The 248,911-nt window shown below is 34.1% G+C and overlaps 14 protein-coding genes and 2 long non-coding RNA genes across 51 annotated transcripts; 7 read left to right on the forward strand and 9 right to left on the reverse strand.

Annotated features, from left to right (window-relative positions):
• Positions 1 to 11,784: 11,784 nt before the first annotated feature.
• On the reverse strand, positions 11,785 to 23,581 carry LOC106052144 (serine-rich adhesin for platelets-like). Of its 5 annotated transcripts, none has more exons than XM_013207437.2 (4): positions 23,249 to 23,581; positions 17,251 to 17,452; positions 15,796 to 16,866; positions 11,785 to 15,259 (listed from the first exon to the last, which is right to left on the reverse strand). In XM_013207437.2, exons 1-4 carry the CDS (start codon positions 23,249 to 23,251, stop codon positions 14,967 to 14,969), a joined length of 1,569 nt encoding a protein of 522 aa, XP_013062891.2. In that variant the 5' UTR covers positions 23,252 to 23,581; the 3' UTR covers positions 11,785 to 14,966. The 5 variants fall into 5 exon arrangements, with proteins under 5 accessions (XP_013062891.2, XP_055888539.1, XP_013062894.2 ...); XM_056032564.1 differs by having other exon boundaries at positions 17,247 to 17,452; positions 23,249 to 23,571; XM_013207440.2 differs by lacking the exon at positions 23,249 to 23,581 and adding an exon at positions 21,226 to 21,329.
• A 774-nt stretch (positions 23,582 to 24,355) lies between these two features.
• On the forward strand, positions 24,356 to 41,561 carry LOC106052138 (uncharacterized). Its single transcript, XM_056032562.1, has 6 exons — positions 24,356 to 24,388; positions 26,999 to 27,170; positions 29,268 to 29,322; positions 30,665 to 30,713; positions 32,209 to 32,236; positions 33,306 to 41,561. The coding sequence occupies exons 1-6, from the start codon at positions 24,370 to 24,372 to the stop codon at positions 41,266 to 41,268; spliced, it is 8,286 nt and encodes a 2,761-aa protein (XP_055888537.1). The 5' UTR covers positions 24,356 to 24,369; the 3' UTR covers positions 41,269 to 41,561.
• Positions 41,562 to 42,143: 582 nt separating this feature from the next.
• Positions 42,144 to 49,576, reverse strand: LOC106052147 (transmembrane protein 216-like). 2 transcript variants are annotated; one of them, XM_013207445.2, is made up of 7 exons: positions 49,400 to 49,576; positions 49,028 to 49,108; positions 47,468 to 47,484; positions 45,991 to 46,084; positions 45,457 to 45,549; positions 44,792 to 44,993; positions 42,144 to 42,353 (listed from the first exon to the last, which is right to left on the reverse strand). In XM_013207445.2, exons 2-7 carry the CDS (start codon positions 49,074 to 49,076, stop codon positions 42,341 to 42,343), a joined length of 468 nt encoding a protein of 155 aa, XP_013062899.1. In that variant the 5' UTR covers positions 49,077 to 49,108; positions 49,400 to 49,576; the 3' UTR covers positions 42,144 to 42,340. The 2 variants fall into 2 exon arrangements, with proteins under 2 accessions (XP_013062899.1, XP_055888051.1); XM_056032076.1 differs by having other exon boundaries at positions 49,232 to 49,576.
• Positions 49,577 to 50,316: 740 nt separating this feature from the next.
• On the forward strand, positions 50,317 to 66,922 carry LOC106052136 (uracil phosphoribosyltransferase homolog). Of its 3 annotated transcripts, none has more exons than XM_056032075.1 (8): positions 50,317 to 50,654; positions 52,511 to 52,553; positions 53,553 to 53,622; positions 53,905 to 53,967; positions 54,146 to 54,307; positions 54,649 to 54,747; positions 60,103 to 60,247; positions 66,052 to 66,922. In XM_056032075.1, exons 1-7 carry the CDS (start codon positions 50,440 to 50,442, stop codon positions 60,207 to 60,209), a joined length of 759 nt encoding a protein of 252 aa, XP_055888050.1. In that variant the 5' UTR covers positions 50,317 to 50,439; the 3' UTR covers positions 60,210 to 60,247; positions 66,052 to 66,922. The 3 variants fall into 3 exon arrangements, with proteins under 3 accessions (XP_055888050.1, XP_013062864.1, XP_013062862.1); XM_013207410.2 differs by lacking the exon at positions 66,052 to 66,922 and adding an exon at positions 60,702 to 61,161; XM_013207408.2 differs by lacking the exon at positions 66,052 to 66,922 and having other exon boundaries at positions 50,318 to 50,654; positions 60,103 to 61,161.
• LOC129926655 (uncharacterized) lies at positions 55,684 to 56,709 on the reverse strand. Its single transcript, XM_056032077.1, has 3 exons — positions 56,352 to 56,709; positions 56,170 to 56,234; positions 55,684 to 56,012 (listed from the first exon to the last, which is right to left on the reverse strand). Exons 1-3 carry the CDS (start codon positions 56,593 to 56,595, stop codon positions 55,857 to 55,859), a joined length of 465 nt encoding a protein of 154 aa, XP_055888052.1. The 5' UTR covers positions 56,596 to 56,709; the 3' UTR covers positions 55,684 to 55,856.
• Positions 66,923 to 69,034: 2,112 nt separating the features above from the next.
• On the reverse strand, positions 69,035 to 83,158 carry LOC106052135 (trichohyalin-like). Of its 3 annotated transcripts, XR_008778716.1 has the most exons (8): positions 82,921 to 83,158; positions 80,648 to 80,833; positions 79,450 to 79,554; positions 79,050 to 79,082; positions 75,839 to 77,844; positions 74,819 to 74,861; positions 70,532 to 70,579; positions 69,035 to 70,408 (listed from the first exon to the last, which is right to left on the reverse strand). XR_008778716.1 is itself a non-coding variant. In XM_056034131.1 (6 exons), the coding sequence occupies exons 1-5, from the start codon at positions 82,963 to 82,965 to the stop codon at positions 75,850 to 75,852; spliced, it is 2,364 nt and encodes a 787-aa protein (XP_055890106.1). In that variant the 5' UTR covers positions 82,966 to 83,158; the 3' UTR covers positions 70,532 to 70,579; positions 75,839 to 75,849. The 3 variants fall into 3 exon arrangements, 1 of the variants encoding a protein (XP_055890106.1); XR_008778717.1 differs by lacking the exon at positions 79,050 to 79,082; XM_056034131.1 differs by lacking the exons at positions 69,035 to 70,408; positions 74,819 to 74,861.
• On the forward strand, positions 83,146 to 103,465 carry LOC106052121 (lebercilin-like). 5 transcript variants are annotated; one of them, XM_056034135.1, is made up of 9 exons: positions 83,146 to 83,242; positions 86,234 to 86,467; positions 95,617 to 95,789; positions 96,461 to 96,612; positions 97,250 to 97,463; positions 98,086 to 98,223; positions 98,776 to 98,964; positions 100,168 to 100,386; positions 100,663 to 103,465. In XM_056034135.1, the coding sequence occupies exons 2-9, from the start codon at positions 86,314 to 86,316 to the stop codon at positions 101,773 to 101,775; spliced, it is 2,352 nt and encodes a 783-aa protein (XP_055890110.1). In that variant the 5' UTR covers positions 83,146 to 83,242; positions 86,234 to 86,313; the 3' UTR covers positions 101,776 to 103,465. The 5 variants fall into 5 exon arrangements, with proteins under 5 accessions (XP_055890110.1, XP_055890107.1, XP_055890108.1 ...); XM_056034132.1 differs by lacking the exon at positions 83,146 to 83,242 and adding an exon at positions 83,259 to 83,429; XM_056034133.1 differs by lacking the exon at positions 83,146 to 83,242 and adding an exon at positions 83,260 to 83,434.
• Positions 103,466 to 106,341: 2,876 nt separating this feature from the next.
• LOC106052122 (guided entry of tail-anchored proteins factor 1-like) lies at positions 106,342 to 113,237 on the reverse strand. The gene is made up of 5 exons (XM_056034160.1): positions 113,074 to 113,237; positions 112,135 to 112,300; positions 111,400 to 111,467; positions 109,715 to 109,829; positions 106,342 to 108,722 (listed from the first exon to the last, which is right to left on the reverse strand). Exons 1-5 carry the CDS (start codon positions 113,152 to 113,154, stop codon positions 108,640 to 108,642), a joined length of 513 nt encoding a protein of 170 aa, XP_055890135.1. The 5' UTR covers positions 113,155 to 113,237; the 3' UTR covers positions 106,342 to 108,639.
• Positions 113,238 to 113,590: 353 nt separating this feature from the next.
• LOC106052141 (putative tyrosine carboxypeptidase MATCAP2) lies at positions 113,591 to 122,747 on the forward strand. Of its 3 annotated transcripts, none has more exons than XM_056034139.1 (8): positions 113,593 to 113,742; positions 115,470 to 115,682; positions 115,858 to 116,093; positions 116,388 to 116,538; positions 116,708 to 116,876; positions 117,066 to 117,233; positions 117,677 to 117,957; positions 119,019 to 122,747. In XM_056034139.1, exons 2-8 carry the CDS (start codon positions 115,485 to 115,487, stop codon positions 119,034 to 119,036), a joined length of 1,221 nt encoding a protein of 406 aa, XP_055890114.1. In that variant the 5' UTR covers positions 113,593 to 113,742; positions 115,470 to 115,484; the 3' UTR covers positions 119,037 to 122,747. The 3 variants fall into 3 exon arrangements, with proteins under 3 accessions (XP_055890112.1, XP_055890114.1, XP_055890113.1); XM_056034138.1 differs by having other exon boundaries at positions 120,021 to 122,747; XM_056034137.1 differs by having other exon boundaries at positions 113,591 to 113,742; positions 117,677 to 122,747.
• A 523-nt stretch (positions 122,748 to 123,270) lies between these two features.
• LOC106052132 (ubiquinone biosynthesis O-methyltransferase, mitochondrial-like) lies at positions 123,271 to 127,388 on the reverse strand. Its single transcript, XM_013207403.2, has 5 exons — positions 127,093 to 127,388; positions 126,040 to 126,304; positions 124,970 to 125,212; positions 124,015 to 124,174; positions 123,271 to 123,543 (listed from the first exon to the last, which is right to left on the reverse strand). Exons 1-5 carry the CDS (start codon positions 127,386 to 127,388, stop codon positions 123,380 to 123,382), a joined length of 1,128 nt encoding a protein of 375 aa, XP_013062857.1. The 3' UTR covers positions 123,271 to 123,379.
• Positions 127,389 to 127,471: 83 nt separating this feature from the next.
• On the forward strand, positions 127,472 to 137,976 carry LOC106052133 (arginine/serine-rich protein PNISR-like). 6 transcript variants are annotated; one of them, XM_013207405.2, is made up of 13 exons: positions 127,472 to 127,590; positions 129,554 to 129,646; positions 129,777 to 130,037; positions 130,173 to 130,318; positions 130,439 to 130,549; positions 130,705 to 130,927; positions 131,028 to 131,218; positions 131,357 to 131,566; positions 132,204 to 132,315; positions 132,847 to 132,900; positions 133,097 to 133,255; positions 135,739 to 137,362; positions 137,812 to 137,976. In XM_013207405.2, exons 2-13 carry the CDS (start codon positions 129,574 to 129,576, stop codon positions 137,816 to 137,818), a joined length of 3,171 nt encoding a protein of 1,056 aa, XP_013062859.2. In that variant the 5' UTR covers positions 127,472 to 127,590; positions 129,554 to 129,573; the 3' UTR covers positions 137,819 to 137,976. The 6 variants fall into 6 exon arrangements, with proteins under 6 accessions (XP_013062859.2, XP_013062858.2, XP_013062860.2 ...); XM_013207404.2 differs by having other exon boundaries at positions 135,739 to 137,976; XM_013207406.2 differs by having other exon boundaries at positions 130,439 to 130,498; positions 135,739 to 137,976.
• A 4,996-nt stretch (positions 137,977 to 142,972) lies between these two features.
• LOC106052140 (centrosomal protein 43-like) lies at positions 142,973 to 167,475 on the reverse strand. Of its 14 annotated transcripts, none has more exons than XM_056034151.1 (17): positions 167,404 to 167,475; positions 166,315 to 166,475; positions 164,560 to 164,613; positions 159,615 to 159,669; positions 159,378 to 159,466; positions 159,113 to 159,268; positions 153,893 to 153,949; positions 153,573 to 153,705; positions 153,305 to 153,328; positions 152,986 to 153,101; positions 152,596 to 152,819; positions 150,597 to 150,680; positions 149,284 to 149,444; positions 148,508 to 148,585; positions 148,312 to 148,354; positions 147,366 to 147,501; positions 142,973 to 145,412 (listed from the first exon to the last, which is right to left on the reverse strand). In XM_056034151.1, the coding sequence occupies exons 2-17, from the start codon at positions 166,393 to 166,395 to the stop codon at positions 145,332 to 145,334; spliced, it is 1,572 nt and encodes a 523-aa protein (XP_055890126.1). In that variant the 5' UTR covers positions 166,396 to 166,475; positions 167,404 to 167,475; the 3' UTR covers positions 142,973 to 145,331. The 14 variants fall into 14 exon arrangements, with proteins under 14 accessions (XP_055890126.1, XP_055890119.1, XP_055890127.1 ...); XM_056034144.1 differs by having other exon boundaries at positions 166,315 to 166,505; positions 167,404 to 167,468; XM_056034152.1 differs by having other exon boundaries at positions 152,596 to 152,816; positions 166,315 to 166,505; positions 167,346 to 167,468.
• Positions 167,476 to 173,877: 6,402 nt separating this feature from the next.
• On the forward strand, positions 173,878 to 183,914 carry LOC106052124 (importin subunit alpha-1-like). Of its 2 annotated transcripts, none has more exons than XM_056034157.1 (12): positions 173,878 to 174,028; positions 176,536 to 176,622; positions 176,733 to 176,864; positions 176,974 to 177,155; positions 177,332 to 177,504; positions 177,686 to 177,768; positions 178,574 to 178,787; positions 179,120 to 179,229; positions 181,630 to 181,806; positions 182,332 to 182,514; positions 182,648 to 182,797; positions 183,239 to 183,914. In XM_056034157.1, exons 2-12 carry the CDS (start codon positions 176,560 to 176,562, stop codon positions 183,338 to 183,340), a joined length of 1,569 nt encoding a protein of 522 aa, XP_055890132.1. In that variant the 5' UTR covers positions 173,878 to 174,028; positions 176,536 to 176,559; the 3' UTR covers positions 183,341 to 183,914. The 2 variants fall into 2 exon arrangements, with proteins under 2 accessions (XP_055890132.1, XP_055890133.1); XM_056034158.1 differs by having other exon boundaries at positions 173,928 to 173,946.
• Positions 183,915 to 186,458: 2,544 nt separating this feature from the next.
• On the reverse strand, positions 186,459 to 194,829 carry LOC106063950 (EEF1A lysine methyltransferase 1-like). The gene is made up of 5 exons (XM_056034159.1): positions 194,736 to 194,829; positions 188,686 to 188,890; positions 187,592 to 187,674; positions 186,856 to 187,133; positions 186,459 to 186,601 (listed from the first exon to the last, which is right to left on the reverse strand). The coding sequence occupies exons 2-5, from the start codon at positions 188,830 to 188,832 to the stop codon at positions 186,468 to 186,470; spliced, it is 642 nt and encodes a 213-aa protein (XP_055890134.1). The 5' UTR covers positions 188,833 to 188,890; positions 194,736 to 194,829; the 3' UTR covers positions 186,459 to 186,467.
• A 5,405-nt stretch (positions 194,830 to 200,234) lies between these two features.
• LOC129927009 (uncharacterized) lies at positions 200,235 to 203,699 on the forward strand. 2 transcript variants are annotated; one of them, XR_008778719.1, is made up of 5 exons: positions 200,235 to 200,249; positions 201,682 to 201,824; positions 202,237 to 202,336; positions 202,753 to 202,866; positions 203,532 to 203,699. It is a non-coding gene; the product is annotated as an uncharacterized LOC129927009 (long non-coding RNA). The 2 variants fall into 2 exon arrangements; XR_008778718.1 differs by lacking the exon at positions 200,235 to 200,249 and adding an exon at positions 200,256 to 200,500.
• Positions 203,700 to 208,826: 5,127 nt separating this feature from the next.
• On the reverse strand, positions 208,827 to 210,927 carry LOC106051940 (uncharacterized). Its single transcript, XR_008778720.1, has 3 exons — positions 210,683 to 210,927; positions 209,796 to 209,886; positions 208,827 to 209,300 (listed from the first exon to the last, which is right to left on the reverse strand). It is a non-coding gene; the product is annotated as an uncharacterized LOC106051940 (long non-coding RNA).
• Between the last annotated feature and the right edge of the window lie 37,984 nt (positions 210,928 to 248,911).

The raw sequence follows: 248,911 nt of genomic DNA on the forward strand, positions 1-248,911 counted from the left end.
TATCAATGGATCGTCTTCTGTACCTACTATCTATATCCTATATCAATGGATCGTCTTCTGTACCTACTATCTATATCCTATATCAATGGATCGTCTTCTGTACCTACTATATATATCCTATATCAATGGATCGTCTTCTGTACCTACTATCTATATACTATATCAATGGATCGTCTTCTGTACTTACTATCTATATACTATATCAATGGATCGTCTTCTGTACCTACTATCTATATACTATATCAATGGATCGTCTTCTGTACCTACTATCTATATCCTATATCATTGGATCGTCTTCTGTACCTACTATCTATATCCTATATCAATGGATCGTCTTCTGTACCTACTATCTATATACTATATCAATGGATCGTCTTCTGTACCTACTATCTATATACTATATCAATGGATCGTCTTCTGTACCTACTATCTATATACTATATCAATGGATCGTCTTCTGTACTTACTATCTATATACTATATCAATGGATCGTCTTCTGTACTTACTATCTATATACTATATCAATGGATCGTCTTCTGTACTTAGTATCTATATCCTATATCAATGGATCGTCTTCTGTACCTACTATATATATCCTATATCAATGGATCGTCTTCTGTACCTACTATCTATATACTATATCAATGGATCGTCTTCTGTACCTACTATCTATATACTATATCAATGGATCGTCTTCTGTACCTACTATCTATATACTATATCAATGGATCGTCTTCTGTACCTACTATCTATATCCTATATCAATGGATCGTCTTCTGTACCTACTATCTATATACTATATCAATGGATCGTCTTCTGTACCTACTATCTATATCCTATATCAATGGATCGTCTTCTGTACCTACTATCTATATACTATATCAATGGATCGTCTTCTGTACCTACTATCTATATCCTATATCAATGGATCGTCTTCTGTACCTACTATCTATATCCTATATCAATGGATCGTCTTCTGTACCTACTATATATATCCTATATCAATGGATCGTCTTCTGTACCTACTATCTATATACTATATCAATGGATCGTCTTCTGTACTTACTATCTATATACTATATCAATGGATCGTCTTCTGTACCTACTATCTATATACTATATCAATGGATCGTCTTCTGTACCTACTATCTATATCCTATATCATTGGATCGTCTTCTGTACCTACTATCTATATCCTATATCAATGGATCGTCTTCTGTACCTACTATCTATATACTATATCAATGGATCGTCTTCTGTACCTACTATCTATATACTATATCAATGGATCGTCTTCTGTACCTACTATCTATATACTATATCAATGGATCGTCTTCTGTACTTACTATCTATATACTATATCAATGGATCGTCTTCTGTACTTACTATCTATATACTATATCAATGGATCGTCTTCTGTACTTAGTATCTATATCCTATATCAATGGATCGTCTTCTGTACCTACTATATATATCCTATATCAATGGATCGTCTTCTGTACCTACTATCTATATACTATATCAATGGATCGTCTTCTGTACCTACTATCTATATACTATATCAATGGATCGTCTTCTGTACCTACTATCTATATACTATATCAATGGATCGTCTTCTGTACTTACTATCTATATCCTATATCAATGGATCGTCTTCTGTACCTACTATCTATATCCTATATTAATGGATCGTCTTCTGTACCTACTATCTATATCCTATATCAATGGATCGTCTTCTGTACCTACTATCTAATCTATATCCTATCTATCTTATCCGATTAGCACGCAAAAACAGTTTTTTTCCTTAGCTCTATATCTATAGATGATACATTTTTATATTTTTATTATGACATTAAATTATAGTTTTAATTAATGTGTTACATTTTTGTCATGAAAATAAAAATAAATCTATGAAATATTTTTTTATTTCATACTTTTTAAAATTATCATTTGTTGGATAAGAGGTTGAAATGACCAGGGGATGAAATGACCTGGGATGAAATGACCAAAGATGAAATGACCAGGGGATGAAATGACCAGGAGAAGAAATGAACAGGGGATAAAATGACCGGGAATGGAGTGACCGTGGATGAAATGACCAAAGATGAAATAACCAGGGGATGAAATGACCAAAGATGAAATGACCAGGGGATGAAATGACCAAAGATGAAATGACCAGGGGATGAAATTGTTCATGACCAGGTGATGAAATTGTTCATGACTAGGGGATGAAATGACCGGGGTTGGAGTGACCGGGGATGGAGTGACCGGGGATGAAATGACAGGGGATGGAGTGACCGGGGATGAAATGACCGGGGATGAAATGACCGGGGATGGAGTGACCGGGGATGAAATGACCGGGGATGAAATGACCGGGGATGAAATGACCAAAGATGAAATGACCAGGGGATGAAATTACCAGGGAATGAAATGACCGGGGATGGAGTGACCGGGGGATGAAATGACCAAAGATGAAATGACCGGAGGATGAAATGACAGGGAACCGCTGAGACACACATACAAACATAAAACGTATACACATTATGATGAAACACATACACACATTGTTCTGAAACGCTTACACATATTGTCCTAAAATCTCACCCAGAGTTCGTCTGCTGGCCAGAACATTGTTAATCTAAATCTGCGCGGTGAGTGTGTCTCGCGACAGACTTTGAAAAGTATCCACGTGATTATCCAAGTTGTAGACTTAATGCACCTCAAACCATGGGGGGGGGGCATTAACGCCAGAATTAGTTTTGTCTGCGTCAAGGATTGAGAGGAGACTTGATTACGTTCCCTGGATGTCATAAAACGTGGTAATGACATCTGACATGTGACAATGTCAGCCCACGAAACCATCAAACTGGGGAGGAGGTTGTAAACCGTTATCTTGTTTGCCTTGTTTTACTTCGCATTCTTCTTTTTTTTTTTTGTAATCGCCTTCTTGAAATTCTTATTGGACAGAATAACAAGATTAGAGACTTCGTGTGGATTTGCACGTTTTCGAGACGCTTCTACGTCCGCGGCTTGGGCAGCACATTGTCCAGATTTAAGTGGACATGATTTCTCTGGCCGAGAGTGTGAGAAACAAGAGTCACGTGTCTGCCAGGCTTACTGGACATTGCGGCAGATGTTACGGGGGGGCCATTACTTTGAAAGCACAACAATAAATAGATAGTGGTAGTGGGAAGGTGTTTTACTGAAGTTTAGCCAGCTAAATGATTTAGGGTTATAGAAAAAATAAGAAACACGAGATGTGAGTTCGATTGTCCTTGAAATTCTTTTAACTCTTTCTTTCCGTAATTATTTACCACATTCAGGTGGAATCAACGCTGGTATCGTCAGTTAGAAAGAGTTAATATAAAAATAATTTAGGTAGAGTTACGAATCTAAGGGAGGCCACTCAACGAGGGATCAAGATGAAGATGAACAAGATGTGAGACGATCGCCAATAAAACATACACTGCAGTCTTGGTTATCAGTTCTTTTAACTCTGACGTGCGGGATTCATTGTCGCCGTCTCTTTCTTCACTTTCCTACAAGGTTCAATGTTGTCTTCACATTCTAACAGGGCTCACAATCTCGCCCCTAACAAAGGGAGACAGTCCGTGCCGCCATCTTCTGGTTGTCTTAAGGTTGGTAGTTCAAATATCCCAAAAGACATTTTTTCCACAAACAAGAAAGACCCTTCCATATTTTCCCAGACTTCCTGACCAGACAACCCACACAGAGAACCTACTCTGTTTCTCAACTGTAGAACCTTCCTTCTAGGCGGGTCAAAGCAAGCTCTAGTTCTGTTTCTCCCTTCACTTAGCGGTATCCACTGTCTCTCCTTGCACGCCTGAACATCCGTACATCACTTAGAGTTGAACGTGCGCTGTACACAAATATTTCTAATCGCACAGATCTATTGTTGTTGTCTAGATCTAATACAAACTTGAGTTTAGGACTGACCCAAACTAATTGATACAACTGCACTTCGTTTTGTTTTGTTGTTTTTTTAAACTAATTTTTATGTTTTTTTTTTGTTATTCTCTTTCTTTTCTCTATCTCTCTCTCTTACTCTCACTTACTCTCTATCTCTCTTTTTCTCTCTTTCTTCCTCTTTCGTTATGCCTTTAGGCGCCGAGCTAACACAACTGCAAACTGCAAGAGAAGAATGAATCTCTCATCGTGAGTCCGTCAGTGCCATTGTTTCAAACAGCGAGGCTGAACGGATAGCGAACAGCCAAGAAATGAGACATGACAAAAGAAGTATGAACTCATTAAAGATATGCTAATACAATTCCAAATCACTGCTGACCTTAGGCATAGGCAAACTAGGCAGCCGCCTAGGGCCTCCGGTTGGTGGGGGCCTCGCAAAGGACTCAAAAGAATTATTTTTTTTAGATTAAAAAAAAATGCGAAATATGGATCAAACCTGAAACATAGCAGAACTCTATATGGTTCAATGTTTACTAGCAGAACTCTATATGGTTCAATTCAATGTTTACTAGCAGAACTCTATATGGTTCAATTCAATGTTTACTAGCAGAACTCTATATGGTTCAATGTTTACTAGCAGAACTCTATATGGTTCAATGTTTACTAGCAGAACTCTATATGGTTCAATGTTTACTAGCAGAACTCTATATGGTTCAATGTTTACTAGCAGAACTCTATATGGTTCAATGTTTACAAGCATTAACTCTAATCTAACGAATGTTTTGATCTACTTGCTAGACCACATGTGTTTGAAGAGTATTATTTCTTCCGTTTGGTCAGATATCGAAACTGGATTTCTTGTCTGGTGATTATGAATCGTCCATGAAGCACATTCGTTTATCGAATTATTTCGTCCGTACGAATATGTTTAAGAAGGATGGCTGCCTGGTGGTGCGGTTATCGATGGTCCCGCGTTCAAATTCTGCCCGCTCCCATCCCCCGTCATCCTGCGGGGTTTTGGACTAGGAAGTAAATTATCTTCAACTCTGAAGGGACATCCGAAACATGTCAAACCTTTTACACCATTTTAAAGAAGCTCAGGGAATGCTAGAGAGACCACTTAATTCGCGTCGCCTAGGGCCTCCAATTACCTAAAGCCGGCCCTGCCCCTATGTCACCATGACAATGTCAGTCACAAACCTCAACCACCAATAAACCGTGACAGTTGCTTCCAGAAAACAAAGAAATATGCAAAGAAACAAAGATATAAAAGAAACAAAGATATAACGCTTTTAATGGGCGTCGCTATTTATAGAAACTAATGGACGTTCAGAAGTTCCAGCAGACATTGCCAGAAATGGCTTCTCCAGAGGTGACCCTATGCTGTGCTGACATTGCTAGGAATGGCTTCTCCAGAAGTGACCCTATGCTGTGCTGACCGCCAAACCGGGCGAATGAATTACTCTCTCATAAACATGCATGATTGCTGCATTACTGTTTGTTGTTGGGTTATTTCAGTGGATATTACAAGAACGTTACCCCGGGAATCTCTAATTAGATTTCCCGCCCGAGAAATACATGAGCGTTTTTTGTAAAGCTAATTTCTCGTGCGACAAATTACGGTTCTTACGATGATTGACTTAATGAGCTATTTCTACGCTTAGCTGTTGATTTGATTTTAAGTTGTGTGTAATTTTAACGTCTCGTTCTGATCATTATAAACACAAAGAGTGTCCATTTTAATTGATAGATTCATCATTTAGATCACACGCTTTTTCTCTTCTCTCTTCTTTCTCTTTGTGAGCTTGTAAGCCATTCCCCTCTCTCTCTCTCTCGCTCTCTCTCTCTCTCTCTCTCTCTCTATCGGAATTTCTTTCTATCAAATATCTTTCATTAGCCAACCAATATCTTTCATTTTATTAAGCTCCCCCCTCGCTTTCTTCCTCTCTCTTTCCCCCTCTCTCTCTCTCTCTCTATATATATATATATATTTCTCTTTCTTACTCTCTTTCTGTCTCTCAACATTTCTCTCTACCTCTATCCCTACTTTTTCTTTTGCTCACAACCATACTCTCTTTCTCTCTCTCTTTCTCTCATATTCTTTTTTTTTCTCTCTCAGTTTATATATTTCTTTCGCTCTCTTTCTCTTGTCTCTCTCTTGCTCTCTCTCTCTCTCTCTCTCAATGTATTGTTCTCTCTCTCTTTCTTTTTCTCTCACTCTCTACTAAATGGTGGTTCTAAAATAGCAACGAAAAAAAAAAGCATCTTGTTTTTCTGACCACGTTCTCCGAGCTGTCTACTAAACTTATTTTAACTAATGATGAGTCTCTCCCTTTCATCAAGCATATTTTTTGTTCAGTTCAAAAACTTGTAGAAACATAACTTCTTTTTATATTCTCAACCGTCACATTTCTTGCAGTGATATATCATATGTAACATTTTATTGTAACTCTCTTCTGCGCACCATTATTATCAACGACAAAGTGTGCACCACTGTAAACATTTTCAAGGTGCGCACCACTATCATCAGTCACTAGGTGCGCACCGTTCAGAACAATGTTGAAACTTGGTGATGTTAAAACTAGACCTGAAGACTTCCACCCACCAATGGCAGTGAGAGATTAGCTTTTCCCAATTGCAGTGTAAACGTAACCGTTTGAGACGTGGTCGTCGCCATTAAACGAAGCTTTCTAGTAATTGAGTTAAGGAAGCGAGTGTCACTGTAATTAGGGAAGTCGTTCCGTGAGAGAGGAAGACTTCTTGGTGTGAATGCAGTGTGAAACAACAATTCCTGTTGCAATACCGGGGAGCTAAGTTGTAAAGGCGGGTGAGGCTGAACTACAGACAGTGACAGGAACTGTTCAACCAGCAGATAACTGTGTAGCAGAGCTGAACCCAAGACCTTGAGTTTGTTGTGTGTCATTCGTGATCTCACCACCATTGTCATCATGTGTAGAAACATAGTCCTCCATCTTGACCCCATTTCGTTGAGTTTCACTAGCTTTAAATCAGTGATTCCCAAAGTGGTCTATATAGACCCCAAGGGGTCTATGAAGACTTCCAAGGGGTCTACGAAAGGGAAAACATAAATTGGGGGTCTATGAGATGTCCACGGGGGTCTACGATTATAAATTTCATTTAAACAGGTCGTGACTTTAACCTATCCTGCTATTCAAACAAAAAATTGTTGCATCTAATTTAAATACTTAAATAGCTTCATTTTGTCTACATATAGCCAAAGTTTATCAAAAGAATGTTGGCTGTACAGCGTTGATTATTTAAAATTGGAATTTATTCTTTCCTTGTCAAACAAGCGGTTGCCTAAGTGCCTCTTTATACCGATATGAAATCAATTATACTGGAGGATCATCTGAGACAATGCCACACTGACAAATAAGAAAAAGATTTTAAAAACTTTCGAACACTCAAAGATAAAGTTCAGAATAGACCCATAAAATCTCTCGTCGACATCATATAGAGAAGACGATGGTTGCGAGAGTCTTACATTATCTCTTTACATATAGCAAAATACTGAAAACACTAAAGGTAAAACATTGATTTTACCCGCCGTCGTAGTTTTAAAAACTCTTTTACACAAACCTACATATGATATTATTAAAAGAATTTCTTTAAGCAACAATACAGTTCAATGTCACATCTGTGGCATAAGTTATAAAGTTAAAAGTTTCTTATGTAATTCTTTGCAAACAACATATATACAGTTTGGGGTCAGCGTCGTCGTAGGCTCTGACAGGGTGTAGCGCTGTGTGCTGCAAACTGCCTAAGGGTCGTATGCTCCTTATTTTTAACAGGTTTGACCCACGAAACCTTTCCCATGTTCGGGTATATCTGCAAGACAGCACAGTTTAAATTCAGTTTTCATTCTGCTAGGTAGGCTGAAAGCCATGTCTAATGAGCCCTTCCTGCCGAAAGCTTACTGGTTTAGGTACTCACTTTCACCCTTCTCCTGTTAGTGAAAACAGTTCTCCACACCCAATATTTGAGTCACGCGTGAAAGATCAAGACAAAACTGCTATTTGCGAAACCTTTTTAATCATACATAAGGCTAATTAATTATTTGATTGATTAATATTTAATGTTTGAAGACTACTTCATAAAACAACCAATTCCTATATATGAAACATTTATCCGTAGCAACGGATAATAGATAAGAAAAAAAAAATTCCAGTGTGTTAGATGATTCCAGTAATAAATAAATTGCTATTTTAATTAGTTTAAATTTGAATTTTATCGATAAAAAATAGATCTTAATGTATAGCTTTGTATTACTTTTTCACTCTTTAAACTCACTTCAGTTAGAAATTTGTATAAAAAAAAAAATTTTGATGAATTTGCAAAAATTCTATACGAGTTTATTAGGGGGTCTACCGAAAACCAGAAAACATGACAAGGGGTCTACGAGACAAAAAAGTTTGGGAACCACTGCTTTAAATTATTAATATTCGTCATCTCTCCCCTGTTGCCAGCATGGCGCTCCCACCCCACCGGAGGAATCGGTGCACACCACAGTTTGTGAAGCTCTGACTTATTATATTGTTTTTCTTTATGTACAACTTATTCAAAGCCTGATTATCTGTAAAAGTATTTTTTTAAACGTTAGAAAAACAAATAGTCTAGCTAGGTCTAGATCAATAAAATAATTTAAATATTGTTAACGTGTTGATCTGTGCATGCGCCAGGTAGACTACATTGACTCCTCCCTCACAGTTTAGGTAAGCGATTCTTTGAGTGCTGAAATCTTTTCTATTCTTAGGTCACTGCAGCCTCAGTGGGTCCTGCACTTTCATAGGCACTTCGCTAAGGATGGGTTTGTTCAGACGCTTGTTACAGGAAAGGAATTGTCTAACAACATGAAAGTTGTTGCAATCTTTCCAACCAAACGTCCAAGGAAAAGGCCGTATGATAAATCGGTGGATAACTTCACAGCTGGAAATGCTACAGATGACTACATGATAAATTTCTTCAACAGATATATGTGGGCGAGAATTAGCAAATGAAATGGAATCTTAAAGGGATATTCTACCAGATAACCCAAATCCCGGTAGAAATTTTAGCTTATCTGTCCACTAATGAAAGATTCACTGTATTCCCAAACTACTTTGTTGCACTCAGAATATTTTAACAATACCCGTAACTGTGGCATTTGGTGAAAGAAACTTCTCGCGCCTCAAACTAATAAAGAATTACTTGAGATCAACAATTCACGAAGATAGATTTAACAGTTTGGTAATTTGGCTTTCTGCCAGATAGTCTTTTTAGGAAACTTTAAAATCCCTTTTTTTTTGCCAGTCCTTTAGAAGAGATTTAAGAGATTGCTATCAACAGGGCACTGCCCCCATGTCTTAACAATTCCGCTGACACCATGTTTATCCCTAGTACTTTGTTGTTCTATAAGAAGCGAATATCCGCTGTAACCTCTTCTATTGTAATTAAGTCTGTAGCAAATGTATATATTTAATAGTCCCTTCCTAGTCTTGAGCTATGGCTGAATTCTGACCGACTGGTCTTTAAAAAAAATAGAGCAAGAATTATTTTATTTTAAAGACAAGATGTATACGACCGATAAATTTTTTTTTGTAAAGGAAGATAACCGAGAAAATATTACCAGGACTCATTTGCATTTACAAGTGCTCTCCTCCTGTTCTGACCCGTGGTGTTTTTACTTGTCATCAAGTCGATATCAGGGCAGCGCAAATCAACACCATGTGATCAATGAGCAATTCATTCACACGAACTGGACTCGCTGTCCTCTGCTGTAACTTTAGACGATTTACCACGGCCATTCACTAGGTCAAGATAGTCGAACTGAGTTCTTTCTCTAATCGCCTTATTTATGTCACGGATATTTTCATTTCCTTTTTTTTTTCTCCTCTGGTTACAAAATACGTTTCACATTTTCTTCCAGACATAAGCTTTATTTCTTAGCAAAAATGTAGCAAGTCTACTGTGAAATAGACATGGATCTTTTATGACGTCAATTCAAATGTGAAGCAAGGGCGGATCCAGATCTTTTGAGTAGGTGAAGATTTAATTATTTTAATCAATCGATTTTTGTGTAAAAAAATGGAAGTATTTTCAAGCAACAAAGAAAGACAAATGAAAGGTCGATGGTTCAGAGCCCAAAGCAACAAAGAAAGACAAATGAAAGGTCGATGGTTCAGAGCCCAAAGCAACAAAGAAAGACAAACGAAAGGTCGATGGTTCAGAGCCCAAAGCAACAAAGAAAGACAAATGAAAGGTCGATGGTTCAGAGCCCAAAGCAACAAAGAAAGACAAATGAAAGGTCGATGGTTCAGAGCCCAAAGCAACAAAGAAAGACAACTGAAAGGTCGATGGTTCAGAGCCCAAAGCAACAAAGAAAGACAAATGAAAGGTCGATGGTTCAGAGCCCAAAGCAACAAAGAAAGACAACTGAAAGGTCGATGGTTCAGAGCCCAAAGCAACAAAGAAAGACAACTGAAAGGTCGATGGTTCAGAGCCCAAAGCAACAAAGAAAGACAAATGAAAGGTCGATGGTTCAGAGCCCAAAGCAACAAAGAAAGACAAACGAAAGGTCGATGGTTCAGAGCCCAAAGCAACAAAGAAAGACAAATGAAAGGTCGATGGTTCAGAGCCCAAAGCAACAAAGAAAGACAAATGAAAGGTCGATGGTTCAGAGCCCATAGCTGTGATGATCGTTCAAATTAAATTTCTTTAAAATTTCTTTAAAATACAAAGGAATAGAACCAAAGCTTGGTGGCTGAGTGGTACAGCGCTTGGCTTGGGAACAAAAGGGTTTCCGGATTGGAATGTAGGGTAAGCCTAGTAAACATGTTCTTGGGTACTTGACATGTTCATGGTTACTTGACAAGTTCTTGGGTAGGCCTAGTAGACATGTTCTTGGTTACTTGACATGTTCTTGGTTACTTGACAAGTTCTTGGGTAGGCCTAATAGACATGTTCTTGGTTACTTGACATGTTCTTGGTTACTTGACAAGTTCTTGGGTAGGCCTAGTAGACATGTTCTTGGGTACTTGACATGTTCTTGGGTACCTGACATTAGTTTGAGAAAGTAAAGGCGGTCGCTCATGTGACAATCTCGTCAACCGTCGGCCATAGAAGCAGATGACCTTTATTAGAATTTGCAAGGCATAAGTATGTTTGGGAATCGCCAGAATGCGGGCCGTTTATTTGGAGGGGGGAAATTAGAATAGGCCTACTATGTGGGAGAATGGTACTTGACGCAGGTTGTAATTTAAATAGTTGGTTGCGACCGTTTTATTGGAATTAGAAAAGAAAAAAGGGGATGTAGAGGGGGGGTTTAAGTGGTCAAAATAAAAATATATTCTTGGAAATGTATCAACAGGCGAACTGGTGTTTAATGCTTTTAATATTTAAAACATTGAACCATAACTCAAATACAAAAAAAAAAAAAAAAAAAAAAAGTACTATACTTAGTAAGACCAGATAAAGGAAAATGTCATAATGTTAGCTGCAAAGAAATATATAGAATTGCTCCTTCTTCCCTAATACCGTTAGAGCATGAAATGGGTTGCCTGAGTCAGCCAGGAAACCCAATGACTTGAGAGCTTATGTCTCTAATTATATGCGCGACTATATAAACACAAGGATAGAGGAAATACGTTTGTAGAAACGTCTGTATAAGATAAAGCTTCTTACATTTATTTCTTTGTAAGTCTCGTTTTATCCTTCTAAGAAAAAGCTTTTAACAAACTCTTTCTATGCTTTTAAATTTTCACAGTCTTAAGAGGCCTTTGAAATAATTGTAAGAATTAAACTTAAAATAATATTGATTTGTTTCTTATTGCACTCTACTGAAGAAAAAAAAAGAGCACTTGAGAATTGAACCTATGTTTATTAAAATGAAATGCAGATTTAGAAATATTGCTTACGTGTTAAAAAGTATTTGATAAATTAATTCCATGGGATAAGTTCGCCTGTACCAAACTGGGAAGCCTAGTTCAATACTGCGAATGCTTTATGTGCAGAATGCAGTGGACCGTAAGGGCAGTAATTCAATCATTCTTAAAAGCAAAGATTGACACGGTATTATCCCCCTTAGATACACACTCTCTCTCTCTCTCTCTCTCTGACCTTATCTTGTGTTTTTTTTCCCTCTCCTCTATTATTTTTCTCCTCACCGTATATGTATCCTCTTTCCTACCTTTTCTTAAACTCGTTTTTTTCTATCATCATTCTTAGATTAAGCGTGAACCTCTTCGTCTACAGTTCTGCCCATGGAGGGGAGAAACGGTTACTGCAAAAGTAATTAGTTAGATATCAACTAAACTAGAACATTGTCTGTTTGCAAGTGATGGCAAAATTATTTATTTAGATACATACAAAACTGTAAATAGATATATCTAGACATTGGCTTCGATTCCAAAGATTTGACATGAGTGTAGTATTTCAGATGACCATGCAAACCCCGTTGCGACATGCACATTTTGCCACACCTAATAGACAAAGCCGTTGTCGGCAGACGGTCTACTTAAGTTGTCTTCCGACGTTTGCTCCTTTCTTCGGTAAAGGTCCCTTCTATAAGTTTCAGTCCTGCGACATTTGTGAGAGCTCTTCAGCTGTCTCTTTCAGGGGCCATCTGCTTTAAGTAATACCAGTGAGGGCAAAATGGCGTCCGATTTGATCTTTCTAGCACCTCTGTTACACCCCCCTCCTTTGAGTTCATCTCATAAAGATCGCATTTGGCACACCGTCGTCCCCTCATAGGAGTAGCATTCATCTGTCCCTTAACTTTCCTCGTTGGGGTGCTGTTACGGTCCTTAGCAGGCTATCTACCATTTATTCTTGAGTCAACGCGTTCTTCGTGCTCCTTCCACTGTGACCTTGACAGATGACTTTTGAAAGTGCTGGATCATGTTATACATTGAAGCACTATCCTTAAATAGCAAAGCTTTCTGGTGTATCCGCTGTACGGAATACGGAAGTAGTGTTAATGGAAGTATTTTCAATCTTTTTCCCCCCCACTTTCCAGCACTGTGAACTCAAATGTCTGTCTCTGGTAGCACAGAGACTTGTGTATTTGTAAGTTGGTAGCAGTGATCTCTCAAGAGGGCGTCTTAGACAATATTTGAATAATTTTTTTTAAAGATTCAAATTTTTCTCTTTTATATTTTCCTTTAGGTTTTATTGCAAACTGTGTCACACTATTCACATTACCTTCCCTTGTTTTTTTCTTACCTTATTTTAGTACTTAAAAAAGGTAAACGGGAATTTACATATAAAGACCATTACAAGGAATAGATAACTTTAAAGTATGAAAACCCTAAAAAAAAAAATCAAAATGGCATGCTATACAATGACTGGAGAGAAGGGGAGGGAGACAATCAATAATAATTAAACTAATAAAGAATTGTTGTCGATTCCGATTAATGTGCTTACGATGACCCAGTGATGACGTCGTACACCACGGTACAATTTGACCACAATTGTTTACGCAAATGATGATCGTAATGTCCAAATATCAGCCCAACTGGTTGACCAGGGAACGTGAAAAGGATCAAGACGTCTGTGTGTGGTCACTCAATGAACTCTTTATGTTGTGTCTGCTCGATTTATGTCAATGTTGTCATTGTTTTTATTTGAGATAAAGAGTCCTTGTAATGACAAACTTGCAATAAGGATCACTAAAGCAGTCTTAGTCTTAGTAGAGGTCTTAGTAGAAGTCGTTGAAGGTAGAATGCTCATGACGAAGTGGGTCTCGAACTCAAATCATTCATTACAGAATGAAAACGCCTTTTAAAAAGCAGTATTTACTTCCAGAGGTCTTAATGAGCTGGTTTTTATTTTAGACCCTGATTTGTGATAATACCGCTACACTTCCTATGATTAAAGCGTCCAAGATTCTGGTTTCGGTAAGTTAATGCTTTCTTACAATCTGGGCTGGATATGCACTTGATAAGGCCCCAAGCTAGTTGAGATATGGGACCCCTTGTAATCCACATGAGACAATTTTTCATTTGATCTTTTTTTGAAAATATCACTAGAACCTTTTTTTTTTTTTTGGTTGGCCTATGTGTGGGGCAGTAGGCTAAAGCTAAACTGATTATAATGTTGCCTATTGGTAAGTCCAGGACTTCTTAAAATAGCACAGTCGCCAGAAGCGCTAGGGTTATTAGTGCAATAGTCAACTAAGTTGTCTACTATACAAATGTTTAGTTTTCTAGATACATGAAGTGGATAAGATATGTGGTTAGGTTAGTCAAGACTAGACTTGAAAATATCATGAACAGATTACTTCTCACAATAATACGTGCTTATAGTCCTATTCATGCAGTAGAGTCCAATATATGTGGGTCAAATATTCGAATTTATGTGGTCAAATAGTCCAATATATGTGGGTCAAATATTCGAATTTATGTGGTCAAATAGTCCAATATATTTGGTCCAATAGTCCATTTCGTGTGGTCAAATAGTCCAATATATGTGGTCAAATAGTCCATTTCGTGTGGTCAAATAGTCCAATATATGTGGTCATATAGTCCAATATATGTGATCGAATAGTTCATTTCAAGGGTGGTCAAATAGTCCAATATATATGTCGTATAGTCCATTTCAAGGGTGGTCATATAGTGCATGCTGCTTAGTTGTTAAGAGCTTTCATTTAAGAGGTTAGTAATACAGGACTAACAGGACACAAATATGCAGGTGGCAACTGAGTTTGTGTGGTCATGTCAAAAACTACTCTCATTCTAAATCTTCAGACTCGAAGACAATGCCCTTATTACAATGAATACATTCATTTAGTAACATGAGGTCATTAATACATGGGATAATATGAGTTTGTCCAGTTCATGAGTTCAACTGTACAAGCTTGTGACGAAGTCAGTGTTTTATCTATATGGTGAGGATGAGTTAGTCCAGTATATGGTGTTTATGAGTCTAGTTGTAGAGGTCAGTAGCTCATGCCGTCGGTGAGATGGCCCAATTGAGGAGGTCAAGTTGTTGGTGTTGTTGTTGTTCTTTTTTTTTGTTGTTTTTTTTTTTCTGGTTAGTGATGTTAGTAGTACATGCCATTGATCAGATAGTCCAACCGAGAGTAATGCCGCTTCTGGTAACCCTCATAAATCCTCCTGCTCAGTATGCCCACTACGACCAACAGGAAGACACACCCGAAGGTCAGGGTGCAGACCAGAATAACCACCATCGCCTCTCGTGAGTCTTTGTCTCCCGTCAACGTCAGAGTGGAGTTGGTGTAGTCTCCCTTTTGTTCGGTGAAAGGCGAGTTCTTTTCGATCAAAGAGTTACCTCGTGTCGTATTCAGTCTAGAGTTGAAATCAGAGTTCGATGTTTCTGAAATCATAATTAAAAAATTAGTAGAGTAGAGAGTCAAGACGTTAAGAGAAGTAGAACAAACAGGTCAGGTGTTGGGGCTAGGGTGGTACAGTGGTTCAATTTTATAATTCAATAGATTTAGCTTCAAGTGATCAAATACTTTTTGTTTTGGAAGTTTTGATACTGTATTTTATTTTATTTTTTTGGATGTACGGGCAGCGTAACATAGATATTGAGTTTATTTTCTATTAACTAAACAGTGTTAAGGATACTAAGTTGAACCTCAATGTTGCCAAATAAATGAAAGCTACGAATGGAATTTGATTCTGCAGAGTTAAATATGGTGCACAAATAAATCGTATACCTTTACAATATCTTTGTGTCTATATCTCTCTTTCTATCTTTCCTTTTCACTTATTTTTTGAAGCTCGCCAAGTAATTATATTTTTATGCGCAACAATCTGTGATTTAAAAAAAAAACTCTAATAACAAAGAGTTCTAATCACTAGAAAAAAAGAACCAGAACTCTTACTTTATGCAATTGCTTCCCTTACCTTTTATACCCTGAGCTACGTCTGTGATGATTGCAGTACTTGTGTTATTAGGTGGCCACTCTGTGAAGGCTACCACCTCGTTTTCTTCTGTTTGGTTCGGGTCAAGGTTTGTGTTCGAGTCCGTCGATGAAACTTGTACCAGTGTAGTAGTGTCCAGTTCAGTAGAAGTGGACGTCAAGGCTCTAGTTGGCAGGGGCGTAGTATTTTCCGTTGATTGTGACAGTGGCGTAGATATTGAGGTGCGTGTATCTGAGTTCGTTGAAACTGTTGTTGTGGAATCTGAATAGGTCTTATCTGTTAATGCCTGACCCGTTACGCTGTCAGTGAGAGTAGTAGGTAATGTGGATGTCGACGTGCTGGTTTCATTGGTGACGTCACTTACCAGCTGTGACATTGTCATTGTTGCACCCCCAAAAGTTTCAATCGTTGTCATGACGACGGCTTGTGTTATCGCGCTGCTGTTGACATACTGGTTGGTAGACGCTGTGCTGAGCTCTTCCGGGGTCAAAGATTGATTGCCAGGGGCAGAACTTGATGTTACGTGAGTTGCACTGATGTTGTCTGCTAAAGGTGCTGTGTTCGATACGCTGCTGCTAGCAGTTGATGTGTCTGAAACTGCAGCCGAGATGTTGACACTGTCAGAAGTGGCATAAGACAATGTGGCATCCAATGTCTGTGCTGTGGTCGTGTTAGTGTACAGTGGCGTGTCTTGGCCTAAAGGTGTTGTGTTCGATAAGCTGCTGCTAGCAGTTGATGTGTCTGAAACTGCAGCCGAGATGTTGGCACTGTCAGAAGTGGCATAAGACAATGTGGCATCCAATGTCTGTGCTGTGGTCGTGTTAGTGTACAGTGGCGTGTCTTGGCCTAAAGTGGTGTCAGTACTCACAGATGTTGTGGTGTCAACGTCAAGCGTGGTGGCTGTGCCGAGGGTAGTATCGGCATTGCGAAGGAATAAAGAAACGCCCACCTCTACACGGAAACTGCACGATTTGATTGGCTGGCAATAGAAAAGCTGACACATTGAGTCTGCCTCTTGCTCAGACGCTCTAAAGATGACGACGTTGCACGTTTCTGAAGTGTGAGAAAAGAGAAAGCAATTTCATTAAACAACAAGAAATACATAAAAATACTTTTAAAAAAACAAAGCTTACATTAAGTGTAATTGTATCAATTAGCTTGGGTCAGTCATGTAAGTATATGTATGATAGAAATATTTTTACCCGTTGTTTTTTGTTTAGCTTGTAGCTTTCTCGATGCGCTATGATCCTATCACTTGTCTGGACCAGAGGTAATTAATTAATTTTCTTTGATATCGAAAAAGGGAAATAAATCTTACAGTATTAATGAGAATTGAGAGATATGGCAATAAATGTACAAACAAAAAATTCTATTTGGCTTGATTCAAAACATTTAATTGTAAAAGTGAGGATCAAATTAAATTAAATCTGTACCTGCCTGACTGACAACATTTGTTAGTACATGTCTGAGTCGTTTCCCCTTTAGTTTCAGCTATTGGAGTGCTATTGGTGGCGTTGTCTTGTCCGAACACGGCAACAGGATCTGAGATAGCAGACATACAGCTTTGATCGTCTGCTGGGAAAGCAAGGGACGTTACTGCTGCCAGAATGACATATATGAAACCACTTTCCATTTTATTCTGGATAAGATATAGTGAACAAAAAAATATGGATTTCAAATGCAATCTAGTATGTGTGAACGTACAATTAGAGTACAGACTGCTAGAACTAGAATAAAAGTACAAGAGGCAGATCCAGAACTCAAGTTGAACTATTGTAAACACTGGTTGACAGGACTTAGAAAAACCATTTTTAATCAAATATGATTTGATTTGGTTAAAGTCTAAAACCCTACTGCATACAAAAACAGATACCAAGATATTCTTACAAGTTTGTGAAAACCTCATGGAGAATTATGCATAAACACGAAATACAATTTTGACTCTGAGATCCATGCTCTGAAAGTATAAAGCTCTTCTGTTTCTATGACCCACGGTTCACATGGTCTTATGTGGTCAGCACAATGACCAACCGCTTTTACTTTCCTCAAAAACGTCTCAAGCAGTTCGAATACATTAGTAAATTTATTGAAAATGTCTCCAACTGAACTAGACAATCGTCCTTAAACTAGAGACAGCCTTTTGGTTGGCAACTGCCCTTGGCCCCGCGCCCGAAGGGGGCCTCGCAAAAGGAGATTCCCTTGTCACCGTCAGCTTCGGAAACCAGACCAGGACTGGGGTTAATATCTTACAATTGAAATCTTACCTGCAGAACAATTACAATACATTGTCTAGTCGAACGGCCAACAGTACAGTACCTACGCAATGCACCATGTTTTTTAACAATAAGAAGGCCTGCGACATTAGAAGCGGACGAGCCCGTTAGCGTGATGTGGTACAGGTATCTATAGTCTACGCTTACGGCTCCCGGGCTCACGTACGACACTCGCCCGTTGCCCCGGGTACTACTAAGGCCGCCTCTGCTTAAACATAATTTAATTACATAGAAGTCGGCGCTAAGAAGCTAAGAGCTATTGGGGATTTCTTTGGTGACGTGGCGTTAGTTTACAGACATCACGCGGACTAAACACTTCTTTTAAACACTGCAAGTAGTAAAGACGCATTCTGTTAGACAGTTTGAGATTCGTTAACTTAACGACATTGGACTATTCCCAAATTTTATCAGATTAATTTATCGAGTTATCTAACTATTTAGTCTGCCTAAGTTAATTGCTTTAGTAAAATACATACTTATTTGGAGCTCGCGTGTAATCAGTCAAACCAAGCTACGAAGACAGCTCATAGACAGCACCACCAGTAACAACAAAGAACAATATTTTTGAAGTTAATACGTATTAAACATTTAAGTCACGTGATTTATATCTCTGGGTATATTTTTGTGAAACTTTCTTGTCAGTAATGCTTGTACCTATTGATTTACTGCTCAGCAGATACTTCACATCTGCTACACTATCAGATACTATGAAATCTATGCCTGGTCAGGAAGAAAAGGTTCACTCTCTATTTCTTACTCAAACTTGCGTCATCAAAGCAGACGAATCCCAGACCTATATAAGATATGTCACACTTTTTTAACAAAATTATTCAACAAATTATTCTAACCAAACCTTATCCTTATGTTAAGACTGTTTAATGATTCCTTCATTTTATAAACTAAACATTTAAATCTACAACAGCATACTTTAAAGAAACAGACGGGAGAAATAGAATTTCTATTTTTTATTAACTATATGTTTGCTTTTAAAGAATGGCTGTTGCTACACTTGTGTTTAATAAGATATATAATAATTATTGTTCGCCCTTCAGTCTGTCTAATGCCTCGTACTATTGCCCTTTCTTTAGTCTTGCTAATATTTCGTACTATTGCCCTATCTTCATTCTGCCTAATGCCTCGTACTATTGCCCTTTCTTCATTCTGCCTAACGCCTCGTACTATTGCCCTTTCTTCATTCTGCCTAATGCCTCGTACTATTGCCCTTTCTTCATTCTGCCTAATGCCTCGTGCTATTGCATTATCTTTATTCTGCCTAATGCCTCGTGCTATTGCCCTTTCTTTAATCTGCCTAATACCTCGTACTATTGCCCTTTCTTTAATCTGCCTAATACCTCGTACTATTGCCCTTTCTTTAATCTGCCTAATACCTCGTACTATTGCCCTTTCTTTAATCTGCCTAATACCTCGTATTATTGCCCTTTCTTTAATCTGCCTAATACCTCGTACTATTGCCCTATCTTTAATCTGCCTAATACCTCGTACTATTGCCCTATCTATATTCTGCCTAATGCCTCGTACTATTGCCCTATCTTTAATCTGCCTAATACCTCGTACTATTGCCCTATCTTTAATCTGCCTAATACCTCGTACTATTGCCCTATCTTTATTCTGCCTAATGCCTCGTACTATTGCCCTATCTTTAATCTGCCTAATACCTCGTACTATTGCCCTATCTTTAATCTGCCTAATACCTCGTACTATTGCCCTATCTTTATTCTGCCTAATGCCTCATACTATTGCCCTTTCTTTGTTCTACCTCGTAGACTACTATTGCCCTCTCTTCATTGTACCTATTATCTGGTCATACTGACTACTCTTCATTCTACCGTGCCTCTCGTAGGTCGTTAACCATTGAATAAATGTTCCGAGTGAATCAATTGCTTGCCATAATAATATTGACGTTAGGTAATTTCGTTCGTATTTCTAATTTCAAATGATTTCATATGGAATTACATCCTAAATGTTAAACAGATTATGGAAGTATAGATAAGAAATAAGATTTGATCCAATTTTTAAAATCAAAATTATATTTCTGGTAATCTATTGTAATCTGTATGTTTGAAAATGAAAGCTGGGGGGGGGGGGGGGGTCAAATATTTAGGCCTACCAAAATCTAACCCTAATAGATCGAAGCTCAATATCTGGATTCATAAATACGCGTGGGAGGATATTTTATGTGGATACAAAATATAATGTCAGAAAATGTAAAAAGGGAAATAAAGATTTTTTTAAAAATGATTACCTTATAACTTCTTGTATTGCTGTTGTTTTTATGTTGATAGTTAATCTCGTTATCAAAGATTTATCATTATGTATGTATAATGTATAATATAAATGTTCACGCGTAAACTATTACATTGAAACACACTAATATATTGTTAACTCGCACTAGTAAAAATGTTTTCACACATTTGTCAGTAAGAATGAGCTACACTATATCGAAGTAAACAATTTCATGTGTACATACTCCTAACATCTAGGTTTACTTATTCCTAAATCTAGGTTTAATTGACTGTGAAATCAATGGAGTCCAAACTGTTGCATGCAGTTTTCAATTCAATATTCAAAACGGAATGTGCGCAACGCTGCAGTGCTTATGTGTGTTCTAGTGTATTAGTGTGTGTGTGTGTGTTCGAGTATATTAATGTGTGTGTGTGCTTTGTGTTCTTAAGTGTGATAGACTTGAGAGTAAAACGGATTAAAGAAAAGCTAGATGTAGATAGTTGAAAGGATAAAAAAAAATGTCTGCAGTGACATTCACGTGAATATCATGTTGTTGTTTTTTTGTTTGCCTATGTTTGGTCACACTACAATCCTTTGAAAGCACAATAATAGATGGAGAATAGTCAAGTTTTTGGATTCTATACTAACGGAATGCCGGCTTGATCAGAGAAAGCAACAACAACAAAATCTAGAATTAAATTAAGCCCAAATACAACAACAAAATTTTTTTTTTAATTATCTTCTGAAAGTCAATTTTTGAATTGCAAAATGATCCTACAAAGTTAAATCTAGGTCTATCTAGGGCCGCATGCTTATGAAAGACATAATACTAGATTTACTATTACAGAACTATTTAATTTGATTTTAAGCTAAGCGAAATGTACTTAATTATTACCAAAAGTGGGAACTTATATAAATGAAGCTTACAATAGCTTCAAAGCGATCAATATTAGCCTACATTGTAGAAATGAAAGCTACAGGAAGCTTGACACATTTCCGCTGTACAAAGCTTCCTCTTTCCAAGAAGAGTTATAGTCACTTGAAATACAAACATGCACGAAACTAAATCAGGCGAAATTACACTACAAGAGTGATTTGATAGACCGTACAACTGTACATGTAACAATCATTAGAATGAGACCTATGGCTATACATTACATTATTACATTTAAAGAAAAGATATGCTCTTGTTCTTCACATTCTAATTGTCAGTTGAATGCGAACAAAACTGGTTTCTCCGTTTCGTGGGAATAAAAGAGTTCCTCAATCATTGAAGATTTTTTCTTTATACCTTACTAATCTATTGTATTTCAAGTTCAATTTTTATTTAAGCTTTCAATGAAATTATCTTTCTTAGCCAATGGCGGACAGCGTCATCTTAAAACAAGAACAACATTTTTTTTAATATTATTATTAAAATATGGTTGTATAGTCCGTTCATCCTAGACATAATAAATCTGTGCGACTAGAAATATTTTTATCAATAGTTTTTGTTTAGCTTCTAGCTTTCTGAATGCGCTATAATCCTGTAACTTGTCTGGACCAGTTGTGAAAGGGAAGGGAAGAAGAGGGTATCTTTGTGAATGTTTACACAATTAATTACCAATAGTTATTGATTCTTGTGTTGTCAGGTAAAAGAAATAATTGTGCGAAATCTCAGCTTAATCTGAGATTGTGTATTATACAGAAAGCAACTAAGGCTACTTGAACGCTTTCACCAAAGATGCCTGCGAACGCCGGTATGGACAGAATATAGTGCGACAGTTACGCTCGGCTGGGCATAAATCCAGTATGAGGGACGAACGTATGCCAAAAGCAGTCTTTTTTGGTGAGCTGAAAGTTGGTCGATGTAACAGAGGTGCCCCACGGAAGCACTTTAAAGACCAGCTTACGCGCCAACTTGCTTTGTATTTGTACTATGGGTTTTTGGTACATCGGCACAATTAGGCCATGTCGTGCCCGTAATCCCTAAGTGGTTATTCTCACTTCGTATCACAAGAGCTAGATTTATACAGTTAGGTCATTAAAAACAAGGTATATTCACAGTTAAGATAGTAAAAATGTATTAATTTAAAAACAATCTGTTGTAAATAATACATGTTCACAATTTCTTGCCCTATCACAAATTAAACCTTCGCAGACAACCCCTTCTCCCAGACAAAGCCCAGTACCTTCCAAGGATCGACATTATATTGTTTTTAGGTTGTGTGCTCTAAAATGTTTCCCCCTAATATCCTGGTATCTGGGGCAATCTACTTGCTTTAACTGACATAGAAGAGAGCACCTGGTTGCATGCGGCCTCTGAACGAGACAGTTGGAGGTCACTCTCAAAGGTCGAGGGATACGCATTTGAGACCGAAAAACAAAGCCGCTGCAGAGGACAGACGCAGACAGCGAGATGAAAATCTAAATCGACCACCAGCGGACAATGGTTATGCTTGCCCTGGATGTGGCAAAATATGTAGGACACAGCTAGGGCTGCGTAGCCACGGGAAATACTGCATTCCTCATTAATCTTCGGACTCGATGACAAGCCTTATATAATATACCCCATGTAAAAGTTACATAAATGACACTATTAACTGAAGACAAAACTTTTATTTCATAAGGAAATCTATATATGGAATTGTGTAATGTCACTGGAATAAATTTTTTTTTATACTTTCTACAACATGTTTTTCATGTTTTATTTATTATTATTTTTATTATTATTTTATATATTTTTATTATTATTAATATTCCACAAAATCTCATTCTTTGTTTTGTTTTTCTTCTTTTTCTTTTCAAACTATGTTTTTAATGTTTTCAATGTTTTTATTATTAAAAAGTATCTTGCAGACAAAGCTTTCTTCGAAGATTTCTAATTAATATTATATTTGGCTTGCGTAAGATCTCTAAGAACTAGTTTCATTCCTTACCATATTCGGGTCTGAAGATAGCGTGTATTGGTTGAGAAAATGAATTGTTCTGTTCCTTCGTTGTTATTTTTTTCCTTTCTCGTCATTTCCGGTTTTGTTTGTCTTTTTTTTTAATACTTCTGCGTGGCTATACAGGTGTCCCCTTCATGGTAATTATTCCAAGACTTTACGGCCATTGACATGGCAGATAATTAAACCTTGGATCTCGATAGATTCGCTGATATAGATCTTAATTTTAAAAAAGAAATTTTGCATTATATTATTGTCGCGATATCACGTTTCCTGCAAAAGTCGCTTCTTTAGGCTACAGACTATCACACACTATTATTCACTATATACTAGATCTATATAGACTTTAATAATATTATTGTTAAAGTAGTTATACTTAATTACTTATAGCCTATTGCTATAGTGTATAATTTAAGCAATAATAACTTTTTTTGGAATCCCTAATTCTAAGAGCAGAAAAAACAATGCATCGTTCAATTTCTATAATGTTTTGAAGCTAAACCAACATTAATTGTGTAGGAGTATGTATTTAGTGATCTATGTTTAATACAATCAAAGGCACTCTTGATTCTAGATCTAAGTCACTGAACTATACAAACCAAAGAATTAGTGAGTAATGGACTTACAAAAAAAAAGGTGCTCCAATGTGCTAGTGAATGTCGTCATTATAGGAAATGGTGTGCACATTTATGGTGCGCTGAAGAAAAGATAATGTGCTTCCTCTTAGTTTTTTTTTAAAAAAAACGTGTGCAACAACCAACCAGTCTAAGTGTCATGTAAAACATACTTCTTTCACAAGTCCTTGTAAACTAGGGTGTCATGTGACCAGCAAAAGGACCTTGTTTTTCTCCAAATTAAAATGTAACTCTCTATAATATAAAGTTGGACTCCCAAGTCCAAAAAAAAAAAAAAATCTTAACATCTCATGAGATTCAGACTTAAGACCGTCGGGTTGACAGTCCAGATTTTAATTACTAGGTCACCAGCGACAAAAGATTTCATTAAGCGAAACTTTAATTTATATGAAAATTTATTTAAAGTGAAGAATAGATTTAATCAGCTTGTCTATAAAGACAACTCGAGCTTTTACTATGCATCTTCTCGCACGATTTATGAACGTTACACAAAACGGTAATATGTCCGGTGAATATTTTCAAGGATTGAAGTCTTTTATGGGAATTAGGGCCTATGTATTTCTTGTTTGCGTGTATTTATAAGGTTGCGACAAAAAGAAGGATTTATTTTCTCCTTTTTTATTGTAATTAATTCAAAATTTATTTTCAAAATATTTTTCATGCAATTTAGTTTATAATCTTGGTTATTTAGGACAGTGATTCAGGTGAGTCGATTTAAGAAAATTGTGTAAATTCATACTTTTGGTGGCGTTAAGACAGATCGAAGACAAAAGAGGGACACTAAAATTCCAAGAAACTTTTAAAAAAGAAAGAGAATATTGACCATATAAAGACTAGTTCAATCAAATGTAGATTTTTTTTAATATCATGGGGTATTGTTCTTACTTGAAGACTGTGAGTATGATTGACATGTAGAATGAAAATCTAGCACTGATTTCAATACAAGTAACTTACAAGAACAAAAAAAAGGTACTTGTGTTGGTGGGAGACATCCTGTAATATTTGAAAGCTCTTAAATTTAAGTAAAATATATCAATATTTTAGATTGACGAGGATATCTCAATTAGATCAGCGCGTTGGTGTGTAGCTGATGGTCTAGATTTAGTTCAAAATATCTGCTTCCGTTTCAATGCATTTCATTTCTTTATCATGACTACTTCCCTTGGATCATCTTTTTAACTGCTGTCTAGATTGGAGATGTAAAGCTGAGAGCAGCGTTTTAACTGCTGTCTAGATTGGAGATGTAAAGCTGGGAGCAGCGTTTTAACTGCTGTCTAGATTGGAGATGTAAAGCTGGGAGCAGCGTTTTAACTGCTGTCTAGATTGGAGATGTAAAGCTGGGAGCAGCGTTTTAACTGCTGTCTAGATTGGAGATGTAAAGCTGGGAGCAGCGTTTTAACTGCTGTCTAGATTGGAGATGTAAAGCTGGGAGCAGCGTTTTAACTGCTGTCTAGATTGGAGATGTAAAGCTGGGAGCAGCGTTTTAACTGCTGTCTAGATTGGAGATGTAAAGCTGGGAGCAGCGTTTTAACTGCTGTCTAGATTGGAGATGTAAAGCTGGGAGCAGCGTTTTAACTGCTGTCTAGATTGGAGATGTAAAGCTGGGAGCAGCGTTTTAACTGCTGTCTAGATTGGAGATGTAAAGCTGGGAGCAGCGTTTTAACTGCTGTCTAGATTGGAGATGTAAAGCTGGGAGCAGCGTTTTAACTGCTGTCTAGATTGGAGATGTAAAGCTGGGAGCAGCGTTTTAACTGCTGTCTAGATTGGAGATGTAAAGCTGGGAGCAGCGTTTTAACTGCTGTCTAGATTGGAGATGTAAAGCTGGGAGCAGCGTTTTAACTGCTGTCTAGATTGGAGATGTAAAGCTGGGAGCAGCGTTTTAACTGCTGTCTAGATTGGAGATGTAAAGCTGGGAGCAGCGTTTTAACTGCTGTCTAGATTGGAGATGTAAAGCTGGGAGCAGCGTTTTAACTGCTGTCTAGATTGGAGATGTAAAGCTGGGAGCAGCGTTTTAACTGCTGTCTAGATTGGAGATGTAAAGCTGGGAGCAGCGTTTTAACTGCTGTCTAGATTGGAGATGTAAAGCTGGGAGCAGCGTTTTAACTGCTGTCTAGATTGGAGATGTAAAGCTGGGAGCAGCGTTTTAACTGCTGTCTAGATTGGAGATGTAAAGCTGGGAGCAGCGTTTTAACTGCTGTCTAGATTGGAGATGTAAAGCTGGGAGCAGCGTTTTAACTGCTGTCTAGATTGGAGATGTAAAGCTGGGAGCAGCGTTTTAACTGCTGTCTAGATTGGAGATGTAAAGCTGGGAGCAGCGTTTTAACTGCTGTCTAGATTGGAGATGTAAAGCTGGGAGCAGCGTTTTAACTGCTGTCTAGATTGGAGATGTAAAGCTGGGAGCAGCGTTTTAACTGCTGTCTAGATTGGAGATGTAAAGCTGGGAGCAGCGTTTCGCAAACTGTGTGGAATACCTCACCAAGGGTCGCGCGACGTTACGGCAGGGGGGTGCGAAGGCAGTGCTTTTTTAAGAAGACAAAATCTGCGTACTTGTATTACTGTTATATATCCACAAATAAAACAAGCAAAAAACAATTGAAAAACAATTAAAACGGTATACACTGGCTTCTGCAAGATTCAAGATCCTACACAGAAGAGTAAACATCTAAAGGGAGCTAATTTCAAATGAGATTTTTCTTTGTTATTTCTAGTTCGAGAACTTTCGAGAACATTTTGAAAATGTATATATAGAAGAGACGAGGGTTTTTTTTTCGTAGGTTCACAAATAAGTTTGTTCGGTCAATAAGTTTCAAGATTCATGTTGAGTCTATTTTTTTCAATACACTATTGGAATGAATTATATATTCTTACTTGATATAGCCTATATTTTGTATTCAATATTTTTATGATCTCTACTTGAAGAATTAGAAAATATAAGTTCATAAGGAAAGATTCTGTTAGTTCTTCACTAAACAGAAAGTCACGGCCAAACTTAGGACATTGGGGCAACAGATTGAACTTCTGAGAACATTTGAGTGTATTCACAACCCGATTCTATTGTAACATGGTCCCATATTGTATTCAAACTGATTCTTTGTCTCATTATCAGCAAGAGCCAATGAAAGAATGGGCGAGATGGGAGACAACCTTATGTCCTATCTATTTGACGGTGTGAAACGAGCCGAACACTCAGCAGACGTGAACATTGTCAAGACGCCGTTACAGGAAAATGTTCTTCGCTGGATGGCCGTGGCCATTACCGCCACAATTTACATAGTTATGTGAGTCACTAGATGTTTCTTTTTTGTTGTTTGTTTGTTGTTGTTTTTTTTGTTTGGGGTTTTTTTTCGACATTACCAATTATGTGTGTGTGAACTCAAGTAGGCTATACGCTAGTCCGGCGTTTCTCAATCTCAAGGGAGCTGCGACGTCCTGACAAGAAAAGGGGAAGGGCGGCGGCACCCCAGTAATAATGCAGTGGGTAACGAGTCACATACCTGTGACTGGCAATACCATTGCAGACTCCTTGTCCCACCAGGAAAGGCTAACACCAGTTAACACTAACTACCGAGCAGGCTGTGAGTTTCCATCATGCTTCAGCTACAATCCAAAAAAATAGAAACTGATAAGTGGTTTGAGCGCTGATACAAGTCCCAAAAATCCCGCGGAGTCTGGGAGCACACGAGGCGCCCTGAACGCGTTTCCCCGTGGCGGAAGCGGCCCAGACCTGAGCAACCTATTATAATACAGTGTAGGCCAGGCCATTGTACCGTTGGCTCATATTTATAAGGGTATGACCGAATATCGACTCATGGTGCCCCTGCTGCTGGGAAGAATAGGTAAACATGTCTCAAATTCCTTTTGACTGCCCCAGATCTCCGTCTCGACAGGTCTGGGAAAACCAAAAATTCTCGACCTGTATGATGACATATTTGCACTACAAAAAAAAAGAGGAGGATTTGAACCTCTAAAGCCCTCACTCAAACAGAGTTTGATGAAAATGATGCTTATTAATCCATGTCTGAATATGAGTAAAATGACATTATTCAATCTTCAGGATGGACTTATCTAGTGTAGAAAACACTTAATAATTATGTAGTTAACACTAGTCCCGAGAAAAAAATAACTCGTTTTAGTGAGATTTTATATTGCACATTTTAATTATAAATATAGTGTTGATTTAATAGACTTGAAAAATAAAGTCTGAGAATGGTGTTATATTTATGACTATAAGTTTGTTTTTCTATTTCATTACATTCTTAAAAGTTAAAATCTTCCAGGACCTCAATGTACACTTGTATTTTAAATTCAAGATCGGATCATTCGGATGTATTAATTAGTTGTTTAAATGTACAGTGGTAAGGGGGGTATTCTAGATCTAGTGTTTCCATACAGACAAAAATGTGGGAAACCCTTCGAGACCGAAGGAAAAACAAAAGACGTTTTAGACCACGAGAAAAACAATGGACACAGACATAGCTTACATTTTGTTCCCCCTCCGATGTTGTTAATATCACACCAATTCATGTCTAGCACTAGTTCAACCGCCTCTTTCCCATTTCCTGCGCTATGACACCAGCAAGTGCTCATTACGTTGATTTCAAACACCAAACGGCAGACTTCCAAGTGGAATTTAGATCTACATCCCAGGTTGAGCAGCATCAACCTGTTTTCAAGATGGTCACTAAATAAGACTAAGTAGACAGTCACTAAGGAGGTCACTGTTTCGTGTAGGCTGTTTGTACGTTTTAAAAGCTTTGATCTTGACTATTTATGATGATTAATTATGTTTAATACTAATTGAAGTTAACTAGTTCGCTACTAATACAAAACCTAACGAAGAGCATAACACAACTCATTTTTTTTTATTCTGAAGGAACACCCAAAACAAATGAAACAAAAAAACAATTACTTAAGCTCTATTCAATGAGCTTATATCCATTTAATCTGTACAGCCTCTTTTAATTCAATACAGCCCCATTTAATTTAGTACAGCCCCATTTAATTTCGTACAGCCTCTTTTAATTTAATACAGCCCCATTTAATTTAATACAGCCCCATTTAATTTCGTACAGCCCCATTTAATTTCGTACAGCCTCTTTTAATTTAATACAGCCCCATTTAATTTAGTACAGCCCCATTTAATTTCGTACAGCCTCTTTTAATTTAATACAGCCCCATTTAATTTACTACAGCCCCATTTAATTTCGTACAGCCTCTTTTAATTTAATACAACCCCATTAAATTTCGTACAACCCCATTTAATCAATGAAGTCCATTCGATCAGTAAATCCTCCTATAAAGCCTCATTTCATCAGGAGTGCTAGGTAGGCTACTTGTTCATCACGCTCTGTTCTTTTCTCTCTCGTCTGCTCTAGGGCTGCTGTATCTTATCTTCTGCTACACTGCATCAAGCGGATCTTCACTTCAAAGGTTTGTTTAGGCAATTCAGTTTATCTTACTCTTAGTGCCATTGGACTATTGGCTAGTTACGATTTCCCCATTAGTCATATAACTTATTTACTGTCTTTCTTTGTTTCTAGTAAAAAAATGGGTACGTTATTTTTCCCACACCCATTCTCGGATCAGGCTGAAACTTCGCTCAATTATTCATTGACATAGACAAGACATTAATAAAAAAGAATGTATCTAATTAGACAATTAATTACTGGTAACTCATTATTTTATTTAATAGCAACAAGGGAAACTAATACTTCAGTTTTCACATATATGGCTAAATTTGTTGTGTTTAGTCCCCTTAAATAATTGTTGGGTGAAAACGGATCTTACGATTTTTCTAAAAATTCTAAAGCTGCTGTAGGAAAAGTTTTACAAGCGTTACAGTTGGGGGGGGGGGGGACTTAAATTTCATAGAAAACGAGAAAATATTTCTCTGGAACAGACTTAACGTCCTCGAGTATTTCACATTCCAGAATGGCTTAAAAAGTTCAATCAATTAATGTTCAAGAGAATCCTCTTGTAACACTAGATCTCAAGGCCTATCATTTGAATATTTATAAAGTCTAGTAGATTTGGTTAACCAGGATTCTTACTAGGGGAGAAAGGGAAAATTGGTCGGGATAAAAAAAAAATTATAATCTCACATTCTTTAGTGATCAAGAGAAACTTAATCGCTCTGTAAGTTGCATGATTGAGATATGTCTATAGTCTTTCAAAAAAAAAAAGTATTTTCAATGTTTTTCTTGGTGTTATAAAATATTTGTTTATATATAACATATTTTTATCTCTATTCTGTATACTCTGTTTTGTTATACATATATTTGTCTACATTATAGCGTATAATATGTAGATATGTAGACACGTTTGTTAGGCCTATACACATATATGGCATATCTATTTTTGTGTATTGTAGACTTCCTTTCGTAGTAAATGCAATTGGTTATGCATAACATTACAGTAATTGTGTACTTTAAATCCTTTTTGTTATATTTGTAGGCTATATAACATTTATCTTTTTTGTTTAATGTAGACCCTCTTTTCTTATATTTGTAGGCTATATAACATTTATCTTTTTTGTTTAATGTAGACCCTCTTTTCTTATATTTGTAGGCTATATAACATTTATCTTTTTTGTTTATTGTAGGCCCTCTTTTGTTATATTTGTAGGCTATATAACATTTATCTTTTTTGTTTACTGTAGGCCCTCTTTTGTTATATTTGTAGGCTATATAACATTTATCTTTTTTGTTTACTGTAGGCCCTCTTTTGTTATATTTGTAGGCTATATAACATTTATCTTTTTTGTTTACTGTAGGCCCTCTTTTGTTATATGCCTTGGGCTAGACGTCAAGACATGAAAAAAGGTTAGGTCGTGTTTCAGTATTTCATTCTCTCTTTCTCTCCTATTCATTTTCACTCTCCTTTCTCACTCAATTGATCTCTCATTTTCTATCAGATCTTTATTTTACTTTCTTTATTTCATTCGTTCTGTTTCTATCTCTATTTATGGATGCCTTTAATGTATTTTATTTTCAACAAAGGGGACCCAATAAATCGGCCCCAGTTATGTGGACGGGCCAGAGCAACCCTACAGCCAACGTTCATCTCAGCTGTGTTTTTCTTACCAAGCGTATATTAACTATTTCTCTCCGTTATTTTTTAACACGTTCTGATGGAATCAACGTTGGTAGCGTCCGTTAGGAGAGAAATAGTTAACTCACTCCGTCTTTCTGTTTGGAAGGACTTTTTTTTCCACACGTTTTCTTCCACTCTCGAATCAAGTTGAAACTTTACACTAACAACACACTGTGGAGGACAACACATAATCAGGAACAACAAAAAAACTCGTTACTTAATTAGTGGTTATTAACTAATTTTGTTTTATATAGAAACGGGAAATATATCTTTTACAGTATTGAGATATATGTCAGTAATTGGGCAGTTTTTTCTCTTATGTATGCTTTTTTTTTTAAAGTATTGTTTTTTATTCTGACAAGCCAAAAGTCATGCGGTGTCAGGAACCCAAATTCCCTGCTCGGACCTGAGACGAAGTATTGCCTCTGCCACCTATCAAGAGTGGCAGAACCGATGGGAGGCTGAGACTCACAATTAACTCAGGCAGGTTGTGGCGGATGTCAGGTGGCGGCCCACATCTAAGGGTCTGACAAAGCGTGGTAGCTCGACCATGTCCAGACTTAGGATTGGCCACACCTACATCACGCACTCTTTTGTGCTGAAGAGAGACGAGCCCCCACTTTGTGAGTACTGTGACTCTCGCCTCACCGTGGAACATATCCTAGTTGATTGCCCAGATACCAGGATGTCAGGGAGAAATATTTTAGAGCCACTAACTTAAAAACACTATTTGATAATGTCGACCCTGGGAAGGTACTGGGCTTTATCCGGGAAGTGGGGTTATCTACGAAGATCTTATTTATGAATTTGTGAACATGTACTATTTACATTAGATTTTTACCAAATAATTAGATTTTTACTACCTTTACTATTTTAACTGTGAATAGACCTTGATTTTAATGATATGACTGTATAGAATTTGGCCCTTGTTGTTTAGAGAGAGAGTAGTCCTTAAGGGACTGCAGGCACGACATGGCCTAAATTGTGCCGATATGCCTAAAATCAAAATCAAATCAAAAGTTTGTCTCTAAAGAGAAATGTATTTTGATGGTTGATAAAACGAGGGTTTGAACCCATGCGCAGCAATGAAGGACATACTTTTTTGTTTCTAATTTAAAACAAAATGCTATATCTGCTCTCCCTTTGTTACAAATCTCCATAAACACTTTTTGAACAGAACTTTGTTGTCATGACATTATTAATTTATGCACGTCTGCTCCACAGACAGCGGAAGTAGGTCAAATGACAGCTGGTAAGAATTACAATTAGTTTTTATTGTATTTATTTAAACTAATAACTAGATATAGCTATAGTTCTCTACAAAACGAAAATAGGCCATCATTTTCCAGGAGTATTGGAGTCACACAAATATTCACTCAGAGTAGCTTTTTACTTGTGTGTCTTTCTAGTTATTCTTAAACAATTTGTGTAAATTAGTTGTAAAATCTAGATTTATAACATACAAAAAAAAAGTCAAGTGTAAAGAGTGGAATAAATTTAGAATTGTCTTGTACCTCTCGAATTGTTCTATAGGATGAGAAAACCTTTCATGAAAATTTCATGTTTCAAAACTAAAAAGAGACGAGGGGATGTTTGGGCCAAAACGCAATATAGAGCCTATCGAATACTTAGATACTGAATTAATAATCTGAAAAAATAGACTTTGAATGTAGGTTTATTCATTGGGGCGGGGGGTGAAATTAGAATTTACGAGATAAATGTATGCTTGGTGGTGGGGGGAGGGGCAATACAGTGTAATAGAATCTCGATTTCGAGGTCTAAAATATTAACGTTGAAATAACCAGTAGGCCTCTATATAAACCTAAACATGAGTGCACTATTTCTGTTCCTGGACAATAAAACAGGAGGGAAGCATCATACAGATTAAATATAAGTAATTCGGTAGGAATAAGAGGAGAGGCGGTCTAAAGGGTTGGCGAGTGGAGAAGCCGCCCCAAACCACGCGCCTACTATAAAGAGAATTTTTTTATTACCGCCAGCCCTGATATGATACTTGCCCGGGGCTCCTTGCAATGCTAAGACCGCCTCTGTGCGGAAACATTTAATTGATCACATCTCTCTAGTCTAAACAATCACGTCATAGAACTTCTATGTTAGCAGGTTTTGAGCCCGATACATCTGAGTCTAAAACATCAAGAATTTAATAATGTGGTGACATGATAGCGTTCTTGGCTCGACATTAAGATTAAGAAATGGTAGGGAAATGATCCACTCTAAACAAGTTATCTAATTATTATTTTTTTACAAAAATTTAAACTTTTGACTGCCAAAATAATGTTGTTTGAACTAAACCGTTGCAGCTTACCCAATAAAAGTTCCAGAAGTCAAGCGATGAGTGTCCAGAACATATTGAATCGAAGAAGTATTAAGGAAAAACTCGTGGAACCGCCCCTGGACCAGCAAAGGGACAATGCTGGAAGACTCAATGTCAGTGGAAACAGGTCTCAGTCTGATGACGATAACTTCAAGAGCGCGAATATTTTAAGCGCTGGCCGAAAACAATTAGAACATCCCGACCCGGCAGCTTTTGTTGCTACCGTCGGTAAACAAAGTCAGACAATCCAAAAAGAAATGCCACATGAACAGTATTCCAATTGGAATCGGCTACAGGACAAAGAAATTCAGTCAAATCGATGTCACGTGACCACGTCTCAACTTTCGGGGAAAAGTTCTTCTTCCATGTCAACGTCCATACGTGGCTCAATTACCCTCACAGCAGAAGAGGCAACAGTGGCATTACTTCAGGGCGACTTCAGCGGTGGTGTGAGCTCAACCAGACCAGGGGTCAAGACTTGCTTCCAGCGTGTCAATAAAGGTATCAAGAAATATGATTACGAGGCTGTTATTCGTCCGCAGGAAATGACTGCGGGAAAAGCTTTTGGTTGCGGTAAAGGAAATAAAAAGGATGCGCTCCATACAGGCAAGACCATTCAACAATATACTACGAAGTCAACTACAAATGGCAAAACCTCTGTTGTTCTTCAGGCAGTGCATTCGTACATAAACTTGACAAATGACCCTTTGGTTAGCCAGGAATCTACTCCCGAAAACACACCATCGTATGATCCGTTATCTAAGACCGTTAAAAAGCGGAACGAGACGTCAAGCAGACTACACTCTCACAACCCACGATCACACCAAGTCTACCAGAAGAGTAAAATCTCCGTAGCAAGTAACGCTAGCAAAAAACAAAAATGTGGTGTGGGTGACGAGAAGGTGAACAGAAGTGAGCTGAACTCTAACCCCTTGTTGTCTCCCTACAAAGTATACGTCACATCTCCAACGGATGCTCAGCAATGTAACCATGTGAGGCAGACAAGGATGGAACAATTAGATAACAAATACAAAATCAAGATGGCTAAGAAAAGGAAGCGCTCTTTCTCAAGAGAAGATGCTTGTATTGAGGGAGTCCGTGAGGCTGTTGATATATGTGCAGATCCAAAAGTGTATCGATTGCCCAGCCACGCTCAAGACAACAGCCCCATGAGGCAAGTCAACGCTGGGTACTCGATTTCAATGAGAAGTAAGACGAATGTGAGAATCCCCAAATCTGGAGGTGAACACTGCACACAGCCCAACAAAGGAAGTGGTGACATAGCTAGACCACCTGTGCGTGAGCAGTGGCATTGCTTTAATGCTTTGCGCAAGATCAACCAAGCCACTCCAAATCGGCCAGTCATCTCTAGAAGCCAATCTCTTCTCAATCGTAAAAAAAACTTCAAGGCTAATAGAAGTAGCATAAGAACTAGCAACAAACATCAAGCACCTAACTTCATCGCCGCCAGAAATGTTTCCTCTAACATGAATCCTCTTTCGCCTGACTCGCCTCGTTATTCAGACAGACGAGCTGCGCGTTTTCATGCCTTCCCGGCAACATCAGTGCGACAGGGCGCTCAACATACTATAGTTAACCCCACGCAGTTGAGACAAGTAATCGATGAGCGCCACTTAAGAGATAGTCGTTTACCTGGAGATGTCACAAACAAGGCAAAAGGTAAGGTTAGCAACAGTGCGCAAAGAAAAAACGGCCGCAATGTGAGTGACGATCCGTTCTCAATGAACTCAACACGCTTCGATGTTTCTTCGCTTAACAACCCAATCGGAGACTCGATTTTCCCAACTCAAGGAAGAAGCAATTTGTGCAAGTCCCGAAAGCTCTGCCCGAAAGATAAAAGCATCGTTGCGAGAGATTCTCCTCCTTTTAACACCACTCTGAAAGGCAAGCGCAGTAACTCCAAACGCGCGGAGAAAGTGTATTACTTCCACTACGACAGCGACAATGAGTCATGTGATGTGGACTTGAAAGTCGCAAGGGAAGGCAGCTTTCATGAGGAGGAAGATTTTCTAAGCGTCAAAGTGAATCCGGGCAACAGCAGTAGTCAGTTAATATCCCATTTGAGTTCACCCCACTACAGAAGCAATAAGGTACGCGCCAAACCTGTCATAATATCCCATATCAGGCTTAGTTCCAGCAGTTCATCCTTCAGCGACGTTGAGCCTGAGATTGTAAAGCAAAGCGACCTTGGTGCAAATTTTAAACATAATCTTCATTTACAACAACCCGACTCGACGTCCGATGATGTCTCTTGGGTTCATAGTGGAAGACCTAAAGAAAATGTTATGGTAAAGAAAAGTAAAATCCCACTGCCAATAAAGCCTAACTTACAGCAAGTGAAGGGGCAGTGGGGAACGAAACCTCCGGCAAAGCCTGCATATAAAGGTCATAAATATGAAACTCTTCGCCACACTCGAGTTTCTACAGTTCACCCTAATAGATCATCGACTTTGTCCAACAGCTACGGGGCAGCTGTAAAAAATGCATCACCGTCGACTCAGCAGAAGATTTTTCGAACGGTGAAGGCGCAACAACGTGACGTTCCTTCGATCTCCAGGTCACCTGTTCGTAGGTCGCATCAAAAACTGAACAAAGTCACGCTGAGAAACGAAAGATTTTCAACTATTCCAGAAATGTCCGAAGATAATTTGGCTGTAATTGGTGACAACAGCAGCGAATGTACTGTAGTCGAAGAGTCAAAGCCAAAACAAAAAGATAATGAAAGAGTAAAACAGAAAACTAAAACTGTCAATGAAGACCAGCTTCTTCACGCTGAAGATAAGGTCCTGGCAAATGTAAGAAATTCTGCAAAGCTGGGGGAAAGAAGAAATGTAATAGTTAAGCCACCTTTAAGAAAAACTATGTCTTACCGACAAGAACCACCTAGTGTTCGAGATAAGAAGGGTGATAACTCAGTTCACCATTTCGGAGCAAAGGCAGAAGTACAAAAGAGGAAACAAGATTACGACAAAGTTGAACAAGGGAGAGCTAAAGATCGGCATGAATTGGGAATTCTGGAAGATAACCTCCGTCACATGATATCCAAATCCGACAAGACCATAACGCCTTTTCCCAGTACAATTGAAACTATAAAACAACCTACAGTCGTAAATGAAAGTACTACGAACGTTTCGATTCCTCCAAAGCTCCACGAAGCCCTCTCTCATCCTGAGTCAACTAACCCGGCTCATTGTCAATCCCCTGCTGCCAACTCTGTTACTAATACGAACGTGACGATGAAGAGCTCCATTCAAAGTGACTACTTTCCCATTACCTGCGTTACTTATAAAGATTATTACTCTATGTCCGAAAAAAATAGTCCGATGGCGAGTGACGTAATATCGCCAAGCAAAATCAAACTGACCACACCACATTCTGTCACCAGTAATTCCACCACTTGCTTTCCTCCAACTAAGCTGAACCTCAGAGCTTCCTCTAACTTGTCGTTTAATGTGAGGATTAGAAGCAAGACCGCGTCTCAAGGTGTGACCAGAGGGCAGCTCCCGCTTGGCCCAGGCAACAACCAAAAAAATGTAGACACGATTTTGTCAAAGACTTCGCATTCAGCACAATTCGACCAAAAAGGGAATAAAACTAGAGGCGATCTTGGGAAGGGTCGCAAAGTCGTCAATGTCCCACTCAGCCCTCAGCGTCCAGTGCTTCAATGTTCTCATTCTAAGAGTTCCTTGAGCAGCTTCGAATGTATTTCTATAGCAAAACCAGAAGAGGCTTCGGAAATCATGGCAGGTCTGAGAGACACTTTACTTTCTAGACGTCAGAAAAGCTTTAACACTAAGAAGAGCCCAAAAGATAATTTCAAAAGAAAAAAATTGTCAAGGACTGGCGCTGGCGAGCAGATATTGGATACTTTCAACATCTCAAATCATGACAGTTTACAGCACCAGAACGCTCACGATGCATTTAAAAATGTTCCTATTCCAATCTTCGAAAGCTCTTTATCCAAAATCAGCACAAGTGACAACGAATCAGCAAGGACATTGTCCCATTGCTCCAACCTCTCTAGGAAAAGATGCTCATGGATACCATCAAATAATTTTGAGACAGAGATAAAAAGTCATAAAATGCAAAGAGTTCAGTCCCCAGTAAGCATGAACAAATCCCCAACACCCAGAAAACTATTGAAAGACATGGAATCCAGTGAGAAGCATGTCGTTGGTCATTACAAAAACGCACACAGGAAATGGGATTCAAAATGCCCAAAAAAGGGAGTTGATGAAAACTTTGATGCTTGGCTGACGGCTAATGCTCATTCGAAGATAGAAAAGACGCCTGAGCATACACCGCCACCCAACAAAAACGCGCTGGGGCCACGTGCTGGAAACGTAAATGTGGCTCTTGAATCCGTCCCTAGACATCTCCTAGGCAACGTAGACGAACTGAGGGAAAAATATTTAAAAGAGATGCTGTCTAAAGATATATATGAACAGCTTTCAATAGACGTCAGCCCAGCGGGCTACAGAAAGTCCATCATTGACCACTATCAGTTTGAGATGATGTCACTAAACAGCCAATCGCGCAAACCTGTGGCTGACAAGAAGCCAACATATTACAAGCGTGTTAGTCCATCCATCGGCCAAGACGCAGACATCAATGAGAAGACCAGTAGAGACAGCATAAAACGGGACGAGATGGAGAACACTGTGAATTTGAAATCTTTTAAAACTGAACTGAGCCCAGTTTCAAAACGCCCGTTAGGTTTCAACGATTATGTTAGGAGTGAACCGACCCATAACAGTTATGTAAACTACCATGACGTTGAGAAACAAGTACTAAAAATTAATAATTACCAACAGCCAGAAGAATCCCCGCCTGCAAGCTTGAAACGATATAACCAGATGTCGCCAATATTAAGGTCAGAATACGGCGTGACTGAGGTTCACTTTGATGGCTCCACTCGAGACTACCGACTTATCAACGATGTCTCCTCTTTGTTGAGAGCCAGCCCTTACGAGCTCGGAGACGAAGAGACATTCGGCTCTCTGCAGAAGTACATCGCGACGAGCCAGAAGGCCATCGCTGAAAGCACGTGCAACGTGGGCGTAGTCAGAGGGCAGGACTGCGATAACAAGCTTGACGCCTTTATAGGAGCGATTTGCAATCGAGCCAAACTGTACATCGCGAAAACAAACCACAGAGTCAAAGAAAACGAGCCGAGTCACAAAAGACCGATGGTGGTAGAAAATATTCGTGCAATAGAGGCCAACAAAGTATATTTAGACAATGAAGCTAGAGACAGCCAACAAATAATAGATAATAGTAAAAACAAAATGTGCAGCTATCTTAAGCAGCCATATAAATCTAGTAACCAGATAAACGCATCTATTAACATAGCCAGCATTCTTATCAAAGACAACGGCCGCTTGTTGGAAACAGATGAACTAACGCCAAATAACATAGAGTCTGAACAGCTAAGCAGGCTTGCCCTCACAAAATCCCCAGTGCCAAAAAAAGATGACATTAAGCCTGCCTGGAGAACAGAATCGAGCCCTTCTCGTCTAGTTCCAAAAAAAGAAAACGTACAAGTCTCACGAGATGAAAACGAGGATTTGGAGTTCTGGACTGACACGGGCGGTTCACACTGCAAGGCTGAACAAACGAGAAGAATCAACTTGAAAGAAAATCCTGCAGTGATCCAGGCTATACGCCAAGCTAACAACGAGGAGCAGCAACGATCTGGCGAGTGCCAACTTTCTTGCGTGCAAACACCAACTAACCAACCAAACAAAGACCAGAACCATATAAAGATTCCGTCTGAATCTCAAAAGCTAAACCAGATAGAATCGTCCCGAAATGACTCGACGGACGCCGTTGACTTCGACAGATATAGACGGAGCTTACGTAGGGTAGAGTTTCGCGGCAGAGGCAATAACAAATATGTGACATCAGCTTTGCGTTATACTAGAAATAAGTTTGAAAACCAGAGCTGCTTTCAGTCACAAGCCCAAAAGAAGACTGAATGCTTTTCGGCTTTGGAGAAGAACAACAGCGCCAACTTTAGACCGATGGTAGGTAGAAACAGTTGCCAAGAAGGTCTCTCGGATATACCCAACTACTGCTTTAAGTGCAGTGACGGTATGAATGAAGCTATTGGTTGCTTGCATAATGTGAACTACAATACAAATAAACTTCAGAATACTCCTGGTATGTGTTTGGGAGATGAACACGATGGAATGACTTTAACGGTCGATGAAAAATCGTTATTGACACGTCACCATGACAGTCAGGCAAGGAAAGATAAAAACACGCAACCTTCTAATGACGGTACGTCTGACAATTACTCATCTCAAGCCAAAACAAAAAGAAGGAAAGAAGCGCGAAGAATCCATTCCGTGCAGCCTGGAGCTTGTTACTCATCAAGCGATTGCAGCCGCGAACGGAACCCAGACGTTAACTCGCAGCAAAACATTTCAGCAGGTGCGCATGTCAGCTTTGACTGGTACAAGCCTTCCGCTTCCCTTAACGGTCAAAAAGGCATGGCAAGTGACGATACGCAACAGAGTGCACCAACAAGCTCCCGAAACGAATATTGCGTTAAATCTTATGAACAGCCAATGTTAGGTCAAGCCAAAGTTTCCAAGGCCAATAACTACGTCACATCTGCTTCAGGGCGCAGTAAATGTGCCAAAAATGATCAGTTTATTCAAGAAGAGCAATGTGCAGCTAAACGTGACATTCGCCCAAGCCTTAATGTTTCGAATGGCCGCCATTCAGTGCACTCTCGAGATCTAGGACAAGTACCGTATGAGCGAAATCATTTGAACTTGGTACATGAGAAAAAGCCCGAGTCTTATTTCAATCATAATGAATGCTCGTGGCTTGTTGATTCTCATAAAAAGAAGAGTCAATTTCCTAGAGAGATGCCAAACAACAAGCCTCTCTATCGTGATCTTTTGGAGATCTACAACAAAGCTAACCAGACATTCCACAATAATTGGTTGCTCAAGAAGAACCATGAGCGTGACGAGCACAACGATGCAAAAGAAGCTCCAAAGGACGGCATAAAAAGCAACCATTTTGGTCAATGTCAGCAAGATGACTATACAAGCGGATATAAGGGAAATAACCGAAACAGTCAATGGGAAATAAATGGCCTTCTGGGACAAGGCAAATTAAATGAAAATGATAGACAATGTAGCTATTTAGTTAGTGGTCAGCGATACTTAAGGCAATATAACGGAAAAAACTCAGGTAATCTCTGGAAGCAAGATTGTACTATATGCCATTGCCTAGTGGATGAGTGTAGGTGTCAAAGCCAACAAGATGACAATATGAGCAAAAGTCAACATGACTTTGAGAGCGAAAGCGAAGATGACTGCGTGATCGAAGATGACTGCGTGATTGAAAGCCTAGATGGCGTTAAGGGCCTATGTCGCCAAGATGAGTATACAAGTCCCTTTCCAAATTTCTACAGGATCGAAAATCAGCAAGAAGACTTTATAAGACAATGCCAACTCAACAATGACGAGTCTCTGAGCCACGACCAGCAAGATCTCTATTCACGCCACAGCCGAGATGAAGATGTGAGACAATGCCATCAAGATGAATACACGAGCGAATGCCAAAATGATTATCTGGGCCAAAGTCATCGAGTTGATTGTGTAAGCAAAGGCCATCAAGATGTATACACAAGCGAATGCCAAAGTGATTATCTGAGCAAAAGTCATCGAGTTGATTGTGTAAGCAAAAGCCATCAAGATAAATACACTAGCGAATGCCAAAATGAAAAAGAAAGTCAGCAGGATGTTTGCATTAGACGCCACGCGAAAACGAATCATCGATCTCAGCACGATGTTATTATTCCTTTAGAACAGAACCCGAGAAGCCGACAGCTGGTGTCCACAGCCTACCAGCTGCAAGGAGCTTGTAACTGTGAAACTTCTAGCGAGTGGTACTCGTCACCTGACTAGCCAGATTTTCGTTTCATGAAAAATTAGTTTCAATTTTAAAAATGTCTATCCCAATATCAATAAACTTTACAACTAACATAGGAGAAATACATTATAAAACAATTATTATAAAATACATTTTAGATTCGCAATATTGTTATTTTTACAAGTGCACCTTACCATTTACCATTTCATAGTCATAGATTTACATCTTTTATTCCATCCAGTAAGGAGTATAAAATCTATTTGATATGTGCACAATTTGCATCACTAAAAAAAAAAAGGGAAAATAAATATACACGAAATATCATGTAACTATTATATGTGTTTGTATTAACTCCATATTTCTCTTCGCTTTCACTGAGATTCTCTGCTCTTACATTCAAATGTTGTCGTTTTTTTTTCAAATAATTATTTTAATGTTAATATTTTCTCCTTATAGATTCTGGTTTAAATTTTAAAAGTTTTTCTTTTATATACAGATTCCTATTCGAAGGGTTTTTTACTATATCAAATGTTTGTGGGTTTTTTTTTCTCTAAAATATGTATAGACTATTTATCAGACATTTTAGCTAGAGGTTCTTAGGTTCAAAACCTGCCCCCTGCTATTTTACCACAGGTTTGGGCTAGCATGTAGTAGTCTACAAATCTGAAGGAACATCCAAAACATGTCAAACAAAACCAAAATCTGCAAACTTAAAATATTGATGACTAGCAAGTACAAATGTGAAAGCAAGAAGCTCACACTGTTGTACTATATATATGGTGTAAAGCCCAATATTTTTTTAAAAAAGTCTTTATTTCAAAAAGAAACAAGCATATTTTATAGTTTCTTAATTTTGAATAAATCTCTCAAACAAATATGGTACAAATAAAGAATATTACAAAATATTAGCAACAGTGGTGATGAATAATTTACATCTATATTTATTGACATTCTGCGATGCATAAGTTGCATGAAGTAAATTAAAAACAAAAAATGTAGACACAGCACTTGAAAATACTAAAATACAATGTAACAATCACAAGTTTATTCCATACAACCTTTCAGCAATGATTACAGAAAATGTGTGTCCGAGTCTTGATTCATATTTTAAGGAGCTCCTCTGAAAAATAAAAATTATAGATTAAAACCATGTCTCTTTAAAAAGTACAATACTAGTATCACGTTTTTTTTTTCTCCACTGGTAACACTTAAGCTGATCAATACAATTTAGAAATACTTGAAATATAAAATTTCAAAATAATACTTAGTAAATATTTTTTTTTTAATTGAACCATAGTGCATATGAAATATGATCTATTCATGTTATTTTGAAGTTTAAATTGGTTAAATTGGTGACTAAAATTTGATACACCATCCATTTAACAATGTGCAGGCATTGTCTTCAATTGGGAAGATTAAGAATGGGTGCAGTATCTGGCAAAAATAAAATCACACAGTGGCTATTTCTTAACAGCTTCAAACTACAAAATAATCTTGCTTAATTTTTACATTGTGACGATTTAAAATCTGCTAACAAATACAAGAACTTATTGGCAAAGCAACTTGGCATCCAAACTGTTGAGCCCCTTATACAGCCTCATACAAAGAGCATCTAAAACCACACATAAAGCTCTACCATCTTTCTGAACAAAAATGGCTCAGCAAATTCGTAAAAATCTCAGAAAGACATTATAACTTTGTCAAGTGGTCGTGAAGTGGGCAACTTCTGTCCATCAAGACTAGAACCAAACATTAAAAAAACTCATTTGTCCTCCATTCTGTCAAACTGTATCATCGCTACTTGTCGACTAAGGAACATGAAAAAGATTACGACATGTGTGTAGCCACTCAATGAACTTTGCGTGTTGTGTTATGTATTGCGCAGGGTCAGATACCTCTCCCATATAGGGAAGATAGCATACCAAAAGCAATCTTTTTTAGGCGAGCTTCAAAGAGGATGGCATCAGAGAGGCATCCCAACGAAGCACTACAACCTTCAACTTAGGTGCCATTTTTGATGCCCTAAATGGCATAGAGGAAAGTAGCTAGCAGCAGATGGCATCTGAAAAGACAGCTCTTTGCTCTCAATAAGGTTGTAGTAAACACATTTGAGATTCAAAGAAAAGTCAAAAACAGGTGCAGATAATGAAAAGAGATCTTAAGTAGACTTACAGTTGTCTGCATCAGCTGTAACATTGTACAGGAATATACAAATGTATATATATATATATGTGAAGCATACAAATCTCAGCCTTTATTCATTGTTCAAGCAAACAAGTCAATATCAATGCTTTCAAGTTATCCAAGATAAGAAATATACCCACGAAAATAGAAATAGAATAAGTATTAATAAGCAACAGTCTTTGAGCAGAATGATTATTGAAAAGTGCAGTAATTTAAATGCCTATGAAGACCCAGCTTTATATATTTTATCATAAAATCTGTGTCTGTCTTAGGCTCTAGCTCTAGCTTATGTTTTTGTAAGCGTTTGTAAGCGTTTGCTAGCTATCTATTTAAGAAGGCAGTTACAGCCAGGTGTACTCCAGCTGACACCTAAGTTGATCTTTTATAGACTTTGATATTTCATCTTTCATTTAGCTTCTTGAAATAAATTGTCTTAGGCATACAGTTATCCCCAGTACAGCCTAGTCACTTTACCCAGTGCAGCTACTGAACAATAAGCTTTGCTTCTTAATTGTCCACACTGGCACTGTACAGTCACATCATTATTGGAAGTATATAGTCTTGCATCTTAGGCCCATAGTCACTGCTACCTTGTGTCTATCAGAAATCTATTTCTCTCAACTGAGTTGTACCTTTTTAAGGTCAAAGTTGGGCATTTTAAGAAACCTCTGACAATTTAACAAGAAATTTGATAGTTTATGTACATCTTTGGGGAAAAAAACATTAACTAATTGGACACAGTGAAAACTAGTTTGACTATTATAACTTTTCAAAATTAGATTTAATTAAAATTAAATTAAATTTGGCTTACATCTTTTCATCAATGAAAAATATTTTTTTACACATTATGTCACTCAGCTTCAGCAGGAATTACTGCACTCAATTTTATTGTTTTGTTGTATTCAATAAGGAGTTGAATGTATAAATATACATATAAGAACATTTTCAATACTATCTTATGTAAGTGTAATCTCCAAGAGCATTTTAAAATATAAGAATTGAAAATACTAGACAAGATGTAGATTCTAAAAATGATTATGCAGAAAGCTCACTGGAAAGACTTCTTGCAATGATCAAGTATCACAAGAAATGAATGGAATCAGAAATTATTCCTAAAGAAGGAATTGATTTTAAAATTTTAAAAAACTTGTAAATATTAGTTGTTTAGATTTAAATCTTGGATACAGTTTTTTTTTACTTCATTTTTGTGTTTGTATTTCTTAGGTGATTAAAATTTTTCAAAATTATTTTTGGAAAATCATAAGCACTTTTGTCTCATGACTAAATTTTTTAATAAGACTGAAGACTGAGTCTACAACAATGTTACAACTATTTCTAGAGTTTTTTTTTTTGTTTTTTTTTTTGAAGACTTACTTTGCAAAAGTAATTATTGAGATGATGCCGAAGATGATCTCCATGCCAATAAAAAATAGCTGAATTGCAGTTAGAATAATTTCCACTCGTAAGACATAGGTCTGCCACAAAAGAAAGAAGAGCACACCAAATATAGTGGCAATGCTCAGAAAGACACACACCAGTACTCCCATTATTTGCTCTGTAAGGTTTCCTCGCTTACCTGAAACAGCATGTACATAAGTGAATTATTAAATTATCCCACACAAATTAGAACCTAGCAATTTATGCATGTAATGATGATGAAACAAGTAATTTGTTTCTATCTAGACACACTAAAAATAAGCTCTATGAAAAACATCCCTAGTTTAAAAACTGCAGTGTACTTTATGTCAGATGTCAATTTGACCTACTTATGTAACGATTACAAGAAGTTAGACACAAAAGAAAAACTCCAGACAATCAGCATGAACATTCAGATTTCAATCATATGCCCATCCATCTGATAGAATATTTAAGTGCTTTTAGGCCTCGACTCTCACAGTAATAAATCCAGGCAGGGATGGTGCCTTAGACTTTAGAAATAAGCACACTATTCATTCAATACATATATGATCTGTTTTTTAAGGGCCAGCTCCAATAAAACATTCAAGGCATTAGCTGCATTATGAAAATAATTAGCTTACCAAAGAATAACCTCAGTGCTTCCACAATAGCCAAGAGGAAAAGTAAAATAACTTCTGCAGCAAGAACATTTGTTGCATATGGAAGAGTCTCACCTAAAAATAATCATGATTTCATGAAATAAACAGCAAATATATTTCTAATTATTAAGGCAACAGATATTGTATTCCTAAAAAACAAATTTAACACTCTTTCATTGTTTTAAAGGTGGGAAAGGCAGCTTAGGGATAAATGCTTTGACTTCTGAATTGACGAGTCTTCAACTAAAATCCTAGTAAAATCTCAAGATTTTGAATTCTTATCACTTGATTCTCATGAAACACTGAAATTATTTCAGGAAAGTAAAGGCAATTGTCTCATTCTATGCCACAAGCGTTTATTAATATTTTCACAGAAACAGCTGACCTTTATATCATATGTTCTAAGAATGGATAGTTCTCAAAAGCATACTTTATTTATCTTACCATGCATAATTATTTTACAATATTTGTCTAAACCATTATGATAAATGATACGAAATAAAAAATAAATTTTACCTTTAAAGACGAAGAGGAGTATTTCACAAACAAAGAAAAATGCAAAGTACCAGCCATTCAAATATAGCAGAATCTGATAGGGTAATGAAGATCTCTAGACCTGAGTTAAGGCTACTTTTAGCAAGAGTAAATCATGTTTAGAATTTGATTAATTTAATTACATTGTGTATATATATATATATGTATTCTACTTCACCAGGCTTTGATCTTGCTCACTATTTCACCTATCATGGTAAATTACCTATCATGACAGATATAGCCCTGACCTTAAATTGGCATCTTCCACGCATTCAAATTCGTAACATGTGATGAGAAGCATAAGACAGTGTCTATAAAAAATATGTTGTGTTTGACCTAATTAAAAACTATTTATAGCATACTCAGCTTTTGCTTAAATCCTAAAATGGTGAGGAAAACATCCATACCTACAAACCTATTACCATGCTGTCACATTCATGAACAAATAGCCTGTTAGATCACAACTTTTTCTCAAAATATCTTATAAATTAAAAATTGAATCCTACACATTTCCCTGTGTCTATCTAGTCATGCATTTTAATCAGTGACTTAAAATCTGCCAAAATCACTGTCTTTCCTGGCTGATTCAGGCAACCCATTCCATACTAGGAAAGAAAGGAGCACTTTAACAACTTTGTCCTTGAAGCACATGGAATAAATAATGTGCCTTTATCTTTCTCAGTATTTTATGAGGTTTTGTTTTTTGTATTTGTAAATTATGATTCAATGTTTTATTGCTACTACACTCTTTAGTCTTCAGTCTTGAACTGTCTCTAAATTAAGTGATTTTACTAATGGTGTTACTCTAATAAAATGTGAATATTTGTTTTTTTATAAACCTCACAGCTCTATTTTGTGTCTGTTCTTTTTTTTTTTTAATGGTATTTTTTAGTTAAGGGAACCCAAAAAGAGGATGCATATTCTATTATTGACCTTACCTAGTTAAAACCTTTAAAGGGATGCAAACTAGAGCCAAAAAGGAAGTTCAATTGTGAAGTTCAATTCATAAAAGGTTAAAAGTTAGACTTCACAGATCCATATAATTTACTTAATTATAGTGAGTCAACTATATGTGATTATTCTTTATCAATTTATTAATTAAGTATTCTGAATTTCTATATTTATGAATTTGTTCTGTGATTAATATTTTTGAAGCATAGTTGTGTTTTTAAGAGGAAAAAAAAACTTGAAAAATCTATTACATTAATTGCAGTATAAATATTGCAGATAAATCAATTAGATTTCTAGGTTTAAGTATTAAACAATATAGATCTACATCTTAAAGCATTTTAACCATTAGAGAGTTGTGTTTTTAAGAGGAAAAAAAAACTTGAAAAAATCTATTACATTAATTGCAGTATAAATATTGCAGATAAATCAATTAGATTTCTAGGTTTAAGTATCAAAAAATATAGATCTACATCTTAAAGCATTTTAACCATTAGAGATGAAAGGATACAATAAATTGAGTGCGTCCTGTGGGGGGAAATATTTAAATCATTAACATGTTTAAATTATGATTATCATTTTCATTATGAAAAATAATGAATAACATTTACTTCTAAGTCTTACACTAATACTAAGTAACTTAGTAACTGCAAGTCATAGATCTACAACTTTACAAGTGCAGTAAGTGAAAGATGAACAGATCTAGACTCTAGTAATCATCAGCTTAATCTTAGTAATGTCAATGATAGTATTATTACTAACAGTAATGTAGGGATGTTACAATATCCTGTGACACGCCCCTTTTATTAAGTTAAAAAAATGTTTCGACTTTTTTCTGACATTTTTTTTACATACCTTAAAGGTGCACTTTTTTAACCTATTAATTGAATACTTCTCTGTAAAAGAGTTATAGTTTTTGATTGACCAATAAAAATGGCTTCCAGGAATGAAATTACGCTTTCCCACGTGGAGTAGAAGGTTTCGTTTTATTAGACTTAAATAAAGGTTCGATTTCCCTTGTGTATAGTTTAAAAAGCTCAACATTCCCACGCCTTTTGACTCTCCAGTATTGTAGAGCATTTTTCTGGCTAAATTTCAGTGCTTTACTTTTCACATAATACTGTGCACTTTGGATGCTATTAATTTTTTAATATTTAGCAGTTGAATCTAATGCTGGAGGCCATTGTTAACCATTGTAATTTTAGCCTTCTTGTTTATAGGCCAAGATAATAGTGATTGGTCAGATTGGTCATGTGACATCAAACAATTTTCTGATAGGTTGAATTATTATAGCAGTTAAAAAAAAACTTAGACTGAAATGATGTCAAAATGGCTGACATTGATTTATTTCTGCAGTTACTCATTTTGAAATAGATGTAGAATTAGATCTAATGAGTATATAATATGCAGCTTAGTGTTCAGATATTTTAATAACAATAAACTTTCATTTGAAACATGTTTTTGGACTAGTTGATTAATATATAAGAAATGGCAAGCATATTTATTCAACACATTCAAATCTCCTCACATCGTGCCCATTGGTTGCTATGATAAGGACAAGCACACATAGAAAATTTATTTTCTTTCAACCAGGAATCATACATACATAATTCATATAAATTTAGAAGGCTCTTTCAAATCTACAACATATCAGACAACAAGATTCTTAAAATAATTTTTCTGAAAAAAATTGTAACATCCCTACATTACAGTAATGTAGTATGAGTATGAATACTATGATTATCATCTAGACCCTAAAACTAATTCATTTATTTACTTATTACTATTATTACTAACAGTAATGTAGTACGAGTATGAATACTAATAATTTAAATAAATACTAAGATAATCATAATGATAATGATGATAATCAAATGATTATGATTATCATCCACTCAGTCTCAGTTATCAGTACTGATCTAGACTCTAAAACTAATTCTATTTAATAATTTATCAACTTAATATACAAATATTCTATGCTATAAAAAATAGATTGGGATAGTTATTTACAAGTAAATGCTCTCGATCTTTATTTAATAAAGAGATTTTAAGTGATGAGTAGACCTATAACCTTTTTTATTAGGCTGTGCAATAGAAGTCTGTGCTTGCCCGTCCGCCATATTGACGCTCTTTTGGTAGTGAAGAGATAGATCTAGTTACGAATGAATCAATGAAGCATTGCATTTTTTTTTTCAAAATAAATAAATCATACATTGAATAAATATATATATTTTATGTTACTATTTAAAACATAGATATCTAGATTTAGATATACCTTAAAAATATAGATTTTACATTTTAAATTTTACATTGATTCTTATGCAGATCTATATAAATTATAATCTGAGTATACATGAGTTTAGCTCTATGAAATGGTACTGTTTATTTGATATCACGTTTTCGCGGGTTTGGTAGATTTTATTATTTTCGAGCCTAGATCTACCTTTATTCAATCAATTCTAGACTCTAGAGTCTAGTTATTATTTTGTTTAGCTTGTTTCAGATCTGTATAAAGTTATACATCTCCTAGGGATGAATTGTTAAGGACGTTGACATTTTTGGTAGATCTAGTCAAGTAAACAACTTTAAAATAAAAAAAAATATTTAAATCCCCCAAATGAAAGTTAAATAAATGCGAGGTGTCTTGCCAGTTTGTGTAATCTATTATATTTTTAACTGGTATTATGCGCAGTTTAAAATGGTTGATAAAAAGAATGAATAATTAATAGTAGGCCTACATTAATTTATTTGAACAGTTTCTATGTTCGATCTACAATAAGTAGATCTATAAAATCGTTTATAATTATTATTTACTTTAAGTCATATGTACATTTCTCATCTTAAGACTAGTTTTAATATAATATAAGAGTAAAATGAAAAATATGATGGTCCCACTGTTATGTAATGTTAAAATGTTATTTTTTTAATGATAAATCGACAATAATAGCAGACGAGTTTGTTTTTGTTTTGTTTTGTTTTTTGTTGTTGTTTTTTGCGATGACTCCAATACTTTCAGTAAACTTAAAAAATCAATAAAATTTTGAGTTAATTAAAGCGCTCCTTTCTTTCACTATTTTAAAGATTACATATATTAAAGTAGAAATCTAGTAGAAATTTATATTAGCTCGAGATCTTTAGACAAGAAGAAATATACACTATACATTTTCAAAAATGTGTGAAACCTCAATCGCGGCCTAATAAATCTGATTATCACTCAGACAAGTGTTTGTTATGCATTTCTTCTCATATCTTACATAATAATTTATTTTTAAAAAATATCAAAAGTTTTTTATTGACGTAAAAAAATATTTTAAATATGTTAAGGACTTTAAAATGCAAAGTTGTAGTTAGTTACTTTTTGGCTTGTCGCTCAGTCTATTATCAGTCCTAGCAAACAGAAAAACAACTGCTTCATTATCCGCAAATAGACTCTAGTCTAGTTGTATTGTAAAAATATATTTGGCGAGCTGGCACTGCTGTACCATGCCTGAACACCACGAGGAAGATAGACAGAAAACGGTCTGTTTACAAACAATGGAACCCGATGTCATTCATTCAAACAAAACATCGGAAGATTGTAAACCACTGTTTAAGGAAAACGAACTCAATGAATTAGAGGAATATAATTTTGGACCTAATTTTATCAAATTGCGACCGACTGATGGTGTTCGGGAACTTCAGACAGTTATCAGAGACAAGTATTTATAATTTTAATATTTTATTCTTATGATATTTAAAGTCTTATCTAGATCTAGATAAACTAGATTCTAGTATTATCTACGTCTCTAGAGTAAATTATAATTAAAACTTAGCTGTGCCCATAGTGGCAGTCTAACTTTACTATACTATACTAAACTTAGTCTTAAGTAAATTCATCTAGAATAATCTACTACTTATCTAGATCTAGTATTCTAGTTATCTGTGGCTTTTTTTGTTGTTGTTGTTGTTGTCAGAACTCTATAAATCTAGAATCTATAGTAAAGTGCGAAGTTCGAGCGCATAAAGCCCGCTGGCAGCAATTTTCAAGTTTGGATTTTTATAGCACCGTAACGGTCTGACCTATGAAAAAACTGATGGTATCTCTGAATTCCTCGTCGTTTTTTTCTATAAAAATAGATTGGATTTAATGTATCACTAGGCTTAGTTAAAATTAAATACAAAGTCAAAGAGGTATAGGGTAAGTATCGCCAAGCGTACTTTTCCTCGAGCGGATTTTTTCCCAGTTAGTAAGCTCGATCGGGTTGATGGAAGGTTTGAGCAGATCAAAGAAAATATATCTAAAAACATGTTTTAATATTTAATTTTTACTATAAGTCATTTTCTTTTTACTCCAGCGCAAGAACACCATCCATTGCACCATTTCCCACCCTCCACAACTTCAAATAGTCTCTTTAAGTTTAAGCTGATGAGCCATCAGACTTAAAAATAGCCTTAAGCCCATTACCCATTTCCTTCACTACCGGGTAGTAAAAAAGAATAATTCCACATCTCCTGAGTTTGACCTCACCATGAACTTAGCCTTTACAAGGAAAAGGAAATAGTATGTGTCGGAAGTAAAGAAAAAAGGTGCATGCACAGTAGCAATATAGTAGTAATTTGGTAAACATTCAAATAAAAAAGTTATAGCAATAAAAAGTGAACTGTTCGAACCTCTTGTCAAATCGGGACTGCTCGAACTTCGCACTTTACTCTAGGTCTAGTAGTATACTACACTACCTACAGGTAACGAGTATAGACTATAGTGACGTCGGAGTATACTACTATTAATAATCTATTATCTTTGTTAGTATTTTGTTATTGTTTATGTTCCAAAGAAATCCCAAGATAGTGTCTATAAAAATACCTGTGTTTTCAAAGCAATCATAGCAATGCTATTTTCTTTTTATTTTATGGAATTGGTGTCAATATTATACATTCATACATTGTTTGTTGTTCAGTCTTGTTTTTTAATTGTAAAATGTTGTCTAGTTTAAATCTTCTTACCAATATTTTTTAAAAAAATACAATTGATGTGTTTTTTGTTTTGTTTTTATCTTCCTTTATTAAATGTCTTTTGAAATGTACCAGAATATCTAAATATAACTAAATATGTTGTTGAGTTTTTTTTTCTTTCAAAAAATGTATTTTTAAAACTTTCATTTTTCTTTTAAACTTGTTTAAAAATGTTTATTATATATATAGTCAATATAGATTTAGACTTATTGTGGCTTATTAACATGACATTGAAAACAATAAATTTAATTTCAAGGGAGGTGAAGGTAAAACAATAAAGATTGGGGGGGAGGAGGAGAAGAGAAAGATGGATAGCAGAATAAGGAATGATCTTATGACTTTTTGACTAGTTAAAAACTCTTTTAAAAAAGTTTTGCCAGCTTTAGATCTATTTAGACATAGACAACGATCATGTTCAGATTCTTCATTATTAATAATTTATATAGTTTCTCTATATATAATAATTAACATAATCTAGATTTGAAATATCATATATAGATCTATTCTATCTATTATTATAGATCTATTTTTGTATATTTTTAAAAAATTTCTTTTCACTCAGGAACACACCAAGAACAGATTTCATATTTTATGCTGATCGCTTGGTTTGTATTCATTTCATTCTTTTTTTTTTTTTTTTTTTTTTTTTTTTTTTTTTTTTAATGATTTTATTCATATCGTACATGCTGATCTACTTTGCAGAGAAAGAAAGTCATAGTACAGAAAGTTTTATGTCAGAATATGTGTGAATGATGATACATCAGAATGAATAACCTGTATGTATATAATATATATATATATAATATGTGTGTGAATGTTTGTATGCATTTGAATATTTTGTGAAGAAAAGTACAATATACATAAATAAGTACATGTTATAAGGATTTGTACAAGAGGTCAATTGATGGAGATTTTTTTTAAAGTAAGACAGATCTAGTAAACAAACTTAGTTATTGACCAACCTTCTTTAAAAAAAAACGTCATCTAGACTGCCTTTAGCTACATTCAGGCAATAATTCACATTGTGACAATGAGTGCTACAAATTGTTAAGTAGAACATCAAAATGATAATATTTAGGTTTAGCTTTTCATAATTGTCTTATTATACAAATGTGAAAGATTTGTAAAGGTAGATTAGAAAATTGAGCAGCCATTGTTTAAAGAAAAAAGGATTTATAATATTATCATTAAATCTAAATATAATTATGGCTAGATATATATCTTATCTTGTAATGGATTTGAGGGTTTTAAAATGACAATTGTAATAATAACCCTATTGCCAGCACCTTCTGCATTTCTTAAAAGGTAATAATAGTTAGTCAGTTTAAAAATTAATTGAGGAAAACATCATTGATTAAGTTATATTTAAATAAATTCTTTAAAAATATATTGTTTTGTACATACAAACACCCCAAAAATATATCATTATTTCAATTGCCATATTTAGAAGTTTTTTTAAAATTTGAAATAGAAAATCAAGCTTGAGTTTTCGAATAGAAGACAGCCTTAAATTACACCAGTGGTTGTTTAATGTAAAAACTCTCTAAGGTCTGTCATAGATGTTTAATTTTTATAGTAGAAAATTGTTCTTAAATCATTATCAGATTCGATTAATAGTGGAGGAGGGTCTGAACAAGCTTCCTTACAGAAAATGCTCAGTCACAACACCTACAGGTACAAGTGATTTCATTTACGCTTTTTTTTTTTTTTTTTTTTTTTTTTAATATTGAACATCTCAGAAGTTTTTTTACATAGACATTTCTTTTAGCTTAAAGCAGGAAAAAGTAGATTTTAATTCAATAGTCTGAAACTTTTATTTGTAATATTTTGTGTAGTAATACAAACACATGCTCAGTAAATACCTATTTGAGATTGGTCCAAAAGATGTGTTTGTTAAGCTTCCACAGTATAAGAAAAATTATGCTGTCTTTAAAATTCCTTTTTTACTTTTCATAGGTCAAGTTTATAACGGACTTCGTTATGAAAAAGGAAACTGTGGAGTTAGCATTGTTAGGAGTGGTAAGCTCTTTATCTCTTTTATTCATTTGAAAGTCTTTTGTTTTTAATGCTTTTAGGAGTGGTAAGCTCTAATCTCTTTATTCGTTTGAAAGTTGTTGTTTGTTTGTTTTTTTAAGTTTCATTTCATATAAAAGATCTTTCCAAGCTTGATAGTTACTGTTTGTCATTCACTTCACAGGTGAGGCTATGGAGCAAGGGTTGCGAGACTGTTGTCGATCGCTGAGAATTGGAAAAATTCTTATTCAAAGTGATGAAGACACACATGATGCAAAAGTTGTCTATGCCAATCTTCCAAAGGACATTAACCAGCGCAAAGTTCTGCTTATGTACCCCATTATGTGTAAGTCCTGATATATTGTATATATCTTGTGAATTGGTTTTTGGTCATATTTATTTTTCATTTGTGTTGGGGTATTTTGAATCTAGTTTAGCATAGGGTAAGATGAAGGGGGAGGTGATAGTTTGAAAATAGTTGGAGTCATCAATATTTTTACAACTGTTTTTAAATTATTAATAATAATAATAACTATAGAAAAAAAAATTGCTTGTATCCTATTGTCAGTAGTCAACTTTTTTTTCCAGTTGATTTTGCTTGTTTTTTTTTGTTAAGATTACATTTTAGTTATTTTTACCCCCAAAATTGAGTGATGTGTCAATCAACTGTATAGGTATTATCTGCAGGTACTGGAAACACTGTTGCAAAGGCTGTCAAGATATTACAACAGAACAATGTGAATGAGTCTAATATTATATTGTTAAATTTATTCTGCACACCACAAGGTATTTTTTTCAAACCATTTGAAACCATTTCATATAAACTCACCCCATTACTACGAGCTAACCCTCACTTGAAACTATTTCTAACATTTCTATTGCCATTGGTTAGGTTTTACAGCCATTATATATATATATATATATATATATGAGTGTTTCTCCAGTACTGGTGCCAAAAAGTGTCACATTATGCTAAAAATTAAAGTTGAAGTTTTTGGTTTCATTTCAACTGTATTCACTTCTTCAACCAGTTCACTTTAAGAATTTATCAATAGAAAATGAATTGCAAGATGTAGATTTTGACAGCAGTGTCTATTCAAGGGGTACCCCCTTTTGCGTCACAGGTGCATCACCGGGACACCACTTGATAATTTAACAAAGACCAATTGATAAATTCATTGTATTTTAGCATAATATAACTGTCTTTATTGATATTAGTCTTTAGATGCTGAAATTTATGCTTTTGCATAGAAAAAGTGGATTTGAGCTCAATTCAAAAATTGGGACACCGTAGCACCTGTGACACTACAAGTTAAAGTTTTTTTAAAAGATATTCTGTGAGAATATAGAAATTATTTTATTTTTGCACTAAAGTGATCCATTAGACTTATTATTAAGTTCACTATTCTAGTCATAAAGTACCCATTTGTAAAAATGCTGCTTTAATTTCACAAAATGTCGCGGGTGCTTCATGGGACACCATTTTTTTAAATAATGTTTATAAGTTTACATTTTTGTCTTATCTGTGCACAAGTGAATGATCATTATTATTTTTAATTATTGACAAATATATATTTTATATCTTTTGTTAGTTTTAACACACAGAAAAAGGTTTTGAAAAAAAAAGAAAGAAAAGAAAACACATAAAACTGTACACAAATTTTATTTGACAAATTCAGAACTCAAAACATTCCACTCTCAAACTACTGCCATTGGTATCAACATCACTTCAGTAACAATCATGTCTGCATACACTAACTGTATGTCCTGCACTTCTGGATATACAAATATATTTCTTTTATTTCTGTGCCTTTTTAAAAAAATATTTCTGCGCTGATCATCCAGGACTTCTATCACAACTCCTGTTAGAAAAAATTACCAGCAATGTTGAAAAGTTAATACTTCAATCTAAAACATACTTTGAACTTGTTTATTGAAATTAAAAGGTACACAGTGCAAAAAATTATACCTGGATAGAATATTTCCCCATACTTGACAATCACACAGCTATTTACAATGTACTTTTGATGAGTGAAGGAAATTGTTTGGGCCTGAAAAAACAACAACATGAGGCTGAAATACTTAATTTCTAAAATGAGTCTAAAATTATTTAGCAGGGTATATTATTAAAAAACAACTTATATACAATACAGGTAACATAAGATTCAATTAAAATTTTTAAAATGTTTATATGTAAAAGCTCTTTACCTTTGAATTTGAGCATATGGGACTGACATCCAAAGAGTCTTCAAGATTTGACTGAGATTGCACTACTGAAGAAAAAGAAACAATTTCATTTAGAAATCAATTAGGTAATTTTAAAATGAATAATGTTTTTTTCTCAGATAATTGTAAAGTGCTATTTAAAAATAATAAATACAAGTACTTACCATTTTGTTTCTGAAGTTTGAACACCTTCCAAGAGCCACATATTTCATCATGCAGGCACTGACTGCCATATGAATTTCTGCATGGATAGCAGAAACAGCTTCTATTTCTGTAAGCAATAGTGTTAGGTGTAATACCTCTCACTAGGTCATTGAAAGATCCTTCTTTATTTACTGGTCGCCACTTTGATACCTTTTGCAGTGTACCATCACTCTGAACATACTCATCCGTCATCTTTGACCACATACTATACTCCACTCTGCTAATTCATCCGTGCAATTTTTTAAAGGCTCAATACTTGTTAATTAAATCCACACCACAGTTGCTACATGATCTTTCAATGCGCTGCAGCTTATGAAAACAATTGGCATTAGTTCTTGGGCATAGAGTTAAGTCAAGTGATGAAGCTCTGTGTCCTTTTTTGATCAGAAATTTATTAATGCCCTCTATGTAAAGAAAAATCTTCAAACAGAACTCACATAAGCAAGACTGCATCTTATGTTAAGTAGCTTTTGCATGAAACGTTTTCCTGTTTGAGCACTAACAGATGCTTGAGAGGGATCAGTTCTTGAGACATCCTCTCTACTGTCAAAAATGAATATTGTTTCCAAGGCATTTTGTGCAATGCAATCACTTAATTTTTTTTCTTGCAATTTGTTCTGATTTGCACTTGGACATAAAACTTCTTGACCAAATGTTAGAAATGAGTAGCACAACCTCTGAGTTTGTTGTACTTACTAAGGATACTGCAGAGTACTTGTCTATGAGCACTAGACATCTGACTTTTTTTTTTGTTGGTGGAGTGTAGTTAGGTTTTGATACTTTCTTTAATGTTGTTTAGAAAGATGAGCTTTCTTCTCTCAGGTAGGCGCAGAAAGCGTATGTCATGGACAGCTTTACTTTTTCTTGGGGAGCATATTTGTGTGAGACCATCAAAAACTGCAGCATATTTCTTGGGTGACCTAGGCAATTTCATCAAAGCCCTTGAAACAGCCATTCTTTTTGCCACTGGAGTCTGGAATCCAGTACCTAGTGATTCACCAACCTCTGCTGAGATGACATTAAGTGGACTATTAGCTTGCTGTTTTCTTTCTTTGCGTTTTCTGTTTATCCAAGCTTTTTCATGTGGGCTTAACTAGGCCCTGTATGCAGCTTTTCTCAACCTTTCCTTTTCTCTCCGCTCTAAAACAGCAACACGTGTTAGAGACTCAGGCTTTGATGCTTGTAAATTTAGAGTCTTTCTTGGCTTGTAGACGCCTTGAAACTCTAACAGATACTCCATTACTGAAATCTGTAATTTATAAAAATGTATAAGTATCTAAATAAATAGATCTATTATATATAATATAGGCCTACTAATAAATTTCATAAACATATATTATATATTGGTGCATTATTTAAATCTAGTCTAGTAATGCCCATAATTGCTTGATAGGGATAGACTCAATCAATAGTATAGGACTAGTACTGTTAATTATATTAACTTAAGTTATAATCATTCAGTGGTAGACTGAAAGAACTGAATACAATATAATTGAATATACTTTATAAACAATACAATGGAAATTAAGTGCAGGTTAAACCAAACTTTGTTTTAGATACAATCTACATTTTAATATAGAATAGGTCTATAATATAGATCTAGACTCTAGATATTTTTCTAGATTAATCTAGATACTGGTCAATTTAAAGAAAAATATATTACTAAATCTAAAATTAGATTCTAAATCTAGTCATTAATGATCTAGTCTAGAGTCACTAGTCTAGATTCATAAAAGATCTAATGATTTCTAATCTAATAATCTAGTTTAGATCTAAATTTAGATATAATTGAATTAGATCTAGACTGACTAGACTATTCTACTCTACTCTAGATCAAGACTCAAGAGTAAATCTAGCTATAATATAATGAATTACATAATTAGATCTAGGTCTAGATCTAGAGTAAATCTAGATAATGAATTACATAATTAGATCTAGATCTAGAGTAAATCTAGATTTAGGTCTAGAGGTCTAATCAGTCTAGATTTCTAGATCTAGAGTTAAGCTCTTTAAAGTTTTAAAGACAAGTGTCCGAGATGCGCCTCAAACGAAAGATCAAATAGTTCTAAATCTTATTTACAGTAATAAGTAAATTTTAATTATTTAATATTTCTTAAACAGTACCGCTTTATTTCTTTTAGATGTAGCTAATATTATCTGACACTGTAAAATCTTTAACAAACTATCACTAAAATCTATTTGGACTTAACAGACGCAAACTAGGACACCATTTGTAAACAAACGGAGTAGTGTCCACTGAAACGCCCCAAACGATGTAAAGTAAAATTACAAAAAATATAAAATGAAAGATGTCAAAAAATGTTCATTTAAAATGATTAATTATGAAAATAGTTTATTACATATATTAAAATCATTTAATCTTAATTAAAACTTCCATGAATACAGAAAACGTAACAAATCCTGAACTCGCATTAGACGCTACATGTGACGCCATAATTTATGCATGGAAAACACCAGCACGGGGTCCCATGGAGCGCCTCAACGCCTAATCCAATTTACTATTCAAAATAAAAACAAATTAATTATTTAAATCCCTACACACGTCTACTATTACATCAACATAATTGATTTAGAAATATAAACTTTTTGTTTAGTAACAGGCTTTAAAATTGATTAACTTTACGATTTAAGACTAAATTGTGTTCAAGACGCTTCACGTGACGTCATGATTGAATGGTTAAATTTAGTAACCTCGTAATAAAAAAGCACTTCGATTAGGATATTGCAATCAAACTTATTTGTAATAAGCTTAAATTTCAGTAAAATAATGAAATATCTACGTACCTGATGGGTTGTTGATTCACAAAAGATCACAAAAAACAGATTAAATGAGGTTTTTGTGCAAGATTGCCGGCGATTGATCGTGTCGACGCTTGAGGCGCATCAATGGTTAATTGTGGGACACGCTATTGTTTACGTACTCCTGTTAATTACTACGCTAGTATTTCCAGCGGAAACGGCACTTCTTTTGTTCTACACAATACCTGTGATGCTCAAAAGAACTCTCATTCATAAAAAGTAGTGTCGTGGGAAAAATAATCCCATTCTTAACACACGCAGCACAGGCGCTTCATCTGGGACACCTCGACCTATTTTAAGCTCGTTATGCATGTTTAGAAAGCTTTTAACAAAAAAAATACTTTAAAAGAAATCTTTAATGCTTGTTGTAACAGAAATGCAATGTTGAGCATATTATTTATTTCTTGTTTACAATTCATAGAGGATTGTAATTCCGTATAAAGTGGGACACATCGCGATGCGCCTCAAACGCCTTTTTGTGGCCGCTTTTAATCAATATTTTGATAACCTTGAGAAAAACTAAATAATGACATTGAAATATGAGGATCTTGTTAACATATTCCAACAAAGATGGAAGTTTTATGCCCCTTGGTTTTAGTATGATATTAATTCAATCATACCATGGTGTTCCGTGTTACATCAAAAGCCGCCATTTTGGGTAGTAATTTCACACATTTTTTACAATTTCAATATTTCCCTAGCACCTTATGAGCTCAAAATATCAAAATTTATAGATTAACCATTTCTTAATGCAATGTAATGCAAATTGTCACATTTGAATAACAATCTTATGAAATACGGACTTTTTAGTGAACCAACACCTAGTTGTAACCAGTACTGGAGAAACACTCATATATATATTTTTTTTTTTTTTTTTTTTTATTTTGCCAGCTGCCAATCAACTGGTGACAGAATTTCCAGGAATGACAATTTTAACCTCAGAGGTTCATCCTGTGGCCCCAAGTCATTTCGGGCAAAAATATTTTGGAACAGACTAATAACTAGAGTCATGAAACTTGTGAACAAAGCTGTTGCAGTATGTAACTAAGCATTATCTAAAAGTCATAGTTAATGAAGTATATACACCATATGGTGAAGCTCTATAGGTACAGTGAAGAGAGAAGACAATCACTTTCCTAATTGTTAGAATGCTGTAAGGTTTTTGAAAGATGCTCATTTTTTTTGTAATCCCTCCCTTACAAAAGTAAAAGTTGCCTTAAATAACAGGCCATATGTTATTTGTGTAAACAATATTGTTAGTTATGGGTACTCTGTGGAATTAGCTGGGTGGTTTTTTTTATTTTTTTTTTTGTATGTTGTGAAATTAATTATAGTTTCTTACCTCATTTAAAAGCATTTACTTTTTTAAAATTCCACTAACAACTACCTTCAATGAAGTCCAATAGGAAATAGGTGCCATTTTAACAGAAATAGCTAGCCAGGATATTTTACTAGCCCAAGTAAAACTTCTTTTTTTTTTATCTTGCCAGAGGCAGTTTTAAGTCATCTGGAAACATCAGACTGGTCATCGGGAAGGCATATCTGTTGGCCTGTATTCGCTTTTAAATATTTCTTTTATTGAGTTATTAGAATTTTTTCTTCAATTTTAAATAAAGTGAAGACTTGTTTCGTGTACATTTTGGCTGTATAAGTGTTGAAATTTCTGAGACTACTATTGTTTTAAATGAATTTATTTATAAAAAAAACAAAAAGACATGGCAGTGAAACTGCTGCTTGTGTTCACCAGCTCAACATCTTGACATGTTCAGAGATTCAACAAAGTTTGACTCGTACACTGTAACAATGAACAGTACATCATGTTTTTATTAAGGAATTGATAAATTGGATAAGTTGTAGCTTATTGTTATTTTGTTGCCAATAGGAACTCATGTAGTATTGATGTCACAGTGCTGTCCTTGATTTATGTTTTCCCAAAAGGAAAGTTTTGGGTGGACAAAGCTCTGTAGGCATTTTAGTGGTATTTTTAAGATTATGTCGCTTTACTTTTTCTTTACTATTTCCCAATATTAGGGATACTTAAAAAGCTATAAAGTAGAGGTTTCAAATCAACATGCTTTCATACAAGCCATATTCAACTATAAACAGGCTTGGCTTGGGACATATGTGGACTTACAGATACCTTTAATGGGTTGGAACCTACTGCACTAGAGCTTAATAAGACCTTGTTACTTAATACACTAACATGTTAAGCTGCATTTAAAATAAAGGTGGAATGTACTGTAGTTCTAGATTCTCAAGCATCTAAAAGAATTTAAAATGTTTTAAAGCATTTCTTACTTTTTAATTCTTCACAACTTTTCTAAGACTACATTTATTTTTGTATCCATTTTACATATAAATAGACTTGTGTAGGCTTTATTAGTTTAAAACAGACATGCCTACAGTCCCGCATTATGCGGGACCGTCCCGCAAAAGCATCAAAAAAGCTCACATGTTCCGCCGTTCCACATTCACGATTTTTTGTTCCGCCAAGTCTGAATTCCGACACACACACACACACAAAATCGCCGATTTTTCATTATTTATTAATAGTGCGAAATGAAAATACTGAATGCAAAATAAAATATATATATATATAGGTCTGTGTTTATTGTTTACTTTTCATCTCCTTCCAGACCCGTAATCTTATCTTATCTTATCTTATATAATATTTACGAAGATATTAGATATGGTTGAGCTAGATCTAGATTCTAGACATAGATCTAGAATCTAGACATAGATCTAGTAGTCTAGGTATAGAATCTAGATACTAGAGGAATTCTTAGAATCTAGTAAGTGCGGACAGCAAGTACTAATAAGTAATTAATAAGCCAAATTGCCCAAATGTTCCATTCAAATCCCTTTCTTTTCCCGACAATGACAAATCAGACAATGGCTCTAACTCTAGACTAGACTACTTACTACTACTTTTACTACTAGTACTAGTCTAGTCTAGATAACTAGTACTACTAGTAAGTAAGTAGTAGATCTAGTAGTACTAGACTTAGTCTAGCTAGACTAGATTGTCACTAGAGTCTAGATCTAGATCTATTCTAGTATTCTAACACTAACTCAACTCAGACAACTGGTTTCTTAGGTTTCTAAGTAATCTAAGAAAAATGATTATTTTTTAAATACTTTATTCTAGAGTCTAGACCTAAATGTAATTAATTAACTTAGACACTGTAAAGTGTAAGGCTAAGGCCTAAATAAGGCTATATATCTACTTAATCTATATTCCATAGTCTAAATTAGTTTCTAGGTCTAGCACTAGATAATCATAATACTAGATAACTAGATGATACTTGATACTAAATCTAGATTCTAGATCTATCTAGAAATACTAAATAGAATAGACTTAGATTTTTAAGTATCATTATGTAATCAATTTAGTTCTCAATAAGTCCATAGATCTAGACATAAATATTTAGATCTAGATCTATAATATATAATATAATTATTATAATCTGTGTTCTTAGACTTAGAGGACTTATTAGATGTAGGCCTAGACTAGTAGACTCTTAAATTATTTTAGATCTACAACTAGAGACATCTAGAGTGACTAGAGTAGAGCCCTAGAAAGGATAGATAATCAAGTAGATCTAGAATAATCTAGATCTAGTCATTAGATTTAGATGTAGATCTAGTAGTAACAAATAAAAAATAGATAGTAACATTTGAGTCTTGGTCATTAGAATAAATTTTTTTTAGAATTCATCATATAGTTATAGGAGTTAGAACTATTGATTTCAAAACAAAGGACATAATTATGAATTAAAGGTTTTCTTACTTTTAATTATATAAATACTATTTACATCTAATTTATAAGAAGCAAACTAGTATTGTTGTTAAAGTAATATAATTGAAGTTTTATTTATATTGCATACAGTATGGCTGACAAACATAAACGTGTTTATGTTCCACATTGGGGCCCAAAATTCCACATTTTCAACCTGAGTGTTCCACATTCTGGGTCTTGGGGGGTAGGCATGTCTGGTTTAAAATGACATACCGGTATCTAGTTTTATATATATATATATGACATATTTCACTAAATGTTCTTTTTCTATGGCCTCCATTTATTTGTGCTCAGTTGTATTAATAAATCATTTGATTGTGCAATATTTCACACACAAAAATAAAGCAAAAGTCTGAACTCAAGTGTTTTTTGGATGTGCCATAAGTAAAACAAAACAACACAGCTCTATTTTTACCCAACCTTGTTTTATTTTGGTTCATTTGTTACTTTTGAGATATCTTTCATGCATTTCCTTAGTGTGATTTTTTAAAAGTCTGCAAGTTACTTTTGAAACTAAACTAATTATTCTGTTTAGCTGCATTTTATGAATTTATTGTCCTTTCAGCTGTGCTTCTCTGTAATTGTATTTGCCCATTAGTTGTTTTTTCCCAATCTTTTGAGAACATATTTGCAGACATTTTGCTATCCTTTTGACAATCACATGACATTGCTTTTGATAAATATGTTGAAGGTAAATAATTCTCAAAAAAAATAAACATCATTGTAGTTGGTTCATTCCTTATCTATAAGATATAAGGGAACAATTGTCTCATGTATATTAGAAGAAATTTTCTGAAGTGTTGTTATACTGAGGTCTTGGACCTTTTCCCTTTATTTAGCCATGTTGCCTTAGCTAGTTTTTAATTTTTCATATATCAATAGCAAAAAAAAAATGTATTTTTATGTGGGTAATTAAAATGTGCTGAATTTATTCAGAAAAGTTTCTTTCAGATTTAGGCCATTTCATTTCTATTTAGAACCTGATAAAAGTTAAAATAAAGTCACAGTTAAAATAGTGTCAACTCTTCAAATAGTTTGTGTTGAACCCATTCTATGATTGTTTGAAGCTCTTATGAAGCGAAGCCAACAGATGTATTCAACTTATATGTGGATGTGTGCCACCATACATTTCATGCTTGGCTGATCACTTCTAATGGTGTCTGCTCTGAATTTAAATGACTTCACTTCTGGCTTGGATAGTTGGTTTTTTTTTTCCTCCAGTCATGTTATGCTTGACTAGAGAGTGGAGTGGTATAACTAAGTTGTTATAACAGTTGATGTTATGTCCTGAAACTGGTATCCTGGTATTTAAGTTTGTTTTGTTTTTTTTTAATGAAGGTTTTATATGATACTGTTTAAGCCTACATGAACCCAACTTGTAATTAATGTAGATAGATCAAACTTTGCTTATGTTAGATTGTCATGCCTTCTAGGACTAAGTTACTTACCAACTCTCAAAACTCTTGTTATTGGTCTAAGTAGATCCTTGCATGTTAATTAACATTCTTTAAACTTGTAATCAGGGCTTATATATATATATATATAAATAAAAAGGATAAAGTGGTAGGCATGTCTTGACTATGTAGAGCCCTGGTATTAAGGAACCCAATTTTTTTTCAAGGGGTGAATTTATGTTTTTCCTTTCCTATTTGTCACATTTGGATCTCTTGTCATGTACTTTGTATTTATAATATGGGTGTGTTCATTCATGCCAGTACCTACATATATTTTGAACATTTTTGAATGACATAAAATGTAAAGTTCATATTCAATCTTTTATTGGCCATTATACACATCTATGTATACTTGTGTTTGACCATCTTGTTTTCTTGGAATACATTTGTGGTTGTACATTTTGTTCCAAATGTAAATCTAAGTTGAGTGAAATGCTGTATCTATATGATTATCACAAGAAATACAAATGAAATACCATAATCTAGAATCTTAACTTTGAAATACTAAAGAGCCATAGATCACCTCTTTCCTCTGACCTAAATTGTGCCGATGTGCCAAAAACTCAAACTCCTCTGACCATGGTTGGCTTATTTGGGGCAAAGGAAATTATTTAGAGAATACACATAAACTTGAACATTAAAGTCATTCTTACATGTGAAGACAAGCAAGTCCAGACTTGAACAAAGAAAATAATATATTGGTCCAAGTGGAAATGAAATGATAAAGTAGTTCTTTATGGACTGTAATGACATATTAGCATACTAAAAGTAAATGAGAAAAGTTTGAAATGCTATTACCAAGGGTCAAAAGTATTGAACAATAGTTTGTTTAAAAAAACTTTTAGTCGTTCTAAAATCCTTTTATTATACTTTTTTTTTTCTGGTATTTTGTGCGTGTTCTCCAATTGCTTTGATATTGTTACTTTTCAATTGGTTTTCTGACCTGTTTATATTCTTGTCGATGTTACTGAACTGCAACTTTCACATATTATTGGTGCAGCAATAATTTCAGATATTATATTTAAAACAAGTATTCTGTTTCTATGCTTAGTCAAAGACCTATGAGAACAGTTACATTTAACCAATTTTGAAACTATATTTTTCTAGAATGTACTTGTAACGGTTTCCATGTCAAAATGTGTTCAATGTTTGTAGCAGTACATTGCTCATGCCTTGCCTTGTTATTGTTAGGCTTTTTTTTTTTAAATACATATTGTTCACAGTCAATCAGAACATAAGCTTCAGTATTTTGTCATGGAAACCTTTTTTGAAATACCACAATTATTTATGGTTATATATATGTATGTCATTTTTTTAAAATCATGTACTGGTTTACAGACTTTTGTAGTATTTTGTTACTGTGAATGAACAATTAGTAGCATACTCAATAGATGTATTCAGTAGAACTAAATGTATAGGGGGCAGTGAGCTATAAAACTTGATTTGAAATGGGCTGAAAGTTAGAGCTTTTTTGTTTTTTATCTAGTTATATCCAAGCCTTAAAATTTCATTATTGTATAATAAACCTAATAATTACAATGAACAGAGATGTAACTATTCTCTGGTTTCTTTCATTTTGTCTAAAAGATGTGCCTGGCCAGGTTGCAGCACTCTCCTACATTCCAGTTTATTTGATCTGCAGTGAACATGGAAAAACAAAGTGTGCCAAGTTGGTGTTTTTTGTTTTTTTTTAACTTGGCACTTGTAAAGTTTCAAAATTAAGAAAGCACCAGCGTTAACCTACATATTTAGCCATATCTAATACAAATGAATCCATTGCTGAGGATGGGTAATTAAACATTGTTTTGTTATTCTATTTTTAAAAAAGTTCAAACACTGTTTGGATGAGCATACAGCTTTACATAAATGTAAGCAGATATCTGTATTCAACTTTCTTCCAGTTCAAAACTCAGGTCACACTAACCCATTGTGTATGTAGTCCAGTTTGTCTGAGTTGCCAGCTCTAAATAACTTCATATTGTGTTCTTGAAGTAGAAACAGTTTCTTCTTCACTGTTTCATTGTGAATCTCATTCAAGTATAACATGCAGCTGTCTTCCCTAGAAGTGTACTCAACTTCATGTGTAAATACAACAGCAACTTCTCCATTCAGTGGAACTCAGCAGACTTGAAGTTTGGTTTCATCAGTAAGATGATCAAGTGGATCAGTATGTTATTTCCATCATTTTTGTTTTAATGTAAACATATTTTTTTTTCTAATATTTTGTATGAGATATAACTGCTACCTAGCAAGCACACGTTTTGATTTATTGAATATTATTCAGTAAGGAGTACTTGACTTTTACACATTTTGTAATGTAGAGGGGGGTGATCATTGAGTTTAATAAAACTTGTAGAATAATTGATGGCATTCCCATTGGCTCTATACATTTTTGTTTCTTGTTTGTAAATATATAAACCAATGCACTCTTGACAATAAATATGTTACAGTGCGCAAAGTCTCTTGTTAGTGTTACTTCTATTGGTTGTTTTTTTTTTTTAATTCCGCACAACAGATGGCATTCATGTATTATGAACCATGCACTTATGGAAGTGTATGATCCATATCCGACACCTTATTGTTGGCACTTTGGTACGATAGCTGGGACGCTCCAGACAAAGCCCTTGATCTTCACAGGCAGCTGAGTAGACCAGACGGAAAGGATGCGTGGTAGCAACTCAATCACGTGGAACAGGCCCAGTTCTGAGCCGGTCACTGTCCAATAGGTGTTAACTGGACGATTTGAGAAAACTACACCACATGGTGTTGCCATCGGATAGAGGACAAAGAAACAGTAGACCACATTCTTTATAAATGTCCCGTTCTGCATGAAGGACTATCAGGACAATGATTTGATAGAGAGAACTGGTTTGTGTGCGGCATTAGGCTGTCCTTGTATGGGAGCAAGGAGACCTTAAAATTCACTTCCCACTTCCTTTCGCTTGCTCTAAGGGAGTAATTCTTAGCATGGTTCGTTACTAATGGGGTTTCTGATTCGGTACCTTATTAGTAATGATATTAATTACATCAAGTTGCTAGCCATTTGAAATATACATTATTACATTAGATGATAAGTTAAGTTGTCTCTAGCTATGGAATTAAGATGCTACAGAAGGATCCTAGGTATCACATTTAAAGACTGCATGACAAATGAATAGATTATTAAAGCAATAGGACCCCACGATGACCTAAGTATTGTAAAAAACAAAATGCAAACCAAAACTCCATGGCCATATTACAGTGGTGTTTAGGGGCTCACAAAGAACTTCCTTCAGGGAACAGTAGGCCTACCAGGAAAAAGAAGAAAAGTCAAGAGAAAGTAATAGTAAGACAACATAATAGAATGGACGAGCCTGCCATTGAAAGAGGTTCTATCCAAGGCAAAGACAGGAATGGAGGAAGACGGTCAACAAATCTTGTGTGGTGCCCCACTGGTCCAACAGACTAAAGTTAACATGAATAATAAGTTGTCATAGAAGTCAGTCTTCAGCTTGTTACCACTACCCTGAAGTCATCCATGAAATAGTGGCGCAAGGCTATCTCTATCTTCCATGTTTGTATCAAATTTTCAGTGACCAATTTTAAATTGTTTCATTTGTAGAATAAAATTAAATAAAATGGACCTGGCATTGACACATTTTTTTATGATTGGCCATAAACTGGATGCTGCCTGGTCGTGCGTTTTATGCACTGGACTGTCGTTCAGACTTGTTTATCGATGGTCCTGGGTTCAACGCTGCCAGCTCCCATCCCCTGTCGTTCTGCGCAGGTTTGGACTAGGAAGTAAACTTTTATCTTCAACTCTGAAGGAACATCTGAAACATATAAAACAAACAAACAATTACTCTAGGTATGGTTGTTTTAATTATTAATTGAAGAGTCAACATGACCATTAGTTGACATATGGACTTGGCATTGACACATTGTTTCTGATTGGCCATAAACAAGTACACTCTAGGTATGATTGTTTAAGTATTAGTTGAAGAGTCAACATGACCATGAGTTGACAGAAAATCTCCATCCTATTACTTTTGCCACCCATTTGCACATGAGACATTGAGTATCAGAAGATTCTGCCCTAAGCTGTAGCTTCTAAAGATTAGATCTTTTTTCTTTCAGTTCTTTTATCTTTTCCATGTCTCAAATGGAAAACTAGTTCTGGTAAAATGCTGGTCAATGCATCTTTCCCTCATTCTTACCCCTGATCTAATTATGTCTATGCTTGATTACTTGTATCATGAAAGAGTTTCTGTTCTGTAAAATCTATCAATGCAGACAAGCATACTGCTGAAAACTTACTAAGGTGGCATACACCCCTTTAGATGCCTCTTTGAGAGAATTTGTGTTAAGCCAAACATAAAGCACCATAGTTTGGAAGGTTCATATTTTGATACCTAACCCTTAACAAAAGCTTATGTTTATGTTCCAAAAGGCAGGCTGACCTTCCTTTAAATCACAGCATATAAAATGCCTATCATCTAGTGTTTTTTTTTTTTAAACAATACATTATTGTGAGAATTTCTTTTTAGGTAAGATTTCAAAGTTTACATACAAAAAAGTACAGACACTATGAGGAGTTGAATTTGTTTATTCAATTGAAAAAAATCCTAGCTGACATAATTATATACAAAAAAAAAAAAAATTCATTTTCACTATATACATGATAGTGTGTCTTGTGGTTCCTATGCATAGAAATATAGTGGCCAAGATTGAAGAGTGGGGGGTTATCACATACTTGTATCACTTGTCAAACAACATGAGTTTTATAAGAGTAAATACAACAGACTTAAGCCATAAAATGTGAAGTAAACAGAATGATTATAAACTTGGGTTTATGAGAAACATCCACCCCCACTTAAAATAAGTAACAGATCACTAACATTTATCCTTTCCAGAATATTTTTTCTATGTCTCATCTAGCATCTGTTTAATGTACAAAGTGAAACATTACACACTCTCTGTACATACAATTAATTCTGAGCTTAAAAAAATAGTATTGTTAGTATCAAGTTTGATAACTTGAGTTTCAAGTGTACAAAAAATACATGACATGAAAACTACCAACCACACTATGGCAACACTTGATCAAACATAATAACATGACAAAAGTTTCAATGGTAAAATGTGCTGCTTTCACAGTATATATCCTAGCAACATGTGACAATATAAATTGACTATTTATTTTGATTACATCATTCTTACCAGAGCTTTCAATGAAGCTATAGAAAATAAATTAAATGTCATGTTGGACATGAATTTATCGACCATTCAGTCAGATCAGATTCCAATACTTTAAGCAGGTGTGGCCATTTTAACAGGTTGAATTCAACTACCAAAGTCAAATTGTAAATAATTAACTAAAAAAACAGTAAGCAGTTGAAATTGTTTTGAAAATAAATTGGGCTATAAATAGGCATAAAACTAAACTATAAGCATTATGCTTCCAAATAAAAATCATCCAGCAAAAAAATTCACTTACAAAACATTTGTAGAGAAATAATTTTAAAATAAACAGATGTAAATGTAGCTGAACATTTTGGTGACTTTATAAAAATTAACAAAAGAAAATAATTCTGAATGAGTTATTTCTTTGTTGTCCATTGCAAAGGTCTACACAGAGATTCCCCTTTTACAGGACGAATTCTCTTGACAAGCAAATCATATGAAGCACTCTCACTATTAGCTAGTATGGGTAAACAGGAACTAGGGTACAGACTATATTTTATCTACATTTTATATTCAGTAGCAAGGTTAGAGCTAGTCAACTGCAAAACAGAAATGTTATTGTTTAGTTTTGAGCTCCGACGTTGGGACTCGGGTATATGTGCAAAGTAGTCACCCTAAAGGAAAACTAAAGATAAAGGCATCTGGTCAAATCCAGTAGGTTTATTAAACTGTGATGTGCTGGGGTAACCAAAGTATAGGGTCTGGCATCATTCATGAACTGAAAATAGAAAAAAACATTTTTTTTTAAGTTTCAGCTTAAACAAAATGAGATCAATGGCTTTAAAATAAAAACGAAATTAAATGGAAAAAATTACATTATGCGTCTAAAAACTTAACTTACCCAAAGTCATTCTACATTTGAATTTGAACAGTCAAACAGATAAGGATTCTGAAAAGAATAAGATAATTGGTTTATTAGTTGTTCACAACATCTATATCAGTATTATATATAAATTAGCACTAAAAAATATTATCCTCTTGTAACCTTGTAACATTTTGGAAAAAAAATAAAATAAATAAAGATAAATGATAAATACATGTATTTTCTATGTAAGTGATTAGTTATGTTGGGTTTATCAATAAAAAAAGATTAATATATTTTTCATTATTTTTCTTTTCCAATTACAATCAGATAATTTATCATTTTCATTAAGGGTGAAATGATTCAGTGTCTTACAGAAATTAATGTCTAAGGCTCTGTTACTGAATAAATGTTTCATGTTTTAAAATTTACTCATATTTTGTTTCAAGTACCTGTACTTGATATTTGAATACAAATTTGTCATATTCAACAATTACATAGGGATAAATAAAAACAGCATGCATAACAGTTGAAAATTTGTATATACAGATTGACCTACTTATTGTTTGATAAGGCATAGACAAAGATGTTTGATTGTGTAGTGTCTGTATGCATTTAATCATAAGTAGAGTTTTAAAGTCATTTCACACCTAATGTGCTAATTTGTGTGAATGTTATAAAAAAAAATTGCTGAACTTTCTAATTATAATAAAAACAACAAATGTTATTGCACACACACACATACAAACTACTTCTATAAATGAAGTAAATCAAGGAAACTGAGAGCTAGAATTAATTGCCAAATTAACACAACAGCATAGCACTCTAGGATAAGGATATCCCAGGGGTAAAAATGAGCAGATTGGCAAGGTTAAAAGCATTAACTTCATCTAATATGGTATATGGCAGTGATGCCCAACCTAATTAGGCCCGCGGGCCTTTATAATTTCCAACACTCGTCTCGCGGGCCACATGAATGAAAAGTTATAAAATGAAATGAAATTGTTCTGAAACTATTTATGGATTTGATACTTAATGATTAGGTTATTTGACAATTATATATATTTTTTACGCGTTAGACATTATTAATATCTCTCTACTTAAATGTGAGCAACACCGGCTCATTTTGTGGTCTCTCTTTTTTATAAATATTTCCATGGATCCTCCTATATCTAAGCATAGTTTAACCATTTTTTATTCGCGGCTCAAACCAAGAATGCCACCATATTAATTTTATAATGCCGTTTATATGTTGTTGTTTTATCAAACAGCCACACTTTCTTTATAAAATAAATATGTTGGCTTATTATCATGTTCATAAACACACAAATGTTAAAGATCATGATACCAATCCATCAGAGAAAAAGTGAGGGCCCAAATGTAGGTACAGATACATTTTTTTCAACTTTTTTTTTTTTGTTTGAAAGGTAGATTTCTACACTTAGTGCCGACGTTGCGGCGGGCCGGATGGAATCACGTCGCGGGCCGGATATGGCCCGCGGGCCGTAGTTTGGGCATCACTGGTATATGGCATTTAAGACCTATTTGTCTCAAGGTAATTTAATAAAGCATAGTTTGGTGATACAGGGTCCAATTTTTACAATCGATGACACGTCACACTGACCAACAATGAGAAAATTGTTGAAAATTACCAAAGATAATGAACATCATTCAAGTTAGCAATTTGCAAAAAAAAAAGAAATTTTTAATTTTAAAATATAAAATCAAAATTCTTCGACAAAGATACATCCACCATATAAAACTTGTTGGACAAAATATTTACAAAAATGATTTACCAAATTGCATTACTTCAGGAACAAAAGTCAGATTATTTGCAGATGATTGCATAATATATAGAACAATAAAAACAACACAAGACACAGATATTTTACAAAGAGAATTAGATGAATTACAGAAATGAGAATCAAATTGGAGCATGTCTTTCCACCCAGAAAAATGTCAGTTGTTAAGAGTAACAAAAAAACTAAAACAAATTAATTCCACTTATCTTATTCATGGCAAACCAGTAACACAGACTAAAAACGCAAAATACCTAGGTGTTATAATAAATGAAAAACTGTCATGGAATCCACAGATTGATGAAACTATAAAAAAAAATCAAACAAAGCATCAGGGTTTATTAAAAGAAATTTCTATAAATCAAATAAGAACATAAAACTAAAATGTTATTTATCCTTGGTTAGGCCAATAATAGAATATGCATCCTCCATTTGGGACCCCTCAACTCAAGAAAATAAGAAACTGGAACAGACACAAAATAGAGCAGTGAGATTCATAACAAACGAATATTCACATTTGACTAGAGTAACACCTTTAGTAAAATCACTAAATTTCGAAAGCCTTCAGGACAGAAGACTCAAAAGTAAAGTAGCAATTATACATAAAACACTGAACCATAATCTTCAAATACAAAATTTAATAAAATACTCTGAAAGACACAAAGATAAAGGCACATTCCTCGTCCCATATGCTAGGACAAATTTGTACAAATACTCCTTCTTCCCTAGTGCTATTAGAGCATGGAATGGGTTGCCTGAGCTAGCCAGGAAAACCAGTGACTTGGCAGAATTTAAGTCATTGGCTAATATGCATGACTAAATGCATGACACGTAGGATGTAATCATCTTCTTTTTTGAAGTAATGTCTGTATTATATAAGATAAGATAGTTCATTTTGTTAATGCACTTAATTAACTTGGCTCTATTGGATGTTTTAATTACCTTCACCTATCCCTTAGTCTTTTGAACCGTTAGGGCATCACACAAGATTTGTCAACCATCCTTCTTCATTCCTGTATTTTGCCTTCTTTCAATCTTGCCTAATGTACCTCTGCTCATTCCCCCCCCCCTTTTATCTTTGTCCTCAAGTGCTACATTATTATGTGCACTAATGGGCTGCTTTACATTATATTTTCCATGATTGATTGAGTGGAGGAAAGTGTATGAAGTTAAATGACACAATGCTTTCAGATACTTTCATCACTCAAGTTAACAATTTATAAATATATAGTACACTGGTTTAAATAATAAATTAAATTAAAAATAATAATTAGTTGCAACATGTGGGAAGCTTGGTTGAGAGGCTAAGTATGCTTGAACTTGGCTTGGCTAACTATGAAGGGGGCTTGAGGTTTTGACACAGGACTCGAGCAGAGTTGTGTTTACTAAGTGCCTAAAGGCAGCATGGAAAACCTCCTCCCAGATGTCCCCTCCCCACACTGGCCCACAAATGAGATTGGACCATAGCACTATAAAAAAGCTATAATTATTAACATTACAGAATACAAAAAAAAAGGGGGTTAAAGGTTAACATAAAAGGAAGATCAAAACAGAAATTAGTGTGATGAGTGCAAAATGGTTAAAGGTTGAATCATAAGGTACTCTTTAATGTTAACTACTCTATAAACATCATTTTGTGGTTTAGATTAATAGCGCATGTTAAATCAAGCCACTGTCAAGCCTATGACTTTTAGAGGACAAAGCTTTTCTTTTATGAGGGGATGAGGATAAAAGCATGTTTTCTTAAATCAAATGATGAGAATATAAATGCATGTTTTCTCTAATGAGGAGATAAGGAAGTAAGCTGGACCACTACCACCCACAAAATATCAGAATCAGGAATATAGGAATATTGGGAATCAGATTTTCAAAAATGGCAATAAGAACTAAAAACATACAACGTTCAATTTTTTTTTTTACTTCTTTATAAGGGGAGAAAATACTTCCTATGAAATCAAATCATAAATATTTATAGCGTTATTAAAATACTTGCATAGTTAGATTAAAAGATTGTAAAATACAGTAAGCTAATAAAATAACTTTTAAAATGAATAATATATGAAATTAAATGCAGCTTCAATAGATCAGTTAGCTAATAAAAGAGCTTTACAGATTAGTTTACATGTGCTGTGGTAAGAAGAATAGTTACAATACAAAGTCTAAATATGAACTAGATAACTAGACACACATTTTTTTTAAGGTATCCCTTCAAATGTGTTATGTTAATTGAAAACATAAGTAAATATTGAAATGCATGTTTCTAAGACATTTACAAGAAAACAACCAAATCCATGCAGGAAAATATTTAACATTAAATTCACCAACATTAGAATATTTAAGTATAAAAAATGTTTAAAATAAATACCAAAAATGTTAATATAAATACCTATTTTTTTTAAAAATAACATAAACCTATGCCACCATTATGTAAAGGTTACATTTATCATCAACATTAAATAAAGCTTTAGCATGAGTTTGGCTTAAGTTATGAATTGAGGATACAACAGGTTTTTTTTTTCATTAGTACCTGATCTATGCACAACAAACTAATCTTCCTCCACTGGTTTGCCCTGAGAAAAATAGTGATACTATTAATAGCAGACAAATGGCAGACAATGTTAAATTTTACTGCAGTTTGTTAAACTAAACTCAAGAGTGTAAAAACTTACAGTTATGCTGCATCTCAAAAAATATAATCATTGGAATCATAAAAACATTTGGTGGGGTACAAGAATGAATGATTTTGTGTTATAAACAAGGACAATACTGAGCAGATTAGAAGAAAAGACATTTCTGAGACGAACTAAACAAAGTCAAAGTTTAGATGTACAATGCTGTGTGTTTTATTTCTGTGTAGTCAGTCAGAACTAGTTTATGTAAAAAGAGTATATATACTAGCTCTGTAGTCAAACGCTGATAAGATCAGACTTGACATTTCTTTTAAAACTTGTTCAGGTAGACTATATTCTGTGACATAAAATATTCTTCATTGTTGTTCTCATTTACTTAATTGCCTTGTTAAACAAATTTCAGCCGTATGGACATGGTTGATCATTAAAATCCTGTATGGTGTATGGCCAGTAAATGTTTACTTTAAAAAATTTCAAGATTAAAATTTAAAATACATTAATTTTGAAAGTTAAAAAAAATTCTTAAAATATTTCTATATGAAGAGAAAATGTAATCCTTGCAGGAATATTTTTGTAAATAATGAAAAGACATTAGAACTGAAAATAAAATGCTGTTAGATCGCGCGCACACACTTTTATATTACTGGGAAATTACTGGTATCTCTAAGTGGTCTAAGTAAAAAAAAAAGGTTAATAATTATTGTGTACACAAACATGAACATATTTCTAATAAAAGAAAATAATTTAAATCTTCATGCAATGTTTTAAATAACAAACTTGAATTGAATTAGTAACAAACTAAGAAGCAGAAACTTAAGAGTTGAAGTTTATTTGGGGAGTTTTATTCTTCATGCTGTAAGCAACTGAGCATAACACCTGATCACACCTGAGCACTCCATGCTTGTCAATCATTTTACCTCCAAGTTTCTCATTCATCACCACCACGGCGGCGCCTTGCTCGCCTGGCCGCTCGATCATCCTCCTCTTCAGCTGGAGCAGTTTCTTTCTCCTTTTCTTCACGGCGCCGTCTTCTTCTGGCTTCTCTATCATCTTCCTGTGGGGGAGTCTCCGTGGTCTCTTTCTCTCGATCCTCCCTCCTACGCCTTCGCCTGGCCTCTCTGTCATCTTCAGCAGATTTTTCTGCCTGATCTTCTGACAGTTTTTCTTCTTTTTTGCTATCTACTGCTTGAGGTTCTTCCTTCGTACTTTCTTCCTTCTTTTCATCAAAAAGTGGAGTTTCTTCATCTTCATCCCTTCTCCTTCTGAATCTTGAAAAACTTGAGGATGCACTTTCATCTTCTTCCTTTTTCGTTTCTTCTGCTTCTTTTTTTTCCTCTACCTTTTCTTCTTTTTCTTCTACTTTTTCTGCTTTCTCTTCTGCCTTCTCTTCATCCTCTTTTTTCTCTTCTGCCTTCTCTTCATCCTCTTTTTTCTCTTCTGCCTTCTCTTCATCCTCTTTTTTCTCTTCTGCCTTCTCTTCATCCTCTTTTTTCTCTTCTGCCTTCTCTTCATCCTCTTTTTTCTCTTCTGCCTTCTCTTTATCCTCTTTTTTGTCCTCCACCTTGTCTTCCTGCTTTACCTCTTCCTCTTTTTTCTCCTCTATCAACTCTTCTTTCTTTTCTTCCTCTTTTTTCTCCAAAACATCTTCCTTGTCTTTATTATCAAAGGAGAGACCCTCATCCTCATCGTCCACAGCTTTCCTAAATCTACTCTTGAAAGCTGACGCTGGATCATCTTTGTTAGTAACAGGTTCACTGTCCACTTTACTCACTTCTGTCTTTGCTTCTTCTTGTGATTCTGTGGGCTCCACTTTCCTTGTTTCCTTCTCTGTGGCATCACTCAAGTCTTCCTCAGCCTTTGTCTCACTTGTCTCTTGTACTTCTTCTTTGGGTTCACTTTCTTCCTTTTTGGTTTCACTTTTGTCTTCCTCTTTCTGCTCAAACTCAGACAAGTCCAAAGTGTCTTCCTCCTCATCAAAAGGTTTCTTGAATCTATTTTTGAAAGATGTTTCTTCTTTCTTAGTTTCTTCTTTCTCTACTTTGGCATCCACTTGTTTGTCCTCTTCAGTTTCCACAGGAGATAAATCTAACTCTTCTTCATCATCATAATCCTTTCTGAATCTATTTTTGAAAGTTGCTGCTGGGTCCTCCTTTTTCACCTCTTCTTTCGTCTCTACCTCTTTCTTAATTTCTTCTATTTCTTCTTTCTTTTTTTCTTCTTCTACCTCTTTCTTTTCATCTTCTTTTTCTTCATATTTGCTTAAATCCAGTTCTTCTTCTTCATCATCAAAAGCTTTTTTAAAACGGTTTTTAAAAGAAGATGCAACATCTTCCTTTTTCTCATCTTCTGCTTTACTTTCTTTAGCCTTCTCTTCTTCCTTCTCCTCAAAAGCACTCAGGTCTAAGGTTTCCTCTTCATCATCATCATAAGGTTTCTTGAATCTATTTTTAAAGGCAGCTGAATGCTCCTCTTTCACTTCTCCCTTTTCATCTTCTCCCTTTTCATCTTCTTTTTTTTCTTCCTTTTCCTCAAAAGCACTCAGGTCTAAGGTTTCCTCTTCATCATCATCATAAGGTTTCTTAAATCTATTTTTGAAAGCTGCAGATGGATCCTCTTTCTCTTCTTGCTTCTCATCTTCTTTCTTCTCTTCTTTTTCCTCAAAGGCGCTCAAGTCCAGCTCTTCTTCCTCATCATCATCAAAAGGTTTTTTAAATCTGTTCGTGAAGGCAGCTGCTGCATCCTCTTTTTTCTCTTCTTTTTTCTCTTCCTCTTTTTTCTCTTCTGCTTTTTTCTCCTCCTGATTATCTTTTTCATCCTCACCTTTCTCTTCTGTTTTTTCTTTTTCCACCTCAACCACCCCCTCCTTCTCTCCATCTGTCTTTTCTTCTTCATTCTTCTCAGCTGTGTCTTCTGTTTTCTCAGGCTAAGTAATAGGATAAACACAGCAATCAAATAAAACATCATGAGTTGGTCTTCTTAAATAGTTTTCAAATATTAGAAAAATGGCCTTGAAAAAAAAGTTTTTTTTATGCTTTGATAAAATTTCAAGTAAGATACTAAGGTATTCATTCATGTATAAACTTAAATAAATTCATGAAAAATTATACATTTTCTGACAAAAATAGACAAATAAAGCAATATACACACACCAAGTGTATTTATATATTTGATACATTATTGATGTATTGTTTTAAATAAACAGCAAGTAGTGTCCCTGTGAAGAAATCATCAGTTATATATATTTTATGTACGTTAAAAAAAAAAAAAAAATGAAATGAAATACGGTAACTAAATGGTGTATGGTTGGTTAAGTGATATGTGCTCTGGAGTGTCATCATGATAATTTATCCTGCAGGAAGGTTGGGCTTCATTTTCAGAAGGGAAATCCAAAACTTATAAAACTAAAATACAGTATTTTTAAAGTTGCAAATGGTATTTAAGTACAAGAAATAAATCAATTATCAAGAAAGTGCTGGAAGATATATAAGGTAAATCGACCTACTAAAAGATTTAAACTCTAGCTAACAAAAACTTTTTAGAAGCATGTATAAAAAAAAATTAACAAATAATTTTATGTTAAAATTTGTGTCTACATCTTCTTTCAGCTTTCTTCTCTGTTATATTTTTGTTGCTGAATTCATTGTACTTTCATTATTTTTTTAATGCCCATCATCCAAGTTCATTTGTTTTAAAGTCTACTATTCAGATACAAGTTAATGAAGATTTATACAACACGAGAATAACAAAGCATGGATTAAGTACTGATGAAGGTGGAAGCATAAACATTTTATTTTAAATTACTTTCTGTGGGAAGCAAAAGAGGTTTAACAAATGTTTCGGTAGTTGGAATGCTCTTTAAAAGATTAAATAATTACTAGAATAGATAAGTTAGTAATTACCAGAAGACAACTTATACTAAGATACTAAGAATTATAGAAAAATCATCTCTAATACACATTATATATATATATATGTATTTGGTAGTAATGACATGAAAGTAAATAATTAGGGAGAAAGACTTATCCACTAGGACTCTGACTAGAAAAAGACATAATAAAATTCTGACTGGGAAAAGACATAATTCAAATCTAAGAATTTACACCATGCCACAGCAAACATTATGTCTACCTGATCTGTTTTTTCTTTTTCTTCCTCTTCCTCCTGAAGTGGTGATGGGAAAACAAGTGATTATCATATCTTGTAGTATTTATTTAATAATCAAATGAATGTTATTATATTTAGAATATGACCTTCCTACACTGGAAGAATATGTATTTAATATCTTTTGAAGCTAGAAAAAATTGTCACTTTTCTTTCTGAATTTTTTTTTTTATCTACACAATGCTTACATATATTCAATTGTAGTTGTTGTTTTTTAATGATAATATTATTTGAACATTTTTTGTTTCTAAGGTGTTGGCTTTAAATATGTGACACTAAATTTAAACTTTCTAAACAAGAAACTAGTCTCGCAAACATCACACACAGGTTTCTTTTATAACCGAAAAAATGAAATATAAAGACCTACCCCTGTAATAAGAACTGAGGCCTTTGAAATCTTGTTTGGATTTTCTAGCTTAAGAAATTCATATAACTGATCCCACTCTAATGACTCAGCAAACTTTGTATAGTCCTGGGGAACAGAAAAATATTTTTAAACCTCTTGCCTCTTGTTCAAATTAATACCTCAGTCAAAGACCTGTATTTAAACCTGTATTTAAACAAAAAATAAATGTGCTTGTCACATATCAATTTTAATAAACCTAACCTAGGTAATAAACTTAGAATAATTTAGCCCAGCTGAAGGAAAAACCCATGCACAGGAGTAAGGAAAAATCCACGTGCTGGTGTAAAGAAAAAACCATGACATCATCTAACATGTGTTGGCTTGGCGGTCTCTGGGAATAATTGGATTGGTTAGAGGAAGCGTTTGGAGGAGGAGCTAAAGAAATGGTTTGATAGAGCTGGATTTAGAGAATTTAGTTGTGGAGGAAATTTCATAGAGATAGGTTGTGTATTAAGAAGTGTGAAATTGAAACTTGTACAGTCTAGTCGCATATTTTTCTTCAGTTGTGAAATTAGTATTAATCTGAATCTATTTGTTAATGAGCTTTGAAAGAAAGTAATCATTTGATACAGTTTTATTGAGTATACTAAGTGATTCCTAGTTATCGAATTAAAGTTCTATTTTTTAATTGAAAGGATCTTCGTTATTTGAATCTCTGAAGATACATTTAGATTTAGAGATATCTACAGAATCCCTGGCACGTCACAGGAACATCTTGAGACATTGACACTTCCTCTAGAACACCCTGTCACATAATTGATCCATCAAAAGTACAGTGACATATATGACAACTCAAGTGAACCGTGACAGTGCTTATCTTCTCATTTAAAAAAAAAAACCATTTTCTAACATTTAAAACAGGAACAATAAATATGAATATATAAAGCTACCCCTTTCAGACCTTGCAATCTATGGGGTATATGATGTAAAACTCATCAGTTCTATAGCTGCTGATGGTCAACAAGGATCAAGGGTTTTATCTTGCAAGCACAACAATCAACCACTTTTACTTTCCCATTAGAGCTGGGCATTCTAAAAATTCCTGTCTTCAACAGAATTAAAACTCAAGATCCCTGGGTTCAGAAGTCAAGCACTTAGGTCTACTTGTAGGAACTAAATAGAAAAAAAAAGAATTTCTAAGTCAACTCAAATATCCTACCCCACAATACTCGTCTCCATTAAACACTTGAGGTGGCACAGGCTTCTGATTGGGTTTCTTTGGTTTACTGTTTGAATGCATGAACTTTAACTGCTCGTCATTTCTAGGGTCAAGGACATCAATCACTTCAAAGTTTATTTTCAGTGCTGTTAATACATCTTGTATATGTTGCTGTTTTTTGCGAACCTGTCAATTAAAAAATACATGAACTTTTTATTTCTGAATAATGATATTTTGTGATTCCATGCAGACACTTTTAGATTCCTTGTTCATGGGATTGACCATACTATCATGCATGCCTGTCTGGATTCAGCATTGCCTTCACTAAGATTTTTAAAAAGTCCAACTACTTTTTAGCAAACACTTCTATTTAAAAAAAAAATTGTGCAGTGTATGCACATATGTAAAAACTATTTCTAAAACAAGGTTAACATTTTTTTTTTCATATTATAAACAGTTATATTTTTAAAAAAACAACAACACTGAATTGTATTATGTTTTTGCATTACTGATGGGGCAAAAAATAGCATGTATAAGAGGTGGAAATAGATTTAGATTTGATCATGTCTACACCTAGAACTTATGAAAAATATCAATGTGTATATACAGATTTTTCTTAAGGGCTACAGGAATTAAAGGGCTGAAATGTGTGTGAAGGACAGTGTTACCAGACATCCAGCAAAAGGAGGGCTTGTCCTCTTTTTTTGGGGTCGTGTTCTATAGCAGACTGGCATTAACCTCAAGTATGAAAATGTCTGGTTTATTCACTGATATTTTACTGCAATGACATGTAATCTATTAATCGAGTTTAATATTTCATATCTTCTGGATCAAATACAAACACGTCCTTAACATAGAAAAATAAAAAAATGTACAGCTTCACCCCACTGGGTTGATTGTATTAGCCTCTATAAAATGAGTAGCATGATAATGCACTTGACAGTGATCCATAATACAAAGTGTAAAACAACCAGGGTTGTGTGCTCACTGTTGTCATGTTTGCATTTAATAATTTGAATTTGTAGTCAAGATGTCAGATAACCTTAGTCCTAGTAGTAATAAAGAAGAGAAATTCTCAGAGCAAATGAAGGCAAAGTATCCATGTTTTGGTGAGTGCATAGTTGGCAAAATATCTGCAAGAGAGGCACTATCAGGTCTGCAAGTGATAGCTTCTAGAGTCTACATGTGGATTCAGGCGTGATAGACCAATCGACACACTATAGATATGATATTATATCTTCTCTAAGACTACTACAGGAGAAGTTCTGATAGAACTGATAAAAGCCTTTGACTTTGACATGATCAGCAGAAGTGGCCTTTTCAAACTCTTAAGAAAATTTGGATGCCCTCCCAAACACAAAAACAAAGTTAGGAAGGTACTAATAAGGGAACTCTAGGCTATAATGCAGAAATACTAGAAATCTGCTTCTTTGCTACCCACCCTGGTTGACAAACTATCTGCTGCATGCCAGAAGTTTGGCTTGTAATATTAGTTAAAGCAAGACCAAAATACTAGTTCAGAACACATGCACTGCACCTCACAAGACCATTATAGGCATTAATGGTCAACCATTGGAAATTGTTGACCATCTCCAACAATGTGCCACTGGATAAAGACATCAACAACAGGATAGCCAAGGCAATGGTGCACCATGTTACGGCTGCAGAAAACACTTTGCTGACTACCAATACTAACACTAACACCCTAGTCTACCGGACCTGTGTGATGAGCACTCTGTAGATATACAGTCTAGTAGTGAAACATGGTCAACCTACTCTTGGCAGGAAAAAAAAAGCTGAGCAAAATAAATAAATAATGAGGAAGTGCTGCAAAGAACAGGGTGCCTAGATATCCTCACTGTTATCAACACTTGACACCTTGGCTGGCTTGGGGGAACTTACACCACTCCCCTAGAATCTAGATCCCTCGAGCAGGCCTAGCTGTACCCTGAGAAATCTTACTGCTACTGAGTACTGATTGATCTTTTCAGACTGGACTCTTGAGAATCTAGATAATCATAAATCTTGAGAATTGTTGTGGAATGTCCAATCATAATTTTATTTTTAAAAATTAGTTAATGTAATCATAAAACATTTGGGATGATTTCTAATTAGGACCAAATAAATCAGAGTCTTAGACAGTCTTAGCTGGTTAGTGTCTTAAACTTAAAGGTTTAAGTTAACTGTCTTGTCTTAGGTCGACTTAGACTTAGGACTAGGTTTACTTTCAAGTTGTTCTTGTTGACATAAAATTAAAAATAAAATTAATTTACCTCATTACTAACTGCAGAATTGCTTACAAATACCCTAACACTCATTTTTATATAGATTTAGATCTATACTTGTTAGGGACAACGTTATATAGATTTAATATTGACAGAGGTAGATTTGGACTTGAGTGAACGAAAAGTCGCAGAATATAAATCTATATTAGATTTATATTTTCTTCCTGATAAGGAATTACACTCTAAATAAGGTTCTTTTGGTTAAAACGTCACGGATAATTGAGCTGAAGAGCTCCAACCTTCACTTAGACCACATTAATCAATGACGTTTAACGCAAGCAGTAAATAGTTTTTCTTGTTGCTGGGGCAGGTAAACAATAAAATACTTTTTGATCTAGTTCTAATGCTTCATGACTTAACACCGGTATTTTGTTTGTAATTATCGACATGAAAGTTCAAGGAATTCCGTGGTATTAGGCTTTCGTTAAAGAGACTACAATCCATGTAGATCTATGTGTCAGTGTCACTTGAATTAAAAAAAAAATGCCTAGCTAAAAGTAAAGTAAAAATATTAAATTAATACAATAATTTTAAAGTAAATACAAATGTCAAAATATAAAAATAAAGGTAAAGCCAGTAAAGCTAATAAAGGCTCTACTCTAAAGGCTAGTAAGGGTAGCTTTTGCTAGATAAATCTAGATCTATATTTTATAAACTCTTTTGTCTCAGTCTCTGTTCATCAGCCCAAGTAACTTAGTCTCTTAGACTGACTTAGTAATCAAGTTCTCCTGTTATTACCCTGGACCCAGAGCTGGTTGAACACAAACCAGTGATCAATAAATTATATCAGTAAATAAATAAAATATTTTAAATTATAGCTATATATATTATATATGCTTGCTGTATTAACTGTATAGGTAAAGAATCATTTTTAGACAGTGACTTTCAGAACTAGACCCTATACTATACTTACTATAGAAGTCAGAATCACAGTGTTATGTATTTATTTATAAGTTGTGTATGATAAGTAGACTAGATTAGAATCTTTGTGAATCATCATCTAGAATTTAGATATTATGCCTTTGCTTTGTATTTCTTGTTAAGTATATTTATATATAGTGTATATAAATTACTAATTTGACTTTTAGAAGTTACCAAAAGGGTCATCTGAAATTTTAGAAATTATTTTTATCAACATTTACCTATTATCTCATCTCTGCTTGTCTGAGGCATAGGCAACCAATCAGCTTCCTCCTGGTGTTCTGAGAAAGTATCTCCAACTGTCCCCATATCTTGTCCAACTGCTTCCAAATACAGCACCATGTATTTCTTGGGTCTTCCCCTTTCCTTGGAAATAATTTTAAATATGCTTTCAAGTGACTAGCTTTGCTATTGCTGCTTTCTAAAAATCTTCCTCTTCATTGTAGGCTTGCATTTCAAAAATGTTTACTTATCTGTTATAAGGCTAATTAATAAATAAAATTATGTGTCTGCAATAAATGTTTTGTTGAAGAGCTACACATTTATACATATATATATGTGTATATCATGGGCGTAGCCGGGGGGGCCAACCCCTCCCCCCGGAAATGAAATTGGAATTTAGTGACTGATTTTAGTTGAGATTTTAAAACTAAACTATCACTTTCCCTAGCACAGCAAAAGAGGTTTTGAGTATAAAACCCCCTACCAGGGGTTTTTGAGTTTAAAACCCCTATCAGGGGGGTTTTGAGTTTAAAACCCCCTACCAGGGGGGTTGAGTTTAAAACCCCCTACTAAGGGGGTTCGAGTTTAAAACCCCCCTCCAGGGGTTTTCGCAGTTCAATTCCCCTCTTCTATAACACAAAACAAAAAAAAATGCAAACGACAATCTTCCAAATTTCACGCGCACAGTTAAAGAATATTTTGATTTTTAACCCCCCTCCAAAATTTACGATAAACCCCCTCTTCAATATAAAAAAGAAAATTACACACTCAAAATTCTATGAGAGTAGCCAAAGGGGTTTTGAGTTAACCCCCACCCCCTCTTCAGTAGGGTTTGGAAGCTAAAAAATATTTCATCAACACCCGGTATAAAAAAACGCAAATTACGCACTCAAAATTTTGTGAGGGTAGCTAAATGGGTTTTGACTCAGTTTTAAATTTAAACCCCCCTTCAGCAGGGTTTGAAGCTAAAAATACCTCTTCAATAAGAAAAAAATGTAAATTATACACTGAAAATGTTATGAGCGTAGCTAAATAGGTTTTGATTCAGTTTTGAGTTTAAACCCCCCTTCAGCGGGGTTTGAAAGTAAAAAATACCTCTTTAATATTAAAAACAAAGCAAATTATACACTCAACATATTATGAGTGTATTCAAAGGGGTTTTGAGTTTAAACTCCCCTCCAGTGGACTCTGAAGCTAAAAAATACCTCTTCAATATAAAAAAAAAAGAAAATTACAAACTCAGAAATCTATGAGCGTAGCCATGGGGGTTTTGAGTTTAAACCCTCCGCAAGCGGGGTTTGAAGCTAAAAAAATACATCTTCAATGTAAGAAAATAGCAAATTACGCACTCAAAATGCTATGAGCGTTGCCAAAAGGAGTTTTGAGTTTAAACCCCCCTTCAGAGTGGTTTGATGCTAAAAAAATACCTCTTCAATATAAAAAAAAGCAAATTACACACTAAAATTATTTAAGCGTAGCCAAGACAATTGGGGGTTTTGAGTTTAAATCCCTCTCTTACAGATGGCTTTTTTTTAAAGTTTAAAACCCCTCCAGATGGTTTTGAGTTTAATATCCCCCTACAGAGCGTTTTGTGGTGGAAAACCTCTATCTTCAATATTATTCTAAAGCAAACTACAGTTACTAAATTCTATGACCGTAGCTTAATGGGTTTTGAATTTTAAAAAAAAACATAACTCCAGAGATCTTTTAGTTTAAAACCCCCAACAGATGATTTTGACAATAAAGCTTCACTTTTCTATATAAAATTTAAAGCAAACTACAGTCACTTAATTCCAAGAGCGTATTCAAGAGAGGTTACACATTTCTACCAGTGTTCAGAGTGATGTATGTTATATTGATTAATTTATTGAAATTACATTGATGCTTGAATATTGAATCTCACTTTAAAATTAGCACACATGGACCTTTTATTTTTTCTAAAAAAAAATAACTCATTCGTTGATTAGAATTGAATGTGTATGGCAATAATAAATTTCAAAAAAGAAAATTTCTTATTATTTCTAAATTTACATTCAGTAAGTATGCCTGTCTCTAAAAATTATTAAAATTCTTAGAACTTGTTAATCTTCCATAGGGAAAAAATTAATTATTTAATATCATATATTTGCTTGAAATATATATTTATTTATGTGTTCAGAACTTGCCGCATGTGTTGATTTCTTTGACAAAGTCACACCCTAAGGATTACACTCAAAAACACAAATATAGACATTAAAAATGAGTGAAAGTCGAGCATATTCTGACAAAGATGATAAACCTGATGACAAATATAGTGATGACTTTGCTAGTGATGAAGACCAAAGAACACCTACTCCTGACAAAAGTTCAAAAAACCAAAGAAGTTCACATCATCAGTACTACCAAGATCGCTGTAAGTAATTTCAAATGGTTTCTTCTGCCTTACTTAACTTTTTGATAAGAAAACTTACCCTAATTTTAATATATGTGTAAATTGCAGAAAACAAAGTCTTAAGTAACAGTGGCATACCAGAGCTTGGGGTGGGAATGAGTATAATTGTTACTTATCAAACAGCCAGTTTTAGTAAAATTGTGTAGACAAGATAATTTATTAAGACATTTTAGTACCTGTTGTGTTTTGTTATTTCTTAAAACTTTAAGAATATATACAAGAACAAGGGTTAGGCTTATCAAGGGTTAGAGTAATCTCACGACCCTGTGTTACTGTCCGATCCAATAGGTAACATTTCCTTATTTAACAATAACATTTTATGAAATAATCTGTTTATAAATAGGATAGTTAAGCTGTAGAAGCTCTCTCTAAGGGTCTCAGTTCAAAACCTCTAATTACTGTTTTTTCATTATTCATCATTCATGTCATGATTTTCATCTATTCATTTAACTGTTACACGTACGATCTTGTTGTTAACTAATGCAAGTTAACTTATCGTTAATTTTAACTAATGTTCGTGTTGAACAATCGTCGTTGAATGACATTTTGTCAGCATTTAGTAAGCCTTAGTTTTATGTATTATTACTCTTTGCTTTAGTTTATACTGTCGAGGTGGGAAACCGGGGAGTTTGAGGAACTTATGTCTACCCCTAAAGCAACGAGCTGGGAAAACCCACCAAGCTTTAAATAGTTACCTGCCTGCTATCATTAATTTTGATAGTAAGCATGCTGGCACAATATTAGATAGTCTGTCAGCTATCTAGATCAAGAGATCAGATTTATCATTTATGCCATTTTTTTTAGTCTACAGTTAGTAAAGGAAGTCATCTTGCTAGCATGACAGTCAACTGCATAAACATTTTTTATATTACTACTGTATGGCCCTTCTTTCATGCAATAGCATGCTTAATGTGGTATGGTCCAATCTCTTTTGTGGACCTGTGGGAGAAGTTTTCCATGATGCCTTGTCAGCTGGAGTCTGTATCGGAACACTTTCCCCAACACATTTTGGAGCTTCATAACTAGGAGGACTCAGAACATCCTGAATTTCCCTAACCCTATCCCCCCTCCCAAAAAAAAACAACAAAGAACAAGAACCTGGGAAGTTTTACCCAAAGAAATCCCCAGAACCCAGCAACTTCTACTTCAATGTTTAATCATTCTAATATTTGACCATTGAGGTCAAATATCTCATTTTAGCCATTTTAATGTTAAAACAATTGCTGTAATTGATGATCTCGACTTGCTTGCATTTTTGTTTTACATTTTGTAATGTGTAGAAAACTGCAACCTTTGTATAAACAACAGTATATATTTAATGAGAGCATCTGATGGAACCTCTGCAATCTAATTCAACCACTTTATGTAAACCTGTCATGAGTAGCACAGAAAATATAAAGTCAAGAAACAAAAAACTTCCTTTATCTCATGCACAATGTTCTATTTCTGTTCTGCAAGGGGAAACTAGTCATGATGGTAAACAGTTTGGTTTGGTTCTTTTGTGTTAATTTTTTTATTCATTCTCTATTGTTGTTACAATAATTTTAGAAAATAATTTTAATTTACATTTGAAAGAGCAAGAACCAATATCCATAAATCTGCTAGTGTTGGTGAAATGGCTTAAAACTATAAAACTGCAGGCCTTTTCATTCAGTATAGAACTTCATTTGTTGGACCATAAAATATTCTTTTTACAATTTGTTGAATATTTTAATAAAGAGGTCACCTAATAAATCATAATATTAAGAACTAGTATGTAGATAACTGGAGATAATATGGGTAGAAAGACCTTAGCTTCTAGCTACAACACTCTGGAGATAATATGGGTAGAAAGACCTTAGCTTCTAGCTACAACACTCTGGAGATAATATGGGTAGAAAGACCTTAGCTTCTAGCTACAACACTCTGGAGATAATATGGGTAGAGAGACCTTAGCTTCTAGCTACAACACTCTGGAGATAATATGGGTAGAAAGACCTTAGCTTCTAGCTACAACACTCTGGAGATAATATGGGTAGAAAGACCTTAGCTTCTAGCTACAACACTCTGGAGATAATATGGGTAGAAAGACCTTAGCTTCTAGCTACAACACTCTGGAGATAATATGGGTAGAAAGACCTTAGCTTCTAGCTACAACACTCTGGAGATAATATGGGTAGAAAGACCTTAGCTTCTAGCTACAACACTCTGGAGATAATATGGGTAGAAAGACCTTAGCTTCTAGCTACAACACTCTGGAGATAATATGGGTAGAAAGACCTTAGCTTCTAGCTACAACACTCTGGAGATTTACTAGAAATTCTGTAACAGTGTCTATGTTTGCAACAATTAGTGTTAAATCCTAGCTAGATCAAAGTACTGGACGAAGTAGCCAATGTTTGAAAGCTAAATAATAGCCTGGTAATGTTAATAAGTTAGTTTGATAAATGTACTTTTTATTGAATTACTTGAAATGAAACAAGAAAAATAAAAAATAATTATTTTTTTTAAAAAAGCTTATATTAAGTATAATTATATCAATTAGTTTGGATCAGTTATACATATAAATTTGTAATAGATCTAGACTAACAATAATTAATCTGTGCAATTAGAAATATTTTTACTTATTGTTTTTGTTTAGTGCAGTTTCATGCTTTTAGCTTTCTCACTACACTGTGATATTCTCCCTTGTCTGGACCATTTGAGGAAAAGAAGGGGGTACCTAGGTGAAGGTTATCATGATAGCTTTTAAATTGTTTTTTTTTTAAATAAGCTGTATGACTTGATTCGAAATCAAGCTTCTTCAAGTCAATACAATAACCACTGTGCCAGCAAAGTAATTTTGAAAATAGGTTTTATAACTATCTATTGTTAGTTTCAAACATTTAAGCGACAACTTAATTATCTACATAAAATATAAAGTGGACTATTTCTACTTAGACCGCCACATCTGTCAAGTACAATTCCTTTCCCTTGTTTGAAACCAAATAAAATAATTAATTACCAATATTTAATAAACTACTTGGGTGTGGAAGAAATAATGTTTAAAAAAAAAAAACTTTACCAAACAACAAGTGAGTTGATATTAGCTTTATATATAGGATGAAGCTATGATTCAGAAGTGGTAAAGAATGAAGAATTAGCTTTGTTCAATAATTTTTTTGTTGAATTTTTTTTCTGATTTATGCGTTTTTATTCCACGTCTCAAGAATAACTTATGTATGTAACAAAACACGTGCCTATCTTAAGTCAACCAGCTGCTTTTTCAAATAATGTACATCTGTCTTAAATGTCTTTACTAGGAATGTGATAAATTGTTTTGTTTGTTTGTTTTTCACGTTTCGGGTGTTCCTTCAGAATTAAAGATTATTTCATCCCAGCCCAGCAGGTTGGCAGTGGGTGGCAGAAGGCAGGGTTCAAAACTAGGATCATTGAAGTGACAGCCCAGAGCACATACCACACGACCAAGCAGCCTATGTAACCACATTTTGACCATTTATGTTATTGTAGGCCCATTTCACTAAGTTAACATTGATCAGTGGCATAATCTAATCACATTATATCTATGATTCAATGTTTTAGTATGTATGTGCTAACTTTTAACAGGTTAATTAGAAACATAAGTGGTTAAAGCACTGGCTTTCGAACCGGGAGGTCCTGGGTTCGAATCCTGGTGGAGACTGGGATTTTTAATTTCGGGATCTTTAGGGCGCCTCTGAGGTACATGACATTATTTGGGGAAAAGTAAAGGCGGTTGGTCATCGCTCTAGCCACATGACTCCATCGTTAACCGCAAGGTCTGAAGGGCGAACTTTACTTTACTTTGTTATCTATCTAATATAAATAAAACTATTAACCTCTTTCTTTCACTGTGTTCAACAGTTTATCAATTTCTATTTGAAACCGAGCATAGGCCTACTGTGCAAAAATTGGTATTTGTTGACATAACTTGACATACTCAGATACAAGAACCGACATAGTAGAACTATAATCTTAGTTTTTGATGGAAATGTGCATTTTTATTTCTTTACCAAAGCTTAAGAAAGTGGATGGAATGGGCTTTGAATACATTTAAATGAGTGTTAACTAAAATGATTTCAGCTACACGCGGGCAAAATGGTGGATGGAAAACAAGATTGAAAGGGGGGGGGGTTAACTTGCATAATAATGTCTAGATCAGTCTCGCCACTCACCGTCCTTCTGCTGTGGCTTTCCTTGGCTCGTGACATTGATTGGACTCGAGTGAAATCTCTTAACAGTGTAACAACATGATGTCATCGATCTTCAGACCATTTCCAGGTGCCCAGTTGTATGTCATTGTCATGGATATGTCACCAAAACTGGGGATCGACGCTTTTAGCAAGGAGAGGAGGATTGAGAGAGAGAGAGAGGAGGAGGAGGATTGAGAGAGAGAGAGAGGAGGAGGAGGATTGAGAGAGAAAGGGAGAGAACCGAGTATTTGAAGCAATGGGTGGATACTCTTTCGTTCCTCTTTAACTAAACATTAAATTCGCTTTGCTTGATCAAATATTTATAGTATTGACTTTTTGAGTCTCCACTGGAATCGTACTTAACATGTGTGTGGCTTTGTTGTTGGCAACGGATTTTTTTTTATTTTTGCTAATTTATAACGAATTAGACTTGAGATCCGAATGTTTCAATTCTCTCCATGATGCTGGTATGTTAGAAGAAAAGGAAAACGCACACACACACACACACACTCTTCGCGGGCCATTTGTTTAAAGTTGATAATGTTCAGGGAGGTGAAGTTGTTAGCTATAAACTTGCAAATTTACTCATTTGGCAGCTCTGTATAGTTGTAAAATTACTCTTCTCGTGTGAGAGACATGGCTCCTCCCCCAATCTTATTTCTCTTCCACTCTTCCCTTCTCCTCCCGCCCTTTTGATAGTTGCCTGGTCGTGCGGTACGAGCTCTGGACTGTTGTCTAAGGTTCGCGGGTTTGAGCCCTGTCCGCGGTCATGTGGGAGGTTTGGGATAGGGCTTAACAATCTTCAAATCTGAATGAACAGCTGAAACATGTCAAACAAACGAAATAAAGTGGATTTTTTTTTCTCATAATTTAAATAGTGACTGTCAGTGCATAGACTCTAGGAATGCAGGTTTATATTTTAGTATCTGAAAGTGTCTTGATTATAAAGGCCCATCAGCTGCCCCTCATTTAGCTTTTTTTTTTTAAAATAAAGCTATATAGGTTATATTTTATGTGAGAATCTCTTATCTTAATCTTAATAGTCTCCTTACTTGGAGCTCGGTATATTGTGTTTTGTTTTAACAACTAGTAGAAATTGATTCTGAGTACACCTTGGCATGAATCGTAGTATAGATCAATTTATACGAGAGATGGCTCGATCAATGGAGTTATATTCAATTTAATACATTATTACAATTGTTTGTTTTTCAAATGGAATCACCAGGGTAACGTTTTATCTCCTAAGTAGAAAGCTTCATGTAGGCAGGTCCGCTATAAGGCTATGTGCTGAACACAAAGTGATCTTACGACGACTACAAACGTACAAGCACTCCTAATCATAATGTCTCTCACACTTCAGGCGCTCTTCTGATCAGGAACAAAAGTGCGTTGAAAAAGCCAGGAGAATGAATTTCTGAAGCACAGAATGCAGGAAAACGTTTAGGCCGATCCTGCTTGGGAAGCCTAAAGTGCCGTAAGCTAGCAAGCTTAACTGGCAAAAGTGGTTGTAATATTAATTTTTTTTATAGGGGGTCGTCACGGGTTACAATTTTGAGAAACACTGCCGTTAAACAGTAACTTTAGCCCTGTACACGCACATGGACTTAAACACTACTTTGATAAAAAAACTTTTTGTCATCGAAGTTTTGAATTGTAGGCGAGGACTAATCCTTTATTGCAAAGGTGGTGGTGTTTTGTTTTTTTAATAGAAGCGACAGTTGTGTGACAATCAATGACAGTGTGTGTTTAATATTTCAAAAAGAGCAAACTAAATATATATTTTATTGGGAAGTGGTGATTGGTTTGACTCCATGAGCGTTCTGCACCGGAAGTAGCGTCCGACAAAGAAAAACGAGTGGAATAAGACCCACTCCCCCAACGCACTGACAGATTCTACTTTCATATGTGAAGTACGCGGGACGAAATGCTTATTTAAAAAAAATAGGGCAAACAATAAGAAATGCTTCACGAGATGAGCCAAGTTCTTCTTACGACTGAAGATAGCCAACGATACAGATTTATTTGTGGCGGTCTGATATTATGTATTGTCGGCTAGTGGTATCAACAAAAATGTAGATCACAGTTAGGACTGCAGTGTGACGTGAAATACTGGATTTGTAGTTGTACTCGATCATCGGGCTCAAAGAATAGCCTTATATCATATGCCGTTTTGCTACTTCTTCACAGTCGTGTCATTAAAAAAAAAGGTTTTAATGAAATTATTTTTAAAGTAAACAAAGTAAAAGTTCCTCTTTCAAACGATCTATAGGGTAGGTAATGTAAAGGTCATCTGTTTCTGTGGCCCACGGTTAACGAGAGTGTCAGGTGGCCAGCACAACTTTTCCCAACTAATGACAGGCACCTATTAGAGCTGGGTGGACTCAGAGGCGCCAAAAGATCCCTGTCGTCACCAGAATTCGAACCCGGGTTCTCGGTTTGGAAGACAAGCGCTTTACCGCTCAGCCACCGCACCTCCAATTAATTATATTATTTTCAAAACTAACATTTTTTTTTCTTTTCTTGCATTCATTTGAACATAAGCTTTACCGACTTGTTGACCAATAATATTAGGCTTAAGTTCCTAAGAGAGTTGCCGTATAGCAAAGTATCAAGTATCTGGTCCCTGAGTGTCGAAGACTACCGTAATAAAAGAGAATACTGGAAAAGAAGGTTGATATAAAGAACAATGTTAAGTGATGTTAAGGTTTGATACATAAATCTAAATACTTTAAGTACAAATGGTTCCAAGAAATTGTTCAGATTAACTGCTGGGCAGTTAGTTTTGTCTAATGAGGCAGTGTTGCTATCGTCTACTGTCCACTGCAAACATGATGACTCTTCGATAATTTCGTTGTCGTTAAGATCGAGCAGATTCGATGACATATATGTTGCCTCACATGTAACAAAGCTATCTTCTTATTGCGAGCTACGAAAAGATAGGTCAAGGTCGTTATTAATTTGCCTTATAAATCATGCGGTCTCGATCCCCCGACTGCCATCTTGCTCCATTACTGTTTTGAACTTGTGCAGCTCATGAAAACCTCACATTAGGTTGACCTAGATTTAGTAGTAACATTAAACATTCAAGCGCGTTCTTGTGAAGACCTTTAAAAGAAGATTCTTGATCCACTATGTCCACCATCCATTATTTGAAAATTACAATTTTATTGTAAGAAATGGCGGATATTATTTTGACAGGAGTACCTACGTGTGTTAATCAAACACTTTGCGGTAGTGAACTAAGTCTTAGATATATAACTGTGTTCGTGGTAAACGTTTCTTGTTCACCAACTTGTCAAATTAGTCCTATGGCAATGATATCACCAACACAGGGCTATCGATACAAGATTACCCAAAAGTACTCAGGTTATGCCCCTTCACAGAAAAGGTCACTAATAAGGAAAGTCTTGCAAGAAAGTAGAATGTAACATGAGTCTAGAGTCTAGAAGAATGAAAGTTTTGTGTGACTTGATTGAATATTCATTTTTACATACTCATTAAGATCTAGTCGTTGTGTTTGAAAACACAGCTGCACTACTAGCTATAGGCCTCTTTTTATTTCCCCAAAATAATTTGTATTGTAGGCCTATATCTCTCAATGTTAACAATTTATAATACTTTTCTTATTGTTTAGTAAGAGTTCATTTTGTCTAGTTTGCCCAGTACTTCTTTATTTTATTTCAAATAGTTCAATATCTTATTAAAAACATAAAGTTCAGCCTATAGATTTAATCCCTGTAACTGTGTTTTAAAAAGACAATTCCGGCCTACATGTCTTTGAGTTTATTTTCATTGATTAATTCCGAGAGCGTTTAGTTTATCTGGCACAGTTTGTAAGACCAGATTAAAAAAAATAATTGTAGTTTGTTTACTTCAGGTTGTTTAAATTGTTTAGTTAGTGACTGTGATCGTCGCGTACACGAATAATAAATCGATAGAACGTAAAGACACTACAATGCCTTATAGACCGCAATTGTACAAAAACAAATTTTCATTTTGCCATTTTTTATGGAATTAATAATAATAAAATAAGGCTTGTCTTCGAGTCCGAAGATTAATGAGGAATGCAGTATGCCTATTTCCCGTGGCTACCCAGCCCCAGCTTTGGTCAACATATTTTGTCACATCCAGGGCAAGCATAACCATTGTCCTCCGGTGGTCGATTAAGATTTTCTTTTCGCCGTCTGCGTTTTTTCCTCGGCAGCGGATTTTCTTTTGGTCTCAAATGTGTATCCCGTGTGAGTGTCCTCCAGCTGTCTCGTTCTGAAGCCGCATGCAACCAGGTGCTCTCTTCTATGTCAGCTAAAGCAAGTTGGCGCCTAAGCTGGTCTTTAAAGCGTTTCCGTGGGGCACCTCTGTTACGTCGACCACCTATTAGCTCACCAAAAAAAGACTGCTTTTGGCATACGTTCGCCCTCCATACGGGAATTATTGTACTCTGAATTTAAAACAAAATATCTAACAGCTGATTTACTTAGACTTAGGTCCTATCGCGCCGTTCGGCGCATTGGTCGGCAAGCTGTCTCCACAAAGATCTGTCACTGGCAATGTCTGAAGCCTCCTCCCACCTGGTGTCCACTGCTCTGAGGTCCTCCATGAAAGTGTGGCGCCAAGTTATACCAGGACGTCCATGTTTGCGCTTTCCTCGTATTGGTCTCCATGTCACCGCAAGTCTTGGAATGCGTAGTTCATTTTGTCGGAGCACATGTCCCGCAAACCTCATACGATGCTCTGTCACAACCTCACTGAATGTTCGACTCCCATTTCGGCTTAGAATTTCCTTGTTTCAGACCCGATCTATATAACTGACTCCTAAAATCCGTCTCAGCCATTGTTTGTTGAGCCACATTGAGTCTTTTCTCAATTTTGGCTGATGACTTGCATCTCATGTTAATGTTTTACCTTTTTAATTACATTCAGTTCGTGGGAAGGGAAGAGGTGCCGGTGCAGGCAGATCCAGAGGACGTCTGGCAAAGAGAGGCAGAGGCAACAGCAGAAACAGTGAGCCAATCGACATGAAGAAAAGCCATGACACCATCACTGCCAGAGTTTTATCAGCCAGTCGAAATAAGATTAATGAACTCAGGAACAAGGTATTTTTCAATTCATTTTACTTTGAGAATTTTGAGAGTCTCCATCTTTATCTATTTGTTTTGGACCAATTAGCCTTTATTTTATGCTTTATTTAGTCTTTAAAAAAAATTTCAGGCCACATATTAGAAGCCTATAAATGATATGTGTTCGTTGATAAGATTAAATGATAAGATTCACTCTGGTTATATTAAATGCTACTTTCAACTGTCATTGAGATAATTTTTTTCCTCTAAAAATTACATAGCCTCCATTTAAGTGAAAAAGAGGGGTGGCGTGGTAGCTGAGTGGTTTAGTGCTCAGCTTCCAAACCTGGGGTCCTGGTTTCAAATCTCGGTGAAGACTGGGATTTTGAATTTCAGGATTTTTAGGTTGCCCCTGAGTCCACCCAACTCTAATGGGTACCTGACTTTAGTTGAGAACGTAAAGGCAGTTGGTCATGGTGCTGGATTCATGACACCCTGCTCGTTAACTCTTGGCCAAAGAAACAGATGACCTTAACATCATCTGCCTTATAAATTGCAAGGTCTGAAAGAGGAAACTTAACTATTTAGATGAATAAACAGTTAATTTTAAATATTTCAATGCCCTTTTTTTTGTCTTTTAAAGAGAGTTCTTGCAAGTTCAAAAGCATGTTTATTATTATTAATTCATGCATAAATTGACTTCTTAGGTTGAAGAACTACATATACAGATTAAAGATTTAGAACAAGAAAACAGACTTTATAAAAAACTACAGTTTCGACAAGAGAAAGCCATTAGAGTTATTGAAGAGAAAGAAAATGATTTACCGAGCATATTGGAAAAACATAACAATGAAGTCAGGTATGTAATGTCTTTCTAAATGTGTCTTGCTCTCATTATAAACCTTATGATTAAAATTGTATACAAAATATACAAATAATATAACTAAGTTTGCAATGATGTATCATATTATCTGTATGGAAGTGTGCTAAGTTGATTTATAAGTAAAGTAAAGTTCCCCATGCTGTCCATAGGGCAGATGATGTTAAGGTCATCTGTTTCTTAGGTTAACAGTAAGCGAGCAAGGTGTCATGTGGCCAGCACAATGACTAACCACCTTTACTTTCCCCCAACTAAAGTCAGGTACCCATTAGAATTGGGGTGCCCTAAAATCCTGAAGCTCAAAATCCAAGTCTTCACCAAGATTTAAACCCAGGACCCCAGGTTTGGAAGCCAAGCGTTTAACCTCTCAGCTACCATGCCCCCTAAGTTGATTTATAGTTATATACTAAATGATAAGAAGAGAAGGTCTAGTTGGGTGATTACATTTAGATCTTTAATTACATAATTTTTTTTTTTTATTTGATAGTGCAAAAACAGTTGCATTCAGTAAGAGGATTCTGGATTTATTTGAATGCAATTTTTTGTAAGACATTGTATGCAAGCATTGCTTCAAAGTCTGTCTTGGTTAACATGTATAACTTTGTCTTGGACTCAGGTCATTGAGAGAGCAAAACCGTAAGATGAAAGAGAAATATGACAAAACTGACCGGTACCTGAGAGATGCTGAAGATGAGCTGGAGAGAGTGAAGAAGAAAATGAACAAATATAAAGAAATGTGTGAGCAGAAGGAGCTGAAGGAGAGAGAGGATCTCACCAAAAAATTAACCAAAACTGAGATAGAGCTAGAAGAAAAATCTTTAAAAGTGAAGGTATTAGAATTATTTACTTTGAACATTTGTATCAAAATCAACGACATAGAAGTAAACAAAAATGGTTTTGCGGTGGAAGCTCCCCAGAACAAGCTATTATAGACCAGTGCATTATGAGCCTTATGCCCCATTGGTTCTGGTCAACTTTGACTCTCTGCCCTCGCTGTGGAAAAGTAAATTGTGTCTCATATTCTTTTTGACTGTGCCAGAAGCCACATGACTTGAATGGATAAATATGAGCATTGTACACAAGCACAAGGTTTTTGTGTAGGTTTCTAAGAAGAGAGGATTTGGAGCTATCAAGTTCTTTCTTACTGAGGCTTTGATTTGATAATGATGATAAAACAAATACTAATTGTTTTTTTTTAAGAAGATTGAAGAAATATTTTTAGTATAATTTTTGTTCATTTTTATCTTTGTTTCACACTCAGTACATTTCTTTTATTGTTTTAATTATTAATTAAATACATGTAAGAACCTTATTTTTAAAAGGAAGAAAAAGTTGTCCCTTAAATTTAGAATTGTTATTAAATTCAAGTCTATGAAATAATCATAGCCAAGTTATTAAAAATATGTATTGCAAACCAGAATGAAGTAGCCAAATCATCTATTCTATTTATAGGACTTGGAGACTTACTTAGAGGCTCTGAAAAATAATCACCGCCATGAACTTGGGATTGAGGTAGCAAGACAGAAAGAATTAAAAAAACAATTGAAGGAGCTTACAGAAAAAAACACACAGTTAGAAAATCAATTGAAGGTGAGCTTTCTATGTTATTTTATGAAAGACTCAGGTGTGTGCATTAGCAAGCATTGTAACATACACTATAATTAAGTATTAAATTCTAAATTACAAAGGTGAAACTTACTCCTTGTATGGTTCAGATTGGCCTGTCTAACAAACTATTATTTAAGGTTTGAAAATATTTATGCTTTTGGTTTAGTGGAGTAAGTTAAATTCCTTATTGTCTTTCTAAATGTCCAGTGGAAACCTGTAGCAGATTTGTCCTTTTTCTGTTTCATCCAAGCAATTTTTAAAAATCTGTTTTTTTCTGTTCCCTGCAGATGTTAAGTAATCATAAGTAATCATAGGAGTTAATAAACTCTTGATACCAAAATAAATGTATGTGTCTGTTTGGAAAAAATGGTATATATTGCTGTGTGACTCTTGCTGTTCTGCAGCCTTAAAAGAATCAAGCAAAATAATTGATTGTTATAAATCTTTAAAACATCTTTCTGTAAAACAGTACTGTAGCTGTAAGGATTTTTTTCTAAAACCTTGAACATTTAGTATTCAAATTGATGGTTTCAGGAGAAGGAGAAAGCTCTAGAATATCACAACATTTACAGCCGCCCTCGGTCGACACAGGACAACACACCAGAAGATTCTCCTGTCCACAAAGCCAAAAAGAAAACCAAGTCATTAACAGAATTAACTCCTAGGGACAAAGCCAGATTTTATGCTGAAAAGAAAAGAGCTGAACTTCAGAGAAAGAAAGATGTAAGTGGAAATAATTTTTTTTTATTTAAGTCTCCCTTGATTTCAAGCATATTAATATTATGGCCTTTATGACATTTTTAAAGGGAATATAATAATTAAGACTTTCAATCAAATCTCAATTTCTATATTTACTAGTTGATATTACAGTCATTACTCATTATATGATTCCATAAGGTTGTTATTGCCTTAAGAGGTAATAGAAATAAGGCATTCCACTACCTATAAAATGGTTCCACTGTCATGCTTCTCAAATAGCCTTTGACAACTTAGATATTACTCGCAATTACTTACACTCCTGGATTTCATATGTGACTAAGATATTTGGTCCGGTGGAACTGTTATCACTGACTGAAGAAGGCGCAAAGGCCAAACTAGCTAAGTGCAGGAGGGGCCCACTAACCTTTGCTGGCTTACCACTTAGGAGAAGGAAAACTTTAAATTCAAACTTCTACTGCTTTGCAGCTATACCCAAACATGGAAAAGGCTTCAGGAGTAACTCTGAGGAAAAATCGGGTGCCAGTGACCCTTAGGCAACTTGCAGAGCTCTCAATGTAACTGATCTCAAAGTATATTGGAACTTGCCTTTCCTTTCTTCTTATCTTATAAAATACAGACGTTACTTCCAAAAAGAAGATGATTGCGTCCTACGTCCTTTGAACACATCAGCTGTGTAGGGGGAACTGCTGTTTGGGCAACATCACTCTAACCATGGCTAATGCCAGAGCATTAATCTCATGTCTCTGAAATTGTCCATAGTCGCTTTGCGACTGATAGAGTCTGTATAGAACTCATTAGATGTTTCAAGCTAGAATATTTCATTAAGGAATACTTTTGAACCAAACAATTATGCAGAGGAGGTGAGAATTTCTTTTAAAGCTGAAGCGTTTTAATAGCTCAGAACTGCTAATTAAAACTGTCAGACTGTCTATCACTTTTGTAGTAAAGTAATGTTCTTGCCTCTCCCTCCTTGTCCAATCACATATCCCCCTCACCCCAAGAAAGAAAAACCTAAGATTACAAGTCTACAGTTTTCCTAAACCATCTCTTAGTCATTCATCTTTTAATCATGATTCTAGCATCATAAAATATTAAATATGACATTTTATATTTGCATGTTGATCATCAACTAGATAAACCAAGTTGTTCAAAACATTTTGTTTGCGCTGTTTCATTTGCTTTTAACATTTTATCATTTATGTGCAGCAAAAAGCAGAACAGGAGAAAAAGAAAAGAAAACAGTGGGAAGAAGAAGAGAAAGAGAGGAATGAACACAACGCTTCTCCTCCTGAAATTTCATTTCATTCAATCAAGCAAAAGGAGGAGGAGGATTTTTTCACAGAGCAAAAAGATGATGAAAAGTTATGGAGAGACAGAGAGAACAGAGAGAAACAAGCCAAGGAGGAAATAGAAAAGAAACGAAGAGTAAGTGCCAAATGGTGTCACCTCTGTGGCTTATACCATTAAAAGTACTAAAAAAAAATAATGTATTTTTTAATAAACGTTTTATCTGAAAAATCTAATTGATTTAAATAAAAATATTATTTTAACAAAAATCACAGACATCAGGCTCATTCCTTCAAAATAATTTAACATTTAACAAAGAAACAACTTTTCTGACACACTATTGAGTGGACCATTATTAAATTTAATGTGTTTGTTTTCTAAAGCAACTTTGACATTCTTTTTTCTTATTGACAGGATTTGGAGAAGAGGCGCAATGATGAAACAAAGTCCAGGAAGGAAAAGGAAGAAAAAGAACATGCGGAGAGAGAAGAAAGAGAAAGAAAAGAAAGGTTAGCAAAAGAAGAAAAGGAAAGGAGAGCAAAGCAGGAGCAAGAGATTAAAGAACAAGAGGAAAGGGAAAGGAAAGAGAGAGCAGAACAGGAAAAGGAAAGAAAAGAGCGAGAAAGGAGAGAAAAAGAAAAAGCAGAATTGGAAAAGAAAGCTCAACTGGAAAAAGAAAGATTAGAGAATGATCCAATTTTTCTGGAAGAGAGAAGAAAAAAAGATGAACTTCTCAAAAAACTAAATGCCTTAGATGATAATGACCCAGTCCATACAGTTTCATCAAGCAAAAAAACAAAAGATAACACACATTCCATTTTTGGTGATGGACAAGAAAGTCCATCCAGGAGATCTGACACCAAAGAATACTCATTCTCCAAGCCAGTTAATAATTTGCACCAAGGGAAACCTGCCTATGAAGATGTGTCTGTACCTTATTTGGAGCGACAGAGACAGAAACGCAGACCATCAGAGGATGATACAGGAGGCTACCAACCATCCTTTGGTCCCCCTAAGTTACCCAGTGGGTCAAAGATGAACAGCAAGCCTCTGAGTCTTTTTGATGATGATGACGAACCAGCTTTAAAACTGAATAACACTTCCACAACCAACACAACGAAAACTGACAAGAAGTCAACTGATTTGTTAGAAAATTTATTTGGTCCTCAGGCAGCAAGTTCTAAAAAACCACACAGTAAACCTGCCGATGAAAAAGACACATTTTTCCTAACTGATCACTCGCCATCCCCTGTAAAAAAACAAGGAAGTGCTGCATCAAATTCTGTCACTACATTCCCATGGGATACAACTTCCAGTAATACCACCACAAAAAAACTGAACCTTGAGCCTGAAAAGAAAACAACATTGTTTGGAGGTGGTGCAGCCATCATTGAAGATGATTTTACATCAAATAATAAAGTTTTGCCACGCAGACAGCGCCAGCCTAATCTCAACACCTTCTCCAGCAAGCCTTCTGTAACTGCTGTGAGCAGTTTTGATGATGAGATTGAAGAAGTTGTTTTATGAGAAAAAAAGATGTTGTTGACAGAAATGATTAGCCATTCAAAAAAAATTGTGATAATTGTTAATAGTCGAGAATCAACATTTTTCCTCTTTTATCTATTTCTTTTATTTGCTTCCAAAGAATCAGGTTTTATAATGTTGTGTATGTCTGTTTTTAAAATTATATCTGAATTAATGACTCACTGTCAAAAGTCATCCTTCAATGTACAGTGGAGGGAGCTCGAAGAAAGAGTCGTACAAAGAAAAGCTGGCTGGACAAGATAAAAGAACAGACCGGCTTAAACATCTGCTGACCAGGAAAAGTGGACAAATCTGGTTATGTGAACTGTCACAGTGCCCCTATGACAAAAGCCAAGGGACAGATGGTGATGATGATTTAATATGCTAGTGAAATGTATTTTAATGCAACTCTGGTTTGCAAAGCTACCATCAACACAAAATTATAATCTGTTATAACTTTCACATCACTTTTTCTTCAATAAACTGTGATTGAAAGCCACATACCGGAAACCTACATGATCTAATTGCACCTGTGATACTTTGGCATGTCTCTATACTCTTAATAGAGTATTTAAGCAAAACTGTCTAAGTCGGCTACTGCTAACTTCAACAGGATATTGAAAAATGTTTTTACAATGTCAACTCTTTTTAGACTGGGATATTTATAAAATAGAACAGATATTTCCACCTCTTCTACCAATTTCCAATCCATTAACAATATGATGTGTGATGGTTAATTATATACTACTGTGAAAATGGACCTGGACATTTGGACATATTAGGACTGGTATTAATTATTTGTCAAAGACAGGTGATAGTTGTGCTATTCTTAACAATGACAGTTAAATTCAAAGTAGACTACTACTAGCATGTCAGTTTTAATCAATTCTCTTGTTGAGTATGACAGTCTGAATCTCAGTGACTTAATTGTGTAAGTGGGTCAAAAGTATGATGGGTTTTCTTGTTATACAAGTTTGTTTTTTATATGAATGTATAAATTATCCCAATTTATGCTACAGCCTACATGTTATGAAATTACTTCATTATTTTGTGTGTAAAGCTGTTACTATTGAAAAACTAGAAGCAAAGTTTTTATAAATGATAAAAAAGGTTAATTTTTCTGCATTACATACCCTGACAGATAATATGGAACCAAACTTGGCATCTGCTTGTCACTAGGATAAATATTTTATTAAACAAAGAATTGTTGAGCTTCAATTAAAATTTTTACTTTTCTATATTTTGATGGCTGCCTGGTCATGTGTTATGCACTCTAGACTGTCGTCTCAGTGGTCCTGGGTTCATCCTGCTGGATGTTTGGGCTAGGATGAAATACTCTTCAGGTCTGAAGGAGCCTCTGAAACGTGTAGAACAATATGGAGTTTCCTTAGCTGAAATTTCGTACCATTATATTAAAGGGTAAAAGCATTTCATATTAAAGATTATATTGAAAAGCTTTACAATTAATCAAATGTAATAATTATCACATATTTATTTTTTATACTCATTTTAAAATTATTTAATGTTAACTTATTGGTTAACACATTGTCCAGTTTTGTGATCAGTTGTTGATAGCTTTATACATTGTATATTTAGTTCTCTTGTTTATTTTGTATCACGTTAATATTGGTACAGTTTCATTGAAAGGTCAATCTCATTTTTGCATATCACAAATAAATAATTTCATTCAAAAGTGTGTTTTAAAACATTCATTCAGATATAGTTACTATATCTAGTGATAGACCTGTAATAAAGAAGAGATGTACAGGTTTACTTTATTTAAAGTATTCACTGAAAAATCAAGTCAGTAAAGTTCTTTAAAATAAAAGGTCTGCCAATGTAAGCTCATCAAACAAAATTAGCTGTTCCTAAATCCAGTGATTGCTGGAGTGTGTACAACTTAACATCCTTGCTACTGTCGAAAAACAATTGAGTTTTAAACCCAAGAGCTTAAGTTTAAAAAGTGGATATAGTAGTATTAACATTTTTTTGTAGCGTTTAAACAATCTTGAAGCTGGCAAAAATAAATTATGATTCAGATAGAAATAATTTAGTCTAACTAAAACTGTGATGCCTAACCTAATTCGATCTGTTCACTTTTCCTTGTAGATTCTTCATTCAGAGTCCCTATTTATCAACACACAAAGGTCATGGTACCAATCCATCAGAGAAAAGTGAGGGCTCTAAAAATACATTTTTCAACTTTTTTTTTTTTTGTAGGGGGGATTTTTTACACTTTGTGCCGACGTTTCCGAGGGCCGATTTTGGGCATTACTGAACTAAAATATGCCATTGCTTAGTTGAAGTGGAAGAGAAAAAAAAAACATTCTTTCAATAGAAGAATGCTATGCTGGAAGCATTTTCTGAAAACAAATTTGACCACATGGAATAAAGGAATAACTTTTCTGGTTTGTTTTTCAATTGTGCCTTTAGGGCTTACTCACTCCACCATGGATTCCAGACATTGAAGCTGCATTAACATATAGACTTCTAGGCTTACTTGAGTTAGAAAAATCATAATGTCTAGGCCATCCCCTTCCAGGCATTTTAAAACTGAACTTATCAATTCTTCCCCCTACAAAGAGAAAAATCCTGACAAATTTGTGAATATAATATCCGCTGTGTTTTCAAAGAAGATACCAAAATAAGCCTGCATTGCAGCCTTTAGGTCTCAAGCAGACTTTTTTCCTTTACTTGATGGGCTAAACATTTTTAGGCTTAAATACAATCCAAATTTTGGATGTAAGATTAGAAGCATAATTTTTGTGCATTGCTGACTTTCAACCTTAAAAGATATTCTTTCAGCAGACCTACCCAGCATATTTACACACAACTGGTCCAAGGAAACTCCTTTTATTTGATGAAGACTATCTTCAATGTGGCCGCAAAATGTTAAAATCTTGTTTTAATAGAAATAATGTACAATGTAAATAAAAACACAATAAAAGTAACCCAGCAATCCAAAGCAGGCCACTAGTAGGGTGTACTTCAACAACAATATTGGAGACTGGTTTATAACTCTCACTAACACTTTTCAATATCTTCCTTGAAAGGATAATGGAAGATGCTCTGGAAGGCTATCATATGAAGATTCTGTAAGCATTGGAGGAAGAAGAATTAGACCTACTAACGTGCGCTTTGCAGACAAAATAGATGGTCTGGTTGAGACTGAAGTAGAGTTAACTGACTCGGTGATGAGCATAGACAAGACATCCGTAGTAAATGGTATGCGAATCAATGCCAAAAAAAAAAAAAAAATTATGACCAATAGCCAACAGGACTTAAAAGACACATCAACATTGGAGGTGAAAAGACGAGATCATTTCTATTAGCAAGAATTGCAGTCCTTTCAAAACAATATGGAAATTCAATGACATAGTCCTCAGCACTAAAATCAAGACTTGCGCTCCATGGTCATGGCCCAATTCTTATGGCCTATATGCTTGCTAATCCTGGGCACTGACTGCAGACCTAGAGAGGAGGTAACACATACAAAGACCTCATCAAAAATGAAAAGATTAGAAACCGGACCCCACAATGGCCTGCTAACTACTGTCGAAAAACGCAAACTAAAATATCTCAAGGCCCTCAGAGTTCGCAAAAACCTTCCTTCAGGGAATAGTACCAGAAAAAGATGAAGAGGCAGACAGAGAAAGCGATGTGAAGATAACATTAAACAATGTCATTAAGAGAGATTCTATAAAAAGCAAAAGACAGAGGAATAGAGAAAGACTGTCAACAGTTCTTGTGTGGTGCCCCAATAGTCCAACAGACTAAGGGATAGGTGAAGAATGTGATATCAAGCAATCAGTGCAAGATGTTCATCTATTTTTCTTTTCGTGAGTCATGTCAATGATTTTCCTGTCAATTGTTTTGTTTGTCTATATCCACCTTCTTCTTTTCATGAATCAAATCAATGACTTTCCTGTCACCTGCCAATGTTTTCTTTTTTTGTTCTAATTTTGTACTTAGGGTTAGATATAATCTTATAGACTATAGACCCATTCTTTGGAGACAACTGGCACACCTTTGATTTCTCTTTGATTCCTCTTACTGTCCTTGATTTGAACATTTTTATTTCTTTTTAAAAGTGCAATTTTTCCCTCGTTGGAAGTCACCTGCTTTTGGGTGTCAAACAGTGCTGTTCGTAGCTCCAGTGAGGCAACTTCTTCAAAGCATTGCCTTCAGTTTTTTTTTAACATTTCTTCTACATATTGTAACATGCATTACACACCGGCTGCGCCTGTTTCCGGGGTTAGAATTTCACTTTAACTCATACTAAACACTTTAATTATTTTCTACTTTTTAAGGCATTTCAATAAAAGTGTTGATTTTTTAAATTTAATTATAATTTATTATTATTTAATGAACATAGTTTTAAAAGTCTTATACAATTAGAGATAAACATAAACAATTGGCTTTTAGTAAGTTAACATCCTTTATTTGACTTCATTTTTGCATATGAAATTTAAAACCAGGTTGTTTGAGAATATTTTTGTCCAAAGATTTATTTGGAAACTATTCACATAACCTTTTACTCCTGTAAGCAAAAAAAACACAACAAAAATACATTTTATAATTGTTCTTTATATAGCATAAAATTAAGGACACAACATGGCTGAAACCAATAAGAAGATAGAATCCAATACATCAATTTTATTGTGGCTCGACATGCTAGTTAAAAAGTAAAAGGAGAACAAAGAAATATATTTCTAGGATCTCAATTCTTGTGGAGGGGTGTCGTGGCTCAGTGATAAAGTGCTTGGCTTCTGAACCAGAGGTTACGGGTTTGAATGCTGGTAAACACTGATTTTTAATTTTGGAATCTTTAGGCACCTTTGAGACATTAGTTAGGGAATAGTAAAAGCGGTTGGTCATTGTGCTTGCCACATGGCACCCTCATTAGCCATCATCTGCCCTATAAATTGCAAGGTCTGAAAGGGGAACTTGACTAATTCTTGTGGAGTGGTAATGCTGTAAGATGTGGGATAGTGATTTAAATCCTGCCACTGATAATACCTTGCTGTTCTTGGGAAGATGAGACTAAATATTAGTATGTTGTAACAGAAAAAAAGAATAAATACTGGTTCTATATACCATCCAGATCTAAAGCAGTATTTTTACACAAATATTATATAACATAATTGTATCAGTTTTTCTTGCTTTAATCCTTTCATCAAACTACTTGAAACACAAGAGCTACAAAAAAAATCTCAATAACACAACACTTTCAAACACCTGATATGTACCATACACAATTGTTGGCATACAAAATGAATTAAAATTGCAGACCACTGGCATAGTGTATCAACATAATACTATATACTGTAAAGAATCTAATGTAGGTCGGATGTTCGATGTGAATTTATTTTTTCTAAGTGGAATAAAACAACGAATGATTCTAAACAACAGAGAAGGTTAATTTGTAATTTCTATGGCCCATGATGCCATTCATTATGGTACGACATATTGCACTTGCAAAAGTGAGATTTCAACCCATTGATTACAAACAAATTTCCTCCTCGGGTCTTCAGCTTGCAAGCTTTATTACAAAAGTCAACAGGTGTAAATAGAGATGCTAGGTTGAAGGGTGAAAGATTTGAACTTATGAATTACAAACACATTCCTTCTTAACAGAAGGAACAGATATGTCTGAAGCATGTCCATGTGTAAATGTAGTCATGCTTGTCAATTAGAAACTTCAAATCTGGTAAGTCATTGGTTTTCCTTGCTGATTCAGGTAACCCATTCCATGCTCTAATGGAACTTGGGAAGAAGAAGCATTACTTAACAGCTGTGTAATACTTTTTACATGATTAAAATTAATGCAATTCTTTAGTAATATAGATCAGTGCTGCATTGTTTAACAAACATGTTAAGCAGCAAAATATAAGGTAAAAAAAATGAATCGGCATAGACATTTTAATATAGGCTCAATTACACACTGCACATCCTTCTACAATGCACATAAACACAAAACAATAGCAATAGTACACATTCCTGGTTTCATTTCAGAAAGAAGCAAAACAATGTAAGGTATACAAAAAAAGGTATCTTTATTTTGAAAGGCACTTGTAATTAGAATGTAAATAAAAAAATGTTCAATCAAAACTTTCTTTGCACTAACTTAGTTATTGCACTCGATAAAAAAAAAGGATCTGTGCTTTTTATGACGGCCCATATCTTTAAACATTTAATTATTACTCTTAATAAACGAACAAAAACATTAATGCTTAACAAGTAATGTTAAAAATCAGTCTTCATGAGGAAGTTAATAGGATTATTAGAAAAAAAGGAATGGGTATAATAAAATACACAAACAAAGCAATGTGCTGTATCGACCTTCCAAACTGATACTTGTCAATGTTAAACAAATAACTGAAGAACTGAAGGTGGAGGTTAAAAAAAAAAAAAAAAAACTGTGTTAAATTTATTTTAGGAATTATTTCTAGAAATGCTTCAAATAGTAAGTGTACACTAATGGACTGGCAAGTGTATGAAATATTTCCAAAAAAATAAAGAAAGAATACATTTCATATTAAAAAAGTTTACGCAGCTATACAAAACATTTTTTTAAATAGCTAACTAAATTATCTTCACAAATAAAGTAAGAAACACTAATAATAAAGCATTTAAAAAGCATAACAAAAGTTACAGCCAAAACTTCATTTATGGCTGTGTTTGGTTTTAATAACTGTTGCAACACAAACCCACACACTCAAATGACACTAACGTCCTACAAAAAGTTCTTGTTTCAACTCTCATGCTTGAAACTTTTCACCAAAACTTTTACTCTAAAATGTTGCAACATATAAATGTACTCCAATCACACAAAAGTCACACACAAATCAGTCTCCTTCAACAGCCTCACAGGAAACTTTCCACCAAAACTTTAGCTCTATGGATCACTGCATTAGAGACAAGAACCCAGCATCCTAAGCCCACAGCTCCTGGGGAAAAAAAGCAAACATTATTTCACATTTTCAACTAAAACAACACTCAAATTTGTTCTCTGTAACTATATCTTAGTAATTCAAAACAAATAAGTCTGGTACTGGATCACACCATAAGATAAAATTCAAAAAAAACAGTCATTAAAGTGTAAAAATTATTTTGTATATTAACTGTAAATATGTTAACATATTTGTACATGCAAGATTCTCTGCCAAGAGTTGTATTTGAGAGTATATTTATTTTTATTTTTAACTGTAAGAGTGTCTGAATGTTTGTTGCTGAGACACTATGTCAGCATAGGTGTTGTCTCATCATCTGGCTTGTGCAGTTTCTTGTCACTTGCTCTATTGCCTTTGAAGAGATTGTTGTATATACAAGTTATATACAAGACTGACACAAGTAAGTAACTCAGTATTTAAAACTTCACTGTTATGTATGTATTTTATATTTAAGGTTTATGCAAGAATGCCAGTATCATCTGGAACAACACCTGAGGAAACGTCACATCCTGTCTTTATTTAAACATGTAGGTTCCAGAGAACACCTGCTTCAGTGTCATCAAGCCGGGGTCACACATAGTGACCTCTATCTGTCACTGTTCATTAGTAACTGCCCCCTTCTTAGATCTGTTCGTCCCCATGAACAACATGTGAGGACACGTCACATCCTGTCTTTGTTTATACGCGTAGATTCCAGAGAACATTGGCTGCTGTGTTATCACGCTGGGGTCACACGTTGACCTCTACTTGTCACTGTTCATTTATAACACTATATATATATATATATATATATATAATACTCCTAAAAAAAATAATTTTAAAAACCCTTACAGTCTCTCATTGCAACAGTTTTAAAAAAAAAGGAAAAGATGAAGATTTATGTCAGAAACTAAAAAAAAAAAAAAAAATTTCCACAACCTGCCACCCTTCACACTCTGCATACTTTTTGTTGATGGCTGAAGACAGATGTTCAAATAAAAACAACTTACCAGGTATTCCAGTTGGAAATGCAACAATTCTAGCAAATGGGGAAACCCAAGATTCTTCTAGCATTAAGAGTGGCTCACTGCGAAGTATAACCATCAGCACCAGCATGACGATAGCCTGATAAATGCACAATAATTACCAAGTTTAAATACAAGATAATATTCTGCTAATTAAAAGCTGATGACCTATTTAATATGTTATGATACCCTGTTAAATATCTTTTAGGTTATTTTATATGAATGAAATTTAGTGGAGTTCTTGAAATCAAACCTACATTTTTTTTAACACAAATTTAATCTAGGAATCCTCGATACACTATAATGAATCTCCACCCTGGGACGAAAGCCCTCTTCCTACTATAAGGGACCATATTGAAAACATAAAAAGAAAATCTGATTACAGACCAACAGAGCTCAAGGAAATAGTGAACTGTTTTCTACATACCAATTACCCTAGCAATCAGTGGATCAGAGTTTACACGGATGGCTCATCCCATAAAGCCACCACAAATGGAGGAGCTGGAATACTTATCGAATGGCCAGATGGAGGAAAACTAGAAAAATCCATTGCAACTGGAGAGCTAGCTCTCTGACAGTCACAGAGCAGAAAGGGAAGCACTAGCACTAGCTGCTACCATGCTAGCAAATCATCCAAGTTCCCCTCACAGTCAGATTGTCTTTCTAACAGACGCAAAAACAACCCTCCAAAGCTTGCAAAACTCTGATTCCCCTTATATTAAAAACCTGAGAACAGCACTTACAAAGCTCAACCACAACAGCAAAAAAACTGTTATTCAATGGATACCAGCTCACATACAACTAGCAGGAAATGAGAAGGCTGACACACTCGCCAAGAGTGGGAGAACAAACTCACAAGTAAACTCTGCACTCTATCCAGAAGAAATGAAGAAATTAATTGTAGATAAAATAAATGAGAAATGGACGAGCTCCCATCCAAATCACAAGAAAGATGATGCTTACTATAAGCTATCCCGACAAGACCAACAGTCTAATCTTTCGACTCAGGACCGGACACAACAGAATGCGACAACACATGTTCCGGAAGCTCAAAATTGGAACCAATGAAATCTGCCCATGTGGAGTATCACCAGAAAATGCTGACCACGTCCTCCAAAACTGCTCTCTCTACCAAGAGGCCCGTATAAGACATTGGCCCCAAATCACCCCAATAGAAAGAAAACTATATGGAGAGCTCCCTGATTTGGAAACCACTGCGCAGTTCATCTCATGTATTGGTCTAGTCATATGAACACTCCAACATAACAATGAGAACGATGAAGAAGAAGAAGAAATCTAGGAAACATCACATTATTAATGGTATGCGCTTGGACATTTTTGATAGAATTCCACCTTCCCATGTTTCTTGAGTAGTAACACAAATATCTTAACTCTGACAACATAAGGCTTGACTTGTCATGGTATTGCCTGGTTTCTAATTAGACATCATTAAGGATCTATCCCAGTAACGCTACAGTCCATGAAGAGCTCTTGACTGCTTCAGCAAATTCTTTCAATCAGATCTCTCTTAAGTTTTTCATCTCCATGCTCAAACTTGTACAAGATATGCCTCTACATTAACAATCCAACATATTTGGGGTCTGTCTTTGGAGTGCCTGCCTTTGGTTTTTATTAAGCCCCCCCTCTTTAAAAAAAACAACCCTACTCACGTGTACAATGTATATTGCAGCAGTAACTTTCATTCTTAAGTAGACAATGAATGTCCTTCTCTCTTTGTCTAAAAATGAAGCCAATATTAAAAATGTTATTTACTTTTGTTTCAATTTTAATAAATGAGTAATTAAAATTCAAGTGTTCTGCCTATAAATGTATTTCATTGTTGACAAATCTTATTGAATTTTATAAAGAAATTTGTCAATTAGCTAGATACATGCTAAATTTAATCTTCCACAACAGATGATTAAATATAATGTGTCCACAATGAGACATTACCTGATGACAAACTTAAGCAACTAACTGCTAAGTTATAATAACAGCAACAAGTATGTAAACAGAAACAATTTTTTTTAGTGACCTAATTTGTGTTGTTATGTTAATGAATGTATAAAACAAAAATATAGATGAACTGTGTTTTCTGGAAGCGAGGGTGTCTGAGCAGTAAAGCGCTTGGCTTCTACACCAAGGTCCCGGGTTCAGATCCTGGTGAAGACTTTTTGATTTCAGGATCTTTGGGCACCTCTGAGTTCACCCAGCTCTAATGGGTACTTGACATTAGTCGGGGAAAGTAAAGGTGGTTGGTTGTTGTGCTGGCCACATGAAACCCTCATTAACTGTGGGCCACAGAAACAGATGACCTTTACATCATCTGCCCTATAGATAGCAAGGTTTGAAAGGGGAACTTTACTTTACTTTGTTATCTATCTAATATAAATAAAACTATTAACCTCTTTCTTTCACTGTGTTCACCAGCTTATCTATTTTTCTTTGCAACCGAGCATACTGTGCAAAATTTTCTGTGGCACTTATACTTGACTGCTGCTCTTTCAAATCTTTGATTTCTGACCGGATGTTTAATTCTTCATCTGCTATCTTAATGACAAGTCTTGATATCTGTTGATATATTTATAACTTAAAACAAGAAACCACAAGCAACAATCCAAACAAGACTACCAAGCAGTTTCACAAAAAGTCACCAATCTGTGGGAGATGAGTGGGCAGAAAAATATAGAGGTGCAGATCTTAGAGAGGAAATGGAGATGGATTGGTCACACCCATGGAAAAGATACCAACAACAGAGCTAGGCAGGCCTTGGAGTGGAACCTCAGGGAACAAAACGTAGAGGAAGACCAAAAAGAACATGACGATGCAGTATACTAGAGGAAGATGAGAGGACCGGAAAAAGCTGGGTAACCATCAAAAAACTATCAAGAGACTGTGGAGAGTGGCGTGTTTTTGGTCGTTGTGCTGGCCACATGACATACTGCCCTTTTAATCATAGGCCACAGAAACAGATGATCTTTAAATCATCTGCCCTATTAGATGCATATAGACCACAAAGTCTAAAAGGGGAACTTTACTTTACTGAGTATATAATAATGATAATCATTCATAATGATATAATTTAATATAAATTATAATTATCATTCAAATGGATGACATGCAAAGATCATGCATGATACAATTTACATAATCAGAATTTAGATCTAGATCTATGTTAATGTTACTTTTTATTAACAGTGACTTGAGTGAGTAACAAATGCTAACATGATAATAGATCTAATACCTTTAATAACAAAGGTTAAAATTATAATAATAATAAATAATTATAATAATTTAAATAATAATTATATTAATTATAGTAAATAGATCGAATTGTCTAATACCAAGGAAGTTATGAATCCGCTAAGATTTGGTAGAAATGAAAATGCAATTTCTAAGAAGAAAATTATAACAAGGAGAATCATTTTTCGATATTATCTAGATCTATATTTAAAAATCATTTGTTTCTAATAGATGTATACATATAGAATCTAGATCTATAGATCTACGATCTAGATCTAGATCTAGTATAAATCTAGAATATTTTATAAAGAACTCGTCTATGTTTTTTTATTGTTTTTAAAAGGTTATATTAAAACTTTAACTTTTTTTACGTATTTCGCTTTGCAAAAAAAAAATTAACAAGATGTTTTGAGACCTAGAATCTAAATTTAAATATTTATACTAAATTTATTTGGATCTAGAATAGATATCTAGTTGAAACAAATTTTAACAAATGGTTCTTATTAATTCATAATTCATTAAGATTCTAAAATGTTCTAACACCACAGACCTGACCTAGACTCTAGAGATCTAAATCTCTAATTTGATTCACTTACTTTCAACTTCCAATCGAGTTGTCATCTTTTTAAGAGTCCTTAGCAACAAGTTTTAGATTTACAAATTTAGATCTACATTATTCGCCTTTTCTTGTCATCGAAAATTAATGGTTTATTTTGTTGAAATCAACAATTGATGGCTCAAAATAACTGATCTTGACTCATAAGATGATAAGTTATGTTTGGGCGTTTGAGCTTTATATGCCATATTTATTATTCTTAATTTTAGTTTCTTATCTACTCTGACTCTACTACTAGCCGGGTACTAGACTTAGTTCACTTAGACTAGAGTCTAGTAGAGTTACAAGAGTAACTTACTAACTACTAACTAGACTTGACCACTTGAGTCTAGTCTAGACTACTCTAGTCTAGACTGACTAAACTTCTATATATCAAAAGACAATATCTTATTATATCAGAACAGGATAGGATATGAAAATTTGAAATAGACTCTTAGTCACTCTACCTCTATCACTAGTAGTAGTATTAGTAGTATCACACTAAAGTGACTAATCACACTACGAAGATTATAATTAGAGTTAGACATAATCAGGGCCAGTCTTAGGCCACTACGACCTATGCGGCGCAGTGGACCCCACACTTTCATAGGCCCTGCGTGATGTGAATTCTAGGTGTAAATTATTAAATTAAATCATTTTAACTTATTATAAAAATTAAAGGGTTAGGGTTAAGGTCATCTGATTCTGTGGCTTACGGTTAACGAGGGTGTCATGTGGCCAGCTCAACAACCAACCGCCTTTACTTTTCCCCAACTAATGTCAGGTACCCATTAGAGCTGGGTGGACTCAGAGGCGCCCGAAGATCCCAAAATTAAAAATCCCAGTCATCACCAGGATTCGAACCCCGGACCCTGGTTCAGTAGCCAAGCGCTTTACCACTCAGCCACTGCGCCTCCTCTCTCTCTATATATTTACCTAAATGAAGATTGGAGGTTATCCAATTTAAGCTATGTATCTATATGGATTGGAATCTCTCTGTTTGTATAAAAATAACTTCATTAAAAATAAAAATGTTTATTATATGATTATGTGTTTTCAATTACATTCTAGATTAATCAATCTAGATTAGTTGTTTATGAAAATTTTATATTTGAATGTTGTTGTTTTTTCTTTTAATAAATTAAGCAATCTTATTTCATTGGCTAAAAAAATAGTCAAAATCTATAAACTGCTGTAAAGTCACAAAAAGGTGCCACTTAAAGGTGCCACTTAAAGTGTTAACACACGATCTGTGTTACATTCAGTAGAGACATAATAAGCCTATTTTCTTCTTCACCAACACCTATCCCATAGTCTGTTGAATCGTTGGGGCATGTTGACCATCTTTTTTTCTCCATTCCTGTCTTGCCTTGGATAGAATCCCTTTCAATGGCAGGCCCATCCATTCTTTTATGTTGTCTTCCCATCTCTATCTATACTCTGCTTAATAGTTAAGTAATTAAAAAGTTATTATTAAACTTTTTTTAAAAGCTATTTTCCATTTATTAATTAACATTGTTATAAGTTCCTATTTACACCTACCCAGTCCCAATATTTATTATTTTTTTTACGGTACTTAAAAAGTGGACAGTTGTGATTATTTTGTTTTTATACTTACTTCTCCTATTTCGTGACATTGCTTTTATCAATTAAAACAAACACATTGGGTTTCAATCTATTCCCATATACATCAGTAAAATAGATCAGCGAGTAAATTTTGCATTCAACTTTATATACACTCACAAAAATTTTTAAAGCAAAAACTTCAAGGTATATTTTTTTGCCAACAAAAAAAATTTATTTCTTTTTCATGTTTTTTTTATGAGTGTTTTGAGTCTAGTGACTGGATGTGTAAATACTAACAATACCTATTTTTAGCTTTTTTTTTTTTGTTCCTATTACAGATAAAAAAAAAACATGACTAACACAAAGAATGGAACTAAGTCAACTAAAGTTCTTCCCTATGTTCCTAAATATAAAAGTCTAACATTCAAAGTAAAAGAAACAGTTTTAACTTCCCAGCCATCATCTATACCAATTAATTTGGCATCAGAGAAAGAAAAATTTATAAGAACAGGATTGGCACCACACTTTGAAGTAAAAGACCAAAAGAAAGTAATGAAACCTACACTTTTGTTCACTTGTAGATATTGTTAAAAAAAAACAACAAAAAAACATCTTCTTATCAGAATTTATTTTATGTAATTAAGACAATTTTTTTTTAAAATGAGACAAGCATGCAAAAAAGTCTTAAAAATAAATATATGTTTAAACATTTTTTTTCTATTAGCTAACAGAAATAGCAAATAAAGCAAAAAATCAAATTCGGTTCAATCTACTGGCTGAAAGTGAACACATTTTGGAACTTGTGCGGGACAAATATGGGGATGCAGACAACTACCTAGAGCATGCATATGGTCCAAGAATTACAACTGAGGAAGCTACACCTATGTTACTAGAATATATTGAGGAAAATGCTCTTAGTGAATCTCTAAAAATTCATTGGTGTGACAACTTAGCCTGCAGGTATTCAACTTTCCTGAATTTTTCTTTTTATTTAAATTTAAAGATTAATTTACATTTTCTTGGAGAGTTTTTCTTTTTGGTCTTTTTGTGAACTTATTAATTTCATTAACACTTGTGTTTATGAAATAGATAAAATCTGAATCAATTTTGGTTTTATCTGAGAGTTTGAAATTTATAATGCATATTAAGTAAAGTTTTTTTTTAATCTTTTGGAAGCTTTTTCTTTTTAAAGCTTTAGAATAAAAGTGAAGAAAGAATGATTCTAAGATAATATATGTAGAAATTTTTTTTCAGTGCCAAAATGGTTTGGCGAGGACCACTAGTTAATGCTAACAGACCTGAACGTAGAAAGTATTCTCTGTGGATCAGCTCATCAGATGAGAACAACTATTTGCGAGAAAGTGGTATTCGTTGCTTGATGGACCATGAAATAGGAACGCATTTTGTATTCTTTTAACTATAATTCCAATTTTTACAAAAATATAATTTATGCTGTGAAATACTTACAATATTAAAGTTCTTATTTTTCAGCAGATGCTATCAAAATTTTTGTTTAATCTGACCAAAATAGCTTTAACTATTGATATTTGCAAAGATATTTCTTAACTCAAAAGTTTCGAATGTTCAATGATGGATTTCAACCATGGTTTTCACATCGCTCTAAATTTGGTCTGCGTAATTTAGGCTCATTTGAGAATATGTGTAATGAGGAGGGATTAGCATCTATCAACACAGTGTTACGTGGGAGAGCCAAGTTTCTTTGGGGTGCAGCTTTTACATACTGTAAGTTGTTTTTTATTATCTTTTATCAAATATCTGCACTTTTAAACAATTTACAATTATCCCCCTTACTTTGATGTAAAACTTATGTTAGAAAAAAAAATTAAAATGTTTTTAGTGCACATTGTAAATTTAATATTTTTTAATTATCATGTGTTGCAGTTGACAAATGAATGATCTCTTTTCAATTAGATACTGCTTGCAAGTCAGTAGAGCTTAGCTTCAAAGATCTTTTTGATCATTTGGGTCGCTACACATCAAATATAGATTACAGGTGGAAACAAGTGATGCGAGTCAAGCGAGGCTTGGTAAACCCTAATGACTTAGGAGGACTTGGAAATGATCAATGTTATTTTGAAGGTTCATTGGTGCCTTTTTATTACATTTTTAAAACTTTCATTTAATACATCTGACAATTTTTTTTTTTTTAAAGTATCAAATTTAAATGGGGAAATTATTAACTTTGCTTAATTTATTTATTATAAAAAAAAGACACATATTAAATGTACAACAATGGTGTTTGTAATGGTTTGTGCATCACTCAAATGGTTTAGTTTTATTTTTTGATATCTAAGGGAATCAATATTTAAAACTATTGTAAACTACAACAAGCCACAGGTACTTTTTTTTAAAGAATTTATGCAATGTTGAAGAAAAGATCTTTTTTTTATGGTTAGTGGAAAATATCTCCAATGTATTTCCTTCTTTGTTTGACAGTTTAGCATGTTATTTGTGTAAGATGGATTATTTAGAATGCCTTCACACTTTGCTGGTAACATATTTTTTCTTTGAATATTACTTAGGTGCTGTGTCTATACTGCAGAATGTGGACAACATAGACTTCCACCTTCTCATGTCTGGGAAGGTGTGTATTGATGAATTGGACAGAATCAAGCGAGTAGTACGCAAAGACTTTGTGAAGCTGCCTAAATTTATGCAAAACATAACAGCTTATAAAAATACCCTAAAAAAGATTTGCACTTTGAATGGCTTGAATAAAGTGTTCCCCATTCGGGAACCCCCTTCAATTTACATGAAGTTATTAAGCCAGAAGAAAAGCTTGTGCAAAAAGAAAGTTAAAAAGGTGAGCGTAGCATGTTGTTCTACTGACAATTCACAATTAAAAACATTGTCCAATAATAATTTGAATAATGACTTTGACATAGAAGAAATAGATACTTTTGGGAAAGCAGGAGAGTTGGATAATGAGACCAAACACATTTTTTTTAAACAAATTAAGGCTGTGTTGAAATCAAAAGATGTTTCCAAAAATGGGACTATATTGAAAGATTCTAAAATACAAAAGAAAGCATCTGCTAAAGGAACTGAAGAATTGGTTGAAAGTTTTGAGTTATCTGAGCGATTTGCAAACAAAATTGAAATCTATCACATAGAGAAGAGAAAAGAAGAAACATCAGAAGCAGTAAACCTCGTAGAAAAAATATGTACTGAGCTGTCCAGCCTAGATGAAAAACTGGAAGAAGGCATCCAAAAATTGCAAAACATTGTCAAGAGCCATCAGTGGTCCAGCAATGAAACTGGTTACAAAGAAGAGTTAATGAGAATCATATGTGATGGAAACAAAGCTACTTGCATTCCAATTACATCGCAGACAACGAGTGCATGTTGGGAAGAGATATCAGAAATATCTAAGAAAGGGGAAAAGCACAGCACAAAGCACAGCTGCAAAAGTAAAGAACTAAGTTCGCGTAGTGACAATATAATATGCTTTGACCATAAAACTTTATCAACAGACTTCTGCATACACAACAATCCAGACAGTTTACCTGCCATTATCAGCCCCAACTTGGCTGGGGAAAGAAACTTGAGAAAATCTAGTTCATCTGCTGAAGAGTTGCCTCAAATTGCATTACAAAAATGTTACTAAAAAGGAAGGAAAAACAAACTTAAAAAAATAGAAATTGGAAACAGGAGAAAGTTTTAACATACTAGTACATTGTTCTTCTAATGTAAATCATGCATACAACAAATGACCTTGTGAAATAAGTCAATTAAGAATTAAAATTTGACATAATGTTTTTCAAGAATGATAAAAATAAAATAAGGTCTGTACAGGTATAAACATAGAATACATATGTACACAGTTTTGTATAAAGAATAAGTTGACGCCATCTTTTATTTCAGAAATGTAAATGTTGGTAAGAGTAACATCTTTTATATGTTTTGGTTGTTTGTCTGTAACAATGATATTTAATATCTAGTGACTACTAGATTCAGATAGCTTAAATAGCTGGCAGATACATTTTCAAGAAACACATGTTACTCCTATTAATCTAATAATAAACTTTTTGTCTTGCATCACAAGTTTGCTTTGTAAACTCAAATATGTTCTTGAGAAAATCTAAAATAATTCATTTTTACTAGATTAACAGCAATATATTCTGTGGATAATAACTTAAATAGAATGCTTTTTTTTTTCTTTATGCTTCAACTGGATTAAATGCTTGCAATTTTAAGTCTTTCCCATTTTCTTGTACACAAATAACAACAGTCAATATACTAACATGTTCTGTTCTATGTATTTTCTGTTTCTAAATAACATAATTTATCCTAAATTAAAACAATAAAAAGTGCACAGTTTTGAGACTTAAGCTACTCAACTGTATCATTTATGCATGTTATGATAGCAACATTTATTACTTTCATATTAAACAAATACATATATATTCATTTTATTGGATAGTTCTGAATTATAAATCATATTCTGCTCACACATTTATTTAGTCACCGAAAAGTTTCTCTTTGTAGGACATGTGATAATTTTTTTTAAGAAACATCTATGATTTATAAGATAAGATGTATAACATGGCTTATCATATAAAATCCTGAGCAACATCTTATGTCATAAATTGAAAAGGTATGGTCTACATGAGTTACTTAGTGATGAAAGCCATTAACAATTATTTTGTATTGTAAAAATTGAAATATTCCTGAATCTAATTTACAGTTAGCATGTACAGGTCAGTTCACAGGATCCAGAACTTCATCTAGCAATTAAATTTGTCCATTCCTTTTTAAGTCTTCAATTAAGTTGGTGAATTTTTTTATATTTTTTTTGCCAGATATATGACTAATTTGGACAAAAAATGTGTACATAAGTTATATTGTATTTATTCCAATATTCAGGCTGGATTCACTATGTCAAACTACAAAGTGACACCATAACTATGGCTCTCTCCTAACAACTAAAGAAACTGTTTTTCATCCTTATCTAGCTACTTGCCATGAATGATTTAGTTTGCTCTGTAGGTGTATATTCTAAGTATAAATGATCTATTAAGCACATTATTTATTTTCTAAATTACATACATTCCTTCCAAACAGAAATGCATGTAAATATGTTAATCTAGTCATGCATGTTAATTAGAGAGTTAAACTCTGCCAATGCATTGGTTTTCCTGGCTGGTCCTCACGCAACCTGTAATTTGTTGATAATAGACACTCCTCTATACAACTTAACCACACAAATCATATGGAAACCTACATGTAGTAATAATCTATTTGATGAAATGATATACTACGTCCAATGTTCATGTTTTCAAGAAAATGTTTTATAGTTATAAAACTTCCTTAAAATAGAACAAAAATGTTTTTGGTTTAAGGGCTAATTCTCATTAAAGTATTTTTATATGTTCTGTTTGGAATAGCAGCTTTTGAAGTGTAATTTATTTTAGTAATTAAAGTTTATTTTTTTAACATACTGTAATTCAAACATAAACCCCACATCCTAGAAGCCTATCATTTTTTTTTAATTTGAGTTTGAAAATGGCCCCACTTTCTACAACAGTAAAATAAAGATACACACAAAATGTGTGACCTCACTATTGACTTGGTTTAGTGGATATGTTTTATAACAGTAATATCATGTGTCAGGCCTATATTGTTTAATTCATATTTAAAATCTTATCATTATTTAGTTGAATTATGTCAATTTTATTGTCTCATACAGTCAAGGCTGTTTTTTTATACAGATGACCATACTGCTAAGTATTCTTTTGACAATCTTTACAAAGTGTTTTGCATATAAATTTGTTTTCACTCATGCTAATTAGCATGTCTCAGAGAGCCAAGCATGACATATTTAAATCAGAATTATAAGGTTAAATAAAATGTTTTAAAGACATATAATTGAATATACCTACTCTTTTTAACTCAAACATACATTTATAAATTTTTTGCTATAACATATATATATATGTTACATTTTATTACATTGTTTAAATGTATTTTTTTTTAAACATTTTATTTATTCTTTGTTACATCCTGATTGCATGTTATAATGCAGCACAAATGTTCATAATGAATAGCATTACTATATATTAAGAAATTGTTATTTGAATCAGTCATTAAATATTAAATGTTTATGTTGAATTTAAGTCTTGGCTTAACTAATTAGTCTATATGATGTCTTGTAGTCTCTGGAATTTCTTCTTATTTTCTCCTTTTGTAATTTACAATGTATTTATACTCCAATTCCTTTTTTTTCTTTCATTAAAACAAAGTCATCTTAAGTTATTATTTATTAGTTTACATTTGTACTCGCATTGATCAATCTGACTGCCTGAAAGCCTGATAAATTATATTAACTTAATTGTCTTGTAGCATAGAGCCTTAATATTAATTCACATTGGATTCTGTTCTGGGCAATTCTCTCTGGATTCTGTTCTGGGCAATTCTCTCAGGTTCATGTCCATCCTTCCATCTTTGCTTCTTGGTCTGCCAATCATCTCCATGTTGGCTTCGGTCTCCCAGCCTTTCTCTTCCGCTATGGGTTCCAGTCTAGAGCTTGTCTTGTTCTTCGCAATTTGTACCCAATCCAGCCCTATTTTCATCCTTTGATTTCTTCTTCTAGTGGTGTTTGATGAGTTGTTTCTCCTAGGCAAGAGTTTGAGCTTTTGTTTGGCCATTTACACCAATTATATGTCGCAAGTAACTTGTACACACACATTTAAAGGAAACTTTTCATAAAGCAGTTTTTTTTTTAATGTTATAATTTGTTGGTTGTATTTGTTTTGTTTTTTAATGATATTTTAACATAGAATTATCCCAGGCATAAAAATAAGCAGTGGAAGCACAACAGAAAAATGCAGACTTCAACAAATATAAACAAATGCTGAAGATAGACAATTTTCAAGAAACAAAGGACAGTGTTCTCAGTTTGCTTTAATTTTTTTTATATTATTTTTATTAATATATTTTTAACTGTTACTACCACGGAAAGCAGATTTTCTTTTCAATGTCTCAAATTTACTTATTATTTTATTTAATAAACTAGTCAAAAATTAGCCAATTTAATATTCTTAATTTAAAAAACATGTTGATTTTATTTCGTTTGCATTTTATTACCATAATAAAATGTGATTATGGATAGCAAATGGTTTGGAAGCAGATTTCCTTGTTAGATATTATTTTTACCTTTTAGGTTTTAAGATCACTGAAAAACATTTATGAAATCTGGAATAATTTCATTTATTTTTCACACAATTTGAAATTAATAGCAATTTAAAAAGTTCAATATTTATATATTTATTTAAATTTAATTTTACTCAGAAGCCTCTTCTGTTCTCTAAATATGTATAAAAGATATTTTAAAACTACTATTTCTAACCAGATAGTTAGCTTTAAGAAAACCTGCAAAATAAATTTTGCTTTCTTATTTTGTTCAGATCTCTGTGCTGTTTTGTGAGCCATCATCACATAGAAACTTAATTGGTTGTTGATTTTTTTGTTTTGAGAATTTTAATACTTGTGATATAATTGCAAACAATTTTTTTTATTTGCATAATAACTTTTAGTTCCTACAATATCAGTTTTAGTCACAATAGAAGGTCACATTAAAGGATTATTTTTGTATGTCTTTTGTAGTTTTTATTTTATTAGCGTTGATCATCTGCTAAACTCCATAAATAATGTTGAAAATTAGCACAGCCCTTTTACATCAATCAAATGTCTCATTATTACAGTTTAACTGTCAATTTTTAGGATATGAAAAGAAAAACGTGGGACATTGTTCCTCCCAGACTAAAAGTATAGTCCAGTGTTTCCCAAAATTTTTCCTTAATGGAACACGTCACACATTTTTGAGTATTCAGGGGACCACTTTGCTTATTTTTTTGAGAAAGATTAATTCACGTGGTGGCCTACAAGTTAATTATTTCAGTAGTTTGTGGAACACCTATTCAGGCCCCGTAGAACCCTTGTGTTCCGTGGAACACAGTTTGGGAAACACTGGTATAGTCTATTGAGAGCAGATTGAAATGTGAATGTACACAACCAAAAATATGATGTAAAAATAAACCCCTCTGTCACTCCTTTGCTATTTTTTTTTGTCTTTATTACTAAAGAAAAGAAAAAAATTCAATTAAAAGTTTAAAACTATAATTAGTAAAACTTCTTTTATTGAAAGCGTTATACTTCAATTGTCTGGGAGTGAAGTTAAACAGTGGAGCATGAATATCACTGTTCAGTAACAGAAACAGTTTTATTTACACAGTTAGTGGACTTTGTTCTTTCCAAATATCAGCATTTCCTTCTACAATGGGCTTCACTGCATGTATGGCATAGTTGATACTTGTGTCTTTACTCCATGACCAGCGTTTGCTTATAGGGTTATACCACATTCCATGGATCAGTTTTGTGATGAATTTATCTAATGAAAATAAGATAATGAGTTCTTTAATCTTAAACGATTTCAGAATTTAATCATTAGTAAAAATCAACCCTCTAAGTTAAAGAATTATGGCAAAAGAGGTTTTGGAGGCACTCAGAAACTTAAATAAATGATAGTTTTTAGTTGTTGTTTTTTTTAACATTGCTGAGAGAAAAAAATTGGATGTGCAGATTTTTATTATTGTGAGAGAAAAAGTATAAAAAAAAATGGTGCAGTTGAATATAAGCTTAAAAATAACACTAAAGTGCTGCAAAAGAAACAACAAAAGTTCATAAAGATTTTATTAATGAAATATCAATTACTACTTATACTTTCTAAAAATGTGTAAATAATGGAATCAACAACTCTTAAAATACATTTTATAAAGCTAAATGTATACTCTTTTCATAACCTTTAAAATGTAAATGGGTAATATTTAACATGAATCAAGAAAGTGAAAAAATGGCTTACTGTCATCAAGTAATTTTTGAAGATCAGTGGGGCTGACAAACTTATTCCAGTCATGAGTACCAGGGGCAACAAGACGAAGAATGTTCTCAGCTGCCACAATGCCCAAAGCATAAGACAATCTCGTTTTATTTAATGTTGTGAAAAATATTGATCCACCAGGCTATGGAAAACAAAATGTAAAGCTATTGGAATACTTGTAATATCATTGTGGCTAATTGTTTGTTACATTTATTTAAAGGTTAAGTTTTGAAATCAAAGACATTGGACTGTAGGTTATTTACATGATTGAATACATTGGTCATTTGTTGAGTTGGGCTCACAAAGTTTTCATAATACACAGGTTGTAAAACCAAGTAAAATAAACATTTCTGTTAAAATGGCTCTTCCATTGAGTTTTGAGCTTAATGGGAAGGACCAAATGATACAACTTCCTCAAAAATTTTAAGAACAATAATGGAAGATATTATTTTTCCCTAGAGGTGCAGTGGCTGAGTGGCAAAGCAGTTGACTTCTGAACAGAGAGGTCCTTGGTTCGAATCATGGTGAAGACTGTAATTTTTAGTTTTGGGATAATTGGGGTGCCTCTGATTCCATCCAGCTCTAATGGATACCTGCCATATTAGTTGGGGAAAAGTTAAGACGGTTGGTCATTGAGATGGCCACATGACACTTTTGTTAACCATGGGCCACAGAAACATCTAACCTTTACATCATCTGCCCTATAGATTGCAAGGTCTGAAAGGGGAACTTTATAATTATTATTTCCTAAACTACTGCTACAGAAACAGGTGACTTTTAAATATCTACTTCATGGGTCACTAGATTTCAAGGAGACATTTTACTGACTATAGTTTTAAGTGGTATTAAAGAAACAATAAGAGCCAGTAGTAAAAACTGATAAACTCTTTTTTTTTTAAATGCTATTAGTAGAGTAGAATGTGAAGAGTATATTAACCCTGACAAGTTTGCAAGCAGAGGACACAAACGTTTGAGGCTCTGAGACATGCTCCAGCACTTCCGAGGCAACCACTGCATCAAACTTTCCTGCTTGAGTTTCTGCTATGTCCTCCACAGTAGACTGAATGTACTTCACCCTGTCTCTGATCTTAGGGTCATGTATCAAATGAGCCTGGGCAATTTTGATATTTTCTTCTGATGCCTCAATGCCAATAACTGAAGCCCCAAGTCTTGCTAAGGGCTTAAAAAAAATGCATTAATTTATCAATAATAAAAACATCATTTTAATATTACAGACAAACAACGGATAGTTATGTCCATGTATCAATCTAGTCATTCATGTTAGTTAGAGACTTAAACTCTACTAAGTCACAAGTTTTCCTGGCTGATGTCTTAAATTTACCCAGCATTAATGAGTGCCTAATATTAGTTGGGAAAAGTAAATTGGTTTAGATGTTGGGTTAGCCAAAAGACATTTCCATGTACAAATGTTCATTACAAAACATTACTTAATCTGTGATACAAATTGGAACGTGAGGAAAACTTTTGTTTTTACAAAGCTTTTATCAACTCACTCTGTCTGTCTGGTAAAAAGTTTGTACACTTTTATTTCTCCCACACCCATTCTAAGATCAAATTAAAACTTAGCAAAATTATAACAAGACAAGAATCCCTAAAAAAATATTAACAATTAGTCCATTACTTACCGGTTATTAATTATTTTGTTTGATACCAACTAGGAAAATTAATCCTTCAGTATTCCCAGATATGGCTAAGGGTTTCATTCTCTTAGATAATTGAACAGATTATTTCTCCCATACCGTTTCTCAGATCAAGTTGAAACTTCAAACAATTATTTATTGTACCTAACAAAACATGAATCAATTAAAACATTAACCAATTAGTAAATTAATTATAGGTATTTAATTGTTTTGTTTGATATTGAATAAAGGAAATAACCTCTACACTACTGAGAGAGTTGTAAGTGCAGAGTTCTTTCCCTTAGTAAAAGCTTTGTTTTTCTTTAACATTTTGTGTTAAATGTGCACTGCATACAATGATTATTACCTCAGAGAGTATTCCTCCTCCACTGCCAACATCTAATATCCAGAACCCTTCCAGAGGTGATGCGATGTTATACTGTGCTAAAGATTTCTTGGATACTAGAGCATCTCTAATAAGTGGAACTCTTAATTCATTGAGGGAATGAAGGGCTTCAAACTCTCCCCCTTCATCCCACCACAAAGATGACTGACTTGCAAATTTGTTCACTTCCTCTTCATCGATGGTAGTTTGAGCTTTGGGTCGCTGATTTTTAGGGGCATTTTCATCTCTGGTAAATGAAATCAAGTGTAAATCATTCAAGTATGCCCCCAAGTACTAATTTATTTTTTTGTTTGCTAATTAATTTAGCTCAAACACAAATAGATTTAAAATTAACTAGCCTACCTGTATTCAAAAACTTATTGACCACCATGAGATTTTCATAGAAATAGAGAGCGCTTATACAAGCATATATAATATATATAACATATATACAATGACCAACTGCTTTTACTTCCCCAACATATGTCAGGTACCTCATTAGAATTGGGTGGACTCAGGTGCTTCGTAAAAATTCAAAAGTTCAACATCCCTGTCTCACCATGATTCAAAATTAAGACTCCTCGGTTCGAAAGCTAATTGCTTTACAACTCAGACACCATCACCTCTTACCCAGTACAAGTACAAGGAAGATATCAATTACCATTTTTGGACATGCAAATTTTTGTCTAATTCTAGATTATATGGATACAATCGTATCACAAAATCAATTCTTCACATTATAAATATGGCTCAGAGAATCTATCTATGACATATTCTTGATCAAGATTTCTAGATCAATACAACATAGTATCATATATTATTATATTTTATTATATTATAAATTATATCTAGACTAGATCTATATAGTAATTAGTAATATAGATGAATCTTGGGTAATTCTCCTAGATCTAGATCAATAGATCTAGACTAGACTAGATTCTAGATCTATCTTCTAATAATTTAATTAATTAGAATCTAGTCTAATTCTAATAATGATGTCTAATCTGTATCTGTATAAACTTACAAATTACTTACATTTTTTCAGTTTTCTGACTTGAACTATAATGTCGAAATTGCGTCAAAGAAATAGCACAATCAATTATTTTAATACCATTAATCAATGAAGTCTGAATGTGGCAATCGGATTTCGTTTTTGTGTGATACTGACAACCAATCTGGACTCGATAAAGTCGATTAAAAACAAGATCATGATGTGGTCTACTTACTGTTGTAGAATTATAATTATTATTATATCTAGAGCTACAGATTAGTGATAATTTGTACACATTGTTACCTAGCCGTGAGATATTAATGATTCTCTGAACAATCATTGTAAAACAATAAAGATATGTTCAATCAATGAATCATATTGACCATTGAAATTTAGATCTACCGTGTTTGTCAAAGACAAAGTGACACTCAAAATGTTTTATTATAAAAATAAAATACGAAATAGAAATGTCATGTATAATGTAGAGGAAATTGAAAGACATCTGGGATTTTTGTAATGGCCGCTGTTTGTTAAATAAAAAAGTGGGTTAGAAATAATAGATCTAGAGATTTAGCAAAGAAAAATTTTAATATTTGCTGTAATAGTTTCTATGATTTTTCTGGATTCTTAACTCCTAGATCTAGACTCTATATGTATAAAATAGTATGGCATTTGCTTATTTTTAGTGTAGTTTTAAGAGAGTCTTTAACTAGTGGAGTAGCGACTCCACTGAGTCTGAGTCTCGTCTTGAGACTGTCTGTGTCTCTGAACTCTGACTGTGTCACTCTCACTCTGAATGACTCTGTGACAGTGGACGCTCTGTTATTTTCTGTTTCTGTTATTCAATAACTTATTGTATGTTACTTGTGACTAGTTATAGTATAGAGTCTAAATCTAGATCTACTAGTATAATATTATTAACTTTATTAAGTCGTGTTAGAATTAGATAATAGATTAGATCATTAGAATCATTAGATTATCATTAGTAATTAGATCTAGATTAGATCTTTTCTAATAAAATCATGACAATATCATTCAATTACAATATGAATATAGATCTATTATATAAAAATAATTCATAATGATTCATTGAAATAGATAATATTTATTTTATATATAATAATAATGATAATGTCATTATTGAAGGAAACAAAATATTTAAAAAGTTTAATTAAATATTAACTTTATCAATAAAAATGTTAATCAGTTTAATGACTGTGTTTCCTGTTTGGGAAGTTGTAATTCTATGCCTTACTTCAGCAGGGTTCTGAACTAGATCTATAATCTTCAAATACAAAATTTAAACAAAATACTCAGAAAGACACAGGCACATTCCTCATTCCATATGTTAGGACAAATTTGTACAAATGCTCCTTCTTCACTAGTGCTATTAGAGCATGGAATGGGTTGCCTGAGCTAGCCAGGAAAACCAGGGACTAGGCAGAATTTAGGTCATTGGTTAATATGCATTCATGACTAAATGCATGACGCGTAGGACGTAATCATCTTCTTTTTGGAAGTAACGTCTGTTTATTTATTATATACGATAAGATAATGATTAATGATTTATAATATTGCTATCTCTATCTAGATCTATATAATATACACTGTAGAAAAGAATATCTTTAGAAATAAAGATCTAGGTTCTCTAGATCTATTTACTATTAGCTGCTACAGAGGGTATGGCTGCGGGCACCACATACACACACGCACATACACGCTTATTTTCTTTCTCAGGAAAGACTCCACCTCCTCTCTTTCTTTTCTAATTGGCAGTGGTTCATGCCACTCAGCCATGGCTCTTGGTCAGACAAGTTGTATGTCTACTTTGACCTGATCAGTCAATCTCTAGTGGTTCCTCTCCTTTTCACAATGGCAGTCTCTTCTATGACATAAGGGAGGGGGGGTTAAGCAAAAAGAACTCAGCTTGATGTTTCCCCCATTAGAAGAATGATACCCTTGCCTGACCTCACCTTTTCACTTTATTAACTGTTTCACCCACTCACCCCTTCTTCAGTTGTGCCACTCAGCCTAGCATAAATTTCTAAATGACTAAAAAGGCTGATTGCTGGTTTACAACAGTAATATGGACTGTGCTGAAGTCACTGTTAAAACAGTGTGATATACACTGACAGATTTATTATTTACAATTGTAAATTAATATATATATATATATATATATATATATATATATATATATATATATATATATATATATATATATATATATATATATATATATATATATATATATATATATATATATATATATATATATATATATATATATATATATATATATATATATATATATATATATATATATATATATATATATATATATATATATATATATATAATATATTGTGTTTAGCGTCTATCATATGACATAAATTTCAGTTATAAATGTGTTTTTTGTTGTTTTTTTACTGATACTTAAATAAAAAAAATTATTCAGCTACATTTTCACTTGTGTATTAATTAGTAAATATTAAATCTAAACAGTTAATGTATAAGTTGCCATAATGTGGGCAAATCCATTTGGTACAACATGGTCTATGCAACAATCAGATTATCAAAATGTTCCCCATGAACAAGGTAAATAGATCTATGTTGTTTTCAAGTTTTGCATTCAACTTCTTTATATTTCTTCTTTCTTTTGAATCATTGAGACTTGTACAGTTGAAGCTTCACATTTTTTATTGACTTGTATAATAATTTTTATCAGTTGATTGGGCTGCCTTAGCCAAACAATGGATAACGCAGAGAGAGACTGTTGGTCCTCCGCATCCCATGATGCTAATGAGCGCCTCAGAAGTTATTATGCCTCCAGCTGAGCTGCCTGTGGTTGCACCTCCACCCCCACCACCCCCTCCACCACCAGCAGAAGAGGAAAAAATTACTCAGGTGACTAAGCCCAAAGTAGAAGATGAAGATGAGAACAGCATGGAGATTGCTTCAGATGGTGAAGATAACTCTTCCTCATCAGGTAAGTATTTACTATTACATTTTTGTATTAATTTATTTTCTTTCAGTATGAATGCTACATTAAATCAGACTTCTTGTAAAGCTTTGGTTCTTTTAAAGTTGACATACATTCCTGTCAGTTTGTTCCCTCTTACAGCAACTATGGCAAGTTCATCTGCACCAGAAGTCGTCCCCCAGCCTTTCCCAACCCAGCCTGGATGGGTTCAGCCACAGCAGCAGCCTTGGTGGCCTCCTGGTCCTAGTGGGGATGTCTGGATGGGAAATACAATCGTAGCTAATAAGGTTTGATGTGCATTGAATTTTCTTGATTTTAATAATGTTAGTTTGTGCTTTTGTGCCATGACTGTTGATTTTTCATTTCTGTTGATATATTTGTTTTTTTGTTGTTTTTTTTTATTTAAGGAGGATTATGCTGGAGAGATGCCCAGCTTTCCAGTTGACAGTCAGATGTATTTTAATCAGGTAATGTCTGCAGGACTTCCTCATTTTCTCCCAGGTGTTGTCATGGGACAGGTAAATAAAGGCAAATAGTTTCTGTAATACACAAGACAGACAATAGCCCCACTCCAAGAATCTATGTGCACTGATAGTTAACTGTTGAATTAAAAATTAGAACCATGACAGCATCTCTTGCATGAATATCACAATGTACAACTGACTTCTCTTAGGATGCGCCTGCTAAAGATGGATCCTACAATCCCTACTGGGACGACGCTGTTGGTGCAGATAGTGATTCCTCTCAGCCAGCACTACTCCCTGACCCACCCCTTAGGACGTCACACCAGCGACACCACACCCATCACCACCACACACAGCATGCCAACCACAGGCCTGGAAGGCACAACCACATGATGGCAGACGCTGTTCTAGATGAAGAAGATGGCAGCATAGGTAACTGAGAAACTGATCTTACACTTTTAAAATAAATCTATTGCTTGCTTGCTTTGGTCATATTTACTCCACTTTGTTGTAATTTTATTTTTGGCTGTAGATGCAGCTAAAAGACGAGCCCTACCTGCTTGGATTAGAGAAGGATTAGAAAAAATGGAGAGAGAGAAACAAAAGTTAATGGAAAAGGAGCAAACTAAGCAACAAAGAGATGCAGTCTTGAGAGAGCAACAGGATGCTGACTCTGCTAAGAGAGATGTGGCTGATGATGCCAACCCAATGAAAAGCAAATTTGTAAATGTTTTTGAATATTTAGTAAACAAAAAAAAAATTAGCTTTTCTTATTATCTTCAATTAACATATTATACGAAAGTACTTTTAAAAGTTATTTATTGGGCCAGTTGAAATAATCCTTGTCTTATTTATTTGCAGGATACTGATGAAGAAGAAGATGATGATAATGAAAAAGAAAAGGTTGAGGCTAGCGGAGATGAAAATGATGATGATGATAAGAAAGAGACTCCTGCTGGTGTGAAGCATGTATTGTCCAGTGAACGGGAGCCTGTAAAGTCGCCATCAGCAGAGAAACGTAGTCCTTCTCCTAGTGCTTTTATGACTGAAGAAGAGAAGGAGGCTGCATTAGTAAGTTGGTATAGATGCCTGTGCTTTACAAGTTGCTAATTGTATTAGTATATTTATCAAGATACCTGTGCCTTTTAAAATTAGAATTGCATTGTCAGGATTCCAAGTGTTTTGCAAACTGGGAATCAGTTCAAATAAATAAATAATTATTCTGTAATATATACTATAATAAATGCACTCAATTAAAAAAGTGGATTTTTTTAAATACATTTTTTCCCATACTGTCTTAGCAGAATAAGGAAATATCTGAAGTGTGATAGCAATAATTTCATGGAAAATACAATTTCAATTTTTTTATTTTGTTTTGTTTCTTTTAAAAACATTTATCATACTAAAGTGTTGGGTTGTTTTTTTTTTTTTGCATAGTCCATTGTAATTTTAGGTGTCAATTATATGCACCTACTTTTTTTATTAGTGTGGGCTTTAATCCTGCTGTCTAAAATAGTTTATATGTTTGTTGTGACATTGAGGAAAAGAAATGTCAAACAAGTTAGATGAAAATATCTTTTAAAAACTTGAATAGTGTAAGGTTTTGGTAACATAAGTTGATGTACATTTTCTGCTTTGGTTTAAAATTGTGTATGATTATAATAGATTCCATGCCAGGTTTAACATTGTGACATGAAATGTTTCTCAGATGATGAAAGTGAAGAGAATGCTAACAGAAACGTTACTGGAGGTCACCAATTCGGAGATACGAGCTGTTGCTCTGGAAGTGATTCAAAGAGCTCGTAAAAAAGCAATGAAAGGTACACTGTCCAAGAAAATAAAAAACGTAGCTTTTACTTTTTGTATTTAATTCCTTGAAAACATGACATCTTGTTCACTGCTATTGTTTTCAAATATTTTAAAGAATATGCTTTAAGAATATTATTCTAGATATGAACTTATGAAAACCTTTTTTTTTTAAATATATTTTCCATCATATTCTCAATTTTAATGTTTAAAGGGTAAGTAATATATAAGGCATTTAAAATAGATTTATTTTTTTTTAATAAGTCCAGTTTAATAAAATTGTTCTGTAGTTTCTTATCCACAGGTTTTTGCCTATATATTTCTTTGTTTTGTTTTTTGCCAATTGAGCTGTTTCAGGATGTCTATGGAGCAAACCATGTGTGGTGACCGTATGCTAAGCCAGCCACATCATGACCACACACAGTTTACTGCTCCAGACCGTTTTTTTTTTTTTTCAGCTCTTACCTCCCTTTAATTTTGTGTGTTGCTAGTATTGTTCTCTTGATTTCTCCACTAATGTCAGTCTCTGTGTAATTATATCAAAGCTCCAGCAAAGCAACTTGCCAAGTCCTCGGCTTTGGCTTCTTTGACCTCCTTGGGTAAGTGGATTACTGATAACTTAGCAAAGAAGGCTTTTAGAATATTTAATGTTTGATTTATTGATATATATTCAGAATTTGTTGATTTAATACTGAGCTCTAAGACTGTTTCCTTTTTGCTATAAATTAGTACTGTGCTGTTAACATGTTATGAGAAGTTCTTTGGCAATTTTTAAAGCTAGTTAACCGTTTCCAGCAGTGGGATATGGGACAGGAAGTGACACCAGTGGCACAGAGGACTCAGATGATGATGGAGATGATTCTGACTCTGATTTGAAAGAAAGAATCCGGCGTAAGAAAGAAGACTTCGCTAAGAGACATCGTCACTTAAGTGACAATGAAGAAGATACTGTTGGTAAGCAAATCTTTTCCTTTTTTTTTTTTTTTTAACTTACAATTTCTACCAAATACTCACCACACTTTCATGGCAAGATTTTTTTAAAATTACTTTAGTCTTCTTTCACTTCTTTAGGTTTGTTCCCAACATTTTGCATTTTTAAACAGGGTTCCCGCGGCCTCCTGATTTTTCAGGAGCTCCTGGAAATCTCCTGAAATTGCAAAATATAAGAAAAAGTCCTGGAAATCTCCTGAAATTATTAAAAATCTCCTGAAAAGGCATAAGAATCTCCTGAAAAATAGACAAAATTGTCTTTTTGGGTGTCATTCAATATGAAAATCGCCGATCCTACGGGCGATTTTAAGAAAAAAAAACGGCATTGTCGGCTTTCATGTAATAAAAATGTAATAATATGGCGAATTCAAGCCTAAAACGGAAGTTCTAATACTTTGTTTACTTTAATAGTCACTGGCATATATAAACATAGATCTAAGTACCGGTGTTCTAAGTCTATCTCATCTCAAAAGTGATTTTTTAAAAAACAAATCTAGAATAGATTGTCACTAGATCTACATAGATTTGATAGATCTAGAATTATAATGAAAATGCTAAATCTATTTTATCTAGATCTAAATCTAGAAAGACTTGATATTAAAATTAAGACTAGACCGTAAATCTAGATTAGATAATCATTATGATCTGATTATCATTAGAATTAGAATCCCCAATAAGCCCAATTAGATCTATCATCTACTAGAGTATACTATTATAGTCTATATCATATGTCTATGAGTCTGATCATGATCTAGAAATAGAATACTAGATCTAGCCTGACTCCCTGAGCCATGCCTGGCCTAGGCCTAGACTAGTACTCACTAACTCAGTAGAGCTAGTTATCTTCTAGATCTAGACAATCTAGTAGTAGATCTAGTACTGGTGACTAGACACTAGAGTCTAGTAGATCTCTAGTCAGATAAAGATAGCAGAGATAGACTCAGAGATAGCTAGTCAATCTAGATAGATCTAGAGACAGATATAGACTGATAGTGATATAGAAAATAGAAATAATATATAGTGATATAGATCTAGTTACAGTTACAGACAACAGTATATAGGTCTAATAGTTATAGCCAATATACTGAATATACTATCCTACTATTCTACTTTTACTGTACTTTTTAGATTTGATAGATCTAGAATCAGAATGAAAATGCTAGATCTATTTTATCTAGATCTAAATCTAGAAAGACTTGATATTAAAATTAAGACTAGACCATAAATCTAGATTAGATCTATCATCTAGATCTAGCCTGGGCCATGCATGGCCTAGACTAGTAGTAGTACTAGATCTAGTAGCTGATGATCATGAATCATGATGATGATCTAGAATTCTAGATCTACTAGAAATGACTAGATCTAGATCTATTACTATATACTCTATACATATATTATAATATTATGTAGATCTATTCTAGGGTTAGGGTTATGATCAGTATGATCTAGATCTAGTCAATCTAGAGCTAGTTATCTTCTAGATCTAGTAGTAGTACTAGTTACTAGTAGATCTCTAGTCAGATCTAGATTGCAGATAGAGATAGATATATCTAGTCAATCTAGATAGAGACAGATATAGTGATATAGTTACAGACAGTATGTATAATAGTAATAATAGTTATAGCCAATATACTGAATATAGGGCCTACTATTCTACTTTTAATGTACTTTTTAGGGTGGAGGCCTTAGACTATATATGATTAATGGTATAGATTTACTATAGATTATATTTCTAGAATTCTAGATCTAATAGAGATCTACTTAGATTCTGGAATCTCTCTCTTAGTTTTAGTTTTATAAATCTAGATAGTGAAGTGGATGGGGCTTAGAGTATAGTGTAATATGGTCTATATATAATATAGTATTTAAGCTGCTATATAAAATTATAACTATTCATGGTTTTACTATCAAATACACTTCTAGCTTTATGATTCAGAGCTAGATTTTATAGATTTAAAGACACCTATTGTTAATAAAAACAATCAATGCAAGAGATTTCCACTGAAATGGGAAACTGATATTGATAATGTCCGATATACATTGCTGCGATTTGCAATTTGGTTTTAGAGATTTTAATTAATTCCTAATGTTGACTAATACAAGCAATATATATAGAGAGAGTAGTACAAATAGGCTTATTGGTTTACAAGTACTTTTTTACTCTTTAATCAGTTACTTTTGAATTTGCTAATTTGAAAAGGAAAAAAAAATTGTATAGGCCTAAATGTATATGGTAATTCTTATATTTATTACTAAATATATATATAGTTCGCGTTTTTCCGCTCCTGAAATCGAATATTTTCTCCTGGAAAACTCCTGGAAATCTCCTGAAATCCTAATCTCAGAATGGTGGGGGAACCCTGTTTAAAGTTTTGTTGTTTTTTTTTTTTAAATAATGAAATGTATACTTTTTCCCTCGCATACTTATCTTTTCTTTCTGTGTCTAGGTAAGCAGCAGACACCTGAAAAATCAAAGTCGAGATCTAAACAGGACGAAGGGTCTGGGAAATCATCCAGAAATAGGGACGAGGAACGAAATAGGCGACATAGCGATGCTAAATTAGATTCAAAGAATGTTAAGACAGAACGACAAAGCAGTAGTGACTCTAAAGCAGACAGGCTTAGACGACGAGACTCTGGGGAGGATGGAAACAAATCTCTAGATCACAGAAAAAAAAGTAGTGAGAGGGTAGATGAAGACCAAGAGGAGTTAGACAAGAAGAGGGCATCTGAGAAATCTACAATTAAACAAGATGAAAGTCGTGATCAAAGAAGAATTTCTGGTGACTTAAAAAAAGATAGTAAGGTCCACAAAGACGAGAAAAATAGAGACAGTAAAAGTACGAAAATAAAAAATGAGAAGGCATCTAGGGATAACGCGAAAGTATCTAGGGATAATGAAAAGGTTTCTAGGGATAAAAAAGTTAAAAGTTTAGTGAAAGTTAAAAGGAAGAGTAAGTCAAGTAGTGAGGTTTCCTCATCCTCTAGTTCTGGTTCTTCTAGCAGTAGTAGTGAGTCCAGCGGGAGTGATGATGACGACGAAAATGGTGATAGTAGTGTTTCTTCTTCATCCTCATCATCGTCGTCATCATCTTCATCAGAGGATGAGGCACCTGCCAAAAAATCTGTTAGGGCTAAAAGCAATAAGAGTTCTGAAAAATATGACAGTAAATTACCAGAACCAGACAAAAGTAAAAAAGTTAGTCCTGATAAGGTTAGGTCCGAGACAGGAAAGGCAAAAGATATTAAGCAAAGGAGGGATTCACAAAGTGTAGAAAAATTAAAACCTAACAAAACTGTTGATAATGAAAAACGTAGATCTTTTGAAAAGGACAGTGAATTTTCCAAAAGTAAAGAGTTCAAAGATTCTAGTCGAGAGAAATTAAAAGATAAAAGTAGAAGCTTAGAAAGTGCTGAAAGTAACGTACACAAAGAAATGAGGAGAGAAAGAAGTGTAGATAGAGCTAAGAGAGGAAATCGCAGTCGTAGCAGAGATAGAAGAAGCAGAAGTCGTAGTAGGGACAGGAGTAGAAGTCGAAGTAAAGAGAAAAGCTCCAGAAGGGATAGGAGAAGTATAAGTAGAGATAGAAGTAGGAGAAGTACTAGCCGAGGCAAAGATAGGCGAAGCATCTCCAGGGATAGAGATGTTCGCAGTAGAGTAGATGATAGATCTAGGGACTCTGTAGAGGATGACAGGTATAGGGATCGACTTGACGAGAGGGACAGGCGTAGAGATAGGTCTAGGAAAAATAGTTCAAGTAGGGACATTAGAGACTCTAAGACTAAGAAAAGTAGAAGCAGGGAAAGAGATAGATCCTCGCGCCATGCTGATGAAATCTCAAGTGCTCACATGTCTTCCAAATCTAGCAAGAAAAGGAAGCCGTCCATGTCCTCCTCAGATAGCGATGTCAGCAGCGGCAGGGTCAGAAAGTCTTCCCCTCCACGGGAAAAGAAGCACAAGTCAAAGGGTACCAAGGATGAGTATGAAAAGGGGGTAGAAAAGGAGTATGGGAGTGAGAGAAGGAATCGTGGTAAGACATCGAAGAGAAAACGCAGTAGATCTCGATCAAGGTATGCTAAAACATTTTGTGAATAATCAGATTACAACCCACTTGTTCTAACCTTACACTTTGAAACCCACCCAGCTATACTTTTTAACAGTTATCCAGACCTGATAGGACTGTGGTGAAAAAGGGATAATGCTCCATGATTACCCTATTTTCTGTTGTCTCAATATTCTTTCAAGTTGTTGGAAGAACTTGTCTTATCTTATTACTTTCAGGATGACATTAAAACTGTCACATTCTGTATAGAATGTAGTTTAACAAAGTGAAAGCTTTATCTCAGTGTCTTGTAGGGATGTTAAAGCTATGGCTTTCTCTTATCTAAAGGTGGTAAAGTCTTTTTTAACTTCTGCTTATCAGGAAAAGTATGAATCATATTTGAAGCCTAGGTGTTTTTTTACTTCTACAAACTTTGTGAAATTGTATGAGTTGATATGTTATTTTGTTTTGTTTCAGATCTTGATGTGAAGGAAGGAGTTGGTGCAACTTTTGTATAGACCCAAACTGTGAGCTGATGCTTGTTGTAAATAGACTTTGTCGCATGTTCCTATGTTTATAGTTCAAATACCTATCATACCTTTATGTACATTCAATTTCCATGCAATAAAATTTTCAATTCCATTGTCTTTTTTCCATTGGTTTCTAACTTGAAATTCTGGTATTGAGTTAGATTGTCCATATTTCAATTACTTATTATACTGATAAACTTAATGGAAAGAAAGAAAAAAAAGCCATAGATCACATTTCATGATATCACTACTAAATCTTATATAATAAGGCTTGTGTTCAAGTCCCAATATTAATGAGGAATGCAGTCCCAGCTGCTTCCTACATAAAATACTCTATTGCCTCCAGCCTGTGCAGTTTTTTAAAAGTGATAATTGGCCAATACCACTAAATACAGTTTACAATAGTTAGAGACGGCTGTAAACAGCAGTAGGTTTAAATTTGGAGTTTCTATCTCCTAGACTTGCTGCCAACCAAGGCTATAGTGCCCAAAAGCCGAATATACATTCCTAGAAAATCTCCATATGAAACCCTAACCAGGATACAAGAGACATTCTCAACCAATGAGAGTACAAAGAGTGTAGAAAAATTACAAAGTTAAAACTGAATGAATCATTAAGACCAGATGGCCTTCTAGACTAAATGAACTAGCACCAACATTCAATAGACTTTTTCAGTCCTTAAAGTTAATGTCACACCTTTTTAAAATAAGGGGAAAAACAATTACATTGTAGTCCAGTTTCATCATGATTTGAACTTGAATAACAAGACTAGAAAATTTTTTTTACAAAAGGTTTGCATATTATTCTGAGCAGAAATAGAACCATTTCATTTGACTTCTCTGAAGTGTCTGATCTAGTTCTACCATCTTACATTCATAATAATCATTTAACATTTCTGGTCTACAACAATGGAGCCAGGATTTCAAAATTGGTGGCGAGCAAATGAGTCATACATTCTTTTAAACCTTAAATTGAGGTTTACTATTTTGATTGTTTACATACAGATGTAGTACTGGAATAAGAGATTATTTGTAGATGATTTAGTATAGAAAACTACAATCCTTAGATACTACAAAAAGATTACTTCAGAAATGTCATTAGGAGCAACCAAAACAAAACAAATATTTATAAGAACTTAGGAATCTAAATGTATGAAAATGTAATTTCCGTTTTGGATGAAATGTTTAGCAAATCAAGGCATAAGGTTTTATTTTTTTTTTAAAACATGATTACAAAGAGAGATTATCATGCTAGTGATTGAATGACTATCTACTCTGTTAAATGTTAGTAGCTAATATACCAGAAAAATAAATGAGGTAATATATATATTATATAACATTTTTTATTGACAAAATGTATGCTCAAAAATTATTGTTCATTTTATCTTCCTTACATAATCTTGCTACAAGAGACGAAAAAACATTAGCCAATGCGTTAAATGATTTCTATTGTCGCTTCGACACGAAAGATTTTAATTATCTAAGACTCAAAACCCTTGAGGATGTCAATGTTAACAACTATTTAGAATTAGTGATTACTAAAGAGCAAGTCTGTAGCATTTTCAAAAACGTCAACTCAATGAAAGCTGGTGGGCCTGATAGAATAAAAGGGTGAATCTTAAAAGAATATGCTGAACAATTAGCTGAACCTTTCCAAGATATTTTTTCTACTTCATTACTAAACCATGAGATACCACCTGTGTGGAGGTCATCTATAATTGTACCTGTGCCTAAGGTTTCCAAACTGAAGGAAATGAATGACTATAGACCTGTTTCACTTTCTTCCATTGTGTCAAATGTTAAGAAAAATTGGTTAAAATGTTTCTTCTGAATGATCTTTGTAGTATCCTTTACTATTTGCTTATCAAAAGGGTAAAGGTGTAGATGATGCCATCCTAAATATTTTAAATTGTGTCTACAAACATCTGGACTTACCGAACACTTATTAAATGTAAGATTGTTCTTTACTGATTTCTCATTAGCTTTTAATACCATACAACTTCATTTACTAATTGAAAAGATGAAAGCGTTAAAGATTAGTCCATACATAATACTATGGGCTTATGAATTTTTGACCCAGAGATCTCAGAGGGTTAGGGTAAACAATGTTATATCAAATGCACGCATAGTTAACACAGGGGCGCCCCAGGGGGTTGTGACATCGCCATTGTGGTTCATTTTGTACACCCATGATTTTCAATCCGATAGTCCTTTTTGCTCCTTCACAAAATTCACTGATGATGCGGCTCTTCTTGCCCTGCTGTCAGAGAGTTATAGCATGCTCAGCGCGCTTTTGGTCCAATCTCATTTGTGGACCAGTGGGGGGAGGGGGGTATCTAGGAGTTGGTTTTCCGTGCTGCCTTTAGGCGCTCAGTAAACGCAACTCTGCCCGAGTTGGGTGTCGAACCTCGAGCCCCCTTCAAGCGCACTTGGCCTCTCGACCACGCTTAAATGTAAAAAAAAAAAAACAAAGAAATAATAATCGATTTTCGCAGGGAAAAGAAGGAAAATGATATTGTTTCTGTAGCTGAAGAGACTATTGAAATAGTGCAAACCTTTAAATACCTTGGTACTATCCTAGACAATAAACTAAATTTTACTGCAAATACTGATTATATCAGCAAAAAAGGGCAGCAAAGGTTACGATTACTAAGAAAACTATCCTCGTTTAATGTTAGCGAAAAGGCCTTGGCTATGTTTTATCACGCTCACATCTGCAATATTTTAAGTTTCAATATCACTGCCTGGTATGGCAATCTGAGCATTAAAAATAAAAATAAACTTTATAGAATCCTAAATGCTGCAGGTAAAATCATTGGCAAAAAAACAAACCCCATTTGGGCAGTTGTTTGAGACAAACATCTATAAAAAAAAAAAGCTAACAAGATCCTCGAAATAAAGAATCACCCTTTGTGTCAGGATTTTGTGATTTTACCATCACAAAAGAGATACAAGACACCGATAGGATTTGGATTTTGATTTTAGGCACAATTTAGGCCATGTCTTGCCTGCAGTCCCTTGACACCGATAGCGAAGACAATCAGACACAAACACTCTTTTGTTCCCCTGGCAATCAAATCATTAAATAAGAACAATCTGGTATAAACTTTGTCACAAGTAAATTATGAGTGAGTCTGGTGTGAATGTACATTTTGGTTTGTTATAGTTATAATGTTTTTTGTTTGGTGTATTGCACAAATTGTAAGACAAATTTCCATACGGACAATAAAGATTATTATTATTATTATCTATTGATATAATAAATTTTAGGGAAAAAAAAGATTCAATTAAAAAAATAAATGGTAGTCGTCATGAGTCGTCAAGTACCTAACCATAGCAAACCACAAAATATGGTAAAATCAGATTTTCAATAGTTTTTGAGATCTGAATGTGACAGACAACACAAAAATGAATAGATGGTTTTACCCTTACAGAGCCTCTTTACAATATTAAAAATGAATGTACTAAGAACATAAAGTGAGAAGTTTTTTTAAACTGTTAGACCAATGCTCTTTAAAGTGCATCCTCAGTTTGGAATCTCTTCACACATATTTACCTATCTCTTTGTCTATTGGACCACCGCACAAGATTTGTCGACCATCTTTCTCCATTCTTCTTTCAATGACAGGCCCGTCCCTTCTTTCATGTTGTCTTTCTATCGCTTTCTCTGTCTGCCTCTTCTTCTCTTTCCTAATATTGTTCCCTGAAAGAAGGTCTTTGCAAGCCCCGATGACCTTGTAATATGGCCATAGAGTTTTAGTTTGCTTTTTTTTGTCAAGTTAGCAGGTCATCGTGGGGTCCAATAGCTGTAGTGCTGATTACATAGATGGCCTGGCAGTGACAGAAGAACTTGGTGACGCGCATAGACAAAGACTCCTGCAGCATAGGGTTGCAAATAAATCCAGAAAATCTCAAATTATGACCAATAGCCAACAAGGTTTTAAAAGGGGTATTAGCTTTGGTGGTGAAAAGATGACAAGTGTCAGTAGTTTTAAATACCTCTGAGCTATCATTTCAAATTTCTTAACACTTATTCGTGCAGTGTACTTGAACAAAAACATTGTGAACTGGTTTATAACCACAGTTGGAGTAAGACAAGGCTGCCTACTCTCACCAACTCTTTTCAATATCTTCCTTAAAAGGATAATGGAAGATGCTCTCGATGACTATGAAGGTACTGTAAGCATTGGAGGAAGAAGAATTACTAACGTGCGCCGGGTTTTAGACAAGGTCGCAGCACAACAGAACAAATCCTAAACCTCAGAATACTCTGTGAGAAATACCTCCAACAACAAGAGAATCTTTTCCATTAATTTTTTTAAAAAGCAGAGTATGGCATGGGGCACTCAAGATGACAATGGAAAAGTACAACATAAATAAAAACAATGCCAGAACCTCTACAAGGAGGCCACTAGTGTGATTGGAAACAGTAAGGAAACAAAAAGGAACACATTCAAAGAGAATAATGGGACATGAATATTCACAAGTAACACTGGTTTTTTTAACAAATTTAGAGACACTCATCATTTTCAAATGGTGTAAATTCCTATTTAGTCAGCTCACCAGATTTAGTTTATTTCAAGATTGCTATCAAACTTGATCATCTACTCAGCATCTTCAAGGAATATAGAACAGGAACTAAATAAGCAAATGATTTATCATATTGTAAATATGCTAGATAGGGGGTGCGGTGGCTGAGCGGTAAAGCGCTTGGCTTCCGAACCGGGGACCGGAACCTGAAGAAGACTGGGATATTTAATTTCGTGATCTTTGAGTGCCTCTGAATCCACCCAGCTCTAATGGGTACCTGATATTAGTTGGGGAAAAGTAAAGAAGGGTGGTCATTGTGCTGGCCACATGATACTCTCGTTATCCATAGGCCACAGAAACGGATGACCTTTACATCATCTGCCCTATAGACCACAAGGTCTGAAAGGGGAACATTACTTACTTTAAATATGCTAGATATGATAGAAAATATATTCAGATACATTTTCTTTGAGCCACTAAAAGTGTGTCAATATTAACTTGAAAGTATATAAACAAATATTTAAATGTGTTTAGAGTATTTACTAAAGTCATAATTGCAACAAAACAAACACAAAAAAAGTCAGGTAATGTATTGGTTTAATTATGGATAGGAGCATTAGATTTAGAAACATATTTTAGTTTGTACATCAATGGAATTTATTCAACTAACAAACATTCAACACATTCAACAAACATTCAACACATTCAACAAACATTCAACACATTCAACAAACATTCTTGACTCTGAATGGACGGAGTATCCAAGTGTCTAAATATAAGCAGCTATTATGTTTACAAAGTTACAAATTTTAAAAAAATATATCAATGAAAACAAGTGTCAAATCGTGCCGCGGGCCACATTAACAAAAAAAAAAAGGGAATTAGTAAACCATTTTTATTATATATTTTGTTAAATATTCTCATTGATTCTGCACTCTAGATGTAGTTAAACTATCCATCTCAAACCAAGAATGCCGCCTTAGTTTTTGGTCTCATAAAGCTGTTTAATGTTATGTTCTGTAAAAAGAGATACTCTGTTTATAAGACAAATATGTTGGCTTATTATCGGTACCGATCTATTTACCTCTAAGTAGGGAAAGATTTTTTCACTTCTTTTATTTATTTTTTTTTTGTAGAGGGGATTTTCACTTTGTGCCAACGTTTCGCAGGTCGGATAGAATCACGTCGCGGGCCGGTTGTGGCCCATGGGTCGTATTTAGGGCAACACTGGTTTAGACCATTACTAGCACTTAAAGAATCTTTACATCATGAGAGATTCTATCCTAGGCAAAGACATAGGAATGGATGGTTGACAGATCGAATTTGGTGCCCCAATGGTTCAACCAACTAGGTGAAACTGACATCATGAGACAATACGTCTGGATACAAATTTTCTTTTTAACAACAACTGATTAATAATATTTTTCAAATTAAAGATAATATTAAAAAAAAAAAAAACAACTCAAGACCAAATAAATGAATGTGAAAGTTTCAATACATAATGGTGGTGACAGTGACATTTAAAGTGTTGTGAACTGGGTATTTCTCATTACACTCAAAACCACACTGTTCAATTCAGGATTTCTTTTAATGACTGACCTTAACTAGTTGAACGCCTGCTTCAATTGCACAAATTGGAAAGGAAAATTGTTTGCTATGATCAAAATTACACAAATATGTTTCTGCTAGAAATGAGATAAATAAGAACCCTAATGTTACCAGAATGTAATGTCAGATTTAAACATTTGCAGAATGATAGTTAACATTTTGATGTTAAAATACCTCACTTATCTTGTCCTAAAGAGTTCAAATATAAGTTGCATGGCCATATTTAAGTAATGAATTTATTCAGCGGAATTTCTCAAAATGGCAATGAACTTCATAACAAAACAAATTATAATATTGTAATAATTTTTTTTGAAAACTTTTCAAACCATTATATTTTAAAGTAAACAAAGATGCCAACATTTCAAAATGTAATTAAAACATCACACATAATTGATTCCAGTGGTTAAAACTTACAAATACAAAAAAAAAAATAATGTTGCTATAGTTTTTGAAACTCCAACCTGGCCTTATGATCAACATTTTGGTAAAACTTAAAAAAAAAAAAAAGAAAACTTAACTCTTTCTCTCCGTAATTATTTTCCAAGTTCTGATGGAATTTTTCATTTTGATCATTGTGTGTGTTTTAACTTCAATAACATTTTTGTATGTAATCAGGAAATGTTATATAAGGTATATAATTAAGTATGCATGCTCTTTATATATAACACAAATTAAACTTTATAAAACCAAAATTTATTTAATGGGGTCGAATCAACGTTGGTATCGTCAGTTAGGAGAGAAAGAGTTAATGTTGTTGTGAAAGTAAATATCTAAATATGACAAGAACAAAACCAAGTACTATGACCAAGACAAAAGAGACCCATAGTACAACTGGAGTAAGAAGATCAAACACAAAATATAAAATTTGTTTTAAAAAATTGAAATGAAATTGACCAACAGCTAATATCATATCCTAATTTCTATTCAGCGAAGCTGATGATTAAGAGGTAAATATGGTCATAAAAACATCAAAAAGTTTCATTTCTTTCTAATGAATAAACAGGAATGTAACAATTATAACATAAACTAAGGGAAAGTATCATGTAACATGTTGAAGTGATGTTGTTGAAACAAATCTAACCATGATAGGATGTTCAATAATGTAATAATAATGTTTGTAGGTATGTATTAAGTTACAATTACAGGGTCCCACCACTATATTTCCCTTCAGTAAAAAAAAAATTCATGAGCAAAACAAAATGATTATGTTCATAAGTATTCTTATTGAAAGTCTTACATCCATCACCATATACACTTTTGTTCATGTCATTCAAAGCAGACAACTGTGAATAAGGCAATAAATTATTTGATAATAAGAAAGAATGGTGAGTTAGGGCAAGACTGGGTCCTCCATGTAATCAAAGCCTCCATCCATCTGAGAGATACTTCTGTCTGTGGTTAGATCATCAAACTGAAAGAAGAAGTCATTACTTAGCAAACTCTTGCTGCCCCAATTCATACAAAACTATAAAAAAAATAATAGGATAATAAATGGAGTTGAACTAACCACTTTAGTAGCCCCAGTGGGTCTGTCCTACTTACACATTAAGTCACATCAACGGACTATTAAATATTGCTTCAAAAAATGTGTGATTCTATATTTAGTTTTTAAAACGTGCTTGCTTCCATTGTTTATGAAATACTTCTGACTGACGAGACATCCCTCTCAATAAGCCTCGGAAAACCAATTCAGCACCTGGCCTGCTTGAGCTGTTTAATATTAAGGCGGTGAAACTACTTTAACTGACGGGTGAAGGCAGATATCTGGTGTCTCTAAGACCAGGAGATAGGAGCTGATGAAATCCTTGTAAGGGGTAATCTTCTGATTTTGAATATTCACTGCATTGAGGTGCTTTAAGAGTCAACCTCATAGAAAAAAAAAAAAAAAAAGAATTAAAGCCTCTTACAGACCTGCCTACCAAAAAAAGTCCAAATGCGTAACGCTGATGGTCAAAATGCGTATTTTGGCACCAGAATGCGTAACACTTGTGCGAACCACTATTTTGTCATATATATATATATATATATATATATATATATAAATTATATATATATATATATATATATATAATATATATATATTATATATATATAATATTAGATCTAGATGTCATGATTAGATCTACAATCTAAATCAATACGACAATAGAGATGATATCTAGACTAGAATTGGATCTATGTCTATATAATGAATATAATCTACTCTAGATCTGGGCTCAAGAGTGTTACCGATGCCGTGAATCCGCTACAAACGTAGGTCTACTCCAAACTTTCGTAAGCCTACCTTCATCCTTGATCTATTCTATACTGACTAAGAATTTAATCTAGTCTAGATCTAGACTAGATGGTAGTAGATGTTATCGATCTAGATCTAGTCAATCTAAATCATACTGCAACTAAATTGGATCTAGATTGTAGAGTAATGTAGAGACTCATGACATAACGTAATCATCAATCGTAATGTCGTAATGTCTAGCTAGATCTATTCCTGTATAACAAGTTATCTAGATTCTAGATCTAGAATCCAGATCTAGATCTAGACTAGATATCTACAATGTCACTCAATGTGTTTTGAATCGATAGCACTTCGATATTTTTTTCTATACAAATGAATACGGGAATCAGTGATTCAACATAATTAATTTCTACTAATGAACTTACAAAAAAAAAAGTCACGTTGGTGTATCAGCTAACTGACTGTACCGACCCGCCACTCCCTCACTCTCGCGTTCTTCATTTCTAGACTAAATCTAATTGCTTTTAAGAACCAATCAACGTATAGATCTGGACACAATGTGTTCCCCCACCTTTTCTGTTCCCCCCCCCCGGCCAACAAAACAAAACGGCTTAGCGTGACCTCCGTGACCGCTCGTAAGCTAGTCAAGAGAGTGGGGAAAAAAGGATACGAAAAGCGTAACGCGACGGGTTCAATGCGTATTTGCTTACTGACGGTCATTTTTGGGAGATTTTGCGTAACGAATACGCATTTTGCGTAACGGTAGGCAGGTCTGCTCTTATGCATTGAGTTTATTAAATATAGTCTTCTCCCCCATGGCTCCTACAAACGAGTTGCTGTCAAATGTATCGAATAGTATTCCTTTGAATCACACCAGCAAGATCAGGAAAGATCATGATGATTTCTATTTGTAAGGCCCAGGATTATCCCTCCAAAAGGATTTTATTTACTGCTGGATAAGAACTGGGCCAGTAGTCAGTCTGGGACATGGAGAACATGAAATAGGTTCGCATGCTACCATTGAGGCGTTTTCCTAGCCTTCCAGCAGTTTCAAACAAAGTCCAATGGTTTACATCATTTCTAAACAAGGGTTTTGATAAATAAAGTTTGACAACCACCGCTACCTACCCCACTTTTTTCACTCTTGAGCAAATCATCTGCCTCAGCCGATATATCCTCTGCTATTTCTTCATCGTCAATCTCTTCAGCAATGCTACCATTTTCTGGTTTGTTGTCAACTTTTCTTGGACTTTTCTGGCTGACACTGCAAAATTCATGAAATCATCAAACTAGACGAAGAATGCTGAGCCCATCAAAATTATGGAATAGAATGATATTTTTGTGATTGAGACCAAAAATGTGTTTGGTTCAAACTGTATGCAATGTTGTCACTTACCTAGATTTTATATGTTAAAGTTGTAAGAATAATTCTCCAACACAAGAATTAGTATTTTATTGTCATGGAAAATATTAAAACATTTATTAACTCTAGACTACCTACAGTGTGTTAAAAGCTGACAAAAATGTTGAAGTTGGAAAAATAATTATACTGAATTTTTTGTTTTGTTTTTGAAGCAATATGAATTTTAACTTCTTCAAAACTTTTTGGAAGATTGTTATGGGGTCAAAGAGTGTGCATCATTAAATTTGGTTCAGATAAGGCTGTTGTTTTAATGAAAGATTTGAATGAAAAAAATACATTATGCTTCTTTCCATTACAACCTAGAGTTGCATAAGATTTTAAAATTCTTATATTAGATGTGAACACATAATTCATTGATCTACAACAAAGAATAATTAAATACTGTTGACGTCATCTTACTATTTACAGTAAAAATGATCAAATTTCATCCTTTTCTGTCAAAGGACTCTACCCCAAGGATTTATATAAAAGTTTGAGTAATGTAGCTAACAGTTTATAGGTCAACAAAACAATACTTAGAAGAAAGACAAAGAGCTTTACAATGTACCCATTCTCAATAGCTAATAAAATTTTTCCCTTTGATAATTTTGCTCTTAGTAGACTAACTAAGCCTAAAAGAATATAAGCACTCTGGCTGATTGTTTAACTTACTCGCTAAAATCATCTTCATATTCAAATTCATCATTTGGAGAATCTGAAAAGTAAAATAGAAGCATATGGTTACATCAAAATCTTTAACATTATTTTGCATTTCTTTTACAGCAAACAATAACTTGCATATAAAATTACTGTCAGGAAATTATAAAATGATAAAATTAAAAAGAAATATTTTTAGACCAATACTCACCTAAACCTAATTCTTCTAGGCGTTTGTCAACTTCTCGAAGATTCTTGTCCATGTCAGAATCATTGCGTGGTGAATCTTCTGATATGTATTAAAAAAATTAATTAATGCTATTTTATTTCTTGGTGGCTGAGTGGTGAAGCGTTTGACTTCTGAACCCAGAGGTCCCAGGTTCAAATCTTGGAATTTTTAATTTAAGGATATTTAGGATGTCCCTGAATCCACCCAACTCTAATGATTACCAGACTTAAGTTGGGGAAAGTAAAGGCAGTTGGTCATTGTGCTGGCCACAAAACACCTGCATTAGTTGTTGGACAGAGAAACAGATGACCTTTACATTTGACTATCTGCCCCCAAAGATCAGTATATACTCTTGACAAAAAATTCAAAAAATAAAAGAGCTTTAAACAAGCCTAAAAGAGTAAAAAAAATTTTAACAGTAAAAATGGTTGAAAAACTATTTCATTCAACAAGCGACCTTAAGACTCTCATTAATCTAATATTTTTTGCAGCTAACCAACCCTCAATTATATGATTATGATACAAATCTTCTATATAATAAAGATATTTAAAGAAAATGTCTTTATCTTCAGCTCTCTAACCAGTTATATGACATGCTGCACATTTGAATATGAAATTCAATAAGAGTATTCAAAGTGTTCAGAAAAAGGGATTCGACTATACCCAATTTGGACAACTTGATAACTAACCTTCCTAAGAAGATCTTATATACAGAACCTGATAAAACTGTCCTACAATGTTTAAAAGGCAATACTTACCATTTTCAGGAGACTTTAGCACACCTCCACCTCGTCCAGAATTAAGAGAGGGAAGATCATCTAAAGAAGTCAAACCACTGCCAACTTTTTTACTTTTATCTTTAATCTTTTCCTCCGTCACTATGGCTTCTATGTGCAAGTCACGATTTTTTTCAAGTTCACTGAAGGAAAAAGAAATCTTAAAAACTTATATGAAAATCTTTTTAAATTTTTCTTTCTTTTTCTCCATTTTAATTTTTAAAACATATTTAGGATTTTTTGTATAAGTTAAAAGAACAAAGAAAAGTTTTTTTTTTATATATGTATTTCTATCTTAAATCTAATGCTCATAAATATACTACATTTTGGAGGAAAAAAATTGTTACTAAGAAATTCAAATCATTATGTGATATAACAAAATTTCAGTATTGAAGAGAAGAGCAAAACCTAAATGAAATATAAATAGAATAATTATTCACAGTCAAAAGTTAAGCAAATAAATGCATAGCAAAAAAAATGTAATAAACATTTCATAAACATTTTCTTTCTATTTTATGTGAAGTTTAAGAGTGTTACAAAATAAATGTAGAGGTCCAAGTGAACAGAAATACATATACCAGAAATATAATAATTTTATTTAAGAAGTTCTAACCGTGGACATTTGGACCGTATCATTAAGACTGTACTACAAGCAACATTAGTGAATGAGCCACTCGAACATGTGCACTATATCCCTTAAGTTTAGGTTCATTAGATAAGTAGTATGCAGAAAACACAAATAATGCCTTTATATGAGTGGGCTATTCGATTTGATATAATAAATGCAAGTCAATATAATTCAAACATTAAATGCAACAAGAGATTTTTAAAAAGTCAAGCAACTATTTGACAGACTAATTAATTTCAACTAAAGAAATCAAGGTAAATATATTCAAATAAATGATGAAATAAATTTTAAGAGGATGCTTGTTTGAAAAGAATAATGGAACAGTAAGTGAAAGTTATTGCCCTTATATGTAGATCTCATAAAACCTTAATTGATGTTTAGTAGCTTCAAAGAGTTCAAAATAGTTTATTTAGATTTTTTTTCATATTATCAATATTAATTCCTTATGAATAAAAACAGTTTTAATGTACTATGATTATTCAACTTGTTTCAAAACTTTTTTTTTTTTAAGAATTTAAACAAATCAATAAATAATAATGAAATGCTTTAAGACAACTCTGATAGAAAAAGATAATTTAAAGTCAAATTAATGATTGAAAAAAAAAAATACATATATATAGATTTAAACACTGGGCTGAAGAACAGGGTCACAGCAAATTTTGATTACCTCTTTTTTTGTAATGTTGTTATATGGGGTGGTTCATAAGGACTAGCTTTCTGGGTTGTTGAACTCACACTGGTGATAGGCACACTTCCATTGTGAGTAAAGGTAAAAATATGTCAATAAAACAATGAGGTCAACAGAAAATGGTGAATGAATCACCAAAACCAATGTTTAAACTAAACTGTGTATTCTAATATTTTGTTATCACTGCAAGGTTTTCTTTTAAAACTAAAATCTAAATGCCAGAATTTCAGAAACAAAAAAATAATATTAGTATTCATTTGTATTGGAACTCAGAAAAGAAAACTTATATTGAAGGTGAGGAATTATAAAATCTTTTTTCTCATGAGCCAGATGCTACAAGACTAGACTGAGTCAGTGATGTGTCAGTCATGTATTTATCTAAAATATATTTTTCAAAGTTTCCATGCAAAAGAATGTATGTTTGTAAGTGAGTGTTGATGTTTTTACTTTCAGCACATGCTACTGCAATTTTCACCAATCAATCCATTACATGCTGCAATCAGGTGAGATAGAGTTTCAAACACCAACGAAGAAAGACCAGTGACAAGTGACAAGCCAATCTATGCCATTAGGTGCCATGTTTAGAACAGAACATTCTAAAATGAGCCAACACAAAAAAAAAAAAATGAAACAAACAAAAACTGATGTCAACACCCACACACAAAATAAAGAAGGAGGGAAACCTTAAGAAAGTAGACCTTGACCTCTCAGTAACAAAACTGAAAAGTTACCAAAATAAAAAAATAAAAAGTTTACAACACAAACATTGATTTTAAAATATGGAAAATATTATTTCCCTAAAGTCAACAGTAGTGATGAAGCTACATACTTAAGATATAATAACAAAAATTGAATGTTCATATATGTGATAGAGATCTCTTGTTTAAGAAAATTATTTTTTTTTACTACATTATGGTTAAATCTTTGAAATAGGTTCTCATTATGTACTCTCTCCAGACATCAATATATATGCTGTTCTCCAAATAGAGATATTTTAAAGCAACATACTTTTCATTTCATATAAAATGGCTTTGGTTAAAAAAAAAAAGGAATTTCTTTTGGTTAGTTTTAAATTACTGCATGAGAAATATAAAAAAAAAAATACTAAAAAAATAAAAACAGACTGACAGAGCAATAAAAAAACAACAACATTAAAATGATTTTTAATTAAACCTAAACAGCCAAATCTAGATAAATTGAAACAGACAAATTTTTTGTATCTATCTGGTGTATGAACCATTTACAAGTGAAACTTTATGGTTTGCATTAAAGATAGGATGTGTAGCTATGACTTCAACAAAGTTATAATTATTTATGACTAAATAAGATCTGACTGTCTTTAATGACACACACACACATACAAAATTGAACTACAAATCTTGAGAACAGAAAACATCTATGTATCTTAAAATTTGCATTAAGTGCAATGAAACAGTGTAATTAAATCTATAAAAATGTATAAATTTGTTTCTTTTTACTTTATTAATGGCTCAAGTACAAGTAACTGGAATATATTTTGTATGAGAAATAAATGTGTCAATGCAATGCTGCTTTTATTTCTTCTTCATGTTCAAGTTTTAATATCATTCAGTATTTTGTCCACATATATAAAACCTCAAATCATAATACTTAGTGTTAATGTATTATAGTCAAGTTCCATACTCCAGTTTACATCCAAACAATTTTGTTAGTTCATATCAAGGATCAAACTTTAGGATTTATATTGAGTGGTGCTAACAATGCAGTCAATACAATTTAAAACAATGTCCTTCACGTCTGCTACATATAATTTGTTGAAAGAAAGCTACCATTTTATTTCTTTTTTTTTTTATTAAATCCATGAACGTAAATTTAATTAGTTCATTTTCATTTAAATGTGTTAAACAGATGAAATGCTGAATAATTGAGAATGTTCAGTATTGATCAAATATTCATAAAGAAGAATCAAATTTAAATAAAATCAATAGAAGGGTCTCACCTTGAAAGAGTATTATAGCTGACTGATGCAACAGGTTGGTCATCAAAGAAAGGATCTTCCTCCAGGTCACTACCATAACCTGCAGTTGTGAATTTACCCGTGGTTTTGTTTCCTTGAATGGAAGAGCCATTCACTTGGTCAGGTTTGGCAGATGATGGTGGGGAAGAGCTGGGTTTTTTAGACTGCTGTTTGACCTGATTCACTTGATGCTGAGGTGACGTCTGCTACATCAAGAAATTGCCAGTTATGAGACAAACTTGGAAAGCAATTATGGAGATTCAAGTGATTACAAGTTGAAAAAAGTTATATGTTATGGCTCTATGCAGCAAATTTCTTAGATAAATAGAACCTTATTTCAAATTGTATGACATAATAATTTATCTACTGAACCTTTGACGCAGGTTTGTGAGTAGGAGATACAAGTTCACCCACATCATCTGAGACAACCGTCCGACAAAGAAGGAACAAACGTTTGTACATATCTAGAAACTCATCAAAATCAATGGCTGTGGAAGGAGAGGTTTTTTTAAAATAATAAAAAATGCCATCATTTCTAATATAGACTTAGCTAGATGCAGCCATAAATAGCTAATATATCTTTTGGATGGAGAAATGTATTAAAGACATGGTGCAATGAAGATATGCTTAATGCAAAGAGTCAATGCAGAACAAACTTGCAATGTCATTCATGCAGAAAAAAAAATTATACCTTTTGGTGTTAAAGTATAGATGGCTTAAAAACAGAAAGAAAACAAAAATTTCTTTATTTTATAAAAAATTTAACAAAAATAAATAGTACAATCATACTTAAAAGACTGAATTATTTTTGAATATATGTAACATAGGGCACAAATTATTCATTTGTTGTACATCAATTTATCTTTATACAGTCCCAAGATGAGATTAAATCTGAAAGCTATTATTACATTATTTTTAAATAATACATTCCTATATATATATATTTATTCATAGCTTACAGCTATTAAAGTCTTTGTCTGCAGCAGCAAACTCATCATTCACATAGCGATCCAACATGTTCCGATGAAAGTTGGGAAACATGTCCATAAAAAGGTCTCTAAGCTCTTCTTTATCAATAGCACCACTGCTATCCTGTGGACAGGCAAAATAAAACACATAAGTAAATACAATTATTAGCCATTGTTGAAGTTTCACACAAGTTATACCTAAGTGCATGATTACAAAATTACATTGAGCTAATAGTTTTCCTAACTATTGTAGCAATTCAAAACATATTTGCAGTACTAAATTAATATTAAATAATAAAATACTTAATTACCTTGTCATAGAAATCAAATTTCTTTTTTGCCTCTTCAATTTGTTTATCAGTAAGGTTCTGGGGAAATAATTAAGTTAAAAAATGATAATATCATAATTTTCACAATTGTTTTTAGAAGAAAAATTTAAATCTTTGTTCAACTTTGATAAATTATTACTTGCATCAGTAAATAAAAATGTGAAAAAAATAATTTTTAAAAACTTGTAAAAGGATTATAAATTGTTTTCAAAGTTGAAATATCTTGTGAAAACAAATGGTGAATACTTTCTTTGTGTTGATATATTTATCTACTAAGTACAACACACTAGCTAGCTATAGTTTACAGATTCTGATAAAGAAAAGAAGGTTAGCCAACTGCACTACGTTAATTCTGTTACACTGGTATTTAAGAGAGGCAGACATTGCAGAAAAAAGTAGTAGTGAGGTAATCTTGATAAAACTAAATTTTAAAATGAATGATAAATGTGTACAGATAATCTATCTGTCACGCTCAACTGCCATATAGAGAGCAGGTTGGGTTTTGAAAAAGCAAGATTTTTTAAAAATGTCATTTTAGATAAAAACAGAATTTTCCAGTTGAGACCTTGATCAGTTGTTTTCTGAATGTCCTTCAGGCTGGAATAAAAGATTATTTAAAGCCTATGCAGACTAGTCAAACTCATACACTACATCACATACAAACTCATACACTACATCACATACAAACTCATCCATTACATCACTTACAAACACACATTACATCAATACAAACTCACACATTACATCAATACAAACTCACACATTACATCAATACAAACTCACACATTACATTACATACAAACTCACACATTACATTACATACAAACTCAAATGTTAACAGTGACAACAAATCGACCACTAACAGACACTTTATTGACTTGATTGTTACTTGGAAGTACATTACCCCCGGGTAATCTTTTCATTTGCATCTATTTTAAGCTAGGTGCTATGAATCATTATAATCAACTTTCAAAATTATATTAGTTTTTGTAGATTTTTTCCGTTTTAAAAATGGATAATATGTATGCACATACAATAATTTTTTTTTTTAAATTCACTATCAGAAAACCAAAAGTAGTTGTTGCCATAAATTGAGTACCATAATGACAGATGTGAAATCAGATTTTCAAAGGCCCTTTGAATGACAAAAACAATAAAGGCACTGTTAAAAAAAAATGTGATGAAAGAAACATTAAGAAAATTTTTGAGTTCCAATTTAGAGAGGAATGTAAGGAACAAATCAACAGGAAATCTGTGGGGTGTCTTACATTTAGTGGAGCAGGAAACAAATTGTACACATCCATTTTTAAAGCTCAAGAAACTTTAAGAGTTGTGAGAAATAATTTATCTGTTCCATTCATTTCAAGGGTTCTAAGTTCCTGTTTTCTAAACGTACAAAGTCAGATTAGATATATCCATTTTCTTTTAAAGTTCTTACATTGTGTTTCTACTAAATGTATCTTTACCAGTTAACTCAATCGATTCCCAAGAGTTCTGTATAGCAAGTAAATCAAATGTCAAGGATGTATTTACTAGCGTAGTTTACATATTTAAAATATAGATTTCAATTTAATTTTAAGTATCCAAGCTGTTTTTTGTCACCTAGTTACACATCACACACTTCTATGGGATTTATTTCAACTAGAAACACAAATTGTTTTAGTTAACCAAAATCTTTTTTTTTTTTGGACTACCATATTGATTAGTTTAAATTTCATAAATAATATAAGTTTCTTTAAACTTGGGTGAAACTAAAAAAGCCTAAACTATTAATAAGCATAAAAAAAATCTATTAAAAAAAATTAGTTTCTGTTTTTTCATAATTATAATTTGAAAGCAACAGTCTTTGATATTAAATAGCAGTGTTAAAGACAAAGTATTAGCAGTATATGTTTTTTACCCATTGTGTTCATGTAACTATATATATATATATATATATATATATATATATACACACTTTTCTTTCATTTTTATATATATAATAAAAATGAAAAAAATGTGTAATATATATATATATATATATATATATATATATATATATACACACTTTTCTTTCATTTTTATATATATAATAAAAATGAAAAAAATGTGTAAAAATAAACAAACTCCAGAAACCACCATGTTATTTGTTTCATCACACGTTATAGAATCCAGGAATAATATTTTTTTATTGTATTTCTTTCAACAAATAAAAATCAATGTTACCCTATGTGATTTAGGCTGTGAACAGTAAAAAAGTAAAAATTGTCTAAGATAAATGGAAGCCCCATTTTAAGTTTTAAAATATTTCCAATAACTTTTATGCCACAATATAAACAAACATAGGATTTGAATCTAAATTTAATTTCATAGGAAACTAGTTAGAAAGCAGCATATTGAACATAAGTTCTGCTTCTAAAGTTACATTTTATAATACTACTTTAAAAGACAATCCCTCTACATGTGATTTCTACTAAACTTGACAGAAAAAAAAATCTTCAAATCAAAAATTGACTTCAGTAAACTAGATAGTTAAGACATTTAACTGTCTCCAGTAAACTAGTTGGAAAAGACATTTAACTGTCTCCAGTAAACTAGTTAGAAAAGGCATTTAACTTTCTCCAGTAAACTGGTTAGAAAAGACATTTAACTGTCTCCAGTAAACTAGTTAGAAAAGACATTTAACATTCTCCAGTAAACTAGTTAGAAAAGACATTTATTTTTCTTCAGTAAACTAGTTAGAAAAGGCATTTAACTTTCTTCAGTAAACTTGTTAGAAAAGACATTTAACTTTCTTCAGTACACTGGTTAGAAAAGACATTTATTTTTCTTCAGTAAACTGGTTAGAAAAGACATTTAACTGTCTCCAGTAAACTAGTTAGAAAAGACATTTAACTGTCTCCAGTAAACTAGTTAGAAAAGACATTTAACTGTCTCCAGTAAACTAGTTAGAAAAGACATTTATTTTTCTTCAGTAAACTAGTTGGAAAAGACATTTGACTGTCTCCAGTAAACTAGTTAGAAAAGACATTTATTTTTCTTCAGTAAACTGGTTAGAAAAGACATTTAACTGTCTCCAGTAAACTAGTTAGAAAAGACATTTAACTGTCTCCAGTAAACTAGTTAGAAAAGACATTTACTTTTCTTCAGTAAACTAGTTAGAAAAGACATTTATTTTTCTTCAGTAAACTAGTTAGAAAAGGCATTTAACTTTCTTCACTAAACTGGTTAGAAAAGACATTTAACTTTCTTCAGTAAACTAGTTAGAAAAGGCATTTAACATTCTTCAGTAAACTGGTTAGAAAAGACATTTATTTTTCTTCAGTAAACTAGTTAGAAAAGACATTTAACTTTCTCCAGTAAACTGGTTAGAAAAGACATATTTTTATATTTTTCTTCAGTAAACTAGTTAGAAAAGACATTTATTTTTCTTCAGTAAACTGGTTAGAAAAGAAATTTAACTGTCTCCAGTAAACTAGTTAGAAAAGACATTTAACTGTCTCCAGTAAACTAGTTAGAAAAGACATTTAACTGTCTCCAGTAAACTAGTTAGAAAAGGCATATATTTTTCTTCAGTAAACTAGTTGGAAAAGACATTTAACTGTCTCCAGTAAACTAGTTAGAAAAGGCATTTAACTTTCTCCAGTAAACTGGTTAGAAAAGACATTTAACTGTCTCCAGTAAACTAGTTAGAAAAGACATTTAACATTCTTCAGTAAACTAGTTAGAAAAGACATTTATTTTTCTTCAGTAAACTAGTTAGAAAAGACATTTATTTTTCTTCAGTAAACTAGTTAGAAAAGGCATTTAACTTTCTTCACTAAACTGGTTAGAAAAGACATTTAACTTTCTTCAGTAAATTAGTTAGAAAAGGCATTTAACATTCTTCAGTAAACTGGTTAGAAAAGACATTTATTTTTCTTCAGTAAACTAGTTAGAAAAGACATTTAACTTTCTCCAGTAAACTGGTTAGAAAAGACATATTTTTATATTTTTCTTCAGTAAACTAGTTAGAAAAGACATTTATTTTTCTTCAGTAAACTGGTTAGAAAAGAAATTTAACTGTCTCCAGTAAACTAGTTAGAAAAGACATTTAACTGTCTCCAGTAAACTAGTTAGAAAAGACATTTAACTGTCTCCAGTAAACTAGTTAGAAAAGGCATTTATTTTTCTTCAGTAAACTAGTTGGAAAAGACATTTAACTGTCTCCAGTAAACTAGTTAGAAAAGGCATTTAACTTTCTCCAGTAAACTGGTTAGAAAAGACATTTAACTGTCTCCAGTAAACTAGTTAGAAAAGACATTTAACATTCTCCAGTAAACTAGTTAGAAAAGACATTTATTTTTCTTCAGTAAACTAGTTAGAAAAGACATTTATTTTTCTTCAGTAAACTAGTTAGAAAAGACATTTAACTGTCTCCAGTAAACTAGTTAGAAAAGACATTTAACTGTCTCCAGTAAACTAGTTAGAAAAGACATTTATTTTTCTTCAGTAAACTAGTTAGAAAAGACATTTATTTTTCTTCAGTAAACTAGTTAGAAAAGACATTTAACTGTCTCCAGTAAACTAGTTAGAAAAGACATTTAACATTCTTCAGTAAACTAGTTAGAAAAGACATTTATTTTTCTTCAGTAAACTAGTTAGAAAAGACATTTAACATTCTCCAGTAAACTAGTTAGAAAAGACATTTATTTTTCTTCAGTAAACTAGTTAGAAAAGACATTTATTTTTCTTCAGTAAACTAGTTAGAAAAGACATTTATTTTTCTTCAGTAAACTAGTTAGAAAAGACATTTAACTGTCTCCAGTAAACTAGTTAGAAAAGACATTTATTTTTCTTCAGTAAACTAGTTAGAAAAGGCATTTATTTTTCTTCAGTAAACTAGTTAGAAAAGACATTTATTTTTCTTCAGTAAACTAGTTAGAAAAGACATTTATTTTTCTTCAGTAAACTAGTTAGAAAAGGCATTTAACATTCTTCAGTAAACTAGTTAGAAAAGACATTTATTTTTCTTCAGTAAACTAGTTAGAAAAGACATTTAACTTTCTTCAGTAAACTAGTTAGAAAAGACATTTAACTTTCTTCAGTAAACTAGTTAGAAAAGACATTTAACTGTCTCCAGTAAACTAGTTAGAAAAGACATTGAACTATTTTCTAAAGCTATTCTCTAAAAGAAACATGACTACATTACTGACTGTCAAAAAAAAAAAGATTGTTGTTTACCTTAGAAATATAGACAGCATCTCCTGAGCCAAAGTTTGTACTCTTTGATTTATTTACATTCTGAAGTAAAGAAGTGATGATTGGCAAGTTGCTGGAGATGTTAGTTCCTTCACCACCTAAAGATTTCAAAACTTCTGATCGTTTCATTCCTTCATTCTGTGCATGGAAACATTTAAAATATGTGAATTACATTCCTCAAATTAAAGCATTTAAAATCAATTCAACTATTTACAAAATGTTTTAACTAAATTCTTAACAAACTTACCAACCCTGTTTCAGGCTTAAACACTGCCAATGTAAATTCAAGATTAAAAAATTCCAAAAATTCCTGCACCAAATATGCTGTTAACTTTCCTGCCAATAGAAAAATTGACTCTTTTATTAAATTCAATTATAACATTTTCAATTACTTTTTTTGTAAACTTCTTTAATGAAAAGTTTTCTTTAAAGAGTTATGGAAAAAAAATCACATCTCAGTCATCAAGCTACAATTAAAAGTTACCATCTTTTGTTGACAAAAAACTTTTTAATTCTTTGCTTAGGAATGGTGTTTTACTCTGAAACAAAAGAAGAAAAATTATTTAGTTGTTTTTTTTCCTTCGATTTTGAGGTTAAAGAAATTGTTTGTTATTACAACTATTTTCAGACAGGGAGCCTTCTAAATTCCAGATATGCATGTTGTGGATGGATCAAACATTTTTTTTTCTCTTACATGCAGACTTCCTGCGGGCAACAGTTTTGAAGGGCTGAGTAGACATTTTGTTGGCAACATAGATGATCCCCCATTTCATCAGATGTTTAAAGTAAAGTTCCCCTTTCAGACCTTGTGGTCTATAGGGCAGATGATGTAAAGTTCATCTATTTCTGTGGCCTACGGTTAACGAGGGTGTCATGTGGCCAGCACAAGGACCAACCGCCTTTACTTTTCCCCTAACTAATGTCAGGTACCCAGAGCTGGGTGGACTCAGAGGCGCCCAAAGATCCCTAGATGAAAATCCCAGTCTTCATCAGGATTCGAACCCAGGACCTTTGGTTCGGAAGTCAAGCGCTTTACCGCTCAGCCACCGCGCCGCCATCAGATGTTTAATTTTACTTCAAGTATTCAGATCAGAATGGACATGATCATTGAGCAGATGAAGTTATAACACTAAATAACAAGTTTTAATATTAAGAAGAAGTGTCTATTCAAATGTAAGCATACTGTTACGATTCTCTCTCCTAATCATCAGGCCTTCTGTAAACACTGCTAAAACTCAACACAATACATCAACACATCAAGAACTTGACAACAAGAGCTCCACATAATCTGGTACTTTAATAAAGAGTGAATAAGTAGAAGACAGCCAATACTAGACAATTGGCATCAAACACATCAACAACTAAAATGTCACTATGTACATCACCGTACAAAACTCTACTGTCTCTCTTTCTGGACTTGTACATCAACGCCTGAGGACTCAACCAGGACCGACTTCATAGCCGACTAACAGTCCCGGTCTCGACGCTCTCCGGTCTTGAACTGCCGCTTTCCTACACACTGTCTCTCGTACACGCAGGCTTTCAATCACATGACCATAACATTGGTCATATTTGCGTGTAATCGTGTATTCGTACTACTGTCCCTTGTCCATGGCCCCACTGACCTGAATGATTCACGTGTGTGTCAGCTGAGCCTATAGTTAACCCTTTTGCGCCGCCAATAGGGTCATAACACTGCCCCCTTCTCAGATTTGTCCGTCCCGGACAAAAATCTATCACACGACATGGGCAGTGGAGGTGAATCGACGCAGGAGGAGGTCTATCGGTGGGGGCGACAATGGGCTTATATTGCCATCTCGATGAAGCCATCTGTGCTGTAGTCTGCGTATGTCTCTTTCTCCTTCTGCTCCAGTTGACCTTTACCTGGTTGCACTGACATCGTGGTTGCATCGCCACGCATGTTGAACTCGGCAAACGTCGCATTCGTCTCCTCCAGTCGACCTTCATCTCGTTGCACCGACGTCGTGGTTGCATCTCCAGCAAACGTTTCCCTCTTCTGCCATCCACTACGGAACGGAGCCAGCCAGCACATGGGGAGGGATAGGATGTCAGGACTGGGGTCACCAAGATCGTTGGCCTATCAGGTTGTTTCATAGGGCTTTCAGAGACGGGTTTTGGGAATGGGTATCAGGTCCACAGGAGGGGAAATAGTGGCACACATCATCTTCAGGATTGTCCGGAGGGCAAACTAGTGGAGCAAGTTGGCAGCACTCCACTTGCGAAGGACCCTCATTTTCAGCATCAGGCTCCGGTTCACTTACTTGACCATCACCAGGGCTTCTCACTATGGTCTCGTCAGCTGGACAAACGTCTGTTGGGTGCAGACCTTGCCGATGGGTTCCTTGGAGTTGGCGTTCTCCCTGCAAAGCTCGACACACAAAGTTCTTGCCAAACATCTGGGTGCAGCCATCAGGATTCGAGTTCCTCTCATCAGCACTGAGAGATTGACAGATGTCTTTAATGTCCTCAGCTACAGGCTTGAGGTAAGACACGACGTTGTCTTGTTCTATCTGGCTGATGGAGGCACTCACGTCATGGACGTCTGTAGCAAAAGCGTTGGTTGAACTATTGGTCTCGGTCTCTTCTCTTGTTTCTTTCTGCGAGTCACCCTTGATCACATTCTGAAAGCCAGCCAACATCTGCTCTTGAAAGGTGATCAAGAGCTCTACCACATCAGGTTCGAGTTCAAAGAGGAACGTGTTCGGATCTTCCTCTTCATCCACTAGGGCTTGCCGGAGATGTTCTTTAAGAGTTTCGTTGTTCCTTTCGTAGTACTTCAGTCCTCGCCATTTCAGCTCTTGTTTCAGTTCTTTCAGATTCAGTTCATCTAGCAGTTTTACAGAAGCCATAGGAAATCCCACTTCAAGACACCAGTGTTACGTATCTCTCCTACTATCCAGGCTCTCTTCAAACTGCACCACACGACTCAACGAACTCAAAGAACCTCACAACTCAGGGCTCCAAAGTATCAGTCAATTTAATTTCAAATACATTACAAATACTTTACAGTTGGCAACAACATCACACTAACTGTCCAAAACCAAGCCTTGCTCCGCCTGACTTCACACACCGTCTGTCTCTAACTTCGCCTCGTCTGGTCACATTGCGAGGTAACGTGAAGTCCCGTCTTTCTGACACACTCGCTCTTATATAGTCTCTATTGGCCTTCTAGAATCGGATGGAACGTTTTTGACCACTCAGAATGATCACAATCGCCGTGACTTGCGTGCGTAATATTTACACCCAGGTCGTTGCCGAACTGGCGTGTACTGTCACTGGTCACAGTTGACCGATCGTCCTGCGCTGGACTGGGGCGATTTGAGTAGGCCAAAACACACACAGCACTACCCCCATCTGTGTCGCCACCAGGTTTACAACACTGTCCCCTCCTTAGATCTGTCCGTCCCGGACAGCATCAATCTCATGACATGGGATGTGTAGTTTCATCACTGCAGGTGGGGGTCGATCGGTGGGGGTGACAGTGGGCTTGCCTCTTGAGCTAGACGAGGCCATCCACGTTGAATTCAGCAACTGTCGCTTTCGTCTTCTCTGCCAGTTGACCTTCACCTGGTTGCACTGACATCGTGGTCGCATTGCCATCCTCGAACGCAGCCAACGTCGCTTTCTTCTCCTCCAGTCGATCTTCATCTTGTTGCAATGACGTCGTGGTTGCATCACCAAACGTCGCCTTCTGTCATTCTGTACTGCGGGCAGCCATTTTACACATGGGGAGGGATTGGATGCCAGGGCCGGTGTCACCAAAATCAATGGCCTAACAGGTGGTTTCAAATGGCTTTCTCGAAGAGGACTTTTGGGATGGGTTTCCGGTTCACTGGAGGGGACATTATGGGACAGGTCATCCTCTTCACACTTGTATGGAGGACATGCTTGTGGGGCAGGTTGGTAACTCTCCACACGCAAAAGTCCCTCTCCTTCGGCATCAGGCTTCATTCGACTAGTCTCAGCAGCGGACCAATCGTCTGTTGGGTTGAGACCTTTTCGATTACTTTCTACTTGCATGGGGATCTCTGCTGCGTCATCAGGTTTCGATGGGTGTTCATAATCATCACCAGGGATTATCTCGTTGGTCTTGACCTCTAGACAGACATCTGCAGGTTTCAAACCTCGCCGGTAGCTTTCATCATGCAAATGTTCTTTAACAGCTTCATCAGGTTTGTACTCGCTGAGGACATCGCAGCAATCATCACATTTCTTCTCATGGGAGCTACTTTCGTACGGCTTGCTATCAGAGTCACAGGAAGCACCATCTTCACTAGCATGGCCGTCGTATGTGAGTATTTCGTAGCACGGGGTTTCTACCACCTCGTTCAAAGCGTTCAGCTCGGGGCTCATCACTTCTTTCACTGAAGTGTACATCTGGTCTACTCTGGTACAGGTATCTTTCTGTAAATCACCATTCCACACATTCTGAAAGTCAGCCAACATCTGTTGTTGAAAGGTGATCAGCAGCTGCACTACATCGGGTTCTAACTCGAACAGGTAGGTGTCTGGATCTTCACCTTCTTCAGTTAGTTCATCTCGGAGACGTGCTTGCAAGGTTTCTTTCTTTCCGATTGCCTTCAGCCCTTGATCACGGAGTTCTCGCCTCAGTTCTTTCAATTCCAGTTCGTTCAGCAGTTTCAGACGAGCCATAGTAGATCCGATCCCACTTCTTGACGCCAGTGTTACGATTCTCTCTCCTAATCATCAGGCCTTCTGTAAACACTGCTAAAACTCAACACAATACATCAACACATCAAGAACTTGACAACAAGAGCTCCACATAATCTGGTACTTTAATAAAGAGTGAATAAGTAGAAGACAGCCAATACTAGACAATTGGCATCAAACACATCAACAACTAAAATGTCACTATGTACATCACCGTACAAAACTCTACTGTCTCTCTTTCTGGACTTGTACATCAACGCCTGAGGACTCAACCAGGACCGACTTCATAGCCGACTAACAGTCCCGGTCTCGACGCTCTCCGGTCTTGAACTGCCGCTTTCCTACACACTGTCTCTCGTACACGCAGGCTTTCAATCACATGACCATAACATTGGTCATATTTGCGTGTAATCGTGTATTCGTACTACTGTCCCTTGTCCATGGCCCCACTGACCTGAATGATTCACGTGTGTGTCAGCTGAGCCTATAGTTAACCCTTTTGCGCCGCCAATAGGGTCATAACAATACTTTAGAAGTGGAAGCCAAGTGAAAAATTGAAACTTAAGATCTCAGCGTGAGTATTGACAAAATCTTTTACTCTAAATTTTAGGACATTCCTATAGCAACCAAACTCTCAATGCGTATCCGATAGCTGTTTAAGTAAGTAAAAACTGTGTTAAGTTAAGCCGACAACCCCTAACAACTTGTGAAAGATGTTAATTCTTTAGTTTGTGTACCTGTCCATTTTCTTGATCTTCAAGTGCTAAAAAGACACTTGCTCTCAGTTGAGCCTGCAAGTAAAAATTTAAAAAAAAAAAATAGAATTAAAACAAATGGAATCTTTTTGTACTATAAGCTGGCACTCTACAAGAGGGTTCTTATTTGAACTAACATTGCAAACAATAGCCCTTATAAAAAAAGTGTTTCTAGTTGAGCTGTGGGCACCACTTCTTTCACATCTGAAGTAAATCTATGGCCCACTAATGGCTCTTTGAGTGAACCAAACAAGTTGAAGTCAGATAGGGCAAGGTCAGTACTCTTGACTTAATGCACAGACACACAGGATCAAAACAAAATGTAAATAAAGATGATACTATTAGGCTTACTCAAACCAGCACCTTGTAACTCACTAGTTCACAATACAAGCTGTCTATGCAGCAAAATGAAATGCATTTAAAATATTTTACCTCAAATATATATATATAAATATATATATATCCGTAGATAATAGTCAGAATACTACCAATATCCATGTTTGTGTGATTGAGTTTGAAGGCATTACACTTCAATCAACGTAAATTCAACCGTGTCTCTTCACTCAGCTATTCATATGAAAACAGATGGTCTTTGAAGCACTTCCCAGGGGGGAGACCTCTGATACTTCTACAAAGACTGCAAAGCATGCATCTGAGATCAAATGGATAGTTTGTGCTAAAAAATATAGATTGAAGATGGTAATAAGGGAACTTCAATATATCCCTTTCAGACAAATATGTTTTGCAGTGATTCCCTAAAACTGTGACCTTTTTTCCCACAAAATTTCCTCTAGTGCACAGGAAAAAACACTAATACTAATTTAAAGAATGCAATGAACTCAAAACTGATGTTAATTGTGTTGATAGTGTATGTGATAGTTGCATCAACCAAGCAAGTCCATTCTGCTTACAATGCACAAAAGTGCTAGTTGGAACATTTCAATCCTTTTTCAATAGTAAATTTTTCAACCTAAAAAAATGAATCCACTAGACTACTACTACTTAAAAATGAATCACTCCACTCTAGACTACTACTTAAAAATGAATCACTCCACTCTAGACTACTACTTAAAAATGAATCACTCCACTCTAGACTACTACTTAAAAATGAATCACTCCACTCTAGACTACTACTTAAAAATGAATCACTCCACTCTAGACTACTACTTAAAAATGAATCACTCCACTCTAGACTACTACTTAAAAATGAATCACTCCACTCTAGACTACTACTTAAAAATGAATCACTCCACTCTAGACTACTACTTAAAAAATGAATCACTCCACTCTAGACTACTACTTGTTATACAAGGATAAATTTGTGCAGTAGGAAATCATTTTTTCAAGTTCTTTTTAAAAATATAGGTCTAAGTTTTCAAAATTTTTATCAAAATACCTAAATAAATTATGGCTTTTATATAGCGCTACTTTCATGCTTATAGCATACTCAGAGAGCTTTGGTCCAATCTCAGTTGTGGACCAGTGGGGAGGAGGGGGTATCTAGGAGAAGGTTTTTCCGTGCTGCCTTTAGGCGCTCAGTAAACACAACTCTGCCAGAGTAGGGTGTCGAACCTCGAGCCCCCTTCATAGGTATCCAAGCCAAGCCAAGTTCAAGCGCACTTAGCCTCTCGACTACACTTCTAACCTAACTCTAGAGTACTCTAGACTCTCAGTTTAATATAGATATAGAATTCTAGATCTGTGTCTAATCAATCTAGATCTACAACTACAACCTACCCGTAATTTTCCTAATGTTCCATTAGCTTCCAAAGTTTGAGCAACAAGATCCCTAAGCTCTGTGTCTTCGTCCGCAGACATTTTTTTCAGCAGAATTATTCAATTAATAATATCACTGTAACGTCACCAGTCGTGTAGCTTGTGTAGACTTGGTCCCAATACTTAAATTAATGTCAGTGCAGTGGTGTACACTGTAGATTAGTCTTTAATTTAGTAATTATTTTTGGAATAATTAGATCTAGAATCTAGTCCTAGATTCTTGCTAGATCTAGAATCTAGAGATTAAGTATGAAGCTGAAACTGTTGTTGGCTCAGGACTGCTGTATATTACAGATTATAGATCTAGTAAAATCTAGTTTTATAGAGATCTATTGTAGAGTAGAGTGTAGTCTGTAGTGTATAGAGTATAGTATAATATTAATAATAATCCTATTCAACTAAGAGTTTTTAAACTTAGATTTAAATTTTAAATGATCATCATCCCAGACTATCAGTGAGACTCTACTTCTAATACTAAGGACTAAGTCTAAGTACTAGAGTAGACATCTAGATCTACTACTACTAGAGCCAGAGGTAGTAGAGTATAGTAGACCATATCATAATCATAATAGATAATAATGGTGTGACTATAATAGATAGACGTATATACTCTATATACGGTATAGGTATAGTTATTAGTAATATTAGTTAGTATAGTTTAGTTGTATAGTATAGAACTAAGAAAAGACAGTCTATGAGTGTGACAGACACTGGGACAGAGTTACTGAGAGTAGACTCACTCAGTCACTGTTGACTGTACTGTTACTACTGTATATCTAACAATCTAAGAATACTAAGTTACTAAGACCTAAGATTCTAGACTGTTACTACTGTTAGTCACTGTTCATTAGATTATCATGATGATGATTATGATTTGATTGTACATCATGTAAAGTACTAGAGTCTTAGTAGAGTCTACTCTAGATATTCTAATTATATAGATAATATTAGATAGTAGATATTTATTATTAATTTAAAGTTTACTAGATTACTAATAAATGAAACATAGTGTCAGATTGGTCTAAGAGAAAATAACATGAGGCATGATACATCATAAACATGTTCCATGTTGCAGTTACTCCGCCATTTTGTCGCAAATGAAAACATGTCCAAACGCATGCGCATTATTACAAATGAACCGATACTCCCGTGCTGGATGTACATCACAGACCTATATATATAATTTATATATATAGGTCTGTGATCAATATCTCGATTCTTCTATTTCTAAAGATATCTCATTTCCACCTGTTTCCGTATGGACATGGACACGGTATGGCCCATTCGGCATAGTGTATAGACCAGCGGTTCTCAACCTTTTAATCTCGGCGACCCTTTTTACAACCCCTACTCTGCCGCGCCCCCCCCCCCCCGCTCACACACAGAGCAATAGAAGAATAGACAATAACAATCCATTTTTTCGATGGTCTTTGGCGACCCCTAGCAAATCGTCAATCGACCCTCAAGGGGGTCGCGATCCATAGGTTGAGAGCCCCTGGCATAGACCAACAATCTCACTAAATAATTTTCTACAGGCCGCAGGCGTCTTGGTTTTGGGAGAGTCTCTATAACTGTCTACTCGTATGCTTAATATCTGCATCCAGATCTCGGCGCATGGGCGCCCACAGGGGGGTGCAATGTGGTGCACATATATGCATCCCCCTGGATTCTGTGTAGCCAAATTCTAGCCATTTTTTGCACCATCAAATCAATTAAAATCTATTTAGCAACTGAACAAGTAGTGCTTCCACCGGTGACCGAAATACAGTTATGAAAATAAGATAGGCCTACATATTGTAGTAGAGTAGCCAAGGCTTATCGGGAATTGATGGCCGACCGTGTATAGCCTACGTGCATCCATCTGAATTCTAACTAGCCGATTTTTTAGACCTTATCTTCTTATCTTATATATTACAGACGTTACTTCAAAAAAGAAGATAATTACGTCATACGCATTTCATGTATCAATCTAGGCATGCATGTTAGTCAATTACTTAAAATCTGCTAAGTCGTTGGTTTTCCTGACTGATTCAGGCAACCCATTACATTATCTAATGGCACTAGGGAAGAAGGAGCACCTGTACCTTTCTGAGTAATTCATTAGGTTTTGTTTTTATATTTGTAAGTTATGGTTTAATGTTTTATGTATTATAGCTACTTTTATTCTTTTTCCTGAAGTGTCATTGGTAAGTTTAGTGATTTTACAAATGGTGTTACTCTGAATGTCAAATGGCAAGAAAAAATACCAGATACTGAAGTCCTTCGAAGAGTGGGTCTGCAAAGCATCCAGACAATCCTGATGCAGTCCCAACTGCGATGGGTAAGACACGTCTGCAGAATGGAATACCGCCGCATCCCTAAACGACTCCTGTATGGCCAATTAAGGGAAGGAAAGCGCTCGCAAGGCGGTCAAAGAAAAAGCTTCAGGGGCATCTTCAAAGCTTCTCGGAAAGCGTTCAGCATAGACCCAGCCACCTGGGAGACAGAGGAACATGACAGAGCATCATGGCGTCGCGCTGTGAAAACTGGTGCACAGGTTGCTGAGGAAAAGAGAACCAAGCTGGCAGAAGAAAAACGTCAGAGAAGAAAAGCAAGGCCAATGACACTAGCTCCAGCTGGAATAACCTGCCCAGTGTGCAGCCGAACGTTCCGGGTGCACATAGGTCTCACCAGCCACATGAGGAAGCACAAAACCCCAGTGCAAAGCCCTCAGCCCCTGAATGACAAAAGTGGTCATCATCGAACCACGATGGACGAATTATACTCTAATCAAATTTGAATATTCATTTGTTAGAAATGTCACTGCTCTATTTTGTATTTGTTCTAGTTTCTTTATGTTTTCTTGAGTTAGAGGAAATGTATCAAAATGTATTTAAATTAATTAACTTCTTCTAAGTAGCAACTTAACAAGTGCTTCCTCTAAGTACAGTCATAAGGATACGCTATTGTGGTAATACATTAGGATAAGCTGGTCTCTATTTTTTATAGCTAGCTAGCTTTTATTATATTTAGTTAAAGCCTAGAATATGACAAATATTGTTTGTTTTCGCATTGGAGACAAAATCCTTGCCAGTTGCATTTCGATGTGATAAATGTGAAAGTTTCTTTGAACATGAGTGAAGATTGCAGTCAATCTCGGTCAATGTATTTACTATTTACGTCTTGCGGAGTTGCGGTCGGTGTTAGCGCTCGATAAATAACAGGTGAAACACATTCACCAGTTTACGATAGAAGAGATATAAGAACGTTCTTCACATGCCAAAACCAAAACGTCAAAAACGTTGATTTGAATCATTGGAGCAGCAGCAGCATCATGAATTGCATTTACTGCGTATTTTGGTGATGAAACTGAAGATATCTCAGGGACTGGGCAGATGTCATTGAGCGTTTGGTTGTCGATTGTATTCGAGAAGACTTCATTGGTTTTGTCTCTGCTGTTCAAAGAGACCCACTGTCTATATAACGTCATTGTCAGTGAATACGTTATTTACAGTCTAGACATGGACAAGCTGCTCGACCAAGGCTACGATGGATGCCCCGTGATGGCTAGCATTCAGAACTGTGTTCATACAAGGATTTGTGAAAAATATCCAAAAACAGCCATTGTCCCTTGAGCGTCTCACAGACTTGACCTTGTTATCAATGACCGGAATGACGTTTCAGATATACGTAATGTTGTTGGTGTCATTAAGAAGATTATCTGTTTCTTCCGTAACAGTTCCAGCGGGAGTGTTGGTGCTAAATTTAGGCTACCTCTTTTGTGTTAGACACAATGTACTGAGAAATACGAATCTATTCGCGCTTCAAGTCACAACCTTGAGAAGTTTGATGTATTTTAAAATAACGGCTGCAAGTGAAACCAAACAAAGTGCACATGTGTAATAAGTGCCAGCTTCTCGTGTGTTTCTGATTTGTCTTTTAATTGTCGTCAATTACTCATCTGTTCTTGAACCATTTCTCTGATGTTGCAGTCTGTCCAACTTAACATAGTAGCCACTCAACAGCACATAAGCAGTCATATTTATGACATAATCAAAAAACAACAACACGACTATGATGAGGAACACTTCAGGGATGGCATCTTGAGGAAATCGAGAATGTTGGCAGACAAACTTGGTACCGGGTATTGAGTTGGTGCTGCCGAGAATTAGCAATTGACAGACAAACCGAGCAAAAACCACATGTTTGAATTATGAGAGTTATTAAAGAACACGGCTTTATATTACGTATCTTGATTCGTTAGTTTCTTCATTGCGTCTCGCTTTTCGAGCAATAATAATGGTCAGTTCAACCTGTTTTGTCTTCATCCTAGAATGATGTAAGAGCTGCAACGTAAAGAAGAATAACAGAAGTGAACGATATGTGTTCATCACCGGCTTGTCCATTGCGACGAGAAGCAATGTTTGCAGTTTTTATTTGAGTGACCGTTGGGAAGCACGGGCCGAACGGATAAACTTAACAAAGTGTACAGTAAATACTTTGTTCACATGTTTATGTGTTTTTCTTTTATTTCACGAAACAAGTATTTAAAGTGCACTTCATATCACATAGATATTGGGGGGGGGGGGGGGGGGTTACGAGGGGGCACCAGCTGTTTTCTTATTCTCCGTATTAAAAAAGTTGAAGCTACGACTTTGAGTCATAGGTGGCAACTTGCACCCCCTTGCAAAAAATCCTGCGGGCACCCATGAATTTAGATTATTATATAAACATTTAATATACAACATGCATAGGTAGAACCTCAAACTTAATAGGCGCCTGTGGGTTAATTAAAGCTACGTCAATCGTACGATGCACTAAATATGTTAACCATTTCAATCCTGCATCTTGACCTGTGACAAGAGACATGACTGATGGTGCTAAATTAAGAATTGCGGACTAAAATGCGGGCACCTGCCAGGCGCGGGACCAATTTCGGCAATCAGTCAAATCGGCCTAAAGCCGGCCCTGCTGACTTGTATTAGTGAAAAATTTGTCGCTAGAGCTGAAGCATACGAATTATTAGTAGCTTTGCAATCCTTAATTTGTCTCACCTACTTGAGTTTTTGGTAAATGTAGGCCTATTAATTGAATATTTTAACGTTACCTTCAAAAACCAAAGATAGTTCATACGAGACTGCACACTCAAACTGACAACATTAAAGACTTTGTTAATTAGGTTACTAGTTGGGAGGACATCGATAGTATTAGTTTCGCTATAAGCATGTGCTTAGAGTTTGGGGTGATAGAACCGCGAAGAAGTATTTAAGACAAGACTCAATTATCCTTCCTTGTACCGAATTTAGATCAAGAAGCAATCATCCAATTTTTAGTAACCTACGGATGTGCCAGGAAGACCAATGACTTGGCAGAATTTATAAGTCATTGGTTAACACGCATTATTACGAGATGCATGACTCGTAGGACGTAATCATCTTCTTTTTTTGAAGTCTTTATGACATCTTACGTCTCAAGAGAAAATGTGTGACTAAAGAGGCCAATCCTTGATACACAGCTGTGGTCACAGGTTAGGCATATGTAATCCCCAGGCGCCGTTGCATTTTCACCCTTCTTTCTACTACTGTTGTGTATGGCATCTGCAATACGGGACCCTTCCTTTATGCTCGCTCTCCATGTGGATCTATCCAGTGCCACTTTTTCCCAGCTGCTAGTGTCGATTTTGAAGAGCTTCATGTCGCGTTTGTATACACCCGTATACCTTATCCGTATACCTTAAAAGTGGGCGACCAGCGGCTCTCTTGCCTTCTGTTAGATTGCCATACAAAATGTCATGTGGAAGTCGACCTACTGGCATTCTAAATAGATGTTGTTGGGTTTTCATTTTCCATTTTACAAATTTTGCAGGTATACTTGGACCCTGTTGTATTTAGGAGTTTTTTTTTTCTATTTAATGAGGTCCTCCCGAAGAGTATATATAGTCTGTTGGCCACCTCCAGTGATTTGGTTGTTATATGTTATATAAGGTCTTCGGGGCTCGCAAAGATATTCCTTCAGGGAACAGTAACAGGAAAGGGAAGAAGAGGCAGATAAAGAAAGCAATGGGAAGACAACATAAAAGAATGGACGGGTCTGCCATTGGATGGCTGCCTGGTCGTGCGGTTTGCGCGCTGAACTGTCGTTCAAACCCTGCCCACTCCCATCCCCGTCGTCCTGCGGTAGGTTTTGACTAGGAAGTAAACTATCTTCAATTCTGAAGGAACATCCGAAATATGAAAAATAACAAACAATCAAGGAGGTTCTATCTAAGGCAAAAGACAGGAATGGAGGAAGATGGTCGACATATTTTGCATGGTGCCCCAACGGTCCCACAGACTAAGGGATAGGTGAAGGTAGGTTGTTTGTTGTGCAAAGCTTGAATGTTGAATATCAAAATAACGTTGCAATAATTTTGGTTAATAGATTCTGCTTTTAGAGCTTCGTTACAAATGACGCACTGGGAGTTTTCAACTCCATCTTATAAGCCTACTATTGAAGTAAAACCAAACCGTAAAAAAAAATCAACACAGTATTTACTGTTTCTAGTCTTCTTTGTGGTAGATCTATTTTTATGGGATCTTCCATTTTGAAACTATCGAACTTTTTTTTTTATAACATGTACCTATGCATGTACCATATATTATTAAACAATTAACCTATTATTTACTGTAATCGCTTTTCACTTTCGTGGCGACGTTACCACATAAATAATATCTATAATTCTGCAATGTTACCTTGTTCTATTACATAACGCAAATTTAAACTGTTTAAAAATATATAGATCTACACAGCGACAAAAAAAATGTTTAAAATCCTTGAATAACAACATAAAAAAAAAGTAACTTCCAATGGGAAAACTGTATACAAAGTCATATTTTACACGTTGGAATAGAAAGAAAAAAAATCCATATTTTTCGATGGTTTAAGGCCCTCCGGCAAATCATCATGCGACCCAACAAGGGCGTCATGATCAACAGATTGAGAACCCCTGATCTAGATCTAGTCTAGATCTAGTATGGTAGGCCTACTTGCTTTATTAAATACAATCATAAGATATAGTCTATAAATAGTCTATGACAGATAAGTTGACCAATCAACTGCACGCTTAACACCATTTCCGAGTAAATATATAATATCGATGTATCGTATTAAAGTATCGTGAATAAATTTTTAAAAATGTATCACTAGAATTTTTATATTATATGCTAGTATATCTATATAGTATACATTTTACATCTAGGAATAATTTGATTTCAATATAGATTTATAGCAACTATTTTAAAAATGAAAATAATATTTTGCTTTAAGTTTTCTCTACTCGCATTTAACATTGATATGAAAATAAAAATTTTGTAGGCCTACATTTAAAAACCTCTCTATATTGATAATGAAAAATACCTAAACACTAAGTTTAGTATTTCATATTTCATTTAAGAATCAAAATAATATTTCCTGTACGAGAAAATATAACTTCTAATCTAGATCTTGATCTAGAATTTAGTAGCTTTCTATAGAATTGTATTTGATAAGAAGTATTTATGGTATCGATACAATTTAAATCGTGGAAAATTTCGAGCTCAAATTCAAAACTTTCCTTGAGTGTATCTACGGAAACGTGTTAGCTTTAATTTTCTTACTTCAACTTTACAAATTAAATTAGAGACTCTTTGAGTCTAGTTATACCTAATACGTCGACGTGGTAAAGCTTGCTTTGATTTAGTTTTAGAATCTAGACTATTCTCTCATTCAATAAATCTACTTAGAGTGACTTAGACTTATAAGACTTATTTAATGTGTTAGTACTCATTAGTACTGTTACTCAGTACTGTTGCTGTTACTGTTACTACTACAAGAAGTATAACCTATTAGACATTAGTACTAGGGTCTAGATCTAAATTAGTGTCTAGTGTTAGACTTCACTTACTTAGTTGAGTTACTGATACTCAGAGTCATAGTCATACTTAACTCATCTTAGTCTTAGTCGAATTAGTTCATACTGTCTGTGATATTCATGACATTGATACTCTGACTCTGTGATACTCATACTGAGTCATACTGACATCACTTTTTTTTTTACTTTACTTAGAATTTACTACACTACACTCTAGACTTTTATCTAAATCTAGGACTCTAGTTTCTCTAGATTCTAATTCTAGTCTAGGTAGACTTAAATTTACTTAAAAGTCATTTTTTTAGTGACTTTTGTCTACTAAAACTAACGTCTAAGACTAATAAGAGTATGATGAGTGTCTCAACTCTTGGAACTTAACTTTAACTTAGTGGTATACCTAACTTAGTGACTTAGTTATATATCTAGATATAGATTTAGATCTAAATGTTTGTTTGTAAAAATGTTTTACATATTTCGGATGTTCCTTCAGAGTTGAAGATAGTTTACTTCCTAGTCTAAACCTCCCGCAGGACGACGGGGATGGGAGCGGGCAGGGTTTGAACCCCGGGACAATCGATAAATCCAAATGACAGTCCAGCGCGCAAACCGCACGACCAGGCAGCCATCTAGATTAAAGTATTTAAAGATGTAGATTCTAATTCTAGATCTAGAGAGTAATAGTTATAGATCAGATCTAGCTAGATCTATTTAAATTTTAAAGTTTTAATTTTAAGTCTTGTAATGTTACCTTATAATTATAGATCTATTACTTAAGTTATGTTATATGTTAAGTAGGTCCAGAAGAATTGGCCCAACAATTGTAGTAGTTGGGCCGAACACTTTTATTCATCAACACAGGACGCCATCTTAGGCAGGAAGGACATGTTCACAACAAAAGACGCATAACTCACAAAGACTAAGGACTATAACTTACATATATCAAATATTAACATCCTTCCCTTTCTATCGACGAAACATGTTCACTACAACATTCCAAAACGAACACATGGCATATTAACATCCCTCTTTCACCACGACAGAGGTACATTGTAGACGATAACCTTTTCACATACAGTGACACGATGATACTACAATACACTGATAACATTTTCAACAGACAACATTGGTATGATTGACTGCCCAGCACACCACACTGTTCACTGGGGGAACTTCCCCCATAAATCATAATATATCTAGATGATAATAATATATAATGTATATATATATATTATATATATATCTAAATTTATCTTTGACATATTCTGGAATATTCCTTCTCTGTACCACGTCAGCCGCGTGGGCGTGGGCTGCGCATAATGCCATAATGGAGTTCCTTTTAGCTGTTATAACACCATGTTCCCCTGAGTAGCCAGAGGAACGGTGTGATACATGCCTTACATGGTTTGTCTAGATCTATGGCCTATAGATCTAAATCTAGTAGTTTGGGCTCTCTTCCATCCCTGCAAGTGAAATGGCAGTGGACTTGGTCCTCATATTGTGACTTTAGCCACCCTATCGGGGATTCTGTTTTCGCTTTCCATATTTATGACTCTCTGCAGTTAAAAAAAAGGCTGTATTTGCCTGATCGTTTCCACGCCACATGGTTGAGAAGCATCCACACCTCTCCAAACTCTATTCTGAGCAGCTTTCTTCATCTGCTCCCATGTCATTCCAGTACCCTCAGCTTCACTGATGACTGACTCTTCCAGGTTTGCTTGGGTCTGCCCATTTTCCTCTTTCCTTGCTGATTCCAATGAAGTGCCTGACTTGCAACAGGTTTTCGTAGGGTGTGTCCTATCCAGCTCCACTTTCACTTTGTGATGTCTTGGGCTAATAATATAATAGATAAGAAATAGTAGTAAGCTGTAATAAAAAGAATCTAATAGATAGGAAAAGTGTCTGTTCTTTTCTAAACTCCAGGGTTCTTGGTGCTCCTTAAAACTCTTCAAATCTCATTTGGAAATTCTTTGAATTTTGATAGGACTCATTGAATTTCCACCTAATAAATATTTAAAAAAAAATTATTTATGCTTATTTCTTGTTTTAAAAAAGTCTAGTCATTGCAATCAAATGATTGGGTGGCTGTATATAGTTGACCAGTCAGTTGTGTACCTCACCTTTCACCTTCCTATTTATGGTTATGGCCATTGATATTGCATCTATTCTTAGTATCTCATATCCTTTTGTTCATTGAATTAGATAAAGTGAAAATTATGTTGCACATGTGTGACATAGTGTTGATTTATTCAAACTTTATTTTAAAGATGTTAACTTGATTTGCATTAAGGCTATTGAAACAATTTGTTTCTTTACAGATATTTTGCTCAGAGCTCTTAAACATGGCTGAAAATGGACATAATGCACGTATTAGTGCATATAAAAATAAAGGCAAAGATATTGAGGTAATAAACTTGTTTAATCATGACTGGGTGACAGCTCTTTTTTTTTATATATCATATGTGTGTAAATTATTTTTTATTATTAAGCTCAAATTTATTGACATTTTGTATAGGATTTAAGACGTCGTAGAGTAGAAACTTCTGTGGAGATCAGAAAACAGAAAAAAGAAGAAACTCTTCTCAAGCGTAGAAATGTAGACTTATCAGACGATGAGCCCACCAGCCCATTACAAGAACAGAACAGAGTAGGAACATTTTATTTTAATCAATTTTAATATCTGTTGTCAAATTACCTTCATTATTTACCAAATGATAAGAAGAGGTGCTCATTTTCACCTTAATTTCTTTTATCAGCAATCAATCATGTCCATGTCTGAAATAATTACCAGCATCAAAAGTTCTGAAACTGCCACTGTCTTGAATGCTACTGTATCAGTTAGAAAGTTATTATCAAAGGAGAAGAACCCTCCCATTGATCGTGTCATTGAGGCTGGCCTTGTTGACAAACTCGTCAAGTTCCTGGATTGTAACGATAAGTAAGACTAGTCTGGCCTATATAAAAAGATTATTTTGTAGTTAACTATACAGAAAAAAAAACAACTAATGAGTGGGGGGGGGGGTAAGTTAAGCTTAAAAAAAAAAACACAACAAAATAATGCAAAGAAATAAAAAAAAATTAAATGCAGTGTATCTTTTTTTTTTATGTTCATAGACCTAATCTTCAGTTTGAAGCTGCTTGGGCTCTTACTAACATAGCATCAGGTACCTCTGAACAAACGCAGGCAGTTGTTCGTGCAGGTGCTGTGCCACATTTTATTCGTTTGCTGGGAGCCCCAAGTATGAATCTTGTTGAGCAGTGCATCTGGGCTCTTGGAAATATTGCTGGTAAGATGACATCCGCTTGACATATCTTGCCTAGTAGACAATTTTGTAGTATTATGTCAACTATATTTCTACTTTACTTTATGCGTTATTTTAATGTAAAAGGTTTATATAAACATCTTAATGCTTACAATGAAGTATAAATTAACTTTCAGATATATTAATTTTACTTGACATTCTATAGGTGATGGGGCTGAGATGCGAGATATGGTTACATCTAATGGAATAATTGAGCAGCTGTTGAGACTTGTTGACATGAATGCACCTGTAAGTTAGATTCTTTTCATGTCAGTTCATTTCTTCACATTTAAATAAATATTTTTTCCTCTATTCAAGTCAGTCCTTTATGGAGGGTGGACACTGATCTCAAATCCTGCTCTAACCATTTTCATAGAAATTTAACAGTTGGTATATATTACTGAGAAAAGAATTACTAGCTCGTTGGCCACATGGGGAAAACTCTAGTTTGACAGTCATAATTTTTCAAAGTAAAAAGTAAATAAATGTAAATTTGGCTAGAGACTTACAAATCTATCTAGGTCAAGAGCCAACATAGCTTAGTCAGCCGTATTACAGTAATTAAGCAATAACAGTAAATTTAAAGTTGCTTACATTTTATTGAAGTTTATAAGCGTTGTTAATATTTTAATGTAAATCTAATATATATATTTGGAGGCGCTGTGGCTGAGTGGTAAAGTGCTTGGCTTCTGAACTGGCGGTCCCGGGTTCAAATCCTGGTGAAGACTGGGATTTTTTATTTCGGGATCTTTGTCCACCCACCTCTAATGGGTACCTGACATTAGTTATGGTGAATAGGTTGGTTGTTGTGATGGCCACATGACATCCTCGTTAACTATAGGCCACACAAACAGATGACCTTTAAATCATCTGCCCCATAGACCACAAGGTCTGAATGGGGAACTTTATAATATAGATTACATCTTCATTTTGCATCTTCATTCTAGATCTAGCTAGAAAGTAGATTTAGACTAGATTTTAGTTGATGGAGGTATTCTCTTTTTTTTTTTTTAAATATTTTTAAATGTTCTTGTTTTCTTAATATTCTCAACAGCCTGCTTTCCTTCGTAACTTGACCTGGACATTTTCAAACTTGTGCCGTAACAAAAACCCTCCACCCAAGATGAAAGCCATCAAAGCTTGTTTGCCAGCACTAGCCACACTGATTCAACACTCAGATAGAGAAGTTCTTGCTGACACCTGTTGGGCATTTTCCTATATTACTGATGGTGCTAACAACCAGATTCAAGAAGTTGTGGACATGCCAGGTTTATAGTTTTTTTTTTTGTTTTTTTTTTTTTACTATATAGCTGGAAAAGTATTTTGATTTTTGCATAAGAAATAAATCTGTACTAAGTCCTAAAAAAAAATTCTGATAACAAATACAGTAGTATTATAAACTAAGAACAAGGAAGGCGTTAATTGTCTGTTAGACATGCCTGAGCTAATAAAAAAGGATAAGTTATTTATATTAACTCTTATTTGGAAGAAATTTAAATAAGAGAATAGACCTTAAGGTGCTCCATGGCAATAAAAAGTGATATAAACATATTATTTACTATGTCCAAATGTGGAAATTAAAAAATATTTTTTTTTTCAGGTGTGGTTCAGAGACTAGTTGAATTGCTCGGCAGTGTGGATGCTAGTGTTGTGACTCCGGCACTGAGAACTGTTGGAAACATTGTTACTGGGGATGATTGTCAAACACAGGTGGGTAGTTGTAGAGCTCTGTAGTTCCAAGTCTCCTTTTAATAAATTCTCAAAAAGAAAAGTTTGGAAATTAATGATTTAATCATTTCTTTTTTAAGATCATCATCTTCACCCTTAGATTTTACATTCTGTTCAAATGTCCTGTCAATCTTTCTGTTAATTTCCAAAACTTGTGATGGATGTACACATAGATTTAGGAAGGTTCATGTGCTACATTGTGATGTTTCTATTTAGATACATTAACTAATTCAGTGCAGAGTGTCTATCCCATAGACGGTCTGTCTGCCCCTAAATGCATGGAACGTCTATCCCATAAATGTTCTTACCCTACCTTTGTTTCATTGCATTTTTAAATTAAAATTTTTAACTAATTTTTTAGTATTGTTTATCTGTAAAAAATCTACATCATGGCTATGCTTGTCCAAGACACACCCACAATGTTTACAACTGAAGAAGCTTTATAATTGTTCTATTTATACTTCTATGAATAGTAATAATGATTTAGATCTTGATCTAGATTTAGCATAGGATGAAGCAGACTTGACATCATTCACATTTAGATTTAGATCTAGTATTGTCCTTAGGCTAGGTCTGGAATGTAGATCAAGGTTGACTAGATCTATGGCTATGGTCTATGCTTTTATCTTTACACCTTAGTAGATCCATATAGATTTAAGCCTAAGATAAATGAAAACAACAGAAATGGTAGATCTAAATCCAATATTCATCCACCATGCTGGGTCTTTTCTTGGTATATTTTCTAGCAATTGTTATTTAGTATTGTTTATCGGTAAAATTACCACCATGGCTATACTGGTTCAAGTTGCACTCTGTCTTGCAAGTACTCCTAAAGGTTTACTACTAAATAAAAGTGAAATATAAAACTATTCTAGATCCATAATTTATCACAAAGGAACAGTAATTATGATCTAGGTCTAGATCTTAAGTATAATGAATTAGAATTTTTATTGTCCTTCAGCTAGTTAGAGATTTACGCTTTGAACTCTCTCTAGCCTATGTCTTGCACTGGTCTAGTATAAGAATGAAAAATGTTCTAGGCAAATAAAAAAAATCTAGATCTATATCCTATTGATTCACATGTACATAATATTTGAGTACATTTGATTGATAGATTTAGTACTGTTATCTATTGTTATTGGTAGTAATAGTGCAATAATTTTTCCCTTTTTTGACTAAAAAGCCATCTAAAAATAATAATATAATCAGTGATTCATCATCTTTTGGCTGTTGTATCACATTTCTTTTTGAAAAAGATGTAAATAGTCTAAAATGATGTTTTAACAGTAATGCAAAGATCAAAATCTATATTAAGGTCTTAGAAGTTCTAAAGCTGGCATCCATTTTTTGTTTAGGGTCATATTATTTAGATTATAATTTGTATCTGATATTTAAATAGAAAGATGTTTACATTTTCACATTCTCCATTCATTCACCTTTACTTTGATACCAAATATGTTACTAGAGCTTCATTGGTACTTAAATAATAAATTTTTGTTTTAGTCATGTTTGGAACATTTTCTTCTTTTTTTTCCAAAAAAGTAGTATTTAAAAAAACAACACCGCACTCAATGAGTTAATATTGATGGCTTACACTGATAGTTGATGTACTAGTAGGGAAAGTGTTTAGTTCTTTCGCAATAAAAATTGTTTACAAAGAAGTGGTATAGAGATTTATTACTTTCAGTGAACATGATATGACTATCACTGTGGGAAGCGTGGTCGAGAGGTTAAGTGCACTTGAACTTGGCTTGGCTACCTAGAAGGGGGCTCGAGGTTCGACACCTGACTTGAGCATGAGTTGTGTTTACTGAGCGCCTAAAGGCAGCACGGAAAACAAACTCCTAGATTAACCCCCCCCCCCCCCCCCCCCCCCAAACTGGTCCACAAATGAGATTGGACCAAAGCGCTCTGAGCATGCTGTAAGCATGAAAGTAGCGCTATATAAAAGCTATAATATATACTGTTAAATCGAGTTCAGTGGAAACATGCCCAATTTTTACCATTGCCAATTTTAGGGTAACTTTTTTTTTTCTAGACATTTCTTTGAATAAATGTGTTAATTAACTAAAAATGAACAAAATCTTTTAATTTTCTTTTGATATAAATTGATGTCTCATAAATAAGTTAAGCTTAAATTTATTATTTTTAATGTTGGTTTTAGTATTTACTTCTCAACATGTGTATACTTTGTGTTTTGTTTCCCTTGACTATTTTCTCTTAGACATCTCCTGAAATATCCAGACTCAGAATGGTGGGGAACTTTATCATCAATCAATTTTTTAATACAATCTTGACATCATTGGTGAAATGTTTAGTGTCTGTCTTTACACTCTCTTTTAGCTCTTATTATTTAAAAAACAACAACACATTTATCAACAGGCTGTCATCGATACTAATGTACTGCAAATGATGCCAGGGCTGCTTCAACACATTAAACAGAGCATCAAGAAAGAAGCTTGCTGGATGTTGTCCAATATTACTGCTGGTTCAGTAGAACAAATCCAGGCTGTAATTAATCACAATCTCATTCCATTGGTTATTGAAGTTTTATGCACAGTAAGTCATTCTTTTATATAGAATTAAACATTGTAGCGTTAAGAATTATATTTTAAAAAGTAAGGCGTGTGTGTTTGTTCCGCATAGAAATCAAAACCTTTTGACCAATCTTGATAAAACTTGGCATAAATGTTTTATGCGGAGACCGTAGTGTATGTTTAATGCCCCAACTACAAACAGCCCTAAAAAATAAAAATAAAACCACTTAAATATAACTTTTTAAAAATCAGCTAAACCCTTTTTCACTGTAATTTATATTTGAAAACAATATTTCGGCTAATTTAGTAAACCCATTTTCATACTCTACTTTTATTTTACTGGCAAAATATATCAAAACAAATGAGAAGGGTCCATTCGCCAGGTTTGACATAGATCTAACTCCATTCCACTAGATCAGTAATACCCAAACTAAGGCTCGCAGGCCATGGGTCGTATCTGGCTAGTATATATATATATATATATATAGATATGTTTTTGGCACAAATGTTTCTTCCTTGGTGGATAATTTTTTTATTTTTTGAACAGGGGGACTTTAAAAGTCAGAAAGAAGCTGCCTGGGCTATTACAAACTTAACATCTGGTGGAACAGTAGAACAAATCAGCTACGTGGTGCAGTGTGGTGCCTTGAAACCTCTTTGTGATCTTCTGGCTTCTAAAGATACCAAACTTTTGCATGTTCTATTGGATGGTGTATCCAACATTCTGCAAGTGAGTTTAATTGGCTTTTCCAATCATATTTTGTTTAATGTTATTTAAAAACAATTTTTAAAAACTTAATAGTAATATATTAAAAGCCTTTTTTTTTTTATTTAACCCTTAAACTTTAAATCTCTACCTTTAGGCTGCTGACAAAGTGGGACAGGTAGAGGGCATCTCATCAATGCTGGAAGAAGTGGGAGGACTGGACAAGATTGAACAGTTACAGAATCATGAGAACCAACAAGTCTACAAGAAAGCTTATGATATCATTGAAAAATACTTTAGTGAAGAGGTATGTTGTGAATATAATTTGTTTGGGACTTAACCTTTATTTTCATTAGTAGCTCATGTTCATGTTCTCATTTTTTTACCGGTTGGTTCCAACGATTCTTTCAAGAGGCTAAAACTTTTCTTATGTAATGTAAGCCACTCTTGATTAGCTTCTTGCATAGATTGTAGCATAGGTTTTAAATGCAGAGGGACAATGTAGCCATAAAGAAATCCTTGCTCAGTCCATATTATTAAGTGTGCAGACTTTTACAAGAGTAGCTACTTAGTCATATGGCATTTAAAATACACGTTTTTTTTACAGACCCATGAAACCATTCCCATTTTGCTTATTTGCATAGAACTTCGCAATTTAAGTTTATATTCAGTATTGACATTATTTTTATTTTTTTTCTTAAAATCAAATCATTCACATGGTTTATGCTTTTGTAAAATCCACATTTAGGGTGAAGATGAGAGTCTAGTACCACAAGCAGGTGCTGAAGCCAACCAGTATCAATTCAACACAGAAAACATACAGAACCAATCTCAGGGATTTTCATTCTAGACTGATCTTTTTTCTTTTTTTTCCCCTAAATTCTGTACAGTTGCTATAAATTTTTACCATTTTTGTGTGTGCATTGTATTTGTTCTATTATAGAACAGAATCTCAAGAGGAAAAGAACAACAAAATATTAAAGTATCTGCATTTCATGAATTGAAATATAGTTTTTTCTGAATAGTAGTTTTCAAATATAATATAATATATATATAATATAATATTTAAAATTATAGAATAAAAAAATGAATAAATAAATTTACAATTATTTTATTTCACAAAAAAAAATTACCAAGTCTTCTTTTCTGTTGCATCTAGGTTCACTTTGTTGATAACCGTTTTGTAAATTTCATGAGACAATTATGTTTATAGGAAATTGGTACTCTTATGTTTTGTCATATGATCTTGTTGGTTAAGGAATTTTTGCAATACCAGTATGATGTGACTTATTGAATGTGTCAGTTATGCTGTGCTATCAATTCTTGTTTTCATCTGTCTATCTTTCTGATCTTTGTGAAGTTTGTTGTGTGGAAGGAATCAAGTTATTCATTGGATGAATAAATAGTATTGTTGCCAACCATAATTTATCTTTTTGTCATTCTTGAAAGTTTTTTTTTTTTTTTTTTTTACTTTAATTTCAGCTCATTTGGGATGGATCACTTTTGGATCACTTTAATGTTAGGCTGTTTAAAAAAAGAAAAAGAATTATTAAATGGCAATATTGAAGGTTTTTTTTTTTGAACATCTACATTTATATAGAGGTTGTCATGAGATTTTTTAGTCTTAAGAGAAAAAAAATAATTTTAAAACCTGCTCCTACTATTGACTGCCAAACTAGTGATGAATTTAAATGCTTTTAAAATCTTTTTGAGAATAGTGGTGAATGATTTCATGAACTTATTAAACCAAAGTACAGGCTGAACAGTTACTATGCTCTACAAAAAAAAATATTGAAATGTAAGATGCATTTATGGCAAAGTTGTCCTCAAAGTGAAGGCAAACTAAGGTTGGGCACTGAATTTTGTCTATACATGTACTGTAGTGATTCTCAATAGAAGATAAAATGTTTTACTCGTATCTCAAATTTTGAATCATTGGTAATATCATGTTTCTTGATTAGAGTAATATTCTAACATGAATTTATAACTACAATTGGCATGACATGGCCTGAATTGTGCTGATGTGTCTGAAATCCAATCATAACTACAGTAAAAATACTTTTTTTCTGCCCCTTGAAAAAGAAATTGACTTGCTTTGTCCCCCACTCCATTTTTGTCAGGACAGTGTGCTCCCTAGGGGTACAGGCTCTACAGTGTAGTGAGCATAATAACTTTAATTTCTGAAAGGAGCACATGAAACATTACAAAAAGTAATCTAAAATAATGCAGTTTTTGAAGAGAGGAGGATGTAGGGGTAATAATATAACATTTAGCCTTAGGGTTTATTCAACATTCTTGTTCTTAAAAGCTGAAGAATGTGGATGGTCTCTACTTAAATTTATGCTTTAAACAAATTTACAAAGATAGTTTATATAGAAACACTCAAAATCTGCTCCTGTAGTGGTCGTCTCCAGCAGCTAAAAAAGAAAGAATATCCGAAACTATGAACTCCAAACTATTAACAACTAAAACCCTATCTCTGTCTTTACAATTAAAAGAGATGTGCTAGTGTCGGAAGTGTTGCTGATACTGTTATATTGTTAATTCGACTAATGGCGATAACACAGGATACAGATTTGTTAATGTCATTATTATTACATCGTTTAATATTCATATGTGTTCAATGAACAAATAATTATGAAGATATAATTAAATGTGAACCTGGCCAAACTGGTGTTATTGAATGATTAGCTAATGATCTAATTCTAATTATCTCTCATTCAAAGCTTAAAAAAAATAGTATACGCTTTTCCTTTTTGTTTAGTGCTACTCTTCGGCAGTTGTATGTTGCATTTCATGTGTATAATATGAAATAATACTTGTTTAAATTTTATTCCACTTATATTCATACTAAATAGATTTGTTTGTAAAATGTTTGTTTTACATGTTTCGGATGTTTCTTCAGATTTGAAGATAATTTACTTCCTAGTCTAAACCTCCCACAGGACGACAAGGGATGGCAGTGGGCAGGGTATGAACCTGGGACCATCAAAAAGTCCGAATAGCAGTCCAACACGCATACCGGTACCACACGACCAGGCAACCATCCATTTTTCTCTTTAAAATTTTTTTTTCTGTATGTAAATCTATGGCCTCCTTCAGTTGTGAAGCAACTATGAATCATCTCATTTTAATATAGGTGAATAGTATGCCAGAAATAAATTAATTTAGCAATACAATTAATTTTTTTTTTTTCACAATAAATTAAAAGCCATTTGCATAAATCTGTTACAATTATGTACAATGGCCACCTCCCTTACTAAATAGTCTCCTGTGTTTTAAATAATAGTGAATTATTGTAAAAATGGTGTAGTTGTGTTTATATATTTTCTCCTTAAAAAACTCCCTAAAATTTTGTCATTTAAAAGTGTTACTTACCCTGCTCACTAAATTGTCATTTAAAAGTGTTACTTACCCTGCTCACTAAATAGTTTATTAACAGTAAACAGTTTTTTTAAGAAAAAACTGCTAGCATAGTTGATTTTAAAAATTAAATATTTCGCTTTAAGAAAAGAAAAAAGTAGCTGTTGCATCAGAACTTAGAATTTTGATCCAAGAAATGAAAATGGGAGAAAAAACATGCTTAAACGTTTTACCAGACAGTGGGAGTTGATATAAGCTTTGCAAATATAAGTTGGTAGAGTTGAGTAGAGTATTATAACATAAACTTTCTTGTAATTTGTGTATGTGTTTCATGTGTGAATGTTGTTTGTATTTGCATCTATATTGTTATTGTACAGTACAGCTCAGGTTGTCAATTATAGTCAAACTGAATTTCCATTTGATTGGATCAAAACTATCTTATCTTATATGGATGACAGCTTGTCCATTTTTAGTTTATTCAGCAAATATAAAATTGGATTTTTATAGCCTTTTTAGTTTTTTAGATCTAAAATATGACAAAGAATGGCTAATTGACAAAATATGCATCAGGTGTATAAGTAAATTAAACAAAAAGCAAAAAAAAATTTAGATTATCATGTATTTAATAAAACACTATCATAATTCACATAACATGAAAATTGATTTTGTAATCCATTAGCATGTCTAGGCTCAAACTTGCAGGGAACAGCCTTTAGTAGTCTCTTTGCTAAGTCAGCCATCACAAACCCTAAAAGGAAAAAATACAACATTTAAGATAAACTTTAAACTATGTATATGTTATAGGCCTATATATTGAAAAAAAAACAACATCAAACCTGAACACTAATCTAGTGGCTGATCAGACTTTAATTTAGATAGGAAAAGTTATAGTGTTAAACTGGTTTATGTTGTTTAAATTGAAAAAAAAAAAAAGTAAAATAATATAAAGCTGTGTAATGGTATAAATTTAGTATCATTACTCATAACAAGCAGACAGCCTACCTGTGCATAGTATCAGCTTATCCTTAGCCAGAAACTTGATCGTGATTGCTGTTTTACACAGGCATTCTTCTGATAGAAATGGAGGATCTGCTATGACCAGATCAAACTGATTTTGAAGAGCTGCATCCACCCTGAGTGGCTCATTGTAATCATAGAAAATGAAATCTTCCCCATACACTTGAAATCGTGTGTCATACTCTAAACATTTGACATCAACTGAGTCCCCTTTGAGCTCACGAAGCTTCTTGTAAACTGTTGGGGAACTCAGGCAAGCTATTCTGTGAGAGAAAATTTACAAGTTAAGACATAAATAAAATGACCAGCCATATTTTCAAAAGGCATTATCAACAGTTAGCTACAGAAAGTGTGTGAAACTGTGAATCAGAAGCAGGAGGACAGCCACAGCTGATGATATCTGATATATATATATATATATGACAGAAAAGTTCACTTGGTTACTACGCTGAAGTACATAGAGAAGAAGCCCATAATTTGGCTTGTCAGAAGATCTTAACAATATGGAACAGTTAATAAATAATATTCACATTAAAATTAAGGGCAAAACATATCAACATGCCTTTCCCAAGCACTCACTAGTTCTGTACCATTCACCAATTGGACATTTTTTTATTTTTTTTAAAATAATGTACTATTATTTATGCCTTCAATTGTCAAAGTATAACTTGAGAACTTAGTATGTTTAAAAAAAAAGTATCAGAAAAAACAAGATATTTACCTCCCTTTATCTCCCACTATAGAGAGTGCCTCTTTAGCTAGTGTTTCTGCAGTTTTATTATCATACCAGAACTGGCTAAGTTGCTAAATTAAGAATAAAATAAATACTAACAATAAATACTTTTAAAAATATTATATATGAACACTAAAATGAATACAATATCATATATATGTTAATAGGATAATTATTCTTTTAAATTATAAATGATTGATAATTGAAACTATAGTTACTACTGAAAATACAAGTCACTAAAATCCTGTATTGAGGTAAATTTGATATTCATCCACAGTCGGCTGGATAAACCCAGCTCTCTGATTAGCATGACCCTGAAAAGACTTTTGTCAAGTAGGTCTCCTATAGTTGAGCTTTTGAGTCTTACAATTAACTTTATGCATGCCTCATTTCCATAACAAGAAGAAATATATACAGTTTGAAACTTATTGTACAGACTTCCAGAAAGAACACAATTTTAAAGATTAGACTAATGAATTTTTTTTAACACATAAAAAGACTGATTCACCATCTATAACATTATTGTTTAAAACAGAAAGATCTATAGTTCCTTATGATAGAATGTTTAAACCTTATAATCTACTTCAAAAGTTTGCCTAAATAAAGGTCTATTTCATTACTTAGAGGAAAGAAAGCAATCACAACTACATCTTATTTGACCAGATATTATTTAAAAGCCACATTTCCATAAAAAGGTTGAGCAGTGACCATGTATGCAGAAGGACACATGTTATTGTAATCTCAAAAAGTGTGTTAAGCCAACTTAAGAAGTGAATTAACTTAGCTCAGTCATTACAAGTGCATGCCAAAAATGTTTTTGAAAAATACTTATAGTAAAATATTAGCAAAATTTAATTTTAAAAAAGGTATACAGGACACAGAAAATTTTAAAAGTTTTATTCAAATTATTGAAAATCTAGGAAAAACTCTTTCATAAACCACTTTAATTCAATAAGGACATAGATGGAAAAAAAAAAAAAAATCCCAATGAAGCAGAGTATGAATTATTTGGATTCTACTATAGAGAACTTTGCTTTTCTCTTATATAGAATCAAATTGGCTTTGTTGCTAAAATAATTTACCCAGTCTTCTTGTGGCTGAAACTCTTCAATGTTTCCTGATAGTGCCAAATTAAATTTCTCCTCTTGCTCCTGTTTCTCTTTGTAAAATTGTTGTAGAGCAGCCAAAGCATGACTGGAGAGTTGTGGTTCTTCATCAGATTCAGACATCCTTGTTATCTCAAACCAAAATCACTACTTTTAAGCCTCAGTTACAAAGTAGTGCAGACTGTAAATGAGATTTAAAAAAAAAAATTAATTTGCACTGAAAGTAGGCAAATAATTACAAATAAAATTTGCTAAAAGAGCTATTCTTACAAAATCTGGCAGTGGACTTTTTAAGTTTTAGATTTTTCTTTAGAAATGAAGATTATTATTATTAAATTATTATTACTCCTTCTTCCCTAGTGCTATTAGAGCATGGAATGGGTTGCCTGAGCTAGCCAGGAAAACCAGTGACTTGGCAGAATTAAAGTCATTGGTTAATATGCATGACTAAATGCATGACGCGTAGGACGTAATCATCTTCTTTTTTGAAGTAACGTCTGTATTATATAAGATAAGAAGATAAGATTATATCCTAACCCAAAAAGCAGGAAGAGTATGAAAGCAGGTGTAACATGACAGTAGTCTGGAGCATCTATCATATTGTAAGCAAGCTGATCATGCTGTTGCCAATGCTCCCTAGTCATTTTGCAGGAAATGAAATAAAATTAGTAGACTTAGATCTAGATGACATTTTTTTTTTCTAACCAAAAGGTACTGCTAACCTTTAATGAAACAGAACAAGAGGACTTTAGATTAGAATACCATGAACTTTTTGGTAATCATGAAGATGAGCATCAAAAATTATTGATTCACCGAAAATTCAAAAAAATTTTTTTAAATACAATTAATAAATATAAATAGTGTTTTTAAAAGATTTGCTTGTAAAAAAGAGAACTTTTATATTTATATGACATCAACAAAAAGCATTAGCGACATCAAGGTTGCTCAGCACGCTGCCATTTTGTTTACAATGATGTCACAGAGGTGTTGCCAACTTAGTATTCTGAGATTTTCTTTTGTTACACTTGCTTAAACCGGTGCTGCATGCTTGTTTGTAGGCATAAATTATATAATTAACTATATAAACTCTTTCCTTTTTCTAACAATTATATTAATAAAGTTGCAATAACACAAATATATGCTGAACTTGTTTTATTTTGTGTTGATTTGCTTTTTTTTGTTAAGTCTATATACTTAGATCTAAATATAAGATGAATATTATATAATATGTTTTGTTCTGTTGTATTTGAGTCACTGGTAAAATAGTAATCATGTGGCAGTTTCTAATATTTAGGTGATTTGGGCTAATATAGAGCGTGAAAGGATGACATTGTGACCCGCTTCTATTGAACCACGGATAAAAGAATCGGCAAGGCTATAAGCCATTTAAGAAGAAAGTCAAGCTGTATAGTAGCCGTGTAAAAAAAAAAACGTAGAAGGAAATCCAAGTCTAGTAACTAAGTAGGCTAGTAGTCGGTCGACCTGAGAGTTGTTACAAGTCTAGTAACTAAGTAGGCTAGTATAGTCTGTCGACCTGAGAGTTGTTAGAAGATTTTGGAAAAGTAGCGATGTAAAGAGAAGTGATTAGGTCACAGTAGAAGTCACGTGAGAAGCAATTCTAAAAGTCTGTATGAAGTAATTGACTAGTTTTATGTGTTGAAATAGATGTGCTCGTCTTTAATAGTAGTTAAGTATCTGGGCAACAAGCTGCTAAGAACATGTAGATTTCATTTCACATCAAGACATATTTCATTGTATATTTCATAGACAAGATAATTCGGGTGTTCATGTGCGCCCGCAGGATTTTTTGAAGGGGGATGCAAGTTGCCACCTATGGCTCAAAGTCGTAGCTTCAATTCCCCCCCCCCCCCCCCCCCCCGAGCATATTAAAGAAAAGAACTGGTGCCCCCTCCCCCTATACGATATTAATTTCACTGTAAATTCATGACGCGTAGGACGTAATCATCTTTTTTGAAGTAACATCTGTATGATATAAAATAAGAAGATAAATACTTGTTTCATGCTTTTGCATCGTTTTAGGATGTAAACAAAACAGGTTGAACTGAGCATTAGTATTGCTTGAAAAGACAGATGTTAACGAAGAAACTAACGAATCCAGATACAGACTGTAAAGCAGTGTTCTTTAATAATCCCAAAATCCAAACAAATGTCTGTCGACTACAAATTATCAGCAGCACTAATTCATTACCTAGTTTGTCTGCCAATAGTCTCGCCTTCCTCAAGATGCCATCCCTGAAGTGTTCCTAACCATGATCAGTTTGGTTTTTGATTATGTAATTAATGTGACTGCTGGTGTGCTTTTGAGCGGCCACTTATGCTAAGATGGACAGACTGCAACGTACAACAAGGAAACTGGTTCAAGAACAGATGAATAATTGATTACAATTAAAACACACATCAGAAGCACACGAGAAGCAGGCACTGATTACACATAAAGCAGTTTGTCTGGTTTCACTTATAGTAGGCCTAACTATTTTAAAATGCACCAAACATGTTGTTTTGTTTGTTCGTAAAATGTTTTACATGTTTCGGATGTTCCTTCAGAGTTGAAGATAATTACTTCCTAGTCCAAACCTCCCGCAGGACGACGGGGGATGGAAGCGTGCAGGGTTTGAACCCTGGACCTTTGATAAATCTGAACGACAATCCAGCGCTCAAACCGTACGACCAGGCAGCCATCCAATTCAAAGATCTTCTCAAATTGACAGCTGACTAGAATTTTTCCCCCAAGACAAAAAGAAAATAACATTTTATTATATTCTAGGCCTATGCTAAATATAATGATAGCAAAAAAAAAATCGTCACAACTACGTGCTACAGAATTTTGAATTGCAAGCCCATAATAAAGCGTGCATGGTCGGACATGAACTACAGTTTAGCTTATTCCAGTTTATTAAAATTATATAGCTTATCCTCATAAACTTTTTTTCAGTGAAATCACTATATGCTAAGTTGCTTCGTATCAGAAGTTAATTGATTTGAAGGTGTAAAAAACATGACAACTCTCTCGCGCGCTTAAAGATTGCACGAAACAGGAAAGGCTCGATATTAACTATCAAACAATTTACAGCCCAGACACCAGAACATAACATCTGGCATAGGTTTCTGTCACATACACGTTTGAGATTCAATGTGACATGGAGTGAGTTAATAGTCATTTGACTATCTCGTGCCTTATTTACGAAGAAATAATTGGTCTGTATTTGACCACGGGGTGAAAACCTCAGTTATCTTTTGGACTCCTGAGAGTAAGGAGATGTATGTATGTATTGTGTAAGAGATGCGAGATGTAATATAAATGGGTTCTAAGTGATGTATTTCCATGGCTGGAGTTGCCAAGTTTTTGTGCACTATTTTATTATCATTATTAAACGTTTTGTCTGCTGAGACGATGCTTGCTTCTAAATATATGTGTTGTGGTCAAATTACTCAGTGAACATAGTTGCACTATGCAACAACAAAATTGATCAGGATAAAGTTATTTAATGTTTGCACAAAGAACATTCTAACAAGGCCAGAAGAGGCCCTTATGCTATACAAATAAACATTCGCGTTATCAGCATATGTCAAAGATATGACAGTTTCGAAACAGCTTATGGACCTGATGTAATCAGAAGAAAAAGGGAACATTATTGAACCCCAACCCCCCCTGGCTACGCCTATGCCCAGTAGCGGCCTTAGGGGGTGGCAAGTGGGACAACCTCCACAGGCCCCGCGATTGGAGATTCCCTTGACACTGTCAGCTTCGAAAACCAGAACAGTTATCATATATACTCAATATCTTTGGAAATCTTTCCAGGCATCTTTATAATACCAAATACTATTTCTATGTAAGCTCTTAACAAGACATAAACTTCAGCAGCACGAGGTTTCTGTACATCCCGTTAAGTGTGTGACTTTGTGGTTGGATTTAGCTCTGAGAATGTCAAATGGTAGCACAACGAATAACGTGATGCAAGAAAAATTAGAAAAGTAAAACTGCTGTAGCGCGCAGTCTTAACAAAAATTCTAGCGATTGTACAGTACCTTTAATAAAACAACACCGCATATAATGGGAGAACAGAGAAACATACGAACAACGGTGATAGCCGAAGTCGACTCAACCATGCAAGTACATTTTCGAATAATTAGGAACGCTGAGGCTCACGGCCATTACATCGGCATAAGATTCAAAACGAGCATATGAACATTATGGCATCAGAAGTAAAAGGGAACATTATTGATAAAATCAAACTTGCAAAATATTTTCCCGTCATTCTTGACTACACACCTGAAGTTAGCCACAAAGAGCTGATGTCCCTTATATTGAGTTTTTTGGACGTATCCTAATGTTGACAACTTAACAGGAAAGGGTTTGTCATGGCGCTTCTTGCTGCGCTGTTGAACGTTAATCAGAACATCGCCGATTGTCATGTCCAGGCATACAAATACAATGGTGTAAACTTGAAGGGAAAGCACCAAGGAGTCCAAGCACACATTATTCGTATCAACAATCGACCTTTTGCGCTCTTCTTGCGGCGGCCATAATCTTAACCTTCAGAGTGTTTAGCAGAAATATTATTATGTAGTTTGAGGTACTATGTTTTATAGCTAAAATAAGACCTACAGCATTAGAGGCGGACGAGACATTGGCGTGATGTGATGTGGTATGGATATATAGCCTACACTTACGGCTTAGGGCCCCACATATGACACTCACCCAGGGCCCCGCGCACTGCTAAGGCCGCCTCTGCCCATGCCTCCAGAGTGTCGAAGTCCGACAGCCATCAACAAATGCAAGGCAGGACTATTACAGTAGGCGTACACACGCAAGTATCTTTTTTCCATAAATTGTGAGAAGTCACCTTTCAGGAGCTTCTTGTAAACCAGAAGACCACGGAAAATCTGTTATAAGTTTTAAATGGTTTCGTTTTAATAATTTACACTTAGGATTAGAGTGGGTTCTATGACAGTGCGTGGCTCACTGCGGTCGCATAGGTTGCAGTGACCTAAGGCAGGCTCTGAAAAATATCAGCGTATGCTACTCACTGTATAATAATAAGCTTTTTTTTTTTACATAAATTAATTACCCTTTTTAACATCGTTTACTTTCAAAATAGACCACCAATAAAATACAGCAAGAGAAATAAATAAATAGAAATCGCTATATGACAAGCGTGAGAGACATAAAACGCTTGGGCATGTGATAGCTACATATAAATAGGCTCGAGGTTCTCAACATCGGACTCAATCAGAGTTGTGTTTACTGAGCAACTAAAAGCATTACTGAAAAGATTTTCCCTGGATACCTCCCCCCCACCCCCCTAGTGATCCTGAAAACAGATTGGACCATAGTGCTCTGAGCATGCTACAAACATGAAAAAATGCTCTTTATGAAAATAAAAACTATATGTATAATATGGAATCTAGTCTAGCAATTCATAAAAGCTATTTTTAAAAAATCTCAATCCAGATCTTGTGTTATAAAATACGGACGTAGGTTACTTCACAAAAAATAGTATTTACTCAGAGATTTTAATAATTATAATTCAGTGACAATGAAAAGTAACATCTATTCATCTATTTAGCACACACACAAAAATTGATTGCAATAAATCTTAAAAAAAAACAACTATGTTATTTTGTCAAACATTAATACATCTGTACGTTAATGGGTGTTTCTCATTTCTAGTTGGCAGCACTTAATCATACCAAAATTATTTTTGATAAACAAATCTGGATTTGTTTTTGGCCAGGAAGAGACAACAAGGAATGTCGCGATAAATAATTTTTGACGCTCACATTCATGATTACCAACTTTTTATTGATAGGTGAATAAATGATGGTAATAGATTTAATAGATCTATCATTCTAACTAGATCTATAATGATTCTTTCTATGTGGACGGAAGTGTCTCTTCTAAATAGGGCCGCCATCCCCCTGCGAGATTCTTAGATATAAGATCTAATAATCTTCTGTAATTCTGAAGGCACAACCAAAACATTTTAAAACAAACAAAAACAAACCGTGAAACATGTTGTTACAAATAATACAGATTGGTCTCCCTTGTCTAGATCTATAACCTTATTTATTTTTGTAAGCGCGAAAGCTCGTGTCTATATGCTGTCAGCTTATGTGTTTTGATGTTTATTTTCTAATTTTTGCCCTCACTATAGATTTTAGGCTAAACTTTATAGTCTAGCGGCCTAGCCGTTTATCATTATGGTGGAAATGTTAAATTCTGTCAGTAAATCAATTTCCTTTAAATCAGATACAGATGCAAATTTTTAAAAAGAAATGAAAAGTTATTAGATCTAATTCTTCGGTGAACTAGCTTTTTTCTTTCTTTTAAAAAAAATACGACAGTCAATAAAAGAGCATTTAAAGACCAACTGAAGAGGTTTTTTTCGAAATTGAGATAGCGATTGATTCAGACAGTAGAAAGCATCAAAGTTAGTTCCTAAAATTTTGAGATTTTAGAAAAGCGTATTTATATTAGAAAAAGTAATTTGAAAGTGGAAAAAATAACGAGATTTGAAAATCAGCTTCAATGGCCGGAAGTGACGTCTTGTAATGGACTGAGAAAATGTAAATAAAAATAGACATGGCTGGATACGTTATTGACTTATTGATAGCGATTCAGATGATATACTTATCTAAATCTAGCTGTCAAACAATTTTAAATTATAATTATCATGGGATGCACCAAAATGCCCTGAAGATAACTCTTCTACTTTTTCAAAATATATTATAGAGCAGACTATTTAATTAATATAATTATTAAAGATACATTATTATTTAATAGATAGGAATAGTTCAATAGGAGTCACTAGTACTACTAGTGGTACTAGACTTTACTAGACAATCACTTATGACTAGATCTAGATAGTAGATAAGATAGTAGTAGATTCTAGATCTACTATAAATTATAATAATAAACTATACTAGTATACTAAAAGTATAAGTCTATTATAATTTTTATTATAACAAAACTAAATGGATAGATCTATCTATGATAATGTATCTCTAGATCTAATTCTAGCTAGGGCTTCTAACACTTTTACTAGTCACTGAAGTCACTCACTAGATCTAGTTTATAATAATAATACTTGACTTTGACTTGTAGTAATACTAATAGAGTTTAATACTTATACTAGAGTAATAGTTTATAAACTAGTAGATTTAAGTAGATCTAGACTCTAGACTACTCTAGAGTAATCTAGACTAGCCTCTGTCTATGTTAAGTCTAAGCCCAGTCGCCAACATTTTTTAATGCCAATGCTTGAATTTGTATATCTCTGTAATAGTACTAGATCTAATTGTAAGACCTAGTGAGTAGTGTCCTAGCATAAAGATTATTCATAGATATAAATAAATATAATATTATATTAGTCAAGGACTAAACCTAAAGCCTAAGCTAAATCTATATATAGAATATATTTATAAAAGATCTAATTCTAATATAGCCCTCTACTAGCCCTTACTATACTTATTAATAAGGTTAGACTTTAGCTCTAAAAAATAATAAGTCATCATTTATATTGGTAATATTAAATACAGATCTATACTAGAACTAAACACATGTGACATGTCTTTAAGTCTTAAACTTAAACAGGGTCGGTCCTAACGATTGCGGGGCCTTATGTGAAACTGCTTGTGCAGTGCCTTGTCTGGGTGGGAATAAGGATAATAAGTGGAAATTAAGCTTTTGTATTTAAAAAAAATTCGACTTTGAATTTTATTCAATCTTTACTAAGTACAAGATTACGATCAAATTAACTTTACTTTACGAACTTTGCAACCTATGGCATCTTAATATGCCAGTCACTATTAAAGTAAATAAAGTGTGGAAACTTCCGATTAAAGTGAAAATTTGCTTGATTATTACATTTTATTACATAAAAGCTGACAATGCCTTTTATCGCGCGTAGGATTAGCGTTTTCCATAATGAATGACACCCACAAATGACAATTTTGTCCATTTTTCAGGAGATTTTTATGAGCTTTCATGAGATCTCCAGGTTTTATATATATATACCGGTATATATATTTGCAATTTAACAATTACACCTAGAATTAGCATGGGGCCTATGAAAGTGCAGGGTCCACTGCGACAGCATAGGTTGCAGTGGCTTAAGACCAGCCCTGGTCTTAAATATATTAGATTGCTTAGACCTAGAGTAGAGTAATTTATTATTATTAAGAACTATAAGAGTTAGATATTAATGTTAGATCAGATAATCAGTATAACATATAATATATATATATATATAACCACTAGATCTATATATATATATACATAATTAAGTATAAATGTTAAATACATTTTTAAACATCTATTTTACAGAAAACATATGACATGTGGCATACAGACAAGTTTACTATATGGATCTTTCATCATTTTGGAAATACAAGAAGAGCTAATATTCCCTGTTTCTATTGTGAAACAAATCACAGAAACATTCTACAATTTTATTTTATATAATAAATACCAATAAATGTAAATAAAAAATCACATTTTAATAGAGTTCTTCATTATACACATAACATTATTTTAGTATGTTCCTTTTCACTTGCTAGGTTTAGACAAAGCTTCGAATCAGGACTTAATATTATTATGTCATATGCCAAAACTCCAGCAGGATGTTAGTTAATGGCAGTGGTTAATGTTTGAACCTGAGACCACAGAGAAGACAGTTCAGAGCGCAAACCACACAACTTTCTGCGTTTCGAAACGTATTGAAATTTTGATCATTTCTATGTTATTGCAGATTTGAATGTCCATTGCAATGATGACTTGATCTGTAAAGGGGTTACATTTTAAAAAAATAAGAGTTGGATCTCATTCTTCGAATGATGCTATTTATTAGAAATTGCAAGGTGGAATAGATATTAGAGGCCAAAAGAAAATCCACTGCCGAGGGAAGACGTAGACGTCGTAAAGAACATTTAAATTGACCACCAGCTAGGGCTGCGTAGCCATGGAAAATACTGCATTCCTCATTAATCTTTCGACTCGACTGCCAGCCTTATTTATTTAACACTTTAAATTATGAATAGCTCTGCATTTTTTAATAACAATAAAATATATATATATATATTCAGTGATTAACTGGCAATAATTGGGTTACTAAAATTTAATAAAATGAGTTGCATAACTACATCAACAGTAGCCTATATGCATTACTGAATATTATATTAATACTACAATTTATTTTCCACTTCCCAGAGAAAAGAAAAAAACAACAACTCCTTTTCCAGTAGGATAATCTCTTCTATTTATAGTCTAAACACAATTTAAAACTTTGTTACAGTTACAGATTAACTTGCTAATTTAACTATCTAATGATTCAATTCGTGAGATAAATGAAAATTCAATTTTTACATATAGATTTATAGAACTATTTAAGTAAGAGTGTAACAAAATCCATATTTCGTATATTAATAATAATATAGAATTGGTAGATCTAGGTCTAATTTTTGCTTTATAGATTAGTTTTTAGAAATTTAGATCTAGTAGATCTAAATCAGACTACCTTTAAGTCTAGGTTAAGGTTAAAGCTAGAGCTATTTTCTAGTGTTGTACGAGGTTGTGACTCTAGATTCAAACTAAATATAATCGTGTAGGCCTACTACAATAACTACATTGAATGAGCTCAACATCCCCATATTTGGCCTATTTAGTTTTAGGGACGACTATATAATATACTCTATAGGTTAATAATCACTGTTAAGTGTATAGATAGAGTACATAATTTTAAACTTTGTTTTTCTAGATCTAGGCCCAGCACCTCGATCGGATCAGTCTAGATAGATCTAGATCTATATAGATAGGTCTAATCTCTAAATATCCAATAGGCCTACTACTATATATTACTATAGATAGATCTAGACTTCAGCTAATTAAATTTAGGTCTACTTCATACATCATTAATGATCTGAGAAAAGAAGATCTAGCTCTTGATCAAAAGCAGTAGATGTAGAACTAGAATAAGCCTGAAGCAGTAACATAAGCCATATTATAAATTGCGTAACTTGACTAAAACGAAACATGTGAACTGAGGCGCGCGGTACTGCGTGGGCTGAAACGCTGTTCGCTTGACTAGATCAAGAATAAGCCGACAAACAGTAGATCTAACATGCAAAGCGATAAATTGCGTGATTTGGCCTAATTTCCCCAACTCTAACATCCACTTTTTATAAATTGGTGTGTTTTAGTCGCCTTTGTTTTCAGAAACTGGCATTCCTGTAAAAAGGAATAGGGAAATACGCTAAGCCATTAACTGAAAAATTTGACCTAATTTCCCTTAAACTATGTCATCGACCTTGGTTGTCTGGGAAATACTGATCTCGAATGGCTTCGAGATTGTGAAATTTAATAGTCCCTAAAACGCACATTAAATTGCTTATATCTAAATAACTACAAAGAATATATGTCTAATATTTCGTATGTATGTTTTTTTAAGCATTATGAAACTAAAAAAAAAGTATTACACCGGTTTCCGCGTCTGACCCCAAAACCTCTTCAGTTGGTCTTTAAATTTTGAACAATTATGTATTTTTGTTGTTGGAACAGATTGTCAAAGCATTGCGTGCTTACAAATGGGATGCGCAAATGTACTCTTTCTTTAAAAACAAAATATCAATTGTATTTGAATTGTAGTTATTTTATATCTCACGTGGGAAGCGTGGTCGAGAGGCCAAGTGCGCTTGGCTTGACTACCTAGAAGGGGGCTCGAGGTTCGACACCCGACTCGGGCAGAGTTGTGTTTACTGAGCGCCTAAAGGCAGCACGGAAAACCAACTCCTAGATACCCCCTCCCCCCCTATAAACAAAGCCCCATCGAAACCATTCTGGCGCGGTGTGGGGTAATAAGGTTTCATTGGGTAGATTGACCTACTTACAATCGCCCCTATAAAAACGTTAACGGATCGGTGTGGGATTTTAGTTATTGGGCCGTTAACGTCTTTCCGCTTTCGTGCCGGTGTGGGATTTCCCCAATCACGCCAGAACCAACATGATGAAATCTTTATTATAACATAAAAAACAATATTATGATGTTTTAAAATGTAGTATTAATCGTCTTAAAGCTAAATGTTGCTTTGAATCCTTTTTGTAAGTAATATTAAGATTTTAAAAAAAAAAAATTAGGGTTCTATTGGGGAAATCCCTAACTGGAATAGTGAAGTTTTACCCGTATGGGCCCAATGCAGACTTTTCGTAATCAAATAGTGTATGTGTGTGTGTGTCTGATTTTTTAATGTGCACACTAAAAAAATATATCTATATCTAGTAATATTTAATCACACATAGAATCTAAAGTTAAAGGAGAACATATTTGTTTTTTTGTTGTTTTTTTTTTAGATTTAGATTTTAAAAAAAAGTTTTATACATTTTAACTTTTTTTTCGACCAATGAAAAAGAAGCATTTATTTCTTTTAAGCTCGCGATATTCGGCACAAACTGGATTATTCAGTCTTCACTCTAGAACGTACACACGTGGATCAAATTAGAGCTAGCTAGATCTAGATCTAAATCTGTTAAGTTATTAGTTATACTACAAGTTATAGAGCTATAGTCACTCTAGTCTAGGTCTAGTCAATCTAGACTTTCATTAATATAATAGATCTATTATAAATAATTATATGAGCTGTACTTCTTGATATCAATGCATATGTTCTTCAACTCATGGCAGCAGCCATGGAAATTCAATTGGAATGGTCGTAACTTATAAGTTAAAGTCTTAAGCCTATCACAAGTACAGATCATCATCAGATGACGAATCTCTAAGTACTCTAACACTACTAACAGATCTAATCTAGATAGTAGATTAGGTCTAGACTTTGAATAGATTTTTAGATATATCTAGATAATCTAGAATGCTAAGAATCTAGATCTAGAGATAGATCTCTCTAGACTAGTTTTATTATAATATCTAATAGTAGTAATAGGCTACTAGATCTAGTACGATATAATATTATTAATATATATATATATTATATCTAGACTTGAGACCTATTAAATCTAGATCTAGACGACTTAACTTAAGTGATTAACATGCATGCGTTATGACTAGATTTACTATTTAGAATATATTCTAGATCTAGATTATAGAATCTACCATGAAATGCATCTGCAGCATAGAATTAGATTTAGTTAAGGACTTACTAGATCTTAAATCTAAATCTACTACCTTTTAACTTTTAGGGCAGAATATTAGATCTAGTCTATATGCCTATCTAGTCACGTAACTGTAAACTAATACTTAGACTTAGGACTTTGGACACTTTGGTATATTAATATAATAATTATTATACTCATAGTACTCATACTCATATAGATTTTAGTTCTATTCTAATTCAAATATTTTGAGGTTAGAAAAAATTGACCTAGACTTATAAGATATACTAAGACTTAGTAAACTTAGATCTAGATCTAATAAAAGATAGTCTAGAATAGTCTAGATTCTAAAATCTAGTTGTTATTAGAAAATTTAGTAGATATAGAATAATATTTAATATATTGTTAATACAGAGTTACAGACTAATCTTTAATTTTTTCATACTATAGGCGATAGGTCATTTAGATTAAATAATTCTAGATCTAGTAACTAGTTATAGTCATAGACCTATAGACTTATAATACTTATAATCTTATAATATAGATATTTACTTTGTAGAGACTAATGTACAATATTAGGCCTACACTCCAGATCTTGAAAATCTAGTCTAGAGTTTAGAATATTTAAATTTACACAAATAAATAAAATCAAACGTTTATATTGGTTTTAAAATCAGATATTGAGATATGTCTAGAAAAATATGTATATATATAGTATATCTATATTAGGGGCCTATATATAATAGACTAACTAAAAAACACTAACGGCTAACCCTATAGCTGCTATAGACTATAGCCCTATATTGACATTGTTTTTTTTTTTTTTTTGTTTTTTTTAAATGTTCCTTCAGAGTTGAAGATATCTACTCGGTAGTCTAAACCTCAAAGGAGCTTAGGGAAGTGATGGCAGTTGCAGGGTATGAACCAGACGACCATGCAGAGACCAACGAGGCGACCAAACAGTCCATCGTGCATACCACATAACCAGGTCCAGGTAGCATTAGATCTTTATTCACCAATACTCAATATATGTTAGATTTTATTTTTTGTAAATTTTAAAGACTCTAGGCTCTATGTAATAGAATTAAATAGATCTATACAGATCTAGAAATTCTAGATCTATAAACTAGACATAGATCTAGATTATATTTAGATCTAGCTAGAATATCTAGAGGTCTTAATACTAATTATTATATTATACATTTTTCTACAATTTGATCTAGGATTCATTCTATAGGCTTAGCTAAGGCTTAGGCTTTTTTAAATTTCATTGTGTGGATACTGTTAAAGAAAAAATACAGTCTCATCATTAGGCTATAGCAACAGTTTTTCTTATACACCATACCATAAACATTTCAGGATTTGTCTTTATTGTAATTTTTTTTTTTTTTTTTTTTTTTTTTTAGAATGCCAGTTTTCTTTAAGGGCAGCTGACAATAAGAATTGTCTATGTATGCACTACAGATGCTGTTCAATATCTTTTCATGAGGAAGCCTGCTCAAAAAGGTAAGAAGAATACATTTTTCTTTAAGATTACTGATCAGTGACACCCTCCCCCCCAATCCGCCCAAACCAAATGAAAATTTTAATGAGATCAAATCGATTAAATAAAAAAAATGTAAAATAAATGTTAATCTTGTGAAACAATGTTCGAGAGCATATATCTTCAGCTTTTTGTAATTTCACTGAGATTTAAGTTCATTATTAATTTGCATAAAAAATTATAATGAACATTTATACAATGAAAATAGGGCCTACATAGAATTGTTTTTGACCTAATGTCATTATATAGCAACAATCCTTCTTGTATACCTTACCTTAAACATTTTGTGTTTTGCCTCTATTGTAATATTATTTTTTTTTGCATTCTTTAAACATTTTTTATGTTTTTATTTATTTATTTATTTATTTTTTTTTAACAGATCGCCACATTTTCTTTAGGGGAAGTTGACATTAATCTTTTAGGTTAATAATAACCTATGCATGCAGTACAGATGCTGTTCATCATCTTTTCATAAGCAAGCCTGCTCAAGAAGGTAAGAATTAAATTTTGCTTTTAGATTACTGATCAGCAATCTGAAAGTAAATTGTTAATGGGATGGAATAATTAAATGTAAATAAAGAAATGCTATCCTAATTTTGAAATATGCTGGTTGTGGGTTTTTTTTTTTTTTGTTTTTTTTAAGTTTCACTGTGATAATTGTTTATTTTAATTCTAGAATAACTTTTCAGCCAACTTATTTTTAAAATTACCATAGAACTCTAATTACAACAGAATATAGTTGTATTAGTAAGAGCCTGTGATAAAGTTAATATAAATAAATTGGACAAAATATAATATTGAATGAATTGAAGCCTAGCTCGATCTAGTCTGCCATTGCACTTTTAGCATACGGTAGTCAAATACCAGTGCCACATTTGCTGACACCAATTCATAACATTTAATTTAAGGAGAAGATTGAACTCCAAATTTTGAAATACCATTAATTTTTGTGTTGCTTAATAGGCTTTAGAAGCAACCTAATTTTTGAGCACCGTTTATCATCAAGGGCTGGAAATATAACCGTTAAATAGTATGTCCACATAGATAAATGTAAGGTCTTCTGATGTTTAATTGTTAGATTCTTTTTATTATTAATACAGCTTGAAGGTAGTTTTATTACATGACTATAATATTTATTTGTTTGTTTGTTTGTTCCAGCTGCTGCATGGAAGTCAAAATATGAATTATTGCCACCAGTCTTGAAGTCAGCTTGTAAAGAATGCTAAGAATTGAATGAAAATGCTGTCTTGATATCTTGTTTGTGCTGTTATATTTGTCTTTTGTGTTGGTTAATTATTCCATGAATAAAAAATAAAAAAAAGTTAATTGTGTAAGTTTGATTTAAGAATAAATGATCAGAGCATGCAAGTCTTATATAGTACGTTACCAAAAATTGTATTGTTTGATAGTGTTCAAACCCAAAAATGTAATTTAACTTGTCCATTACTTTATAAATATGTTGACATTATAGCTAGATGTATATAGAAATCATGCACTGATTCAATTATTATAATTTCCAAACAATTATGTCAAATAATTCTATTGCTAGATCTAAATCATCAGTGTGAAAGGTTAAAAATCTCATACTAAACCATTGAGCTGCATTTGAACAAAAAGGGCATTATAAACAAAAAATCACAAATGAATTTGTTTTAAACTACAGTATTGAAAAACATTAAAGATTATTCCTAATTAAGCCATAATAAAATTTAATGACTGAACCATCGGAGACAGTATTTGCATGATAATACCTAATTGAGCCCTAATAAATATTTCAGTTACTAAACCATTAGGGCCAGCATCGGACCGATAATGGCACAATAAGGGTTATCCCTAATTGAACCCTATTTAATATTTCAGTTACTAAACCATTAGGGCCAGCATTGGACAGATAATGGCACAATAAGGGTTATCCCTAATTGAACCCTAATTAATATTTCAATTACTAAACCATTAGGGCCAGCATCGGACCGATAATGGCACAATAAGGGTTATCCCTAATTGAACCCTAATAAATATTTCAATTACTAAACCATTAGGGCCAGCATTGGACCGATAATGGCACAATAAGGGTTATCCCTAATTGAACCCTAATAAATATTTCAGTTACTAAACCATTCAGGCCAGCATCAGACCGATATTGGCACAATAAGGGTTATCCCTAATTAAACCCCAATGGAAATCTCAGTTACTAAACCATTGGGGCTAGTATGGGCTTGATTAGGGCGCGATTCTGGAAATCCCCAATGAATCCGGAAGTGGGTTTACCCATTCTGGGCCGATATTGGCACGATTAGGGTTGCCCGTATTGGTCCCTTATGGGAACCTAATGACGCCAATGTGCAAACGGTATGCGCGCCCATTAGGGCGCGATTTGGGCTATTTAGGGCTGCAATTAGGGCAAAGGGGGATAACCCTAATTAAAACTGATACTGGGCCGTAATGGGCATGTTTATAGGGCCCCACCGGTCCACAAATGAGATTGGACCAAAAGCGCTCTGAGCATGCTATAAGCATGAAAGTGGCGCTATATAAAAGCTATAATAATAATAATCTCAGTATAAATCCGGTAAAAACGACATTATTACCAAGTTTTAGGAAATTATATATTATTAATTAATTTAAGGGACAACATTTCATCTTCTAGGTAGAAACTTTCTACCTTAGCAACAAATAGATTCTTTTTTAAGAAAACATTGTAACCTATATATAGTCTACCTCTTTTTTTTTTACGGCAGAACGGACCAATTTCTTCCGACTAACGTACCAACGTACAGGCCCACTATAAGACGCCTTGCTAAACACGAGGATTATAGCAACAAGTCCATTACAAGCTTGCATGATCTACTGCAGCTTTTCTTAAGCTGTGTGGGACACCACATGGAGGGTGGCGATGGGGAGGGGCGTTAGCAACAATATTGATCCTAACTTTTTGAAGAAAACGTCTCCGTTTTGTTAGTATGGTCAAATTCTCTCAGGTTTTCAACATTGTAAAGTTGACGACCTTTGTGTGACAAAAAAACTCAAAAGTTCTCGACAAGGTTTCTTTCTTAACGTGGCGTTTATCTTAATTTGTCCCACTCCATTGTATTTTAACATTGACATGAGTGCTTCATACTAGAGAAAGAAAAATGCGTTGTAGACACTATAGAAAGAATTAATGAAGCTCATTGGAGAATTCAAGAAAATGCTTGGCGGAGCTAACGATGCTTCCCCAGGTTTGCTGGACTGAGAGGGAACCTGGTGCCTCTCTAATACCGGTACTATCTTCAGAAAGAACACTTTAATACTATCTAAAAAAACTCTGAAAAGAAAAAGTTTAGAGGCGCCAACGGAAAAGGTTTAAGAAACACTGCTCATTTGCCTTGAATGAAGTCAGATGTCTCTCACAATTTTTATACGGCCAGTTCCACCCTTTCTTAATTTTATTTTGTGGCCTGCAATAAAATATGTATCTGCTAGACCCTAAAATGTTTTGTTTTCCATGTTTCGGATGATTAACCCGGGACCATTGATAAGTCCAAACGGCAGCCATCCATCTCCAGCATGGAAAGGGTTCCCTGAATGAATCAACAAGGAAATTCAAACATTTTTACACGTATGATTACGTATACTGACGTATAGATTGAAATGGGTATAGCCTACGCGTTGGACGTAATTAATCTTCTATTTTGAAGAATCGTCTGTAATGTGTTTTATCTCATAAAATACAGAAGTTAGTTTAAAAAAAATAAGACGATTACGTTATACGCATGTCCCCTATGTATATACTATATTCGTTGGACCATTCCTAGACATCTATATGCCATATGGTAATATGGCTATGCTACGGTTTTTGAGATTCTAGATCTAGAACTTTAAGTTGACAGTTAATAAGGCTGGTCTTCGGGTCCGAAGATTAGTGAGGAATGCAGTATTTCCATTGGCTGCGCAGCCCCAGTTGTGACCTACATATTTTGCCACATCCAGGGCAAGCATATAACTATTGTCCGGAGGTGGTCGATTTAGATTTCCTTTTCGCCGTCTGCGTTTGTCCTCGGCAGCGGATTTTCTTTTGGTCTCAAATGTGTATCCCGCGGCCTTCGTGAGTGACCTCCAGCTGTTTCGTTCTGAGGCCGCGTGCAAACATGTTCTCTCTACTATATTGTCTATATATGTCAGCTAAGGAAAGTTGACGCCTAAGCTGGTCTTTGAAGCTTTCCCGTGGGGCGCCTCTGTTAAGTCGACCACCTTTTAGCTCACCCAAAAAGACTGCCTTTGCCCTTTGGCATACGTTCGTAGTTGACAGCTAAAAATTGAGAAAAGGGAAAAAAAAAAGTCTACCGCGAGTAATAGAAAATCTAGATCTAGGACTAGACTCTGACTAGACCTAGATCTATCTATATATCTATAGACTAGAATCTAGATGATCTGTCATATCCTCAGATGAAGTTGTAAAGCCTACAGTTGGAAGTAATTAAGTAGAATTTCTAGATCTATTTAACTATTATAATAATATAGATTATAGTCTACTGTTTATGCGAAATTCCCGGATGTTGACAGTTTTAGAATTGCGGGAAACCTGAGAGGCCATTTTGAATTTTTTTTTACTTTGAAAATTAGTGACAATGACTTTTTGCTTAATAAGTAAATAAAAAATGTTATTTAGGAATCCATATCGATTTTTTTAGGTTTAAAATATACATTTTTAAATTTAAAAACTAAAAAAAAATAATAATTTTATGTACATTTTTTTTTGGTTGAACTTGAGTGATAAAAATAGTTATTTTTTGCAGAACTATTACAAGACTCGTATTGGCTATTGCTTCATTTACAAAAAAATATTGTATTTCGTGTAGATAATCCATTTTAACATATTTCTAAATCATCTACATTGCTTTGTATGTCCAAGGTTTTTTTTTCTCTTCATTTCTGTGAGGTACCCAAAGTTCATTAATGTTAATATGGCGGCCAATGGGACTGACCTTGAATTTTTACATTTACGTACACATCTTTGAATGAAAAAATTGACTCATTTTGTTCTATCATTATTTTTTTGTGTAGTATATGCATTTTTCTATTACTTCTACATAGGATTTGAAATCTCTAGGCCCAAGGATTTTTAATAATAGCATTTCTGTCCTGCATGTAGTATCTAAATTGCGAAAACAAAATAAGTTTCTTGATTTAGAATTCTGGGAGAAGAATTTTCTCAAATTGTCTGATTTTTATTTTTCAATATATCTACCAATGTTTGTAAATATGTCTGACAAGAAAGAGTAGATGAATTTTTTTTTCATCATACTAGTATCTGATATCAATGTTTGTCACGTTTTCCACATTAAATTTGTAAAAAGTTCATTGAAACATATATGCACAAAGGCAGACAAAAAAAATAAAAAAATTGACACAATGCTATATTCTTATTTAATAAATTTCTATTTATTTACATATTATTTATAACTGTGTTCTTTTATTCATTAGTAGCTAACATTACACTTGATGTTCATATGTCTTCAAATCAAAAAGATAAATTACTTGGACATTGTTTGTTACATGTTATCCCACATTAAATTTGTAAAAAGTTCAATGAAACATACATGCACAAAGGCAGACAAAAAAAAATACATATTGCTATAAATTCTTTTTTTTTTTTTAATTTCTAATTTACATAGAAAGAAAACTATATGGAAAGCTCCCTGATTTGAAAACCACTGCACAGTTCATCTCATATATTGGTCTAGCCATCTGAATGCTCCAACATAAACATAAGAACGAAGGAGAAATACATACTTATAAGAAAGAAAACTATATCATCTCATATATTGGTCTAGCCATCTGAATGCTCCAACATAAATATAAGAAAGAAGGAGAAATACATACTTATAACTGTGCTTCAAAAAAGATAAATTACTTGAACATATCAAAAGATTTTCAGTAAAATTGCAAAGAAATACACAAACAAAATATATTTCTTCTATATTTTTAAGTGAGCAAGGAATAGTTTTGTCTAGTATTTTATAATTTTTTATGCGACCTATTGCTCGCTCAACATGACAACGGTGTGAAGATACTTTTTTGTTCTCACTTCTTTCATCAATAGGGAATTGAATTTTATTTTTAAAAAAGAAAGGGGTAAAAAGAGATAATTTACGCTTTTGGAATTCTGGTTCCAAAACTGTAAATCCCCTGTCAGCTAAAACTGTATCTCCTTCCTCTAACAATTCTAAAATGCCACTTCGTAGTGTTATTTCTTTATCAGAAATGCTGCCCATCCAAAGGTCAGAAATAAAAGAAATAGCTCCATTAGGAGCTATTCCTATCAATGACTTGAGTGTATTATGGTTTTTGTATGTACTAAAACTTGCTTGCTGTGATGTTGGATTTATGGGTTTGTGGATATAAAATTCAGTTGTATCAATGATAACTCTGCAAGTTGGAAAAGTTTTTTGAAACACAGGTGGCATGAAGGCTTTTATTTGTTCTCGAGACGGCCAAATATTGACTGACTTAGCTTTGTCATAAAGAAGGCTTACCAATTTATTGAAAATACTAAATACACTTGTTATACTTATTTGAAACATGGCTGACAAAACTCTAATTGTCAGACCATGCCTCAATCTAAGCAAAAATAAAAAAAATTGATTTATCTTTGAGAGACTATTAAATTTTGTCTTGGATACAAGTGATTCTTCTAACTGAAAGAAATCAAAAAGTATTACAACATAATCTTGTGAAAACCCTGTCAGATATTGTACAGTTGTAGTTTCAAATTTGGAAAAGGAAAATACATGATCTTTTATCAATAACTCAACCTCACTAATATTGTCCTCCAGTTTTTTAATCTTTAAAAAGAGTGCATCTATGTCTTCCGTGCTTAGTTCTGTTTGCACCTCTTTATCACATGAAGATGGTCCTGCTTCTCTTTGTGGTTCTACGACTGATGCACTGAAAACAAAAAGATTATTTATGTGTCTAGACTTATAAATCTAAAAAAAAAATAATATATATATATAAATAAACATATGCCTAAGGCCGGTCCTGCTCAGAGCCATACAAAAGTGTGGAGAGAACCACTGATCTATAGCCTTTCATATTGTTGTTTGATGAAAAAACCTGTACTGTCATATATAATCATGGGCGGACTGGCTATATGGGCATTCGGGCAAATGCCCGGTGGGCTGTAGGGCGACCTAAAGGGCTTCACTATCCTGTTATGATTAAAGTTCAATAACTTTTTTGTTCGTTATCAGAAAATTTTATATGTGGTATTGAATTTTAGGAGAATGTCTGCTCTTTTTACAAAACACAAATTATAATTTATAAATTCAATAATCAGTTAAGTTTAATGGGGGTCAAATCAACGTTGGCATCGTCAATTAGGAGAGAAAGAGTTAAAATTAATTATGTGTATAAAATAGGGTTAAGACATAATTTCAATACCTAACATTGTAAGATGTCTTGGCTCTTTTGACTTTGGGCTTAGTGTAAGAAAATATTGAAGGAATAACACCTTTTTTCAGTTGTCTGCGATCTGAAAAATTAATACAAGATAAAAGTTTAATGAAATATAACCTAGACTAATTTTCTACATTTAGAAGACTAGATCTAGATGTAACCTAAAAGGCTACATCTACTAGACTAGAATAGTCCAGATCTCAAGGTAGGAACTACCAAATAAGTTGTAATAGCAAAATATAGAAATAGATTAACTGTTGAAGATCACTACACTGCTTATCTAGACTAGATTACTCTAAATCTAGATCCAGTACTAGAATTTACTAGCTAGATTTTAGATCTATAATAATATATTATATATCTAGTCAATCTGGAAATCGATCTTACTAAACTCTATATAGATCTATTTCTGGAATTTAGAATCTCTAATCTGACGAGAGTAGGCCTAATATCTATAGTATATAACTTATATACTTATTATATAGAGTCTAGATCTATTTATTTAGACTTTAGACCTTCTATTCTATAGAGTAGAGTCTAGGACTAGGGTATCTAGACATTATCTATTTAGGTCTAGAGTAACGAGTACTAGTCACCATAACATAGACTATATTGTCACTATATACTAGTCTAGAGTCATAGACTAGTATAGTCACTATAGATTATTTAAACAGATAATATTATAATATTAGAGAACAGATAATATTATAATATTAGATTCTCTATCTAAATTTTCTAGATCTAGAATCAATCATTTTAGTCTCTAGGCTAGGGCCTAGGCCTATATTGCAGCTATATAGATGTCTAGAATTAGATCTAGCTGATTCTATATCTAGCTGATAGACTCTGACTAGACATTATATCATACTCACTCGTAAATGGTTGATATTCAAAATCTTCTTCATTGAAGTGCTCTGAACATATGCAACTCTCTTAATTTTTGCGTACCACTGCTTAAGAGTTTCTGGGTCATTAATTGGAAAGCAATGAAAAGATACATTTTCTTTCATTTTTCTGACGCTATTAGAGCAACCAAATGCAGCACAATGCCTGCCCATTTTGACATTAAATAACAATGAAATCGATGTGGCTGTTCAATGTGTACACACAATCACGTGACTCAGGCGAAATACGGAACTACCTCATTACAGTCACGTGACTACAGTGCACTAAATTTTGCCTATTTTTTTTACTGTAGTCAGGTGTAAACAATAAAACATCTTCGTACTGAAAATCATGAAAATGTTCTTTGGAATTCTAGATCTAGAATCTAGACTATAAGTATAGATTCTTCAGCCAGATCTACCTTAAGTGATAAGTAATAATCTATTGATTGCTCAAACGGCTGCACAATTGTAGATTATAGATCTAATTTGTAGACTTATTAAATTTTAAATAATAAATCATAGCTAGATACTAGATCTAGAATCTAGACATTATTATTATTATTAATAATATAAAAATTATAATTATAATAAATATAGATCTAGAAAATAATTATGATTAATAGAATCTAAGAATCATATAGATAGAATGCCTTTCTTGCCTTGGGCCTTAGACCATAGACTTATTATGACTTTTACTAAGTCTAAGTTATACTTAACTTAAGTTATGGGCTTGGCCTTGAAAATACTAGGCCTAGGCCTAGATCTAGAATAGATTCTAGATGAGTAGAGTAGACATTGTAGATATAAGATATACTAGGTCTAGATCTGGTATCTTAGATCTAAATTAGATTTACTAGATTTTATAAAGTTTTGAAATCAGATCTATTACTGGATCTAGACTTAGACTTAAGTCACAGTCAGTTACTGAGGACTGAGTGAGTTAGACTATTCTAAACAAGCTTTAGATTTAAGATGACTTTAGCATCTAAAGTGACTAAAGAGCCTGCCTTTAGCCTTAGTGTAGACCAGTGATTCCCAAAGTGGTCTATATAGACCCCCAGGGGTCTACGAAGACTTCCAGGGGGTCTACGAAAGTGAAAAAATAAATTGGGGGTCTACGATAATAGATTTCATTTAAAGCAGATCATTTTAATATTTACATTCATTTAATGTAATTATTTTATACAGTAATATATGATTTTTACCTTGGTAAATCATTTAAATATATATCCTGCTAATCAAACCAAAGAATTGTCTCAATACTTATTTAAAATTTTAATTTTGTCTACATGTAACAAATGTTTAACAAAAAGAAATGTACACTGTCCAGCGTTGATTATTTAAAACTGGGATTCATTCCTTCCTTGTCAAACAAGCGGTTGCCTAAGTGACTTTTTTATAATAATGATACGAAACCAATTACGCTAGAGGATCATCTGAGACAATGTCACCCTGACAAAATAGATAAAGATTTGAAAATTTTCTAACACTCAAAGATAAAGTTAAGAATAAACCCACACAATCTCATTTCAACATCATATAGAGAAGATGTTGGTTTGTGAGCGTCTTACAATATCTCTTTACTTATAGCAAAATACGGAAACATAGGTAAAACATTAATTTTACCAGCCGTTGTAGTTGTGAAAACTGTTTTACACACACCTACATCTGATATTATTAAAATAATTTCTTTAAGCAAAAATACAGTTCAAGGGCACATCGGTGGCATGAGTTATCAAATTAAAAGCTTCTTATGTGATTCTTTGCAAAGGGAATATATACAGTTTGGGATCAGTTTGGGACCAATGGCGTCACAGGCTCTGATGGGGTGTAGCGCTGTGTGCTGTAAACTGCCTAGGGGTCGCCAGCTCCTTATTTTTCCTCAGGGTTGACCCACAACAGCTTTCCCATGTTTGGGAATAGTTGCAAGGCAGCAGATTTTTAAATTCAGTTTTCCTTCTGCTAGGTGGCTAATGAGCCCTTCCTGCTTGAAGCCTACTGGCTAAGGCGCCAGTTACTCGCCTTCGCCCCTTCTCCTATAGTGAAAACAGTTCGGCGGACACGTGAAAGATACACGAGAAACTCTTTGCGAAAACTTTTACAATGATACTTAAAACAAATTAATTAATTAATATTTATTGTTTGAATGTCTTCTTCATAGAATGTATGAAACATGACATCCGTAGGAACAGATGATAAGCCTGGGTAAAAAAACATTTCCAGTGTCTTTGATGATTCCAGCAATACATATTAATTGTTAATTTAATTGGTTAAATTTGAATTTTATCAATAAAAATTAGTTATTATTTAATAAATTATTTATTAAATATTTTTTATTTGATTGACAATTGAATGAGTTACGCGCTCTTGGCAAGATGGCTGCTCCCTGATTACTGTTATAAGAGATGAGTTAAATTTTTCGTTTTGTTGTATTAAAATCAAACCAAATTCATTAAAAAAGCTATTTAACTAATAAACTAATATCTTTAAATTATATATTTAACTTAATTCAGCATTTTTTCCACTAATTAATTCAAATTAACAACTCTTAGCTTAGGACTAGATCTAGTCTATATTTATTATTATTATAATTATTTTAGATCTAGTCAGTCTAGTAGTGTTAGACTTAGACTTTAATTAAGGCTTTAGATCTACTAATCATCTACTAATACTACTAATAATAACTAATAGTAATATTCTATATAGTTAATTATACACGTAAATACATTGATCTAGAATTAGATCTAGACCTAGAATTCTAGATCTAGTCATTCTAGACTAGGTCCATAGTCCATATTTTGAATTTAATAAACCATTTCATTTGATTTAATTGTCATTGTAAATTAGCTTTCAATTTAGATTTAGTCATAAATTAGGCATTGTAAACCTTAAACTAGATTTAGAGTAGACCCCCTTTAAAAACTAAAATCAACAACAGTCATCATGAAATTGCTCTGGCTATTTATCCTAATAATTACTAAATACACACTAGCTGAACACAGAACCAGATCTACCTTAGTCAACACTAAACTTAAAAAGGAAACAACAGTCATAATCAATCATCACACTTTAGATCAAAGCAACTTAAAAAATAACCTAACATACACATCCATAACACTAAAGAAGATTACCCATCACAAATGGAAGTTCTCAATCAGACACAGCAGAAATAAATACCTATCACTGTTAATATTAATAGCAGGGGATGTAGAGTCAAATCCAGGGCCTAGATCTAAAGATAGATGCAACATCTGCAAAAAAGTATGCACCATGAAACAGAAAGCCATTCAATGTGACACCTGCGATGAATGGTACCATGCATCATGTCTCCATATGAATACACCTGTGTATTATGCCTTAGGCAACAAAGATGCATCATGGCACTGTGTACCGTGTGGGTTACCTCAGTTTACATCAGGACTGTTTGATTCCTTTGATGCAGACACTTCTAACCCATACAATATCCTAAACACCATCCCAAACCAAACTCACCAACCACTAGCCAGATCCACTCCTGTTAAACCTAAATCTACTAAAATTAATACAACAGCCTCACTAAACAAACCTACTAAAGAAGTAACACCAAAATACCTTAAAACCTTAGTAATAAATTTTCAAAGCATTAGGAACAAAACAGCAGACTTAGAAATTTTATTAGAATTTGAGAAACCAGACATAATTGCAGGCACAGAAACTTGGCTACATCCTGAAATTTATAATGCAGAAATTTTCAATAGTAATTATGAAATTTTTAGAAAAGATAGGGCTGATAATCATGGAGGAGTTCTTTTAGCAATAAAAAACACTCTTATAGCAGAAGAAATTACCTTACCTAACTCAAAAAATATAGAATCAACATTTTGTAAAATTAATACCACCTCAACATCCCTAATAATAGGCAGCATTTACAGACCACCAAATTCTAGTTTAGAATACATGCAGGAACTATGTAATCAGATTACTACACTTAAAGAGACAAATAAAAATGCAGTTTTTTGGATTATGGGTGATTTCAACCTACCTGATATAAATTGGAAAACACTAACCATAGATAAACACCAAAACCTTAAGGACATAAATGAGCTTTTCATAGAAACTTTACACAACCTAAGTTTAGATCAAATCATTAAAAAGCCAACTAGATTAAACAACACATTAGATCTCTTCTTAACCAACAGACCTGGATTAGTAGTTGATTATGATATTATCCCTGGTCTATCAGACCATGAGATCATAAAAATACACAGTCAGATAAAAGCAGTAGCCAATACAAAACCCAAAAGAAAAATCTTACTCTGGAATAAATGTAACCTAACACAACTACACCAAGCTGCATTAAACTTTCAACAAACATTCTTATTAGAAAAAGACATTAACCAACCAGTCGATGACCTCTGGAATTTCATTAAAAACCATCTTAAAAGCATTATAGAAAATCATATACCAACTAAATACACATCAAACAAAATAAATAAATGCTGGTTTAATAATAGACTAAAGAAGCTTTGTAAACAGAAGGAAAACCTATATAGAAAATTTAAAGAAACTAATGCAGAAAGAGTTTACAAAAAGTATATAAAAATTAAACACTTAACCCAAAAAGTAAGCAGACAGCTGCAGAGTGAATACATAAACAATGTAATATCTAAAGATAACAACAAAAACCTATGGTCATACATTAAGTCTAAGAAAATGGAAACAACAGGCGTAGCGCCATTAAAAGATGAACATAACATAATATATAATGATAATGAAACTAAAGCAAACATTCTAAACAAATACTTTGCATCAGCATTCTCAGCCCCAGGAGACAAAGACATATTACTGAATTTGAACCAAGTAGACAACATAGAAGATATAGTAGTACAAGAAAATGGAATTCAAAAACTATTAGCCAACACCAAACCAAATAAAGCTTCTGGACCTGATGGTATTCCAGCTAGATTACTCAAAGAACTAAGTAATGAGCTAGCCCCAGTGTTCAAAATACTCTTTCAGGCTTCACTTAACCAGGGCAGAGTACCAAAGGACTGGAAAGAAGCTAATGTCACCCCCCTATTTAAAAAAGGAGAAAAATCTGACCCAGGAAACTACAGACCAGTATCACTTACCAGCATCACATGTAAAATCCTAGAACACATAATATGTAGCAACATCATAAACCACTTAGACAAACATAATGTCCTCACACCATACCAACATGGCTTTAGGAAATATAGATCATGTGAAACACAACTAATAGGACTAATTGATGATTTTTCAAAAGGTTTAGATAATAGTGAACAAATAGATGCTATCTTACTAGATTTTTCTAAGGCTTTTGACAAAGTTCACCACCATAGTTTGCTTAAAAAATTAAAATATTTCGGCATTAATGGTCCACTGCATCAGTGGATTAAAGACTTTCTGATAGGGAGAGAACAAACTGTAATAATAAATGGCTCTAAATCAACACCGATAACAGTAAACTCAGGTGTACCTCAAGGAACAGTCTTGGGTCCACTACTATTTTTAATTTACATAAATGATTTACCAAATTGCATTACTTCAGGAACAAAAGTCAGATTATTTGCAGACGATTGCATAATATATAGAACAATAAAAACAACACAAGACACAGATATTTTACAAAGAGAATTAGATGAATTACAGAAATGGGAATCAAATTGGAGCATGTCTTTCCACCCAGAAAAATGTCAGTTGTTAAGAGTAACAAAAAAACTAAAACAAATTAATTCCACTTATCTTATTCATGGCAAACCAGTAACACAGACTAAAAACGCAAAATACCTAGGTGTTATAATAAATGAAAAACTGTCATGGAATCCACATATTGATGAAACTACAAAAAAATCAAACAAAGCATTAGGATTTATTAAAAGAAATTTCTATAAATCAAATAAGAAAATAAAACTAAAATGTTATTTAACCTTGGTTAGGCCAATAATAGAATATGCATCCACTGTTTGGGACCCCTCAACTCAAGAAAACATTAAGAAACTAGAACAGACACAAAATAGAGCAGTGCGATTCATAACAAACGAATATTCACATTTGACTAGAGTAACACCTTTAGTAAAATCACTAAATTTAGAAAGCCTTCAGGACAGAAGGCTCAAAAGTAAAGTAGCAATAATACATAAAACACTGAACCATAATCTTCAAATACAAAAACAAAATTTAATAAAATACTCTGAAAGACACAAAGATAAAGGCACATTCCTCGTCCCATATGCTAGGACAAATTTGTACAAATACTCCTTCTTCCCTAGTGCTATTAGAGCATGGAATGGGTTGCCTGAGCTAGCCAGGAAAACCAGTGACTTGGCAGAATTTAAGTCATTGGTTAATATGCATGACTAAATGCATGACGCGTAGGACGTAATCATCTTCTTTTTTGAAGTAACGTCTGTATTATATAAGATAAGAAGAAGATAAGATACTTTATATGTATTTTTAAATTGCATTTTTACTCTTCAACTCACTAAAATTAGAAATTAGTTTTAAAATAAATTGCCAAAAAAAAAAGCAATATAAGTTAAGCAGGGGGTCTACCGAAAAGCAGAAAACATGGCAAGGGGTCTACGAGACAAAAAAGTTTGGGAACCTCTGGTGTAGACTTGACTTAGCCTTAGCCCTTGGGCAGGTCTTCGAGTAGAAATACTTTAATTTTTAATACTAAACTTTAGATCTAACTAGTCTTGTTTAGAAAGATAGATAGCAGATAGATAATATGCTAATATAGATGGATTGAAAATAATCATCTAGATCTAGTAATGATATGCCTAATAAATATATCTAGATGTATTAAAAAGATAAGACTGTAATAAATCTATTTCTAGAGTTAAGAGTAATTTATATAATCATAAAATAATTATTATCTATAAAAATCTAAGTCTAAAATAGTCTAAATTTATTATTTTTCTAGTTCTAGTCTTGTCACTATAGTCTATGATCTATTTAGACTCAGTAGATACTCTAAAAAGTAAAAAAATAAAGTTTTCCCTTCAGACCTTGCGATCTATGGGGCAGATGATGTTAGGGTCATCTGTTTCTTTGGCCAACAGTTAACGAGCAGGGTGTTATGTGGCCAACTGCCTTTATTTTACCCAACTAAAGTCAGGTACCCATTAGAGTTGGGTGGACTCAGGGGCGCCCTAAAAATCCCGAAATTCAAAATCCCAGTCTTCACCGGGATTTGAACCCAGGACCTCAGGCTCGGAACCCAATTGCTTAACCATTCAACCGCAGTGCCCCAGTATTTACTCTACTGTGATAAAAAAAAAATCATTCAATGTGCAGATGTCTATACTAGACTTTATAGATAGAAATAGGCAGTCTATATCCAGCTGTAAATCTAGATGCATATATATATATATATATATATATATATATATATATATATATATATATATATATATATATCACACAGACACGCTCATGCTACACAGATTAATTTCTGTTTATAAATGTTGTTAATCTTCAATAAATCAATCAGTAACAGAGTTTAAAACAATAAGGTATATAAAGGAAAAAAAAAAAATACCAGCAAATATAGGTATGTTATTTAACAGTTTCGTAAAATGTTCAGCAATACAAGCTATTTACAAGACACTTAGGTATCCAGCCTCGGACGAATATCAAATTTTACTATCTGGTCATATCCGGCTCAGGCCGAATATCAAAAAGTACTATTCGGTGCACCCCTAATATACATATATGTATGTTTGTGTGCTACTGTCCAAGTCTCCTTCGTCAGTTCATGTGTCTTTCTAGTTGAATATAGCTTTGTTTTAGTTTACTCTTCAGTTTTCATTTATTTCTTATTACATATATAAAATTGAATAAATTAAGAAAATAAAAAGTAAAAAAAAAAATTTCCTTTTCAGATCTTGTGGTCTGTATAGCATGTAATGTATAAAACTCATCTATTTCTGTGTCCAGCGCAACGACCAACTGTTTTTACTATTCCCCAACTAATGTCAGGTACACATTAGAGCTGGTTGGACTCAAAGGTGCCCAAAGATCCCAAAATTAAAAGTCCCAGTCTTCTCCAGGATTTAAACCTCAGAGGCCCTGGTTTTGGAAGCCAAGCTCAACCCTTAACCCTAACCCTTATCACTCAACCACCGCACCTTTACAAATTACTAATGCTTTAGCCAAAATACATTTAAGATGATGAGATTTAAAAAAATTACTTAAAACTTAGCTCAGGAGCTTACCCAGCTCATGAAAAAGCAATAATTTAATGGTTTAAAGTGTGTCTTAAAGCATGACTATTACTATCATTCTAGATCTATCATACTATTATATTTTCAAACCAGAAATGAGTTATATCTTGTTTGGTAATTTATAATAAAAGATTCGAATATAGAAATAAATTTCAATATATATATATTTGTGTAACCTAGTAATATGTAGCTTCATTATATATCATACTAGACATATGTTACCCGCGACCCGCGGGTCTTTATTTGCGCATTACTTTCGATATAGTCACTGAGAGTGTTTTGTAAACAATTAAACGAAATAATAATGTAATAAGTAAAGCGAATGTGTCAATGTAAAAATTGTGTGAATGAAGCTATCAAACCAAAATAGCTAATAGGCTTAAATCCATTGTTTAAATTAAAACATTTGCTTGTAGGCCTACATATATTTGATTAAAATTTGAGATGAATAGACTAAATTTTGTATGTTCATGTGTATAAAGTAGATCTTGAGGTAGACATATCTTCTTATCTTATATAATACAGACGTTACTTCAAAAAAGAAGATGATTACGTCCTACGCGTCATGCATTTAGTCATGCATATTAACCAATGACTTAAATTCTGCCAAGTCACTGGTTTTCCTGGCTAGCTCAGGCAACCCATTCCATGCTCTAATAGCACTAGGGAAGAAGGAGTATTTGTACAAATTTGTCCTAGCATATGGGACGAGGAATGTGCCTTTATCTTTGTGTCTTTCAGAGTATTTTATTAAATTTTGTTTTTGTATTTGAAGATTATGGTTCAGTGTTTTATGTATGATTGCTACTTTACTTTTGAGCCTTCTGTCCTGAAGGCTTTCTAAATTTAGTGATTTTACTAAAGGTGTTACTCTAGTCAAATGTGAATATTCGTTTGTTATGAATCGCACTGCTCTATTTTGTGTCTGTTCTAGTTTCTTAATGTTTTCTTGAGTTGAGGGGTCCCAAACAGAGGATGCATATTCTATTATTGGCCTAACCAAGGTTAAATAACATTTTAGTTTTATGTTCTTATTTGATTTATAGAAATTTCTTTTAATAAATCCTAATGCTTTGTTTGATTTTTTTGTAGTTTCATCAATATGTGGATTCCATGACAGTTTTTCATTTATTATAACACCTAGGTATTTTGCGTTTTTAGTCTGTGTTACTGGTTTGCCATGAATAAGATAAGTGGAATTAATTTGTTTTAGTTTTTTTGTTACTCTTAACAACTGACATTTTTCTGGGTGGAAAGACATGCTCCAATTTGATTCCCATTTCTGTAATTCATCTAATTCTCTTTGTAAAATATCTGTGTCTTGTGTTGTTTTTATTGTTCTATATATTATGCAATCGTCTGCAAATAATCTGACTTTTGTTCCTGAAGTAATGCAATTTGGTAAATCATTTATGTAAATTAAAAATAGTAGTGGACCCAAGACTGTTCCTTGAGGTACACCTGAGTTTACTGTTATCGGTGTTGATTTAGAGCCATTTATTATTACAGTTTGTTCTCTCCCTATCAGAAAGTCTTTAATCCACTGATGCAGTGGACCATTAATGCCGAAATATTTTAATTTTTTAAGCAAACTATGGTGGTGAACTTTGTCAAAAGCCTTAGAAAAATCTAGTAAGATAGCATCTATTTGTTCACTATTATCTAAACCTTTTGAAAAATCATCAATTAGTCCTATTAGTTGTGTTTCACATGATCTATATTTCCTAAAGCCATGTTGGTATGGTGTGAGGACATTATGTTTGTCTAAGTGGTAGACATAGATCTAAATCTACACTAATCTAGAGTTAACAAGGTTACAAAAGACAGTTTGTGTGGAAACACAAACTCAAAATCGGCCCCCGAAGTAAAATGTTTTACATAATTCGGATAATCCTTCAGAGTTAAAGATAGTTTACTACCTAGTCCAAACCTCCCGCAGGACGACGGGGGATGGGAGCAGGCAGGGTTTGAACCTTCGATCGTCGATAAATCCAAACGACAGTCCAGCGCGCAAACCGCACGACCAGTGGTCCACCCAGGTAGGCTTCAATATTTTCAGAAAGAAAATCCGAATGAAATTATATCAAAGACAAATGAGAGATAAGAATGGAGAAAGAAGGTTAACAGATCTTGTGTAGTGCCCCAACCGTCCCGCAGATCAAAGGATACGTGAAAGTGAATGTAAAGTTAGATGTGAACCTGGCCTAACTAGTTTGTGGTCTATAGGGCAGATGATGTAAAGTTCATCTGTTTTTGTGGCCTACGGTTAACGAGGGTGTCATGTAGCCAGCACAACGACCAACCGCCTTTGCTTTTCCCCAACTAATGTCAGGTACCCATTAGAGCTGGGTAGACTCAGAAGTTGAAAATCCCAGTCTTCACCAGGATTCGAACGCTGGACCCTCGGTTCGAACTAAATAAGTTAATTGTTTTGAAAAGGCTCAATCTCATATACGAATCCTCAAAAAAAAAAAAAAAAAATTCCGCTATATAGAAAAAATGTTCACGAAAATGATGTTTATAAGATTACTATTCGTCTTAAATTAGGTCTAACATATAATGCATACTAATTAGCTTTTTCTTATAAAAAAAAATGCTTGCATAATTAATTTTAAAAAATTAGAATTTTCGCGTTCAGGAAAAAAAAAAAAAGTAGCCGTTGCATCAGAACTTTGAATGGTCTAAAATATTGTGAAGTCGGATTTTCAATATCTCTTCTAGTTTACGAGATCTAAACGGGACAGACGGACAGACATTTCGCACAAAACTAATAGCGTCTTTTCCCCTTTCGGGGGCCGCTAAAAATGGGCTTTTATAGACTAATAGAGTTCATTCTGTGCTGCGCATGCGTGAACTTTTTTTCATGAATGAATATATTATATAGGCCTATCTCAACACGGCTACGCAGCTTTAGCGAACGAATATATTAAAAATGCTTTAGAAAAACAAATTTGAATGTTAATTTGATTAAAATATGAAATGAATGGACAATAATTAGTATGTTTATGTGTTAAAGCATAAAACTATCTTTGCGAAAAGAAGTTTTATCATCTTAGAGTTCAATAAGAGTTTTAGACCTAGGCCTAGGAATAGACTCAGTAGAGCTAGAGAGATGTGTTAATGTGTAACCATTTGGTAATGTCTAATGAAAGAATGTTCGCCAGGAAATCTGTAGTCACAGATATCAGATATGTAAAAAATGCTTTTGAATAATCTAGTGGATTGGATTTAGATGTATGTTAAACGTAGCTAATGATCCTTTCACGTTATTTCTCTTTCGCTACGAAAATAAAATTAGTTTTGCGAAAATGGGTTTACCCGAAGTCGATACATTCTTATCTATTAAAAACGAAAAGAGCGATAGATTTGTTAAATGAATGGGATTATAAAGTGATCAATTAAACGAAATAATTTTTAATACGCGATTCATGAATGAATATAGATCTAGTCCTATCTCAACTCGGCTTCGCAGCTTTCGTAAACGAATGTAGCTTTAGAAAACCAAATTTGAATGTTTATTTGATCAAAATATGAAATGAATGGACTTTAATTAAAATGTTTATGTGTTAAAGTGTATAAAACTATCTGTGCGAAGAGAAGTTTTATCATCTTAGAGTTGAATTAGAGTTTTAGATCTTGGGATGGGATTATAAAGTAAACAATTAAACGAATTAATATTTAGTACGCGATTCATTACGGTATTGTCTAATGAAAAATGTTCGTCAGGAAATCTGTAGTAACAGATATAAGGAACTAATTTATGTAAAAAATGCTTTTGAAACACAAAATTGAAGGTTAATTTTATTATATAATGAAATCAATGGATCTTCTTTTGTATTTTCATGTGTCAAAGTAAAAAACTATCTGCGCAAAGTGTATTTCTTAAAATTAGATCTAGGTCTAAATCCTTTCTATCTTTTCTCATGTCAACATTGCAGACATGGCCTAGATCCATAAAATACTATAGCTGTAATAGAGTCGGACAACTTTATTTTTTTTTTGAGGGTCTTAAGTTTGTTTTAGGGCTACAATACATACACTACGGTCTAAGTTAGTACCCAAGGAACATTCCTGCCTAGTTTTATCAAGATTGGTCAAGCGGTTTTGATGTCTATAAGTATAAGTAACATACATACATACATACTACATCTACATACACACATACATACACCTCACATTCTACTTTATAATATAGATTAACCCATCATCATATCCAGTGCCATAATTACAAACTCATTATTTATCCCTCATCAATTACATCAACCTTCTTCAATACATTGCTTATACTTTCATCAAATACAGCAATCACTTGAATGTCTTCTGATTGACTTATAAGTTGGTGAGTGGGGCAACTTCCTCAGGTCCAGAGCATGAGGGGGGACCGGTGATAGAAGATTCCCTTGTTTCTCAATCATTTTTATGATGATTAAAGGCCACTAAATAATATTAGCACACTGGGGCAAAATCTTACAAGTTGCAAGTTTATTACAAAACAGTACATAATGTACTCAAGCAGCCAACAGTACACTAGCTACGTAAGGTACTATATTTTAGATGTTTGTAATAAAAAGGCTGACAGTATAGAGGAGGATGAGCCAATAAGTGTGATCTGGAACAGTATATATAGTCTACGCTTACTGCTTCTTGACCCGTATATGACACTGGCCTGGGGCAATAAGGTCATTCAAAATCATTATATCTTCAAATTTACACACACACACACAAATTAAACAAATTAATAAAATTTATTTAAAAAGAAAGTAAAAAAAAACAAACATCTTAAGCTTTTTTTTTTTTAAATTGGTTTTTTAGCTATCTGATAAACATTAAAGAAATGAAATATGTTTTTGTTCTATTTTCAGAAAACATTATCCTATGTTAAGTTTAATGCATCAAAATATGCTTTTTTTTTTTTTTTTTAGCTGTTTCACCTACAACAATAAACTATATATATTATTGTTTGGTAAATAACAATTGCTTCAATAATCTACAATTTAAAAAAATAAAATAAAGCAAAATAAATATTTAATTGCAAAACAAAGCATTAAGATAATACCGGATAGTTAAGAAAATTAGAAAAAAAAATTAATATAAATAAAATATTATACAACATATGCTTTTATTAGGCACATCCTATGCTTTTATATATATATATATATATATATATATATATATATATATATATATATATATATATATATATATATATATTTAGCTATGTAATAAAAATTAGCGAAATGTTACGCATTTTTGTTCAATTTTCAGAAAACCTCATATAGTATGAACAAAAATGCGTTTTAAAAAAATTAAAAAATTAACTGCTTGAGCGTATAGATATAATCTATATATCATTGGAAAGCTCAGAACAAGTGCTTCCATAATGTACTATAAAAAAAATTAAAAATCTAAAAATAAAATAATATTTTATTACAAAAATAAATTATAATAATGTCATTTTTAGTTGATTAAAAAAGAAAAAAAAATTCTGCTAATAAATTTTATAAAACAATTGGATAACTTTATTAAGCACATCCTAAGCTTTAATTTGATATATAGTTTTTATCAAAGTGATGAAAATTAGCGAAATGACATACACTTTTGTTCGATTTTTCAGAAAGTCTCACTTCCTGGGATTCCATTGCTTCAATGTATAAGTGAAAACGCGTCAAATTTTACAACAGTTTTTTATCAACTGGACCTATATTAACATTCTATACCTCGTTGGTAAGCTCAGAACAAGATCTTTAATAATTTACTATTAAAATTTTAAAAAAAAATGTCACAAATTTTTGTCACATCGATAGTTTACTATCATTACGATAGATTAGTATAGATCTAGACCACAGTCAGATGAAGTTTAAGACTAGTAAATAATTGATTTATTTAGACTACATTTTTGATTTTAGGGCAATTTAAAATGAATTTTAGTATGATCATGTTTTAGCTGGCGGCCGCCATATTTAAATGATGATAGCAACAGCTCCTAGGCAGCCAATTGTTGCCAGATGGATTTTGTTGGTTAAATTAAATAAAATGAGTTATAGTGTGCTGCCAACTATTACATAAATAAATTCTGAATACATTTAGATAAGAGGGAATGTAGACCTATTTATTTAAACAGGAAATAGATGTACATTTTACTAGTGTGAATCTATATTATTTCTCAATATTTTATTTTGTATGTGTTGGTGTAGATTGAGTTTGTTAAGGATACATGTTTTTGTGTTCTATTGAATCTGAAAAAAAAATTAATAAAATATAAAAAAATCGGTATTTTTTTGTTTTTCTCATAGATGTTCTTTTTTTTTAATTTGATGATGCTTTATTTCATATGTGTGTATAGATGTGTATGTGTGTGCATACGTACTTGCGCGTGTGTTTTATATGAAATTATTGAGAGTTAAAAAATACTTAGCTTACCAGGTATTTTATTAATGGTAAAACAATTAATGAGACTTATTAATTCCACCATCCCCTCCTTTCTCATTCTAGGCAGGGGACTAGACTAAGGTAGATTTATCAGTACCATCATTTTAGTACATTTTAGTTTAGAAAACGATTTTAAGGCGGTAGAGGAGACAAGTGCACGCTGACACAGTACCTCTAAAGCTTAAAATCCGTCAATGTGCACATTACTTAGCTAATCTTTGGTTTGGGTTGGACATAGTTGGCGCATAAGCAAACATTAGAGTTGCTTTAAAGAATAATCCATTTGGTTTATTGGCTTGACCACATAACAGACGTTGTTACGGATAAACAGTATCCATGCCACAGCAACAATTGCGTGGGAGGGTCAATACAAACGTTACAAAGACACCCTTAAGAGTTTTCTCAAGGAGTGTGAGGGAAACGCTATAGCTCTGGTTATTGACTGAGGCCGTGAGTGTCATGTTTCATGATATAACACAAGGAGCTTGGTAATCAACAAAGAACGTAGATCTAAGATTTAAAAAAAAGGAAGGTGAGAAATGAAGCAGGCATATCTGCAGCAACCCATGCCATCTATGTGGTCGGCTTTTTAAAAGAAAAAATAGACTCCAAAGCCATCTTCAAATTCATAGAAAATGGGAAATAATCTCATCTTCAGCTACGAAGGAGGAGCCATATATTTAAGCTAGCTAATCTGCTCATTAACTGATAATTAGCTACAGGTTACGTTAATGTGCAAAAATCGACATTTTTCCTCTAGATATAGGCCTACTGTTTAGGTACCGTTAATGTTAGGGTTCTGATAGAGTTAGGTTTATCTAAGTATGCAAGCTCCTGCAAATAACTACAAAATAATAATTTAATTTATTAAGCGCTGTTAACAAAGCACTATAAACCTTTGCAGAGCTGATTATTTTGTGTGTCAAAAGAGTTGAGTCAAAGATAATTACAACATAACGTAGTACCTGGACAAGTGGATCCTGGTAGTTGGTGATAAATACGAAATTAGTCATATTCTAATTCTGTTCTAAAGTTGCTGCTCGGCGGTCTGGAAGTTCAACAAGAAAAAAGCGCCTACTTTTACTGCGCCAAATACCTATATTGTTCATATCTCACAACCATCAAAGACATACCTCACTTACTAGGGGTCCCATTTTTGACCACTGGAGCAATACACCACAGGTGCGTTATATAAGTCACACTCATACAATACGCCACACACGCACACCAATTACTATTCACAAGAGGGTAGGGGAGTCATATATGGAAAATAAAAGAATGTCAAGAAAAGGGGAGGAAAGAGAAAGTGGCGAAAGAAAACTAAGTCTTACTGGGGGGGGGGGGACAGAAGTTAGCAAGACATCCAGGATGACATAACATCCAGACGATGGCGTTTTCGGCTAGCAGCTCATGGGTGTCCCTCTTTGCTTTAACAGTGATAAGGGGAGGGAAGCTTAACGACCTCTGTGACCCGAGGCTGAGTCTGCCTTGGTCCAATGAATGGAAAACGGTGTGTGTGTATGTACAGTAGATGGACTGGGTACATTAACATATGATTTTATTCTTTCTGACTCACAATTGACTGGTGTCTGGAAATATTTAAGCTCCCAGTAATTTAAGCACCCGGGACCGGGAAATCGGGCACTTTTTGACAAGGCAGAAAATTAGGCACTCTTCAATAGAGACTTAATTTAGAAGATAATTGATTTTTTTTTTAGCGCATGTTTTATTCCGAAAATACCAACAATAACTAATTTTCAATAGAATGTTCATAAATAAAAAGAAAAGCTGACAAACGAAACAAAAAAGTACAATCACAAGAATGCGGGGGAAAATCACATTATATAATTTAAGCCTGCACATCAAAGGATTCTGTGGAGGGGAGGTAGAGATGATTCCCCGCTTAATGCTTCACATCCACCACCAACCCTTTAGATTAATTGTTCATATTATTTTTTTTTAAATATATATCATGTCGCTACCTCCCTCTAATGTAAAATTCAGCCACTCATAAGTCAGTAGTAAATGCAAAGTCAAGTTTGAGGGTAGAGTATTGAATTTTACCATTTCAGCCCCCCCCCCCCTCACCTTAAACGATAAAGCAAAAGATTCCGATGATAGATACAGAGTCGGATCGGGTGTGATGACGATAAATATAATCGCCTTATCCCCAACTACCTTAACCTTTAAGATGTGCTTGTGGAAGGGAAGACAGAACAGAATGATAAATTTGTCAAATTCAGATAAATCTAACAAAAAAATTAAAGACAAATTGGGAATTTTTTTTATTTCTAAGAATTATTACACAACTACAACTACAATTTTATATACCTTGGGAGTGTAGTCAGTGTATCAAGTGGAACAGATGAAGACATTAAACGTCGTATAAATCTAGCGCGTCAGACATTTACTGATTTACACAGCTGACTGACTGTAAATCTCCTCACATCTCAAACAAGACTAAACTAAGAATCTTTAACTCTAATGTCAAGGCTGTCCTATTGAATGGTTCGGAAACATGGAGAACAACTGAAGCGACAACAAAAATAGTACAGACCTTCATCAACATATGCCTGAGAAATATCCTAAAAATACGCTGGTACGACAAAGTAGAAAACACCAAACTGTGGGAGATGAGTGGGCAGAAAAATATAGAGGTGTAGATCTTAGAGAGGAAGTGGAGATGGATTGGTCACAAGAGAAAATGCCGATAGAGATCTAAAGACTGATTTTGACAGTAGAAGTTCCCTGTAAGCAAGCACTGATATTTACTTTCATTGGCCTACAGTGACAGGATTGCGCAATGCATCTGGCCTTATTCGGCACCTTCAAGACGCCCTATTACAGTAAGACCTGGACTTCATCATTCTCTGGTCAATCTGTGTGATGAGGATGAGGTGGGCTTATTCCTGTAGTAGGTGCAGACCGGTCCTGGAACTTCAGCCTGGAATGCCTTCAGTTCTAGTCGAGGGTGATGAGTGACTCACCCTCAATGGGAGTGTGTGGAGAGCTGCTCAGATCTATCTTCAGGCAACAAAACACGCGAGCCCTGGTGTAGGAGGCCGCTCTGCCTTACACAAGTTCCCAAACAAAGTCATTGACTTGAGAGACTTCTGACTTCTCAGTGAGTCTGATAGAAAGTGGCATTAAACTGCGACTTTTGTCTCCAGCCTTTATAGGTACCCGAGACCCACGCAGTGTGTTAGAGTCGTGCCGATCCAATGGTTATCAAGTTTTCCGAAATAGGATGGTTAACTTGGACCAATGGTTTCCTTAGAACTCACCCAGCTGATCTTCTTTATTTCACGGCCTTGGGGGGACAAGGGAGGAGGACAGCAGAACCACGTAACAATTATCAGGCTTGACCATCGTCCGATGCCACTGTGGACAGGAGCAGTTTGAATAGCAGTGGGCGTTAGGAGTGTCAACCCAAAGTGATGTATGTGGACACCAAATTTTAATGTCCCTTGACTTCATGGCTGTCGTGCGCTGGTTTTGGCGTTTGGGGCGTAACTTGGGATGTGTGTTTATGGCCTATAATTTGGTGGTCGGATCTAACATTGGTGTAATAGGGTAATTGTACGATGCTAAACTAGTGGTTAAAAGGGGGAGGTGGTATTTTACACTGGTCAGTTCAGTATTGAGGAGGACGTATTTCGTCACACTGAGAATATTTACCAAAATCATACATTAAAATGAGTCGGCTGTAAGTTTAGCTACAGAGCTGTACACATTGTAATTAGAGACATAAAGCCATTTTTTGACGGCAAATGCATAAAAAAAGTTCTTGCTAGCAATGATGGGAGAAATCAGTACTGAAAAGAATTTAAGAATGCTGTTGAAGCTGTCAGCCTTTCTCATAACAAGTAAAAGGCGAGTGAAAGATTTAGGTAAAAATCTCCATTTAAAACTAACAGACAAACTAGATTTCAAAAAGTTTTCTATTGCCTGTGACAAGTCTACTGACATATCTGATGCCGCTCAAAATCTTGGTAATTGTTTTTGTTGGTACAAACAGCAGTTTTGAAATCAAAGAAAGTAGCTATAAGGAGCATGCATCAGACCTTCACAGGCAAAGTCTTGTCAAAGAAATTTCAACCATCCCAGAGGATCTTTCTCTTCCTTGGGAGAAATTAATGGGGGTCACTCCTAATGCCACAAGTATGGTTGACAGCAAGAGTTATTAGAAAAGTTGTCAAGTCAAATGGAACCGAGCTTCTGTGCTTTATTGAATTATTAACCAACAAAATATATGTGGCAAGAAGTTCAGTCTGGACCATGTGATGATGATTGTGTTCAGATTGAACAATGTTCGTGGTTTTGAAAACCCATCTGTGGCCAATGTGTCAAGCGCCCAGACAGACTGCAACTGGAATTGATTGACTTACAAAGCTAGACATCCCTGCTTAAAAATTTTAAGTGATGCAGATTATTGATTTGTAATCTGTGTTCCTTGCTGGAACTTTTCTAAATCTCAGAAAACAAGTCTTAAGGATGATCACAATAATTAACAGCACCCGTTTGTAAGGACAAACCTTTTCAGCGATGATTCTTTTGAAACCCATATGCTATGTAATTCATTTCAAGGACCAACATCTAGAATTCTAGATTCAGTGTTTATTTCATGATGCCGGATAATTAAAAGTTGGTTTAGGATAAACTTCTCATGAATTAATGTAAGTACTAGGTTCACGGGTTTCTAATAAAAATGGTTCATTTTCTATTTCCTTTTCTTAAAGGACACGAGTGTGGGAAATTAAAATGGCTGTCCAAAAAAAGTTGAGCATCACTGTTCTAACATATTTTATTTTATTTTTGAGGAAAGTGAATTGGCTACAAAAGTGTAAGAAATAAAATAAATTATAAAAGAAAATACTTCTTTTTAATAAGTTTAAACTGAGTACAGAAAAACAAAATAACGGCATGAGAAAATTAATAAAAAAAAATAATATACTGAAAGATTTAACCATGGATATAATTCTACATATAATCCATAAATATTGAAAAATCACATAACGTAACTTAATTTAATAAAAGATGAAAAAATGCACTAAAGATTGTATTATTTAAATATTTAGGATCCTGTGATATAAACTATAAAGTGGAACCACTATCACAATGTTGTCATTTAAAAAACCCATCTTGGTCCCACATCCAATTTACAGTTACAAAGAACAATCATTCTAACATGAGGAAAATAAAAAATTGAGTGAGAAATAAAAAATCTAACATCATAAAAATAGTGAAACAAATATTGTATTCCAAGTTACTTGCTGAGAGTAACGCAGCACTGAAAAAGTTAAGTCCTATAGCTTGTATTTGAGGGAAACAAGGCCCATGGAGACCCTACAGACACTTCTGTTACATTCTTTTTCCCTCCCCCCCCACACATGGAAACAAGCGCCTTCATTTCGGTCACAGTGACAGCCACTCATTTATGACCTAGGGGTTTCTAGTGAGCTGTATGTTGGTCAGAAAGTTGGCATCATATTTATTAGTCTTCCTGACAAACATCTGAACTAAATTAATAGTAAAAAAAAAAACAAAATGCATAAAAAAGTCTACAGAGGTTCTATATTATCAGGACAGGGCCAACAAGAACTAAAAACTCTTAACCATGGATGCGGCATCAGCAACACTAGTACTAGTTCTAGAATCTAGAATTCAAACTTAGGGCCCAAGCCTCCTTGAACGTAGGCTGGCTGACATGTTAGCAATTGAGGTAGACTTATGAAAAAGGAAGTTTTATAGAACAGTTATCTATTGTTAGTTTTACATTTTTAGGCCATGACCTTATTCTCTGCACAAGGCTCATCTCCCTCAGCTAGTATTGTCTCTACACAAAACATACTCGAAACAAAATTAATTCATTATAACTTATTGATACAATAATTGGTCAATTATGTTCTTGATTCATGTGTTGTTGGGGACAATGAATAATTTTGCAAAGATTCAACTTCATCCGAGAATAGGAAGTAGGAGAAATACTGTCAGACACATGCTTTTAACATGGTTTACAATCATTGACTAGAAATCATAGACATGTCAGAATGAGGTTACAATGAGGCTGTGACACTGGATAGTAAAAATCTAGGAATATATTAATCTCAGAAATAGCCTCATTAAAAGTAGATAAATGGGAATTTCTTCGCTTTGATAGATTTAGGATGAGTGCAGTGTTTCACATGACAATGCAAACCCTGTTGTGACCTGTTTATTTATTCACATCTGATGTAAGCAAAGCTTAATGAATGTTTTTTTTTTGTTTTGTTTTAGCGTTCTTAGCTCCAGGAGACATATGACACCTTTAGTTGAAAACAAGATTTAAATGAAGAAAAGAATTCACAAACAAATTATTACATTTTTTTGTTTTTAAAACATGAATGAACCAAATGGTGAAGAAAATCCTGTAAATGAAGAGCAGACTGGTTCTGCTATGGAAACCCCTGTCCCTGAAAGAATAGTAAGTACAGCTAGTAAGAATAGTTAGTGGTCAAGTTTATTTTTGTCCATAATTTTTGTTTTTTTGTTTTATTTCTTGTGTCCCTCACTATCTCTAAAATTCCCAGTTCTTCTCAGTGTGCTAATATTTCAGCATCTCACTAATTTACCTTAAAAGTTCATGTGTTCCATGTTAAAATTAGAAGACATGTCAAGTAACTAAATGTAGTCAAAATATATTGTTTGTTGTTCTGGAAACTAATCTAAAATGTCTGGCATATCTGCATCCTTAGGGACAATCTTTTCCCTTGCCAACTTCTCATGTGACTATATAGGCCAATCCTTGATACTGTTAGGCGCTTCCGCCGTGTCTAAGTAATGCAGATAACATTCAATGAAAATCCTAAAACATTGGAGAAAGGCCGAACAATCAATATAAGTTAGTCTCCGCTGATACGGAACAAGAAGTTTAATAGCAATGAAGGGAACATACGAATATCAGCTAACTTTCCAAGTTTATAACAAGCTTCCTATTTCTAAGGCATCCTAAAGTAGTCTGTTTACGTTGGTTGATCTTTCGCTATCTCCCCCTAAAACCTAGTCTTGTTTTTACTAGTCACGTCATTCTCTCTAGGTCAAAACTTCACCTATTTCAGAAACAAATAACTAATTCCTAATCGCGCCTTAACAATACACAACCCAGTCACAGGTTGGGCATCTGTAATCATTAGACATTGTAACATTTTCACCCTTCTTTCTACTTCTTGTGTGTACTCCATCAGCAATACCAGACCCTTCCTTTACGCTTGCTCTTCATCTGGATCTATCCAGTGCCTCATTTTCCTAACTGTATGTGTCAGTTTTGAAGAGCTTCAGGTTGAGTTTGCATACATCGGTATACATTAAAAGTGGGTGACCTGCAGCTTTCCTGCCTTGTATTAGAACAGCATACGAAATGTCTTGTGGTAGTCGACCTTTTGGAATTCTGTGAACATGCCAGTCAAGGCTGCTGATAACAGTGTGGATGTAAATCTCAAGTTGATCTTAAAAATATCTCATAACAGTCCTAGAAAGCTTAAAAGAAACATAGTTTTCACACATGACAGAATCTGATATTTCTAATCAATCTGTTCTTAGATCCAAAACGTGAAAAAGAAAAAAATCGGAGTCAGTTATTTATTTTGCTTTATTTTAATACTTAAACTGTGGAATCATGTATTTATATTGTGCCTTTATAAAATATTGTGTGATTATTTATTTTAAGCTACTTTTCAGCATTATTTTCACATATTGCTAAATTTACATAGACTAGAATTACTAAAACATAATAACCAAGCAGGCTTCCGAAGAGGCAGATCATGTCCAGAGCAGATCTTCGTTCTACGAAATATCATAGAACAAAGTCTTGAGTACCAACAACGGCTAACGATCAGTTTCGTAGACTTTAAGAAAGCTTTTGATAGTGTCCACCGAGAATCACTATGGAAAATAGCTAGAGAAAATTTGTCCATATCCTACGACACCTATACAGTCAGTCTAGTTGCTGCATTAAAACAAAAGAAGGAACAACAGAGTTTTTTAGCATCGAGACAGGCTTGCATCTTATCTCCCTTCCTTTTCCTCCTAGCCATCGACTACATAATGAGGAGAGCAATGAACCAGACTGCCTTTGGTATTCCATGGCGTGAACGAATGACAGACTTGGACTTCGCCAATGTCGTTGCACTACTCTGGGTTACAAATAAATGCATACAAGAAATGACGGAGAGCCTAGATAGAGAAGCACCCAAAATTGGCCTCCACATAAACTTGGATAAGACTAAAATTTTGCGAGTGGGATATAAGGCAAAGAGTGTTCCCGTCAGACTTGGCGAGTCAAAGCTTGAAGAGTTGGACAAGTTCACTTACCTTGGCAGCATCATAACAAATGATGGGGATGCCTACCATGATGTAGGGTGCCGAATAGGAAAGGCAGGGAGCATTTTCCAAAGGCTGCAGCTTACTTGGACAAGCCAAGCCATTGGACTCCAGACAAAAATACACCTCAACACAATCGTCATTCCAACTGCAACATATTCATGTGAGACATGGAAGTCATCTGTCATACTTGAGAAGAGACTAAATGTGGCTCAACAAAAATGGCTGAGGCGGATTTTGGGAGTCAGTTACACAGATCGGGTCTCAAACAAGGAAATCCTTTTCTGAACTGGGAGTCGAACACTTAGTGAGGTTGTGACAGAGCATCGCATGGGGTTTGCGGGGCATGTTCTACAACAAAATGAACTACGCATACCAAGAGTTGCAATGACATGGAGGCCAATACAAGGAAAGCACAAACAGGGACGTCCTCGTATAACTTGACGTCACACCTTCATGGAGGACCTCAGAACACTGGACACCAGGTGGGAAGAGGCTTCAGACATTGTCAATGACAGATCTTTATGGAGACAGCTTGCCGCCCAATGCGCAGAACGGTGTGGAAGGACCTAAGTCTAAGTAAGTAAGTAATAACCATACAACACCAGTGGTTACAACACTATTCACATGCACTTGCCTTAATATAAATATATCATTATATTATTTACAATTATTGCAATTGAAAATTCATCTAGTCTGTTTGGTTTGGAAGTTTTAAAATAAAAAAAAATATAATTTAAAAGAAAATAAGTTGTGCTAGCACTATTCAAATAAATTGATTATTCCTAATGATTTTTGGCACCATTTAAAGCAGATTAAAAGACATTTTAACCTTAAAAGTTGTGCACATTTCTGAAACAAAAATCATTTCTAATTCAAAATATTTTTGGATTTTTCTAAAATATTCTTAATGATTCATCACAGCCAATGCTGGAAGTAGGCGATCGAATTCAAGATATAGCATTAGGGACAGAACAACTTTACCACAATCCCATTAACTTAGATGAACAAAGAAATATCAGTCAAATAGGCGAAGATACAGATTTACGGAGAACAGGTAAAATAGAAAATATTAATGCCATTTTTGTTTTCATTTCAATTGTAGATTGATTTTTTATTTTATTTCCATGTTCAAATGGTACTTGGGAAAAAGTGTTCTCATATGTTCTAACTAGAATAGTAAGGCTTGTCTTTGAGTCTGAAGATTAAAGAGAATAGCAGCATTTTATGTGGCTACCCAATCCTAGCTGTGATCTACATATTTTGCCACACCCAACGCAGACATAGCTACCAGTGCTTGGTTTAGGTTCTTTTTATACTATCTACATCTGTCCTCGTAAAGACTTTATACAGTTGCATGGTATTGCTATTTGAGGGGAGCTAGCTTTTTAAACAAAACCATGTAACATTATAAGATGACATTTGTTTTTTAATGTCATATTAGAAATAAAAACCCCAGGTATTATCCTTGTTATTTAGTATAAAATTGAACTTTATTTTATATATATATATATATATATATATATATATATATATAAAATATATATATATATTTTTTGTTTTGGTAACTTGATCTCATTGTGCTGTAATACTACAGTAATTGCGTCCTTATAATTTCAATAGTGAGATTTCTTGAACTGCTCGGAACAGGTATTCTCACAAGAATCCTTGTGGCAGATTGATAATGGAAAGAATATAAACTTCAAATGGTTTATTTTATTTTGCCTCAGTTTATTTCAATTTGTTTCTACTTTATACAGGTTCATCTGTCTAGGAACTTTCTTTTGTGTGTTGTATTTGACCGAGTAGCTGATCAAAAGATAAGGTTTTTTAACACATGGACCAAAGGATTGGAACTTACTGTGTTGAACTCAAACAAGCAGCATTCTTCACTACATTCAAGAAAAACATGAAGCCTACCTGTTCAAAATTTATTTAGATTAGTTGACATCTTAATTCTCTATTTTTGTTATGTTTCCCATAGCACCTTGAGCCTGCATCATGTTTGTAAACAGTGCTAGATAAATTAAATTATTATTATTGCCAAGTAAGTATCATATTTTCTTAGTGCTAATCAATCTACTAAAGCCCAGTATCTTTTTCTATAAACATACCTCATGGAATTAGGATTACATTTCACCTCAATATGGAGACAAATTTGATGATAAAACCGATGAACACGATGATGCATAAAAGTGTGAAATTCTGCAACATAAATGCCAAACACTTGATTGTTATGAAATTAAATGACTGTACATAGGAAACATTCATAGTCTCTCATTCATGCTGTTATAACTCTGGTGGTGGTACCTAAAGGTGTAGTAGTGAAGATGGTGCACAGCAATGACTGGTGAAGTTTCAAGAAACATCTAAAGTGAAAACTACTCAGGCCAGTTATGTAGGCTGTACTCAAGTGATCAACCAGAATGGTCGAGTGACGTTCCGTCGGTTTCTGGAAGGCCAGCGGGGACCCTATATAAAGAGCAGAGTTGTCACAGTCAAGATGTTTAGCTACAGCCAGGGTTGACTACAGCACAGTTCAGTGGTATGTTTCTGTATAGCCCATTATGATGGTTCAGTGCAGAGTAGTGTCAAGTCAACTCGGGAGTATGAGATGGCACCTTGGTGTTGATCTAGATGATGCAGTCTGACACAATGAGCCCAGTGTGTGAAGTCAGTCCATAACATTTATTGGATATTAAACTTCTATTATTGAGCCCTGAATTGTCAAATTCTTTGAGTTGGTGGTGTCCTGTGGAGCAGTTTGTAGAGAGCCTGGATAGTGAGAATCATTACAATACTCTCATGCTTCTCATTTATACTCTCCTTCTTTGATTACTGTGATGCTGAATTAGTTGTGTAACAGATAACGTTGCCAAGCTGCAGCAAACTCAGACTAGTACTACAGCTTTTGGCAGAAGTAAAGGCATGAGTTAGCAGCTTTTATATACTCCATTATCTCCCTGTGTTTTTTAAGTGCCTTCAGTTTCTTTGATTTGTGTATTTCTTTAAGAATGTAGTGAGACAAGGACCTCCGTCTGGTGTAGTGCAATCCAGACCTCTGTCAAAAAGCACCTAGAGGGGGGGAAGGTCCACTATTATTCACTTAGTGAAATGCAAGTGGAAAGGCAGTGGGGTTATTTATTTCTCTTGGTCATTTCCAAGCCCCGATACCCACACGGGGGAGTATTGCCACAAAGTGGAGGTTTGGAGTCAGAGTTTTCCTTCTCCTAGATGGGTTGCGTTATTTAGGCTGACGTGCCCCATCAACACGAAATCTGGTGAATGTGATATCGTGAAGGGGCCTGGATCCAGGATGTGACGATTCCACAGAGCATACCCAGGGCACAGTCCACTTTAAGCTTTTTACTGCAGAAAAGTTCCATTTGGAGAGCTCTATGGATGGCGGAGAATGGACCATTGGCCAACCCCACCTTGTCCCATGGATATTCCGGTTACAGTCTTCAGACCTAGATGTTTCCTTTTATGTCAGTATTGGAGAAAATTGCCAAGACCGAAAACTCCCTTAAAATGCGGGGACTATATATTTATATATTTTAAAAAGCCTGAGGAAACACCCAGCCTACACTAAATGCCAAGGAATTTAACGAAAAATCCATACGAGCTCAGACGTCGCCTCGTAAAAGGTCTGCGCATGGCAGTTTCTTCCAGGACTGCCTGTGATAAGTCAGCTACTGGAAATAAAAAACAGACTAGCAGCAAACACCTAAACCTTTTGCAACTCAACATCTTAGGCCTACAAAACAAGACAACAGAACTCCAACACATACTCAAGAAGCATGATATACACATAGCGCTATTGCAAGAAACACTACTGCCCAAGAAAAAAATAAATATCACAGGCTACACACAGTACAAATGCCTTTGCACCAAATGCCAGGGAATTATGACCCTCATAAGAAACGACACACAAGCCACAGTAAAACAAATACAGAACAATACAGACATCGACACGCAGGAAATACTTCTTTGGAGAGGAGGAACAAAGTACACCATCAAAAACTACTATTGCCCACCATCATCAACAGCAGAAATAGACATACAACTACCACACTACACAAGGACAATAATAGCTGGCGACTTCAATGCACACACACCTTCCCTAGGCTACCCACACTACAACAAGCGTGGCAAAGAAATAGAGGATGTAACAAATGCCTCTAACCTACACCTTCTGCAAAACAAAACTACACCTCCAACTTTCCTCCACAGAGCACACAACACAACTAGCAGACCTGACCTAACTTTTATCTCTACAGACATTACCGACTCTTCTAAAATAACAGTACTTGAAGACATAGGTAGTGACCACAGGCCTATACTCCTCAATATTGGAACGCCAGGTAGATACCAATCCAACAAAACAACTAGATGGAACTATAAAAAAGCTAACTGGGCAGCTTTTTCACAAGAAACAGACACAAGACTATCAAGTATAATTGAGACAGACGTTGATTCAACCTACACAACTATAGTCTCCAACATCTTACAAGCAGCAAAAAAATACATCCCTCGAGGCCAAGTTAAGAAATACAAACCTTTTTGGACACCTGAATTAGATAAATTAGTAAAAGAAAGAAACATGGCCAGGAAGACTATAGAAAAAAATCCTACTAGAGAGAACAAGACAACGTACAACAAATTGACAGGGCTTATAAGATACAAAATTAAAACAGAAAAAAAGAAAAAGTGGACCACAACATGCGAACAACTAGATCTAAACAAGGATGGTCGAAAGGCCTGGACCCTTCTGCACCGGCTAGCAGGAAAGAAACAAATAACAAACCCCCAACCTATAAAAGGCACTGACGACATAATAACAGAAAACCTTAAAAAGGCTGAAACCTTCAATAAATATTTTGCCAGCATTAACAAGTCAAAGCCAAGAAAACAACTGGACCAGGCCTTCAGTAATATCTTAAAGAAAGAAGAAAAAGCTCCAACAGTCAACTGTCAGATCTTTGACACCCCCTTCACTCTACATGAGCTCAATACTGCCCTAAAAGGCCTCAAGTCAAGAAAATCCCCTGGACCCGATAAAATAACAAATGAAATGATTCGGGGACTAGGACCACAGGCCCAAAACTGTATACTTAACTTTATCAACCATACATGGAAAACTGGAGACATACCACAGGAATGGAGAACCGCAAACATAATACCCATTTTAAAGAAAAATAAACCACCTGGAGACCCAAAAAGTTATAGACCAATATCTCTAACATCCAACATTGGCAAAATGGCAGAAAAAATGATCAATAACCGACTTTATTGGTGGCTAGAAAGTACTTGCTCACTCCACAATGCACAAGCTGGCTTCAGGAAAGCAAGTAGAACAGAAGACCACCTCTTTCGTTTTATCCAGGACACAGTAGAAGGGTTTCATGAAAACAAGCACACTACAGCAGTATTTATAGATTTGCAGCAAGCCTATGATAGAGTGTGGAGAAAAGGTCTATTTTTGAAGATGAAAATAATGGGCATCCATGGAAAAATGTACAGCTGGATCAGGGCATTCTTAAAAAATAGAACCATCCAAACCCGATTCGAAGGTGCCATCTCTAGTAAAAAAAGTTTGGAAGAAGGACTACCACAAGGTTCAGCCCTTAGCTGCACTCTCTTTCTAATCTTCATGAATGACCTCCCGGACCTCATTTCGGTCAATAAGGCACTTTATGCAGACGACCTTTTAATTTGGACTACAGAGAAATATCCAGTGCTGACTAGATCCAAACTAAATAGAGCCCTCACAACTATCTCCACATATTCAAAATTATGGAAAATGGAAATAAACAAAGAAAAGTCAGTTTATTCAATCTTTAGCCACAGCAACAAAACAGCAAAAAGAAACTACATCCTAAAAATAGACTCTCAGCCAATAAATAAAGAAGAAAATCCAACATATCTTGGTGTAAAACTAGACCAAAGACTGTCTCTAAAACACTTTATGGCAGATTTAAAAGAAAAGGCATCACAAAGATTAAACATAATAAAACACCTAGCAGGAACATCCTGGGGAGCTGAAAAGAAAACCTTAAGACAGTTATACACTGGATATGTCAGATCTGTAATGGATAACTGTCTCTCCATACAAGTAGCTGCCAACAAAACCTATCAATCATCATTAGATACAATCCAAAACCAAGCCTTGCGGTTAATTAGTGGAGGTATGAGAACTACTCCCACAGCAGCCTGTGAAATAGACTCCAATATTGAACCTCTTAAGTTAAGGCGCAACAGAGCAGCATTAGAAGCTATTGAGAGATACAGAAGGTTGGAGGACGATCATCCAAATAAATTACTAACACAGAGAAATAGGAAAAACAACCAAAAAAAGCAAAGGACTCTGATCCAACTTACTGACGAACTAGCCCTAAAACACCACCTACCCAATAACAGAGAAAAAATTACCAGGTTTTCAAACATTACACCCGGACTAAACTACAAACAACCAACCATCAAAACACATTTACTAAATAACACCTTAACAAAAGAATCAAATCCACTGGAGCTCAAGTAGGCACGCTTGAAACAATCGAAAGCTATCAAAAAACAGCTATCCATATTTATACAGACCGATCGGCTTTCAAAGCTACCATCAATGCTGGTCTTGGTGCCTTCCTGGTCTTCCCTAAAAATAAACACTTTGAGATAAGCGCACCCTGTGGTGATTACTGCTCAAACTTCCAAGCCGAAATTGAGGCAATTACCATAGCACTCCAGACAGTGGAAAACAAAGTAGATGAAGGAGTGCAACCACCATCAGATATTGTTGTCTTTACAGACTCCCAATCTACTCTGCAAGCACTTAACAGCAGCACCTCTAACAGCCCAAGAGAGTTGACAACACTCATTGTGATAATCCACCAGATGATATCAAAATTAAATATCAATATTACACTACAGTGGATCCTTGGACACATTGGCATCATGGGAAATGAAAAGGCAGATAAGCTATCAAAGGCAGGTTCATCTATGGAACAACCAGATAGACCTGTTAACTACCTCACCCTAAGGTCAATGTTAGTCAACAATCACAAAGAGGAGTGGATCAACCAATGGGCATCAGGAAACACAGGCAGAGCCATGTACAGAGAAATGACTACGCCTAACAAACTGGACAGTATTAACTTCCTCCCCCGCAAAGAACAATCTACAATCTTCCAACTAAGAACAGGACACACACCACTATTAAATTACCACCTGAACAAAATAAACTCCACACAACTACCCCTTTGCAGACATTGCGCCCACCCCTTTGAAACCGTAAACCATATCCTCTTTGAATGCCCCTCCCTAATCCACCTTAGGCAGACCCTACTTCCACTACAGCCCAACATAACCAACACCCTTTACGGCAGTGCTGAACAGCTGAAGAAAACAGCACACTTTTTTTCCTTGGCTCAGTCTGCAAAAGAGCTCACAGCTCAGCAGCAATAAAGCTGGCTAGAAGAAGAAGAAGAAGTATTTCTTTAAAGTACTATTAAAACTGAATTATCATATAATAAATATTTCTGGTCAAGTGAAGATAAAAAACTATTATTAATTAATTTATATATGTGTATATATATATATATATTATTATGATTAACTTTCTAATGCAATCTCAATGATACCATTGTCTTGTTCTCTCTTCTGCATTTTCTTGACAATTATTGTTGATATTATTGCTTTTAAATTCATTTGCTTTATTTGAAAACCTGGTCTTTCAAACACTATACCTTCAAGTGTTCTCCCCTCCTCTTCCTCTCCTGTTTTTCTTTTTTTTTTTTACTTAATTTTTTACACTTAGATTTCTATGGCTTAGCTCATTATTTAGATATTCTGTGAGTTTGTACTGTATTTTGTTTCATTTCATTTTTATTAAGACATATCTATTCTGATAATTCCACTTCCAATTCATACCTAATGTTTTGTAAAATGTTTTACATGTTTCGGATGTTCCTTCAGAGTTGAAGATAATTACTTCCTAGTCCAAACCTCCCGCCGGACGACTGGGGATGGAAGCGGGGAGGGTTTCAACCCGGGACCATTGATAAGTCAGAACGATAGTTCAGCTCGCAAACCGCACGACCAGGCAGCCAAATGAAAAATACTTGCCACTTATGTCATATAAAAGTGACACTGAAAATATGCTAGTAGCCTACATTTGTTCATTACAAAGATTGAGTACACAGTACACAGAGGGGCTAGCTAGGGCATGTGACCATTGACCACTGGGGTGGTAATTTGCATATTGGCGAAATGACTCTGGACCAGAATAATTTTTCTTGGACATTCCGATGGTCTAGAGGCTAAGTTCGCTTAGTGCGTTATTGCTAGGCAGTGTTGTCGTTTCCAGGGTCACTGGTTCGAGCCTTGGTCGGCGCAGTCCCTTATTTTCTTATCATTTAATTCACTACTTTCTCTCATTTAAAAACTTGGTCCCTGTTGCTGCTGTTCATTTATGTCTAATATATGTATGTAACAGCAAGAAGATCTAAATCCATATTTTTAGCCATTCCTGAAAATTTGTGTAGTCCATCCGTCTGTCAAGTTTTAGATCTAATAAACTAAAAGTGCTATAAAAATCTAAGATCACTATATTCTATATTGTGCTTAAAATAGGTACAGTGACTACTTTTTGGTCTTTTTAAATACAAAACCTTTGTCTTTTTACATTAAATATACAATTTTTCAAAATACAAATACACCATTTTTAAAAGAAAACTTGAAATATCAAAGGGATATTATTGAATAAAATGTTTACTGCTATACCGTAGATATTTTTGTAACATTTATGTATAAAGATTTTTTATTTATTTAAAAAAAAAAAAGTAATAATGTACAATAAAAGTTACATAGCATGTGTTATTAGGTATATCAATTACTTATGGTTTATCCAAAATATACTCTTGATTAGAAAACTACATTGGATGCACATATTTACACACATTTTTACAAACAAGGACTTCTAGGCAGTTGATGTTATTTAATGTTGTTAGGTAATTAAAATTGTTCAAAAAGTTATGATCAGTTAGACCATCTCTTTGTGTACATGTACAAAATCCTGAATTTTGTTTTTTACACTGGTTGTATTTAGGTAAGTGACAAGCAGAATCATGGTGCTTTATTTACATGGTGCCTGCAGACAATCAGGTACCCCGGTACATTTTGTACGAGTGTTGTCATTGACCAAACAATAGCCAGCCATCTTGGTTTTTTTATTGCATATTTAGGGGGCCATCTCTTTACACTTTTAGTTAGTTAACATTAATATTATTTATAGTTATACATAGATCTAGTGAATGAATTTTTTGTAGCACTTAAATAAGCCTACACAATGACAGTCTGAAAGTCTAATTCATGAATCTAAAAGGTCTGTTGAGAGAAAGGGCCTGAAAAATTGCAGACAGAATTCTTTTTTTTTTTTTTTTTAAAGATCTTAAATTACTTAATTATATAAGAAAATAGAAATTAAAAAAAATAAATTTTTCTAAACAATTTTGAAAAAATTCTGTACTTGTGATGCTGGGTAATTCTAGCTGCCTGGTTGTTTAGCTTGTACTCCTGAGTTTTGCCAATGAAATGGAGGTTTGGTTTAGGACATAATAATAATCTTCATGTCTGAAGGAAGGTCCCAAACTTGTATAGTTTGTCCATTATGGTTTTTGATGACCACTTTACTCACCCAGGGGGCTGAGGGCTTTGTACTGGGGTTTGGTGCCTCCTCATGTGGCTGGTCATCCCAAACTGACAAGTTTCTTAAATATATAACTGGTTTTGTTTTTATATTGCTAAGCTACAACTTTTCTTAACATACTAATGGTTTAAACCTACAATTTTATCTCTCTATTTGAAATGTTTCTGTAATAATAAATTGCTGTTTATATATATATTTTTTGTGTGGGATGATTAAATGTTACACATGTTAGTTAATAGTATTGTTTGTAGCTAATGAAGACATTATGGCCCACAATGACATTTTTATTTTGGGGTGTGTCAATTGTTGTTTTCTATGCAGCTGATTACCTCTGGAGCAATCTTAATGTTTCAGTTTTGTACTTTTTATGAGCATAATAATTTGTACAAATACAATTGTTTCTTCAAGTATATTTTTTATATGTATATATATATATATAGATTATATTTGTGTTATTCTTTCTGAACATAATATATATATATATATAATATATTGCTTTAGTTCAAGAAAATGCTCTATATTTGTAAGTATTTGTTCTATAAATTTCTAATTTGCCATCTATACACAAAATTAGTTCATCCTTGAAAAAACATTCTTGATATTGGCTTTGAATCCTGTCCTCACTTAACTTGTGTACAGTAGCCATCTGTTCAGGTCTTATTATTGAAAATACAGCAAAACAGTCTGAATAAAGCGGTAACTGTCTGCAATGTTTTTGTTCATTCTATTCTTTTTGTAGCTGTTATATTTTCTATAAATTATATTTTGCGGGATAACAGATAATCAATACAGCCTGTTATCTTATGAAATACAGACACTACTTCAATACAGCCTGTTATCTTATGAAATACAGACGCTACTTCAAAAAAGATGATTACGTCCTACGCGTGTTCCTAGTTCAATGTTGTCATGACATTACTATTATGTCAAACAAATTAATGTTATTACATTCATAATCATGAACTCAATATTTAAAAGTCTGAATAATAATAATAAGAACCTTACACTAGAAGTTAATAACAATTTTAAAGTGCATTTGTCACTGGTTTGCATTGACCATGACAAGCATTTCTTAGCCTCTAATACCTTAAGTTTTACATCAACATTAGCCCTTTTACCTTACTGAATATCCTTTAATATTTAAACTTGCTCAGTCATTCCACATCACATTAAGGCAAGAAACAGTTGTCCCAAATAAAATTGAAAGCCCAATTATATGGTTCTGTATGTATGTTATTGCAAGAAGTGGTAATGGATATAAGCATTTCACTATCAATAAAATGCATCTAATGGATGGGTCTCAAATAACTTATGGCAACCAATCCAACTCCTGACCATTTCGTATCTTAGATATTGGGTCTGGTGGAACTGTTATCACTGACTGGAGAAGGGGCAAATGGAGCAAACTGGAACCTAAACCAATAAACTTCTGACAAGAAGAGCTTGTTAGCCTTGGTTGGCTAAACACACTTAAGAAAACTCTGAATTCAAGCCAAACATGGGAAGGAAAAAAATCAGGAGCTGGTCACCCTTAGGCAGCTTGCAGAACAGTTCTACACCCTGGCAGAACCTGTCATGTGGCTGATGCTAAATTGTATTTTGCCTCTGCCATTCTCTTGGACACATCAGATGCATGGAAATTGCGGGGACTGCTGTGTGGGCCACAATGATCTGAGCATAGAAAAATGCCAAGGCTTTCATTTTTATGAGATGCTCCATTGTTGTTTTGCTATCATACATGTATAAATCATAATGCTTTATATGGAAATTCAGAATGTTAAAATAAAATTTAAAAAATGAAACAAAATCAAATTTCTTTTAGAAGAAAATCAATTTAATTTGATAATAAAAGTCAAAACAAGACAATAATGGGTTGAAACAAAAAAAATGAATTTGAGCTGTTAAGTGAAGCATTGTTTTTGAAAATTTAATGGTAAAAACTTGAAGATAAGGATTTTTTTTTATTTCAATGACAGATGTAGTACCTTCATATCATACAAGGCAAGTAGATATTGTCCTTGACCTTGACCAACACAAAGTGCTCTGTTTTCTTTTTTTTTTAGACTTAAATTAGACATATTAAAAAAATGGAGCCTATCTTTATTTAACCTTTTTCTTAACTAGCTCTCATCTCTTTTTGGCTATACCAACAACTCTAATGCCTATTACAGTAATTCAAAAGTTTATAGATACCGGTATACAATGTTTTTTTTTGTTCAAAGCCACAGAAAAGCTGGTATATATTAAATGTCAAACATAAGTATCATGTTTTGCAATAAATTTTGTGAGCATTAAATGTCTAAAGTCATAGAAACTATGTTATGTCATGTGACAGTCCTGTGGTTTTTGGAGGCAAGAAAGATGATTTGAATTAAAAAAAAATATCAGTTACCTATCAGAGCTCTGTGGTCAAACGAACATACCAAAGATCTCACAATTCAAAATTTGTTTAAAAAACCATAATAGAAATGCTTGAATGTATTATTTTTTTTTGTTAAACTTGCATAATATGTAAATTATGATACCAAAAATGTTTAACATACTATATATTTTTTGCAAAAAAAAATATATACACAAACCAATACACTATCCAAGAGTTACTGATTCAGAAAATCTTAAGGAAAGGTGGGACATTGAGAGATACTAACAATACCAGGCTGAGGCAGTAGTGTCACATTGTGATGTTACAATTTAACGCTATGCCTCACTAGTAAAAGTCTTCAAGAATAGTAATCCATGATAAGGTAACTTCTTAAAAAATATTTTTGCTGTCATTTAGTTGAAGTTTTCACAAAGCTGTATAGAAAGATATGAAATCTAAAGAATGATAAGCATGGAAGCACTTGGATCTGCACAGAATATCCCACATACCAACCACACTGGCAAGTATTGACTTCAGTTTTCAGGTCAAAATTATTTATTGAACTAGGATCAGATTTACAGCTGTTGATTTTACACATAAGCAAGTTAAATCACAACTAGGTTTTACTTTTGAACAATAATCATTTTAAAGATTACGTAAAACAAAAAAGCAATTTACAATTTACACAAATATTAATCGGCTTATGGCTCATTCACATTAAACAGGGTCTTTCACTGTCATATTTAACTTATACAAACATCAAAGAAGAAAAAAAAACTTGAAAGTTTAAACTAAAAATATAACCATACGAGTAAAAGATAAAAAAAAAAGGTAAATAAGCTTCACATCAATAGAGTAACATGAGTGAAGCATCATCATCGTACCCACTCATATTAACTACAGTAAAAGTGAATATTATATACGTAAATATAAGTATACAGTCAAACTTTGTTATAGCAAACATCCTTTTATAAAACCGTTTTTTTTAAGATACTGGATAAGACCTTGGATTCACACTTGAATAGTTGAACAAATTACTGGATATATATTGTTAGGCGCTCAACGAAATCCAATAACGCCGGCGAAAGGCCGAACAATCTAATATATAAGTTAGTCAATGCTGATACTGAACAACAAGTTTAATAGCAACAAAGAGAGCTGTCAAATGTCAGCTAACTCTCTACGTTCATAAAAAGCTTCCTATCTCTAAGGCATCCTAAAGTTGTATCTTTACATCGGCTGATATTTCGCTATGCTCCCTAAAACCTAGTCTTGTTTTTACTTGTCACGTCAATGTCTCTAAGTCAAAACTACCCCTATTTCAGAAACAAATAACCATTCCTAATCATGCCATAACAATATATATATATATATATATGTTAAAGAAACTACTTTCAATATTTGTATGGATTTTGTTATAACTAAGTTTCACTGTATGTCTTATGTGACTAAAAAATAGCAAAACAGACATAAAAAGTATAGGTGCATAAAATAGAGTGATTTATTGTAAAAGCATATTGTATGACTAGATACAGTAAAGTTTTAACATATGCAATGATTTTATTTAACTATATATGTATATATAATTCTAAGGAGAACAGGGTAAGTGTAAATAAAATGCAAAGAATTATTTTAAGTGTGTATAACAAGAATATTAATTTTTTTTTAAAACTAGGGTGAAATCAATATAGCATGTTCTTTAAAAAAAAAACAAATTTATATATATATATATACATATGTACACACATGTGATGACAATTTTTATTTTACTACATAAAGGCCTAGTCTAAATTACAGTAAAATTTCTAATTTGTATGTATATAATTAATATGTTGTCTAATATTACAAGTCTTGCTAGTCTTGTTAATATATTCCTTCCGGACAGAAGATGTGTATAATTTGTCATCAACCCTCTTGCATGATAATCTGGAGATAGTGTTGGCAGAATTGAAATTGGGGAAATGATGTTGAGAAGATCAATCACATAATTCTCACAACCAACTTATTAGTTTGTAGATGTGAATGTAAATATAGTGAAATCAAAGAGGATAGGAAACAGAAAGTCACTTTGATAGAAATGAGCTTGAATTCAACGTCTTAAATAGAGTAACAAACTGAACAATTGAAATATCCTTTACAGTGATTTCCCTTGTTAGTGAAGTCCTCAAACCATCTGTATTTGCTCATGATTATATTAAATATTGTTGAACTGTTTTCTGGGATATCAAATTTCTCTGAAACAGATTTTTTTTGGGCAGTTTTTATTTGTTTCGATCCTGCAGCAATCTCATTATTGTTATTTCAATTGTAAGAGATTTGTACTGCTATTTTCTCTTAAAAAAACTTCTGTTTAGAACTTAAATAATTGCCATATAACAAGTGATTACAACATAATTATACTATGTAATACGTGTGTTCGTTTGAGAAAGTGGGATTGGAGAGATTGTGAGATTGTCAGCCAGCAAGATTTTGTCCATCACTAGATACACTCATTTGATGTCTAAACATGATGTAACATAACGTATGACATGCACACATATAAGATATCAAATAAAAAACAACCAGCAACATGTTAAAGGACTCAACGCTGTTTTTTTCTGGGTGTGAGCAAGCATTCAGAATATTGTCATGTTTTTTTAGAATGTGTAACTAAAGAGGCCAATCCTTGATGCTCAGCTGTGGTCACAGGTTGGGCTTATGTAATTACCAGGCGCCGTTGCAGTTTCACCCTTCTTTCTGCTGCTGTTGGGTATGGCATCTGCAATCTGACACCCTTCCTTTATGCTCTCTCTCCCCCTGTGGATCTATCCAGTGCCACTTTTTCCCAGCTACTAGTGTCAATTTTGAAGAGCTTCATGTCGCGTTTGCTTACATCCGTATACCATAAAAGTGGGCGACCAGTGTCTCTTCTACATTCAGTTAGATTGCTTTACAGGATGTCTAGTGGAAGTTGACCTACTAGCATTCTACGAACGTAGTCAAGCAAGCCAAGGCGTCTGCTGCTGATAGCACAGCAGATGTCCTGGTACCCTGCTCTTCATAGTACTTCCTCATTGGTTATCTTATCTTGCCACCTTCTTTTAAAGATCCACCTTAGGCATCGGAAGTGGAAGACATTGAGCTTCTTTTCC

This window comes from Biomphalaria glabrata, chromosome 6 (assembly GCF_947242115.1).
Source record: "Biomphalaria glabrata chromosome 6, xgBioGlab47.1, whole genome shotgun sequence".
Taxonomy (NCBI): domain Eukaryota; kingdom Metazoa; phylum Mollusca; class Gastropoda; family Planorbidae; genus Biomphalaria; species Biomphalaria glabrata.

Excerpts from the sequence above, each read along its gene's own strand:
- LOC106052144 (XM_013207437.2), bottom strand. Across the intron at positions 16,867-17,250 it reads TAACAAATGTTGTCAGTCAG|AAACGTGCAACGTCGTCATC; the intron begins GCAGGTACAGAT and ends CTCACACTTCAG. Across the intron at positions 15,260-15,795 it reads CGTAGCTCAGGGTATAAAAG|AAACATCGAACTCTGATTTC; the intron begins GTAAGGGAAGCA and ends TTATGATTTCAG.
- LOC106052138 (XM_056032562.1), top strand. Across the intron at positions 30,714-32,208 it reads ACGTCAAGACATGAAAAAAG|ACAGCGGAAGTAGGTCAAAT; the intron begins GTTAGGTCGTGT and ends TCTGCTCCACAG. Across the intron at positions 32,237-33,305 it reads AGTAGGTCAAATGACAGCTG|CTTACCCAATAAAAGTTCCA; the intron begins GTAAGAATTACA and ends AAACCGTTGCAG.
- LOC106052147 (XM_013207445.2), bottom strand. The coding sequence starts at position 49,076 with ATGGCGGACGGGCAAGCACAGACTTCTATTGCACAGCCTAATAAAAAA. Across the intron at positions 45,550-45,990 it reads ACTCCTCTTCGTCTTTAAAG|GTGAGACTCTTCCATATGCA; the intron begins GTAAAATTTATT and ends GATTATTTTTAG. Across the intron at positions 44,994-45,456 it reads AGCACTGAGGTTATTCTTTG|GTAAGCGAGGAAACCTTACA; the intron begins GTAAGCTAATTA and ends ATGCTGTTTCAG.
- LOC106052136 (XM_056032075.1), top strand. The coding sequence starts at position 50,440 with ATGCCTGAACACCACGAGGAAGATAGACAGAAAACGGTCTGTTTACAA. Across the intron at positions 50,655-52,510 it reads CAGACAGTTATCAGAGACAA|GAACACACCAAGAACAGATT; the intron begins GTATTTATAATT and ends CTTTTCACTCAG. Across the intron at positions 52,554-53,552 it reads TATTTTATGCTGATCGCTTG|ATTCGATTAATAGTGGAGGA; the intron begins GTTTGTATTCAT and ends AATCATTATCAG.
- LOC129926655 (XM_056032077.1), bottom strand. The coding sequence starts at position 56,595 with ATGTGGTCAAAGATGACGGATGAGTATGTTCAGAGTGATGGTACACTG. Across the intron at positions 56,235-56,351 it reads CAAACTTCAGAAACAAAATG|TAGTGCAATCTCAGTCAAAT; the intron begins GTAAGTACTTGT and ends CTTTTTCTTCAG. Across the intron at positions 56,013-56,169 it reads CCATATGCTCAAATTCAAAG|GCCCAAACAATTTCCTTCAC; the intron begins GTAAAGAGCTTT and ends TTGTTTTTTCAG.
- LOC106052135 (XM_056034131.1), bottom strand. The coding sequence starts at position 82,965 with ATGAGTGTTAGGGTATTTGTAAGCAATTCTGCAGTTAGTAATGAG. Across the intron at positions 80,834-82,920 it reads ATTCTGCAGTTAGTAATGAG|GTTCGCAAAAAACAGCAACA; the intron begins GTAAATTAATTT and ends TTTAATTGACAG. Across the intron at positions 79,083-79,449 it reads CCTCAGTTCTTATTACAGGG|GAGGAAGAGGAAGAAAAAGA; the intron begins GTAGGTCTTTAT and ends TCACCACTTCAG.
- LOC106052121 (XM_056034135.1), top strand. The coding sequence starts at position 86,314 with ATGAGTGAAAGTCGAGCATATTCTGACAAAGATGATAAACCTGATGAC. Across the intron at positions 86,468-95,616 it reads TCAGTACTACCAAGATCGCT|TTCGTGGGAAGGGAAGAGGT; the intron begins GTAAGTAATTTC and ends AATTACATTCAG. Across the intron at positions 98,965-100,167 it reads AACTTCAGAGAAAGAAAGAT|CAAAAAGCAGAACAGGAGAA; the intron begins GTAAGTGGAAAT and ends ATTTATGTGCAG.
- LOC106052122 (XM_056034160.1), bottom strand. The coding sequence starts at position 113,154 with ATGATTCTCCTTGTTATAATTTTCTTCTTAGAAATTGCATTTTCATTT. Across the intron at positions 112,301-113,073 it reads GCGGATTCATAACTTCCTTG|ATATCAAGACTTGTCATTAA; the intron begins GTATTAGACAAT and ends ATATATCAACAG. Across the intron at positions 109,830-111,399 it reads CTGCAATATACATTGTACAC|GCTATCGTCATGCTGGTGCT; the intron begins GTGAGTAGGGTT and ends TGCATTTATCAG.
- LOC106052141 (XM_056034137.1), top strand. The coding sequence starts at position 115,485 with ATGACTAACACAAAGAATGGAACTAAGTCAACTAAAGTTCTTCCCTAT. Across the intron at positions 116,539-116,707 it reads ATGAAATAGGAACGCATTTT|TTTCGAATGTTCAATGATGG; the intron begins GTATTCTTTTAA and ends TTAACTCAAAAG. Across the intron at positions 117,234-117,676 it reads TGATCAATGTTATTTTGAAG|GTGCTGTGTCTATACTGCAG; the intron begins GTTCATTGGTGC and ends AATATTACTTAG.
- LOC106052132 (XM_013207403.2), bottom strand. The coding sequence starts at position 127,388 with ATGATTGTTCAGAGAATCATTAATATCTCACGGCTAGGTAACAATGTG. Across the intron at positions 125,213-126,039 it reads GAGGAGGAATACTCTCTGAG|CCCTTAGCAAGACTTGGGGC; the intron begins GTAATAATCATT and ends ATTTTTTTTAAG. Across the intron at positions 124,175-124,969 it reads CTGCTTGCAAACTTGTCAGG|CCTGGTGGATCAATATTTTT; the intron begins GTTAATATACTC and ends TGTTTTCCATAG.
- LOC106052133 (XM_013207404.2), top strand. The coding sequence starts at position 129,574 with ATGTGGGCAAATCCATTTGGTACAACATGGTCTATGCAACAATCAGAT. Across the intron at positions 130,550-130,704 it reads CAGGTGTTGTCATGGGACAG|GATGCGCCTGCTAAAGATGG; the intron begins GTAAATAAAGGC and ends GACTTCTCTTAG. Across the intron at positions 132,316-132,846 it reads TCGTAAAAAAGCAATGAAAG|CTCCAGCAAAGCAACTTGCC; the intron begins GTACACTGTCCA and ends ATTATATCAAAG.
- LOC106052140 (XM_056034151.1), bottom strand. The coding sequence starts at position 166,395 with ATGTCTGCGGACGAAGACACAGAGCTTAGGGATCTTGTTGCTCAAACT. Across the intron at positions 159,670-164,559 it reads AAGATCAAGAAAATGGACAG|AGTAAAACACCATTCCTAAG; the intron begins GTACACAAACTA and ends CTTTTGTTTCAG. Across the intron at positions 150,681-152,595 it reads AGCTATAATACTCTTTCAAG|TGTGCCTATCACCAGTGTGA; the intron begins GTGAGACCCTTC and ends TCACAATGGAAG.
- LOC106052124 (XM_056034157.1), top strand. The coding sequence starts at position 176,560 with ATGGCTGAAAATGGACATAATGCACGTATTAGTGCATATAAAAATAAA. Across the intron at positions 182,515-182,647 it reads GTGTATCCAACATTCTGCAA|GCTGCTGACAAAGTGGGACA; the intron begins GTGAGTTTAATT and ends CTCTACCTTTAG. Across the intron at positions 182,798-183,238 it reads AAAAATACTTTAGTGAAGAG|GGTGAAGATGAGAGTCTAGT; the intron begins GTATGTTGTGAA and ends ATCCACATTTAG.
- LOC106063950 (XM_056034159.1), bottom strand. The coding sequence starts at position 188,832 with ATGTCTGAATCTGATGAAGAACCACAACTCTCCAGTCATGCTTTGGCT. Across the intron at positions 187,134-187,591 it reads ATAGTGGGAGATAAAGGGAG|AATAGCTTGCCTGAGTTCCC; the intron begins GTAAATATCTTG and ends TTTCTCTCACAG. Across the intron at positions 186,602-186,855 it reads TAAGCTGATACTATGCACAG|GGTTTGTGATGGCTGACTTA; the intron begins GTAGGCTGTCTG and ends TTTTCCTTTTAG.